We start from the raw sequence: 288358 nt of genomic DNA, 5'->3' as shown, positions 1-288358 counted from the left end.
TAAGGAGAGCCCAATAATGTGTATGTCACAAGTCCCACTTCCCCTCTGCCTGGGTACTCATGGGGCAAGTGGTCCTTGGTGAGGACTCACAGCTCTTGTCTTTGTGTGAATGTCCTTGGGCAAGGAAGATGCTTCCTCCCTCCTCACAGCACAGCCAGGCTAGAATTTAAAAGAAGTTTAAAGCATGATTCTCTTGTGCTCTTTGATCCTCTTCCATTTCCTGGAGTTCCTTGATGAGTTCACAGGCCCTTGACAGTGAACTCAGATCTTGGACAAAGAGCACACATGTCTTTTAGTGAAGCCTCTATCCTAGCAGGCTCAGGTCCCAAGAGAAGGGGATGAGCTCTCCTTCAACATGAGGCTCCTAAATTAGGGGTGACGGGGGCTCTGTTGCAGATCGAGTCACCCTGAACATCCTCAAGCAGAGAGCATCTGTTTGGCCTTGACTTGGGTTGTTTGCTCTGCACTCCTCCCTGCAGATCTCTCTGCACAAGTCCCAAGAGAGAGAAGCATACATTGGATCCTTGAGAACTGGCTGCTGTAAGGAGAGCGAAAGTCTTCCCAGCTGCTAGGAACCGGCCCTGCTGGCCTCTGGTAGGCGGGGTTTCTCTTCTCTGCCAGAAAGTTGTTCTTTTCTTGGCCTCAGTGAAATCACCTGCATTTGGATTTAATTCTGCTCTGGCCCTCCCTCAACACACTGTTCTCACCCTCAGCTCCCCAGAAAGGCAGCCCCCTCTCTTCCTCTCAGCTTGTCCTTGACCCCACTCCCCCAGGCCAAGTTTCTGGGGGCATGCTGTAAGATCCTTGGTGGCTGAGGGTTGAAGCATTTCATTAGAGAAATGGGATAACATCTATTATGCTTGAGTATGATAAGGATTATACCTTCAAAAACCTCAAGAGCAAAGCATCTGGCCCATAGAGGCTCACTAAGAGTAGCAACAATAAATAGCTAATACTTATTAAATATGCTTACATGCCAGGCACTCTTCCATTCACCAGATTTGGATAAATTCATTTATCCCTCTGACATAAGTACCTTTTACCCACTTTACCGATGAGGAAACAGGTTCAGAGGAGTGGAGCAAATTGCCCAAGGTCACAAAATTCGTGTGAATCACAGCTGGCAGCCAGACCCGACTGTGTGACTCCAAGGCTTTCTGCTGTTACTGTCATTGTCCTTGTTGTTTCCTAAGGAGCTGCTGTATGCAAGTCACGCAGACAGTTTTGAAGACCACAAAGAGTAAGTACACAGGGGGACTGTCCTCAATAAGTCTACAGTCTGAACCAGATATGGGGATGAGCCCTATGCATGAAAGAGAGCCTAATACAAGGTAGTTCTGCCAAGTGCCTACACGTGGTTCAGAAGAACAAGGAGGAAGAGGATGCTGGGAGACACTCCCCCATGGGTCTGTTGTGCTCCTATATTTCTCGCTGGCTATGCCCAAAGTGCAAGGCCCTGACCACTCTTTATCTGGATGTCTCTCAGGGTTATGGATTGCAGCCGGCAATCTTGTGGAAGGATTTAATGTCACCTGCTGGGACAAAGAGGGGGCAGACTTACTGCTTGCTATAAAATGCTGGGTTCCCTAAGCTCGGTGCCCTGCAGCTGTGATATAAACCGACAATGTGTAAAGCATGCATCTGGGGCCCTCTGTGTTTTCCCTGTAGGATTTCGGGACAAGGGGAACTGACACAAACAGGCCAACCCCCATGCCGCTTGCTATGCTATGAACAATACGGTCTGTTATCGGTGATCCAAGAGTCTTGGATTTTCTTCCAGCACCCAGGAAACAGCAACAGGTGAAATTATGAGTTTGTAAGTAGGGTAAAATCAAATCCCAGACCTGACAGAAGATACAACCTATCGAGAAGCTGTGATGTGCCACATACACTTTTAGGCACTGGACATAGAGCAGTGAACCAAAAACACAAAAGTCCTCCCTCCCAGCATATATGCTCTATAGGGGTGGACAGACAAGGGGACAAATAAACATGAGGACTCGAGATTGTGATCAGTGTCACGCAAAAAATAAGCAGGGGTAAATGAGCCTCGCCATCTTCATCCGTAAAATAGGGCCAGTATTAATGAGCCTATCAGGATCATTGTGAAGGCCTGGCTCACGGAGAGGTCAACAAATATGGATTTTCATTATCATTCTCCTTCCTTCTCCCATGAAAATGAGTAATGAAAGTGGCTTATTGGTGTACTGTCTTCCCCCAACTTCTGCCCAGGGTGGCCTTATCCAGGGCCTGTGGGGCACAGTTGAGCTGGTGAGCACTGTCAGTGCGGATACACAGAACACAGCAAACCTCTGATCCCTCTCCTCCCACCTCTGCCTCCCCAAAGCAGCCGCTTAACGCACCCCCCATCCCAGCCACTCCCCACCCTGGTGCTGCTCCTGACAGCAGCCTTTCCAGCCTATTTCCCCCCTCTCCAACCTCTCCTCAGCACCTATGTCAACACGAAGCTCACAGACAGACTCCACTCCAGACGAAATGCAGCAGACATTAGCAGATGGTGATTTGGCCACGTAAAGGGTGGGAGTCCTGGTTTTCTTTCTGAGCCATCATACAAGAAACTATTTTGAGGAGCCATTTTGTTCCATGAATGCATCCCTCCCTTTCAACAACTCACCCAGACATCGCTCTAATAGCTCTGTCTCCCTAGCGAACAAATAGCCGGCCTCCAATTACTCAGATCCATTTGCAGTATGCGTTGTGTTCGAGCGATGATGGTTGGTGATCAAGTGGCTAATTCACAATAATGATGGGGCAGGACACCTCATGTCTTTGTTGCAGGCTCTGCTTCCATGTATTATATTTTCAAGGCCTTTCTGAGAGCTTTGAAAGAGACTTTCATTATAAGGGCACATACCCCTTGTTCTGTGAGGTCTGGAACTGGCTTAGTCTGCCTTGGCAATGAGTTTTCCTCTGAACTGTATGTAACCTGAGTGTCCCCGGGCCTTGCCAGCCTGTGGGTGTATTAAAAAGTCACACTACCAGTCCTGTCCCCAATTTTACCAGCTCTTGCCTTTATCTCTCATACAGAACATAGCCTCTAACAAAAGACCCCTGGATGTTATTAGAGCATAAGGGATATCTGCTCCCTATCAGGGGCTGCTGCCACTGCTCTCCTTGGTACCTGTGCTGAGGCCCTCTGTGTCTGCTGGGCACCGAGATCTGCTACAGCTGAGGCCCTGGGACTCCTGAAATGCCAAAGCAGCCATGCCATGTGTTCTCACAGATGAAGGAGAATGCCTCTTCCCTTTGTGATATACCCTTTGTTGGAGAAAACCAAGCAGGCTTGCTTGCTTATGTGCCGAAGTCCTACTAAGGTTTTGTTGGTTTTTTCTTAGCAACTCCTCCCTTCTCTTCCATTTCCTTTTTCCTGAAAGATTCAAAAATGATTTAAAAGGCAGCTGGATTAGGAGACATACACATCCTCATGCAGAATTTCTCTTTCCCTCCCAAGACGAAGGATTTCTTATTAGGTCCAGTTCACTGTACCTGGTTTTTCATTTGGAGTGAAGCACATAAATCAAACTTCAATCCTGTGCACACTCTTCAACACACCAGTATCACCTATGCACGCCCTTCTCCTCCCTACAAGGGCTAAGTTAAAAGAGAAAGGAGAAAGAAGGAAGTACAAAGGTGGGGACAGCCATGCAGCCTTATGGCTAGTTTCCACTGGTACTAAGAGTTCTTCAAAGGCTATATACTTATGTCAACATCAAAGAGCACTGAAGAATGTGTGATGGCAGCTTCTGGTCAGAAGCAAAAGGTTTGGGGCACCTGGGTGGCTCAGTGGGTTAAGCCACTGCCTTCGGCTCAGGTCATGATCTCAGGGTCCTGGGATCGAGTCCCGCATTGGGCTCTCTGCTTGGCAGGGAGCCTGCTTCCCTCCCTCTCTCTGCCTGCCTCTCTGTCTACTTGTGATCTCTCTCTGTCAAATAAATAAATAAAATCTTTAAAAGAAAAAAAAAAAGAAGCAAAAGGTTTTCCATCTCATAAGAGAAGTTCAAGACAAGGCAGGAGAGTATCAATCGAAAGACTGTGTAGGCTATTGCAAGATTAGATCAGGGAGGGGGTTTCAGTAAATGGTTCTCAAGGAGTGTTATAATCCCGAGGATGGAGAAATTACTTAGAACAATGTACTGTTGCCCAAAGTATGTTAGGCAAATCACCAGTAAGATGCGTGACAATTGTCAGTCATACCCAGATTAACCTTTATAATTAATAGTTACAGGTCATTATCACAGTTTTATTTAGGGCACTTGATACTGGATTTCACTTTATGATAGTAACATTTCCTTTTAACAAAATTTTATTTATATATAAAAAAAGCAAGTTGAGGGCTGCCTGGCTGGAATTGGTAAAGCACATGACTCTTGATCTTGGGATTGCAAGTTCGAGCCCCATGTTGGCTGTACAGATTATCTTTTTAAAATATTTTCTTTATTTATTTGACACACACACACAGAGAGAGAACACAAGTAGGGGGACTGGCAGGCAGAAGGAGAGGAAGAAGAAGCAGGCTTCCTGCCGAGCAGGGAGCCTGAGGCAGGGCTTGATCCTAGCACCCTGGGATCATGACCTGAGCCGAAGGCAGACATTTAACCAACTGCGCCAGCCAGGTGCCCGCAGATTACCTTAAAAAAATAAAAAATAATAATAAAATATTGGAGCACCTGGTTGGCTCAAGTCAGTAGAGCGTGCAGCTCTTGATCTCGGTGCAGCTCTTGAGCCCCTTGCTGGGCGTACAGCCTACTTAAAAATAATAACATAGTTTTTTAAAAAGCAAGTTGACTCAGAACTATTGAGGAAATAATAGTATAGATAGTGCATGGTATGACAAAAATCATGAAGTTGGTATTTGAGAGACTGAAGGCTGAGGAATGATGAGGTCAGGGTTCCAAGCTTGATCTATGAAGTCAGACAGCCTGGGTTCCAGTGCTGGCTCTACTACTTACCAGATTGGTGATGTTGAACAGATACAGATGTGCTTAGCATAGTGCTGGGCACGTATTACTCATTTCTAACACTCTTTGAGTGCTTACCACCTGCAAGGCTCTGAGCTAAGGTTTTTATATCCAGTATCTCATCTAATCTTCCTAACACTTATGAGATAAGTACTATCATCATCTCTTTTTACAGATGACCTAGGACAAGTCAGGGGTCAGAGAGAGAGGAGCCAAACTCCTGGGGGAACCAGCCTTCTCCCCTAGCCTCCAAACTGCCCCAGGAAGGTAGCACTGCCATGAAACACAGGCCTGAGGGGCAGACTCATGGATCCTTCTGGGGGGATCAACACCTACCTTCCAGGTTCCATTCTTTTTTTTTTTTCCCCACACTCTTTCTTTTAACTTTCTATTTGGAAATAATTTCAAACTTACAGAAAAGTAGGAAGAATGAAAAAAGAACAAAGAATACTCACATATACTTTAGCCTTTACCAGATTCACCTAATATTAATGAGGCACTCATTCTCCATCTGTGTGCATCTGTGTGCGTGTGTGTGTGTATGCACATACACAAATCTTTTTTTGACCTATTTGAAAATAAGTTACATATACCATAGCCCTTTCCCTCTAAATACTCCAGTGTCTATTCCTAAAAATAAGGATAGCCTCTTATATAACTATAGTAATCAACTTCAGTAAGTTCAACATTGATAACAATATTTTATGTAATCCACCATCTGTATTCAAATTTGTTGGTTGATGCAGCCTTCCTTTGTCTTTTAGGACACTTGCATTTTTGAAAAATACAGTCCTTTCCCTTTTTTAAAAAATAGAACATTCCTCTCTGGGGATTCGCCTGATGTCCCCCTGATTAGATTCAGATTGTGCATTCCCAACTGGAAAACTGCAAAGGCGACGCTGTGTTCTTCTCACGGTCTCACATCTGGAGACACACGATGTGCATCTGTCCTTCACTGAGAATGTTCATTTTCATTCTCCAGCCAAGGTGTCGTCCAATTTCTCCACCGTGTGATTACTTAATTTTTCTCCTTTGTAAGTAATAAGCAATTCTGTGGGGAGGCACTTTAAGAACATGCAAATACCCTGCTCCTCATAAAATATTTCCCCTAGATTTAGCATCCATTGGTAATTGTTACCTGATCCAATATTTACTACGAAGGCTGCAAAATGATGATTTTCCTACTTCACGTGTCACTTGGCTTTGAGTGTTCTGCTTACTCTTATAACCAAGAGACCTCCCTTCCTCTTCATTTTTTCATCAATTCACTGTCAGACTGGACTCATGGATTCCAGTTCTTTCCAGTGGTTTATCATTCATTAGTGCACTTAATTATTTCAGTCCTCAAATTATCCCAGATTTGGCCAAGGCTTCCCTCTTGAAAGCCTAGGGGGACCCACCAGTGCAAAGTGCCCCGTGGGAGCTGATCCAGGGCTGGCTCCAGACACCAGGGCTGATTTGATAGCTACGCGTAGAAAATCACTTTATAAAGTGCTGCCCAAATGCAGTTAAGTGTCCTCCAGCCCTAAATGCAGGTTGTTAGCCACATGTCAGAGCATCCTGGTCCGACAGTGCTGATGAGTCTTTAACCCCCGTCTGGCTGAAGTCTGGCTCAGACCCCACCTGGCTTTTTTTTCTTAAGTCTTAGGTGTACCATTCTTTGTCAACCCAGCCCTCATCACCTGAAATGAGAAGAGACTGAGAAGAGACAACTTATTTCTACTTCAGGTAGCCTAACAGTGTCTCAGAATCAGTGAACCCCAGGCTTTGCTGAGAACTGAACAGAAGGGCAGAGATTATCCCACCCTTCCCCACCCCCACCTTTCCACCAGCCTATAAAGCCACCCAGGCGTCCGTGCCTCTCAAACAGCTCCCTGAGTTCAAGACTTTGGAACGAATACTTAAGAACCAAGGAGGGTCAGTTGAGTCTTCCCAGGGACCTCAGTCTTAAGGGGGCCAAACTGCCCCTTGGTGCTGGGAACAGGCTAGGATGGGTCACTTAGTTGTAAACCCTCCCGGTCCAGTTCCACAGGACACCCAGGGAAAGCTCTTTTCTTAAAGGAGCCTGCAAGACATCTGCAGGGAAACAAACAGCCGCTCCCTGCAGCTCCCTGGGCCCCAAACCACTGCTGCCAGTCCCTTTGTTTTTGACTTGAATCTGCATTATTTCTCTTATTTCAATGGCCAGGTGAGGCATGGGCGGTCCTCTCAGATTCCCACATTTGGATGGTTTCCATGTGAACAGGCCTGGGGACTCTCAGCAAAGGGCCTTTTTGTTCTTTTTCTTATTGACTATTACACATGCGGTAGCTTCCTTTCCAATCCTGTGGTTTCTGTTTATTAGGATAAGTTGACTTCAGCCTTCGAGAGCCCTGATTGATTTGGGTTGGCTGCTGGGAAAAGGGGTTTAGAGAAGAATGAAGTAGTAGGGTTTCGAGGCACACCCCAAGGAGAAAAGAGGAGAACTGGGGGACAGGGCTGTTGAAAGACCCGCTGTTCCAGCCAACCCCGTCTTTACATATGCCAGCAGCAGAGGCTTAATTTAAGACAACACACACACACACATACACACACACAGTTCAACCTGTTAGGGGCTCTGCTAGCCTCTCAGAGCCTCCAGCAGTGCTGGGGGGAGGTAAACTGAGTCTAGCTGCTGAGGGCACCCCACTAGCAGGAAGCTTCTCAGGCATCTTGCCTTATGAAGCAGACCGACAGCATGAAGTCCCAAGTAATAATGGCCCGAGAACAGTGTTGCCAGATAAATTGCAGGATGCAATATTTGGAATATATAAATATTTTTAAAGAATTTATTTATTTATTTGAGAGAGAGAGAGAGCACGAGCGGGAGGAAGGGAGAGAGGGAGAGGGACAAGTAGGCTCCCTGCTCAGCATGGAGCCCCATATGGGGCTCAATCTCACGACCCTGAGATCATGACCTGAGCCGAAATCAAGTCAGAAGTTTAACCGATTGAGCCACCCAGGTGCCCCAAATATATAAATATTTTTAAGTTACCTGTTATTTTTCTGAAATTCAAATTTAATTGGGCATCCCTTATTTTTATTTGCTAAATCAGGCAAATTTGGAAGATTTAGCAAATTCTACCCAGGGATCCTATAGCAGCAATGTTACTCTAGGCTGTCCTTTGAAAATGGGGTAAGAAATCAATCAGGGTCTCCAAAGTTTACGTGTGCTTTTTTCCCCAAATTATCTAATGAGGGCCTAACTCTCCAGACCTAAGCCCAGTGCCCTGAAACTGCAATAAATACACAGGCTAATCTTCTCATGTTCAGAGCAACTGGCTACTTCCCTGGCTCCAATTCTCACTCGCTCTTCCCTCCCACAAAATGAACTCTTCTCAGGTTCGCCTTACCACCTGCCAGTTTTAGAGAAATGTGTAGACGGTCTCCCCAAGTGACTAGACAGTGGGCGATGGTCAGTCATTAAAGGCCCTGAGAATGTTCTGTGATTGTTGCCTAGGAGGGGGAATCACACAGTTTAGAAGGAGGAAGAAGAGGCCTATTTTCCAGCCTTTGCCCTATGACTTCTAAGGCCACCTCTTCAGGCACGGGCAGCCTTCTAATAGTTCTGCTGATGGAGGCTATTGTTCTGCTCACAAAGACAGACTGACAGGTCTATTAAAATAGGCTTGAAGCAAGAGTTTATTATGAATTCTCAGAAAAGCAGCATCTCAGATGAAGTAAGACATATTCACGTGCCAGGAGCAAGAGCACATTTACTGTACTTCGCAGAATGCTTTGAATGGTACTGGACTATTCTCTGTTAGCTGGCCTTCAGGCGCCATTACACAAACGCGACTGGGAAAGATGGTGGCTGCCATTGCAGCTTGGAGGACGTGTAGGGCACTTTTGAATGGAAAGCTCTTCTGCCTGACATTACTGTGGCCCACACGGCACACAGGGGGCAGACAGGTAAGGCGGTAGTCAGGTGGGTTTCACTGCCACCTTCTCAAAGGGACTTTGTCTGAAAGGGACGTTAGGCCTTGGGGTTCCGGCTCTACAATCGTTAGCTGACCTGAGAGTAAGCTTTAACAGAGAAATCCTGCCTGGTTATGGCTCCCCAAAGGGTCTAAGCCTGGCATCTCTCCCCATTTTTTTTTCATTTAATCAACAAACATTTAATGAATCTCTACTGTGTGTCAGCACTGCTGATACAGCAATGGAAAAACTGATGTAATCCAAAAACTCATGGAGCTGAGGGTCTCCTGGGAGATGCAACAAGGAAATGAGCGCTTACAACACATGATGTTGGAGGGGCAACTGCTGTCCGAGAGTGAGGAGAGCACCTCACCCTTTCCAAGAGGGTCTGGGAAGAGACCCTCTGAGATAACAGAAAACCTATACATACTTGTCTCTGCTCGGGTTCCTGTCACAGAGGTCTTAAAACCCTTGTAATTTCCTAAGTGATAAGAGCACTAGGAACATCTTTTGTTCCAACATTGGCCTTTGACCCTGGTTCCTGACAGAGAACTCCTAAATCCCTTGGGGTTTCCTGGGTGCTAGGAGGATCTTTTGTTCTAATGAGGTTAGTCTTGGTGGACTCTGGATAGCTTCCAGATGGGGGCTGGTCATCAGAAAGACCAAGTCGGGCTTAGAAGTTCGGAACTTTCAGCCCACCCCGCCCCCATCCTCTAGAGAGGGGAGAGAGGGGATGGAGACTGAGGAATGATCAATCATGCCTACAGAGGGAAACCTCCATAGAATACCCGAAAGAATGTGGTTTGGGGGGCTTTTAGGTTGGTGAACACATCAGCATGCCAAGCAGGTGGCTTACCTCAGCTCCGCGGAGACAGAAACACCTGTGCTCAGGTCCCTCCCAGACCTCACCCTCTACGTGTCTTCATCTGACTATTCATCTGTATCATTTATCATATCCTCTATTATAATAATCAACAAGGAAAGCGTTGCCCTGAGTTCTGTGAGCTATTTCAGCAAATGACTGAACCCGAGGAGGGGGTCCTGGGAAACTCCTATTTACAGCTGGCTGGTGAGAAGCACAGATGATAAACTGTATTTTTGACAGGGGCCTGAGGTGGGTGGACGCGCTTGCCCTGTGGGGCAGAGCCCTTAACCTGTGGGGTCTGTGGTAACACTGGTTAGTGTTAGAATTGAACTGAATTGTAAGACACCCAGCGGACGTCGGAGAATTGCTTGGGGTAGAAACCCCACACATCTGATGTCTGAGGTACTGTATGTGCCAGAATAGAGGACAACAGTGCATTTTTCCTCCTGAGAGCCCCACAGAAAACTATGTCTGAACTGAGGTCTGAAGGATGAAAAGGAACTGATGGAAAAGGGCATCCAAGCAGATGGAACATGTTCCAGTGATCATAGGTGAGCCTGAGGGGCAGTGGGTGGCAGCATGAAGTTTGAGAGTTAATCGTAATAACGCACAGCATTTATCCCGGAGGTACTGTGGGCCAGCGCTGTGCTAAGGGTTTGCTATGATCCTCACAGAAGCCTTCAGAGGACGGCAACCAGAGCCCACCTTCTTAATCCCAGCTCCGTAATGCCCAGGTCCGTCACTCAAACAAATAAAGCTAATGGTGAGGCTTTGGCATAGGACTCAAGCCTTCACTCGTGGAGCCACCAACCCCATGTATAGGTCCAAATCCATCCCCATCCCTGGCTTGTCTGTGATCTCAGAACCTCTGTCCACTCCCTGGTTTCTTGCTAATCACTGGTCGCCCAGTCATGACTCTGTCTGGATCCCTAGTCAGTACATCAGGTTCCTTAATCCGAGGCCATCTTGAAATATGGAGCATTTCTTGCCTCTGAATCCCAATCCCTAGTTCCCTCTTATAAGACCCATGGGTACCACGCGATGCCTAATTCACTGCACTTCTTGCACCGAAACACTCTGGTTTCCTGGGCATCCCCAAGTTGCTTTAATGTCTCTGTGTCCCTGACTGGTCTCTAGGGCCTCACCATCCTCACTGTAGCCTCAAACACAGGACACCAAAGCCCAGACTGGGAGGGGACAGGAGGAGGGAGAGACTTGTGAAGGCAGGAGGGGCAACTGCGTGAGAGGCCAGTCAAGTGGAAAGATTCTGTAATATGGGCAGGGCTGGGGCTGAAAGCCTAGGAGAGATGTCCTTATTCTCAGGAGTGTATGACCCACCTCTCCCCAAATACCCTATTCCAATACTAGCTGAGGACTGAAATCCCTTTTAAAGGGGGTTTGCAAAGAAGAAGCCAACTGAGAATGTAATGAGCCCTGGGGAGGAGAAACATGTGCTTAATTTTACACCAGAGCATCCCCACCCCCGGTGATCACTTTGGTTGGGGAGGGCATAGAGCGGCTGAGAGGAAAAAGGAGAGGGACTTGTAGGTGACAAGATGGAGCCAAAAGGGGGAGCTCCAGAGTACCCACAGGCATAGACAGAGCAAGCTAGGCAGACTACGGCTTGAGCCAGGTCCAGCCCTGCCCAGACACCACACTCTCATCTCCCTGGGGATGTGGTTTCTGACTTCATTTTAAGCACGTGGCCCAAACAGAAACCTCAACATTACCTACTCTTTAGTAGGTACTGCCCTACAAAACCACTGAATTTGCCACAGCCTCTGTAATGCAGAGGCCAACTGAAGGGTTTGTATTTTAGGCAACCCTTCTCCCTTTTCCCCACTCCAGAGTTTGGGCACAGCCATTGAGCAGATGGTGGACGAGATTAGCAACTAGCCCAGGGCTCCCTGAGCTAAATGTAATGTAGGATTTATCTATCTCCCAGGGACCTTGTTAAAATGCAAGTCTCATTCTATAAGTTTAGGGTGGGGCCCAGAGTTGGCATTTCTAACAAGCTCCCAGGTAATCCTGAAGCTGCCGGTTGGAGGGACACACTTCAGATAGCAAGGCTATTCCTGCCTTAGCGCATTTTAGTCCGTTGTGCTGCCCTTCTGAACAAATATGAAAAAATCTTGTGGGGCACCTGGGTGGCTCAGTCGGTTAAGCATCTGCTTTCGGCTCAGGTCATGATCCCGGGGTCCTGGGATTGAGCCCCGCACTGGGCTCCTTGCTCAGCGCGAAGCCTGCTTCTCCCTCTCCCTCTGTGCTCTCTCTCTCACGTAAACAAATAAAATCTTTAAAACAAAGAAAAAAATAAAAAAGGGAAAGAATCTTGTACTTTTATTTGACCAATCTGTCAACCCTAAGTAGAATGGATGAAGGACCAAATCAATTTCCCACAGGAGAGAGAGGCAGTGGTGGTAACTCATTATAACAACAACAAGTAAAATTACACAGGCCGAGAGAGAGTTATATTTTCCCGACGTTTCCTACAGCTGTTTGTTCATCATCGGACATATAAAAATCTTGTGACCTTTTACCACCAAAGAAAAACTGCTTTAGGCTGAGCTAGAAGTTAGGTATTACCATAGATATTCATACGTCTTCACAGTTCAGCTCAGTTACCCCACTGTTTATTGTGTTGCTTTACAACATGGCAGACTATTAAAGCTATTTCTTCATTTTACAGGGTAGAGAACCAAGGCTGACCAGTGAGCTGATTTGACTTGTTCAAAGCCCCCTGGCTAGTTTATAGCAATACTGGCCTCAAACCAGGTGATGAGCCCAGAGCCCTTGCCCCTACAAGAATTTGGTAAAGTAGTGTCTGAACCGGGGAAAGATTTTAAGTTGACTGGTCATAAGTGGTCCCCATGCCTTGTGGTGGGGAGCTTGCTGGAGGTTCCCCAAGTAGAAATAAACATCGTTTGGGACCAAAGAAGAAATCTTCCAAACTCAGTCACTCAAATAAATAGACATCCTTTGGAGCACAGATTACCCATTTGTTGATTGAGCAAACATTTGTAGAGCCCTATGCTAGGTGGGGATAGAGATGATAAACTACAGTCTCTGTACTTAGAGAGCTTAGGATCCAGTAAGGAGAGATGGACATGCAAACAAATAGGTCTAGAGCTGAGCCTTGAAGCATGTGTAAGGCTTTCATAACCAGAGAGGATGTTTCAGATGGAAAACAGCATGAGCAAAGGTATCAATACAAGAAAATACTTTGGGTATTTGCAGACAGACCTTTGCAAAGCAGTTTAAAACTTTTAAAATCACCCTTTAAAGAAGTGAAACTCTCCCTCTTTGCAGATGATATGATACTTTATGTGGAAAACCCAAAAGACTCCACTCCAAAACTGCTAGAACTCATATAGAAATTCAGTAGAGTGAAAGGATATAAAATCAATGCACAGAAATCAGTTGCATTTTTATACACCAAAAGCAAGATGGAAGAAAGAGAAATTAAGGAGTCAATCCCATTTACAATTGCACCCAAAACCATAAGATACCTAGGAATAAACCTAACCAAAGAGGCAAAGAATCTGTACTCAGAAAACTATAAAGTACTCATGAAAGAAACTGAGGAAGACACAAAGAAATGGAAAAGCATTCCATGCTCATGGATTGGAAGAATAAATATTGTGAAAATGTCTATGCTACCTAAAGCAATGTACACATTTAATGCATTCCTTATCAAAATACCATCAATTTTTTTTCAAAGAAATGGAACAAATAATCCTTAAACTTACATGGAACCAGAAAAGACCCTGAATAGCCAGAGGAATGCTGAAAAAGAAAGCCAGAGTTGGTGGCATCACAATTCCGGACTTCAAGCTCTATTACAAAGCTGTCATCATCAAGACAGTATGGTACTGGCACAAAAACAGACACATAGATCAATGGAACAGAATAGAGAGCCCAGAAATAGACCCTCAACTCTATGGTCAACTAATCTTCGACAAAGCAGGAAAGAATGTCCAATGGAAAAAAGACAGTCTCATCTACAAATGGTGTTGGGAAAATTGGACAGCCACATGCAGAAAAATGAAATTGGACCATTTCCTTACACAACACACAAAAGTAGACTCAAAACGAACAAAAGACCTCAATGTGAGAAAGGAATCCATCAAAATCCTTGAGGAGAACACAGGCAGCAACCTCTTGACCTCAGCTGCAGCAACTTCTTCCTAGAAACATTGCCAAAGGCAAGGGAAGCAAGGGCAAAAATGAACTATTGGGACTTCATCGAGATCAAAAGCTTTTGCACAGCAAAGAAAACAGTCAAAAAAAACAAAAAACAACTAACAGAATGGGAGAAGATATTGGCAAATGACACATCAGATAAAGGGCTAGTATCCAAAATCTATAAAGAACTTGTCAAACTCAACACCCAAAGAGCAAATAATCCAATCAAGATATGGGCAGAGGACAGATATTTCTGCAAAGAAGACATCCAGATGGCCAACAGACACATGAAAAAGTGCTCCACATCACTCAGCATCAGGGAAATACCAATCAAAACCACAGTGAGATACCACCTCACGCTAGTCAGTCAGAATGGCTAAAATCAACAAGTCAGGAAACGACAGATGCTGGCGAGGATGCGGAGAAAGGGGAACCCTCCTACACTGTTGGTGGGAATGCAAGCTGCTGCAGCCACTCTGAAAAATAGCATGGAGGTTCCTCAAAAAGTTGAAAATAGACCTACACTATGACCCAGCAATTGCACTACTGGGTATTTACCCTAAAGATACAAATGTAGTGATCCGAAGGGGCACGTGCACCCAAATGTTTATAGCAACAATGTCCACAATAGCCAAACTATGGAAAGAACCTAGATGTCCATCAATAGATGAATGGATAAAGAAGATGTGGTATATATATACAATGGAATACTATGTAGCCATCAAAAGAAATGAAATCTTGCCATTTGCAATGAGGTAGATGGAACTAGAGGGTATTATGCTGAGCAAAGTAAGTCAATCAGAGAAAGACAAATATCATATGATCTCCCTGATATGAGGAATTTGAGAGACAGAGTGGGGGCTTGGGGGTAGGGAAGGAAAAAATGAAACAAGATGGGATCAGGAGGGAGACAAAACACGAGAGACTCTTAATCTCACAAAACAAACTCAGGGTTGCTGGGGTGGAGAGAGTGGTTGGGTTATGGACTTTGGGGAAGGTATGTGATATGGTGAGTACTGTGAAGTGTGTAAGCCTGACGATTCACAAACCTGTACCCCTGGGGCAAATAATACATTATATGTTAATTAAAATAATTAATTAAAAATAAATTAATTAATTTACAAAAAATAAAATCACCCTTCACCTTTTGTATCTCCAAAACATTTTCCTTTTACCTTTCCTGTTAAGGGAGTCACATTTGGATTCGTCCTTCACTCTCCAATTTCACTCTTCACTCTCACTGTACTTTTGGGTGCCTGCAAGGCCACCATGTACAGTTGTGCATGTCATTTACTGCACAAAGATGCTCAGTTATGGAGTCAGACGCAAAATTAAAATGTAAAATCCAAAATGCTTTGCACTCAGCAAGCCATGCTTTCTTTTCCTACTTTGATATATTGTGTGTTGCCTAGGCCATGTGCCCAGAAAAAAGGGGCACTATTTCCAGTTGACTTAAAGGTGTCTTCGTAGTGGCTGAGGCATTAGGTCAGCTGTTGATCAAATAGAAAGGTAGAAGAGATTTTTCTCTGGTTTCTCCTAGCCCCAAATCTTTATACCTGAAGCCACCCATGAAACCACAATCTGTAGACCAAGCTCCACAGCAGTTCTTAAACTAATCATGGCTGAAGTAAATCAAAATTCCCAGTCACACTTCAGGGATCTTAGAACTGTCAGTTTCCTGGATCTAGCAACAGATGGCCCAGAGAATGACCTGGCCTGATGTGCCTCCCTTGGTGTTATTTCCTTCTCAACCTAAACAGGGTGACTCTGAGTGTCACTAGTTCTGTAAGTCAGTGATTCTTTTCCACTACATTTCTGTATGACTCACAACCAAGCCTATCCCTTGTTTCTTGTCTCTCCCGCCTGGCAGTACTATCAGAATCAGCATTAGCAATCATGTGGGCACTCATCTGCCATACTCACCTACCACAGTGGGTAATCTTGTGCCAAGTCCTAATTCCCTTTTCCTTCCCACCTGCCTTGTACTACCAAGAGCCACTCTTCCAACAACCTACCAACCAGGGCTTTCAGACCTCCAGGATTTCCCCCCTTCTTTATCAGAATTAAAGGGTTAAGCTGCCATAATACAAAGGCCCAATACAGGGGGTCAAGAACAACAAAGTGTCTGTCCACCTAACAGCATTTTGTCTCCATTCAATCATTAGTGGGCTTGGGTTCATTCCATCCCATCACGTTTCTCCATGTTTCTCCAGTCTCATCTGCCCAACTAAAGCTGTGTTTCAGGACCATCAGTGTTTCTGCTCGCAGAAAGAGGAAGAAAACATAGAGGAACACACATGCAAAGTTTAAAGGGCCGGGCCTAGAATGAGCACACATCACTTCTACTCACATGCCGTTGCTCACAGAGCCACACCTGACCACAAAGGGGGCTGGGAAATGTAGTACCCAGGAGGACAGCCTTATCCCAGCTACAATTCTATTATTTTGAAAGATGCCATACCTCTTTCCTATCAGGAAAAAGTATTTGTTCTGTCCCAGTGTCCTACCCAGAGTGGAAACCTGACCATCAAATTCAATCAAGTTCAACAAACCTAAAGAGAATCAAAACTTAAGTATGAATGAATATGTTTAATGTGTAGCATAGACCTTTCCCATAGGCATTGTTTCTCAAAGTGTGATGCATGGACTCTGGGAGGTCCTAGGCCACCAACTGTCCCCTAGAAACCTAGCAAGAGGCAGAGGAAAAAGCAATGAGATTATTTCTTCATATGCTTTCCACCTATTTGAAATGGGCTAGTTACTGTTTTCCACAGCAATCACATTACCTTCTTTTTTTTAAGATTTTATTTATTTATTTGACAGACAGAGATCACAAGTAGGCAGAGAGGCAGGCAGAGAGAGAGGAGGAAGCAGGCTCCCCGCGGAGGAGAGAGCCCAATGTGGGACTCAATCCCAGGACCCTGGGATCATGACCTGAGCCAAAGGCAGAGGCTTTAACCCACTGAGCCACTAAGGAACCCCTCACATTATCTCCTTAACAATCCTTAGGTTCTTAAAGGTTGGGAATGAACAAGAACTGTATTTGTCTCTGTCAACACCCACATATCAGGGCACAATTCCTCTCAACATAAATTTGTGCCTTTCCATGTCATTCCTTATGCTTATTAAATTTGCAAAAAAAGTTAAAAATAAATTTGCATTTTGTGTTAAGACTGTTGTGTACCATTATATCCCCCAACCAAATCAACCACTCAACAATGGTTCACTGAATATTAAAATAGTAGTAAAAATAGTAAATTAAATGCTACAACTCAGTAAACATCATGAACATAAATAGTGAACAGGACTCTAATATTAATACAGAATGTGAACCTGTATGTGCTGGGATAAATAATTCTGTGCATGTGACAAATCACACAAGCAGCCAAAAATGCAAACATGAAGTAAGAAAATAAATATCTGAAAATCTGACTCTATTAGACCTGCCATTCATTTGCTACAAGTCTCCAGCATGCTATCTGTAATAAGACATATTGAAAATTGTAGCATGAAGTCATCAAAGCTTCAACATAATTATTAAACAAAGTACAGTGAACTCTGTGATAAACCAGCAGAATTTTTCAAGAACAAGAATGAAGTAATTCTTTGCTGCATGAAATTGATGAATATTCTGAGAAAAGATACTAAAGCTATAGGGGTAAGCCTTCAAAGCTGTTAGACCTCTTGGCAAAACAGGTACACGCCATTTTATTGCCAGGAAGCTTGTAAAACCAAGCACAACACTAATGACAAATGACTCAGAAAAAGCAGAACAAGATATTGGCAGAATTCCTGTAACAAACAACATCATTGGTCATCCATAATATCTACAGCACACAGTGTAGAAGGACAATTACTAACATATGTGGACACTAGTGGATATTTTATTTTAGAGTCAGAAAGAACCATGGCTATGCAGAATCTTGGCATAAGAGTGTTATATACATAAGGGAGAAGTGCTTGACAGCTTTTTTGCATCTTTGACCCCGAAATCCCATTCCATAAGAGGAAAGGGGTGTTTGTTTAAGTAGGCTCCACACCCAGTGTGGAGCCCGATGAATGGATGGAACTCACAACCGTGAGATCGAGACCTGATCGAGAGTGGGACGCTTAACTGACTGAGCCACACAGGTGCCCCAAGGAAAGGGTTGTTTTTTTTTTTTTAATTAAACATGTAATTTTTGAGATAATTGTAGAATTAAATGCAGTTGTAAGAAATAAAACAAACAAAAATAAATAATTCAGACGGAAAAAAAAAAGAAATAATACAGACTGAAACCATGTGCCATTTGCCCAGTTTCCCCAATCATAGTGTCTTGTGAAAATATAGTACAATATCACAACCTGGATATTAACATTGATACAGTCAAGATGCAAAACATTTCCATCACCACAAGAATCCCTCATGTTGTCCTTGCACCCCAATGTTTATAGCAGCACTATCAGCAATAGCCAAATTATAGAAAGAGCCCATATGTCCATCGACTGATAATGGATAAAGAAGATGTGGGGGCGCCTGAGTGGCTCAGTGGGTTAAAGTCTCTGCCTTTGGCTCGGGTCATGATCTCAGGGTCCTGGGATCGAGCCCCGCATTGGGCTCTCTGCTCCGCGGGGATCCTGCTTCCCCTTCTCTCTCTGCCTGCCTCTCTGCCTACTTGTGATCTCTGTCTGTCAAATAAAAAAATAAATAAAATATTTTAAAAAAAAGATGTGGTATGCATATATGCAATGAAATATTACTCAGCCATCAAAAAGAATGAAATCCTGCCATCTGCAACAACATGGGTGGAACTAGAGTGTATTATGCTATGTGAAATAAGTCAGTCAGAGAAAAATAAATATCATACGGTTTCACTCATATGTGAAATTTAAGAAACAAAATAGATGAACATAGGGGAAGGGAAGGAAAAATAAAATAAGATAAAAACAGAGAGGGAGGCAAACCATAAGAGATTCTTAACTATAGAGAACAAACTGAGGGTTGCTGGAGGGGAGGTGGGGGGTATGGGCTAACTGGGTGATGGGCATAAGGACGGCACTTGATGTAATGAGCACTGGGTATTGTATACAACTGATGAATCACTGGATTCTGCTCTTGAAACCAGTGCTGCACTATATGCTAACTAACTTGAAACTGAATTTTAAAATAATCCCTCATGATGTCCTTCTATAGCCACCCCTACTACCCCTACTTCCATCCCCTCCTTATTCCTGACACTCACTAATCTGTTCTCCGTTTCCATAATTTTGTCATTTCAAGAATGTCATATTTTTGGAGTCATATAGTATGAAGCCTTCGGCATTATTTTTTTTTCACTTAGTATAATTCTTTATAGATTTACCTAAGATGTTCTGTGTATCAATAATTTGTTCCTTTATATTGCTGAGCAGCATTCCATGATATGTATGCACCACAATTTTTTGAACCATTCACCTGTTGAAGGACATCTGAATTGTTTCCAGTTTAAGGCTATCATGAATAAAGCAGCTGGGAACATTTGTGTAGAGGTTTTTGTGTAACTGTAAGTTTCCATTTCAATGGGATAAATGCCCATGACTGCATCTGATGGGCTGTATAGTAGTTGCATGTTTAGTTTTAGAAGAAACTCCCCAACTCTAAAGTCAATTATCATCTGGTTTCACTTACTTGCGGAGCATAAGGAATAACATGGAGAACATTAGGAGAAGGAAAGGAAGAGTGAATTGGGGGAAATTGGAGATGGAGATGAACCATGAGAGACTGTGGACTCTGAAACAAACTGAGGGTTTTGGAGGGGAGGGAGGTGGGGGGTTGGGTAAACCTGGTGGTGGGTATTAAGGAGGGCACATATTGCATGGAGCACTGGGTGTGGTGCATAAACAGTGAATCTTGGAACACTGAAAAAATAAAATAAAATTAAGATGTTAAAAAAAAAAGAAACTTCCCAACTCTATGGTGGTTCTTCAAAAAATTGAAAGTAGAACTACCATACAGTCCAGTAATTCCCTTCTGGGTACTTATCTGAAGAAAACAAAAACACTAATTCGAAGACTTATGCACCCTTATGTTTACCGCAGCATTATTTACAATAGCCAAGATATGGAAGCAACCTGAGCATTCATCAGTAGACAAATGGATAAGGAAAATGTGGTTCGTGTACACACACACACACACACACACACACACACACAGAGGAATATATACAGCCATAAAAAAGAATTAGATCTTGCCATTTTCAACATCATGGATGGACCTAGAGGATATTATACCAAGTAAATAAATTAGACAAAGACAAATAGTGTATGATTTCATTTATATGTGGAATCTAAAAAATAAAATAAATGTACAAGCAAAACAAAACAGAAACAGATACAGAGAAAAAAACTGTTGGTTGCCAGAGGGGAGTGGGTGGGGATGGGCAAAACAGGTGAAGGAGATCAGGAGGCACAAACTTCCAGTTATAAAATAAGTAAGTCACAAGGATATAGAGAACAGTACAGGGAATGTAGTCAATAATATAATAACTTCATATGGTGATAGAGATAACTATACTTATCGTGGTGAGCATTTCATAATGTACCTAAATGTCAAGTTACTATGTTGTATACCCAAAAGTAATATAATACGGTATGTCAACTGTACTTCAATTTTTAAAAAGTCCAACTATTGGGGTGCCTGGATGGCACAGTTGGTTGGCTTCCTGACTCTTGGTTTTGGCTCAGGTCCTGGCCTCTGGGTCATTGGATCAAACCCCACATCAGGCTCTGCACTCAGTGTGGAGTCTGCTTAAGACTGTCTCTCCCGGGGCACCTGGGTGGCTCAGTGGGTTAAAGCCTCTGCCTTCAGCTCAGGTCATGATCCCAGGGTCCTGGGATCCAACCCCGCATCGGGCTCTCTGCTCAGCAGGGAGCCTGCTTCCCCCTCTCTCTGCCTGCCTCTCTGCCTACTTGTGATCTCTGTCTATCAAATAAATAAATAAATAAATCTTTAAAAAAAAAAGACTATTTCTCCCTCTCCCTCTGCCCCTCTCCCTCTCAAATAAATAAATAAATCTGTTTTTTAAAAAGTCCAACTATTTTCCGGAATGGTTGTGCCATTCTACATATCCACCAGCAAGGTAAGAGTGATCCAGTTTCTCTCCATAAGAGGAAAGGTTTTTAATTTTTTTAACTTTTTTTTTTATTCTTTCCCAACATATGGAGATTTCTTCACTTCTCACAAAAAGAAATAGACTACATATTGTTGAATATGTTTAAACATCCCATCCAAGTCTTTCAGTAGAAGGTGCCACCATGCTTTCTAGAACTGAATGCAATCAAAGAGGCAATTAGGAATCCACATCCATCTACTTCCCAAGTTGAACTATTCAACCTTCCAGCCTTTGAGTGTGATTTGCTCAAGGACTTTAGCATCTGATAGAGTGCTTCGAAGTATTATCAGGGAACTGTCATTGGAATTTGCTCCAAACACCAAAAACTACATAATAAAGCCACTAAATACTTGAAAGAGTTCCCAGGGACTTATAATTCTGAGTTAGGAATTTTAGGTTTGTAAAAAAGATTATTTATTTATTTATTTATTTGACAGAGAGAAAGAGATCACAAGTAGGCAGAGAAGAAGGCAGAAAGAGGGGGAAGCAGGCTCCCGCTGAGCAGAGAGCCCGATGTGGGGCTCGATCCCAGGACCCTGAGATCATGACCTGAGCCGAAGGCAGAGGCTTAACCCACTGAGCCACCCAGGCGCCCCAGGAATTTTAACTTTGTGTTATGAAAATGTTTCAAACATACACGAAAGTAGAGTAGACACAATAATGAACCTCCATGTACCCACTACTCAGGTTCAGTAGTGTAGCAAATGCCTCTGGTGCCCTATATCACAGCCAACAGTCCACCTCGGATTTCAGCCATTGCTGTGATGGACAGTTCCACACAAGCTCAGACTCACACTGCATTGACAACATCCTACTTTGAGATCAAGCTGCTCTTTCTGCTTCTGCCCCAGGCCCTTCTGCCAAACCAGTCCACGTGAAAGCACAGCCTGGAAGTGTGGGAATGTTAATACCTTTGGGGATAGGCTTCAACCAGTGGGAGCCATGGACCAGTGGATGAGAACCTCTCATCCATCAGGGGGACAGTTCTGGGAGCTGTTCTGTATCCTTCTCAGGAAGTCTGACCAGAATCAAGCCTTTGATGCCCAATGCAGCAACCTCATGCTGTACCCTTGCATTGGCTTTTCCTCTTTTTCTACTTCTTTCTATTACCTCACTTCTGCTTCTTGGGGTATCACCCCAAATATATCTAGCTACACCCAAGTCCTTGCTTCAGATGTTGCTTGGGGGGGGAATATAAGACAAATAGTTATCAAGTTTTGTCGTTCTTATTTCATCTAGCCTGGAGTTAGTTAGTTAGTTAGTTAGTTAGTTAGTTACGTAAGCCCTATGCCCAATGTAGGGCTTGAACTCATGACCCCAAGATCAAGAGCCACATGCTCTACTGACTGAACCAGCCAGGCCCGCCTATCCCAGAGTATTTTAAAGTTTGGATATTTTTTTAAAGTTACTAGAAATAGGAAAGAAACCAGGTCAAAATGGAAGCTGATCTGTGATTAAGCTGTGCATCACCAAGGTAGACATATACCTTGGTGAACTACTGCTCCTAAACTCAATCCTTCTCCCTGATACGAAGTTATTATTAAATATATTATTTCAAAATATTTTAATGTAATGGTGATAAAAGTGTGGCGGAGCTTCTTTTCAGTCTACCTTGATGAGGGTCTCTGTGTGGGAAGGGTGCCTATTATATAGCTCTTAAAAATCAACTATGAAAAACAGTGGCCATCCAAAAACTCCCCAGGGCAGTTCACAGGAGTGTGCGAACCACATAAAAATGTATACTGGTGTGTGAATACACACGAGCATTTTTCTGGGGGAAAGGTCAGTAGCTTTCACCAGATTCTAAAGTAAGTCCCTGACCAAAAAAGGGTTAAGAACCACTGATGAAGAAATATCAGGCACTGTGAACCTGAGTATGGATGATTATATCGTGCAGAAGGAGCCCTTCTGGAACTCTTTAAATCATTCTACATGGCTGATCATCATCTTCACCAAATTGCACGGCTAACCTCATTATGTGAATCTAACTAGAATTGATATGATTATAATGAAAGGATTTTCCCTCCTCAAGGTCTAGTTTATAAAGAAGAGATTTTTTTTCCCTCAAGGCCTAGTTTATAATAAAAAGGTTTTTTCTTCCTCAAGGCCTGGTTTTTGACATCTGGATTAGATTATCTGGTCCCAATTTTCTCCTCAAAGCTATCTCTCCTAGCTTCAAAGAACTTTTGGGAATTTGCCAATCAACAGGAAAAGGATTTAGATTACAGTATGTGCTCTTTCCAGACTAGCCCTAGTTCTCCCAGATAGCTCTGTACCCCTGAACTGGTACACTTCCAGGAATTTGAAAGATTCAGGGCCAGCTGTCAAGGAAGCAATTCCTTCCACCTGCATCTTGTCCAGCCCCTAAATTACTAACTCAGAAAGGAAGTTGGAAAGTTAAAGAGGCACACTTTCTCTAAAGACCCTTAATTAGGTTTGACATTTGGATTTGGGTTTTTTTTTTCTTTTCCTATTAACAAAGAACTATTTATACATCATAAACACAAGTAGAGGAAGAAAATTACATCTTAAAATCATTTCCACTTTAAAAACCAAGACAAAAATGGTACAGGTGGCTTTTTAAAAGGAGGAGGGGGAAAAAACCCTCTACATACGCCCTTTTCTTGAATAGGCCTCTAACTAGCCATGGTGCAGCTGCAAGGATGCATTTAATGTTCCTGTGATTTATTACTCTAAAGAGGATATTCTCAGCCATCATCTGCAGAAGAGGGCCTAGCAGGATGTAGAATAGGGGACTAAGAACACATTGGAATGGCCTAACTTTTCCATGTGGTTTCCATTTTCTTTCTGCCTGTACATGGGTAGTCTTTTGTTTTGTTAAGATTTTGAGCCACCACAAATGTCACAAAAGCACGCTGCCCCCTAGGGCAGCTTGCAACAGGTCTGAGCAAGGGACTGAGACCATTAGAAAGGCGAGGAAAGCAAAATGTCCTCCATATTGAAAGGCGAAGCTTCCTAAAGCCACCTCTTGGCACAAAATGCCCTCTTTGACTTAAAGACTTATGACTAGTATGGTGTGTCTCCCGATCTGACCAAGTCACCATTGTTAGGTAGTAAAGACCAGCTAAGACTGAGCACGAACTACGTGACGGGGAATGTTCTTGGCCATTTACATAGGTTATTTCTTTTAATCCTCAACTTATCATCCCTATTTTACAGATGAGGAAACTTCAGCTGACAGAAATTAAGTCATTTTACCCAAGGTCACAGAGCCCGTGAAAGGAATGTCAGGATCTGATCCCTGGATTTTCTGATTCCAATAGAGGTGTTTTTAACTACTACATAGTGTTCACCCCTTCCTTTCTTTCTAGTGTCCCTCCCTGACCACAACTGCCAGGCTTTACAATAGCTTCTGGCTACTCAGGAGCTCCAGCCAAGGTAGCCACCTGGCCTGCCCTCAGGAATAATGCCCCACGTATGAAATTTTCTATTTTATCCAAACATACCTAATTCCACAGAACTCTGGGTTCCCCATCAAATCTTTCTGAGAAATCGTGGCACTATTTTATATCCTAAAAATCACTTTAGATTCTCTTGAAATTATCTTTAGTTTTTTTTCTTGTGTATACCCATACGTACACACATCTTCTTATCCCACTAGCTCACGTATATTGAGCACTTACTACGTGCCAGACATTGTGTTAATTACATTTGATTTTCCACAGCAACCTTATGCAGTAACTACTATTATTATTCATATTTCACATATGAGAAAACTGAGGCTTAGAAAAGTCCCATCACTTATTCAAAGCAACTGGAGGAGCCAGGATTTGAATTCTATTGTGTTTCACTTGAGAGCCCAAACCCCTAAACCACTCCACTTTAATTCTCTTCTTCTTAATGGTAAGAAGTCATGTTGAGAGTATATACCCGTGATATATCGTGGTGAGAATGGCACTTTACTCCTATGGAGTTCCTTCCAAATCTCATAGCCCCAGTATAATTATGAGAGAACAAGCATTCTAAAAAACACCTGACCAGTATTCCCCAAAACTGTCAAGGCCATCAAAGACAAGGAAATATTCCAGGTGACTTCTGTGCAAAGGGTAGAGTAGGAAACTGTAAAGGTCCCTCCCGGCCCCAAAAGGAACAAATAAACTGGCAAAAAAAAAAAAAATCAGAATTCACTTTTTCAGGGGCACCTGATTGACTCAGTCGGTAGGTTGTACAACTCTTGATTTTGGAGTTGTGGGTTTGAGCCGCATGTTGAATGTAGAGATTACTTAAAAATAAAATCTTTTTTAAAAAAAGAATTCATTTTTTTCTGAACTCAGGATACTAATCAAAAGCTTGCAGAAACGGGTATGCTCAATCAAGACAAAACCATTGGATCTTGGTAAGAGGGCTCTGTGGCATTTTAACCTACCCAGGACCCATTCCCTGCACCGCCCCCCCCACCCCCAGCTCAGCAGGGACCTTGAAGACAACAGCCCACATTCCTGGTATCAGTAGCCAATACCCAGTCCTGGAGGGAGCAGAACAGACCTATTCTCAAAGAATTGTGTCTGCTTGTAGGACTTGCCCGCTGACTCCCTGCCCTGGAAAGTTTGCTTTTATTTAGCCTAACTCAGAACTCTCCCGGGGCTGAGACTAAGACGACTCAGGGGGTGATTCTCAAAAACATCTGGACAAACAAATTATTTGCTACCACCTGGGTCAAGGGATAACAGTTGGGGCAAACAATAGACCAATCCAGGAAAGACTGGGCCATGAGACACTTTGGAGAATAAGGGCTTTGAAAACCTTCCACATACTCCTGGGAATCTAGGCCACACTCATGTTCAGAAAGACAGCTGAGAAGGCCCTAAACTCTATACTCTATACAATTTATACTCTTTCTTTGAAACAGCATGGATTGTTTGTAATGTGAGAAAATGTACGAATGTATTTTCATATAATATTCAGTCCACATTTTGGCCACTTACATCCCCCCTTTTTGGTATGGTACTCAGGTTCACAACTTTGCACTCTTACCTTCCACCACGGTGTGCATGACTAGAAGGCAAAAACCAAAATTGTGTTCTAGAATGAGTTCCAAAGTCACTTGTTCTCTGTTTCTTTTATACACCATCCTGTTCGAGTTTGGTGGATAGAATATCTTACCACTCTAAGAGTGTTAGATTCTCTTGGAAGCTTTCTGAAGTTTTTGAACTATCTCTTGTTCTTTTTATTTGCTTCTTGGTTGCTCATTTAATTTTTTTAAGGACTCTCTCTTTTTAAAAAAGATTTTATTTATTTATTTATTTGACAGAGAGAGATACAGCGAGAGAGGGAACACAAGCAGGGGGAGTGAGAGAAGGGAGCAGCAGACTTCCCGCCGAGCAGAGAGCCCGATGCGGGGCTGGATCCCAGGACCCTGGGATCATGACCTGAGCCGAAGGCAGATGCTTGACGACTGAGCCACCCCGGCGCCCCACTCATTTAATTTTAAATTGAAGTATTGAATCACCATATTTTATACCTGAAGCTAATATTACACTGTATGTTAACTAACTGCAATTTACATAAAAACTTTAAAAAAATAAATTGAACTTCTAAACACCGAATAGAATCTCTGTGTGTGGGCAGTTTGCCAAATGGTGGGCTGCATGTTAGAAGAGACATGTGGCCTTCTGGCATGTTTTGGTAAGTTCCTTTAAGTGTTAACATCACTGAGCTGGTCAGTTTCTCCAGAGAAAGTTTCCTTAATCACCTGCTTATGGGGGAACTGGGTAAACCTGATTGCTTGTACTCTGGTGATGGGAGGTGGTTTTAAAAAAACAGTTCTCTGCCACCAAGGGCTTGGCTTTGCTCTAGAACCAAATAGATTTACACTGTGACTTTTCTAGGGGTTGGCCAGAGACTTATTAATCTAGCACCGCTGGATCTGAGAAATCACATCACCCAGGAGGCAAACCAGTTTATAACGTGGGCTAGACCTGCTGAAGAGCCCTCTCTTGCCCTGGGCCTCACTTGAAACTGGCAGCCTTCTAGGTTATCCGATAAACACGTCACAGCAGTGTTCCCATGTGTTATATCCAAAATCCCCAAAGATCTAATAGTGCTGTGCCACTTTTTAGTGGTAAAGAGTGCAAAGTACGGTATTTTGTCTTTTACCTTAGAGAGGATAATCTGCCCCAGACCCCCAAATCTATAGAAATTCATGATGCAAATATATTCTTCAATGAAGTGGGTTAGTGCAATATTCTGCAGAATGTGAGGATGTTTAAGTTTCCTATATGCAATATTATTATAGAAAGCATGAGATTTGGGACGCCTGGGTGGCTGAGTCGGTTAAGCGTCTACTTCAGCTCAGGTCACGATCCCAGTGTCGTGAGCCCAAGCCCCACATCGGGCTCCTAGCTCATCAGGGAGCTTGCTTCTCTCTCTGCCTGCTGCTCCCCCTGCTTGTTCTTTCTCTCTCTCTCTCTGAAAAATAAATAAATAAGCCATTCATTAAAAAAAAAAAAGAAAGAAAGCATGAGAAAGTTAAAATAGCCCCAAGGTAAGACAGTGAGCATGTCCTTGCCGTATAAGGGTAAAGTGTTTAATTTTTTTATTGACATATAATTTACATACAAAAAATAGAGACCTTAGTTGTTGGGGTTTTTTTAGAGAGGGAGGGGGCAGGGACAGTAGGAGAGAGGGAGAATCTTAAGCAGGCTCCATGCTGAGCAGACGTCCAGAGCAAGACGTGTGCTTCTCTATCCAAGCTGTGCCGAGACATGATTCTGGTTAGTGACCTAGAGGTAAGGAGGATGGTGGGGCACATCTTGGAAAAAAATGTCATCTCACAAGGCAACTGCTTCAGGTGAAATCATGACATGATTTCCATGAAAAGGGAAGTTATTATCCTCTGGCAAAGGAAAAGGGGATGCTTCTGCCGCCAAGAGAAGTCCAGGGGGAGACGGAAGTGCTCATAATACTTGGATTCACCCACCCAAATAATCATCCCAGATCTCCATGTGATTTTGGAAAAACAGACCCAACAAGGTTGTCTGTTTCATCTCTTTTGCGTCTCTCCCACCCTTATTATCAGTTCCTGAGCCCAATTTTTAAGCCAGTCTGTTCTGCAGTTGCGGGACATAACGATCTCCATTAAATTTTCCATAGAGGCAGAGTTTCTACTGACGTCAAAAGCAGATCCTTATAAATAACATTGTTTGTATATCAATTAAGCGCCACAGCCACTTGACCTCCCATATTTTGCCCTGCACCTCCACATTATACCAATCAAATACCACATACCACAGGTGAAGGCTCAAGTAATTGCAATGGCACTTCGTGTCAGGGGTTATTTTCATACACTTATCACCACCCACAGGGTTCCTCTTGCTTTCAGACAGGCCAACAATCCAACTCCAAAGCCTCATCCTGATAGTCTGTTTTCTAGAACCACTTCTAACACCAAGTATCTCCGCCAGATTTCTAAAACAGAGCCTGAGCCAGGAATTCAAGTAGTACTTGGGAGTTGTGCAAGCCTAAAGCAACACGGATGAGGGCAAAGGGTAAGTAAGGCCAGGAAGGATGTACAACAATGTGAGGCAATGCACGCCTCCCTGGACATTGAAGCACAAACTGCCGGTCATTTGCCAGGTATGTTTGCTCCAAAAGGTTGAAAAGAAAATGCGCACACACGTTGGGACACAAAGGGAGAAAATCGAGGAACCCTCATGTGTCTTCATTTCCCCTAGTCAAGTTTTATACTGCAAAGTGCTGACTCCGCCTCCCAAGTTTCATCATCTGGTCCCTTGGTAGCTTCTCACGAAGCCTGACCCCATACCCATAGTATGGCATTTGACCCAAGTGTGGAAGTGGAGTGATACCTTGGCACTCATGGGCTCAGGATATAGGACATGAGAGTCAAGTAGGTGTAGGCTGCAATGCAGACTACCCTGTATCCCTGAAAGCTCAGGAGGGAGGCCAAAACATGCAACGTCAACAGCACGCTTTGGAAAGTGGCAGGACCTTGGAAAAGAATCTGAGAAGGTGCACCAGTTTGTGTCCTATACAGGTTAGTCCAAGTCAGACAAAGTGACACTTTGGCCTAGAGTATTGACAGTGGGGATGGAGAAAGGTGAACACATTTAGGATACGTTTTGAGAATAGAACCAACAGCACTCTCTAATGAACTGGTTTGAGGGGTCAGGGAAAGGGAGGATTCATGGATGACCCCTATGTGTTTTACTTGAGTAATTGGGTGGGACATGATATCATTTCTGAGATATGGGGTATGGAGGAGGAATAGATTTGGCAGGGAGAAGGTCAATATTTAGTGCAATTCTGTCCAACAATTTTGGTCAAAAACATTTTGTGTTTGTGGTTTATTTTTTAAGACTGAAGCATTAAACTTAATAACTACATCCCATGATAATTCCATTCCATAATTCAGCCAAAGGCTAGTCCTACACATAGATAAGACCAGTTACCTCTTGCAACATACAGCTCACAATACATGAAACAGCCTGCCCCAAAAGATCTCTCCCACCTATTGGCCAGCTGCCCATAATCTGTGTTCAGACGACTTTTGCTATGTAACAAACCAGCCCAATTTGGTGGCTTAATACAACATTCATTACTGGTCACAACAATGGACAAGGTTTGGCAAAGTGGGTTGATCTTTGCTTCATGTGGTATCACCTAGGGTAGCTCAACTGGGAGCTGGAGGATCTATGTCCAAGATGGTTCACTCACATTGACTGGCAAGTTGGTGCTGAGTCAACTGGCCAGAGCTGAGGGCCAGGAGACCCAGTTCCTCTCCACAGGAGCCTCTCCATGGACTGTCTGGCCTTCCTCACAGCATGTGACTAGATTCCAAGAATAAACACCTCTAGAGACAGGAAGACAAAGCTGCCAGTTTCTTAAGGCACAGGCCCAGAAACTGGCATAATGCCACTTCTGCCATATTCTATTAGCCAAGCATTCACAGAACCCAGATTCAAAGGGAGGGGACTAGACATCACCTCTCAATGGGAGAAGTGTCAAAAATGTGAGAGCCATGTGTTTTTTTTAAGATTTTATTTATTTATTCGACAGAGATCACAAGTAGGCAGAGAGGCAGGCAGAGAGAGAGAGAGAGGGAAGCAGGCCTCCTGCTGAGCAGAGAACCCGATGCAGGACTTGATCCCAGGACCCTGGGATCATGACCTGAGCCAAAGGCAGAGGCTTTAAACCACTGAGCCACCCAGGTGCCCGAGAGCCATGTTTTAAAATGGCACAGCTTAGGGGCACCTTGGTGGCTCAGTCAGTTAAGTGTCTGCCTTTGGCTCGGGTCAAGGGATCAAGCCCCATGCAGGGCTTGCCACTCAGCAGGGAGTCTGCTTGTCTCCCTTTCCCTCTGCTGCTCCCCCTGTTCCCACGCTCTCTATCTCATATCAATAAAATCTTTAAAAATAAATAAATAAATTGGGGCATGTGGGTGGCTTAGTTGTTTAAGTGACTGCCTTCAGCTCAGGTCATGATCCTGGAGTCCCAGGATCGAGTCCTGCATTGGGCTCTCTGCTCAGCGGGCAGTCTGCTTCTTCCTCTGACCCTTCCCCCTCTCATGCTCTCTCTCTCTCTCTCTCTCTTCCTCTCACTCTCAAATAAATCATAAAAATAAAATCTTTTTAAAAAAATAAAAATAAATAAAAATAAAATGGCATAGCTTAAAACTCATAACCTGTCACTAGTTAATGGTGCCTTCGGTTTCATGGTAGTGGAAGAGGGAGCACTTAAACCATTTAGTGTCTGCTTATATGATTTTGCCAGATGAACTCTTGACACCCCTCAGGTCACTGAGACAATGAGAGTGAGGATAAAAATAATATAGAGAACAATACAGCTACCAGTTTTTGAGCACTTACCATGTATCAGACCTTTTTTTAAAATATTTTGTTTACTTATTTGTCAGAGAGAGAGAACATAAGCAGGGGGAGTGGCAGGCAAAGGGAGAAGCAGGCTTCCCACTGAGCAGAGAGTCCGATGCGGGGCTTGATCCTAGGACCCTGGGTTCATGACCTGAGCCAAAGGCAAACACTTAATGGACTGAGCCACCCAGGCATCCAGTGCCAGACATTGTTCAGAGTGCTTTACATGCAACAGTCCATTGAGTCCTCCCAACGATCTCTATGAGGTAACTTAATATTATTACTATTTTATAGATGAGGAAATGGAGACATAGAAGGATTAAGTGATTTGCCCAAAGTTATACAGCCAGGAAATAGTTGAGCTGGGATTCTAGACCAGATCGAACTCCAGAGCCCACACTCAAAATTATTATACCATACTGGAAAAAGTAGAGATGGGCTTGTCAAAGACAGAGGGGCTGCCAGGCCATGGCCCTAAGTAGGGCCCAGGGCTTCATCAAGCCTCCACTGGTAGCAGCCTTATCAGAAGAAATATGTATTTTAAAGAATCAGAGCAACTGGGATTTTCCACCACAGTAGATTCCTGGTATGAGAAAGCATGAAAAGAAACAAATATTCATTGTTGAGTACCTTTTATTTGTTAGGCATTACACTAAGTACTTTATGTGCATTAAATTCAATAATTATCTGAATGATCAAGGGTTAAGTATTGTTATTACTACCATTTTGCAGCTGAGGAAGCACAGAAATTATGTAACTTATTCAAGTTCACACAGGTGGTAAATGACCATGCTGGGATTCTATCTCAGATCTGACACCAAACCCATACTCTTGATCATTATATTTGAAATCATGGGGTTCTGTCTATAGTGGAATAACCCCAGGGTTGGGACTCCTGTTGTAGCCCAGAGGAAAGGATTACTGAATAAGTTAGGAGAAGAGGCAAAATACTCTGAGTCCATCTAGCCCATTATCTTGCTCTTAGCCAGGCAATACCTCTACATGGTTGCCTCCCTTTGCACCTACTCCCTTTTACCCAAGATCTTATTAATAGCCAAGAATATTGACTCTACAAGGCACAAGATAGTCTGAGCAAATCCATCTCCAATTATTCTCCTCTTTATTTCCATTTAATTAATAGGTAACTACTGAAGAGAGATTAAAATAAGTGACTTCCTGAAGACACTGAACAATGATGTTCTTAGCCCTCCACAATTCTACCTAATTGGAGATTAATCAAGATGGATTCTGGGGCACCTGGCCGGCTCAGTTGGAGGAGCATGACACTCTTGATCTTGGGGTTGTGAGTTCAAGCCCTACACTGGGGGTAGAGATTACTAAAATCACCAACATCACAATCATCATCATCATCATCAAGATGGATCCCTTCTCCATCTAATTCCCATTTTGCAACCAACTATGCCTTGAAGGCTTCTGACCCTCCCAAGATACTTACCTGGAAGCAAGTTTAAAATCTTGGCTCAGTCAAGTAAACATTTCCAAGCAATTTACCCATTGTTAACTATTAAATAACTAGGGGTCTAGATTTCAGGATGCCACATGGGTCATTTAAATGCTTCTTGGAAGAAGGGCCTTTTAAATCCTTCTTGGAAGAGTGCCCAAAGAGATTAGGTTCAAGCCTATCTAGCCTCCTTCCCTAGATTTCTAAATCTTGGTAGCCTCATCCCTCAGCCTTTAGCTCTAACTCCTCTCTAGCTTGGAGCAATGCAAAGTCTATAATCTGGAGAGCTTACAGACCTAGAAGCTCATCACACTGAGGCCAATAATGGAGTCGTAACTTTGGATCTCTATCTCACTAACACTTTGGGCATCACCCATCCAGCTTGACCTGGAGTTCAATATGCTTTTACTCAGATGCTTCCCTCCAAAATGACCCTTCTACCCAGCTCACCCAAGCTTTTACTGGCCAGACCTAGACATCATTCCATGAGCTACTCGTGCTAGAGGCTCCTCCTGAAGGAGTTCGGAGCAACTCTGTCATTCCCAATCCTAGTTATCATAGGAGCTCAGGGAGAAAGCTACCACCTTCTGGCTGATGGCATCAGCCTATTAAGTGGTTAGCAAAGACTGGCCTTGTAGACACAAAACCCCACCCTTCCAGAAACAGCCCTAGAGGCATTGTCTGTACACAGTACTTCTATGGGAGCATCTCAGCACTGCCAACAGGGACTCAGATGACCTAGACCTTGCCTTTGAAAATCTAAAGCACCCAGGTAGGGAAACAGGCAGAACAGCTATTCTTTATTTCCTATGTTGGTACCTGCTGGCGGTCTGGTTCTAGGTACAGGCCTGGAGCTCTGAAGAGCAGTAGGTTTCATCCTGGCTGACTTCTGTCCACACAGTCTGTGGCCTGTGGCAATAGCAACAGCACAGCTCACCCTACCTGGACTCATGATGTCTGATATTTCCATGTCTTCTCTATTGGGTAAACTCTCAAGACTGCATGTTCAACCATTGTTTCCCAAGGGGCTAAAATTGTACCATTGGCCTAGATCTCCTCAAAGCAAGTTACTCTTTCTCAGAGACAAAAAAAAAACAACCCTGGAAAATTCCAGTTTTGCCCCAGTTTTACCCCACTGCTCAAGGCCTAAATAAGTGATGGTGAAGGGACAAATAACCATACTCCCTTGTTTTCAGCCTGCTGGATGATCTTGAGGGATGGAGTACATATTTAGACTGGAGACGTTCCAGTGGGTTCAAGAATACTCATAACTTTGTCCATACATACACGCAAAGGACAGCCTTTCAAATACAACTCAGCCAATTGTGAGGATGCCTTATAGCTAACATGGCCAGCCTGGCTGCCTCATCGATCTGCTTCCTGTATAAGAAAGTTTCACCTACACTCTCACCATGGACAAGGCATTCGGGACTCTGATGGTCCTTTGCAAAACCTGGAGGGTAGGAGGAAGGCGGTGGTCATTTGTCCTGAGCCCTAAGCAAAAGTGTCCTCAAATATGGGCTACTACACAGAGATAAATATAAGTAAGGGAATTGGGTGAGGCCTCATCACACAGATTGATGCTAATTAAAATCCTGCAAGCCCTGGTACTAAATAAACCCAAGAGCAGATGAAAGGGTGAAAGACCTCAAGATCTGAAGATTCTGGGCCTTAATTCAGTAACAACAACAACAACAAGGACACTTGATTATTACTGTTTGCTGTGTGTGAGGCCCATTATATGTATTATCTCACTTAGGCTTCACAGCTATCCAGAGATAAGTAGTAGAACTGGACTAAGAGTCGGTGACTCCAAGAGCGGAGGAAAGGAGAGGACTCTGAGGGAAAAAGAGAGAAGGTCCCCTGAGCCTAGGTATACAATGGTGCAAGAGGCAGGTTCTGAGAGGATCTGGGATCTATGCCCCATTCAACACCTGGAGGTGGTAGTAGAAATTCTGCTTGGGGTAGTATTTCCCCCCAGACTCTGTTGTCCTCTGATCTTTTTTTTTTTTTTTTTTTTTTAATTTTTACCTATTTATTTGAGAGAGAGAGAAAGCTTGAAAGGGACAAGGTCCGAGGGATAAGCAGACTCCCTGCTGAGCAGGGAGCCCAATGCAGGACTCAATCCCAGGACTCTGGGATCATGACCTGAACCGAAGGCAGTCGCTTCACCAACTGAGCCACCCAGGCACCCAGTTGTCCTCTGATCTTAACTCTCATCCACATTCTTCCTGACTGTAGCTGCTTCTATCAGAGCTAATCCCTTCTAGACTCCATCTGCTCTTGCCTTTGCAGGGACTTGGGTCTTTCAGTTGTCTCCTCTGGGTAACATTTCATCCTCACTTTTGGTCTTTTAGGAACTTCCTTCATCTGACAGAACTTTTTGAGAATATTTGTGGACAAAACTATGGCAGTAGTGAAAACAATAATGCTTACCAGGAGTTCAGGGAGGGGGGTAAGGGATGGATAGGTGGAGCACAGGGCATTTTTAGGGCAGTGAAAATATTCTGTAGATACTATACTGGTGTACACATGAAATATAAATTTTTTAAAATGCATAGAGCTATACAACACAGAGTAAGCCCTAATGTAAACTATGGACTTTAGTAATAATATGTATCAATATTGGTTTCTCAGTTGTAACAAATGTACCCAACTAATGCAAGATGTTAATAGGGGAAACTGTGGAAGAGGGGGGAAAAAGAGCTATATGGGAATTGCCTATACTTCTGACTCAATTTTTCTGGAAACCCCAAATTGCTCCAACAAATAAAGTCTATTTCAAAAACAAACAAAATGACTTATGCTCATTGCATTTCCCATTAAAAGGATCCATGGCTCCCTGGATAAATGGCTGATTCCAGGGTGCAGGGTAGGGAATGTTCAAGATGAGCCTTGGACATGTTGTCATACCAAAAAGCAAGGACACTATCAAAGACTACTGGCGCTACATCAAAAGACTCAGGAGCTGACTTAAAGGGGCTTCTCCTGGGGCACCTGGGTGGCTCAGTGGTTAAAGCCTCTGCCTTCGGCTCAGGTCATGATCTCAGGGTCCTGGGATCAAGTCCCGCATCGAGCTCTCTGCTCAGCAGGGAGCCTGCCTCCTCCTCCTGTCTCTCTCTGCCTGCCTCTCTGCCTACTTGTGATCTGTCTGTCAAATAAATTTTAAAAAAATCTTTAAAAAAAAGGGGGGGGGCTTCTTCTGCCCAAAGGTTATCAAATTGCGCATTTTAAAAAAAGACTGTGGTTGATTGAAACACATCAAATATATAAAATTCTATAAATTCATTAGGACACTCAAGAAAAAAAAACCTCATTGATCATCATTGGAAGTTTCTAGAGCAAAAACTCATTACATTAAAAATTAATAAAGGTAAAGAATTAAGCACCGATTCTTCATTTCCTGGTCAAACAGTACTTCAGGATCACTAAAAAGGTTGATAAGAAAAGTTCTTCATTATGGAGACTTCTACTAATCAATGCAAAAGGAACAAGGGGATTATAAAATCACCACTTTGCAACTCCTAATGAACTAATGGATCTAGGCAAAAATCATCCAAGAATGCTAAACCTATCAGCTAAATGTTTAACAAGGAACAGGCCAACCCCATCTCACAACAAAATAAATCTCATCACTAAAAGTGAAACAACCAGATATAATGTTGTCTCAGATATGATGCCTTCTGATTGATGCAATGGAATGCACACAGCACCACTTACAAAGCATTTTTGCCAAAAGCAGTAAATCTGAAACAAAGAAATCTTCTAGTCGAGATCTAAACACCAGTATAGGAAATAAAAGAGATAGAGGAACAAGTTAAATGGTACCAGAAGGAAGTAATCCGCCAATCGCAGAAAGTAAGGCACTTTGAGAAACAAATGGCCCAATTTCTCCAACACCATGGTGTCTTACTCAGTTCAGGCTGCTCTAACAGAATATAACAGAATGGGTGGCTTATAAACAACAGGAATATATTTCTCACAGCTCTAGTGGTTGGAAGCCCAAGATCAAGGTGTCAGCATGGTTGGGTTCCTGGTGAAGGCCTGCCCCCTGGTCGCAGACAGCCATCTTCTTGCAATGTCCTCACATAGTGGAAGGGGTGAGAGAGCTCTTTGAGGTCACTTTTATAAGGGCATTAATCCCATTAATGAGGGTTCCAACCTCATGACCTACTCATCTCCCAAAGGGCCCACCTCCTCATACCATCACATGGTGGGGGGCAAGGATTTCAACATATGAATTCTGTTGGGGGACACAAACATTCAGGCCATTGTATATGGGAAGAAAAGAAAGAGTGGAAATTGTTGTAGAATAAAAAAAGACTTAAGAAACATGGCCATGAAATTAGTTGTGTGGCTTTTGTTTGGAACTTGACTCAAAATAACCATTTTTTTTTGAGAAAACCAGGGAAATCTGAATATGGGCTGGGTATTAGCTCATATTAATGCATTATTGCTCATTTTGTTAGAAGTGATAATGTCATTGTACTTATATTTTAAAAGTCCTTATTTGTTTTTAAAGTTATTTAAATTACATATGTAACTGTGTGCATACATATACACATGCTTACACACACACTATTTGTGTGTGTACCCATATAAATACATACAAAACTTTTTAAAAAGACATTGATTCTGGGACGACTGTGTGGCTCAGTCAGTTAAGCTGCTGCCTTTGGCTCAGGTCATGATCCCAGGGTCCTGGGATCGAGTCCCGCATGGGGCTCCTTGCTCGGCGGGGAGCCTGCTTCTCTCTCTGCCTCTGCCTGCCACTCTGCCTGCTTCTGCTCTCTCTCTCAGCCTCTGACAAATAAATAAATAAATAAATAAATAAATAAATAAATAAAATTTTTAAAAAGACATTGATTCTAAGAGTGGAAATGTTTGGTATTGGTTGAAGAGCAACTTTTTTTTCTTTTTTTTTTTTTAATGTTATGTTACTCACCATACAGTGCCTCATTACTTCCTGCTTCTAAAACCCTCAGTTTGTTTCCTGGAGTCCACAGTTTCTCATGGTTTGTCTCCCACTCCAATTTCTCCCCCTTCAATTTTCCATTCCTTCTCCTAATGTCCTCCATGTTATTCCTTATATTCCACAAGTAAGTGAAACCATATGATAATTGACTTTCTCTGCTTGACTTATTTCACTCAGCATAATCTCCTCCAGTCTTGTCCATGTCGATGCAAAAGTTGGGTATTCATCCTTTCTGATGGCTGAGTAATATTCCATTGTGTATATGGACGACATCTTCTTTATCCATTCATCTGTTGAAGGGCATCTTGGATCTTTGAACAGTTTGGCTATTGTGTACATTGCTGCTATGAACATTGGGGTACATATGGCCCTTCTTTTCACTACATCTGTATCTTGGTGTAAATACCCAGTAGTACAATTGTGGGGTCATAGGGTAGTTCTATTTTTAATTTTTCGAGGAACCTCCACACTGTTTTCCAAAGTGGCTGCACCAACACAAAGATAAACTCAAAATGGATGAAAGACCTCAATGTGAAACAGGAATCTATCAAAATCCTAGAGGAGAACATAGGCAGTAACCTCTTCAACATAGGCCACAGCAATTTCTTTCAAGACATATCTTTAAAGGCAAGGAAAACAAAAGCAAAATGAACTTCTGGGACTTCACCAAGATAAAAAGCTTTTGCACAGCAAACAGTCAACAAAGCTAAGAGGCAACCCATGGAATGGGAGAAGATATTTGCAAATGACACTACAAAGGGCTGATATCCAAGATCTATAAAGAACTTCTCAAATTCAACACCCAAAAAACAGATAATCATGTCAAAAAATGGGCAGAAGACATGAACAGACACTTCCCCAAAGAAGACATACAAATGGCTAAAAGACACATGAAAAAGTGTTTGTCATCATTAGCCATCAGGAAAATTCAAATCAAAACCACACTGAGATACCACTTTACACCAGTTAAAATGGCAAAAATCGACAAGGCAAGAAACAACAAATGTTGGAGAAGTTATGGAGAAAGGGGAACCCTCTTACACTGTTGGTGGGAATGAAGAACACCTTTTTTTCTTCTTAGCTTGGTTACTAGAGCACATGAATGGTATAGTATCAGAGACAGACACAGAAGCAACCCAAGACTTTGGTATTAGGTTAAAGGAAATGGGTAACTCAAAGCATTGTGCTCACAAATCCACTGACTGGAAAACCCCCGTGAAAATAACTGGTCACTAAGGCAGACAGAGACTTAAAAAGTCTTGTCATAGGCTGGAAATCAATAGAGCTTCCAATCCAAAAGTTTTCTTTCCAGAAGCTGGTAAGGGAAATTATCCAGGATTTCAAAATAGATTTGAGCTTCCTGAGTGCAGCCACAGTCTACTTCAGAAAGCTGGTGAAGCATACATGGTGGTTTTATTTAAATATTTTAACCTGTGAGTCATCTGTGATAAGAGAGTCTACAATGCTCTAAGATGTCCTATTAGGCTGCTCATTATAGTGAGAAAGAGCTGTGTTAAGGCAAGTTTGGATGGTGTTAAATAGTAAATGATGCAAATATTTTGTTTTTAACTTGTGCTTTTGGGGCAAGAAAATGTTTACATTCTGCATCTGAGCTTAAGTCACCCCGTCATTCACTCAAAATGAGTGAAAAGTGTGCAGATGCAGCAAAGTGAGCACTGTCATTCAAGAGTTGCACATGGCTCACCTACAAAATCAATGAGTGATGGTTCTTGCTCCTTGTGATGCCTGTTTCCGTACATTCATGAGTTGTTGGGTTGTAATTACAATACTTGAACTGATGAAATGTATAGAGGGCCCTTTTGCAATCATATTGCTTATGGCTTGATGTGAGTATTTCATAATTGAGGTTGCTTTAAAAAAAATGAACCTGCACCTGAGTAAGCATCTAGATCCAACTGTGAATTTCAGGAAATACAGAAGACCAAGGAGCATGTTAAACAATACCATGGGAAAACTTTCAGCAGAATCTGGCTGTGGAAAACGCTACTAGACAAAGAACCCCATTTCTCCAACAGATAAACTGCAAGGAATAATCTTTCTCTCTCTCCTGACAAATAAATAAAATCTTTAGAAAAAAAGATATGAGAGGAACCTATAAATTAAAAAGAATACAAGAGACCTATCAACAAATAATCACATATGAACCTTATTTGCATTCAAACAAGCAAACAGAAAAAAATATGACATTTATGAGACAACTGGAAATTTATACATGAATGAATATTTGATTATATTAAAGACTAATTTAGATGTACAGGTTTCCCTCCACCCAAAAGTAGAGTGTTGAACAAAACTATGACCAATAAGAAAACCAACAATCCAAGTTTTAAATGGCCAAACGACATGAACAGACATTTCACCAGAGAATATACAGATGGTTTATGACTTTTTCAGAGCCACCATAACAAAGCAACACAAACTTGGTGGCTCAAATGACAGAAATTTATTCTCTCATAATTTTTGAGGATAGGAGTCCAAAATTCAAGATGTCTGCCAGTCCCTGCTCTCTCAGAAGGCTCTAGGGAAGGATTCTTCCTTGTCTCTTCCCAGCTTCTGGTGGTTGCCAGCAATCCTTGGCTCACCTTGGCTTGTGGCAGTGTAACTCCAATCTCTGCCTCCATCTTTACATGACTGTCTTACTTCTGTGTATGTACAAGTAGTCTCCCCTCATCCATGGTTTTGCTTTCCACGGCTTTAGTTACCCCTGGTCAACCACAATCCAGAAGCAGATGGTCCTCCTTCTGACACTGTCAAAAAGTCAGTAGTGGCCTAACACTACGTCACAAGCCTACATCATTCCCCTCACTTCATGTCATCACATAGACATTTTATCATCTCACATCATCCCAAGAAGAAGGGGGATTACAGGACAGTAGGATATTTTGAGAGAGAAAGAGAATATATTCACATAACTTTTTTTACAGTATACTGTTATAATTGCTCTATTTTATTACTATTGTTGTTAACCCCTTACTGTGCCTAATTTATAAATTAAACTTTATCATAGGTATGTATGTATAGGAAAAAATATAGCATATATGAGGATTTTTTACTATCCATGGTTTCAGGCATCCCTGGGGCTCTTGGAACATATCCTGCACAGATAAGGGCAGACTACTGTATGTGCCCAAATTTTTCCCTTCTTATAAAGATATCGATCATTAGATAAGGGCCCACCCTAATCCAGTATGAGCTTATCCTAACTTGATTACATCTGCAAAGACCCTATTTCCAAGTAAGGTCACATTCACAGGTTCCCGGTGAACAGGAATTCAGAGGAGACACTATTCAACCCAGTACAGATGGCAAATAAGCACATCAAAGATGTTCAGCAGAAATGCCTGTGTGGCTCAGCTGGTTAAGTGTCTACCCTCAGCTCAGGTCCTGGGATCGAGTCCATATCAGACTCTGCTCAGCGGGGAGCCTGCTTCTCCCCCTGCCTACCACTCCTCCTGCTTCTGCTCTCTCTCTCTCTGACAAGTAAATAAATAAATCTTTTTTAAAAAGATACTCAACATAATTAGTTATTAAAGAAATGCAAATTAAAAGCACATGCCTATTAGAATGACTATAATAAAGATAATAATAAACACAATATCAAGTTTATCAATACTTGACAACATCAAGTACTTGTAAGGACAACAATTTCTTATAAAGTTAAGTGCCCTCCATGTGACCCAGAAATTCCACTTTTAGACACTTTTTTTAAGTAACCTCTATGCCCAATGTGGGGCATGAACTCACAACCCCGAAGTCAAGAGTCACATGCTCTACCAACTGAACCAGCCAGGGGTCACTTCTAGATATTTACCCAAAATAAATTAAAATTTATGTTCCCACAAAAACCTATACACAAATGTTCATATAAGCTTTATTCATAATAGTCAAATTTGGTAATAACCCTGAAGTCCTTCAATGGATGAATGGGCAAACTGTGGTACATCCATTCCATGTGACTGCTTACTAAAAAGGGGCACAAGGGAACATTTTGGGGTGATGCAAATGTTCTATATCTTGATCATAGTGATGGTTATACAACTGTACTAGCTTTTCAAAACTTAATAGATGCTTAGAGTAAAAGAAGGTAAATTATACCTCAATAAACCTATTTTAAAAAGAATAGAACTGAGGGGTACCTGGGTGGCTCAGTAAGTTAAGCGTTCAACTCATGATTTCAGCTCAGGTCATGATCTCAGGGTCCTGGGATCAAGTTCCATGTCAGGCTCCACGCTCAGTGGGGAGTCTGCTTGAGGATTCTTTCCCTCTCCCTTTGTGCCTCCTGTCTCTCTTCCTCTCTCTCTTCCTCTCTCTCTCCCTTTCTCTCTAAGATGAAAATAAATAAATCTTTTTTAAAAAGAATAGAACTGAAGGAATATGTATACACACATACACACACATACACACACATATATATGTTGCTATCGATTGAATGTGTACCCCCCAAAATTCATAATTCATATCTTGAAATCTCCAGCATGATGGTACGTGGAGGTAGGGCCTCTGCGGGTAATGAGGTCATGAAGGTGGAGCCCTCTCTTATAAGAGAGACCACAGAGAGTTCCCTTGCCCCTTCTGTCACATGAGGCCACAGTAAGAAGACAGCCACCTATAAACCAGGAGGTGGCTCTCACCAGACACAGAACCTACCAGCACCCTGATCTCAGACTTCCCCAGCCTCCAGAATTGTAAAGAACCAATGTTTGTTGTTTAAGGCCCACACTCTATGGTATTTTTTTTATAGCAGCCCAAACAGACTAAGACACAAGTACATAGGGAGTAGTGAGGATACAGATATAACAAGATTGGCCAGGGGTTCATAACTATTTAAGTTGAGTGATGGGAACATAAGGGTTCTTTATACTGTTCTGTTTACTTTTATACATAATGCAAAATCTAAAATATATCTACCAAAAAGGGGGTGGGGGGAAGTCTGAGGAATCCAGCCGTACACGTTTGTGATAGAATACAGGCTTTTCGGGGCGCCTGGGTGGCTCAGTGGGTTAAGCCGCTGCCTTTGGCTCAGGTCATGATCTCAGGGTCCTGGGATCGAGTCCCGCATCGGGCTCTCTGCTCAGCAGGGAGCCTGCTTCCCTTCCTCTCTCTCTGCCTGCTTCTCTGCCTACTTGTGATCTCTCTCTGTCAAATAAATAAAAAAAAAATACAGGCTTTTCCACAGGTGAGACTTACAGTTTCCTTGGATGATTAGATAGATAGATGATAGATAGATAGATAGATAGATAAAATATTTTCAAGCAAAGGAAACCTGTAGCTAAGGAATACATCATATGTGTTTATAAGATCTAGTTTTAATATATGTAGAGTAGCATTTTTAAGTTAAATGTTTCACAGCTTATAAAATATAATTATACTCAGACTACACCTCAGACCAATTATATTAGAATCCGTGGAATTTGGGCCTGGACATGGGCATATTTTTAAAGCTTTTCAATGATTTTAATACATACCCAGGGTTGACAACCATTGCTTCTGGAGAATAGTGATAAGAAATTCAAGGCTCGCACGTTAATGGGAGTCCCACTTAAGTCCACTCGTTCCTTGAAGCCCATTTCACCACCTTAATCACTCACCCAGCACAGCAACCTCGTTCACACCCTGATTTCTTGTTCTCTTTCATGTGCTTCCTTCTCTCCAGGATGCTAAGTGGACATGGAGGTATCTAAGCAACTCTGTGCAACTGTGAAAGTGTATGTGAGTGTGTACGTGCGTGTTTCACAGATCGAAAGGTTACAGAGTATGGATTTCCCTGGGACATGGAAAAGCATAAAGAGAACAGGTCACGGAATCAATTCTAGAAGGGGTAGCAGAGTAAATCAATAAGCAGAAATGAAGTACAATTCAGCTAATGTCATGCTGCTAGCTTTTATAATTGGGGCTGCTTTGGAGACAGAATGTAGAAAAATATACCTAAGAGACTGGCCTAGTAGCATCTCTATTTAGGAAGTTTCCTCTCCCTTTCTTGCTTTCTCTCTCTCTCACCCTCTCACTCTCTCACCTTCTCTCTCCCTTAGACATTAAATAAAAAGGTTTTCTTAAACTTAGGCCCATGGATTTCAGAGTCCATCCCTAAAATTTTATGCAAAATTCTGTGCATATGTGCACACTCAGGCGCCCGGGAAGCTTTCATTTTTGATCCCAGCCTGGCAGGCACTGTAGCTGTTTCAACACATGAAAAAGAGTTGACTTGATCCTACAACTGCTTCTTTTCATTTTTTTGGCACTTCCTTTTGAAATCTGCCCTGTCCTGATGTCTGTGGCTCCGGCTATCCGCCCTTACACTGCATGCTCTTGATTGTATCTTAAGTTACAAGCCATTTTCGGCTACGGGGATTCCCACACCTACTCATCCTGGACTCTACCTCCCCTTTGTCTTACTTAGGTTGCCCCATTCCCAGCTTCCTGTTGCCGGGCCTTCCAAGTATAACCTACTCACAAATGACTGTGGTTGAAAGCCTCAGATCTCTGTCCCCAATCATTCTTGGTTATGTCTTCATCTGGACCTTAACAGTTTGACCAGCGCAGGATGATGAGCAGAGAGGTCTACTTGGGGGAAAAAATGGTTCAAGTAGGAAAGCAGCAGGAGATAAAACTGAGCTGGATTAAACTAAGATCAGGTGGCCAAGGTCCTTGACATAAGACTGACAAGGTGGATAGCCCTCTCCCATGGGAAAGTGGGGAAGCACTGGAGATTTTAAAACTGGGAAAGTGACATGATTGAAATGATGCTTTAGGCAGCGTTTTTGACAAAAGTGTTGTTGTATGTAATATTAATTGATGTTACATGACAAAGAAGTCCTGTGATCAATTAAGTTGACTTAAAGAAATTTAAAAAGATGTTTCTTTACTGCAGGACTTCTCAGATCCTTTAACATGCTAACCAGGTACCCTGTGAATCTTTAGGAGGGATCTGAATGTTCCCTGGTTCCTCAACTTGCATTGGCACAAAATCCTCTCTTTAAAAGGGAACATGTATCAGGGCTAACGTTCCCCAAAGCACAATCTGGGAAACATGACTTTAGGAAGATGAATCTGGCAATGGTGTACAAGAGAGGCTGAAACGAGATGGAAGTGGGCTGGGAGACTGTTGGCGGCAAAGCAGCTCTGGTGGCACAGCAGCCCACACTACCACCTTGGCAATGAGAATGAAGCAGAACAGGCAATTCAAGAGTTTTTTGTGATGAACAGGGGAGACTGAGGTTAAGCCTCTGGTGGGAGGCAGAAACTCTGTCTTACTCTTCTTTTATCGCCTACAAGATAGCATTTCACTGACAGCTCTGCCTATGAGAGAACTATATATACTTGCCGACCATTACTATATTTCTAGCACCAGGGATTTGATAAAATTATGTTTTCTGTTCTGCTTTAAAAGTAGTTTACCTGATTTTTTTAATATATAATTAGCACAATTTGCAAAACTAGATCACCATTCATCTCACTGTTCATCGCAACTGAAGAGGGGACTGGGGGCTACCTAAACAGTTTCTTTCTATCCACTTAAAAGGCGGATTGTGTGTTTTGGTGACAGCATGGAACTGAGGGCTTTTGTATGAAAGAAAAGAGGAGAGAGAGAATAGAAAGGAGGAAAATAGAGAGGGAATGGTCTATTTCAGGAATGTTTTGATTTGTTACTCAGCCCCCTCCAACCAAAAAAAAAAAAAAAAAAAGCTTTCAAAGATATCCTTTGGTCAATGCTTGCATAAAAAACAACTCACCATCAACAGTTAACAGATTCACTAGCCAGAGAAATCTGACAGGTAAAAAGTTCCCAAGCATAATTAGGGGGAAATTTGCTTGGTTAATCAGGGTTTACAGAGTTAGTACCCATAACTTTAAAATCGTAATGTCATAGATCTCTCAAATGAAGTTAAGTCAGTTATAACAAGTGGTTCTCCCAAGACTTGACATTAGCCTCACCAGTCCGGTCACATTGCCCCTGAAGCAGAGCTGTTCCCGGTAAAGGCCGAAGAAGCACGGTTTCCTAAGAGGATTCAGGCAGCCCTGAAGGCTATCCTGAAGACACCATCCATCTTAGGCAATAAGGGTAACCTCAGTTCAGACAGAGCTTGACTACACTGGCACTGCCCAAAAGGGAAAGAAACATCTCTTTCCAAGGCTGCTGCTTTATTTACATAAACCTACAGACAGCAAAACCAGCATATCACTCTGTGCCTCTGTTTCCTCATCTGTAAAATGGGGATGATAAAAGCACGCACTTCATATGACTGAGGCAAAGATTTAATGAATTCATACATGTAAAATGCTAAGTACAGTGCCTGCCAAAAGCAAATGCCCACTGTTAACTGTTTTTATCATTATCATTACTATTTTTATTATTTATTAATACATTATCAAGGCCCATCAATCTAAGAAGGTACAACTATATAGTGGTTGGCAGAGGGAAGATATTCTTATGGGAGCACGTGGAGGGAATATATTCTTATGGGAGCATGCCGTATTTGCCTCAGTCAAATCTATGTCTTTCTTACATACACCCTCAAAGCTCATTTCCCCTATGGAAACCTGAGCATAAAATCCGGAGTAGGGTCCTTCAAATACCCCCCCAGTAAAAGGGCAAGGCGGCAAGGAGAAAAGACTATGGGGGAAAATCCTCCCAAGAATAAGAACCAAGTCTTTTCCACCTTTCAATCAATTCCCAGTCTAGTGCGGGGCCTGGCCCAGAGGAGACTGCTCTGTGAAATTTCACTGAATTGCACAAGAAGAGAAGGAAGAAGAGATTCCCAGCCTTCCTTGGCAGATGCCACAACCCTAGGCAATGGAGGAACTGAGAGAGATGCTGTCATCTACAGCACAAGTGGGGACACAGCAACGTTTTCATTCCAGGGTCACCTTCTCTCACATCAGATGCAAATTCTTTACTCCCTCCGGACAGCCTTGGCCTTCCGTGTTGTCACAGTCAAGAGCCAGCCACGTGCTGTGGCCAACGCATAATAGCACAAAGAAGTGCTTCCCTCCTGTCCAAGGTGACTCCCCAAAACGGTCTGGCACATTTGCCTTATCTTCTGGGCAGCACCTTCACCCTTTAAAGAGCCCGGATAGCCTTCTACCTTCGAGGATTAACGTGCAGCAGAGCTTGGGTCATATGACTAACGTGGAGAGAGGTCTCAGCTCTCCCAGCTCTCTCATGCATCGCCGATGGGGATGTTGCTGTGAAAAACAGCCTGGCAGTCCCCCCAAAAGGTTAAAAATAGGGTTAGTATGTGATCCAGCAATTCTACTTCTGGGTCTATATGCAAAAGAACTGAAAGGAAGGGTTCCAACCGGTATTTGCACACTGATGTGCACAGCAGCAGTATTCACAACAGCCAAAAGGTAGAAACAACTCAAGTGTCCAGCAACAGATGAACGGATCAAAAAATGTGGTACATCCGCACAAGAGAATATTATTCTGACTCAAAAAGGAATTAAATACTGACAGATGCTACAGCAGCACGGCCTGGAGAATACGGTGCTGAGTGAAATTAAGCTGGCCACGAAGAACAAACGTTATAGGATTCCGCTTACACAAATCAGCCTGAATAGGCAAATTCATAGAGACAGAAAGGACACTCGAGGTTACCAGGGAACTGGGGACGGGAAGGAGGGAAGAATGGAGAGCTATTGCTTCATGGGTACAGAATTTCGGTTTGGGGTGCCGTAAATTCCAGAAATGGAGGGCGGTGGTGGTTGCAGCACACAGTGAGTATGACTGATGCCAGTGACTTGTACGCTTAACGTAGTCAAAAGGGCAACGCTTGCACCACATATATTTTAGCACAATAGAAAAAAGCAATGGCTTTATTTGTGTTAATGCTCATATTCCAAGTGAGAAGCCATGCCAGAAGCAGAAGCAGCTCAAGTGCATCTTAACAGGAGGCCCGAGAGAACGGTACCAGCAACACCTTTCTTGTTTCTGCACAAGGATGGTGGTAGGTCCACGTGCTGGTCCAACTTTTGCCTCATTCTCATCAGATGCCGTTTTGCTGAGCTGCAAGGTGGGATGCGCGATCGATGACTCTATACAAGAGATCTCTGGGGGCCCTGGAAAGTGAATGAGCTCAGCATTTGTGTTAGGCAGGAGAAGATGTTCCAAGGACCGTGGGTGGAGCCAATGTGTCTGTTGCCCAGGGTTACGATGGATGGAGCCAAGGAGCGCATTCCAAATGCAGAGTCCTGAGGACGCAAGTTGGTATAGAGCCCAAAATATAGATTCCCCAAGTCTGAGGGGTTAGCAGAAATGTAAAACCAATGTATGAAAGTAAAAAGTGGAGAGATGCAGGGAAGCTAACACAGGAAGGGAATTCGGATGGACCTGAATTAATACGGAGCTGCCTGCCTCCAATTTTTATAAGATTCTCATGCCTGATCTTGCACTTAAAGGTCTGAAAAGAACACTAAGTTTAAGGTGTTTTGACATTATAAACCACAGTTATTAGGTTCTTTTAAGAACATTCCCTTTTAAAGAGAAAAGTTACCTGGGAAACTGACAGGAGCTGTTAGCAGAAGAAGGGAAGAATCAGGGCATGTCAATCTTTTCTCCTCTGCAAATGATCTATAGAAATAGCAGCATCCCTCAGACATAATAAAAAGAACTTAGAGGACACTTTCTTGTAGGCACAGGGACTTCAGAAGTGGAAGAGACGGCAATTATCTATTACCTGACAACTGGAGAGTGGATACTGGAAATTGAACATTACAGGAAATAGACGTTAGTATCTGCTCTGGAAGCCCCGCCTCCAGAGTGACCAAGCCCATGTGGCAGCTGTCCAGGTCTGGTCACTGTCCTAAAGGCTAAGAGTGTTAGCAGGCAGAGAAAATGGGGACAGCTGGGTGGAGCAGAGGCAAAGAATGAGACAAAGCTTCCACGCAGAGAGGCTGGGCAGCCACCCTTTTCAACCTGAGCCTATAAATTCAGTGCAGAGGCCATCAGACTGTGAGGCCCCCTAGATTTGACTGTGGCCCACCTAGTAGAGATCTGGGTCCAGAAGAAATGAAACTGTCTTGGAGTGCGAAGAGGAAGGAGGCCAAGAAGGAACAGAAAAGGTGGGGGAAGTGTTGATAAAAGGAAGTGTAGAGGGGCATACAACCCAACCTATTTCTTCTTTTACAATCCTAAGGCCTGGGGACCTTGCCAAAACCATGGAAGAGTCAGAAATTAAATATTTACCCAACAGTCAGGGTCTAAAATAGATTATAATGTGAAACCGGCTGAATTATGAGAATTACTTGAGCAGTAGAAAACTAAAATATATTAAAGTCATCCATCAGACCCCCCTATTGCTGGTAAATGATAATTGGCTGAATCCATTTTCTGGGGTTGCCAGCCAAGGTTGCTCGGGCTTTTCTTTTGGCAGAAAGTAAAAGGAGTAGGCCCTGGGCAATCAGCCCTGCAGGCAGGATTTAAAAGAGAGGTGCTTCCTTCCTGTGTATCAGGCAGAAAATAAACAATAAACAGTGCGGTGGAGGGTTGGGGGGAAAGGTAGTGGGGAGGAAGAGAGCTAATCAAAGTTAGAACAGGGAGTTCAAATACGTTATCAATCAAAGTGTCTAGACCCAGGGTCCCTGATCATTTTTGAGCCACAGACCCCTCTAATAGTTCAGTGAATCCTATGGATTTCTTTTGAGAGTAATATTTTCACATGCACAAAATAAAACACAATGAATTAAAAAGGAAGCCAAATATAATGCTATATAATTATATAATATTTTATAGGATATAGTCATATACATGTTTTTTATTTACACACTAAATAATAAGACCTAGGAGTGGGTATAATAGGTACCATAATTTCAAAGCAGTGTTGAGCATACAAGGTATTCTGAAATTGCTACAACTTCTGTCATTTGATTAAAAAAAATCCTTCTAGCTTCAAAGTTGAGGTCACTGTGAATACTACTGTGGTTCAGTTGCTTAGACTCATGATAGAAGAAAATGTTAAATTTCAGTTAGAGGCTAGTGAAAACAAAGCTGTGTTTTTTCCCAAATTTACTGACCCCTTGAATTTTTTTTAAGCTTTATTAATTCATTTTATATACAGAGAGAGTGCACGTGCACAATGTGGTGTGGGGGGAGAGGGACAGAGGGAGAGAGAAGCAGTGAAGCAAACTCCCTGCTGAATGGAGGGCCCAATGCACAGCTTGACCCCAGGACCCCAGATTATGACCTGAGCCTAAATCAAGAGTTGGACACTCAACTGACTGAGCCACCCAGGTGCCCTGACCACTTGATATATCATTGATGGTTTTATCCATGGATCTTTGGGAATCTGTGTGCCTGAATTAAGAACCACTGGTAGAAGTGCAAAGCAGAAGCCAAAATAAGAATCCAGGAACGTTCCAAACAAAGAGTAACAGAGGGCCAAGCAGGAGATCTAAATGAATTCGGATGATTAAGGACAGATACTATAGTGGCCTTTTCAGTGTTCCCATCATGCACTTGCTCGCCAGAACTCGGGCACTCAGTTAAAGGGCCTGACAGAAGGAAGATGGGGTGAAAATGAAAACAGAGTGGCTACATGTTGATAACTTAGAGAAGTCGGGTGTTCTTTACACTGCTCCTTTACTTTTCTGTATATTTGAAATTGTTCATACTAAAGCGATTTAGAAATAATGAATAAAGGATCTGACATGCTGTTTCATTATCAGAATTACTGGGGAGTCTGGGTGGCTCAGTCGGTTAAGCGTCTGCCTTCGGCTCAGGTCATAATCTCAGGGTCCTGGGATGGAGCCCTGTGTCAGGATCCCCACTCAGCAGGGAGCCTGCTTCTCCCTCTGCCCCTCCACCTGTTCATGCTCTCTCTCTCTCAAATAAATAAAATCTTTAAAAAATGATCAGAGGGACGCCTGGGTGGCTCAGTGGGTTAAGCCGCTGCCTTCAGCTCAGGTCATGATCCCAGTGTCCTGGGATCGAGTCCCGCATCGGGCTCCTTGCTCAGCAGGGAACCTGCTTCTCTCGCTGCCTCTGCCTGCCTCTCTGCCTGCCTCTCTGCCTGCTTGTGTGTACTCGCTTGCTCTCTCTCTCTCTGGCAAATGAATAAAATCTTTAAAAAAAAACAAAAAATAGGGGCGCCTAGGTGGCTCAATGGGTTAAAAGCCTCTGCCTTCGGCTCAGGTCATGATCTCAGGGTCCTGGGATCGAGCCCCACATCGGGCTCTGCTCAGCAGAGAGCCTGCTTCCCTCTCTCTCTCTCTCTCTCTGCCTACTTGTGATCTCTGTCTGTCAAATAAATAAATAAAATCTTTTAAAAAAAATAAAAATAAAAATAAATAAAAAATGATCAGAATTACTTAAATTCATTCTACCTACTCATTCATTCAACAAATACCTATTGTTGCCTCTGGCACAGTGTAGGGTATACCAAGGCCGAAAACAGAGTCCTGTAGGGGTCAGATTAGGAGAGATTAGGAGAGAGGTCAGATTAGGGAACAGTCAGTTCCCAGTCTCAGATGGAAGAAAAGAGAATGGATTGTAAGACAAAGCCCGGGGCAGAGTACAGGTCCTGGGGGAGGACATTTTGATGGGAGTGAAGTTCCTGAAACAGAGAGAGAGAAGGGGGGGCGCACACTACAATGGGTGGGAGGGCACAGTGAGCAGTGTCTGGTGCAAGTCTGCTGGAGGCAGACAAGGATGGTGGAGAAAGATGGCCAAGGCAGTGGGGAGCCCCCTATGGAAGCTTCTATATCTTCCTTCATGCTATGCCTAGCTCTGAGTGGAGGGAGCTCCTTGGTGGCTATTTTCTGCCCAAAGAGACATATTCAAGAATACACCAGTTGGATAAACCAAAGAAAGGCAGGTCACATCAAAGCTCCTTTTTTTTTTTTTTAAAGAAACATGAGTTTTAAAGTCCATTGTCAATCTCAAAAGAAAAAACTACATACATTAAATCTGTAGAACAGAGTTATTTTTTTTAAGATTATTTATTTATTTATTTAACACAGAGAGACAGAGAGACAGAGAGAGAGAGAGATCACAAGTAGGCAGAGAGGCAGGCAGAGAAAGAGGGGGAAGCAGGCTCCCCACTGAGCAGAGAGCCCGATTCGGGGTTTGATCCCAGGACCCTGGATCATGACCTGAGTGGAAGACAGAGGCTTAACCCACTGAGCCACCCAGGTGCCCTAGAACAGAGCTTTTAAAACTTGGAACTAATGCAAATCAAACGTCAGAGGGAAGAAATTCATCTCTGTATTTCATTTCCTCTAACATTTGCCTAACCGAGAAAACAGCAACTGGGTTTTAATAACATTGGAGGAGTAAAAATTCCCAGGATATAAAACCGTTAAACAAGTTTTCTTCCAAAGCCCATTTCATTAATGGCTCAGTAATTACTGCCCTCACAGGAGCACTCTAGCTGGCACCTTCCAATAGGGGCTGCAGCGTCCTGCTGGCAGCTGGATGCCCGCATTCTAACCACTTGACTCACTCAAGAAAAGACGCAAAGTCCAAATGAGTTTCATCGGGATACCCTTTGGTAAGAAACCTGGCAAGTGAGGAGAATTCTACTTCAAGGTGTATTTCTCTTCCATGAGCACAACTAATCGTTGTGTCTCCTTTAGCACTTCCCATGGCTCCAGTGACCAAGACATAGTGACTTGAACTTGATCATCTCATTGATAACTACTCCAGTTCCCTTCAAAGGTCCTAGTCACATCTGCCGAACATCTGAACGGTAGGTGGGCCAGTCTCTGTCCACAAAGGCACACACAGCTCAGAGGGAATGAGAACACATCTTAACACCCACAGTCAACAGCAAGAAAAGTCATACTTGTCAGTACCAGCACTCACATAGTTTCTTGATTTGCCATCAAACTAGCCTAACCTATCCTAGTTAAGAACACAGGCTCTAGAAACACACATGGGTTTTATTTTTTATATATATATTTTTTCTATTTGCTCCTGATAATTTTTTCCAATTATATGGAAATACAAATGAAATACATTTATACAAATATATACAAATTATATGGAAATACAAATATTACATTGTGTAACTTCAAGGAGTACAATGTGTTGATACATTTACATGTTGACAGGTAAATACTACCATGTTGTACAAAAAAAAAAAAGGTACAACTTCCAGTTATAAAATAAATAAGTTTGGGGGATCTAATGTGCAATATGGTGATTATAGTTAATAATACTCTATTATACATGTCAAAGTTGCTAAGAGATTCGATATTAAATATTCTCACCACAAAAAAAAAATGGTAATTATGTGATGTGATAGAGGTGTTAGCTAACACACACAGGTTTTAATTTAAGTCACTTACTAGCTGTGTGACCTTGGACAAGTTACTAAACTCTTCTGAGACTTGGGGATAACAATAGCTATCTATCTCATAGCGTTGTCGTAAGAATTAAATAAGAAATTCTGGAACAGCTCCTCCCCTGACACTCTACTCCTTCAGTAATCTACTCTGCTAGCACCAGACTCCCTCCAGGGGTGTGGGTCTGGGGAGACCCTACGTATCCTCTAACAAACCCTCAGTGTGAGGATCCAGAGCTCTTGGGCACCCTAGGGCAAGGGCAAGGTAAACACTTCCTCCACCCCACCACCAAAGACAAAGGACAGGAGAACGGCCACTTGAAAAGCTGTAAAGATTTAACATCCATAGGCAAAGGGGGGGTGGGTCTCCTCATCCTGAATAGCACAGATGAGACAGCTCAGGCCACCAGGGGTGCCATTGAGCCAGAATCTTTCATTCTTGAGTCCAAGAAAGAGTCCCTAAGCGGCTTAGAAGAAGAAAGGAGAAGAAAGAGGAGAAGGAGGGGAAGGAGAAGGAAAGAGAGGTGGGAAAAGAGGAGGAGAAGAAATAAGAGAAATAATTCCCTTATTGGAGCCCTTTAAATAGAGGCTTCTCCTTCAAGAAAAACCAGAAAGAGGTTGAAGATGTTGTCTCTAGCCTCACTCACCAAAGGGAGTAGGAGAATGAGGTCAGGCTGGCAGTACTGAGCAGCCTACCAGGAAGAAAAGGTCCCCCACCCACTCCCAAGAGCCAGGAGTCCTAGGCCAAGGCTACCTCTGCCAGCCATGCCAGAGGCACAAAAGAATGGCCAGGGCTCCAGGCCATAGCCCTGTCTATCTTCTCCAGCCAGGGATTGGCACCCACACCAAGAGTCAAGGAGCAGAAGGAGGAAGGGTTGGGGGCACGCAGGTGATTTCTGAGCTGTAGAAAGTCATACTGTCGCTGTAGGGTCACTGGCAAAACCTGGTGTTCTGTCTTTCTCCCTCTACTAAAAAAGGAACTGGCTGTTCTTCCCTCCTAGCCAGGTTCACCTCTTCTTCTTCCTGAAGAATTTCCCATTAGCCGTCTGGCCTTCCTTCCTCAAAGGCAGTTGAAAATGGTCTCTTGCAGTTTCCCAAGTGAGTTTAGTGATGTAAAATGCTCCTGCCCATGTCCTCACCTCCTTCCCTGGCTCTCCACTGGCACAGGTCAATTTCTGATTCCCTTTCTTACTTCCTTTCCCCATAAGTTTCGGTTACCCTACCCACTAAACCCCTGAGCCAGAAGTGGAGTATCTGTTTGCACTCTTGGACTCTGAGCATTTGCCCCTGTATGCAACTTGTGTTGACCCTTGAAGGATGACCAAGATTTGTGGTGGCAAGGGACACTGCAGGCAGTGGCAACAGCATGAGCATGAACTTCCAATTCCAAATGAGTACAACATAGTCGAAAGTCAGTGAGGAAACCAGCCTGTAGAGAGACCACGGCAGAGTGCAGTGGAGAGTACGGCTAGAGTAAGATTTAAGCCTCATAGGAATTGGGACATAGCTCAGCGTCTGACATGCTGGAGCCAGGAAGAAAATGGCATCTATGGGGAAGAGGCACAGATGGTGAGGAAGAACAGCAGAGGGTAAAAAGCAACTATCTGGGGCGCCTGGGTGGGTTAAGCCTCTGCCTTCGGCTCAGGTCATGATCTCAGGGTCCTGGAATCGAGCCCCGCATCAGGCTCTCTGCTCGGCAGGGAGCCTGCTTCTCTCTCTCTCTCTCTCTCTCTCTCTCTGCCTGCCTCTCTGCCTACTTGTGATCTCTCCCTGTCAAAAAAATAAATAAAATATTTTTTTAAAAAAGAAGCAACTATCTGTAGATATGATAAACTAGGTATAAATACTAAGTACAGGAAAAACCCATACTACCTGGAAAGTTTGGAGCAATTCTTACAGGCAATAGAAAGTTCTAGCAAGTTAAGTGTTAAGCAGAAACCCCTTTGGATTACTCCCCACAACCACACACTGCCCTTGGAAAGTGATTTTATAAAATTTGAGTTCATCCTTTCTTAGTGAGCAGACTCTAAGTGAGACAGTATTTTTCTACTGGTTAAGAGTCTAAGGGTCATTATTAACCATTATGAAAAGTTAGACATCGAGGGCATACAGTTGTCAGATTGGCAGAGTGTGGATTGAGCCTGGGACATGCTCTACAAATTGATTTTTAAAAATAAATTCCTGATACAGCCTTGGTTTTGTTTTGTTTGCCTCCTTCTACCAAAAGCTAGGCATAGAAAGATAAGAAAAACAAAGCTAAAATTTATATGTTAAAATTCTTTTAACTGAACTTCTGCTTCCAGCCAGGATGGAAGAACAGGGACTGAATTTATCTTTCTACCTTAAAAAACTATAGAACTGTACAAAACTTATGAAGGAATATTTTTCACACATTGGGCAGGGAAGGTCTGTAACTTCAAATGTATGTAAATAGGGGCGCCTGGGTGGCTCAGTGGGTTGAGCCGCTGCCTTCGGCTCAGGTCATGATCCCAGGTCCTGGGTTCGAGCCCCGCATCGGGCTTTCTGCTCGGCGGGGAGCCTGCTTCCTCCTCTCTCTCTGCCTGCCTCTCTGCTTACTTGTGATTTCTCTCTGTCAAATAAATAAAAAAATAAAATCTTAAAAAAAAAAAAAAAAGTATGTAAATAAAGCGAGCCCTAAAATTGCACCAGGTTACTGCCTTGAGGCAGTTTCCATGATGCAGCTCAAGGAAAAGGAACCCAAAAAGAGCACTCATTGAGTCGAGGGGACAGAGACTGGTGTTCAGGGAGGTCAAGGCAGTTATGATTTGTGGGCCAGACAATCAGAGAGGAGGGAGTTACACAGAGAAAGAGTGCCAGAGGTATGCAGAAGTGTCCTCTTAAGTCTTTGGCTAAGCACTGATATGCACAGATGTGAGAGGAAAACACCCAGAGCCAGGAGAAAAAAAAAACTCAAAAAAAAAAGAAGGAAAGAAAAGGAAAAGAAACTAGAATAATACTTGGAGTTCACATAAGGCTGGTAATACATCATGTCCTCACCAGCCACAGTAGAAAAATATCCTAACACATAGACCATCCAGTGGAATCCTCAGAAGATATAGGGGAGCAAAATTAACCCTAGAATAAAGGCTGCTCTGAACTAGTCCTGACAAAGTTTAAAAGCCTTGAAAGGGTCAAACTAAGTCTAAGTAACTTAACTGCCTATCTGAAAAATAAATCCAAGGGAGAACTTAAGATGGCGGAGTAGGAGGGAGACCCTGAGCTTGCCTCATCCCCCAAACACAGCTAGATCAACATCAAATCATTTCAAACAACTAGGAAATCGATCTGAGGATTAAGAAACAATCTGCACACCTGGAGGGAGAGAACATGACAGATGCAAGATTTGGAGGTGTGAACTGGGGGAGAGAAAAGCCACAGTGCTGCAAATGGGAGTGAGGCCTTTTCGTGGAAGTCAGGGAGAGTGGGTAGGGTTCGCACAGGACGCAGTAGGGTGGGGATCCCCTAGGTCACACTGGAAAGAATGTTCCCCTTCCTGGATTACATTTGGAAGAGGGTATTTAGCTTCCCCAAGGACAAAAGGCCTGCCAGGAGCCAAACAGCCATTCAACAACACGGGACAGAGCCTTCCATAGAGGACAGATAACCTGGTCAGTGCTTCACCATTGACTCCAGCCACTGTGTACACGTTGTGTGACTGAATTTCTGGGACAGAAATAGTGCCAGGTGCACTGCAAGGCTCTCCCTCTGAGGGGAGAGAAACAAGTCCATGCTTGATGGGTCCTTTAAGATTTGGAGTTTTGAATCCCAGCCATGAAGCACGAGAGAGTTGGGGCACCAGGTGTGCCAACAGCCCAGGTACAGACAGGTTGAGGGCAAGGATCTGCCAAAAGCCTGGGACACAGGAGGGAGATTGTTCACTTTACTGGGAGGGCCTCTGGGCAGTGGGTGCCATGCGATCTCCCCCCCTCCCCGCCCCCGGGAATGAGAGGGCAGTGTGATGCCATCTTCCACACCTGCCCAACAGCACTTGTCAGACTGCAGAGAGAAACAGTCTCCAGTGGAGGCTGGAGTTGCTTATATCAAATCCCACCCCTCCCCCCACCCAGCAGGGGCATTTTTGCAAAGGTGGGTCAGACTGTGAGCCAGCAAAACAGACCTCTCAGAAGATGAACACAAGCTCCCCGCAGAGACCAGACCATAGCTACTGATTATAGAGTGCTCCAAAGCGTCACTTCCAGTTCTGGTGTAAATAGCAGGCTTTCTTTTTATCTAATTTTTTAAAAAGATTTATTTATTCATTTTAGAGAGACAGAGTTGGGGGCGGGGAGAGGTTAGAGGGAGGGGAAGAAAGAGAATTGCAAGCAGACTCCCCACTGAGCCCAGACCTGCAACATGTGGCTCAATCCCACAACCCTGAGACCATGACCCAAGCCAAAATCAAGAGGCAGATGCCCAACCAACTGAGCCACCCATGTGCCCCAATTATTTATTTATCTTTAAATTTTTTTTTAATTTTTAATTTTTAAAATGTTCTTTCTTTTTCCTTTTTCTTTGTCATCAGGCTTATAGTTTTTTGTTCATTTGTTGGCTTGTCTGTTTCTTTTTCTTGTTTTTTGGATCAGGCTTCCTTTTTTTTCTTTTTCTTTTCTTTTTTCTTCTTTCTTCCCTTTTCTTTGGAATCAGGCTTATTGGTTTTTTGTTTGTTTGTTTTGTTTGCTTTTTTATTCCTTTTCTTTTTCTCTTTTCTTGGATCACACTTTTTTTTTCAAAAGAAGGCTTATCTTAACAAACAAATCAAAGCACATCTAGCTGAGGGTCTAAACGCTCCCCACAGCAAGCAAAGAGGAACTTTGTAAAGGACTGACCTGTGAGAAAGAGCAGCCAAAACACAATAGCAGAGTGCACACAGTATACACCAGAAACACTTCCTGAAGCACCAGGTCATGCACAGTGTAAGACCCCTTCTTAATACAGTATTACTCTCAGGAGTAGAAAACATAACAACCTTTCATAATATACAAAAGACAGAAGCTTAGACATAATGACAAGATGGAGGAATTCTCCCCAAAAGAAGATCAAGAAAAAAAAATCACAGTCAGGGATTTGCTCAAAACAGATATAAGCAATATATCTGAACAAGAATTTAGAACAGTCATGAGAATACTCAATGGGCTTGAAAGAAGCATAGAAGACATCAGAGAAACCCTGGCTGCAGAGATAAAAGACCTAAAAATTAGTCAGGGGGCGCCTGGGTGGCTCAGTGGTTGAAGCCTCTGCCTTCGGCTCAGGTCATGATCCCAGTGTCCTGGGATCGAGCCCCACATTGGGCTCTCTGCTCAGCAGGGAGCCTGCTTCCCTTCCTCTCTCTCTGCCTACTTGTGATCTCTGTCTGTCAAATAAATAAATAAATAATCTTTAAAAAATTAGTCAGGCTGAAATAAAAAATGTGATAACTGAGATGCAAAACTGACTGGATGTAATCACAAGGATGGAAGAAACAGAGGATTGAATAGGTGATATAAAAGATACAATTATGGAAAATAATGAAGCTAAAGAGGGAAAGAAAACTACTAGATGGACAAATATAGACTTAGAGAACGCAGCGATTCCACAAAGCACAATAATATTTGTATCATAGGAGTCCCAGAAGAAGAATAGTGGGGAAAGGGGGGGGCAGAAGCTTTATTTAAACAAATTAAAGCTGGGAACTTCCCTAATTGGGGAAGGAAACAGGCATTCAAGTCCAAGAGGCACATAGAACTCCTCTCAAAATCAACAAAAACAGGTCAACACCAAGATATATCATAGTGAAACCTGCAAAATACAAAGATAAAGAGAAAATTCTGAAAGGAGCTAGGGAAAAAAGTCCTAACCTCCTAACTGCAAGGGTAGACACTTAAGGTTAGCAGCAGACCTCTCCACAGAACTTGGCAGGCGAGAAAGTAGTGGCATGATATATTCAACATGCTAAATGGGTAAAATATGCAGCCAAGAATACTTTATTCAGCAAGGCTGTAATTCAGAATAGAAGGAGAGATAGAGTTTCCAAGACAAGCAAAAACTAAAGGAGTTTGTGAACACTAAACCAGCTCTGCAAGAAACATTAGGGTCCTCTGAGGGGAAAAAGAGAGCAAAAGCAACAAAGACTGGAAAGGAACAGAGACAATCTGCAAAGAACAACAACTTTTCAGGTAACAGAATTGCACTAAATTCATATCTATCAATAATTACTCTGAATGTAAATGGACTCAATGCTCCAATCAAAAGACACGGGGTATTAGAATGGATTAAAAAAAAAACCCAAGACCCATCTATATGCTGCTTAGAAGAGACTCATTTCAAGATTTATTTATTTATTTTAGAAAGAGAGAGAGAGCATGGGGAGGGGCAGAGGGAGAGAATCTCAAACAAACTCCCCACTGACACGGAGCCTAACATGGGGCTTGATCTCACAACCCTGAGATCATGACCTGAACCAAAATCAGGAGTTGGACGCTTAACCAACTGAGCCACCCACATACCCCAAGAGGCTCTTTTTAGACCCAAAGTCACCTTCAGATTGAAAGTGAGGGGGTAGAAAACCATCTATCATGCTAATGGACATCAAAAGAAAGCTGGAGTAACCATACTTATATCAGACAAACTAGATTTTAATCCAAAGAATGTAATAAGAGATGAAGGAGGGCACTGTATCGTAATAAAAGTGTCTGTCCAACAAGAGGATCTAACAATTGTAACTATTTATGCCTCCAAGTTGGAAGCACCCAAATATAGAAATTAATTAATATCAAACTTAAACTCATTGATAACAATACAAATATAGCAGGGACCTTAACACCCCACTCACAGCAATGGACAGATCATCTAAGCAGAAGATCAACAAGGAAACAATGGTTTTGAATGATACACTGGACCAGATGGACTTAACAGATATATTCAGAGCATTCCATCCTAAAGCAGAAGAATACATATTCTTCTCTAGTGCACATGGAACATTCTCCAGAATAGATCACATACTGGGTCACAAATCTGGCCTCAAGCAGTACAAAAAGACTGAGATCATACCATGCATATTTTCAGACCACAATGCTGTGAAACTTGAAGTCAACCACAAGACAAAATTTGGAAAGACCACAAATACATGGTGGTTAAAGAACAGCCTACTAAAGAATGAATGGGTTAACCAGGAAATTAAAGAAAAAATTTTTTAAAATACAAGGAAGGAAATGAAAATGAAAACACAATAGTCCAAAACTTTTGAGACACAGCAAAGGTGGTCCTAAGAGGACCAGAGCAATACAGGCCTTTCTCAAGAAGCAAGAAAATTCTCAAATATACAACCTAGCCTTAGGCCTAAAGGAGATGGAAAAAGAACAGCAAATAAAGCTTAAAACCAGCAGAAGGGAAATAATTAGGATTAGAGCAGAAATAAGTGATATAGAAATTTTTTTTAAAAAACAGAACAGGTAAATTAAACTAGGAGCTGGCTCTTTGAAATTAACAAAATTGATAAACCTCTAGCCAGACTTATCAAAAAGAAAAGAGAAAGGGCCCAAATAAATAAAATTATGAATGAAAGAGGAGAGATCACAACCAACACCACAGAAATACAAACAATTATAAGAACATATTATGAGCAATTATATGCCAACAAATTGGGCAATCTGGAAGAAATGGATAAATTCCAAGAAACATATGAACTACCAAAACTGAAACAGGAAAAAACAGAGAATTTGAACAGACCTACAACCAGCAAAGAAATTGAAGCAGTCATCAAAAATCTCCCAACAAACAAGAGTCCAGGGCCAGATGGCTTTCCAGGGGAATTCTACCAAACATTTAAAGAATTAATTCCTATTCATCTGAAGCTGTTCTGAAAAATGGGGGCTCCTGGGTGGCTCAGTAGGTTAAAGCCTCTGCCTTCGGCTCGGGTCATGATCCCAGGGTCCTGGGATTGAGCCCCACATCAGGCTCTCTGCTGAGCAGGGAGCCTGCTTCCTCCTCTCTCTCTCTCTCTGCCTGCCTCTCTGCCTACTTGTGATCTCTATCTGCCAAATAAATAAATAAAATCTTTTTAAAATTTTATTTAAAAATAAATAAATAAATAATAGAAATGGAAGGGAAACCTCCAAACTCATTCTAGGGGGCCAGCATTACCTTGATGCCAAAACCAAAGACCCCACTAAAAAGAAGAATTACAGACCAATATCCCTGATGAACCTGGATGCAAAAATTCTCAACAAGATACTAGCTAATTGAATACAACAATACATTGAAAGGATTATTCACCATGACCAGGTGGGATTTATTCCTGAGGCACTTAGGCAGTTTCAGCATCCACACATCAATCAGTGTGATATACCACATTAATAAAGGAAAGGATAAGAACCATATGATCTTCTCAGTAGACACACAAAAAAGCATTTGACAAAAGGTAACATCCTTTCTTGATAAAAACCCTCAAGAAAGTAGGGACAGAAGGAACATACCTCAACATCATAAAGGCCATATGAAAGACCCACAGCTAATATCCTCAATGGTGAAAAACTGAGAGCTTTTGCCCTAACATCAGGAACATGACAGGGATGTCCACTCTCACCACTGCTGTTCAACATAATACTGGAAGTCCTAACGTCAGCAATCAGACAACAAAAAGAAATAAAAGTTATCCAAATCAGCAAGGAAGAAGTCAAACTTTCACTCTTTGCAGACAACATGATACTCTATGTAGAAAACCCTAAAGACTCCACCAAAAAATTGCTAGAACTGACACAGGAATTCAGCAAAGTCAAAGGATATAAAATCAATATACAAAAATCTTCTGCATTTCTATATACCAATAATAAAGCAGTAGAAAGAGAAATCAAGGAACTGATCCCATCTACAATTGCACCAAAATCATAAGATACCTAGGAATAAACCTAACCAAAGAGGTAAAAGAGCTATATGTTGAAAACTATAGAACACTTATGAAAGAAACTGAAGAAGATACAAAGAAACAGAAAAACATTCCATACTCATGGATTGGAAGAAAACATATTGTTAAAATGTCTATACTAACCAAAGCAACCAATGCAATCCTGGTCAAAATAACACCAGCATTTTTCACAGAACTAGAACAAACAATTCTAAAATTTGTATGGAAGCAGAAAATACCCTGAATAGCCAAAGTAATGTTGAAAAAGAAAGGCAAAGTGAGAGGCATCATGAACCCAGACTTCAAGCTGTATGACAAAGCTGTAATCATCAAGACGGTATAGTACTGGCACAGAAATAGACATAGATCAATGGGAAAGAACCCAGAAATGGACCCACAACTCTATGGTCAACTAATCTTTGACAAAGCAGGAAAGATTATCCAATGGGAAAAAGACAGTCTCTTCAACAAATGGTATTGGGAAAACTGGACAGCCACATGTAAAAGAATGAAGCTAGACCACTTTCTTACACCATACACAAAAGTAAATTCAAAATGGATGGAAGACCTAAATATGAGACAGGAAATCATCAAAATCCTAGAAGAGAACACAGGCAGCAACCTCTTTGACCTTGGCCCCAGCAACTTCCTACTAGATACATCTCCAGAGGCAACTGGGACTTCAGCAAGATAAAAAGATTCTGCACAGCAAAGGAAAAGGAATCAACAAAACTAAAAGGCAAACATTGGAATGGGAGAAGATATTTGCAAATGACATATTGGATAAAGGGCTAGTATCCAGAATCTATAAAGAACTCATCAAAATCAATATGCCAAAAATAAATGATCCATTTAAGAAATGGGCAGAAGACATGAACAGACATTTCTCCAAAGAATATATACAAATGGGTAATAGACACATGAAAAAATATTCAACATCACTCATCATTCCAAATTAAAGGAAATACAAATTAAATACAATGAGATACCACCTCACACTTCTAAGGATGGCTAAAATTAACAACACAAGAAACAACAGGTATTGGTGAGGATGTAGAGAAAGGGGAACCCTCTTGCACTGTTGGCGGGATGCAAACTGGTCAGCCACTCTGGAAAACAGTATGATGGTTCCTCAGATATTAAAAATAAAACTACCCTACAACCCAGCAATTGCACTACTAGGTATTTATCTAAAGGATATAAAAGTGATGATTCAAAGGGACACATACACTCCAATGTTTATAGCAGCACTATCAACAATACCCAAATTATAGAAAGCACAAATGTCCATCGACTGAGAATGGATAAAGAAATTATGGTATAGATATACGACAGAATATTCCTTGGCCATCAAAAATAATGAAATCTTGCCATTTGCAACAACATGGATGGAGTTAGAGTGTATTATGCTGAGCAAAATAAGTCAATCAGAGAAAGACAAATATCATACGATTACACTCATACATGGAATTTAAGAAACAAAACAGAGGAACATAGAGGGAAAGAAAGGAAAATAAAATAAAAACAGAGAGGGAGGCAAACCATAAGACACTCTTAACTATAGAGAATAAACTGAGGGTTGCTGGAGGGGAGGGGTGGGGGGATGTGCTAAATGGGTGATGGGGCATTAAGGAGGACACTTGTTGGGATGAGCATTGGGTGTTGTATGTAAGCAATGAATCACTAAATTCTACCCCCGAAACCAAAACTATACTATATGTTAACTAACTTGAATTTAAATTTAAAATAAGTAAATAAAAAGAAAAAATAAATCCAACATTATTTAAAGGAATAAAATAAAATCCAGGAACCAACAACAAAAACCTCACAATGTTTGACATTCCATATAAAGTTAGTAGGCACACAAAGAAGCAGAAAAATATGACTCCTAATAAGGAAAAAAGTCAATAAGAAGAGCATAAGATATGACCAAAATGATGGAAATAGCGGAAAGGAACATTAAAAAAAAGTTATTGTAAATATGCTATATATATTCAAAAAGGCAGAGAAAAACATGAGCATGATGAGATGAAGAAATGGAAGATATAAAAAAGACTCAAATGGAGCTTCTAGAGGTGAAAAATTACATTTGAAAAGTACACTTGATGGATTAGAGGCAAATAATCACAGAAGAAAAATTAGTATATTTGAAGAAATAGCAATAGATTTTATTCAAAATTATATACAGAGAGAAAAAAGATGGAGAAATTAATAAGGGTTATTAGATCCTAAAACTGGATGAAAATGAAAGTAAAACATCAAAATTGTGGGAAGCAGCGAAAACAATCCTTAGAGGGAATTTTATAGCATTAAATGTTTATATTAGAAAAGTGGGAAATTCTCAAGTCAATAATCTAGCTCCCACCTCAAGAAACTAGTAAAGAATGAAATAAACCCAAAACAAGCAGTAGAAAGGAAATCATAAAGAGGAAGAACTTATAAAATTGAAAACAGAAAACAATAGAGAAGATAAATGAAAACAAAAACTAATGATTTGAAAAAATCAATCAAATTAATAAACCTGACAAAGACTGATAAAAGAAGGAAGATAATACAAATTGCCAATACCAGAAATGAAAGAGAGACTATCAGCAGAAATGCCTCGGACATTGAAAGGCAAATAAGGGAAGACTACAAACAACTCTATTCGAAATTTGAAAACTTAACATGTAAAGGACAAATCCCTTGAAAACCACAAACTATGAAAACTCATCCAAGATGAAATAGAGAACCTAAATATTCCTGTAACTATTAAAGACACTGAAGCCATATTTTACAAACCTTCCAAAAAAGAAATATCTAGGCCCAGACTGTTTCACCACTAGAACATCTAAAGAAGAAATAACATCAATTCTACACAATCTCTATCAGAAAACAGTAGAGGAGCAAACTTTGTTTCGTGAGGCCAGCATTAAAATAATTAATGAAAAGAAAATTACAGACAAGCATTTCTCATGAACCTAGGGGCAAGATGTTCATCACGGTGGAAAAACATGTACTAGGTTACAGACCTAGTAACCTAGTATATCTATACAGACCTAGGTTAGAGACCAGAGTCTGCCATCTATTAGCTGTGCCACTTTCATTAAGTAACAACCTCTCTGATCCTGCTTCTCTTCTGTAAAATGTAAATGACTATAACTCTATAGCTTTGTTGTAAAGATTAAATGAGATAATTTAAAATGTTTATTTAATGTAATTCCTGAAACATAGTATCATCCAGTATATGTTGGACAAATTTCTATTACCATTACTATTATTATTGACATTCCTACATATGTAAAAAGGTCTATTTAAAGCAACTGAAACAGAACAGATAGTAATACGTCTTCTGATCTTGCAGAAGTTGGGCAGGGGTTTCTGTCCAGGGTTACAAGGCAGAGGTAATATCCCAGGGCCTATGCCAAGAGGTTAAGAGGAGCACAACAAAGGAGTATAGTTCTTCCCTCCTAGAAGTGATAGGAACAAAGGCGGACACATGATTTCCCCTCAGACGTAGGTACTTCTGGTGAGGAGGAGAGTGTGAAGTCCTGCCAATTCGAGGACTTCTGGAGTTGAACAACCCATAGGTCTTCAGACTCATGACAGCTGGATCCGGAATCAGTGGATCTGGGATGAAGCACAAGATTCTTAACATTTTTTTTCTTTTTAAAAAGATTTTATTTATTTATTTGACACAGAGAGAGAGAGATCGTAAGTAGGCAGAGAGGCAGGTAGAGAGAGAGAGTGAACCAGGCTCCACGTTGAGCAGAGAGCCTGATGTGGGGCTTGACCCTGGGACCCTGGGATCATGACCTGAGCTGAAGGCAGAGGCCCTAACCCACTGAGCCACCCAGGTGCCCCAAGATTTTTAACATTCTTTACAGACCAGAGATGCATCTAATGCACGCGGTTCATTGTTATGGGCTGAATTATGCCCCCGTTCATATATTGAAGCCCAAACTCCCGATACCTGAGAATCGTGACTGTATTTAGAGATAGGGCCTTTAAAGGAGTAACAAAGTCCCTCTCCCATCCATTAACTACTGAGTAGCAAAGTGAGAATTAAAATTCTCATCATGGTGCATTTTGCTCAAAACCTGTTGGTCACTCTTGCCACTCGGAAGAGAAGAGCCAGCCTCATTCGCAGCCACCCTCCCATCTAACTGCAGTCACCTGACCTTCTGTCTGGTCTTCAGGGGTGCCAGACCCCTGCCTGTCTTGTGGTATTTGCGCATGCTCCGCCCTCAGTCCCTAAAGCTCTAGCCCCGCCTCTTTGCCTGACAAACTCCCATTTACTTGTCAGGCTCCAGTTTAGGTGTCACTTCCCCAGGGAAGCCTGCCCTGACCCCCTACATTAGAAAAGCATTTCCCCAGTGTTTGTTGCCCTCGTGTCCTCTCATCTTCCCTCATAGTATTTATTAGTGTCTGTCTGGCTGCCCTGCTCCACTGTGAGCTCTGTGGGAGCAAGGGCTACGTCTCCCATGCTCACCTTCGTATCCCCAGCGCCTGACAAAGTGTACACAATGAAAATTGCGGTGGAAGGCAGAGAAACAGTATAATATGTCCCAGGTGCGGTTTCCCTCATGGAAAGCCTGGTAAGAGAAGTGCCTGAGCCAGCTCCTCTACCTTCTCCCTCTGCCATCTCAGCGGTTTTGTCCAAGCCAGCCCAACAGTCTTCACCCCACCTCCATCCTTTAATTCTTTTTTTTTAAGATTTTATTTATTTATTTGACAGAGAGAGATCACAAGTAGGCAGAGAGGCAGGCAGAGAGAGAGGGGGAAGCAGGCTCCCTGCTGAGCAGAGAGCCCGATGCGGGACCCTGAGATCACGACCCGAGCCGAAGGCAGCAGCTCAACCCACTGAGCCACCCAGGCGCCCCATAATAAAAAAATTTTAAAGCAGGATGCCATTGGAACACATGGAATGGAACAATCACAAAACACACACTGTCATATTAATGAATACATTTAACAAAAAAATAGGCCAGTTGCCCCAGTTTGTATAGGAGCAAAGCCAAAGCAGGATTGCCACGCCCCAACCTTCGTTTGGCCTCTGGAGACACACAGCTTGTCCAGTTATAGTCCATGACTTGCTCTCTTACTTATCTTTGCCTCCTGGATCTTGGCAACAAAGACAGAAAATGAGGGAGGAATGATGATCAAAACAAATAAAATAAGCTTGGAAAAGAGCAAGGTGTTCTTTCAGAAAAGCACTACAGGAAATGAGTTCCAGAAAAATGATTCTTAAGCACTGATTCACTCTGAGTTCATTCCTAGGTGCGCCTGTTGACTTTAGCCATTTTGACTGTAATTTCCAGTACCGTACTTTCAGATCCCCACTTTAGTCCCTTGCCTTATCTCGTCTGTCTCTTAATGAACCAGGACATTCTAACCTGTGTTTGCCACTTAATCCTACCTCACCTCAAATTCGAATTTCCCTCTAATGAAAAGACTCCTAAATGCTACTTTAAAGCTTATCTGGACTATTCTATCTCAACTTATTTCTACAACCATTCTTCATCCTTTCCATTTTCCTAATTTGTGACCCTTTCACAAATACCTCTGTGTAGCCCCGGAAGTCATGGACTCTTTTATGATTTACCTCAGGCAATTGGTTTCCTTGGATATAGCCACAGCCCACAAAACTAATATTCATAGTCCTCTTGGGACTACCTGGAATCCCAGGTGAATTTTTCTGATGGCAAGTTATATAAAGAGGTTCCAGGACATATGGGACATAAAGAGTCAGATGCAAGGACAGTCACTGAGGCATTGTTTGTAACAGAAAAAGACTAGATAAATCCCAAATGTCCATCACTTGGAGAATGGTTAAATGTACCAGGACACAACCATACTGTGCATGGTTATGAATGTTTCGTGTACGAACGGAAACAGCTTGTCTCAGGTTGGGTTTGCCCGGAATGGAGCCTGAGACAAGGATTCTTGTGCACAGGATTTACTGGGGAGGTGCTCTCAGGAAAAGGCAGTAAGTCAAGCAGGATAGCGCCAGGGGGAAAAGGTAGGCAAGAATTTGGTCTTAGCTGGAGACTAGCCTCAGTCTGATCCCATTAAGACCATCTGGAGTATAAACTGTGCTACAGAGTATTCCTTCCCCTCCACAACCAACTTGAGAAAATAACCTTTGTACCCCCATGTCCATCAGTCAAATGGTTCTCCAAATGTTGGAGTTCCTTTCTTCAGAGCACAGTCACCCAAGTAAATGGCCATGAGTCCTTCTGAGAAAGGACCAATGAACTCATGACGTGCAGTGCTACTGCAGGGTCCCCCCTCCCAGGAGGGACTTGAACCCGTTTAGTCCATGGGTTCTGGGTCTGAAAACTGGCTTATGTCAGGCAACTCTGCAAGAGGTCATGACTTGGTACTGGAGCAACTACCTTCAGCCTCCTGTTCACACCTGGCTTTTTATTTTGCAGACTGAGCAGGGTCCCCGTCATCTGTCCATCTGTTTCGCCCCTAGGGATGCTATAGTCTCTTAACCTCCATAACTCCCTCTAGGTCAGGGCCCCTTGGCTGCGCTCTGATTCCTGATGATGAATTCTCACTCCCCCTCACGTCCGCAGTTGACCATCACCTCCTGGCCCCTGTTCCTTCGGTTTCCCTGTCATCCCCTTTGCTAGTGATGAGCTCACCTCTGTGATTGTTGCTTCACCTACCGTCCATTCTGGCCTGCATGTGGCCTGCACATGAACTTCTTAGTCATGCTGGTGCCTCTCCGACCAGCACACACCTCATGGCCTTGGTGAACGATGTGTTCCCTGAGCGCCTCTCTACAACACGGTCCCCCAGGACATCTTCTGGCCTCACATACCAGATCCACTCAGCAGGCTCCAACCTGAGCCTTCTAATCCACTGCCTGTCATGACGATTTAGGCGATTTCCACCCAACTTAGCCAACCTATTTTCTGTGCTTCTAGGATCCATCCTAGCACTGTGTCTATACCGTCTTTCAGGGTCTCTGCCCAGCTGTTACATCCTGTATCCTGGGAGACTACTCCTATATTTACAAACGACCTTGTATCCAAATTTGTGTTCCACTTCCCTTGATTCAGCAAAACTCTTGCCCATACCTACTGTCTCAGTTCCTACTGCAACATTTTGACTAGATGCTACGGGTTTATCAGGGTATTGTCCTTTTCCTCTCTTAGCAGGCTGAGCACATCCCTCATCAGAGGACACTGTGATTTAACCCTAGTTATTGGCCTAGGGTCTGGGAGGAGTAGGACAAGGGAAAGGCCCTCTGTACTGTGTTCAAACAAACAGCGTGTGCTAGCTCTTAATAGGAAGGAGTAGGCCACTTCCCACAGGGGAAGTCAAGGTTTTCAAGGCCTAGAAGTCCCTCTCTCATATGTCAGAGTCCCATTCTTTCCCTGCCAGAGTCCTGACCTTGGCATAGCAGACCTGCCTTAGTTGGGATTTTAACCATCCTTAGAGACTGACTACTTTTATGGTTCACATCTTGGGTCCAGTCATCCACTTTCTTTATCATCCTGCTGCAGGAGGTGTGCCTCTGTATATGCTATCAAGGAGGTTGTGAGGGGCACCTGAGTGGCTCAGTGGGTTAAGCCGCTGCCTTCGGCTCAGGTCATGATCTCAGGGTCCTGGGATCGAGTCCCGCATCGGGCTCTCTGCTCAGCAGGGAGCCTGCTTCCCTCTCTCTCTCTCTGCCTGCCTCTCTGCCTGCTTGTGATCTGTCTCTGTCAAATAAATAAATAAAATCTTTAAAAAAAAAAAAGGAGGTTGTGACTTTCCCACTGAACTTTAAATTGCCAACTAATCACTTTGATTTTTTGTGATCTTTTTCCAGAGTGCCCATCAAACTTAGGAATAGCCACCAAATCCCATTCTCTTCAAGATTGCTACTCTCCCCATATTTGTCAAATGTCTGATATATCCCAATAGCTGATTTATTCCCTCCGACCAAAGGAAGTTTAACTGCACTTCTGCCTTGTGTCAGGGACTATCCATGCTCCACCTACCACCAGTGTGGGGTCCCCAGTGCCAGCCAGGCAATGAGTGGCCCCGATCGAAAATCCCATCATCACACCTGCTCCTGGCACTGATTGTCATAGGGTCTGGCTTCCCCAGGAAACAGACCTCAAGAAGGAGACTGGTGCACAGGATGTTTGTTAGGGAATGTCTTTGGGATCAACACTTGTGGAAAAGAGGTGGAGGGAAAGCACTGGACAGAGGAAGGAGTGAAGCTATGATACAGTTCCAACGAAGGCCTCAGCCAGCCCCACGGTAGGCTGTAGAACTAGAATATCTGGTTAACCCAAACTGGGTTAAAAGGGCTGGGCCTTTAGACCCGTGAACTTATTAGTCATTGGATGTGGGTTTCCCTTGGAAGGAGGCATGATCTTAGGTGGAGCAGTTTTCTTTAGCTGAGGCATCCCATAAAGAGGGCTGATACCTGAAGGCCATCTAGATGTGCTCCCAGCAGCTGGAGGAATCATGTCCACACTGCTGAAAGGCGACCTAGGTGGCACATTACAGCATTCACCACGTGCACTGATGGCCATACTCTGTGAACATAAACTTTCTGATCTGCCTTCTGATGGGTACGGAAAATAACACATTCAGCAGATCGACAGCCACATACAAACGGCTGTGTTGATCTGCTCTAGCAAAGATACCACATCCGACAGAGCAGTTGGCACTGCTCAGTAAAATTTGTGGTACCTCCTATTGTCACCTGCCATGACACATCTGTTTGTCTTTTGGGGGGGCCACACTAGTGAATTTAATAGGTATCTGATGGGGGAATGCATTGTACAAGTCTCTGAGAGCACTAAATTCTGCAATTCTCCCTGGGATGCAATACGGTTTTTAACTTTTATTTACTTATTATGGTGGTAGGTGGTGGTGAGGAGTTTCTGAGGCTTCTAGTTGGCCTTTCCTATTACAACAGCTCTTACTCTACTAGCCAAACAACCAACACGAAGGTTCTGCCAATTGCTAAGCTTTTCCAATCCAGTTATACAGTCTGGAAGTACTCTCAAGCCGTCAGGCAGTCCTGAAACAGCAGCGTGTGGGCAGCTGCTCGGCTGGCTCACTACACCGGCACAGATTCGGCCAACAAGAAGACCATGAGTCCAAATGACTACAGACAGCTTATTACTTCCATAGGCAGCAAAGCAAGATCATCATGGTGTCAGCTCTCCATGTCCGTAGTCCCGCAGGATAACACTGACTTGGAGGGGCTGGATGACAGACATGAACAGTGGGACTAGAGCAGTGTGGTTCTCAACTCCGGCTACACCTTGGAATTAGCTTTAAAAAGAAAAAAAAAAACCTTTTTTCCTGGGCTCCACCCCCAGAGACTGATTTAATTACTCTGTTTTGGAGCCAGGACATGGGTAGTTTTTTTTTTTTTTTAACTCCCCAAGTGATGTTAATGTACAACCAGGGCTAAGAACCATCACCTTAAGCAGAGTACAGGCTTGTAACCTACACCCAGGTCTGCTTTTCAGACCTTAAGTATTTCTAACAGGTAACAAAATATTTCATTCTACGAAAGAGAGAGAAATGCAATGGCCCCAGAAGAGGAATTCGACTGACCTAAAGAGAGTGGCCTTTGAGCACTGGCTTCCAAAGTCAAATGACCTGGGTCAGATTACAGACGCTACCACTCAGCAGCCAGGTGATCTTGGGCAACTAACTTAACTTCCCTAACGTGAACATAACTATCAGTCGGCCTGACACGTAACAGGTCCTCAGTGTAGGTTCATTAACTCTGAATATGAATCTCCAAGCTTCATCTGTAAATTGAGGCTAATAATACCTGCCTGCCTGCCTATCTCCTAGAGCTGCCGTGAGACTAAAAATGGGTAATGGCCTTACAGGCCCTTTATAAACATTTAGGTGCTGTACAAATGGAAAGTGGAAACATTCCTTTTCTTTTATGAAAATGTTAAACATGCATGTCCCTTTTTAAAAAATGTTTCTAAGAATCTTCGTGCCTGTGGTTTCATAGAGTCTTACAACAGCTCTAGAAGTAAACTGGGCAGTAAATTTACTGGTAAGAAAACTGAGACAAGAGACATTGTTTGATCGCACAAGGTTGCGATCTTAGGACCAATAATTCAAAGGCAGAGATTCTCTTCACCAGATAATACTCACAAAAGATCTAGTAATAGATCCCCCTCGGGGCACCTGGGTGGCTCAGTGGGTTAAAGCCTCTGCCTTCTGCTCAGGTCATGATCTCAGGGTCCTGCGATCAAGCCCCGCATCGAGCTCTCTGCTCAGCAGAGAGCCTGTTTCCTCCTCTCTCTCTCTCTCTCTCTGCCTGCCTCTCTGCCTACTTGTGATCTCTGTGTCAAATAAATAAATAAAATCTTTTAAAAAAATAGATCCCCTTCAATGAGTAGGTTAGTCATCTGATCAGAGGTCTGTTGGACATGTTGGAACAATTTCTTTTACTTGTCCCCTTCAAAGTAGGATTTGTACCTGAGGAAATCCAATCAATACTCCTCAGTCCTTACTTACATGGTTAGTTTGGTTTTTAGTTTTCCTCCATTTTCTGTTATATTTCAGTAACCATGCTGGTGGCACACTGAGCAAAAGGAAAAGAAACCTTTCCCACCTCGCCACCATCACCCTTGTTTATTACCATGTACTGTTCTTCTAATTTCAACACGAAAACCACAGTGGAAATGGCAACACTAAAGACTGATAGCCACAAGATGGCAGAGTTTACCATTTCATTTTTTCTTGCTTACATCATTTATTCACTCATTCATTCAAGAATTATTCTTTGAGCGTCTAAAATGTGCAGAGTGCTTTCTAGGGATCAAAAGGATTATAAAAGAGGTGAACGATGTGATATGGTTTCTGCCCTTCAGAAGCTTGGGGTAAGGGCGGTCTGCAAAGAAGAAAAACCACCTAAGAACATTTAAAAGAAAATACACATTACTGTGTGATTAGAGGCCAAGTAAGTGACACACACTGCCGTATGACTACAGTGAGCCGGAAAGTCTGCCTTGAGGGGAGAAGAACAGAGCTGGGGCTTGAAGGATCAATAGGTAGGGTAGAAAGAAAAACTTAATCCCAAGCAAAAGGACCAGTGTGGATCATGTGACTTGAAGTAAAAATGAGCAAAACAAGTGCCCAGGTCAGTGATGAGACTAACCTGGTTATAACAAACGGATATTGGGTAAACAAGATTGAAATAAATGAGATAAATTAGATCTCCACTGATTTTGCTAGAATGATGCCCACCATAAAAGATAAAGGTATCTATTGAGCCTGCCAATAACTATGGCCTTCAGGCGGGCAATTTGGTCTAGCTTTTTCATTGTAAAATGCACAGGTTGGACAGGATGACTTCTTACAGTCTTTCCAAATCTTATAAAAGAAAAACACTGGGAGGCAAGCAGGCAGGCAGACAGGGAGGGAGGGAGGTGGGGAGGAAGAAGAAGGGAGGGCAGGAGAGGAAAAAGAAAATGGATTATAAGTTCTTTAGCAATTGCTGTATGGCTTTGACATTTCAGTTGCAAACATGAACAGGGACAGTCTTACATAGTGGTTGGGGCTTGGGCTCTCCTGTTGGGTAGACTTAAGTCTAAATCTTGAACCAGTCACTTACTGTTTACCAGTAGGCAAGTTAGCTTAGACTCTATAAGCTTCAGTCATTCACTCAACAAACATATATGTAAGACCTTCCTCCACGTTAAGCCCTATGCTAGTCATTGGCAATAGGGAGATAAACAAGACAGGCAAGATCTCTTCTCTGGAGCTTATAGTTTTGTAGGAAGGACCGTCCAAAAATAATCACACAAAAAACTAATGCAAGTGTAATCAGTGCCAAAGTACAGAGTGTTAGGAGAGTAGATAACCTAAAGGCCTAATCCAGTCTGACAGATCAGAGGTTTCCCTAAGGAAAGATGAGCCAGGCAAAGAAAAGGAAAAAAGCATTTCAGGTCAAGTGAACAGTATATGAAAAGGCTTTAAAACTAGGAGGAGCAGGGTGCCTGGGTGGCTCAGTGGGTTAAGCGTCTGCCTTTGGCTCAGGTCACGATCTCAGGGTCCTGGGATGGAGCCCTGCATCGGGCTCTCTGCTCAGTGGGGAGCCTGCTCCTCCCGCCCCAACTCCGCTTGCCTCTCTGCCTACTTGTGATCTGTTAAATAAATAAATAAGGCTTTAAAAAAAAACTAGGAGGAGCTTGGCAGAGCAAATAACTAAACGGCAACGGTAGCTAGAGCACAGAGAACTAGGAGGATAATGGCAAAGACCAGGATATGTAAGTCAATAGAGCCTGATGAAGAGAATGTCCCGTCGGGCCTAGGAAGCCTGTGGTCTTTACACTAAAGAAGGGATAGCAACACCTCACTCACAGGGTAGCTGTTTAGATGAAAGCGCATCACTGCCCTCCCTCATCCCACACTTCCTTATTGAATCTATCACCAAGTCCTATCAGCACCACCTCCAAGAAATCCGTCACCTCCCAAATACGTTTCCATCTCCACAACCATGACCCTCGTCTAAGTCGTCATCTCTAGCCTGGACAATTGCGAACTAGTCCTGACCTCCACCTTTGCTCCCCTCCCATGCATTATTCCTGCAGCAACTCCAGTGATCTTACTAAAATTTAAATTGGCTCGCAGTAGGCCTTCGCTTAAAACCTTCCAGGGAGGAGTGCCTGGGTGGCTCAGTGGGTTAAAGCCTCTGTCTTCTGCTCAGGTCATGATCCCAGGATCTTGGGATCGAGCCTCGAATCTCTGCTCAGCAAGGAGCCTGCTTCCTCCTCTCTCTCTGCCTGCCTCTCTGCCTACTTGTGATCTCTGTCTGTCAAATAAATAAATAAAATCTTAAAAAAAAAACCTTCCAGGGACTTCTCAGTGCTCTTAGCATAGAGACCAAATCCTTAAGACATATGCTAATGCAGTTCCCCTCCCTGAGATGCGCATTTTAGCTCAACTCCCACCTCACTCCTCACCTACTTCTTTCCAACTCACCCTTACATCTTTACTTCTCTTCTTCAGGGAAGCCTTTCCTGATCCCAAACCACCACCTATTTCACATTCTTTTCTTATTTGCCCACTGGGAACCATGTTATTTCTCTTCTGATCTCTTATCTCTGTAATTACACACTCATCAGAGCGATTGTTTAATGTCTGTTTCTGCCACTAAACTATAAGCATGAGAATGTAAGAAACATATTTTTTGCTTACTTTTGGATCTCCAGAACCTTGCCCAATCTTTGACATATAGGAAGCACTCAATGAATACTTGTTCATTGAATGAGGGAGGTGTTAGCTACTGCTATAAATAATAAAATACTAACAATAATTGTTATTTAGGGGCACCTGGGTGGCTCAGTGGTTAGGCGTCTGCCTTTGGCTCAGGTCCTGATCACAGGGTCCTGGGATTGAGCCCCACATCAGGCTCTCCACTCGGTGGGAAACCTGCTTCTCCCTCTCCCACTCCCCCTTGCTTGTGTTCCCTCTCTCGCTCTCTGTCAAATAAATAAATGAAAATCTTTAAAAACAAAACAGATTGTTATTTATTATTATTTTATTGTTATAAATGTGCCATTTCATTGTTATCCACAGGAACCAGCAAAATATTAGCACAGACCATGTTGCTGGTCAGTAAATACCCTACCACCTTTTACCAGAGCCCCTATTTCTATATTTAGCTCAATTATTATGTTCTAACTATAGCTACAACCCAGCATGGTTATGAGACTCTGAAGTCAGACTTGGCCTAAACCCTCATTCTGCTACTATCTTTGTGACTTAGAACAAGTTGGCCTTTCTGGGATGAGTTTTCAGACTCATGAGGCTTTCATGAGATCATGCATGGAAAGTGCTTAGTACAGAGTCTGGAATATAACATGCCCCAATAACATACTGTTACCTCATACAGATTGTTGATTAATCTGAACAAGTACCTATTAAAATGTACAGCAAGGGGCACCTGGGTGGCTCAGTGGGTTAAGCTTCCGGCTTCAGCTCAGGTCATGATCTCAGGGTCCTGGGATCGAGTCCTGCATCGGGCTCTCTGCTCAGCAGGGAGCCTGCTTCCCCCTCTCCCTCTGCTGCCTCTCTGCCTACTTGTGATCTCTCTGTGTCAAATAAATAAAATCTTAAAAAATAAATAAAAAATAAAATGTACAGCAGAAACAGAATACCAAAGGATCTGTGACAGCATGCTATCTCCGCCTGCTGGGGGAAAATCTCCCTTAGGATATATGAACTTGATGGAATCTTCCTGTAATCTTGAGAAATAAAGGGAACTTTGAAAGAGGCAAGGAAGGCTACAGAAGGTAAAGTTGGGGGCCTCTGAGAATTCAAATGTACTATTTACCTTATGTGCTGGTAAGTCATCTGGAATGCAAAAAACAATGGGTTAGGCCCCAAAGGGTTGGCTTCCTAAGTAGTAGCAAAAGTCTGAGGATACTCATCTAACATTCATATTTGACCTTATCTGTTCTTTGTACCATCATGTCCCTGATTTGCCAAAACTGATTACCTCAAGGAAACAACTGTCCATATCCTTCGTTTGGGGAACTTAGCTAATAACCAATTTTCCTCCACTCAAATGTTATCTAATAGGCTTATTAAGCCATTGCTGCTCCTTTGGATAGATACCTTGAAAAAAGGGATCTTGGGGTAGGAAAAGTCTTCATGGTCAAAGGACTGAATCTCAAATGGTAGAATCTAAGAAAATAAGACGTGCGATGCAGGAAATGGACTCAGGAGGAGCACATGGCCCTGTGTGCTTCCTATCAGGCAATGGTTAGGAGCAGCTGTCTGGAATTAGATGGATGAGATTTCAAATCCAATTTCAAATCCTAGATCTGCAACATACAAGCCTGGTGATCCAGGTAAGTTAATTAAGTCTATGTCCCCAACTGTAAAATGGGGATAATAAGGATCTATCTTAGGAGGTTGTTAGAAAGATTAAATGAGATGACACAAAGTCATCCAAAAAGAGTCTGGTAGAATTTGAGTGCTCACATATTTTTATTATTTAATCATATCTGGTAATTAAATCGAAGCAGCCATGGCCTGTTCTTTTCTAAAACCATAATGGGCTCCTCCTAGAGAGCACTGGGGCCCATGTGGTTACCCACCCTACTTGTATTTCAGGCACGGGATGGATGGAGCAGCAATGAGGGGAAGCGGAAACGCAGACCTCTGGCCACTGGTCCCACTTGATGAGTAATATTGCATGGAGGACAGAAAAGGGGAAACTTAGATGAAACTCGTACCCCCACCCCACAATAAAAAATAAAAGGACAACTCAGTATAATTATGCCCAGATTTCTGTTGGGAGAAGTTTGCAAACTAATTTTTACATAAAGGCCACCAGGCCAATTAACATCCTGAGTGCTTAAAGGAGTGGGGTAGTGGGAAGAGGGTAACTGGCGAGAGTTTTGCTCTCTCCCAACCCCCACAATAACTACACTTAAAGCTCCAGACACCACCTCCCTTCCCAGCAAACCTCAGTTTTTCAGACCCCGTCAGTCTGTTCCCAGAAACCTCAGGTGGTTTCAGCTTCCGTTGACCTTAAAAAACAAAAGAGCCGTTATTTTACCAGCAAAATGAGTTTATTGAGGAAGAGCAGAGGAACTGTAATTCAGAACAAGCAAACTGTGGCAACCCAGAAAACAGAGGAGAGGGGCTTGCTTTCCCAGGGGAAAAGAGGAAGCTTGGAGGGACTGTTTCATTGAGCTCTCACTGACTGGGCTGTTGCTGGGCAAGGAGAAATTCATCCTTCCTCAGGCTGGGATACCAAAAGCAAGCTGCTTCCTGCTGGGAATTGTGGGATAATGCTTCTTCCAGCAAGAGGTAATGCATGAGAGCTCCCCCTTCAGGGCTTCCTGACTCCATTTTAAATAAAGTTTCCTTTATTTTCACATCTCCCCCTTTTGATCAAGGTCTTTCTCAAAAGCACCGCTAATCAAAAGTCAGGGTTGTGTTGTGGTGGGTTTTTTTTCATATTTAGTGTTTTCATCCCCTCGGTGTCAGAAAAGATCTTTCCTGGTGGTCATGTCCCACATGAGAGGGGAAAGTGCATAGAATGGAAACGGGTGAAGTCACATTTGAGTAACAGGGAAGAGTAGGAGGGAGAACTGTCAGGCATTTCCCGTCTGAGATAAATGTTGAAGATCATCTCAAAGTGCTGAGCTAGCATCACCCTACTGGGCACGTTATTTCTACAAAGGTTTGAGAGGCAATAAGTATAAGGCTTAAAACTGATTATAAAGGTGTGCCTGGGTGCCTTCGTCAGTTGAGAGTCTGACTCTTGATCTCAGGGTTGTAAGTTTGAACCCCACACTGGGTGTAGAGATTATTTAAAAATAAAATCTTTTAAAAAACGATTATACAGGGGCGCCTGGGTGGCTCAGTGGGTTAAAGCCTCTGCCTTCGGCTCAGGTCATGATCCCAGGGTCCTGGGATCGAGCCTCACATCGGGCTCTCTGCTCAGCAGGGAGCCTGCTTCCTCCTCTCTCTCTGCCTGCCTCTCTGCCTACTTATGATCGCTGTCAAATAAATAAATAAAATCTTATTTTAAAAAAGATTATACAGAATAAGATGAGCAGAACTTCTGCAAGGCTAAGGGGTCTTTTCCAAAAGCCTTGCAGGGGCACCTACATGGCTCCGTTGGTTGAGCAACAGACTCTTGGTTTTGGCTCAGGTCATGATCTTGCTGTTATGGGATCCAGCCCCGAGTAGCGCTCCATATTCAGTGCGGAATCTGCTTCAGATTCTTTTTCCTTTCCCCTTTGCTCCTCCCTGCTCACTCACTTTTGCGCTCTCTCACTCAAATAAATAAACAAAAATCTTTTTTTAAAAAGCCTTGCAAAGAGGAGTTAGCTCATTTGTATTTCCCTTGGATGCAGGGAAACAAATAATAAATAGGGAAGAACAAATCGAAGTTTCTGGTGTCAGATCCAACAGCCAGAAAGGCTCCCTTTTTGCAATAGATTAGAAAGAAAGGGAGGAAATAAGGTAAGAAGCAACAGCGAGAAAAAGGTATACAGGTCTGGTCCAGTCATCTTGGGAAAGCTGTCTCCTTCAGCTGTCGTCTGCTTCAATTCCTGGAAATCTTTATTTCCAGATACTCAGGGGATGTGCAGATCTAGTCAGGGTTTGGCACTTTCATTAGATGTGACACACGGGAGGCTGCTTGGCTGGCTCAGTCAGAGGAGTGTGCAACTCTTGATCTCCGGGTTGTGAGTTCGAGCTCCACGTTGGATGGAGAGATTAGTTTAAAAATTAAATCTTAAAAAAAAAAAAAAGGATGTCACACATGGATCCAAGAGTCATTCCTTGGAGTTTCGCAGTACAAGGGTTGGTTAACAGTACCTGAAAGGGGCCTTTCCAACAGGGTTGAAGAGAGTCTTCCTGTAGCTGTCTTTTCCAATAGATGAAATCTCTGGACTGCAAGGTATGACGCTTTAGATCTTTGTCTCCCAGGAACGCACTGTGGAAAGATTGTTCTACTAAAGCGTGGTTATTCTCAACAGAAGCAATTTGGCCTGTGCAATATTTAAGTATATCTCCTTTTACCATTTGTGGATCGAAAGAAGCAGGAGCCAAGTACATGGGCCATCCTGTGATTATCTCAAAAGGTAACAGTTTATAGGTTCCAAAGAGGTAGATCTAAAATGTAGGAAAACTAATGGCAGTGCTTTTGGCCGGATTATTTGAAGAGCCTCTACAAATTTTGCTTAACAATACCATTAGTGTGTTTGACTTGCCCTGAGGATTAAGGGTAGCAAGCACAGGAGAAATGTTGTAACAATACCCAAACAACACAAACCTGTCGAAGCAAGTTCTCTGGTCACTATGAAGTTTGAGGGGAATTCCCCAGGTACGGATGATTTTTTCTAGCAGGATTTTAGCCACAAAAAAATAGCAGTCCAGTGAGAAAACATACAAACCATTATCAAGACAAATTTATATGCCTGAGACGGAGGAAGCTGAATAAAATCCATCTGCCAAACTTTGATCCATTGGGCAATTTACAGTGTCCAGAAGCAGTGCACACAGGTTTTTCCAAATTATATTTAAAGGCAGGTAGGGCAAGCAGAGTAGGCACTGTGTGGTCTTGTTAACATTTACCCACCAGTATTGGCTCAAAGGTTTTCATTTTATCAGCAGACCAATGATTGGATACGTATACAGTAGTCAGTACTAGGAATTTTAGAGTCTGTGGCAGCACTGGATTATTATTTGGCCCAACCCAGATTTTTTTTTTTTTTTTTTTTTAATGAAACCAGCAGTCATTAGGTTTTCAATATTGTTTTTTCCTTTTCTGGGGCTGATGGTTGGGCATCTCTAGTCAATTTTTCTAGATTATCATTTGGGGAGGGGAACATCCCTTCGACCATGACAGAGGTTTGGCTGTTGGTTCCTTCAAGAGCAGCATTCTTTGCGGAAATATCAACTAGGTAGTTTCCTCTGGCCTCCAAGGAATCCAGCTTAGAATGTGCAGGGACCTTAACACCAGCCAAAGCACCTGCCAAGTGTATGGCATCTAGTCATTTCTGAACATAAAGGACTTTTTTAATTTTGTCCCCACTAGAAGTGAGGAAGTCTCACTGTTTCCTTAGCATTCCAAAGTCATGAGCTACTTCAAAGGCCTACCTACCGTCAGTATAGATATTTGCAGTTTTGCCCTTGGCTAAAATGCAGTCCGAGCATGAATAGCCTGTTGGGCCAGGATAGCTGAGGGCAAAAGTGCGTCTTAATGGCTTAAAAAAAAAACCTGTATAGCATACCCAACATAATATTTACCATTTCCACCTTTTAAATAAGAACTATTGGTAAACCACCAAAAGTCTGCTTTATGCAAAGAAGCTTTCTGTAAGCCATCAAAGGGAGTCTGACAGTCATGAAGAGGACCCTCCACAGAGAAGGAAGAATGGTGGCAAGGTTAAGGTTAGTACAGCAAGAGAGTCTGGAATCCAATTTTTCACAGCAGCCAGCTAGCCTAAGAAAACCTTACAACTGGCTTCGTTTTGGGAAGTTCAGGATGCCATGAAGCCTATTTGGATCTATGTGTAGCTTTTGTTCTGAGCTCAGGTGCTGCAAATATCAAACCAGAGTCTGAGAAAACTGCAGTTTCTCCATGGAAACCTTGCGTTCCTTTAAGGCTAACAGCCTAAACAGGTGGATGCTGTCCGTGCAACGCCTGAGAAGGGGATCAGAGAAGCAAGTGCCTGAGTATTGTAATAAGGCAGAACTTCTAGTTAACTTTGTATCTTCTAAATCCACTTTTAAGGTTTGGGAGAAGTAGGAAGGACTTTCAGCAAAACTCTGGGGCATTACTGCCCAGGTACACTGCTCTTCTTCCCCAAAAGGCAAAAAGATAATTGACGACCTTATCCACAGAGAAATCAATCACAGTGAAAAATCTGACGGAACAAATACAAGATGTTGAAGGGTCATCTGATTCACCGAGCTGGCAATTTTGGTTGTTGCTATCAAATTCTAGAATTATCTCCCCCTTTCAGGAGAAAAAAATTCCAATGTTATTTTTCTAAGAAATCTCAGCCCAAAAATTGAATAGGGGCAGAGGAACTAAGAAGAAAAGAATGAGTATCTCTTAAAGGAAACAAGAAGGAATTGGTTTAAAGATAGGAACGGGCTGAGGTTTATTAGCGACCCCCACTACTTGAACCATTTCAGTATTTCGAGCAGGGGCTGTTTAATAACAGTAGGACTGCGCACTGAGAGCGTAGGTCTGATGTCGACAAGGACACAAAGAGATTCATCCCCAGTCTGGAGAGTTTCTTCTCCAAGCTGGTAAAGAGGAAGAATTGGGAAAAGCCCCTGTAATTCTTCGGAGTCGTGTAGTTGGGAGTTCGGAGGGCACTGGAAAGGCTGGTTGGAGGGCTGAAGGCACTTAGAACACTTACCTTTGGAACAATCTTTCTTCCAATGTCCAATAATGGCAGAGACCAGGAGGGAGTTGCTTTTGCTTAAGGCGCTTCCATTTGTTAGAGTTGAAAATTAAAGATTTTAGTGGTCTTCCTTGTAGCTGAATTCTCTGGGGTGTGGGTGGGCCACTTTGCTAAAATAACTGAATCTGAAGCAGACAGTTTCCCAGTCCATCCTAGTCCTTTTAACTACAAGGGAAAAATCCAGATTCAGCCCTTTAATGAACACAGAATTGAAGGGTACCTGAGTGGACTTAACATCCATAGGGAGGCCACAATTTTCCTGAAAAACAGTTTGGAGGTGACTGTAATAGTCCTGCAAAGGTTCATGGGGTTTCTGAGTGCAAGCTTCAATCTTATTCCAATCAACAGGTTTTGGGAAAGCCCTAGGGACTGCCCAGTGAAGCTGTTTAGCAATTGCCCAGCCTGACCATATAAAAAGGCATGGGGTTGGTCTCTCATTTAAAGTTCTAAAGAGGGGCGCCTGGTTGGCTCAGTGGGTTAAAGCCTCTGCCTTTGGCTCGGGTCATGGTCCCGGGGTCCTGGGATCGAGTCCCGCGTCAGTCTCTCTGCTCCGCAGGGAGCCTGCTTTCTCCTCTCTCTCTGTCTGCCTGCCTCTCTGCCTACCTGTGATCTCTGTGTCAAATAGATAAATAAAATTAAAAAAAAAAAAGTTCTAAAGATGGGACGCCTGGGTGGCTCAGTCACCTTTGGCTTAAGTGTCTTAAGCACCTGCCTTCAGCTCAGCTCATGATCCCAGGGTCCTGGGATCTAGTCCCACATGGAGCTCCTTGCTCACCTGGGAGCCTGCTTCTTCTTCTGCCTGCCACCCTCTCCCGTGCACCTCCCCCCACCCCGCTTGTGTGCCTGGGGCTCTCTCTCTCTCTCTCTGACAAATAAATGAAGTCTTTGAAAAATAAAGTTTTAAAGATTTTTCAGGATCATCCCAATTAGCTGTTTTCATCCAGTGCTGGGCCTGGCCTTCAACAAGCATGTGAAGTAGCCGATACAAATCTGAGGAAGCTGGTTGGTAGGTCTGAATGACTACATTAAATTCTTTGGCAAATCTATGAGGATCTTCAATAACTCCGGGAAAATCTTTCACCATGGCTCATAGTTCAGCCTTAGTCCAGGGGACATGGGAAATTAGGAGCTTAGCATCAGGATCCTCTTAAGAGTGTAATTAAAGGGGCCGGTTTTAATGGGTTCAGAGAAGGGAGAGGGGAGAGGTTCAGAGAAAAAGGGAAGTTCACTGAGAGAACAAGAATGAGGAAGCAGAGGGTATAAAGGACGTAGAGACGGAGACAAAGAGGACTGGGGAGGAAGAAAGAGGCCTGAAAAGGTTTTTTTGTCTTCTTCCAATTGTTTGTTCACCTTGGTTAATTAAAATGGTATTTTTTTTAAAGAGATGATTTTAGAGTCTTGGATACTCTTGAAAGCTTCAAGATATTAATTGAAATAGGTATCCCATTTAGTTCATTTTATTTTAGAGCTTCTAATTTGGTTCTAAGAAAATCAAGTTTGGGAAGATCCAACGTTCCCCATAACAGCCACTGGAGTCCTGAGTAATTTTTTGTTAAGTTGGTCCAATTAGTTAAAAATGCACATGAGGAGGGACCATAGTTTTAAACATAAAACTGGCTGGGGTCCCAGAAGGACGACCCTCCTGAGAGAATTGAGCAGATTGAGAACTCATTATGGAGAGAACTTAGCAGATTGAGAACCCATTACTCAAAACCAGAGGTTCAGGAAACAGAAGAGTACTCACGAGGAAGGACAACAGTTTCATTAAAAAAATTTTTTTTAAACAGATCCAAATAAAGTCGGAGAGCTCAACCAGAAGGAGGGAGCTCAGATCCGAGAGTGGACTTACCGAACTAAAGGCAAGATGACTCACAGAAGCAGAAAGCACAAGGCACTAACGTAGGTACTTTACATGGTTCTGGGGGTCGTGACTTCCTCAGGGGTTCCTCTCCTTTGGGTCCCATCTGGGTCACCATGTAATGCTGACCTTAAAAAGCAAAAGAGCCAGTTATTCTACCAGCAAAATGACTTCATAAGGGAATAGAGAGGAACTGAAACTCAAGACAGGAAAACTACGGTGAACCACGGGGCAAATCCAGAAAACAGAGGAGAGGGGCTTGCTTTTAGGAGGGGAAAGGAAGAAGCTAGGAGGAGCTGTTTTGCTGAGTTCTCACTGGCTGGATTGTTACTGGGCCATGAGAAATTCTTCCTCCTGCTGGGGCGTTATAAGGTAAGCAGCTTCCTCTTGGGGAATGCGAAAACACTTCTTACAAGCAAGCAGTAATTCATGAGAGCTCCCCCTCCAGGGCTTCCCAACTCAATTTTTAAATTGTTTTTGAAGATTTACTCTTTATTTATTTGAGAGCGAGCGAGAGAGATCAAGCACAGATGGCTCGTAGGGGCCTGTAGGGGCAGAGGGGGAGGGAGAGAATCTCAAGGAGACTCCCCACTGAGCATGGAGCCCAGTGCAGGGCTCAATCTCACAACCCTGAGATCAGGACCTGAGCCGAAATCACGAGTGGGATGCTTTACTGACTGAGCCACCCAGGCACCTCCTGACTCCATTTTAAATGAGGTTTCCTTTATTTTCACACTTCCCACTTTACAGCCTCTGGACTTTTCCCAAGTCCTTCCTCCCAATCAAAATGTACCTGTTTATTCCCTCAAGGCCATACTCTTTACTAGATGTCAGTGATATAATTCAGGGTTAAGGCATACTAATATTTTGATGATTTTGTTTCCCATGTGCCCCACATAAGAGGTTCAAGGGATGTATTATGAAGAATATTAAATCAGCAAAATGTTTAGGGACCTAGTATGAACCTGGCATTGGCCTAGATCCTATAGCACTGTATCAAAGAACAGAAAAATTGCCACTGGGGCGCCTGGGTGGCTCAGTCGGTTAAATATCTGACTCTTGATTTTGGTCAGGTGGTGATCTCAGGGTCGTGAGATTGAGCCCCACATGAGACTCCGTGCTCCATGCTGTCTACTTCTCTCCCTCTCTCTCTCCCTCTGCCCCACCCCCACTCACACACTTGCACACTCACCCTAATAAATAAAATCTTCTAAAAATACTTTATAAAAAAAGAAAAATTGGGGGTGCCTGGGTGGCTCAGTGGGTTGGGGCCCCTGCCTTCGGCTCGGGTCATGATACCGGGGTCCTGGGATCGAACCCTGCATGGGCTCTCTGCTCAGCAGGGAGCCTGCTTCCTCCTGCCTCTCTGCCACTTGTGATCTCTATCAAATAAATAAATAAATCTAAAAAAAAATAAAAAAATAAAAATTGCCACACTGGATCTATCCAGCCTACTACCCAGTAGCTAACATTATCAACAAAGGACATGCTCTGGAAAAAACAGAGATGGGGCGCCCAGGTGGCTCAGTCGGTTAAGTGTCTGTCTGCCTTTGGCTCAGGTCATGATCCCAAGGTCCTAGGTTTGAGACCCATGTCAGGCTCCATGTTCAGTGGGAGCGTCTGTTCTCCCTCCACCCTCTCCCTGCTTATGTGTGCACTCATGCGCGCGCTCTCTCTCTCTCTGAAATAAATAAATAAATAAATAAATAAATAAATAAATAAAATCTTTTTTTTTTTTAAAGAAAGAAAAAACAGAGATGGAACATTCAAACAACCTTTCTGGAAGGCTTTTTAGACAAACATAGAAAAAACTTTAAAAATTTACACACTCTTTGACCTATGATTTTACTCCTAAGAATTTATGCTAAGGAAGTAATAAGAGATACTTACAAAGATCCAAGTGCAATGATGTGTATTACAACATTATTTATAATACTGAAACAATCTAAATATCCAAAATAGAGGGCAAGGTAAATAATTTATTCTGTATTCGTATGATAGAATGTTGTGTACATTAAATTCCTATTAACACAAGATTTTTTGACAACAAAAAAAATCTATTGTTGATTGTGAAAATTTTTTTCAAGATTTTATTTATTTATTTAACAGACAGAGATCACAAGTAGGCAGAGAGGCAGGCAGAGGGCGGGGGGAAGCAGGCTCCCCACCGAGCAGAGAACCTGATGCAGGGCTCGATCCCAGGACCCTGGGACCATGACCCGAGCTGAAGGCAGAGGCTCAACCCACTGAGCCACCCAGGCACCCCTGATTGTGAAAATTTTTGTTTTAATTTTATGCATAGAAAAAGACTGAAAAGATTTACCTTAAATGTTGAAAATGTTTGTATCAAAATGATAGGAATATGAATGACCTTTTTTAAGCTAAATGTTCTAAATTTCCACAAGAAACATTCTTTTTTAATTGGGAAAAAACAATGCAATTGTCTATTTTTTAAATGGAATATTCCCTGAGAAAGACTATTTGTCTTCCTTAAAACATCAAAGAGTAACAATATTCCCAGCTTCTCCTAATGTAGCCATTTATAGTTTTTCATTTGTAAATGTGTTTAACAGTTTTAATCCTTTTCACTTCTGGTAACTTGTGCTATTATTTTTTTGACATAATTACACATTCAACAAAGGTTACAAGGAATGTAGAGAGAAGTCCCATGCACTGTTTCCTCAGTAGCCCCAATGTTAGCATCTTATACAACTATAGCGCAGTATCAAAACCAAGAAATTGACACTGGTACAATCCTCAGTGCTTATTCAGATTTCACCCATTATACATGTACTCATTTGTGTCTGGGTGTTGTGTGTGGGTGAGTGTTTAGCTCTATATAATTCTATCAGATGTATAGCCTTGCATAACAACCACCACAATCAAGATCTAGAACATTTTCATCACAAGGATCCCTCATGTTGTACTTTTTTAAAGATTTTATTTATTTGAGAGGGAGAGAGAGAGAGCGGGCATGAGTGGAGGAGGAACAGATGGAGAGGGACAAGCAAACTCGGCGCTGAGCATGGGGTCCAAGGTAGGGCTCGATCCCATGACCCCGAGATCATGACCTAAGCCAAAATCAAGAGTCAAATGCAAAATTTTTAAAAACCAGTATTTTTCCTTATATTAACTGGTACAACTCCTTGCTACCCTTTCTATATTTTTTGCCTGCATCTTTTGATCACCTCTTCATCTGATATCACTTTTGTACTATAATGTCTATAGAGAGAACAGGGAAATAATTTAGTATTTCCCAAGAGTACAGAAAAGTTTTTTTTTTTTTTTTTTGGTTTCCCAGCCCATCACTGATTAATGTCACATATATATTCTGGGTTGTCAATTTTGGGAAAACCTCTATCAAATCTGGGAAAACCTCTCTATCATTTCTTGTCTATATAAGCTGTAAGATTTTAGGCTATGTCAAGTTTTTTATGTAATGACTAATCTTAGATAAGCTTTAGACTTACTGGTTTAAAAGTGTTCCCTCAAGGGACGCCTGGGTGGCTCAGTTGGTTGGACGACTGCCTTCGGCTCAGGTCATGATCCTGGAGTCCCGGGATCGAGTCCCGCATCGGGCTCCCGGCTACGCGGGGAGTCTGCTTCTCTCTCTGACCTTCTCCTCGCTCATGCTCTTTCTCACTGTCTCTCTCTCAAATAAATAAGTAAAATCTTAAAAAAAAAAAGTGTTCCCTCAAGTCATTTCTACACTGGTACAGCCACCCATAACTTAACTATATGCAGAAGTGATAGGAAACCACATAAATATATCCTGCTAACCCCAAATAAATGTATCTGAAACACAATTTCTCTTTGGTTGGATCCCCAAAAGAATAGTTCCAGTAAAGGGGCACCTGGGTGGCTCAGTTAAGCGCCTGCCTTTGGCTCAGGTCATGTTCTCCACATCCTGGGATCCAGTCCTACATTGGGCTCCCTGCTCGGCAGGGAGTCTGCTTCTCTCTCTCTCTCTCTCTCTCTCCCCCTCTGCCCCTCCTCCCTGTTCATTATCTTTCTCATAAATAAATAAATAAATAAAAATCTTTAAAAAAAAATAGCTCCAGTAAAAACAGAACTCTCCACAGAAAGCAAACAAAGGCAGAAAATATAAAAGGAGCAAAAGTGTTTTCTGGGTTGGATGAAGATAGCCAACACTTATTTTTAATACATCTTGTGTCTTCACAAGTAGATTTAAAGTTAATAAAAAAGTGTTCCCCTCTCATATACATTTAAAGTAGTCTAATGTTGTGAATTCCCTTGACAGAATTGGGGAAACCATGTCCCAGAAGAATAAAGCCTCAGAGGAAACCTGCTGGAGCTAATCTGTGGCAGGAAAGCCTTCCCCACCACTGAATTCTAAACCTGTTCTGTGGCAAAGACTTCTGAAAGGAGGACAGCAAAGACAGAAATCCTAAGGAAAAGATGGGATGGATTTAGCCATACTAAACTTAAAAACATCCATGAGGTTAAAACAAAACCAAACACAAAAAAAAACCCTTGGGGAAGAAAGTACTTGTTATTCATATTACAAAGGAGAGCACCACTACAGAAATCAATTAAAAATTTTAAAGCATGAGGAATCCAACAGAAAAACTGGCAAAGACCATGAACAGGCCATTCACAAAGAAAGAAATATGGAAAGGCAAAAATTGAAACAACTGCCAAAGAGTTAGGGAAACCAATCCCTCTCACCCTGCTGTTGGGAATAGAAATTAGTTCACCTTTATACAAGGCTACTTGACAATATAAAAATGACACTAACACTTATAAGAAGCTTGCTCTTTGCTAAGTACTCTGTGAAGTGCTTTGCACTGATTAAGTTATTCAATTCTCACTCAGCTTTATTGATATTCAATGTGCATCATTTGTAATAATGAAAACTCAAGACTCCTCAGACCCCCAACAATAGGGTTTGGTTAAATGGATCATGGAACCTCTCTCTAGACAACAGGACTGAAATGATCTGTATTTACCAAATGAAAAGCTCTCAAAATATAGTTTGTTTTTTTTCAAAGATTTTATTTATTTATTTGAGAGACAGAGATCACAAGTAGGCAGAGAGGCAGGCAGAGAAAGAGAGAGGAAGGGAAGGAGGCTCCCGCCGAGCAGAGCGCCTGATGCGGGGCTCAATCCCAGGACCCTGGGATCATGACCCAAGCCAAAGGCAGAGGCTCTAACCCACTGAGCCACCCACACGCCCTAGTTTTTTTTTTTTTAAGACTACAGAAGAGAATATATGATGTACCATTTCTATTGTATAAAAACTGCATGAATAAATACCTATCTACATATGGATATGTATGTAGAAAAATCTTGGGGAGGAGCACCTGGGTGGCTCAGACAGTTAAGCATCTACCTTTGGCTCAGGTCATGATCCCAGTGTCCTGGAATTGAGACCCACAGTGGGCTCCCTGCTCAGCAGGGAGCCTGCTTCTCCCTCTCCCTCTGCTGCTCCCCTTGCCTGTGTTCTCTCTCTCAAATAAATAAAATCTTTAAAAAAAAATCTTGAGGATATAGAGCAAAATGATGACAACGGTTATTTCCAGGTGGTGGGATTTTAGATGATCTTGATTTTCTGCCTTACACTTTTCCATGAATGCCTTCTGAAGTTTTGCTATCACTATTCCTGGGAAGCAGGAGTAAGGTGGGCTTGAGGGGCACACGACCTGTGGTGTCATACACAGCTCCATCCTTACAGAAGCCCATGTTTTGTTTAATATTCTACTGTCATGATTTTGAAATTCTGAATAATTCATGAATAAGGGGCCCCACACTTTCAGTTTGCACTGGCTCCTGCAGATTCTGTAGTGGGTCCTGTCAGGAGTACACCTTGCCTCTTCAGCTGTCGTCCTGAAGTGTGGGATCCTGCCACTGTCACTACTCTGAGAACTTGCTGTTTTCATTTTCCTTCCCTCACGCAGAAAGGAAAACCTCTCAACAAGGAGGCTTTGGACTCATTTTTTCCACCGTCAGCTGACTGATCAACCCTCTCCCTGGACAAGGAAAGCCTCTGAGAACAGACTATTTTTCTTCCCTATTAGATTTTAGCTTTACACTCTCTCCCAGCCCCCAACAGGATGGATCATGGGTGCCCCTTACAATATCTGCCTATACCTTCCAAAACACCAATCCTGGCAGGGGAAAAACCTGTTCTTCGGAGTAACACACTCGATCACAGCAACTACTCTAGCGTCAAACACATATGCGTACATTACCTATGTATATTGTCTTTAGGTCATTCAGTAATAAGCCCGTGACTGTGGCCATGAGATTTCCTTACAGTTTATTCCCATCAACTAAGCTTTTCATTGTCACAGATGGTTTCATCTCCACTTGGAGATATCACTGTGCATGCCTCCCTTTAGATCTTTTGTAAAGATTTATCTTTTGAAAAACTAGCTACCCCCCCATCCCTAAGAAATCATGCTTTTGAAATGTCAAAATAATATCCTTAACCTCCTTTATCTTTACCTTTGTTTCCTATTTCTAAGGCAGCATCTACTCAGAAGAGGGCCACAGCCCACTAGTGACTCAATTCCCTTTAAAACAGTGGTTGTGACATCTCATCAAAAGTTTCATGAGGTCAACTTATATTACATCCACCAAACATTTTATCTGCATGCTACTTAATCCTTCAAATAAATCCAGTTAACTAGATAAGCATTATAGAAATCACATCTCCTCTAAGAAATTCTTTTGGTCCAAATATCTTCTACTAGCTTTTCTGACAGGAAAGTCAAAATTCCCAGTTCTTGAGTCACTCTGTTGTGCCACACGTACCACATAAACAAAAAAAAAAAAAATCCAATTTTGGATATTTCCAAATACACATAAAAGTATAGGGAATGATGCAATTAAGTTCCAGGTATCCATTACTCACCTTCAGCAATTACATTCGGCCAATCTCAATCATCACTTTTTAATTTTGTTTCTTGATTTAGAGGAAATTTTGAGCATTGGGTTCTCACTAGGAATACAGCCAAATTCATAGTCTCACTTGAAATAAAGCTGTCACCTCAGTAGCAGTTATCTAGTTAGAATCTAAACGCATTCCCCCTTCCCAGATTCCCCATCTCTAACCAACCTGCTCCACAACTCCCCCTCTTCTCACCCCTAAGCTGCAACTGGCATTTGTCCCAGCTAACTGATCTAATGATCTAATCCTTTCTCCTTTCAACTATGGGAACACGGGACAGGGAGACTTAAAGAACACATTTGTTCAGCATTCTGCAGAAGAGGCAAAATTGCCTTCTGACCATGCACCCCAGGGCAATTCCGTTTCACTTCTTCACCTTCTGGAGAGGTGAACAAATAACAGCATTAGAACAAAAAAAAATTTTTTTAGAGCTTTTGTTCAGAGACCTGTTTAGGGGCGCCTGGGTGGCTCAGTTGGTTGAGCTTTCCACTCTTGGTTTCGGATCAGGGCATGATGTCATGGGTCCTGAGAAGGACCCCCACTGGGCTCTGTGCTCAGCGGGGAGTCTGCTTGAGGAGTCTCTCCCTCTGCCCCTCCCCCAACTTGTGCACACAGGGATGCGGGTGCTCTCTAATAAATACATTTTTTTAAAAGATCTGTTTAAAATTATGCTATGTCTATGCATGAGAAAGTAGGTATTAAACAAAGAAGGCAAGAAGAGCAAGGTTCAGAGGGAATAAGATGGAGAATTAAGGGTCTCGCAAAAGGAAGCAAGACTTCTGGGCAGCCTCTGACACTTGATCTCCTTTAATCTTCCCAACAATTTCAGGTACAACTGAATTCCCATTTTACATATGAGGAAACTGAGGAAACTCAAACCTCAGAAATCCTGTGGCTCCAGGCACCCAGTCTGTGAATGCTGGAGGAGGAATTCAATCGTATGTGACTCCGAAGTCGTGCTCTTTCTACCTAAGCAGTGGGCTTGGGAGCACTGGGCAGTGGCACAGGACATTTGTCAGGGTCCCCAGGACAATCTCTTTTGAGGGCTCAGCCTGCAAACAAATGCCACTTTGTAATGAGACTTTCTCTCTTTCTCACCAGATGGTCCCCTAAATTAGTTGAAGCCTGTGGGCCTTAAATATAAAATAGGCGGATGCATGTTGATTATAATACTGCAGCTTGGTTTTCATCGCAAGTGTTAGGCTTAAAATGTAAGAATGTGATTGACTTATAGCATTTTCTTTTTAAAGGATGAAAGTTCCTTGTGCTTGATCAGCCCAGCCCCTGGAAGCCTGGCTGCTGCTCTCCATAACAGAGAGAATGACACCCAGGCGGGCGCCCGAAAGCAAGGGTTCCATAGCCATCTGCCTAGGACAGGCCTGAGCCACACGACTTTGACCCAATCCACACTGCTGATGTTGCCCCTCTGAGGCCCACGGGAGGCAGTTCATGCTCTTCCTCCCTTGGCCAGACTAGGCAAGTTGTGTTTCCTCAAGAGGCCCCCGGCTTGCTGCCATATTATCCACCCAGCTCCTTCTTTGCCATCAGCATTTACCTGACCCTGCCGGGATATAGAAGCTGGTCCATCTGGACTGGACATCCGCCCTTTTATTCCCCACTGAGCTGGAGGGAAAAGAGGCAGCTGTAAAACCTGCTTCTCTTTTACTCACACTTAGTATGCCTGTTTTGTCTGGATGTAAAGGCCCACTCACCTACAGCTAGGAAAAATTCTGCTCTCCTATCTAACTTTGGAACTGAGAAATCAGTCTTTGTTTAGACACGCTTCTCTACAAAGCACGGCAGCTGGGGTGGAGTGGTGGCAGCAGAGAGGCTGCGGGAGCCACCAAGGGTGAGGGGGAAGCCAATGCCGAGCCGGGAGGAGCAGTCGCCTCAGGGAAGGGAGACGTTATCACAGGGTTCAGCAGGGAGCAGTAAGGGAGATGGTTCACGATTCAGGAAGAAGGGAGAAGGGGCTAAGAACCAAGCACTATGCTAGATGCTTTACATATACCAAGGAAGGTGGGACTGGAAATGAGGAGAAATTTTTGAATGCAGGACACGGATTCAGGCAAGAAGTAATGAAGGACTTAGTAGGATGATAGCAGTTTGAATGGAAAAGAAAGAAGAAATAGGATTCACTGTGAGAGGAGTTTCAGCCTAACTTACCAATGGACTGGGTGCAGAGGTCAGGGAAGAGGAAACCAAGAGAGCTTTGGGTTTTCATAATAAGTGACTGGGAAGATAGGGGACATTAATGGGAAAATGACTGTCAGGAGATGGACATAGGCGAGGTTGATCAATTTGGTTTCGGACCTATCTAATCTTTAAAAAAAATGTTTAAGGTTTTATTTGAGAGAGAGAGAGAATGAGAGAGAGTGGGAGGAGGAGCAAAGGGGAAGGGAGACAGAGAGGGAAAGAATCTCAAACAGACTCTGAGATAAGTGTGGCTCCCGATAGGGGGCTCTATCCCACAATCCTCAGATCATGAGATGAGCTGAAACCAAGAGTCTGACGCTAAACCGACTAAGCCACCCAGGTGCCCCCTTGAAATTTTTTTAAAAAGATTTTATTTATTCATTTGACAGACAGAGATCACAAGCAGGCAGAGAGGCAGGCAGAGAGAGGGGGCGGGGAAGCAGGCTCCCCGCTGAGCAGAGAGCCTGATCCCCTGATCCTGAGATCATGACCTGAGCTAAAGGCAGAAGCTTTAACCCACTGAGCCACCCAGGTGCCCCTGAAATTTTTTATAATACAAATTTTCAAACATAGAGAAAAACTAAGGAAATAGGATATTGAAGTCCCACGTACCCATTAGCTAGCTCGACAATTATCAACTTATGGCCAATCTTGTTTCATCCTTTCTTCCTTTCTTCCTTTCCCCAACTAGATTATTTTGAAATAAATCTCAGATACATGATACCGTCCATAAACACTTCAGTATGTATTTCTAAAAGATATTCTTAACATAGCCACATAGAATTATCTTACCTAAAAGAAATTAATCATCACATACTTAATGTCATCGATAAGTATCCAAATTTCCTCAATGGTCTCCTTGTTTATTTATAATTGATTGGCTAAAATCAGAATCCAGATAAACAAGACCCACTGAATGTAAGAGTCTGTCTAAAACTGCCATGTAGACATATCAAGCATTTCAGGTCCAAAACTCAATGAAGAGGTAGAGGCCAGGAATACAGATTTAGAAATCATCTTCCCAGAGGGATGATGAAGCTATTTGAATAAATGAAGCTGAGTAGATACCATAGAAGGAGAATATAGCAATAAGAATGGCTCAAGGATAAAACCTTGGGGAACAACTACATTCAGGAAGAAAAGAGCCCCCTGGGATGGGGATGGGAGTAGTTTGAGAAAGAAGTGAAAAGCTGAAAAAGAAAACAAGATAGTGATGTCACCGCAGCCAAGAAATGAAAGCATTACACAGAGGGAGAACCACATAATTGTGCTTGCTTCATGTTTTCCATCAAAAGAGTCTTGGGCTGGGGCACCTGGGTGGCTCAGATGGTTAAGCACCTGCCTTCAGCTCAGAGTCCTGGGATCCGTCCCCATATAGGGCTCCCTGCTCAGTGCAGAGCCTGCTTCTCGCCCTCCCTCCACCATTCCCTCCACTTATCCTCTCTGGCTCTCTCTCTGTCAAATAAATAAATAAAATATTTTTTTTTTAAAAAGAGTCTTGGGCTAAATCTCAGTCCCTGCTCTACTGTGTGGCTTTCTAGCTGTGCTATACATTAAGCAAATCATATCTGTAAACCTAACATTCTTCAAATGTAAAAAACAGGTAAGACCAGTCCTTCCCATTAAAAGGCTGTGTAAGGATCAAATGAGAAAGGGATCCATGTGAAGAAGGCCTTTTTTACTGCGAAGTATTGGATAAATATGAGAGGCTATTCACTCAATACATCTTTACTGTTTTTATTAATGTGAAAATATACCTTAACTGTTGAAGGAAAGGTTAAGTTTCTAATATTAAAACATGCTGAATTTCAAAGGCCATAATTCTTCTAGAGTCTCATACGAGCTAGCTCTTATGAGCAGCTACTGTCTACTGGGCACTGTTCTAAATCCTCCAAATAGGGCCAGGGGCACCTGGGTGCCTCTGTCAGTTAAGAGTCTGCCTTCAGCTAGGGTCATGATCTCAGGTCCTGGGATCGAGCCCCACATCTGGCTCTCTACCCAGCAGGGAGTCTGCTTCTCCCTCTCCCTCTGCCCCCTCCCCCCGCCCCTGCTCATGTTCACTCTCTTTCTCAAATAAATAAATAAAATATTTTAAAAAATAAAATATATCCTCCACATACCCCCTCAAAATCGTATAAGATAGGTACTGTTATGAGTCTTGTTTTACAGATGAGGAAGCTGAAGCTGAGAGGAGTGAACTAACTTGCCCCAGATCACACAGCTCAGACACCGGTGAGCCAAAGCTCAAGCCAAGTCTTTCCTATGCCCGAAACTGATCTCTTAGTCACTACACCAAAGTTTCTCTTAAAAATATGTCTTGAAAGGGGTGCCTGGGTGGCTCAGTAAGTTAAGCATTTGCCCTTGGCTCAGGTCATGATCCCAAGGTCCTAGGATCAAGTCCCGCATCAGGCTCCTTGCTCAACAGAGTCTGCTTCTCCCTCTGCCTGTTGCTCCCCCTGCTTGTGAGCTCTCTCTGACAAATAAATAAATTTTTTTTAAAAGAAATTAGTCCTTTAAAAAATAGGTATGCATTGAGAGGCACCTGGAAGGCTCAGTCCTTAGAACATGCAACTCTTGATCTCAGGGTCCTGAGTTCAAGCCCCACAATGGACTTAGAGTTTAAAAAATTTAAAATTAAAAAACAGTGGAAAAATATGCTTTGGAAAATTAGAAGATCACCATATTATAACCCTACTGAATTACAGATCTAGGCATCGAGCATCAATGCAGCTATTATTACAGAAACAACCAGACATTATATGGCTCCTGAAGTAAGCACACATTCACCATCTATGAAGTTAATTTTTCCCCCTATCACACCCCAAATGGAACTTGAATCAAACAAAGCTTTTATTTTTTAAATTTTTTTAAAAGATTTTATTCATTTATTTGACACAGAGAGAGAGATCACAAGTAGGTAGAGAGGCAGGCAGAGGGAGAGGGAGAAGCAGGCTCTCCGCTGAGAAGGGACCCAGATGCGTGGCTCGATCCCAGGACCCTGAGATCATGACGTGAGCCGAAGGCAGAGGCTTTAACCCACTGAGCCAGCCAGGCACCCCCAAACAAAGCTTTTAGATTAGGGTTACAGTTGCCAGATAAAATTTAGGACACCAAATTAAGGTTGCATTTCAGATAAACAACAAATAATTTTCTTAGTATAAGCATGTTCTGTGCAATATTTAATATGTCCCATGCATTATACTTGGGGCATACTTTTACTAAAAAGTATTCATTGTTCATCTGAAATTCAATTTTAACTGAGTACTCTGTGTTTCTATTTGCTAAATATGGCAATCCTACTTTATTGTTTTTTGAAGATTTTATTCACAGATTTGAGAGAGAGAGAGAGAGAGAGAGGGCGCATGAGCAGGGGGGAGAGGCAGAGGAAGAGGGAGAAGCAGACTCCCCGCTGAGCAAGGAGCCTGATTCAGGGCTTGATCCCAGGACCCTGGGATCATGACCCCAGCCAAAGGCAGATGCTCAACCGACTGAGCCACCCAAGTGCCCTGGCAATCCTACCCATTTATAAGAAACGCAAAGGACTGAGAAACATACTAATTTGAATACTCACTAGATGTTTGATTATATTAAGAAATCATTAATTTTTCAGTTGTCTAGTTATATTGTGAGTTTTTTTAAAAGCGGTTATCTTTTACAGATACACATTGAAATGTCTGTGGATGAAATCATATGATGTCCTGAAGGTCCTTCACAGTAATTTGGAAGGGAGGGAAGGGGATGAGATCTAGATATAAGAAGACTGGCTGTGAACTCATGATGTTGAAGCTTCCTCAAAAGTACGTGTGATTTCACTACACTCTTCTATTTCTGTGTGTGTTTAAAATTTCCCATAATAAAAAAGTATTTAAATGAAGCAATACCTAGCACAGTGACTGACATACTGTAAATACTTAATATGTATCTGTTGGCAGGCAAATGGTTTTTTTTTTTTTTTAAGAAAGCTCTCAGATGGCCATCAAATGGAAAAACATTCTGGAAATGAGATTACAAGCATGAATATGCCTGAAAACACAAATGAGATTCATTTAGGGACCAAACTATACTCAAATGGAAACAATAATGAATTTGCCCAGACAAGGGAATTTGTTTATTGAAGATGAACAGTTGTGAAAGTCTGGGAAGAAGAGGTATGTATTACAGGAACTTAATTTGGGTAAACACACAAGACATTTTTAACCCTCCAAAAAGACGTTATGTGGAAAACAATCCACCTTAGGTTTTCTTCAATATGACATATTCCAGTGAACTGTGTAGAAAGTCATATTAATTTCCCAAAGGCCTTTGGACAGATTTTGAAAATTTGAGTGCTCACATGCAAATAAATTGCCAGTTACTAGAAATTAATGACTTCTCATGCTAAATAATGCATGCGCTTGACAGGATGTCTTTATCAAAAATGCAGTATTGTCAGTTTTAAATGCAGTCTTGCTTTAAGTGCTGGATACATGAGGACAACCATATTCGAAAGCAATCTCCTGCCCAAGGTGTAGGCTAATGTGTTTAGTGAAGTGTTTAGTGTAGGTACGTGAAATAAGCTGTTTGTCTTATGCTTAATATCCCTCTATATGGATACATTATTATTAATTCAACCATTTCTCTTATTGATGGATGTTTCCCACCTCTGCTACTATAGACAACAATGCATTTACCCTTCTACATTTAGCCTTACATTCTGGTGCTTTAATTTCTGGGAGAGAGATTATAAGAAGTAGGTTGGCTGGGCCAAGAGTATAAATATTCTTCATTTTAATAGATACTAATTGCATGTATTTCTAAATTAGGGCTACAAATGTGCAATGGTGTTCTAAAAATGCAATCACCGAGGGCACCTGGATGGCACGGTTGGTTAAGCGTCTGATTCTTGGTTTCTGCTCAGGTCATGATCTCAGGGTCCTGAGATCAAGCCGTGTGTTGTGCTTCATACTCAGTGTCTGCTTGAAATTCTCTTCTCCCTCTGCCCCTCCCTGCCACAAGCTGGCTCGTGTTCTCAATTTCTTTCTCAAATAAATAAATCTTTATTTAAAATAATCAGTAATTGCATTTTAAATTATTTAACTACAAGCCAATCATCTTAACTAACTTCACTACAAATGCTAAGTAAATTGCAGCTCTGCTTTAAGTAAAGAACTGGGTTCTCTGACAAATTCCCATTAACAGTGCCTTTGGTGTTAGAAATTCCATGGTTTATTCTATTTCAGAGCATACTGTATCAGTACTTCCAGTCTGGTATATCTTCCTGCATCAGGAAGTGGCATTTTATTTTATTTTTAAGATTTTATCTATTTTTTTGACAGAGAGAGACACAGCAAGAGAGGTAACACAAGCAGGAGTGGGAGAAGGAGAACAGGCTTCCCACTGAGCAGGGAGCCTGATGTGGGGCTCAGTGTGGGGCTCAATCCCAGGACCCTAAGATCATGACCTGAGCCAAAGGCAGACGCTTAAGGACTGAGCTACCCAGGCACCCCAGGAAGTGGCATTTTAAATTGTAACCTTGTCAGTCGTAATTCTGTGTGCCATTTCAATCTGTCCCTTCTTGGTCCTTTTTTTGCAAGGAGAGACTGGTTCTCTGCACTCTTTAAAAAGGTACTTTTTTAGGGACACCTGGATGGCTCAGTGGTTAAGCATTTGCCTTCAGCTCGGTTCATGATCCCAGGGTCCTGGGATCGAGTTCCCCCGCCCCTGCAGTCGAGCCCCACGTCGGGCTCCCTGCTCAAGGGAGAGCCTGCTTCTCCCTCTCCCTCTGCTCCTCCCCCTGCTTGTGTTCTGTTTCTCTGTCAAATAAATAAAATATTTTTTAAAAAATAAAATAAAAAGGTATTTTTTAAAGATTAATTTATTTTAGACAGAGTGCAGTGAGGAGGGGCAAAAGGAGAAAACCTCCAGCAGACTCCCCACTGAGCACAGAGCCCAAGGAGAAACTCAATCTCACCAACCCTGAAATCATGCCCTGAGAGGAAACCAAGAGTCTGATGCTCAACCGACTGAGCCACCCAGGCACCCCACAAAAGGTATTTTCATTAGTAACTTCCCCTCTTCTATTTTTTGTCCCTCTAATCTTGAAGATCCCTTTAATGGCTCTTCTTCCAATTCAAAAGTAACAACTGCTTGTTAGAACCAGTCAAACAATTCAATATGAGGATGTATAAAGACAAAGCTCATCACCTCCACCTCCTAATATAATCAATATTAACAGCCTGCTGAGTCTTCCACATCTTTCCCTGCTCATACAAACAGATCACATATACAAAATCTTGTTTACACCGAAGTATAATCATACTATACACATTGTTCTGCAACTTGTTTCACTCAACTATGTATGTACATATACACACACACATATATATTTATATACGTGACAATATCTAGTACTTAACAAAAAATAGTGGAGATACTCCAGTCTTAGATTCCTTTCCAGTTCTAAAATTTGCTTTTGTGTTCCTTCAGAGAGCATACTACCACTATAATTATTTGTAATGAATTTCTCAATGTCTTTCTTCCCTGCTAGACTGAGAACTCTATGAAGGCAGGGGGCCAATTTTGTTCGCCCCTCTATCTCCAGAATTTAGGATAGTGCTGCCAGTAGAGTAATTGCCTAAAATCTATTTGTTCATTGTTTCAGTGCTTCCTGAAACCTCAGTCTACTTAAACTGGGTCATTGTCAATACTCAAACATTTATCTTTAAGAACTCAGGCCCAAGGAAAGCCACCACTCGGTGTTATTTGGATGGAACCTAGTGACAGTACATTTTAAATATTTGGGGAAATTTGTGTTTTTTAGCAAAAAAAAAGCGAATTTTAAAAGATCACGTGTTTAACAGAGAGTTCTGCACTTATAATTAGGAAACCTGGATTCTAGTCCCACTTCCAACATAAATTACCATGTGGCCTTTAAGAAGTTCCTTTCCTTTCTGGTCCTGGGGTCCTCATCTGTAGCTCTAACATTCATTAATTCCACAAATATGTACTGTCTACTGCGCGCTGGCACTAGGCTAGGTGCTAGTGATACAGGGATGAATACTAATAACAGCCAACATTTAATGAATGCTTACTCTGTGCTTGGTCTTTTACTAATGGGAGTCCTATGCACTCTCATTTATCTCCTACGAACACTACCGTGATCGTTTCTGTACTTTACAAAGGAGGGAAGTGAGGCATAGCGAGGTAAAGTAACTTTCCCAGCATACCAAAGGACGCGGTGAAGACAAGATTGGATTCCAGTCAGTGGGGCTTCAGATGCCATTCCAATAACCACAGAAAATCCTTGCCCTCGTAATTCGAGGAATATTTCAGTGGCCTGCATTTTGGTTCCAGCCCAGAAATACTGGGTGGTGCACCCTTCTCATCGATTTGACGGTGCAACGATGCAGTAGCACATTACAGAAACCACTGAGAAACCTTAAACAAGCGCTGCAAGCATCAACGCTCTACCTCGCTTTCGCGGTTTCACTCCGAGAAGGTCAAGAGGTGGGCGGTGTCAGCGGGTCGTACGCACGCACGCCTCTGCGGCGTCCCATTGGGTACAGGCAAGCGTACGGGTCACGCCGGCAAGACGCGCTGCTCTGAACTCAGCAGGAGGCGGGGAATAAGGGAGCGCGGCGTGCGTACGGGCCCTTCCGACGTCGGCACCGGCAGGCGGCTTCGCCAGGCGGCGGGTTCGTTTGCCCCGCCTCGCTCCCGTGCGGTCGCGGCGTTCACTTCCGGGCCCTCCCCGCCTTTAGTGAAACCATCGAGAGGACACCCCCTGCATCTAGAGCAGCCCGACCGGCAGCGTAACCGGGTGGCGCGCGAACGTGAGAGGAAAGCCGTGCGCAGCTGCGCTTTCCCGCCCCTGAGCCGTTCTAGACGCCGGTGAGTGCTGGGGCATCCGCCAGCATCCTGTGCGGACCCGGGAGCAGCCCGACCCCGCCCCTCTCCTGGGGGAAGGCCTGGGCTCTGGCCGGGTCCCATCATGCACCACGCGGGGTACCCGGGCAGGTGCAGTGGGTGCGGTAGTTAATGGAGGAGAGTGAGTCGCTTGCGTGGGGGTGCTGCCTTGGCCCCTCGGTGGGTTTTGAGGTGACCACGTCCTCCCTCTCATTTTTGTTCTCCATTTCGTCCTCCCTTTTCCATACTCCACCCAACTATCTTCATCTTCTGAAAAGTTGCCATCGCAGAAACCACTCTGGTAGTTTTTGCCTCATTGGTGCCCTTGTGCAATTTTAAGTTTCCCTCTCCTCCGCACCAAGTATCCTATCACGTACATCTCCAGTGTTACATTTTTTTGCCCCCCCGCGATGGAAAAAAAATCTACTCCGAGTAATTTGTGCATGTGATCCATGAGTACTATTCCCCGCCAGGAAGAATTCTGAATGCTATTCTCAAGCTAAGAGACACGTGTGAGTTATCGTATATGGGCCAGAAATAATCAAAGTCCTATATAAATTACTTTTAGAGTTCATCTTATAGTTCTGATATTAAGCAGAGCCTGTTTTCTATCAGTTCTCTTTTCCTTCGTTAGAGCTGTTTCTTGACCAAGTTCTGAGTGACACAGGAAAACCATCCTACCTCTTTGCCCACCCCCACCCTCATTCAGGAATTATTCTGCCAAGCCATTCCCCACCTTGACCTTCTAATAGAAGTCAAAGTCCATTTCCTCTAGAAGAAAACCAAGGGGTGGTTTCCTTATAGCATGATGATAAGACGGGTGTGAAATGTCAATTATGGTTACTAATCCCACACTTTTTTCATTCATAAGAAAACAAGGTTATTCCGTAACTCATCTACTAAATTTCCAACAATATGAGTGGAAGCACTCTTTAGATCATTATTCTGTAATAGGAAAAGCATTACACTGATGTGAGGAGATCTGATTTCTGGTTCAGTTCTACCACTGACTGTGTGACTTTGGGTCACTTACTTAACCTCTGTGGACCCTCTCTTTGCCTGTCCCGTAAAATGGGAGAAGTGATATTAGGTAACTTCTAAGGCTTCTTTCAACTTTAAGAGGCAAAGGGGAAAATCTAAGGAGCTCAGTAGACCATTCCTTGTGGAGATAGGAGATTGGGAAATCTCAACAGTTGTATTTAAGGTTGGCTTTTCTTTTAATTTCTAATTGAAATAAAAGTGTAGACCTTTCCCTTTTTACTTCCCCAAAGAATAAGAAAATGCCTTTGGAGGAAATAAAAATGTTCATTAGTGGTTCCCCAGATATGCCTATATTGAGTCAGTTCTCATCCAAATAATTTAACTATTTTCATTATGGGCTTTTATTACATAAGTTGGCTGGGATACTGTATTGGAAGCCCTTTAGTCTTAGGAACGAAAAGAGTAATATGAACATGTATCAGTCTCAAGAAATTTGCTGTAGATGTGCTCAAACACCTAAGGACAGCAGCCATCAGCTAAATAAAGCACTATGTTAAGAACAGAAATGCCAGCACAGATACCATTGGTGATTTGCTAATTGTAGGTGGTTTTAGCTGTTCAATTTAAGGTTTTCATGTAAAGTCCATTTACATCTACAGAAGTATTTAAATAGTGCAAGCTTGTGAAATGAAATTCCTTCAAAGAGAATGATGGACTGACAACCTCTTTAACATTGATTTCTAGGGTTAATGTTTTGATTTAGTACTCAGTTAATCCCCATAGAATAAGTGCAAAAATGGCCTCACAGAAAATTCTAGTGCACAGAGGTGTTGTTGTAAAGTTCCAGTTTATACAGAACAGTGGTCAGATACCATTGGAAGCTAAAGATTCTTAGACCTCTTAGTATTGGCACTCTGTGCAACTAACTTGATTTCAAACTTAGGAACTTTTTTTATGTTAAGAGCAAAATGTAAGTGTATAAGGTATACCAATCAAATTGCTAGACTAATCCTTTTCTATTAAGTATCCTAAGGATCTTTTTCTTTTTTTATAGGAAAAATGCTTTCTGAAAGCAGTTCATTTTTGAAGGGTGTGATGCTTGGAAGCATTTTCTGTGCCTTGATCACTATGCTAGGACACATTAGGATTGGTCATGGAGATAGAATGCACCAGCATAAGCATCATCACCTACAAGCGCCTAATAAAGAAGATATCTTGAAAATTTCAGAGGATGAACGCATGGAGCTCAGTAAGAGCTTTCGGGTATACTGTATCATCCTTGTAAAACCCAAAGATGTGAGTCTTTGGGCTGCAGTGAGAGAGACTTGGACCAAACACTGTGACAAAGCAGAGTTCTTCAGTTCTGAAAATGTTAAAGTGTTTGAGTCAATTAACATGGAAACAGATGACATGTGGCTAATGATGAGAAAAGCTTACAAATATGCCTTTGATAAATACAGAGACCAATACAACTGGTTCTTTCTTGCACGCCCCACTATGTTTGCTATTATTGAAAACTTAAAATATTTTTTGTTAAAAAAGGATCCATTACAACCTTTCTATCTAGGTCACACTATAAAATCTGGAGACCTTGAATATGTGAGTGTTGAAGGAGGCATCGTCTTAAGTATAGAATCAATAAAAAGGCTTAACAGCCTCCTCAGTATCCCTGAAAAGTGTCCTGAACAGGGAGGGATGATTTGGAAGATATCTGAAGATAAGCAGCTAGCAGTCTGCCTGAAATACGCTGGAGTGTTTGCAGAAAATGCAGAAGATTCGGAAGGAAAGGATGTATTTAATACGAAATCCGTTGGGCTTTTTATTAAAGAGGCAATGACTAATCACCCCAACCTTGTTGTAGAAGGATGCTGTTCAGATATGGCTGTTACTTTTAATGGACTGACCCCTAATCAGATGCATGTGATGATGTATGGGGTATACCGTCTTAGGGCATTTGGGCATATTTTCCACGATGCGTTGGTTTTCTTACCTCCAAATGGTTCTGACAATGACTGAGAAGGGAAAAAAGAGCATGTATATGATCACCGTATAGGACAGGTATTGTCACTGTTTGTAGTTACAACTACATATCCAACATAACAGCATGTTTCTTTTTTTTAGTTTGGTGATACTGGTTTAATTGAACATTGAAGTTTAGTGGTGCATTTTGAAAGAGGGTGGGGTTTTTTTTTCCTTAAAACACATGAAAATTTCAAACATATTGGAAAGAAATGTTTTAAGGCTAATTTTGCAAATAAAAGGTATATTTATAAATATTATATTTATGTGATAAATCCTAAATTATGAATCTGTGGCACATATTTTTGCTGATCGGTTAAAAAATTTAACATGTCTTTTTAGCTTTCTAAGATATGCAAGTACAGTCTCTAGTTGTGAATTTGTGATTAAAGTAAAACTTGGAGCTATGTGTTTCCATTACTTGTAATGCTGTTACATGTTCTAAGCCTCTGCAAGTGCTCATGGATTTGCTTTCTCGAAATACACAACCAAGCAACAAAGGAAATTCGTTCCCAAAACTAATGTTGACATGAAAGTTGAATTCTGTCCCTGAGAGAAAAAGTGAAAATTACCTATAAAGGTTAATCATTTTCCCAGGAGCTAATTTTAGTGGCATTCCTCAGCATACACAAGTTGTCTGACACTCTACTTCTTTGTGCAGACACTGAAATTGAAGTGGTCACTATGAAGAATCTATATCCGTTGAAATTTCTTTACTTTGCTGGGCAAATGAGTTCTGTGGAACTTGTTTTAAAACTTGTTTTAATGGTCTGGCAGTTTGACTTACCTGAGTGGCATCTGGTCTTTGTTTACCTGTTCAAAATCTGAGATTTTCCCCGTATTCATAGTTGCATCATATCCAGTGGTTTCAGGTGCGGAGGCCCCAACCTCACCATTCATCTTGGACCATACCCTTTGCCTAATTTCAGTGGCTACCCAGAAAGCTTTATCTAGGGATGAATACAATAGCTCTTGGGCGTATAAATGTACGAAATATCCACTGCTCAATTGTCCTAGAATTGGGACTGTACATGCTATATTAAGTAAAATCCATAAGCCCCCCCACAGGGTGTGAGACCATGACATATTAGAGATCAATGCTTCCTGAAACTGGCCTCATGATGTTAATGGTCTCCCACAGCTTTTACAAACCAGGAAGAGAATTTCCTCAAGAGGGCCTCAGGCTTCAAATTATCGATCATCAGTGCATGAAGTGCTTTTTAAAAATTGTCTCTGATTTTCCTTATTGGGGCTTTTGGTTAAAATGAAGTGTTATTAATTTTAAAAAATAATAAAACTTTTTATCAAGCACTCTATTATATGGTCTCAGATGCAACTAATAAAGATCAAGTCATGTTCAGTGTAAGTAAAATGATAAACAGCATCTCCCTGAATGTGACACCCAACTTATAAGTGTCACCTTGCCCCAACAACAATATATTTTAAAGAATTATGCATTTATCACTTTCAATTGCATTAGTGTATCGAGATATAATTGTAATAAATATATCAGAATACATTCCATTGTTTGAGTTCCTGGTGGGTGGTAAGGTAACAATTGCTTTTTAAACCAAATTGGTGCTCCTCAGGGGTGCCTGGCTGGCTCAGTTGGTAGAACATGTAACTCTTGATCTTGGACTTGTGAGTTTGAGCCTATATTGGGTGTAGAGATTACTTAAGGTTTTTTTTGGGGGGGGTTTTGTTTTTTTAAGGGGCATCTCTGTGGCTAAGTTGGTTAAGCACCTGCTTCAGCTCACGTCATGATCTCAGGGTCCTGGGATCTAGCCCTCTGTCAGGGTCCCCGCTGAGCCCGGAGTCTGCTTTGTTCCTCTCCCACTGCTTTCCCCCACTCATGCTCTCTCTCAAATAAAATCTTTTTAAACAATTATATTAAACCAAATTGATGTTCTTGGTTGTATTTTTTTTTAAGATTTTATTTATTTGACAGAGATCACAAGTAGGCAGAGAGGCAGGCAGAGAGAGAGGAGGAAGCAGGCTCCCCACTGAGCAGAGAGCCCGACGCGAGGCTCCATCCCAGGACCCTGGGATCATGACCTGAGCCGAAGGCAGAGGCTTTAACCCACTGAGCCACCCAGGCGCCCCTCTTGGTTGTATTTTTATACACAAGTATTCCTTTATGAAATGTTACTTGTCTTAACATGCTCTCTCTTTAAATTTATTTGTACCCAGTCTTGTAGATAAAATCTGATTCAGTAATACAGAAAACAGTACTACTGGGGTCATGGTTATAGATTTGATCATTGTGCATTCAGTAGCCAAAAACTGTAACCCTAACGTTACCTGTTACTGGGGAAAGAATTGCAAAGAGTGGAGGTTAATGGAAATTAATCATGGTTGTGAATGTATTTTACAAATGGCTAGTGACTACCACATTGGACAGCACAGGCCTAACCAGTTCCAGAAGTGTGAGATCCACTGGATGAGATGTGAAAGAGAAAGTTTAGGGGTGCCTAGGTCGCTCAGTTAAGCGGCTGCCTTTGGCTCACATCATGATCTCAGGGTCCTGGAATTGAGCTCCAGGCCAGGCTCCGTGCTCAGGGGGAGTCTGCTTCTCCTCCTGCCTCCCTCCCACCACAGCTTGTACTCTATCTTTCTCTCAAATAAATAAAATCGGGTTTTTTTTTAAGGTTTCTTTTAAAAGTTATTTTCCGGGGTATCTTGAATGCAGTGGAAACTACAACCTGCCTTTTTCACAGGCCTAGGCCATCTCCTTGTGTGAATTTAATCACTAGATCTCCTTTCTCCAAATTAAAACATTGGGTTTGGGGGAAAATATAGATTAGACCCCTTGGCTTTTTGGGTTTTATGTAGCTAAAAGGTTGCTTATGTATCCAATCTGAATTATAATGCCCAGGTTTTTCTGTAATGCATTTAAACCCATCTACTGAGCTTTCTTAAAGCAGGCCACACCAGATTAGGAAAGTTACTGAAAGCACAGAGTCTAGTGATGATGTACCACTAATTTCCCCTCATTTGTTAAGAATATTGTGTTCCTTTTACTGCCAGCTGACTTGGAATGATGAAGGTCTGAGTGGTTATGTGAAGAGCATTGTGTTTGTAGAAGTTCAGTGCTTTTTTGGCATACAAAGAAATTCAGAAATGTTTGCCAACCTCCCCACAAAGGAGTCCTTTGAAGTTTCATTAAAAAATAATCAGTTGGGGCGCCTGGGTGGCTCAGTGGGTTAAGCCGCTGCCTTCGGCTCAGGTCATGATCTCAGGGTCCTGGGATCGAGTCCCGCATCGGGCTCTCTGCTCAGCGGGAAGCCTGCTTCCTCCTCTCTCTCTCTCTCTGCCTGCCTCTCCGTCTACTTGTGATCTCTCTCTGTCAAATAAATAAATAAAATCTTTAAAAAATAATAATAATCAGTCAATAATTCTAGTATCAGAGAAAAAATATTTAAAAGACAATGGGGGAAATTACTTGTTTGGAAGGTATGAAATGATGGTATGTATCTGGGGTCTCTACCATAATTTTTTTTTTAAAAGATGAATCTACTAGGGCTCCTGGCTGGCTCAGTGGGAGGAGCATGAGACTTGATCTTGGGGTCGTTGTGTTTGAGCCCCATGTTGGGTGTGGAGATTACTTAAATTTTTTTAAAAAGACAAATCCAACTTTATTCGTATGGCACCTGTATACTGTAAATATTCCTTGAGTAAATTAATTATCTGTGAGCTCAACACTAGGCCTGGTATTTTGTGGGAAGCAAACTCCTAGAATTCACACAGGGAGTCAAACAATCACTTCATGTAAGCTCTGCATGAGCAATGAAACAAGCTATCGTTTATTATTGGAATATGTTGGTCCTTTTGCCTTAAAAGTCCTCAATTTGATAAATGCTACATATTTTAATCCACATAATTCTCATTTCCTTTGTTGTTTTCACTGATTCCATGCAAGAACGGCCACATTTGATGAAGCTATTGCTTTGGCAATTCGGCCAAAGCCTTAACAGGAAGAGCAAGACCTAAAAATAAGACTCAGATTTTCACTGGATGCATGGATGGATGGGAGTGATGGAATAAGAAAGTCCTTAATGGGATGGGCTTGCATTTTTTAAGAAATGGAATGCTTTGATCTAGTGAGTGATTAAGAGACACTCACATAGGTACTTGGGAGTGTTGAATAAATGGGGATGTTCTAATAGTCAAAACACCAGCCCCATGTGATCTGAAAGGAAAAGGGAAAGGCTGGTCCTAGCTTGATCGAAGAGGGAATGCTGGCACTGGGAATCTTATCCATGTTTACCACTCTAAGGCACTCGCCACTAGAGGGAAGCTTCAGGGACTACTGCCCATTCTCCACTCCAGTGCCGTCCAACAGAAACAGGTGAGCCGCATGTGTTGTTTTAAATGTTCTAGCCACATTAAAAAAGTAAAGGCATAGGTGTAATTACTTTTAGTATTTTATTTTACCCAGTATATCCAAAGTATTGTCACTTCAACATGTAATCAGCAGAAAAAAATTAGTGATAGCTCACATTACTTTTTTATTTAAGTCTTTGAAAACCAGTATGTATTTTAGAGTTATAGCACAGGTCTAGCCAGTTGCAGAAGTGTAAGACCCCACCCCACCCGACTCCCACCCCCAAGGCTCATACGGGAAATGGCAGAAAACTTGAATTTCCTCCTAAAAGTCCTGTTTATTATTCTCGTTGTCTTGAATGCTATGTAAATTACAACCTGACTTTTAGTAGGCCCCAGGCCATCTCCTCACATGAGTTTAATCACTAGACTTTCCTTCTGAAAATTCAATGACTGGATCTGGAGCAATAGAGAGATTAGACCCCTCAGCTTTTCTCCTTAGATTAAAACTGAACCAAACTGCTCCTGTCATTAATTTTAATATTTTAATACTCCTTTCCCCCATTTATCTTTTGGATATATCAATAGTCACAAAGCAGCTGCTAGCCCTGCCCTTGCACATTATACCCCATAATCTCCGCACTTAACTAACCCCTCCCCCTCGTATCCTTTTCTAAATGGCATAAACTTTAAATGGTCACAAGTCATCTGGCTTGTAGATGACTAATAGAAAAAGTTCAGGCCTCAGGACTGGGTCCAATTTCAAAAGATTCTCTCCATATACCCCACTGATGAAGAGGGAAACAGGAAAACATTCCCTCAGAAGCACAAAGAAGACCCCGTGCAAGCAGCCCATTCTCACCACATTCAAATCCTACTCCTATTTCCCATTGTGGAACAGAGGCTTGGCCAACTCAGACTCCCCTCCAATAACCCATAAATAAAGACGGCGAAACGACTGTGGGATGAGGTAATTTTTTGAAATGTGAGGGGAGAGTTTCTGCAAAACAGGGCTTGCAGTCAGGAAGAGCTAGGTCCAAATCTACCATTTATTAGTCATGTACCTTCAGGAAAGTTATATAACCCTTCAGGTGCCTTAGTTTCCTCATTTATAAAATGAGAATTAAAGTGTACCTCATGGAATCATACTAAAGATGAAGCAAGATACTGGACGTAGAGCTTGTGCATACAGTAGGTGCTCAGGGAATGTTATTTCCCTTTCCTTAGCCCCATGAACAAGTTCAACTAACACTTTACACAGCTAAATATGTATCAATCCCTTTTATTAAATACCTAGATGGTAAAATAGTAAAATGTTGATGAGAATAACAGCTGGCATTGAATATTCAAGTTCATAAGGGAACTCCCTTAAGTTTTAAGATAACATCTGTACATTTAATCTGTGCCATGCAATAAAACAGCTCTTCCTCAAACAGCTTTTTTATAAAGTAAATATTTCTTTAGGAGAAGTTCAGAGGTTGCTTTTAAGAACATTAATCTAGAGCAAGTTCCCCTTTCACAGCAAATTAGACATTATTGAGCCCAAACTGCCCAAATCGGTATGGTTTCTATCTGCTCACACTTTAATCAAGATGTTTCTCTTTATACAGGCAAAAACCACAGCTTAAGTGAGACTTCTGCATCCCCAGTAAATGTATCTGGGCATTTGGTAGTTCAGAGAGAATTGGGTTTGACGACACCCAAAAACTCATGAGGCCATGTGCCTTCTCTTAGGTTTCCACATTTGGGAGCAAGAAAGGGGAATTTCTTCATAGACTTTTTGGAAGTATTTTACAAAATATAAAATTTGTACCTTATAAATCACAATATAAAATAAGTACAGTAAAAAAATAAATAAGTACCGTATAAGTGTCCAAGTTTTTACTAGACTTTAGCCCCTACTCTTTTTAAAACAGAATAAAGCATTGCCAGTGAAAAATATTTTCTAGTCCTGTACTTTTTGAAAGCAATTAGGAGACATACTAACTTGATGGACTAGAGACACGGGTTATCCCACTAAATGAAACTGTTTCTACTCTATATTCACATTTCAGGTTGAACTTTCTGAAATCTAAAATGCTTACACAAGCAACTTTTAGAAATATCTTAGTCAGGCAAAAGCCTAATTTTTCCTAATCCTGGATAAGACAACTCTCCAAGAAACCTTCCAGAGCCTACAGGGCAAAAAGGACTCTCCTCCCATCCTCCTCATCCTGCCCAATCTAGTCCAGATGTTTAAGTGAACAGTGAATTTTGACTTTACAAAATGAGTTAATCAGGATTATACCTGATAAAAACAGAATTTAGACCAAGAAGTGCACACAAAATCTTTCAGATCATGAGAAACTAAAAATTTTTGTTAAGACATCTGTATGCAGAAACACATTTCAAGCCCCGCAGATAGGGTAGCAAAACTAGAAGACAGTGCACAGCTCCTTTTAAAAGTTGTCTCAGATTTAAGCAGTATCAATCCAACATGCACTTTCATCACAAACCATCTCATTAGTTTGCAAATTTCTAAGCCTCAGGGTTTCATCATGCATCAGCATAGAAGGACAACCCCAGCATTTGGTGACAAAGACCGAGAGTGTCCCCTTTTGAAATAGAGTGGGGAGAATAAAAAGATTGCCTGACCTCAAAAGTCTCTCCAATATGGCTTTCCCGGAGGCAAAAAGGGAACTGAATTTGATTTGTTTCCAAGGCATATGTTTGGAGAAATGGCACTTCCTCCAAGCAAGTGCTTACATGATTTATTGCTTATTAGAAGTCTTTTGCTCATACACCTGTGAAAATCAAAAGAATTTACTTATTTCACCAAAGATTAAATGGAAGTTCATAGTTATCATTCACAATCATGTCCTGTGATAAAAAAAAATAAAATTAGAAGGAAAGAAAACTAACCTTTGCATCTTTTAAATTTAGAGAGTTATTTCCCCCTATGGTAGAGTTCTGGGAAAACTTACAATGAACCTGAAGAGAGTGAATAATTATGCCCCAAAAGTCCCCTCTATTCACATACTGGCTGAAATTAAAGTACTTTAAAATTGAGGAATGGAACAAGAGCAATAAAAAATAGGATATGGAAATCATAATTTGTTTTACTTTTAAAATGAGATTTTAAAATGTGTAAGAAAACCTGTTTAATTAGAACTGAACAATAGTGAAGGATGTCATTCTCTGTAACAATAAGGGTATTATTTAGAAATTATTTCACTAATGGATCTTTTACTGTCAAAGTGTTCAAGGATAAGATTGAGTGTCCTTTCATTTTTTTTACTCCAAGAGGCAAATATTAATAGTACTAAGTACTTTGGATGAACGGGATATTACTAGGAGAATTCCAGTGAATCATTTCCTGTATGTTTTCCCATACATAAATTATATTCTCCAAGAGGCCCGCCTCTTAAGCAAACCAACCAACCAACCAACCTGCCTGCCTAATAGTCTTCCAGATTAAAAACTGGTTCTCAATCACATTCATTCACTCCTGTTCTGATGGAGTTGTAGTCCTTTACAAGTACTTAATTAATTTTAATATAATATTAAACAAATTAGTGTTATAGTTCATTATATATAATCATTCTTTTACCTGTTACAAAGAGGGTAACAAAGTATACATACAAAATATAAAAACATACAATACAGAGTATACATTTACATGTATTAGTCTCCATGCTGACAGGCATGATTTCTTTAGGAACTATTGCTGAGAGACTGGGATATTAAGAACAATTATATTTAATCTAATTTTTATTGCCTTAATACAACCAATAACATTCTAAACATAAGTGTTCTGAAGGGCTTTCCAAATATATTTTAATGGCCTAATTCTTACAGGTTATAACTTGAGTAAGTTTCCGATTGCTTGAGACCTCAGAAGTGATGGTTACATTGACACAGGATGCATACATTTTCATTTTTTTCCTTTCATTATAAATCAGTTCTAGTGGCTACTCCTTTAGAAATTGGAACATTTTGAGTTTCATGAAGAGCCTTGAGAAATATAGTCTCAAAATTAAGGAACCTAGATAAACAAAGTTAAAATATTTACCACATTTTGTTTGGACACACATTCATTTCATATTCCCATTAATAGATGATTGCTACATTATTAATATTCTCATGAATAAAAAGTAAAATATTTATTGTAATGAAATACCTGTGCAAATTGAGTCATTTGCCATTCTTATATTTTTTGAACTACTATGCTTAGAAATACTGTATCCTCAGTAGCTGATTTGTATCCAGAGGAGGAACTTGGCTGGATATAATCATTATTTGACAAATGCCATATGACCTTCTGTTTGGGCACTATCAAATCCCTCGAATTGGAAATGTTCAAGACTACCCCTGGGATGAATCCAGCCGTCTGTTTTGGGTCCAGAACATTAAAAAAAAAAAGGGGAAAAGGAAAAATGCAGCTGCTAACAGAACACCACCAAACCACTGTAATAGTCTCCTAGAAGAGGGCTGATCAGGCCTTTCTATTACTGCACAATGGGACGACCATCTGAGTTGGAATGCTGAATCCTTGCAACTCCAAGACATCTGGATGTTCTTAACCTTCTCACACTGGATATAATCTAAGGAATATTTTTATATTTAGCTCATGTGTAATTCTGAAATTTTGGTGACCGAAATTGGAAAAGTATTAATAACTGCCCAGTGGCTTTATCAATCGGTATTGGGCTATCACCATTACCCAGATTTTTTTTTAATGTAAATTTACTCACTAGCCTGAAGCTCCTTAAGGGCAAAGACCATTGTGTATTATTCATCTTTGTCCCATATCACCTAGAACCTGGCGGGTATTTAATAAATATTCGTTGGGGGCGCCAGGGTGGCTCAGTCAGTTAAACGTCTGCCTTTGGCTCCGGTCATGATCCCAGGGTCCTGGGATGGAGTCCCGCATGGAGTCCCACATCGGGCTCCCTGCTCAGCGGGGAGCCTGCTTCTCCCTCTCCCTCTCCCTCTCCCTCTCCCTCTGCCTCTCCCTCTCCCCCTGCTTGTGTTCTCTCTGTCAACTAAACAAATAAAATCTTTAAAAAATATATAAATATTCATTGAGCTGAACTGACCTTGGCTGAGTATGTCAGATACACAGAAATGGCTAGATTGTAGGCTGGCTTGACACAAAGTTAATTTTGAAACTAAAAATGAACTGAAGACACATTGCCTGAGAGAAAACAGGCTCTCCCTGTATTCCTACTCTCAGGAATGTGGGTAGACTAGGTTCCCTTTAAGAGTAAGACCTCAAGAGGCTGAGACGCTAGTTTAACCTCTTTGAATTGGCTTTTCTGCATGACCTCATGTTGAGAAACTGACCAGGCTCCCCATGTAGAGTGACACCCCTGACTAACACCATGACCTGAGGCCTCAGACCCAGGGGGAAGAAGAAAACATATATATTTAGTCCACATCACCAAGGCAACAGAGTCACTGTACCTCAGCATAGTAGGAAAAACAAGCACAGATGATGATGTTAAATATTTTTAAAGTGTTCCCTACACCCACTGTTAACAGTGGTGAGAAATAAGGATAAATTATTTCAGAAACCAGGCAATTAAAGGTTTTCATTTCTCTAATATGTGTGTGCTTTGTTTTTTTATTGCTAACACTCTAGAGGCAATCTTGGTCAATTAACATTAACTTAGCACCAAAAATAGAAGTTCAATGTTTGATTTTGACATCAATGACTCAGATATTCTCTTTTTAAGAATGTAAGGTGCTACAGGCCTCAAATAGGGTGCCTCATCCCTCAAGTGGAGAGACATCAGAATTTGAAACCAGTAAGTCAGCATAAAATGAGACTTTTGAAGAAACCCACACTTAAAGATGATTTATACACTATTTACACTTTTTTCCATCAGGAATAAATAGTAAAATATAAAAATATACTCAGTTGTAGAATATTACTGTCATGACGAAGAAAAATATTCTACATAGAACTTAAAAAGGATATAGGAAGTAAAATATCAGGATTCCTCCACAGGCTAGGAAAGAAAGATTGTGGCAGACATAAGCATTCTAATTAATGATGAAGTAGGAAAAATTCTCTAAGCCTTATGCCAGCCCAGATGAAATATTCCTCCAAATTTCAACCTTCCTTTACTCTTATCCATGTACATCAGGAAACTTCTTGGTAAAAAAAAAAAAAGAAAAGAAAACTTCTTGTTTAAAATTGTGTACCCTAAGCAGACATACCGCTATAAACTAACACATTTACATTTTAATGTGGGAGTCCTCAAGTCCTACAAGTGTCATTAGTGGGAAACAGTTTCTCAGTCTGAGGGTCAGAGCCCGGATCAATAACCTTCACCTATGTTGTATCTTGGGGGCCAAGCTGCAAAAGCCAAACGGCCTCTTTTTACTAACTACCCTCACCTTTCTCACCAACTTCTAACTGTAACACGGGTCACCACAGTCTTGTAAATGTCTGTATCCATCTGAAAAATAAAATCACATGTCATATATTGGTAAACAACCAAATGAAAATGACTGAGACACTAGAACAGCAGGGTTATTGAGAAATACCCACTGTCATTACGTACATTCCCACTTAATTCTCATTTAATTCCCAAAACAGTTTACTGTTCTTATTGAAATAGGTCCATGGCCTTCATAGAACACTTATGATAGGAGATACATGTTCTCTGGGGCATACAGTGGGGATGCAAATCTGAAAGTTCCGAGCATCTGTGTAGTACGAGTTTCCCCAGCTTTGGGACAGGGCACTAAATAAATTCAACCTGAATCTCATCAAGCCTATCTGTTTATGGGTTACACAGGGGGGCATAAAAAACAAATTAAACGACTTCACAGTGATACAACTGACAAAATCCAGAATGCAGGAGAAAACTCTGTAAGACAAAACAACCAGATTTCTTCAATCATTAATTTAAAGGGGAAAAGACAAAGGGAGAATTTCTAACGTAAGAGACTTAAATAACCACCAAATGCAATATATGGACCTTGTCCAGGACCAATTTCAAGCAAACAAATGGTTAAAAAAATAAAGAGGCAATCAAGTTCACTTGTCACATATTTGAACCAGATATTTGATCATATTAAGAAACAGTTAAATTTTTGAGGTGTGATAACGATAGTTTAGGTGTGATGATAGTTTTTTTTAAACCACTTATCTTGTAAAGATACACATTAAAGTTTAGATAAAATGATATATCTGGGATTTGCTTCAAAATAATTGGGGAGTGGAGTGGGAAAGAGTAATGAGATACAGATGAAGTAAGATTTGCCATGAATTGAAGCTGGGTGATGGATACAGAAAAGGTTCATTATACTATTCCCCACATACTTTCATATATGTCTGGAATTTTCCATAATGAAAAGTTGAAAAACAACAAGCAAACAAACAAAAAACACACAAAAGAGAAAGGGCATTTTCAGGGAGTAATGGGAGAAAATTTCCAGTCTATCTTCCAGCCCCATTAAGTAGGCAGAGTCTCTGGGGGTCAGCCATATACTATCAAGTTCATTTACCAAGTCCTGCCCTTCATTTTACATCATTAGCCTAAGAAAGGACATCAAGTTGTCTGAGTTTGATTACTTACCAGATACCTCGTAATGTCCAAGTTTGCCACCCAATTTTAAGTTGACTTTAAGAAAAATTAAAATAATTTTTGAAGCTAACAGAACTTTAGCATCTGTTGAATTTATTCAGCATAACCACAGAGGTATTGTCTTCATGCTGTCACACACAGACACAAACACAGATACAGCACAATAACCGTATTTAGCCAAGTGCATTCCTTCCAAGGCTCATTTATAGGTCTTCATATGCCACAGCCCATCATTCAAATAATGGATATTTTCAATGCCAATTCCTTTGTTGACTTTCTCACTGTAGAAGGAAAAAAGCATATAAACATATTGTTATGAATTTTTATAGGCTTACTTATGGTAAATATAATTCAAAATGAATTGCTATTTTGCAATTATTGAGCTACATATAGGGAATTTACTTACATTAACATTATTGACTACATTAAACTACATTACTCTGATGCAGTTCCTGTCTTAAAGTGATTCCAGTGATCTAACTAGTTGGTCTATAGAAACAAAGTAATGATGTCACCATACCAGGAGAACATCAAAGTGTTATACTTAACCGTGAAACAAAATTAATAGGAATAATTTGGTCATCAAATGAGTTCCAAAGTTTTTCAGTATATTGACTATATTTTGGTAATATATCTTTAATATTTCCTTAATATTCTATACCACCAGATCAAAAGAGAAGATAAACACTTGTAGTACTGAACTATGTCGCTGGTTTAAAAATTAACAGTGGGGCGACTGGATGGCTCAGTCAGTTAAGTGGCAGACTCTTGATTTTGGCTCAGGTAATGATCTCAGGGTCCTGGGACTGAGCCCCATGTCGGGCTTGGTGCTCAGTGGGAAGTCTGCTCAAGGATTCTCTCTCTCCCTCTCTCTGTCCCTCCCCTTGCTCCTTTTCTTTTTCTCTCTCTCTCAAAATAAATAAATAAATAAATAAATAAATATTTTTAAATTAAAAAATAAAAGAAACTAATAGCAAAACATCTTTCCTCCCACCCAATTTAAACCATACTAAATAAGATGTTCCTAAAATACCACATACATACATACATATAGAACAGCTGTGTTGGCACACAGTTCTTGTCTGAGTGCTTAAGAAAGAATGCAATCTGGGAGAGAAAATAGGTTTCAGGGGAGCCTGGGTGGCTCAGTGGGTTAAAGCCTCTGCCTTCGGCTCGGATCATGATCTCAGGGTCCTGGGATCAAGCCCCGCATTGGGCTCTCTGCTCAGCAGGGAACCTGCCTCCCCCCGCCCTCTCTGCCTGCCTCTCTGCTTACTTGTGCTCTCTGTCTGTTAAATGAATGAATAAAATCTTAAAAAAAAAAAATAGGTTTCAATGGCTTCTTAAGTGTAAGGAAAAATCAGAAATGAGGCTTCTGTGCTTAAATATTTGTAAGATGTGGGTATGAATGAGAGCAAATTTCACCTGTAATTCTGATGCTTCCTGAGTAGGCTACCCATATCTCAAAAGCTTAGGGGAGACTACCATGAGACTTACATATCTTCTGCAGACATCTTCATGACTCCAACACACAGAGCATGCTGTTTTCCTTCTGCCATGATTGCCTGAAAACACACAGCTAAGAAAACTATTTATCATCAAAATGCCTTAGAGAGGGGGTGTCAAACAATGATCACATTACTAGTAAAAGTCACTTTGAACCCATCTTGTATCCTCACCCGGACCATCAACACTCCTTGAGGACAGGGACCTAATAGAGTCTGTAGGCTCATGGTAAATATTCAATAAACGATAAATGAATGAATCTAATTATCATTCTTGGTTGTTAAGTTAAATGCTAACACTATAACTCAATGCCAACAAAGCCAAAATTAAGTCATGCAAAAAAGGAGATAAAATTTCTTGCATGTAAGTATTAAAAACTGTGAAATAAATATGAATTTTTCTAATGTTTTAATCACTGAATGATGGTTTTATGTAATAGACACATTAAAATAATAATTATGTCTCCAATCTATCTTTAAGAACTCAGTGTTTCAACCTTTCTAGAACAACCAAAATGTTCTTGGTTATCATTTGAAGCGTTTAGAATGTTAAACATGGTGGGGTGCATGGGTGGCTCGATCAGTTAAGTGTCTGCCTTCAGCTCAGGTCATGATCCTGGTTGTCCTGAGATCAAGCCCCACAGGGGGCTCTCTGCTCAGTGCAGAATCTGCTTCTCCCTCTCCCTCTGCCTCTACCCCCGCCTGTGCCCTCTCACGCACGCTCTCTCTCTCTCTCTCAAATAAAATCTTTAAAAAAACATAAAATGTTAAACACTGCAGTACATATTCTACAAGGTAAATGTTCAAGGGTACACAGTATCTTTCTGCACTAGTTTTGTAACTAAAAGTCTAAAATTATTTCAAAATAAAAATTGTTAAGAAAGCAAAGGCTTTTTAAATTTTCCATTTAAGGGAAACTCCAGAACTACTAATCTACAACACTTACAAAAATCATAAACATAAAAAAAAAACCCTGTCCTCACAGAATACTATTCTCCATTTTCTCCACATCACTTTCAGTTCATACATTCATTGGACGTTCCAAAAATATTTGAGCACCTATTATGTGACCAGTATCTATGTGAATATAAGCTGTTCCTAAGATATAAACATACACTTTATATTACCCCTTAAATATAACTGCCACAACAGAGGATACTGTCCTTTCGAGTACAGGACACACTCTTAAACCCACTCCAACAGCCTTCCCACTCCACAGTGATTTCCCTATTCCTACCAAGTATTTTCTCAACCTGAAACAAATGGCCACTTTATCTATGACAAGACATCCTCCTGTCCAGATAGTTGACAAAAACCTAGTTAATCTAGAATATAGCTAACCACCGCTGTAGAAATGAAAAGAATGTACAATTATTCAGCCATATCATTGAGTTTTAAGGACTACCTGAAACTTAAACATTTCTTTTTGAGGAAATATGTTCTGAGGCCCAGCCAACTTAAAAATGAACTTTAAAATGAAAGTTGGGAATTGTCCATATTTCCCACTACCCACTTCTAACACCCTACCTGATATTTAAGCTCTTTTCCCTTTTGAGTGCTTTTACTGCAGTGTACATGGATAAGCCAACAGTAAAAGTAGGAAGCCGATGTCCGAAGAAGTGATCTAGTCATATCATACATATCCTCTCCATTAATAATCAAGTTTTACTATCATTTTCTTTAAAGATTTTATTTATTTGGAGAGAAAGAGAGCAAGCAAGAGAGAAAGCACAAGCCAGGTTGCGGGGGTCAGGGCGGGGGAGGGGGAAGCAGAGAGAGAAGCAGACTCCCCGCCGAGCAGGGGGCCCCATGCGGGGCTTGATCCTGGGATCGTGACCTGAGCCGAAGGCAGATGCTTAACCAACCAAGCCACCCAGGTGCCCCCATAATCAAATTTTATACTGTGTCCTGAGCCTGATAACACTGGGCCATAACTGGGCTGCAATGCAGCTGGGACTCTTTTATTACTTGTTTCCATTTAACTTCTAAGATGGGACATAATTTAGTCTCAAGAAAAGATATTATTTTCCACATCTTGAAATGTAACCAGAAAGGGATGAGATAACAGTAACAGTAACCTCCAAAAAGTACATCTAATCTTCTCTGGAACAAAAGATCTTTCAGTAATGACAAAAATACTGTGAATACATTTTTTCAGCAGTTACAGTCTGGGAAGGATACAACAATTGTATCTACTACAGCAGGGTAAAGTTTAGCTCCAGGAGAAGTTAAGCCTGGACACATGATATTTGCTCCACTGAGTACAAATTTGATGGCTCCTTTATCAACTTGCTGGTGTGGCAGGATAAAAGGATCTGGAAGAAAAGAAATACATTACATAAATTAATGACGCTAATGATTGAATAGAAAAAGGCAAAGGACATAAACAAATATTTCCCCAAATTACAGTATTCTGACAGATGCAAAATAAAACTAAAGCGCCATCCTTCACTTATCAAGTTGGTAAATATTTTTTTAAAGATTTAATTTCTTTCTCAGAGAGAGAGAGGCTGAGCACAAGCAGGGGGAGCAGCAGGCAGAGGGAGAAGCAGGCTCCCTGCTGAGCAAGGAGCCCTATGTGTAACTCGAATGTAGGACCCTGGGATCATGACCTGAGCCAAAGGCAGCCACTTAACCGACTGAGCCACCCAGGTGTCCCCACATTGGTAAATATTTTTAACAAAAGTAATCCCCAGTGCTAGCAAGAGTGTAGGAAAACTAGCATTCTTATATATTGCTAGAAGGCTTATAATTGGGTACAATCTTTCTTTAGGACTACTTGGCAACATGTATCAACAGCCTTGAAAAGGTTCAAACTCTTTGACTCAGTAATTCTATTTCTAAGACTTTATCCTAAGAAAAAATTAGAGAGGGCCACCTGGGTGGCTCAGGTGTTAAGCATCTGCCTTCGCCTCAGGTCATGATCGCAGGGTCCTGGGATCAAGGTCCATGTTGGGCTCCCTGCTTAGTGGGAAGCCCGCTTCTCCCTCTTCCACTCCCCCTGCTTGTGTTCCCTGTCTTGTCTCTCTCTGTCAAATAAATAAATAAAATCTTTTTTAAAAATTAGAGATACATAATATACTTAGGTAGAAATATATTCATTGCAGTACTACTCTTTATAATAGAAATAAATTGGAATCAACCTAAATGTCCAACAATAAAGAAATAAATGACTTAAGTATAACATACATAAAACAGAACCATATTTTTAGGGACTATGTAATACTCAGGTAAATGTTCATACTAATGTTAAAAAAAAAAAACCAATAAAAAAAAAAACCCACCAGGGACGCCTGGGTGGCTCAGGTGTTAAGCATCTGCCTTTGGCTCAGGTCATGATCCCAGGGTGCTGGGATCGAGCCCCGCATCGGGTCCCTGCTCAGCAGAAAGCCTGCTTCTCCCTCTCCCTCTGCCTGCTGCTCTGCCTACTTGTGCTCTCTCTGTGTCAAATAAATAAATAAAATCTTTAAAAAAAAAAAACACCAAAGAGATCAGTGGGTGGTAGGGGTTGAGGGGAAGGAGCAAGGGACAAAGAGGTGGAGCAGAGGATTTTTAGGGCAGTGAAACTATATTATGATACTATGATTGTACATAGTGATACTGTAACAGTGGATACATAACATTATGCATTTGGCAAAACCATAGAATGTACAATGCAAAGAATGAACCCTAATATAAACTATGGCCTTTGGTTAATAATAATGTAAGAACATTGGTTCATCAATAGTAACAAATGCAGTATATCAATATAAGATGTTAATAAAAAGGGAAGGAGGGTAGGAAGTATATGGGAACTCTGTACTTTCTGCTCTATTTTTCTATAAACCTGCAACTGTCCTAAAAAAAAGAAACTCTATTAATTAAAAACTATTTAACAGAGTGCACAACTTCAAAAGGAAAAAATATATATGTTTATACATACACCCAACATAGCAAATAGAGGTACCTGGGTGGCTCAATCAGTTAACCTTCTGCCTTCAACTCAGGTCATGATCCCAGGGTCCTGGGATCAAGTCCTGCACTGGGCTCTCTGCTCAGTGGGGAGTCTGCTTCTCCCTCTACCCCTCCCCCTGCTTGTTTTCCCTCTCTCAAATAAATTAAAAAAAAAAAAAGAAATACACTGATATACTAGCTATGGTTATCTCTAGGTAATGGAAATACAGGTGATTTCATTTCTCTATTTTCCAACTCTCTATGAACATGAATTCCTTTTGTAATCTCAAAAAATTTATTTTTGTGTGTGTATGTGTGTCTACTAATAGTTCATAATCTAAGAAGTAAAGGCTTCCTGAAGGATTCACAACTTTTTAGACCTCTCGGGGTTTTCTAGAAATAGTAATAACTGGTAAAATTTATTCACTTTTTAAAAAATACTTTATTCATTCATTTAACAGAGAGAGAGAGAGATCACAAGTAGGCAGAGAGAAAGGTGGGGGGTGGGGGGAAGCAGAGCCCGATGCAGGGCTCCATCCCAGGACCCTGGGATCATGACCTGAGCTGAAGGCAGAGGCTTAACCCACTGAACCACCCAGGTGCCCCTAAAATGTATTCACTTTAATGCCCTACCACTAGCCCTCCTACTAGTTAGAGAACAAGTAAGTCTTCTTCCTACCGAGACCATATATTAAACATGGATTCAAATTTAAACATCTTATTTTTAAAAAGGAACCTGAATGAATACATTTATACATAATTTGCTTTCCAGTTCTCCATCCTCATTAATACCTGCCCTTCAATAATATGATGATGATGATCCTGATCATGACAAGGACAATAATACACAGTAGTAGTGGACATTTTTTGCACAATTACTGTATCACTACAGTGGCTATCTTATGTTGAGCCATTACTGTGTTCCAAGCATTGTGTTAGATGAATTATATGCACAGTCTCATTTAATTCTCACAACCCTGGGAGATAATACAATATATCCTTTTTCTTGAAGATTTTATTTATTTATTTGAGAGAGAGAGAGAAAGAGAATGCAAGTGCACACAGGGGAGGAGGAGGAGAAGGAGAAGGAGAAGGAAAGGGAGAGGATTCCAAGGAGACTCAGCGCTGAACATGGAGACTGATGCAGAGACAATATATACATTTTAAAGATAAGGCAATAGGGATGCCTGGGTGGCTCAGTGGGTTAAGTGTCTGCCGTCGGCTCAGGTTGTGATCTCAGGGTCCTGGGATCTAGTCCCAGGCTCCTTGCTCCTCCGGGAATCTGCTTCTCCCTCTGCCTGCTGCTACCCCCTGCTTGTGCACTCTCTCTCTCTATCTCTCTCTCTCTCTCTCTCATCTTCTGACAAATAAAATATTTTTTAAAAAGTAAGGATAAGGCAATAAAGCTTAAGCAAGTTAAGTGACTTGACCTGTTTAAGTGGCTTGGCAAAAATGACATGCGCTGGGAATTGAACCCGGTGTTCCTAACTCCAAGTATGCTTTTAACCACCGTATTACTGTGCTTCTTGCAAATCAATAACTTTAGGATGTCCTAAAAGGTTGGTTCCTAGCAAAATATCATTAAATAGGGACATTTCTCTCTTCCAACTTATTATGCAAAGTCTTAGCATAGAGGAAAACCATAAGAATAGTTCAATGAACATTTGGACACCATCCACATAGATTGAAAAACTGTTCATTAACCCTTTGCTCTACTTGCTATATCTCTTTCTATTTCTACACACATATTTTGTCCTCCACCATTTGAAATTTCAGACATAATGCTTCACCATAAGTACATATCACCTAAAAATAAAGTCATTCTCCTAAATAACCACAATATTATCATACCTAAAAATTTAACACTAGTTGTACAATATCATCTTTAGCCAAACCATGTTCAAATTTTGCCCCAAGAGTCTAAGAAAGTGTTTTATATCTTTTGAAGCAGGGGAGGAGGGCTTGAATTTTGTTTTTCAAACCAGGATCCAATCTAGATTCATGCAAGACATTTGAGCATTTTGTCTTTGTCCTCTTTTAGTTAAAAAGGAATTAATGTCATCAAAATGTCCTAATGTCACCAACATATTTTCATTTTAAACTTTTCCCATTGCATCAGGACTCAGTTTCTCTCCATTGTACTTTTTTAACCTGAGGAAATCAATACTTAATCAAATAACTGTAAATAATCCTTCCTAAATGATAAAACGCTTCACCTCTTTTAAGACTCGCCTTACTGCTCCAGACCTCCGTTCTACCAGGTAACTCAAAATTGATCTTGTCTTACCAAAACCCATCTACGTGGTTTAGTTACTACTACCATCAACAGAGCCCTCCAGTTGCTCCCTTCCTTTCTGCCTCTTGGCTGGAATGCCAGAAATATACTGGTTTAAAAAGCAGAAATTTTGACTTCACAGTTGAAAACCTCTTGTGCATGAGGATTGTATCTCCTTTGGATTTTCTTTTGTAATGTACTCAATCTAATAATAATGTAGGTATGTAAGAAACATTATTTCATAACACCTGAGCTTGGCACTCAACTAACAGTAACTGGGACTCCCACAGTTAGTCAATCCCTTCCTTTATACAGAGTTATCTCTACAAGGCAAATCCAGATACAAATTTAAAAGAAGGAAGTGCTCATAGCACTTATCACCATTTGTGAATATATATGTATTTATCGAATGTATACATGTATACATGTGTACATGTATATATATGTAATTATCTAATTGTTATCTATTCTTCCAACTAGACTGTTAGCTTCATAGGGACAAGAACAATGTCTGCCTTTGCTTCCCGTCATATTCTCAAGTAGCTAGTTCAGAGCCTGACACATGGTAGTAAGTTCAATAAATATTTGTTCAATGAATGAATGTTCTTTCTTGGCCTTTCTGGAATGCCTAATGAGAAAATTTGCATTTTTTAAGATTTACCACAAGATGGGGATTCATATTAGTTTTATATCCCCTATCACCTAGTATTAATAAATAAGTTAACTTCCAGAAATCACTTTCAACTCCTTTTATATCTTTCCATGTCCCCAAATACATATTTTCTTTTTTTTTTTTTTTAAGATTTTATTTATTTATTTGACCAACAGAGATCACAAGTAGGCAGAGAGGCAGGCAGAGAGAGAGAGAGATGGGGAAGCAGGCTCCCTGCTGAGCAGACAGCCCAATGTGGGGCTGGATCCCAGGACACTGGGACCATGACCTGAGCCAAAGGCAGAGGCTTTAACCCACTGAGCCACCCAGGTGCCCGCAAATACATATTTTCTAACAAGACTTACATTTGTGAAGTAACCTTAGGGTTGGATAAAAAGGCCCTTCTCTTTGTCTAAAAAATAGTAATTCTCCATTTACTGTAAGGATTTCTATATGTTCATGACTGTAAGACAAATGTCACAAAGTACCAGTTAGATCTTTTCTTTCTAAAATGAATATGCCAAACATCCTTTAGATAACAAAAAAATATGAAACATGCATCTACAAAGATACAGTAACCTCTTTTATATTTCATTAAATATCCAGGCAAAAAAACCCCACCATTTAAATTGTTTCACCTACCATCACAGTCCAGTAGAGGAATAAAAAGAAAAATATGACCTACTACAATTTCATTTCACATCTTATTATCTTAATTTCATCATTAGGTAATTCAATAAAACAAATACCTACAGTACAAACTGAAATAAATTCAAGTCTGAATAAAAACACTTAACTCTAATAAAACAATCAGTACACAAAGCTACATTTTTCAGGAACATAGAGAAACACTTGAAAATACAAATACTGATGTTTTAGTTATTCTATTTATCTACCTCTATAATTAATCTACCAATGGTTAATGTGAAAATAATTCCATTTATTATGAATGCAATCTAATCATACAATATTCAGCTACTCTGAGCTTTATATAGAGAAAAATGAAGACTTACCATCGCACTATTTTGACAGGATCTTTCTTAGGCATGATTTGATTAAGCCATGGTTCAATACCTGGAAATTGTTCTATCAACTGGTTCTTAATACCCTTTATAACTGAGGTTTTCAACTGGATGCAGTTGGACACATTTTCTTTTTCATCAAATGTGTCAAATGATTTTTGCAAGAAAAAGGCATTTTCAAGCAGACATATCAAAATAGCTAAAGATATTATTTTAATTAGTCATCTATTCCCAAGCAAGTATTTAGATGTCTAAAATAACTACGAAATAAATTGTTTTTTAAAATATCATTTCCCTTTAATTCTGTCCAGCGCAAAACCAGTGTCTTAATACAATATTAAACTGTCATGTATACACAATGGAGGGTGGTGGTGGGGGTGAGGGGGACAGGAGGCATATTTCACATCCTAATCTGTAATCAGCTACACAAATGCCTTTCCTGGAAAACCCTTCTCAATTCTACCCAGGAAGAAACAGATCCCCACCTATAACAAAACCTGTGTGCAAAAACAAAAGTGAAACAAAACAAAACAAAAAACCCTCAGGCGCTGAAACACAAAAGACCAACCCAAATATAACACAGAAAACTGGCCCCTGCTAGGCTATGCAATCTGCTGAGGTTTTTTGTCTTTTTTTTTTTAAGTGATGATGAGGATGATTTCTAAGATCCCTGTTTATTTTTGTTCAAAATGTCATGCACAAAACCCACCTTCCTTTGCCCATGTTCCCCCTTTGCTTTTTGTGCCTACCAAGTCTGGAAGAAAAACCCACTAGGTAGGTTCCCAAAGAATTTTTGTCTTCCTTACACTGAATTGCCTATGGGGCAATCACGCTATTTTCAAGACAAGGTTAATCTGGCAGCTAAGCAATAGACATGACAGGCCGCTTGCTTCCTGTCACCCAGACTCCTTCACTCCCATGACCCAGGAAGTCAAGCCTTCCCTTATTCAGTTCATAACTAATAAACAAATGGCAGTGAGTGCAGGGCTCTCCTCTGAGCTAAAGAGGATATACCCTTAAATCACAGTGCAAGGATGTGATTGGTAGAACCTAGGAACAGGGACAGGATTGGGAGAGGGGGCAAAAGAGAAAAAGGGCTAAGGAAAAAGAAAATGAGGGTGGGAGGATCAAAACTCGATTAAAGATTAGGGATGGAAAGGTTACAGTGTTGCAAGTTGCGAGTGAGAGCCTAGTACTACAGAAGACCTTAGGGAATAAGGATGGCAGGGGTGGGGGGAGAGAGAAAGAGGTTCTTTGCTCTCGCCCTCTTCCCCACCCCCACCCCCACCCCCTTTGTGAGCAGCCGATGGAGTCCACAGCATGTCCTTACTTCTTGAACATGATCCAAGGTGAAGGGGGCGACGATAAGGAAGGGCCGGAATGGGAAAAGAGAATTGAATTAGTAAGGGTCCGGCGGATCCTCGTTACACGAGGAAGGCCGGCACTGACAGTCGGAGCTGTTGTCGTTATCCGGAAAGGGAGACAGCCAGCCGCACTTTACGGTTCTCAATGAAATTTGACAGCTTCCGCTCCTCTGAACACGTCGGCGCTTTTGCCGGCCCTTTTTGGGCTACAGATTACCCTCCAGAGAGGAGAGCTGGAAGGGCGGGACTACAGAAGGAAGAAGAGATAGAGCAATCACTCTAGCTGCAGGAAGAGGAGAATGAAGGGGGTGGGGTAATCAATCAAGGCAGCATTTATGGCAGTGGCGTCAGTTACGGGCTCCTCAAAGGGCCAAGATTATTCCGTGTTTGGTTGCTACCTGCTTATCCACCTAAGCAATTTTTCAGTGGGAACGGTTTTGTTCCCCGAGACACTCGAATGGATCGGTGCTTACCAAACACCGTGAACCCAGGAAAACCTCACGGCATCTTGTTAATGTATTCGTGGGCTTGACCACGTTTAGCAAGCAATAATACAGGATATCCAGTTAACTTTGAATTACAGATAAACAATGAATATATATTTTTTAGTATGTCTACACCTCATGCAATATTTGGGACATACTTAAATTTTTAAAATTTCCTTGTTATCTGAATGTAATTAGGCGTCTGGTATTTTAATCTGACAATCACATTCACCAGCCATAGTGAGGTGCCCCCATAGAATTGTTCACTAGGTTGCTGTCCCCTAACTCAACATACCTACAAGTTGGGCTATAACTCAAGGGAGCTAATTTCCCTGACGATAGAATGGCCTCTAGGCAAGCTATACAAGACTTACCTGACTGAAGAGGTAACAGTCAAAGAAACACGTTTTATTAGTTAATTTTAAAAAGAGCGAATCCAAAGTTTTGATCAGCAAAGAAACCATAGAAAAATACAAAACCTAACTAAACAGGCACCATCCAGACAGTTGAGTGGATGAGCACTCATCTATAAAACAAATACGCCAGTCTCTCTGGAGAGCAAATACTCTACGTTGGGGAGATGGGTGTTTGGAGCAATCATAATAAACGCTATTATGTATTTGAATTGTACAACAAACTCACCTTGCCTTGATTCTATGGTAGGGACACTCTTCTGATTATAATTTGGTTTCCCATAAAGATCTCCCCGACAAGAATTTGCCATTTTTAAAAATTCTATTTATGTATCTGAGAGAGAGAGAAAATGAGCAGGGGAGGCGCAGAGGGAGAAGTAGACTCCCATCTGAGCAGGAAGCCTGAGGAAAGGCTCCATCCCAGGACCCTGAGATCATGACCTGAGCCAAAGGCAGGTGCTTAACTGCTGAGCCACCCAAGTGCCCCGAATTTGCCATTTTTAATTCAAATCCTCATGAACAATTGTCTTTGTAAATTAATAAATTGTCATTCTGGTTTATACCTGTCTCTTGTGAATGTCCTTAGCGTGAGTCTACATCAGCTCTGTAACATTTAGAATATTGAATTTATGAGCATACAAAACTGAAGCCCAGACCCCAAGCTGTGGTTGGTGGTGCTACACTGTCAGGCTTCTTGCCAAACAGCTTTCCTCTCCTGGCACATCACCCTGGGAGCCTGCCATGTAACAATAAATACATTATAACAACAATAAACAGTTATTAAGTAGCTTGAGATGAATGGAAAAAAGAACCCATTGAATCTATACATGTTAATAGCATAGTAGTAACTATATATTCCACTAGCAAATAAAATTTAACTTGATAGACCCCAAAATTAAGAATACCTAGATGGACTTTCTACTTTCTTGAAACTGTTTAAGAAAAGTAATAATTCAAAAGTCGAATATTTGCAGCGCTAGAAATAATAACTGACTTTTAATTCTACAAAATCATGCATACTCTATCCAAATTATGACAAGTCTCATATGCATGGGACTAGATATATAGCAACATGTACATACATGTTTTAATCTACTTTCATACACTCTGATGATCATAGAAACTGAATCTGAATGATGACAAATGCCAAGTTAGGTCATCAGTATTAATGAGGTATTTAGTTTTGTACATGTGCGTGAATACCTTCATTCATAACCCACCTACACAAATACATAAGCAGGGCCCGATTTTCACTGCAATGTGTTTCTGGTTTTATGTTGCAAATGGTATCAACATAAAGTGGATTTTTCCCCCAAGGTTAATTGGGGCTTTGCTTCTGACAAAGGACTCATCTTCAAGTAAATCATTGCTATAACAAACTATATATCACAAAAGAAGAAATACCCCAAACTAAACCTCTTCAAAACTTAAAATAATGAAAAAAAATTAAAATAGTGGTGGCACCTGGATGGTACAGTTGGTTGAGCAACTGACTCTTGGTTTGCACCCAGGTCCTGATCTCCGGGTCATGGGATTAAGCCCCACGTTGGGCATGGAGTCTTTTTTTTTTATTTAATTTTATTTTTTCAGTGTTCCAAGATTCATTGTTTATGCACCACACCCAGTGCTTCATGCAATACATGCCCTTTTTAAATTTTTTTTAATTTTTATTTATTTTTTAAATTTCTTTTCAGTGTTCCAGAATTCATTGTTTATGCGCCACACCCAGCGCTGGGCATGGAGTCTTCTTAAGGATTCTCTCTCCCTCTGCCCCTCCCACTCATGCACTCCCTCTCTCAATCTCTCTCTCTCAAATAAATAAACAAATCTTTTTAAAAATTAAAATAATGGAGTGCCTGAGTGGCTCAGTTGGTTGAGCATCTGCCTTCGGCTTAGGTCGTGATCCCAGGGTCCTGGGATCCAGCCCAGTGTGGGGCTCCCTGCTCAGCAGGAAGCATGCTTCCCCCTCTACTTCCCCTCCCCCCGACTTGTGCTCTCTCTATCTCTCTCTCTCAAATAGATAAATGAAATCTTTAAAAAAAAATTAAAATAATGAACTTCATTTATTCATGCAATAAGTAATTATGAAGGACCTTTCTGTTTTAAACATACATGCTCTCTGTACTGTAATTTGTGCATAAATGTTCTGTGCAACCTAAAAGGTTCTTCAGTGCACATGCAGCGTGGAACACAGAAAACCCAAACCTAAACCCAAACCAAAAACCTATCATATATTTCACTAAAATAAATAACCTAGCTATAATAAACATTAAATGTTCAACAATGGTATTTGCTTCCTTAAACTTTTGAAAGGATTCTTTAGGGTCATCTTGACACAAGGCTCTAATATACTGCCCAGGGAAATTTGCAGAAAGACTGCCTTTTCTTCTCCATAAGCTTCCTTGAGCAGTAAGTGTGGCACCAAAACCCTTGAGCACCCAGTAAAGAGAGGTTTCTTTAGGAGCTAGGCCACAGCTCTGAACACTGGAGGAACTGCTTTCACTGCAAGAAAGAATTGGGCCACTGCCAGACCCCTGCTGGGCCTCACATCTCTCAGAATCTACAGCCTGTGATGTCTTACATTAAGGTCAATTCTCCCACAAATTGCCTCTCAGCCTTACACCTTAAAGCCCTCTGCAGCCCGGCTTTCTATCCCCACAAGGGCAAGGCATGCCTAAGAATCACACCACTACCCCCACCACCAATCCCTCTGCAGAGCATAGGTGAGAAAATGCGCTGGGCCCGGCCATTGCCTGAATCCTTCCATACGGAGCAATATAAAGAACACCAACAAAACAGCAGCTCCTGCCTCCAGTGCCAAATACAGCTAAATTTGGGGAGAGCTCAAAGCTCCCCATGTATCTGAGGACTGTAAGGACTGACCACCCTGCCAAACTTGGGACAAGTTGAACTCACTCACCATGCTCTTTCACATCCTTGTTTCTCTCTTTCACAGCCCGGTATGTAAGCGCCCAGTTCAACTTATTTGCTATGTGACCTTGGGCAAGTTACTTGAATTCTGTGCCTGTCTTCTCATCTATACAATAAAGGCTCTACTTTATGAGGGTGCTACAAGGATTAAATGAGTTAATGCATGCAAAGCATTGTTACTTTTTTTTTTTAAGTAAGCTCTACCGCCAGTGTGTTTCTTGAACTCATGACCCTGAGATCAAGAGTCCCATGTTCTACCAACTAAGCCAGCCAGGTGTCCCTATTATTGTCACTACTAAATTACCGTATTGTTACTGTTTTCCCAATATCTCTCTGGGCTTCTTCTTCCCCCCTGCCTGACCTGTCATTTCTACCTTAACTTCCAAGTGCTTCTGCTGTGGCTTCTAGAACACCACTCTATGATTAACAAACTCTCCTACCATCCTCCAACTCATCCCTGAATATTCATGGCTTTCCTGTGAGAATGGAGCTTCCCTTGCAGATCTTTCAAGTGAAAGTAATTTATACCAATACATGCATATACTACCCAGTCAGGAGGTGAGGTGGGCATCCTCTTCCAGCCCCATCACAACTTCCAGATAATTCTTCCTTCACCCTCAGGTGAAAAACCCCAATTCTTCCTTTAAGTTTCATACCATTTGGTTACACCTCAACACCTTTACTCATTCACTGAAGATCCTGGCATCTGGTTCACAGCCTGTCCAGTCCCCACTCCACCCCCATAAAGCATTGTTTACAAAAAGAAAAAAAAACCCTCCAAGATATATTTCACCCATAAAGTGAAAAAAAGCAAAAGTAAAACTGCATGCATTGTATGGTCCTACCTATGTTCTTTAAAAGCACATCTGTACAATGTATATGTAAATAAACCAAAAAATTCTGGAAGAATACACATAAAACTATCACTAGTTATTAAAGTACTGGCAATGGCAGGGAGCTGGGGCCAAATGCCCTGGTCTCAGGCTTTGGGAACTCTTTGAGTTCCCCAAAGTTAGGGGTTCAGAGGGAACAGGGGTTAACCAAGACAGAGGAAGCAGCACCAGGTTATGATTTCCCCTTCCCTGGGGATGGGGTGGGTTCATTCTCAGCCCACCTGGCCCCTCAGCCAGGCCCTGGGAAGGGGGACAGGCGGTAGCCCGGCTTCTCTGGGGCCAGGACACGGGAGAGACTCGCCCTCCCAGCGCCTGGGTCTGGGGCCCAGCCAGAAGGGCCGGGCTGGTCCTGGAGAACGGGTGAGCTGCCTCCCTCCGTCTTGGCAGCTCCAGGGCTGCGGGGGGCCAGGGCCTGGGAGCTCGGAGGCTGTGACAGCTAGGCAGGGCAGCGTCTCGGTACTGAATGTCTGAGCCCATCCCCCCGGTGTCCGGCGGGCCTGAATGCATCTCGTTCCGGACGGTGTGGGCACACTTCAGGAAAGCCTCTTCCCCGTGAGGACGCTAATGGCCAGGAACATAAGCTCATTCTCCTGGGCAAAGCGGGAGGCCTCCAGGAAAGTAAGCTCCCTCAGGGTCCAGGTCTTTTTTGAAGCCACAGAGACGGGCCACGATGCGGGGACTAGCCAACGTGCGGGCGTCCGCTGGCCAGGGGGCCAGCGAGCTGTACCAGGCACCCATGCAGGGCTCAGCTGCCCATTGGCAGCAACTCCGTGTCACTGACCCAGACGGCCCCCGGCCGGCTGTGACCCAAACCCGGAGCGTCACTGTCTCCCCACCCACGTTGACCACCCGGGGTCCAAACTCCTGGCCGGCTGTGTGCTCGGAGCCCTGTTCGAACTTATTCTCAATGAACTGATGAAGCAGACATGATTTGCCAGTTCCCGCACTGCCAATCACCAGGCATTTGAAGGGGAGGTCCTAGGTCGCGCAATAGGGCACCGTGGCCCAGCCTGCTCCCCGCGGGCATCCGCTCCACTTCAGCTGCCGTCCCGGCCCCTTCCTACTGCCAGGCCAGCGCCGCCACTTCATCTAGGGGATTTTTCTATGTCGGATCATAGATGAGAGACAGATAGATATGCTTCGATGCCTTTGATGGCTATAGAGCATTCCATTGTATGTGCGTACCATAATTTAACTAGTCTCCTCTGATTGTCACCTACAAGAGGACTGAAGGGTAGGATGGAGCCATAGAACTCCAAGTCTCCTCCACCTTTCACTGGCTTCCCATCATCAGCGGTCAGGGCCCTATGCTCTAACACTTGTCTTAATCTCAAAAGTCCTCAACTCAACTATATGAACAGGAGGTCACTGAGAACCCCATACACAGCCCTGCCCCTGGCAGAAATTAAGAAAAAACTCATACATTGGGACTAACCCCTCCTAGAGGTTTTCATTCACTGTCAATAGCAGTCAAGAGAGGGCCTAGAGTGGGGCAAATTTCAAGCCTCCCCAAACTTCCTCGCCTCTATCTACAAAAGTCCAGACATGCAGTGCTCCCTATAACCTCATCATTCCTACCTACCTTGAGTCCACCAGGGACTGCTTTGATTAGAACATCCATCTCCAGGGCACCTGGGTGGCTCAGTGGGTTAAAGCCTCTGCCTTCCGCTCGGGTCATGATCTCAGGGTCCTGAGATCGAGCCCCAGGTCGGGCTCTCTGTTCGGTGGGGAGCCTGCTTCCTCCTCTCTCTCTGCCTGCCTCTCTGCCTACTTGTGAGCTGTCTCTCTGTCAAATTAACTAATTAATTAATTAAATAAATAAAATTTTAAAAAAACATCCATTTCCAGTTATATTAGTCCCATAAGAAGCCCCAGACTCTCTTGTTAGCACCCCTCATCTCACCCAGTCTCATCTCTATGGCTCTGTACATCCCCCATTCTGTCTCCATCTTCCAACCTGCTATCTTCCCATCTTAGTAAATGGCAATGCCGTCCACTTATTTTCTTGAGTCAAAAATCATCTGTGTCGTCACTCTCACACCCTACATCTAGTCCATCAGCAAATACTTTCACCTTTACTTTCAAAATATATCCAAACTCTGGGGAGCCTGGCTGGTTCCAGTCAGTAGAGTATGCAACTCTTGATCTTGGGGTCATGAGTTCAAGCCCCATGTTGCACCTAGAGCATACTTTCATATACATATATATATATGAAATATATATATTTTTTGGATAAATTATTAATACAATTTATATCTCAGCACTTTATATATATATTTAGATATAAGTATATTTATTTATATATTATGTATATAATATACATATTATATATTATAAATATAAATAAATATACAAATATAAATAATATTTATATAAAATATATATTTATATTTTATATAAAATTTATATTTATATAAAAATATAAATAAATATATAAATAAAATCTTTTTGAAATAAATAAATAAATAAATGATAAATCAGATCATGTAACTCTCCTGCTCAAACCCCCCAGTGGCTTCCCATCTGGGTTATAATAAAATCCAAGGTTATCACCATGACCTAAAGACCCAACACAATCTGACCCTCATCCATCCCTCTACTTCATCTTGCTGTTCCACAAGAATGTCAAGCATGGTTCCTGGCTTCTCAGAGCCTTTTTTCATTGGTCCTCAGATGAACAGAATTAAATTAATCATAGTCCTTGATTAATGAGGCTTCCTCATTATTAATCCAAGCATAGCTCATTTTTAGTGAGTAAGTATCCATGAACCCAATAACCAAATCTAACTACATGGTCCGCAATCTCATTCCCCTGCCTGTCCCCCACCCCCCAACCCTGGCAAAGAACCATCATCCTGGATCTGGTGTTCATCATTCTGTGGCACTCTGTTTAATACAAGTCTATTACACGTATATATGTGTTTGTGTGTGTTTATACATACATATATAGATATATTTTTCTTTTTTTCTAAAGATTTTACTTATTTATTTGACAGACAGAGATCACAAAGCAGGCAGAGAGGCAGGCAGAGACAGAGATAGGGGGAAGCAGGCTCCCTGCTGAGCAGAGAGTCCGATGCGGGGCTCGATCCCAGGACCCTGAGATCATGACCCGAGCAGAAGGCAGAGGCTTTAACCCACTGAGCCACCCAGGTGCCCCTAGATATATTTTTCTTAAAAGTATATACTTTTATAATAATTTGCTTTAACTTTATAAAAAGGTTATTCAGCTACATGTACTCTTTCAGAACATAATTTTTCTCCTCAATATTTAATTTTCTAAGATTCGTCCAGGTATATTTGCATGTTGCTGCAGTTCATTCATTTTGATTGTTGTATAATATTTCACTGTGTATAAGAACAACACTTTAGGGCCCTTGTACTTTGTTCCCTCTAGAGTGTGCTTCTCTCAGATATTCACATGACTCCCTCCGTCACTTTATCCACGCCATTACTCAGATATCACTTCATCCTTGTACTATCCAAAATAGCGCTCCATTTTACTCTTTCTCTTTTACCTTTCTTTTGCCCATAGCACTTATCACCACTATGTTGAATATTATCACTTGGTCTGTCCAGACCCACTCTATCCCTTCCCACCTTGCTCTGAGCCCTGCAACAGTAGGCTTCCTTGCCTTCTGGCTTCCCCTTTGGGTTTTGCCTAGGAGAGATACCCTCAGGAGATAGGAGGGTGGGAGAGACTGATGTTGTGGTATTTATGTCCCAGCTCCGTCCTTACCATGATTTTTTTCAGGACCTGCCACATTTCTATCTAGTGAGTCTCTGCTATTGCTATATTTCTCTTCAGGTCTCAGTTAACTTCTCCCTCCCCTTGCGTCTTATCGCCAAGCTACGGTAATGTCTCCCGATCCCTCTCCTATCCTGGGTGCTTAATTATTGCTTGTCATCTCCCTTAACATTGTTCATAATTTTGTAAATACTCTTTCATTAAACTCATCAATTCTTTTTTTGTGGAGCCCAACATGAGACCCGAACTCACAACCCTGAGGATCGAGACCTGAGTGGAGATCAGAGTCAGATACTTGTTAACAGACTGAGCCACCCAGGGACCCCTAAACTTATCAATTCCTCTTTTGCCTGACCGACAGGACTGCCTTACAGTAACATTACTTATACATATTTGTTTTGTTGATTGTTTCTCCCACTAAGTTGTAAGCTCCAAGAGGGTAGGGACTTTGTCTAATTCCCTGCTGTATTCCCAAGGTCTAGAATAGTGCTGAACTCATGATAAGCATGCAAGAAGTATTTGTTAAATGAATTAACACATACAATAATACATTTAAAATGCTTACACACAAAAAATTGCTGGCGCATACCTCTTTCAAAACATTGCTATTATTTCTTTAAGCTATATACCTAATAGAATTACAAGGTTGAAGTTTAAATGGATTTTTAATTTAATAGCTATTACCAAATTTCCTCCATTCTCCGAGGAGAAATGTTTGCCTCTAGGACTGGAGCAAGAAAATATAAGATTAGTCTGGGGTGTCAGAAATTTTTCAAATTTTCAAAAACTGAACAAACATACAGACAAAAAAACCCACAACAACCCTGCCATGACAGGTATGTCAAAGGGATACAGGAGTTAACTCAAAGATCCCAATAGCCAAATTGGATCAACATGAGCAACAAGAAGATGGGGCTGCCCTCATCTTCCTGTTTCCGAACAGAACTTACAACCATCTACCCCATCCCATTCCATTTAACTTTTCTCATTCTTATAGCAATGCAAGAGCTATTCCTCCTTCTGAGAGGGATCTCTCCACATATCTAATGAGTTACGTACCTTTCTGCTTTCTCAGAAATCTTACCCTATCAATTATCCCTTTTCTCTCTTGATTTTTCAGCCTCCCTCCCTCCCATGCTCTCCTCCATTGCTCCCTCCCTTTCTTGTCTAATTCCCCTCTTCCTGAATCTGGACTGGTCTTAGTGACTTGCTCAACAAAAAGAATGCAGCAGAAGTGATGTTCTGAGAGTTATAAGGCTAGGTCGTAAGAAGCTTTGCAGCTTCTACCTGGGCTTCTTGGAACACTCACCCTTGGACTCTTGAGGTACCGCATAACAAGTCTGCCTACTCGGAGTCTGCCATTCTGTGAGAAAACTCAAGCTAACTGTGTGGAGGCTGTCTAGAGAGAAAGATGCCGACCTGCCCCCAAATATCCTAGTTCCTAACTATTCAAGTCACTGCAGCTGCGGCCCCAGACATCAGTAAGCAGAAATGAACTGTCCCAGATGTCCCTTGTCTGAATTCTTGATGCAAATAATCATGAGATATAATAATGACAACTAAATTTTTGTTTTAAGCCACTAAATTTTGGGATTGTGTGTTATGCAGAAATGAATGACCAGAGCAGTCAAAAATGACCTTCGTGTCGCTAAATGTAAGAGACATGTTTTCATCCTCATTTATTTGTCCTGAGGGCAGCTCTTGTCACAGGTAACCATTCTCTCTCGCTTTTTACTTTTTTTTTTTTTTAAGATTTTATTTATTTATTTGACAGAGGGAGAGAGAGAGATCACAAGTAGGCAGAGAGGCAAACAGAGAGAGAGAGGGGGAGAAGCAGGCTCTCTGCTGAACAGAGAGCCCAATGCGGGGCCCGATCCCAGGGCCCCGAGATCATGACCCGAGCCGAAGGCAGAGGCTTAACCCACTGAGCCACCCACGCGCCCCTCTCTCTCTTTTTAAATTGAAGTCTAGTTGACATACCAAAGCCTATTGGTTTCAGGTGTCCATCATTGTGAGTCTATATTTTTATACATCATGAAACAATCCCCACATTAAGTCTAGTTACTGTCACCACACAAAGTTATTTTAATATTATTGACTATATTCTCTATCCTTTAATTTACATCCCTATGAATTATTTATTTTATAACTGGAAGTTTATACCTCTTAATCCCCTTCCCCTATTTTGCCCATCATCCAACCCTGCCCCTCTCTGGTAACCAACAGTTTCCTGTATCCATGAGTCTGCTTCTGTCTTGTTTTGTGTTTTAGGACCCACAAAGAAGTGAAATCATATGGTGTTCGCCATTCTCTGTCTGACTTATTTCATTCACCTTAATACCCTCTAGGTCCCTCCATGCTGTCCCAAATGGCAAGATCTCATTCTTTTTTATGGCTGAGTATTATCCGTGTGTGTGTGTGTGTGTGTGTGTGTGTGTGTGTGTGTGTGTGTATCACGTTTTCCTTATCCTTTCATCTATCAATGGACACCACTTAGGTCATTCCCATATCTTGGCTGCTGTAAATAATGCCTCAGTGGGGGCGCCTGGCTGGCTCAGTCAGTGGAGCATGCAGCTCTTGATCTCTATGTTGTGGATTTGAGCACCATGTTAGATGTAGAGATTAATAAAATCTTTTAAAAAATAATGCTTCGGGACGCCTGGGTGGCTCAGTTGGTTAAGCAGCTGCCTTCAGCTCAGGTCATGATCCCAGCATCCTGGGATCGAGTCCCACATCGGGCTCCTTGCTTGGCGGGGAGCCTGCTTCTCTCTCTGCCTCTGCCTGCCACTCTGTCTGCCTGTGCTTGCTCTAGCTCCTCTCTCTCTCTGACAAATAAATAAAAAATAAATAAATAAAAAATAATGCTTCAATGAACATTGAGTGCATATATTTCTTCAAATTGGTGTGTTTGTTTTTTCTTTGGGTAAATACCCAGAAATGGAATTGACTGGATCATACAGTAGTTCTATTTTTAATTTTTTGAGGCGTCTCCACACGGCCATTCCCTTTTTTTGAAATATTCCCTTTCCTTGGTTTATCTGACACATCACTCTCCCTGCTTTTCTACCTCTTTGGTTCCTCCTTATCCTCCTTTTTTCAATCACTAAATGCTAACATTCAACTTAGTTTAGCCCCTTTTCTCACTTTAAAATCTCATCCAGGGTGAGATTAAAAATCTTTAAATTTAAAATCATTAAAGTTTAGGGGCACTTGAGTGGCTCAGTGGGTTAAAGCCTCTGCCTTCAGCTCAGGTCATGATCCCAGGGTCCTGGGCTCGAGCCCCGCATGGGGCTCTCTGCTCAGCGGGGAGCCTGCTTCCCCCTCTCTCTCTGCCTGCTTCTCTGCCTACTTGTGATCTGTCAAATAAATAAATAAAATCTTTTAAAAAAATAAAAATAAAAACATTAAAGTTTAGAAACTTTAAAACCTTACCTGGGTGGCTCAGACGGTTGGGCATCCGACTCTTGGTTTTGGATCAGGTCGTGATCTCAAGGGTTGTGGGATCAAGCCCTGAGTCCAGCTTCTTTCCTTCTCCCTCTGCACCCACATCAGGAATAATTAAGGGGCACCTGGCTGGTTCAGTTGGTTAAAGAGCTGCCTTGGGCTCAGTTCATAATCTTGGGGTCCTGGGATTGAGCCTCCTTGATCCTTTCTGTCTACCACTCCCTTTGCTTATACTCTCTCTGTGTGTTAAATAAATAAATAAATAAATAAATAAATAAAATAATTTTAAAAATAAAAATAAATTCTCATCCAAATCTGGGACTTCAATTACCAGCTGTTCATATATCTCATAAATTCGTATCTCCAGCTTTTCTCTGTGCTCCAAACATTTTTATCCAAGTGCTTACTATACATCTCCTCTTGGATGTCTCAAAAGCACCTCAAATTCAATATATTCAAAACCAAACTCTTCTCTTCCTCTTCCCCTTAAAAGCCAAAACCAATATTCTGGTCCTCTTGCAGTGTTCCCTATCTCAGTGAATGGCACCATCATCCATCCCTTTGCAAAATCCAGACACCAGGGAGTCATCTTTGCCATGTTCTCCCTCTCTCTTATTTTCATGCACAACCCATCCTGAAGCCCTATCAATTTTGCCCACTAAGCATCTTTTTTTTTTTTTTAAAGATTTTATTTATTTATTTGACAGACAGAGATCACAAGTAGGTAGAGAGGCAGGCAGGCAGAGAGAGGAAGAAGCAGGCTACCCGCTGAGCAGAGAGCCTGATGTGGGGCTCGATCCCAGGACCCTGAGATCATGACCTGAGCCGAAGGCAGAGGCTTTAACCCACTGAGCCACCCAGGTGCCCCTAAGCATCTTTTTAAAAAATGTATTTAGACCATAGAGTGCTACCAATGCTACCAATTATGGATTTTTCTTTTCTTTCTTTTTTAAAAATATTTTATTCATTTATTTGTCAGAGAGAGAAAGAGAAAGCATGAGCAGGGGGAGCAGCAGGCTCCCCACTGAACAAGGAGCCCCATGTGGGACTCGATCCCTCCTGGGATCATGACCTGAGCCAAAGGCAGACGATTAACCAACTGAGCCATCCAGACATCCCATCTGTTAAGCGTCCCTTAAAGCTCTCTTCTCTCTCAATGTCTACCGCTCTCCTCACCACTAAAGTATCTTCTTTTCTCACCAGAAATGTAGTTGTAGCTTTCTAATTGAGCTCCCTGCTTTGATGTTTGCCCCTCATCTAATGCCTTTTACAGACAGAATAGTCTTTTTCACTTTTAATCTTTTCAATAATCCCTACTGTGCTTAGGATAAAGACACAAATCATTAGCATAGCCTCTGAGGCCCTGCACAGCCTGCCAATATCTATCTCATCAGTGTCATTTTTTTTAAAGATTTTATTTATTTATTTATTTGACCCAGAGAGAGAGAGAGAGAGAGAGCACACAAGCAGGGGGAGTGGCAGAAGCAGGCTCTCTGCCCAGGCAGGGAGCCCAATGTGGGGCCCAATGTGGGGCTCAATGTGGGGCTCAATGTGGGGCTCGATCCCAGGACCCTGGGATCATGACCTGAGCCAGAGGCAGACGCTTAACGGACTGAGCCACCCAGGCGCCCCCGGAGGCTTCACCTTAAAGTGGGTGGGTATTGAGGTGATAGAAAGTCTGTCTGTTCCCCTGAATCCCCGCAGGACTTGAGGGTATTTCTCTCCTGGCCAGAAGAGCTTCTCTCTTTCTCTCTCTTTGTATATTTTGTGAAAGTCTAGATTATACACACCAAGGTCTGCTCTGTTTTTTTTTTCTAGAATCCTATACTCACAGAAGCCAAGTTTGGGAAGCACATAGATCCCATCAGCGTGAAAATTTAGGCTTTTGCTTCGGAATGAGTGGAGGGATGCAGGGGCAGGGCTGGTCACAGAGGGGCCGAGCTGATCCTTCTTTTCTGAATGCAAGTCCTTAGTTGACTGGAGGGACCACCCCCCTCCCACCGCTTTTTCTATTCATTCTGAGATTTGATTTTCTCTGCATCTGCTCCAGCAGCTTTTTCTTGCATGTTTTAGACAGGGCTCCTCCTCCTCTCATCAATATGACTACATCTGATTTCTATCCTCAAGGGATTCTTCACAATTTCTGAACTGTTGATGGTACACTTTCCTTTAATTACACCACTCTCGGTCCTTTTAAAAGATTTGGGGCAGAGAAGATAGGGATGAAGTTACCAGGGCCCATGGCTGCCCTCTTAGTCTAATCTGACCAAAGTAATTTTCTTACGTCAATTTGCCTGAGGCAAGGATAGTGGCTAGGACTTGCTCTGGGAGACAAAGGGAAACGGCCTCTTGAAGCTACTCAGGACTACTAATTAAGGCCCATTAGGATTTAGAAACCTAGTATCTGCATATCAGTGCTTCTGAGAGCCAAGCTGGCCGCTAGCAGTCAGAACCCTCAGAGTAGAAAAATTGCGCGCGCGCGCGCACACACACACACACAAGTACCCCCTCAGGATAAATTAATTAGAAAATGGCACCCCTTTGGATAGGCCAATTGTAAAAAAGCTTGCCTTTCTCTGCTGATGGGGCATTCCTGCATGAGGGCACAAGGCTGGCAGACTACAGGCTCCTCTCACCCTCCTCCCACATACACCTTCAAATATGCACCCTGTGCAGGACATATCCTGCAGAACCGCGTACAGCAAATGGTAGCCTCGGCTAATGTCAATTACATCGCCTAGAGACAATGCCTCCACCCTCTGGGGCTTCTCCCAATTCCACCCACCCCCACAGGGCTGAGAGGTCAAGTTCAAGCTCAAGTAGGCCTCCTGAGCCAGCAGCCTCTGCTCCCCACCACCCTCTGCTCCAAGAGACGGGTTTTTGACTTCCCTAAGCCCTTGCAAATCCTACATTGCGGAGTAGCCAGAGATCATGCCTCCAGCAGTTGAGGGAACTCTGGTTTTAAAGACTAGGCCCTCTTTCTGGAGACAGATCCACCCTCAGCATCAGGAGGAGAGGTCTTTAACGCAAATGCCACTAACAGCCCTCAGAGACCATCAGCCACCACTAGGCCTCTCCAGGAGTCATCCCCAGGAACTAGGGACAAGGCTTCCACTGACCATGCTAGAGGGCCACCTCCCTCGCCTGCCCCCACAACCTACCCACTTATCCAACCTGGGTAACTTTCACAAGCAGAACCAGCTCTATCATGAGCATCCAGATCTCTCTCTGGTTCAGTTTCTACAAATAATAAACCTCTTTGCTGGAGTAACATATGTGCAGCACTTAGAACAGTCCATACTACACTGCGAGTGCTTTCTGCTAGTGCTAGCTAGCATCATTCAGTTAACCTGTCAACCTACTTCCCATTTTCACAAGTCATGCTTTTATGTAATACTTATCTCTTAGTTTCATGGAAGGTGGAGTCTACATTCCAGTTTTTTCCCCCTTACTGTTTACAGGTGATTTCTGTATTTTGCTTTTTACAAAAAAAAAATTATTTTATGTAGTCTTGTCTGTCAATGGATGGCCAGAAGGTATTAGATAAAAATCAGCAGCTATTCTTTATAAAAATTCTAAATACAGGGGGTGCCTGGGTGGCTCAGTCAGTTAAGCATCTGCCTTTGGCTCAGGTCATGATTCTGGGGTCCCGGGATTGAACCCCATGTCAGCAGAGAGTCTGCTTCTCCCTCTCCTTCTGCCCCTCCTCCCTTCTCATGATCTCTCTGTCAAATACAGAAATAAAATCTTGTTAAAAATTCTAAATACAATAGAATAGAAGAGAACTTTCTAAACATAGGAAAGAGTATCAAGTAGCCATGTGTAAGCATCATGACCAAGTTATCTCCCATCAGATTCAGGAATAAGGTACAGACGTCCTGTATGGTGTTTTGAAGGTTCTAAAATGTAATAAACCAAGAAAATGAAACAAGTTGTATAAATCTAAAAGGAATAAAGAGAAAAAGAATAATTATTTACAGATGATAAGGTTACATACATTGAGAATCCAAGAAATGCAATTTAAAAACTATTAAAACTAAGAAGTCTGTAGAGTGGACATCTGCTGTTTTGGTTTGCCCAGCATTCTTTCTTCCCTGATTCTAGTAATAGCACTCCTCTTCCTTTAGAGAGCTCTTCCTCCTTCACTGTCCTTTCAGTATAGTCCTGGTGGGACAGGTAATGATAGTACCTTGCCCCATTCACCCTCCACACACTTGGCTGTGTACCTAACCCAGGATGGGTTAATCATAATATCAAAGTGTGCTAGACACAGTGGCAGCTCCAATGGGGTAGGCATGTGTCCTGGGCCAGAGATATAACACCTTCCTTGTCATAATCCAAATCAGAGGTAAAGAACTAGTTTTCTCTTTTCTTTGGATATTAAATTGTAAGGATGTGACCCCAAAGCAGTTGGTTTCCATGTCTCTACAACATGAAAGAGTCTTAGAGAATGAGGCAATACACAGAAGAGAGAGGCAGAGAAGAGAGATGGAGAGATGACTGAGAATCTGGCCATTTGAGTCTCTGGATCCTGGTGTGACTGAGATCTGTCCTGTCCTTCCCAGTTACAGAAGCCAATAAACTCCATTTTCCTCAAGCTTATTCAACTTGGGTTTCTGTCACTTGCAAACAAGAATCCTAACTAATATAAGTGGTATGTAAGGTAAATATACCGAATCCCATAGCTTTTGTTTTTTTCTTTTTTTTTTTGAAGTATTATAAAACAACTCCCTCTTGTTTTATTTTCCATCATTTATTATAAAAATTTTCAAATGTACAGAAAAGTTTAAAGAATTTGAATACCAATATACTCACCACCTAGATTTTATAATTAGCATTCTATTATTATATTCTAATAGCTTTATTTTAACAATAACAGAAATAGAGATAGGAAAAAAACCTATTCCATTCACAAGAGTAGAAAAAGATATATGTGAAACAACAACCAGCAGAGACAAATAAAGCCCCCACAAAATTCTGTTTTTTTTCTTTTCTTCTTTTTTAAACTTCATTTTTTTAAAGATTTTTTAAAAAGATTTATTTATTTATTTATTGGACAGACAGAGATCGCAAGTAGGCAGAGAGGCAGGCAGAGAGAGAGGAAGGGAAGCAGGCTCCCCGCAGAGGAGAGAGCCCGACGCGGGGCTCGATCCCAGGACTCTGGGATCATGACCGGAGCCGAAGGCAGAGGCCCTAACCCACCGAGCCACCCAGACGCCCCTAAACTTCGTTTTTTTGTTTTGTTTTGTTTTGTTTTTTTTAATTTTATTTATTTATTTGACAGAGAGAAATCACAAGTAAGCAGAGATGCAGGCAGAGAGAGAGGAGGAAGCAGGCTCCCTGCCGAGCAGAAAGCCCAACGTGGGGCTCAAACCCAGGACCTGGGATCATGACCTGAGCCGAAGGCAGCGGCCTAACCCACTGAGCCACTCAGGCGCCCCCTAAACTTCGTTTTTAAGTAATCTCCACACCCAATCTGGGGCTCCAACCCACAACCCCAAAATCAAGAGCCCGAGGCTGGCTGAGGCTGGCTGGCCTTGGTTTTTCTAGACAAAGGACCAGGAAAGGTGTGACCCGGCAAGACAGAAAATTTTAGATAGATCTCCTTTAGCTAAATGCCACGGAAAAAAACCTATGGCTTCACCCTCACCCACGTCAGCAATGAGCAGAGTGGGGAGTCTAGGCGTCCACCCTTGCAGGTTTGTAATGAGGCTCCCATCCTTACCCACTTGCCCCACCCCTCGCGCCTCAGGGGAGACCACCTGAGGAGCTTGACGCCCCCTCCCCCCACCTCTGCCCCCCACCCCCCACGTGGTGACAGAGACGACACAGCGGAGAGTCAGGATTTCAGTCACTGTAGGTTTTGCACAGAACAACCTACTGATGTTCCCTGAGTGGTATTTTTAAAGACAGAGAAACTCGGGACTTTAAGAAACGTATCAATATCAGCGGGCAGCCTGGGTGGCTCAATCCGTTGACAAACGCATCAGTTACCAGACACATAGAGAGTTTTCTGGTTTCGCTTTTGGCGCCAACTAGGCCCCTGTTACGTGAGTGGGGTTTTCCCTGAAGGGATTGGTCAGATCCGCTGTCAATCAAGGATGAGCCTCCTTGAAAACCGTTAAACACACCGGAACTCCAGGTTGGGTGGGCAGAACGTAGCCAGAAAGCCCACCAGTTGCTAGCTTGACTAACGGCTGCTGGTGGCCAATTGTCCTACATATTCCAAGCTGGCGGGTTCCAATCATAATAGATGGAACGGCGGTAACCACAGCAAATCCTCTTGGTCCTGGGACGGTGAGTTAAACAGCCCCTCAGAGATGGTGGAAAGCAGAGAGGGTATCCTTTAGGAGTTTACTGGCTTGAGATCCTGTCTTCGAGCCAAGAGACCCGAAGCCAAGGCTCGCCTTTGGCAATTTTAAGTTATTATGCTGTACTTCTTTTCGTTATTCCCCAACATTTAAAGGAGGTATGTTGCCACAGAAGTTACAGCCTTTACTCACTAGCGATATGGAGAAGTTAAGGAAAAGTATGTTAGAGCCATGGTTACCCGCTGAGAGAAAATTCTCACCCAGGTGGTGACCATGATGGGGCGGGGACCCCAACAACCGTGGCTCTGTAGCCCGATGAAGAGGCCAATATAGAAGATAGAGACCTGGTTCGGATTGCAGTGAGATTAATGAGACTCTCCGAAATAGCAGGAGGACACCCTGATGGGAGTCCGTTGGCCTTGAAGCCGCTCGTGGGTGGGACGGGGGTGGGCAGTGAATGGGGGGGGCACCAGCCATAGTAATTTAAGAGGGCATGGCGGATTTCCAATTTAAGATGTTAGCCTGAATAATTGTGCTTTTTTTCCCCTAAGTTAGCACTAAATGAAATTAGAAAACTAGGGGCGCCTGGGTAGCTCAGTGGTTAAAGCCTTTGCCTTCGGCTCAGGTCATGATCTCAGGGTCCTAGGATCAAGTCCCGCATCGGGCTCTCTGCTCAGCAGGGAGCCTGCTTCCTCCTGTCTTTCTCTGCCTGCCTCTCTGCCTACTTGTGATCTGTCAAATAAATAAAAAAATCTTTTAAAAAAAGAAAACTAAATATTAGAGCTGTAACCATAAGGGATAATAGGTAAGGGTGTGATTAGCTGGCCAAAATTGTAGGATTTTCTTGAAGTTATGAAACAAATAGGATGCAATTGATTGAGAAGCCAGAGTCAATGAATCCAGAAAACTGATCAGATATGGGAGTGGACTGCTGTAAACATGAATTCTGTTTTTTAATGTAGCCTTTCACAGACAGACTATGTCACAGTCCTCAGAATCGGGGAATGCGAATGAAGATGCAGCCATCTCAGAAGATAATGGTGAGTAAATGAACTAGTAAAAGTGAAATACAGAGTTAAATACAAATAATTGTTAAGAATACATCTAAGAAGGAGTGCCTGGCTAGTTCAGTCTGTAGAGCACTAAGCTCTTGATCTCAGGTAGTGAGTTCCAGTCCCACTTTGGGCATAGAGCTTACTTAATAAAAAAAAAAAAAAAGAATTGGGACACCTGGGTGGCTCAGTCAGTTAAGCCTCTGACTTGATCTCAGCTCAAGTCTTGATCTCAAGCTCCTGAGTTACTGCCCTGCCTTGTGCTCCACGTGGAGCCCAACTTAAAAAAAAAAAAAAAAGAAAATCAAGCACAATGAAACCATTCATATGAAAAATTAATAGCAAGGTGGAAATAAATTTCTGGAGAGAGGATGGTGGTAAAGAGAGCATTTCTGCTTTGTCATGGTTGTTTTACAGTGAGAATGAATTCATGTTTATTTTGGCAAAAAACCTGGAAGTTTGATAATGTTTAGTGTTGCTGATGGTGTGGGCAATCAGCAGTCATTCTGAAGGTGAGAGTGTATGTACTACATTTCTGAAAAGTAAGATGGCAATCTATCAAAATTTCCCTTGGTTCTACTTCAAATATATCCTCAGAAATACTTTTCCACGTGCATAAAGATTTATATTACAGGATGTTCATTGCTGTGTATTTGTAGTGGAAAAAAACTGGAAATAACCAAATATCCAAAAATAAGAGAGTGGTTAAATAAGAATGGTATGTCTTTACTATGAAATAGTTTGCAGCCCTTAAAGAGAGTGAGATTTCTATGTACTGTCATGGAAAGATCTCCAAAGTATATTAAGTTTAAAAAGCAAATTGTAGAGCCAAATGTATAGTAATGATACCATTAAAAAATACCAAAGCTCCCTATTTGTATATATACAAATATATGTACACAAATGCTGAGGAATGCTATGCACCAAATCTAACAATGAAGGGAATTTTTATTGTATATTCTTCTATATATCTTTTTTAAAAATTATTTATTTATTTGACAGAGAGAGATCACAAATAGGCAGAGAGGCAGGCAGAGTGAGAGGGGGGAAGCAGGTTCACCGCTGAGCAGAGAGCCCAATGCGGGGCTCGATCCCAGGACCCCGGGATCACAACCTGAGCTGAAGGCAGAGGCTTTAATCCACTCAGCCACCCAGGTGCCCCTTCTATATATCTTTTTTACAGGAACGTGTTTGTAAGTGAATTGTATAAGTTAACAAAACTGAAAGATAACCAATAATAGAATTTAGTGTGTAGAAGTTTGCAACTACTAATAGTTGAAAAAAAGGTAAAAAGGAAATTAAGTCAATCCAGTAAGGGAGAAAAGAAACAATAAAGCGATAGCTAGATTTTTGTAAGTGATAGGAGTATGTGTATTCATATATAGTATACTATGCTGCCCTTAAGAGTGGTAAGGCAGATTTATGTATACTGACAAGGAAAGATGTCCTTGATATAATAGTAAACAAAATAAAGTCACAGAACAATTCATATAAGTATGATCTATTTTTTTAAAGCAGTATGTTGCTAAATGTATCAAAAAAGACTTTAGGGGCACCTAGGTGGCTCAGTTAAATGTCTGCCTTCAACTCAGGTCATGATCCCAGGGTCCTGGGATTGAGCCCCACGTTGGGCTCCCTGCTCAGCAGAGTCTGTTTCTTCCTCTCCCTTTGCCCCTACACCTGCTTGGGCTCTCTCTCTCTTAAATAGATAAATAAAATATTTTTTAAAAGAAAAAGATTTTATTTTAAAAAGATTTTTATTTACTTATTTGACAGAGAGAGAGAACACAAACAGGGCAAATGGTAGAGGGAGAAGCAGGCTTCCCGATGAGCGGGGAGCATGACTTGGTGCTTGACTCGGCGGGGCTCGACGCCGGGCTCGACACCCAGCTCAATACAGGGCTTGATCCCAGGACGCTGGGATCATGACCTGAGCCAAAGGCAGACCCTTAACGACCGAGCCACCCAGGCACCCTAAGATAAAGACTTTAATTAGCAAACTATTAACTGAAGTTAGCTTTAGGGAATGGGTTTAGTTAGGGAACAGAAAGGGGAGGTATCACCTTATTTTGTGGTTAAAGGTTCTTGAGACCTGGACATCTCACAAAGAGGGAAAGAGGCAGAGGGAGAGGGAGAAGCAGACTCACCACTGAGCTGGCAGCCCAGGGTGGGGCTTGATCCCAGGACCTGGGGATCATGACCTGAGCCAAAGGCAGATGCTTAACCATCTGAGCTACCCAGGCACCCTGAGACCTGGACATCTCTAAATGTACAGCTGATCATATTATTTCCTTCCCTGCTTGAAGCCCTTCAGTGGTTACCCATGACATACTGGATCAAATCCAAACTCTGGAGCATGGCATGTAATGTATATCTGAACTCTGCCTGCCTCTTTGTCTTCATCTCTCACCATCCCTCCATCAAAGCCTACTGCACATCAGTGTCACAGTGTGGTAATACCTGCATTTGCTTAAATGGGCCATGATTTTTCTCATAGATCCATACGTTTGTACACACTGTTCCCTTTTCCAAGTAACCCATAGGTTTCCAGATCTTGCCATCCCGATACTACAAACTAAGTTCAGATCCGTATAATTAATAAACAATTACAATAACTCTTTAAGTCCCCATCTTGCGGACCATGGAAAGTCTGTTCTTTCACCAGGTTGCATGGGGATTCCACCAGGTTCCCAATGGAATCCATGAGAAATGCCTAAATATTCCAAAAATCAATCCCAGTTGTCATGTGCCATCTCTGCAAGCTATTCTTTCTCCAAACTGCTATGCTCTAGCGTTCAACAAGTCACCACTTGGTCTTTATACTTTATTATTATTATTATTTTTAAACTGCCTTTTTGGGACACCTGGGTTGCTCAGTGGATCTCTATGCCCAACATGAGGCTTGAACTCACAGAGTCGCATTCTCTACGGATTACGCCAGACAGGCATTCTGGTGCCTACACTTTAAACAAACTTATTATGGGGCACCTGGGTCTCAGTCGGTTAGATGTCTGACTCTTGATCTCAGCCCAGATCTCGATCTCACAGTCATGAGTTCAAGCCCCATGTGGAGCCTACTTAAAAAAAAATAATAAAAATAAAAAATGTTATTATATAATTTTAATACATACAGAAGAACATATGTAACATGTAATTTATGGAGCATAATAAGAAAACAAACACCCATGAACCCACCGTCAACCTAAGAACTAGAAATATTACCAATGCTTTTGAATCTACCTAAATTCTCCCCCTTGCTTACCCCAGAGCAATCCCCTATCCTGGATTTTGTGTTTATTTTTTCCCTTCTATATTTTAAGGTTTTACCATATTTTTATATGGTAAAATATAATTTTACCACATTTTACCAAATATGGTACCAAATTACCAAATATGGTAAAACTTACAGTTTTACCATATTTTCTACCCCTTATTTTGGAGCTTTACAAGAAGTTATCAACTGCATATATTCTGTAATTATTGCTTTTTTCTTGTAATTATTTTTGTGATTTATGCACATAGCTGTAATTAATTTTTTTAAAGATTTTATTTATTTGACAGAGAGATCACAAGTAGGCAGAGAGAGAGGCAGAGAGAGAGGAAGGGAAGCAGGCTCCCCGCCTAGCAGAGAGCCCGATGCGGGGCTCAATCCCAGTTCCCTGGGATCATGACCCTAGCTGAAGGCAGAGGCTTCAACCCACTGAGCCACCCAGGTGCCCCTGTAATTAATTTTTCAATGTTGTGTAGTATTTCATTGTGTGACTATACCCCAATTTATTTAGTCATTCTATCAAAGAATACTCTCTTGCTGTTTTCTGAGGTCTGTATCAAAGGTGATACAGGCTAGGAACAGAAAATCCTTAGTGTGTTGTGCCACCACTATACAGTCTCCATATATCTATTATTAGCACTTAGTATATTCGAGGGCAAAGGTCAGCATTTCTTTTTTCTGTAAAGGACTGGACAGGAAATATTTTAGGCTCTTGCTGGCCCTATGGTCTGTCCCAACTACCGAACTCTGTTGTTTTAGCACAAAAGCAGCCACAAAAAATATGTAGATGAATGAGTATGTCAGTATTCCAATAAAACTTAATTTAAAAAAAAAGATTTCATTATTTCAGTGAGTGAGAGAGAGAAAGGGTGAAGTGGTGAAGGGCAGAGGGAGAGGGAGAGAAACTTAAGCAGACTCCATACTGAGCATAGAGCCCGATGCGGGGATCAGTCTCTCGACCCTGAGATCAGATCTGAGCTGAAACCAAGAGTCAGATGCCAAACAGACTATGCCACCCAGAAGCCCCTCCAATAAAACTTTCTTTATCAAATAGGCAGCTGACTGGGTTCATTCCACTGACTGTCCTTTCTCAAATTCTGCTCTAGTTCATCTGAATTCTGGTAGCATTGTCCAGTATTGTGGTCACATGTGCATCTCATTTCTTTCTCATTACCCTATTTCCCATGCTTATCTGTCCCCATGCACACTCTCCCCCCAACCTCCAACTCCTGAACCAGTGTGGCTCAAAGCAAGAATTATCATCAGTAGCCACAGCTCCAACGGCAAGTATGGGATAGGAGGAAGGCCTGGTACTAAGAGGCCTAAGCATTATTATACCAGTTTGAGACTGGGATGCTGCCTTGATTTCCCTCCTTAACACTCCATGGGTTTCAGTTAAGACAAACTATTCCCTGAGAACTAGTTTCCTTGCAGATCCTGCATATGTCTTGGTCTTTCTCACCTTCAGGATTTATTTATTTTTTTTAACTTTTTTTTTAAGATTTTGTTTATTTATTTGACAGAGATCTCAAGTAGGCAGAGAGGCAGGCAGAGAGAGAGGAGGAAGCAGGCTCCCTGCTGAGCAGAGAGCCCGATGTGGGGCTCGATCCCAGGACCCAGAAATCATGGCCTGAGCCGAAGGCAGAGGCTTTAACCCACTGACCCACCGAGGCGCCCCTCACCTTCAGGATTTAAACCCGCACCCTGTTTTCCTTCTTTGTGCCCCCTGCCCCCTCCCACTCTTCTTGCCTGGTTAATTCCCACTTACCCTCACAGATTTAAATTGAATTACTTTCTCTGGAAGCTATTATTTTCTCTGGAAGCAATTTTATAACTCCCCACCCCCACTTTTTCTCTACCCTACCCCACCCCACCTTCCTAGGCTGTGCAGGTGTTCCTGTGTTCCTGTAGCAGCTTTTATCAGTCTGTCCTCTAATTTTCTGCCTCACCCACTAGGCCAATTGAGAACTGTTTGAGGGCAAGGGTTGTCTGTGTATACTCAATGAGTGGGTCAAAACGGGTCCTCAGGCAAGGCTTGTTCAGTGTTTGTCGGGATTTGGCTAATAGAGGGAGCTGGTTTCTACCTCTGGTGAAGATCAGCCATTGGCTGAGCGTCCAGCCAAAGAATGGACTGATTCTGATTCTCTAGAGCAAATTGCTACTGTCTCCTTGAATGTTCATTGCTTGATGCTGGGTCCTGCCTGAACTGAATCCAATCTTGGTCTCCTATTGGGCATTATGATTTGGGTCATCTCAGTAAAGGAGTAATTTTTTATTCCTCCTTTTTTTTTTCTCTCCTGGTGAGTGGGGCTCTGAATGTCTTTTCCTAACTTGACTATTACTTGAGACAATTTTATGGCATGTCTTGTTACTAAACTGGAAATTATGGGGAGTGCCATATTTGGATTTAGAGAAGAAGTGAGTTTGGTTTAAGTCTGCGTGCTTTTTGTTTTTGGCAAGTCATTTGAACCTCCTTCCCTGAGCCTGTTTCTCATCTGTAAAATGGGGATGGCACCTGACCTATCTCACTGTGGTTATGAGGATAAAATAAGATTGTGTGTGAAAGTGCTTTGAAAAACTGTAAAATCAACCACAAATGGAATTTTGTATTAGTTCTGTATTCCCTTATGACATCTAGCACCATGCCTTGCCCAGAGTAGTTGCTCAATACATTTTTGTTGAATGACCAAATGAATTGGCAAGAAAAATAATGCTATTGGTGGGAATAAAGGACATTTAATGGAATCAGGAAAAACAGAGCACTTGGCAATAGAAACATCCATATGGTGAATAAATAAGAGTTGGGCATTTATAGATAGCATCAAATCTACATCCCCAATGTCTGGTAATTGTTTTGCTTATAAAAAATATTTAAATTTCTTTGAATAAGCTTTTGGCAGCTGAGATAAACTTGACTAGATCTTAAATATGCAGTCATCACAAAGCAGGATTGGCCCCAGGCAATACTGTGAGGTCAGCAAAATGTACTCTCAGAAATCTTACCTCCCTTGATGGTAACTTTACCCCTCACAACCCCCATCGTAAGGCCTAGTCCAAGTTCTGTTTACCTCCGGGCACTTAGGACTTTTGTATTATCCTTTGTTCAAGGAGCATTCACCTTAAAGGGTCAGGAACTGAGCCTCCCTGACTCATTTGTATTTCAAAAAAAAGGAGTCTGGGAGGAGGAGACTATTTTTATCAAAAGGAATGAATAAATAATTGTGAAATTTCTGGCATTAAAGGGTACGTGGGCTTATCAGCCTCATTCAAATCATGACGGATCTTAGTTCACCTACGGCTAGGGTCTCAGTCTTGGAGGTATGTAGTTCACCCTGGGAACTTCTTAGAAATAATGATAATCGAGGGGCACCTGGGTGGCTCAGCTGTTAAGTGTCTGCCTTCAGTCCCATCGTGATCCCAGGGTCCTGGGATGGAGCCCCACATCGGGCTCCCTGCTTGGCGGGAAGCCTGCTTCTTCCTCTCACACTCCCCTTACTTGTGTTCCCTCTCTCACTGTATCTCTGTCTAATAAATAAATAAAATCTTTTTAAAAAAAGAAAGTGATAGTTGAGGCCCTTACTCAGAGGAGCTGGGAACCACTGATTTAAGCCTAAAATGGCCTTGCTCTTGCGAAAAAGAAAAGCAAAATGCCATTGGAAGATCAAATCTTAAAGCACGGTGGGAGGGACTGTGAGAGTCATTGATAAAGTGAAGGGAAGGTTAAAAATAGGCCCAACTACTCCACAATAAGCAAGTGCTAGGCAGCACCAAAGGAAGTAATCTGTGGCTGATCTAGTCTTCCACCCCAAACCTCCAAGGAAAACTGCCTGGCCCTAACTGTTAGTCCTTAAATCTGCTTTCCAGATGGTTCCCAGTTATGACTATAGGTAAAGTCTCTGAACTAAGGGGCTAAGTCTTCAAATGTTTGATGTACCCAAGTCAGTAAGTTGTCAGTTGATATTTTATGTAGAAGATAAATGATTTTGTTAAAAATATGACATCTGTGTTATTTATTTACATTGTACTGCGCACCATGGGTTTAGCATTTGTTATCAAGTTCCTTGCTTTAAATTCTACGATGGGCAAAAGGTGAATTCACCTTGTGTAGCTGGATCATCTTTGCTTAAGCTCTGACCTCAGTCATCCCCTAACCACCCCTAGCCACCCCTGCTGTTGATAGCATCACAAAGCCCTCATTATGACGTCACACTGGCTCCCTCACCGCAGCTTGCTTTGCCTTTTCTGTCTTTCCCTGCTTCAGAGATGGTCCTTCAGAAAGACAGATAGGGAGCATGGACTACCTTTCACCCACCAGCTGTGTTTTCTAGACACATCCCTAAACAATGCTTGCTGGAGAAACATTTTTAGTATTCTAAGCAAGCAGTGTCTCCTATTTCTAAGGAAAATCCCATCTGTGGATAGCAAGGCTTCTGTGTCCATTGACAAGCCCCTGCTCCGAGATGTCTGAAGACTCAGAATCAAGCACCTCGGGGAATCCCCGTGATCAAAAGAAGGAAACAGGTCAAATTCTTTTTTAGAGACATGACTGCTGAAATAGGGGAATGGACATAAGAAAAATTAGTCCTGTCTTTGTATTTCTTCCTGTATGTGTATATTTACCTTTATAAATAGCTACATATTTTATTTGCTTGATTAAAAGAATACCAATAATAACTATACTTCATCTGGCAGCACTGTAAAGTTTAATTAATGTTTCTAAGGTATGAGTTGAACTCACAAGATGAAAGTTTCTATATATGGAATATGTGTTAAGTGCCCAATCTGGTTTAGTCTGATAATGGCCATAATTGTATGGTGTCCTACATAGCATGTCTTGATTATTGTGGTTTCAGTGAGTTCAACCTTGAGAAATGTATTTTAATGTTGAGAATTTGTTTGACGTTGGTTGACAAATGTTTAGGTGTATAGAATATATATGCTTCTGTTTTAATTAGCCCAATTATTTTATTCTTGATTTACAAGATGTTTTACAAAGAAACATGGAAGGTTTTACTTCTTTTTAAATTGGTCCAAGGGTCCAAGAAGGCACAAAGGTCTGGCCCTCACACATCATATAGTCATATCTAAGTTGGTTTGTGCCACAAAATCTAAATGTTAAATTTAAAAAATCATTATGAAAATTACATATCCATATTAAGATGTGCTAAATATGTGAGACATGCTAAATATTTTGTGACCTGGCACAAAATAAAATAAGGTTGTTAGGATATCAAAAGAAGATTACTATTAGTCGCCAAGATAAAAAAGAAAAATATTTTTTCCACAAAACTCATTTAAGGATATTTCATGGAAAACTTAAATAATAAGTTAGACTACCAGGTTATTCAAAGTGAGCTAGCACTTAAGAGCCAAGGATCTGTGCTTTTAGAGACAACATATAACTTGGAAGACTGAAGGCCTTAGATAATCATGTTGGATTGGGAGATATTATTATTATTAGAATGTAGTTGAATATTAACTCTCAACTATACTTTATGTTAGTATGAAAGTTTATCTTTGAATGGCAAAAGCAGTTTTCTGTCCATTCCCTTTCAGCTATAGTAATATTTGTAATTTTAAAAATATCTAGTACTTTTATATATCCTTTAAGAAATATCATTACATGAATTAGAACAGGCCTCATTTTTTTTAGTCTTGAGAAGTCTTTGGTTAAATTGCCAATCCTTCTAGAAAAAGTATCAATTTGAGCCATTATCAGCAGGCCCAGCCATACACTCTTCCAAGGAGTATAACTATACAAATTAGAACAACCCTGTTCATTAAATCTGGAAAATTAGCCAGTTAATCCTCCCCTGTAAAGACATGGCATTATTTTTAGTCTCGTTCAAAGAGATACTCAATTCGATAAGTATCTACTCTGCATTTACAGTTATTCAGCATTGTGTGAAATATGAGACACGACAAAGGAGGATTTAATGTTTTAGGATAAGAGTGACAGTCTCATTTTAGGCAGCAAGAACAAAATGGTATATTCAAAACACATAGTAGTCCATCTTCCCCCTTTTTCAGTGTCTAACACAGTTCTCTGTGGCCCTAGGGCTTAAGTCCATCAGAGCCTTGCTCTCAGCCAATTGTCACCAAACAGCACAAAGCTGGTAGTGGCTCAAGGTGGTACCTCTTTCTAGGAGAATTTGTATTTTTTTTAAAGATTTTATTTATTTATTTGACAGACAGAGATCACAAGCAGGCAGAAAGGGCAGACTGGGGAGGGGGAGCAGGCTCCCGGCTGAGCAGAGAGCCCCACTTGGGGCTCAATCCCAGGGTCCTGAGGTAATAATCCCAGAGTCCTGAGATCATAATACCAGGGCCCTGAGATCAGGACTTGAGCTGAAGGCAGAGGCTCAACCCACTGAGCCACCCAGGCGCCTCTAGGAGGATTTGCATTTTAACCAAGGACTTTTGAAGACCTAAAACTTTAAAAATAAATGAATAAAAAGTGGGCTTGTATAAACAGCTAGAAAATGGATTTATTCTTAGAGTTCTGATGTGTCTATCACAAACTATACAATAGAAACTGCTTTTACACCACCCACCATCCTGTTACTCCCCTGCTTTTACTAGCCCAGCCTGTTCCCTCCTTTCCTTGCTATCTACCCTAGGGTACAGGGTAGACCAGATTTTTGGCTTTGTGTGCCAGAGGAGGGAAGGAAACATTCTTCCTCTACCCTTCAAGGTCTTCCATCTGGATTAAGAATTAAATTTACATGAGATAGATTAATAGGAGGGAAAAACCAAAGTTTTATTACGTGGGCACAGAGGCCTAATAATAAAATTGAGACCTCAAGAAATGACTAACACAGGCAGTTTCTATACATTTTAGACAATGAGACAACAAATTTGTGAGGAATTGACAGGATAAAGAAAACAGGTGTTTGGGAGCTTTAATTAGTAGGGAATTCTAAGCAAAATTTAGACTGAGGTAAATTAGAAAAATATTTCTGCAGCTTTCTCAGCATTAAAGTCTCTGTCTCTGGTGATAAGAATTTTTTTTAATATCATAGTACAGGGAGGATATTTTTCTTATGGGGAATTTGTTTCTTTATTTCAGTGGGACAGCAGGGGGTCTTCCTGTCCTTGCACCAGTTGCTTCCTAAGTAGCTTCGATTCAAAATAACCAGTATGCTATTGTTACATTTTGGGCAACCTGCTCTGGCCCCTACCCAGGCACTCTTGAGCTTCATTTTCCTTACTTCCAACTAGACATCTTACTTTCTAGCTTCGCTACACTTTCAGTGTTTCCATGAACAGGCCAGACCATTACACAACTCCCTGCTTTGCCCATTTCCACTGCCCAGAATGCCTTTCACATTCTCCCCTCTTGTCTTTTTGGCAATTCCCACTTTGGGACCCAGCATAAACAATTCCTCTGTGAAACTGACTATTCCATAATTCCTCCAAATCTTTTGATTCATCTGTTTCCAGAGCACTTTGTACATCTGTTACAGAACTGTTACAGAAATTAGTTTTGAAACTGTCTTCCCTTACTGGCTTCTCAATGGCAGGGACCTGGGTATAGTGTGTGGCATAAACTCTTTCAGTATATGCCTGTTTAATGTTTCTGCAGTTAGAATGATCAACAGGTTGGCAGATCTAGTTTTATTTGACATTGTGCTGCCCCCCCATGCCCTCGGGTTAAATTTAGGCAGGAAATTTACAAGGTTTCTTGTTGCTAACTTAACCAAATTTAGAGGTTTGTTCTTATGAGTTATCCATTTTGAAATTTGAGCTTGTGTAATACATTGGTAGAAAACATTGATTTTTGCCAATGTCATTCTCCTAAAATGTGTTCTTCCAGGATGAACTGAGATTTGGTAAAAGTGGCTATGTTTACCCTGTAAATTGCTGGATTGATGACGGAGATCAGGGTTGGGCTTGGTACTGGGAAGTGTGTGTGTGTGTGTGTGTGTGTGTGTGTTGGGGGGAGGTGTTAGTTACCTTCCTGTTTCTTGGGCCTTAGAATGCACCCGTAACTCTGGCCAGCCATCTTAGAAAATGCTCCTGTTAGGAAGGTAAAAAGATTTGCAGCTACATTACTGAGAAAGGTATCAAAACTCAGGCCCTATTCATATTGGATCAGGGGTGTCTTTGACATAATTTATAGCTCAATCAAAGCAAAAACTCATTTTCTTTGTATCTTAAGATCTTTTTCTTTTTCTTTTCTATTTTAACATGACATTTCTGCTTAGCACCAGGCATAATGCCATGATTATGTTTTCCTCCATTTCGGGTTACTCCCCTTGCCTTACAACCCCTCCTTATTCCTTTATCTCTTTCAAAGTTTCCATTCTCGGTTCCCTAACTTTTTACTCCCTCCCTTCCTCTCTTCCTCCTCCTCTTTTTTCCCAGCTAGCTCACCCCGCCCCTCGCCGTCATCACCTTCCCTCCCCTTCAGGCTTCTTCCCGCTGCTTCTCCCGCCACCTTCCCCCGACCCGACCCGCCTCGCCTTCAGAAAGCCCCAATCAGGAGCTCGGGAGGTGTCTCGAAAGCCCGCCCCCTCCTCCCTTTCCACTTCTCCCCCCCCCCCTTTTCTCCCTCCCCAACCCCCCCCACTCAAGTCCTGCGGACCTGGGGGCTTCGGGATCTGGGCGCTATGAAAAGTGTCTGCCCAGTCACTTCCGGTAAGGGCGCTGCAGCGCGAAGCTCCCCGCGGGACCGTTAAGGAGGGGGTGGGAGTTACCGGCGGGCCAGGGAAGGACAGTGCTGCCCGGGAAGGGGAGCGGAAGAGGGAGGGGGAAGGACAGCGAGAGCGAGGAAGGAGCACGAGTGTCTTGGGCGCCTTAGTCGCCGCTTTCCCGCCGCCTTCCCAGGAGTCAGCTCCCCCGCCCCCCGGGCGCCCGCAGTGTTTCTCTCCACCCCCCACTTCGGAGGACCGACGCTGCCCCTCCTTCGCCGCCGCGTGACCGGAAGTGGCGCCATCTTTAGCCTCTTGTGCTATTGACAATAACAAGCCCTGGTTCTCTCCCCCTCTCCCTTCCCCCTCCCCCCAACCACGGCATCTCCCCTCCCAGAGAGAGGGAGAAAAGGAGGAGGAGCTGCAGCCTCACAGACTCTCTGAGTCGCTCCTGCAGAGAGGGGGGAGAGAGACCGAAAAGCAGGGGAGGGGGACGGCACAGCCGTTTACCTGTCTGCCTCCTCATTCGCTCTCCCCCCTCGTTCTGCTCACTCCTGGTGTCAGCCTATCCGCCTTCCCAAACCCTCCCATTCCCCCGGTGTAGCCCCCCCTTCACTTTCCTTCTCGTCCTCTGTGTTTCTCCTCTCTTTCTTCCCTTCCCCCTCTAGCATTGCCACCTTCTCTCCTACACGCACGCAGGCATATAAACGTAGGTTTTTGATGCTCCTCTGCCTGTTGACCCCGCTATTTTCATGTTTCCAACAGGTTTTTCTTCCCCCAATCCCTCAGCTGCTGCTGCTGCTCAGGAGGTCAGATCTGCCACTGATGGTAATACCAGCACCACTCCGCCCACCTCTGCCAAGAAGAGAAAGTTAAACAGCAGCAGCAGTAGCGGCAGTAACAGTAGTAACGAGAGAGAAGACTTTGATTCCGCCTCTTCCTCTTCCTCCACTCCTCCTTTACAACCCAGGGATTCGGCATCCCCTTCAACCTCGTCCTTCTGCCTGGGGGTTTCAGTGGCTGCTTCCAGCCACGTACCGATACAGAAGAAGCTGCGTTTTGAAGACACCCTGGAGTTTGTAGGGTTTGATGCGAAGATGGCTGAGGAATCCTCCTCTTCTTCCTCCTCATCTTCACCAACTGCTGCAACATCTCAGCAGCAGCAACTTAAAAATAAGAGTATATTAATCTCTTCTGTGGCTTCGGTGCATCACGCAAACGGCCTAGCCAAATCTTCTGCCACCACTTCTAGCTTTGCTAACAGCAAGCCTGGCTCTGCTAAGAAGTTAGTGATCAAGAACTTTAAAGGTAACCAAGGCCAAAATCCATAATCACCTACTAAGGATTTGACACTTGAGCGGTCACGTGCTCTATTTATGTTAATATATTAAACAGTATAGAGGTGGCCTAATGTTTTATGCATAATCAATGAGGTGGAGGGAGGTCCTTTTTTGGGTGGAGGGTTCATTTTCCGGGGGTGGTTAGTATTCTTGTGCTGAAGCATACACCGAATGTTTCTGTGCAATATTTTGATATCTGGCTCAGCTTATATCTGATCTGTTATTATAACATTGACAATCAATATGATTGATCTGGATTATACAGGTGAGAAGTTTGTATTCTAAAGAGGTTTATTTATTTCAGGTGCATAGTGAGCCCAGGCACTAATGGGATTTTTATTTTTATGCTTCGGTAGGCCACATTCTCTAGTCCCTAGAAATGCAGGTAGCAATGGTGATCTTTTCATGCTCAATGATGATTTATAGTTAGATTGATAATGTTGGGTACTATATTCTTGAAACTCATTGTATAAGCAGTATTTGGAGAAAAACATTTATGATCTCTGCATTTCTTTTCAAAGGTAAGGTTTGGAAGTGAAAAATACTGTGTACACAGAAGTAGTAACTCTGTGTACAGTAGTCTAAAGATAGGAACAATTACTACATCTATTTTTTTTTCACTAAAATGGGTTTCAAAGTACTGACCTGCAGTTTTTAGGAAAATTCGTTCATTTTATGTTTGAGGTACGTGATTTAGAGTATTATGAATGTATTGATGCATAGAAAATCAACAGTTTTTAAAATGTAAGTGAGCTGAATTACTTTTTTCTGTTGACTGTTTCTATTTTTCTGACTTAGTTTTTCAGCATCCTTAACTGGTAGGTAATAGATGATGTTTATTAAATGGAGAAGTAAATGAATGAACTGAAGTAATATTTACCAGATAAGTGCCTTGTGGCTAAATATTAGTTTTGAGAAAATTAGATTCTCAATGCTTGTGTTTTCAGCATTAGTGTGGAAATCAGGAACATGCTTTATTTTGTTTAAAGCAGAGGATTATAGTGTTTGTTTTTAACCTTCTCTTTTTTTCCTATCACTCTTCTCCCATCCCCAGGTTCTTAAGTGTTGTAATCTTTCTGATTTAATTAGACCTTTCTGAAGTAAATGTGTATTGTAATTGACTAGCGTGTTCACTATTCCACTCAAAGTGTATCGATTTAATAGCCAAGAATTTTTAAAGAGATGAGCTATGATCCTAATTTCATTTGCATACTGGTCTCTGAGATTTTGTTTGGGTTATTTCTTTCCCTCTTAAACTAAAAACATATCGTTAAGGTATTAGGATGTTCTAATTAAAAAAAAATACTCGTTGCTGGTCAATGAAGTTTAAAGCCTGGGTTAAGAGAGTCCTTTCCATTCTGAAAATGCTACATAGGTTCTGGAGTCATTTGGATGTTATAATTTTTTTAAATTTCACTCTCCTCGTAGATGTAGTTTAAATTAAAACCTGAGTGAAGATGTTTCTCTCCATTTGTGGATGGTGCATAAATGTGAGGATCAAGCAGACTTGGATTAGAATCCTAGTTTTGCCATTAGCTGTTGATGACCTTGGGCAAGCCTTACTAAATGAGTCTTCTTAGTTTTCTTGGTTGCAAGATAGGGATAAATAATACCTTCCTTAGAGCATTGTTAGGGAGATTAAGATGTTTGTAAAGTGCCTTGTGCATAGTAGACATTCAGTGTTTTAAATCTCAGGTGCACAATTCATGTTGACTGATTTAGGTTTTACATGTGATGGAATAAGATCAAGATTGTTATTTTTTATCTGCGATTCTTGAATTTTTATTTTTTGGAGCAATACAGTCAGTTGCAAAAAAAAAAAAAACCCTTGCCTTTCATTCTAATAGGTGAGTCAAAATGACATAAACAGTATTGTGGCATTTCAAATTTTATTCTTTATGCTAAGCCTAAATACAGTAGCTACTTTAATATTTAGATGTAATAATTACAAAAATCACAGTTTACCCTTAAAAAGCAGTAATACTATTATTTTACCTTAATGGATCCTTTCCTTACTGTATGCTACATATTCTGATATCAACCTTGTACATATTATCTAGATAAGCCCAAATTACCAGAGAACTACACGGATGAAACATGGCAGAAGCTGAAAGAAGCAGTGGAAGCTATCCAGAATAGTACTTCAATTAAGTACAATTTAGAAGAACTCTATCAGGTATGTATGAACGTGGATACCGGATTTGGCCAGCGTAAATTGAGGTGGTATGTATATGGATTTTACTTTGAAATGAGTCTTTATATAGACTTACAGTTTTCTTCTAATGAAAATTTCTTGATGAATTTATGCACTCTTTTATAATCAGACTACATATGCTGACATACTGACATTCTGACAAACTATGAGTACAGTCATATTGGTATATATTGGGTTTATCTTAGACCCTTATGAGGAGATTAGGATTTACAGTGAGGAGTACCTTGGTATAATCAAGGTTTTACCTATAATGGAGTCCTACAGCCCGGATCCCAAAGGTAATTTCTGGTGACATGTCATTCCGTTAGGTTACTTCTTGCTAAGTGGGGTTACTCGCCTATAGGAAAGACCTCAAGAAATGCAGATATTCTCTGTATACTTTATCCTCCCTCCTTCTTATTAGTAGCCCTTTGCCGTTTCTTTTTCTTGCTCTTTATGTTTGTTTTATTTTCTGGGCTACAAGACAGTCCTTAGCCAAAAACTGGCATCAGATTGTAATCCAGTGAGGTTCAGGTTTGTTTTTTTGCTTAACAAATGGGTCTATACTTGTACTGTTTAGTTTAAATGTACTATTAAGAACAATTACTGATTTAGACTGCTTACTACCATGATATTTTGCCTACTGTATTTTTTTAAAGATTTTATTAGCACATGAACAAGCAGGGGTGGGGGGAGAACCAGAGGGAGAGGGAGAAACAGATTCCCTGCTGAACAGGGAGTCCAGTGCAGGGCTTGATCCCAGGACCCTGAGATCTTCACCTGAGTCAAAGGCAGACGCTTAACTGAGGGCCCTGTCCTACTGTATTTTTGACACAACCACTTCAAGAAGTTACTTTCCATTGTAGCACAAGCAGTTTATATATATAAAAAAATTCAGAGTACCAATAGTTTGTGCTTTTTTTTTTAAAAAAAGATTGATTTATTTTAGAGAGCGAGGGTATATGCAATTGAACCGGGGGGAGGGCAGAGGGAGAATGAATCTCAAGCAGACTCTGTGCTGAGTGGGGTCGTGAGGACTCGGGGTTGTCCCCAAGATCATGACAGCCAAAACGAAGAGTCAGAAGCTTAACCGGCTGTGCCACCCAGGCACTATGTTTGTGTTTTTCTTATTGATAAGTACCTTCTAAGAAATTAAGTTGGTTTGATTGATCAGAATTTGTCGTTTTTATCTATTCATTTCAGTTGCAGAGGTGGTATGGTAATGGGCAAACCCAACCTGGATTAGGAGTCCGAAGACAGATTTGGGATCTTCTTTTGGTGGCTGTTACCCTTCTGATCTTGAGCAAGAAACTAGACCTCCCTCAGCTTCATTTTCCTCCTCTGTAAAACAGGGAAAAGAGTACTTGTCCTACCTACCTCACGGGGTTGCTTCTAAGAATCAAATTAAGATGTGAGAAACCCCTTGAGGCACCATGTTATAGAAATATAAGATGATGTTATCACTAGTGAAGCTCTTTCATAAGTCACAGTGTGGCTTTTGCACTTGTAATAAGTCAATTAAGATCACCAGTTTCTGTTGCTGTGAGAACTGAACGAGTCAGTGCATGTGAAACACTCAGAACGATGCCCAGCACGTAGTTAATAATGTCATACAATATTACCGCTGTAACACAATGTGTCAGGTATTAGCTGTACTGAGCTATTAAGGAGAAGCCCACCTTAGTTGGCTGTGTTGGTATATTGTATATGTGGCTCCTGGGCTGTGCAGTAATAAAAGTCGAATTACGGAATTAGAGTTGGAAAGGCCTTAAGAGATCATGTAGTCCCGTGGCGTTTCTTCGTATAGTGCAGGTGGTCCTCTACAAATCAGGTTTATCTTTTATTATCTTTTAAGCATTATAGGAACTGTTTGTGAATTAGACACGGTAGCAGTTATTATTCCTCTATTGATCAGGAAACTCAGTGTCAGGGAAGTTAAATAATGTGGCCAGACTCCCGTTGAGATGCCCAGGTTTCAAGCCAGTGCACTTCCCCTCCTGTGCTGCTTCAGTGATACACTGTAGCACTTTGAGTACCTCTGTAGAGCAGTGTTAGAGGCAGACCCTTTCACTTTAGGGAAAAAACTGTCCTCAAAGAAGGTAATTTTTTCCTTCACGTGTGTGTATATACAGTGTTTATTTGTATATACGGTGTTTATTTGGGTATGGTGGTATATAGCAACTTTAGTTTCAATAATGTTATTTTATGTTTTATGTTTATAGCATATTGTTTTAAAGTATCACTTCTTTAGGAAGCAGGAAGAGCTTAGGAAAGCTCTCTGCTGAGCAGAGAGCCCAATGCGGGGCTCGATCCCAGAATCGTGGGATCATGACCTGAGCTGAAGGTAGAGGCTTTAACCCACTGAGCCACCCAGGCGCCCCCTGTTTATAGCATATTGATTGTGATTGTTATTGAACCCTATTTACTTTACCTTGAATATTTTCCTAGAGCTTTTGGGTTCAAAAATATTTTTCTGCTAAATTGATTCTCTTCAATTCTTTTATGTTTCAAGAGTTCATAGCTTACATTTTTTTGTTTTTCATTTTCTTCTACTTCAGAATTATTACCTGCTATTGTTCAGTTGCGTTTCTTTAGCCTAAAATCAGCGTTCTAACTTTCTGCTCTCTGCACTTTTCACAGTACTTTACTGTTTCTGCTGTAATAAATTCAAAAGCATTTGTTTCTAGCTCTTTTGTTGTTTTTGACCTTAATCTTTATAAATGCTCCTTTGGATTATTCTCAGAAAGTTTATTTTGGAAGTTCAGGTTCAAAAAAGGATAAAAAGATAAGGGAGTAAAATTTTTTCATACCATCTGGGTTTCAGGTGCTTGTTTAATTTTGACTGGTTGAGATGTAAATGAAAAGTACTCTCCTAAAGAGGGGGTAGGTGAGGGAGGGAAATGGCCAAAAAAAAAAAAAAGTATTCTCCTAAGTCTCCTAAAATTGAAACTATAGAAGTATGTAGTATACCAACGAAAAGTTCACCAAACCCCTCATTCCCCCATCCTCCCTTGTCTCTGAAGTAAATGCTTATTTGGCATATGTCTATGAAGAACTTTTTTCTGTGCATGCAAAACTGTTATGTTTTAAATCCTAAGCATAGAAGTCCCTAGTGCAGTTTGCTTGTACTGCCTCCCTAAGTTTTTAATTTATAGAAAAGAACATGTTCTGAGTGCATTTGCAAGAAAAGTGAAAGACATTTTTTCAGTGATTTTTATTTTTAAAAATGGTCTTTTTTGAAGATTTTATTTATTTGACACAGAGAGAGACATCGAGAGAGGGAACGCAAGCGGGGGGACTAGGAGAGGGAGAAGCAGATTCCCTGCAGAGCAGGGAGCCCAGCACAGGGTTCCATCCAGGACCCTGGGATCAGGACCTGAGCTGATGGCAGACGCTTAATGATTGAGCCACCCAGGTGCCCCGTTAAAAGTGATTTTAAATGAGAATTGTACTTGAGTTTAAAAAATTACCTTTCCTAGACAACCTTGAAATCCTAAAATATGAGGCAGTGATTAATGTTTTGATTTGCAGGCTTTTTTTTTTGGTTTGTTTGCTTGTTTTTGATTGACTACAGGTAGTATAGTTAACTGCACTGACTTTTGAGTTGACCTGCCTTAGTTTAGAGATCTGCCACTCACGATAACTTCTCTAAGCCTTGTTTTCCTCATTTGTAAAATGGGAAGACCAACATTACCTATGTAGCGGGATTGTTGAGTTGTAAACAAAATGCTGCAAAAACTACTTATTACAGTGTCTGCTACTTATTATCATCATCAGTGATGATGATACTTATTATCATCATCAGTGATGATGATAATAATAAATGAGCCTTTTTAAAAGATGCCTTTAAGATTGTACTTTATTATACAGCTCTAAAGCCACACATGTTTTAAAATTCTAAATCCACACTGGGCCAGAACAGCTGGCCGATAAATAGATTACATTCCAAATATGTGTCAGTAGACACCATTAGCCAAATTGAAAAAAATAATAGAAAAAGAGAGGAACTCTCTAGGAACAATATCCTTTACTTCTTAAGAATATGTCTTGTTTTTTACATGTGGTATCTTATAATAGTTGGAATTTTGGCTATTGGATTATTTTCCTCTTGTTCTCAGCCTTTATATAAGTAGCTGTGTAGTGTTTTTAAATCGGCTACCTTTTTTTGGAGCTGGCTGGTTGTTTATATATGAAAGTTTAACATTTATTCTTAGTATAAATGTCTAGCTGTTTTCTTTGAAGGCAAGCCTAGTCCGTATTTCAATTCTAATGGAAATAATTTTATTTATTATAAATGGGAACTCTTGTTTGGTTAGCTTTTTGTGAAATAAATCTTAAATAATGAACTTTTCTACTAATACCTCATTTATCAAGTAGATGACCGTAAGACTGGAAGCAAGGAGTGTGTCCATCTCAGTGTAGGTTATTACCCATTGTAAAATCTGGTAGTTTATTTTTTATTTTTTTTTTAAATCTGGTGGTTTAAACAGAGGTTACAGAAGACCAGTTAGATTCTTAGAACCGATGAGTAGCTTTTGTATTCTATATACTTTTTAAAGGTTTTTTGTTTACTTGAGAGAAAGAGTGAGTGATAACACAAGCCAGTGGGGAGAGGCAGAGGGAGAAGTGGACTCCCCGCTGAGCAGAGAGCCCAATGCTGGGCTCCACGTGGGGATGGATCCCAGGACCCCAGGACCACGACCAGAGCCAAAGGCAGACGCTCAACCAACTGAGCCGCCTAGGCGCCTCTTTTGTATTCTGTATTGATGAGTAGCTAATTGTGTTCTATGTAAGGTTGCTTAATTGTTGTCAATCTTGATTTTTTTTTAAGATTAGTCTATCACATTTTGTAGTGCTTCTCTCTGTTGAGTTAGTACTTAATATTATTCCTGCAATTTAAAGCGTGCAACTACAAATTCTTAGTCCTTGGTAATTTTCAGCTAACTTAAACCCTGTTACTAGATGTAAAAAGAAAAATTAGAGGGGCGCCTGGGGTGGCTCAGTCGTTAAGCATCTAACTTCGGTTCCAGTCCATGATCCCAGGGTCCTGTGATCCCAGGGTCCTGGTATTGAGCCCCCCATCGGCCTCCCTGCTCAGCAGGAGGCCTGCTTCTCCCTCTCCCACTCTTCCTGCTTGTGTTCCCTCTCACTGAGTCTTCTATCAAATAAACAAAATCTTCAAAAAAAAAAAAGAAAAGAAAAGAAAAATTAGATTTCTTGTCTAGCTTCCCTGCTGCAAGTTCTTAGTTTCTGATATATTTCAAGTATCTTATTTCAGCCATTTTTACTACATGTAAAAAGATAATTTAGAGTTTATTGCTATATCATTTCTTGAAACTTTATGGTATGCTTTCCTTTCTTTAAACATATAATTTGAAAAATAAGACCCAACCCATTAGGCCAGTGACCAGAGTTCAGGACCCTGATGAGAATTTAATATCTTTCTGGGTGTCTATTATTGTTAAGTCAGAAAAGTTTCTAGATTTCCTGCCTTACCATGTTTAATTATGTTTGTAGTCTTTGTGTTTTTTAATTCTTATTTTAATCCTCTTCATTTTTTTATTCTAGCCATACTGCTCACCCTCATTTCCGTTCCCTTGTCCCAGATGCAATCTTTTGTGCCTTTGCTGTTTCTTAAATCCTGTATTCCCCAAAGCATCAAATTTCAGGAACTATAGTTTTACATTTCATTTGCTACATGTTTACATTTCTTTGGAGTGTATGGTTTTGTTTGTATCAAACATGTTTTTCTTTTTTCAGACATGTTTTTTGATGTGACATTTATGGATTTTGGCAGATAGGGGCTGGGATTTAGAGGAATAAAGGTTAGAAACTTGCTAGAATGTTTCTATTGTATATCTGATTACCTTTAAGAGGGGTTCAAGGCAACGTATTTTACCAGTAATGATTGGAAGTTTGAGTTAAAAGAAAGTTTTATTTAAGAGACTTATGAAACTATGTAGAGTCTGTTTGATACAAATAGTTGCATGTGAAGTGAGATACAAAATAATTGATACTAATAGTGCATTTTAAAGATCTGGAATAAAATATAGCTTATCCCAAACTTTAAGTAGTGATTTAACACCTTCCTATTCTTGTTTCTGTCCTAGCATCTAACAGGATACAGAGTACTTACTTAGTAAACAGTCCTTGTTGAGTCAGTTACTGCTTCCTGTGTGCAAAGCTGGGTAGATGCCATGGGAATATAGAGATCACTTAGGCCTGACCCTGAGGTTCTTATTATATTCTAGTAGGTTCATGAAATTAGTAGTTTTTGACCAGCATTTTTTTGTTATTTTTAAAGAGATTTTATTTATTTGACAGAGCACACAAGCAGGGGGAGCTACAGAGAGGGAGGGAGAATTAGGCTCCCCAATGAGCAGATTGCGGGATGTGGGGCTCTATCTCAGGACCCTGGAATCATGACCCAAGCCAAAGGCAAACGCTAAACCAACTGAGCCATCAGGCACCCTAATGACTAACATTTTTTTAAAAGGCAAAATAGAAAATAATCAGAGAACTTCGCACATAATAATGATAAGTGTAGTCTCATGAAGATTTTGTTTCAGTTACATAAATTTTTTTTTTTACGTACAATAGATTGTGACATAAAATGTACTTCTTGCTGTGGCTTGTCAAAAATTTTTGGAAGCCCCTATTTTAGGCACACATGACTGCTTCAAATAAATCTTGCTTTAAAAAGTAAGGAAAGCAGAGTGTTTAGATCATGGTGTGTATGGAAGATTATAAACAGACATGAGACTACTAAAATGGTAAGATTGAGCCTTGAATGCCATGCTGAAAACTGTGGTGGTGGGGAAGATAGAAAAGGTTTATTGGGTGAGGTGAATATTTAAGTTTTTTGAGTATTTAATGTATTCATCTGGTTCGAAACCCAAAAAGTATTACAGAGCATGTAGTGAAAAGTTTCACTTCCACCCTGTTTTCTACCCACCTCCCCCCAGCTAGTTCCTCTATCCACAAACATTAGTTTGGGGAGTATCTTTTTCAGTGGTGTAAATAACTATGTGTTTTTATTATTTTGTCTTTTTTACATAAATGATATTAGACCATGCAGCACATGGTTCAGTCCTTTATACTTTTTAAAAGATTTTTTTTTTTAAGAATTCATTTTTGAGTAATCGCAATACCCAGCACATGGCTTGAACCACATCCCCAGGATCAAGATCGCATGCTCCACTGACTGAGTCAGTCAGGTGCCCCAGTCCTTTGTATTTTTTAATACCTATTACGGAATTTCTCCATAATAGTACTTGAGGAGCTTAATGAAGGGTTGTTAAGGAAGGGAAATTACTAGATCTGGTCTATATATGTTAAGAAGCAGTCAATGCTAACTAGAGAAGCAGAATGTTCAGTTCCAATTTGACCTTCAAGACTCACCTTAGATGCTCCCATTCCTGCTTTTCTTGCCTCTAACATCTTAAGTAACTCTCTTAACTAAACATGGAGGAGATTGTATGCATATAAAGCCCAGCTTAATTCTCTGTCATTATTCCCATTAGCTCTTCATTTTCCTCTGGTCTTTGGGATTCCACCTTTTTACTTCTGCTCAGGAAACCTTTCCTGACTTGCTCCAGTCCTAAAGAGACTGGGTTAGGGCCTTTGCCTCGATGCTTACCCTCATCATAGCACCTAACACAATGTTTTGTAATTCTGTGTTTTCTGATCAGTTTTCTCCTTACACTGTAAGCCTCTTCTATGTGTAGGACACATTGCTGGTTGTAAGTACATTAGTTTTTCGGATATTTAACCCTATTGCCTGGTTTAAGCCTCCAAAAGCATTAAAAGAATATGTGGGTACATGAACAAGCACATAGGGTCTTTTTCTCGTTAAGGGGAATTGGGGGATGAGATATACACAAATAGATATAGAATTTAAAATAAGATACAGTATTGGAACGCCTGGGTGGCTGAGTTGGTTAAGCCACTGCCTTCAGCTCAGGTCTTGATCCCAGGGTCCTGGGAGTCCTGCATCAGGCTTCTTGCTCAGCAGGGAGCCTGCTTCTCCGCCTCTGCCTGCCATTCTGCCTGTTTGTGCACTCCCTCTTTCTCTCTCTCTCTCTGACAAATAAATAAGTAAAATCTTTAAAAAAAAGACACGGTATTGACTCGGTGACAAGTCACTGTGTTACGATTGGTGATAGTGCCAGGTGAGGCAGTTAAACAGCTTATTGGAAGAGGTGGAACCTAGCTGAGTAGTAAAGGAATATGGTATCTTGTGTAAGAAGATAGAAACACAGCAGAAGGAAATGGGAGAAGAGGGAGTTGGAGAAGTACTGAAGTGGGAAATGTGGATGAGATAAGTACAAAGACAGAATCTAAGCAGGGAAATGAGAAATGCTGAGAAAATGAGTCCTTCAAAAGGAACATTGGATACAATGAGAAGAATACTAAAGAAGGCGGGGGAAGAGTCCATAGAGAACCAGTGTGAACAGAAAGGCTCAGAAATAAGCATAAATACACCCTTTAGGTATTTGTGGCCTAACTTAACCCCATGGAAAGTGGCCAGAGGAGAATCAGTGGTCTTATTCCTCCTTAGCTACTGGATCTAATTGGCCTGCTGTTCCTGGTGAGGTGTAGTGACTTTCCTGCAATGATATAAGTGGTTTTCTTTAAGCTTTCTTTTCATTTGCTAATTTGTTTACTGGCCCTGCATGCTGGGAATGTGACTTCCACATAGGTAAGTATTTATAAAATTCCCACTAACCTACGGAACTTGGATCTTCCCTTAGAGTCAGTTTTTTTTTTTAAAGATTTTATTCATCCACTTGACAGACAGAGATCACAAGCAGGCAGAGAGGCAGAGAGAGAGGAGGAAGCAGGCTCCCCGCTGAGCAGAGAGCCCGATGCGGGGCTCAATCCCAGGACCCTGGGATCATGACCTGAGCCGAAGGCAGAGGCTTTAACCCACTGAGCCACCCAGGTGCCCCCTTAGAGTCAATTTTAATCACTTTTCTGCCTTTTGTGGTGAGGAAGGAATCCTGGTGTTAAGTCATTACTAGTTGGAATTATAGATTGTATCAGAGTTCATCCAAAGAGTTTTACCATGCGTGTTGTCTTAAAATTGAAAGTCTTTGATACACATAACAAGAAACTAAAAGAAATCTGAAGTTTGCCCTTTTGGGATCTGGGTATAAAGGAAGACAAGTTAAACTATTAGAATGAAGTAAAAATAGTCATTTCTGGTGTAATTAATGTTTATTTAATTGTACAAATTCTCAAACCTTTATATTTAAACATTCATAACCTGAAATATTAGAGAAAAATACTTGGTGTTTACATCATACTCCTAATACTGCTAGCAAGAATCCATTGTTCCAAGAAAACCAAAGAAAGTGTAAGTTTTAACTCAGTGGCAGTCAGACCGCCCAATCCATCTGATAAACATTGGTGAAACTGTTTTTTAAACTCAGAATGGAATTCTGCTTATGAAAACAATTAACATTTTTAAGAACAAGACAGCATTGATGTGTAGTCATGTTATAAATTGGATGTCTCCACAGGGTAGGACTTGGCTTGATTCTGTCCATCCTTAACCTGAACAGCCATAATAAATGTATTAGTTGGTTTTTTTGTACATCGGTTATGAAAAAGTTCACTCACATTCATATTTTGTTACTTTACTGTGTTTTAAATGGTTAAATACCCTTTTTAATAAAACAATGTAAAATATTAAAATAATAAGAATTTGATGTAAATTATCAGTAACCCCATTTTCTCCTTAAACATGTATGTGTTTAATCTTGCAGGCTGTAGAAAATCTCTGTTCCTACAAGATTTCTGCAAACTTGTACAAACAGCTGAGACAGATTTGTGAAGATCACATCAAAGCACAAATTCATCAGTTCAGAGAATATCCTTTTAAAAACCAAAAATACTATATTTTTATCTGTTTCCTCCTTCCTTGTCCCTCACTATTTAACCCAACTTGAAATGCAATTGCCTGTGTTTTGTAGATTTGTTACTCTTCCTTACCGTTCTGGAGAAATAAGATAAGAGTTGTTGACTTTTCAACTTTAAGTTCCAAGTCTGCATTGTGATGTTAGTGCAAACAAGATGTCCTTATGTCTTTACCCTTTTTGTCCTGACAAATTTCCATTTAAGGAAAAATAATATTCTAAGGGAAATCGTAAGGAACATAATGCTCTCTTTTGTGTAAGACTTACTCTAAAAGGTATTTAGTGGAACCTGAAACTTTTTTACAGTTTAAGGAATAGTATTTTGTTCTATAAGTGCTATTTAGATTTTTTTTTTAAGATTTTACCTGTTTGCAAGAGGGAGAGAGTGAGCACAAGCAGGGGGAGCAGCAGGTGGAGGGAGAAGCAGGCTCCCCGCTGAGCAAGAGTGACTTGATCCTAGAACCCTGGGATCATGATCTGGGCTGAAGGCAGGCACCTAACTGACTGAGCCACCCAGGCGTGCCTGTTTTTATTTAGTGTGTGATGCACCCTATTTAAGACAAATACACTCTTACATTTCTTTTTCTTTTTTTTTTAAGATTTTATTTGTTTATTTGACAGAGAGAGATCACAAGTAGACAGCGAGGCAGGCGGGGGTGGGGGGGAGCAGGCTCCCTGCTGAGCAGAGAGCCCGATGCGGGGCTCAATCCCAGGATGCTGGGATCATGACCTGATCCGAAAGCAGAGGCTTTAACCCACTAAGCCACCCAGGCGCCCCTGCTTTTACATTTCTTATATTATTTGTACTAAGCACTTAAAAATATCCTTGACGTGTCTCATGGATTCATTGGATAGTGTTCTTTTTCTAAAGAAAATAGATAGATGCTGGCAAAATCATTGCAGACAAATGGTAAGCTGGAAAAAGTATTATGTTTCAGCTAAATATTGTAGTTAAATAAATTTTTTCAAATACGTGGATGTTAGTTTTAAAAGCTTTGCAGTGTGGTGGGCGGGGAGTGCCTCAATATCCGCTCTTTTTCTGAATTGAACACTAATTTGGTTTAAGTTTTCTAGTTTAAAACTGTAGGTTATAGGGAAACCACCATTTTAAAATGAGTTGCACCTTAGGATCATTTTTGTCACACTTAACCAAAAAGTATCTCATTTTTTAAAAAGTTATATATTTGTCTGTTAGTCGTGATGGATGTCCCACCCACCTACTCCATTGCCTGTGAAGGTACCTGGTGGGTCCTGCCTAGTTCCTTCACATCACCACCTTTTCCTTTCTCCCTAATCTGGTATTTATTTTATACCTTATATTCTGCAAACTAAAAAAAGAATCTTAAAATCCCCCTACCCAAAACCACATATGTACAATTTAGGGCAGCTTCACCCTGAATGAGCTCTGTTACTGAGGAAGAATTATATGTGTGTCCCCTTAATTCCCTGTTTTTATTTTCAGTTACATCTCAAGTTGCAGAGAAGTCTTAGGACCATTTTAAGTGTCCCTCTTCTAGAAACTACAGCAAGAATTAAGACAATAGAATAGTTTAATAAAAATGATTTGGGCATATTCTCAGGTAGATTTCTTTATCTGTATGTAGTAGTCTAGTATATGTAAAAGTAAACCCTGTAATTTTATTATTTAATCAAGAGCAAATGTTTCAGCTTAACAAAATATAAAAATCGATTTCTTTTTTGTTGACAGATCATGATCAGGAGCATTTTTCTGTTTCTGGATAGAACTTATGTTCTGCAGAATTCAATGCTACCCTCCATTTGGTAAGGATGCCAGAAAAAAATGCAAAAAAATTTGTTACAAATCATAGTCAAATCTTAATTACACTAATGGAAAGAGAGTAAGTGGTACTATGAATATTCTCCCAAAAACTCAAATTTGGCTTCTAGACTTGTATTTATAGCACTTTTACCTTCTCAGTTATGTTTGCCTAGTCCAATACTGGTGATAGCTAACATTCCCTGAGCATATAACAACTTAATGAAGAAGTTTTTTTGTTAGCTAAGGAGATTAAAGTTTGCTCTGGACTGTCTAGGAGTGTGCATTATTTTGTTGCTTATCAAGAGTTTGCTCATTATCTGTTAAGATTGCTATGGATTTTGTTGCTTACCAGGAATTTGCTCATTATCTGTTAACATTACCATGGAAAATTCCATGTAAACACAAAAATAGAATAGTATAATGAGCTCTTTCCCCCACCTTGTGCCTAGCATCTACCTACAGCAATTATCGGAGAGTTTACTGATTTTTGAGTACTGAAGCCAGATGACAAATGACCAATTAAGCCTTCATTACCAGTACAGTGAAAGCCATTTTGTCTTTGAACTAATTTTGTCTCATGATTTGACCAAGGAAGAAATCCACCAAAGGAAGTAATACAAAACTTAGTTATGGAGAAAGACAGGAATTTAGCTTCAGTTCTCATTAAAGACTAAATGAGTTTCCTGTATGCTTTAACTCTAATAATGTGTAAAATTTAATGTGTGGATTTTATCTTTTTACAATTGCTGCTTCAGATCTCGAGCCCTAATTAACATGCAGTGAGAAGTTAAGCAGACCTCTCTAGAAGTGGTATTGTTGTCAATTAATTTTGATCCTATATATTTTTTATTTTAGGGACATGGGACTGGAGTTATTTAGGGCTCATATTATAAGTGATCAGAAAGTCCAGAATAAGACAATTGATGGCATTCTTCTCTTGATTGAGAGGGAAAGGAATGGTGAAGCAATTGATAGAAGTTTACTCCGAAGTCTTTTAAGCATGCTCTCTGATTTGCAAGTAAGTTAACTTTAATTACAGAGCTGATTGCTATTCCTAGTTTGGTGTTTAAAAAACAGATTCATAGTGCTGTTCATATAAAGGCAATTTAATAAATATTTATTGAATAAATGAACTCCTTTATTTTGATCCCTCCTCCCAGATTTATCAGGATTCTTTTGAACAACGATTTTTGGAAGAAACTAACCGGCTCTATGCAGCTGAAGGCCAAAAATTAATGCAGGAAAGAGAGGTATTTAAAAATCATGATTAATAAATCCACTGTGTCTCACGATAGACCTTATATTTTAGGACATAAGCTGCCCTTGGCATTTATCTTCACAACATTGTGATGCTTTTTTCTCACTTAGGTGCTCCTTTCTTTTCTCTCTTCTTAAAGGCTATAATTCTGGATCATAAACTATATATAATTTTATATATGATTCAACCCTGTCACATTGGACAGGGCTACTCCCGGGATCTTTTGGACTTGACATTTTCTGAATGATTTATGGGGAGGAAAACAATAATATAAAAAAACTGTCTTTGTAGGTTCCTGAATATCTTCATCATGTTAACAAACGTCTAGAAGAAGAAGCAGACAGACTTATTACTTACTTAGATCAGACCACCCAGTAAGTATTATATGCTTAGCCTAATAGACTTTAACCAGTGTCATTGAATCACTTAAGGTACTTCAATTTTTAACAATTATTTTCTCTATGCAAATCTTATTTGCCCCAAAAATTTTATTTGCCCCAGTTAATTAGATTTAATCAAGTAAATCTAATGTGTGTATGTGTATATGTTTAAAAATTTAAATATAAAATATTTAAATTTAAAAATAGTATTATTAGAGGAGCACCTGGCTGGTTCAGTTGGTAGAGCATATGACTCTTGATCTCAGAGTCATGAGTTCAAGCTCCATGCTGGGGATAGAGCTTACTTCTGTAAAAAATGAAAAAAAAATTGTATTAGAACCTGATGTGATCTTTGAAATCTTAAGGCTGTTTAAAATTCAGTAGATGTTTGGAGGAGAAACTGTTTCTTTGCTTTCCTAAATATTACCAAGGAGTAAGTAGCATAGATAACTACTTTCCTAATAAAAGCAGAGAAACTTGGAAAAAGCCAGCCACAGCAAGACCATGGAAATACTTATTTTTTTAAAAGATTTTATTTATTTATTTGACAGAGAGAAAGAGATCACAAGTAAGGAGAGAGGCAGGCAGAGAGAGGGGGAAGCAGCTCTCTGCTGAGCAGAGATCCCAATGCAGGGCTCAATCCCAGGACCCTGAGAGACCATGACCTGAGCCAAAGGCAGAGGCTTAACCCACTGAGCCACCCAGCCGCCCCCCCTTCTTATGGTATAAGTAAAGTAACTCTGAGCACCAGTACATTTAAACATAGGATAGGGATATTGAAATTGACATAACACAAGCTATTTGAGAGGTGCTTGGGTGCCTCAGTTGGTTAAGCATTCCAGCTCTTGCTTTTGGCTCAGGTCATGCATGATGTCAGAGTTATGAGATGGAACCCTGAGTCAGGCTCAGGCGCTGAGCGTGGAGCCTGCTTGGGATTCTTTCTTTCCCTCTCCTCCCCCCATCTCTCTATTTTATTTTTTTTAAGGATTTGCTTATCCATTTTAGAGAGAGAACTGGGGGAGAGGGAGGGAGCAGATCCCAAGCATACTCCCCTCTGAGTGTGGAGCGCCATGTGGGAGCTCGATTCCACAAGCCCGAGATAAATGACCTGAGCCCAAATCGAGAGTCAGGCACCTAACTGTCTGAGCCAGCCAGGCATCCCGTTGTGCTCTCTCCTTAAAAAAAGGTGCAGCAGCAGCAAGCTGTTTGTTCCCCCCCACCCCCGGAAAGACTTTAAGTTTTCAGCAAAGTCAAATGTCAGTAATTCTAAACTTTTTTTCCTTGTAGGAAGTCATTAATTGCTACTGTAGAAAAACAACTTCTAGGTGAACACTTAACCGCAATTCTTCAGAAAGGTAATTGACCAATTGGTTAAGAGATCACTTTTAAAATGGTAGCAGCAAATAAGTAAAAAAAAAAAAAAAGTATTTAAGGATTACCCTTTTAAGAAGTTTGATACTTGTGGCTGCTTTTCTGAGAATGGACATAACCCTTTCTCCCCATGTATCAATGGTAAACTTTGAGGAGATGGTTCTTGGCTTAACTTAAAGATACAGGAACTGAAAATGAGAGGGGTCCACTAACACCAATAAAAAAACCCAAAAGTGGGAATGTGAGAATTCTTGACTTAATTTGTAAGACCACGGTAGAGAAAAGAATTTCTTCTTACACTAAAGTGTACTTGTATAAAACCAAGGACTTCTTTTTTTTTTCTTTGCTATATTTTTTTTAATTTTTTAATTTTTAATTTTTGATTAACATATATTATTAGCCCCAGGGGTACAGGTCTGTGAATCGCCAGGTTTAAACACTTCACAGCACTCACCATAGCACATACCCTCCCCAATGTCCATAACCCAACCACCCTCTCCTTACAAAACCAAGCACTTCTAATTCCGAGTGATCATAAGGGTAAACCCTGAATTTTACTTTGACAATGCCAGAGATAGGTAGAAACCTTACTTTCTGTCCAGCCATCTTTTCTTTTATATAAAATGGTATATTTTAGAACCTTAATGCAGAATACTACTAGTTCATTCTGAAAATCAGATACATTGAATCTTGTTCAAACTTGGCTTATTAATGCATGGTTTTTTAAATACTACAGACCATATCCAGTACTCTGAAATACAGTGATGTATATACTAATCAGTGCCAGATGTAGTATGGCCACTGCACATATGAGTGAGTTATTTATAATGTGTATTTGAGTAAATCAGTTTTTACAAATTGGTTTATACATTTGAGCTACCATGCTCAGTGGCACAAATAATTATAGAATTGTTTTTGTATTTATATAAACTAAGGCTGCCTATATTTAGTTTTCATTTGGAAAGGTGATTTATCTGTTTGGATTTAATAGAGAACAAATCTTTATATTAAAATTCATACATAGACTAGTAATAGTTTAACCAGTATCACAATAATAATTTAACTTAATTTTCATTAAAATGCCTGGCATTTTTGTTCACTATTTTTAATGGCAAATTGTTTGAAAATTCAGGTTTAAATAACCTCCTTGATGAAAACCGAATTCAAGACTTATCTCTTCTGTATCAACTCTTCAGTAGAGTTCGAGGTGGGGTTCAGGTTCTCCTGCAGCAGTGGATTGAATACATTAAGGTAATAACAACCTGTCGTTTTTTTTCTCTTATGTCTTATAATCTATACACTCAGTACATATCAGCAAACATTTCTTACTTGTTAGACCCAGTTGTTTTTTTTTTTAAGTAATGGGAGTTTTGAGGACAGTCAATGTGAGAATGATAGCTGTGTAACAGATCCGCAAGAAAAGTTATCTTATTGATGTCTGATGGGATTTCTAGCTCTAATATTTAGAACAGTGAATGTGGGGGGGGGACAAAAGAGGACTTTTTTGGGGTCCAAAATTTCTTTCCCTTCTACAGTCTTACACTGAAGCCAGATTGCCATTTAAAAAAAAATTAAAACCTGACTTCTTTAAAAGTAGGGACAAAAGCCTGGAGGCTCATAATAATGCCCCATTGTGATGCTGTACACCCAGTAGGGGTCATTCCTTCCTTTGTGATTATAGACAGATGGTTATCAGTCTGGATGTTTAATGACTTTAATTTTCTTTTCCAGACTTCCAGAACAGTTTTATTCTAACATTCTGAATTTTAAAAATATGTATACCTACTTAAAATATGATTTGGGAATTGTTTTCGTCAGAGATAATCCCAATTTTAAAAAGTGGTCATTTTTGTTTTTTAGGCATTTGGCAGCACTATTGTAATTAATCCTGAAAAAGATAAAACCATGGTTCAAGAATTGCTGGATTTTAAAGATAAGGTCGACCATATAATTGATATTTGCTTTCTGAAAAATGAAAAATTTATCAATGCCATGAAGGAAGCATTTGAGACATTCATTAACAAAAGACCGAACAAGCCTGCTGAACTTATAGGTATTTTTCCAGTCTTTTTTTCCCCAGCTATCTAATGTTCTTTTACTCATAAAATTTTAGTCAGTTTGAAATTTTGACTAGTATGTGTAGTTTATTAACACATTTATTTGGGGTTGCTTAAGAGCTAGTTTCTAAGAACCTAGATATAAGAAATAAGTCCTTCAACGTAAAGAACATCTCAAGTTCACGTGTCAAACATAGTGTTATAATACATTGAACCCTATTTGCTCTTATTTATACTAAGCTGGATACCTGTTTTCTAAGCCTTTAGCAATTTAGAGGTGGGGCAGGGTGCTACTTCTAGAACCCCACACTTCGTGCTACAAGAGAGGGTAGCAAGAAATTACAGGTGCTAGCCTGCAAGGACAAACGTCCAGGACAAAAAATAAGCTTAATAATCTGGGCCCATGTAGTATAAGGCTATGGTATACAGCAGTGTTTCTCAGATTTCCCTACCAAACTACTCTTTAATTTCAGAAAGAGAGGTACCCTGTGATGAAGGTCTAGTGTCTTCTGCCAGAAGGATGAAATTTCATTGGTTTACTACTTACCCTTTAATTTTTTAGCAAATTTTGCCTTTTACCCCGTGATGCATCTGGTTTGTTTTAATAAGTAGTGTTTAAGATTGCTTAACATTAGTGTGAAGTGGACATCCTAGAGGATGGGCGAGGTCTTTCAGTGGCTTTTTTTTTTTTTTTTGAGATGTAATTGACATACAATATTATGTGAGTTTCTAGATGTACAGCATAGTGATTCAGTGTTTGAATGCATTGTGAAATGGTCACTACAATAAGCTTAGTTACCATCTGTCCCCTTACAGAGTTAATACAATGTTTGTGGGCTATATTCCCTATGCTGTACATTACATCCTCATGACTGACTTATTTTATAGCTGAATTTGTACTTTATCACCTTCATCCATTTTGGCACCCCAACCCCCCTTCGCTCTGGCAACCACCAATCTGTTGTCTGTATTTGGGTCTGAATTTTGTTTTTGTTCTGTTTTTTAGATTCCACATGTAAGTGAAATCACGTGGTATTTGTCTTATTTCTCTTTCTTCATTTCACTTAGCATAAAACCCTTAAGATCCATGTTATTGCAGAAGGCAAGATTTCATTCTTTTTATGGCCGAGTAGTATTCTGTTACATACACACCCACACACACCCTTCTTTATCCATTCATCCACTGATGAACACTTAGGTTGTTTCCCTACCTTGGATATTGTAGGTAATGCTGTAGTGAACATAGAGGTGTGCATGTTTTTGAATTAGTGTTCGCATTATCTTTGTAGTGGAATTGCTCGGTCATATGGTGGCTCTATTAATTTTCTGAGGAACCTGCATAATGTTTTCCACGGTGGCTACACCAGTTTGCATTCCCACCAACAGTGCACGAAGATTCCCTTTTCTCCACATCTTCACCAGCACCATTTTTTGTCTTTTCAATACCAGCTATTCTGACAGATGTGAGTTGATATCCCAGTATGATTTTGATTTGCATTTCCTTGTTGATTAGTGATATTGAGCATCTTTTCATGTGCTTGTTGGCCATCTGTATGTCTTTGGAAAAGGACATTCAGATCCTCTGCCAATTTTTTAATGGATTTTTTGGTTAAGTGAGTTGTATGGGTTCTTTATTTTGGGTTCTTTATACCCTATTGGATATATGATTTGCAGATATCTTCATTCCATCTTTTCCCAAAAAGGTTTCCTTTTCATTTTGTTGATGGTTTCCTTCTCTGTGCGGAAGCTTTTTAGTTTGAAGTCCTCTGTTGTTTATTTTTGCATTTGGAGTCAGATTCAGAAAAAAAAAAAAACACCGCTTAGACGTATATCCAGGAGTCTACAGCCTGTTTTCTCTTCTAGGAGTTTTATGGTTTCAGGTCTTCATCCATCCATTAAAAAGACATTCAAGTCTCTAATCCATTTTGAGTTAAATTTTTTTGTATGGTGTAAGATCATGATCCAGTTTAATTCTTTTGTGTGTGGCTGTCCAGGTTTCCCAATACCATTTATTGAAGAGACTTGACTTTTTTCCCATCGTATATTCTTGCCTCCTTTGGTATAAATTAATTGACCATATAAGCATGGGTCTATATCTGGGTTCTCTATTCTATTCATTGATATGTATGTCTCTTTATGTGTTAATACCATACTGTTTTGATTAGTACTATAGGGTTTTTAAAAATTTGTTTGTTTTTTTAAAATATGGAACGTGGGGCACCTGGGTGGCTCAGTCGTTAAGCATCTGTCTTTGGCTCAGGTCATGATTCCAGAGCCCTGGGATTGAGCCTGACATCGGGTTCCCTGCTCGGCGGGAAGCCTGCTTCTCCCTCTCCCACTCCCTCTGCTTGTGTTCCCTCTCTCGCTGTGTCTCTCTCTGTCAAATAAATAAACTCTTTTTAAAAATAAAAAATTTAAAAAATAACTATAAAACGCTTCATGAATTTGCATGTCATCCTTGCAAGGGGCCACTCTAATCTCTGTATCTTTCCAGTTTTTGTTATATATGCTGCCAAAGTGAGCACTGATTACTACAGGTTTGTAGTATAGTTTGAAATCGGAGCATGATACCTCTGGCTTTATTCTTTCTCGAGATTAGTTATTTGGGATCTTTTGTGGTTCCATACCAACTTTTAAATTACTTGTTATAGTTTTGTGGAAAATACCATTGGAATTTTAATAGGGATTGCATTGAATCTGTAGATTACTTCAGGTGGTATGGACATACTAACAATAGTAAGTCCTCTGATCCATGAGAATGATATATTTTTCCATTTCTTTTTCTATCTTCAGTTTCTTTCATCAGTATCTTGTAGTTTTCCATGTACAGGTCTTTCACCTCCTTGGTTAAATTTATTTTTAGGGTGGGCACCTGGGTGGCTCAGTCAGTTAAGTGGCTGCCTTTGGCTCAGGTCACGATCTCATGGGTCCTAGGATCAAGCCCTGTGTTAGGCTCCCTGCTCAGCAAGGAGTCTGCTTCTCTCTCTCTCTCCCTCTACCCCTCCCCAGCTTGTGCTCTGTCTCTCTCAAATACAGATGAAATCTTTTCAAAAAAATTTACTTTTAGGTATTTTATTATTTATTTTTTTAAGATTTATTTATTTGAGAGAGAGAGCAGTGGGAAGGGGCAGAGTGAAAAGGAGAGAGAGTCTTAATGCAGACTCCACGCCGAGCACAGAGCCTGACATGGGATTCCTTTTTCCGACCCTGAGATCCCGAGCTAAGCTGAAACCAAGAGTCAGATGCTTAATCCACTGCTCTGGTATTTTATTCTTTTTGATGCAGTTGTAAATGGGATTGTTTTCTTAAGTTCTCTTTCTGATAGTTCATTATTAGTGTATGGAAACACAACAGACTTTTGTGTATTTTTTTTTTTTTTTGCAACTTTACTGAATTCATTTATTCTAATAGCTCCTCGGTCTTTAGGGTTTTCTTTTAGTGTCATGTCATGTGCAAATAGTGACAGTTTTACTTCTTCCTTTCCACTTTGTATGCCTTTTATTTCTTTTCCTTTCCTAATTGCTGTGATGAGACTTCAATATGATGTTGAATAAGAGTGGAGATAGTGGGTATCCTTGTCTCGTTCCTGATCTTAGAGGAAAAGCTTTCAGCTTTTCTGTTGAGTATGATATTAGCTGTGGGTATGTCATATATGGCCTTTATTTTGTTGAAGTATGTTCGTGCTATACCCACTTTGTTGAGATTTTTTATCCTAAATGAATGTTGAATTTTATCAGATGCTTTTTCTATATCTGTTGATGATCATATCTTTATCTTTAATTTGGTTAATGTGGTGTATCATGTTGACTTATCTGTGGATATTGAACCATCCTTTCATCCCCTAAATAAATCCCACTTGATCATGGTGTATGATCCTTTCAGTGTATTGTTGAATTCAGCTAGCAGGCTATGTGGAAAGTGCAGTGGTGGTGTCTGCCAGCACCTTGATCTCTAGGGAGCATATTAGCTATATCCTGCCCCTCCAGCTGATACACCCTCAGGTCAGCAAATGTATCTTTCACACATAGTGTAGGTCCTTTTCAAACTGCTGTTTTTTCACTGGGTCTTGGGGTGAGCCAGACAATAAGAGGGTCCCCTAAGAGTGGACTCTCCATTTCCTTTAGCACTTTGAGATCCCCAGAAATCAGTTCTGTTTTTTAAGTCAGATGTTTCAGGGGCTCCTCTCTGTGGTGCAGATCACTGGGGCCAGGGTGCCTGAAGTAAGGCACCAACCCCTTATTCCTCCAAGAGAAGCACCTGTCTGGTGAAATCTTTCCCTGTTGTGTGTTGCTGTACCTGATTGGTCTCTGCCTCTCCTACCTGTCTTGACGTGATCCTCTTATCCTTTGTTGTGGAGAACAGTTCATCTAGTTTTCAGATGTTTTTCAAAAGGAAATGTCCCATGTAGCTGTAGCTGGGAGTGTGTTCATGGGAGGAGGTGAGTTCAGGCTCTTCCTGTGCTGCCATCTTGGACCTCCTGACCATCTTCAGTGGCTTTGATGACCCCAGCATGGTTCTGTATACACTATCCCCCCTCCCAAGATACCGCTACCCCATTTTAATATGCATCAGGATAGTAGAAGTGGAAAGTACATTATGGGAGCCAGGAGACTTGGGTTTGAGTTCAGGCTCTGGTATTTCTTAGCTCTGTGGCAGTGAATAAGTCACTTGCTATCCTTGACTTTAGAGACTTTAAAAAATGCATGTATACCCCTGGAACATTGAAAACTCAGTGTATCACACTCCTATTCAGGTATATATAGTGTCTGGTACCTTATGGATACTCATGATCCCTAAATATGATCACTAAACAATGAACTTTCCCCCCATTTTAGCTAAGTATGTAGATTCAAAGCTTCGTGCAGGCAACAAAGAAGCTACAGATGAAGAACTTGAAAAAATGTTGGATAAAATTATGATCATATTTAGATTTATCTATGGTAAGTGTTTTTAAAAATTTTTCTTTTGAAACAGAACACTCAGCAGAGAAACTATCAAGTATAGTCAATCAGGAGGGACAATTTATTTGGGAGTTAGATATTGAAAATTGTATTATTTTTGTTGCATTTAATTCATTAGGGTACTTGAGGAATATTACTTAATTGCCTTGTGCTTTGACTTATTCCATTTATTAAGAGCGTTGATTTTTGCTACTTGTTTTAATTTCTATTGATGCTAAAGCCACCATCTGACTAAAGTTTTTTTTTTTTTAAGAAAAGTTAATGCAGTTTTAATTCTTTACAGCAAAGAACTTTTGAAATAACCAGTATAGTATCTACCTCTAATGTCTGTTGCATAATGAACTTGGGCCAAATGTATAAATTTAAATAACTTGGAGTAATGGTGTGATTTATTAAGCACTTTGGAGCAATTTTTGTCAGAACTTTTTATTGGACTCTTATAGAGTTGTATTTTATTATATAACATAGGTAAGGATGTTTTCGAGGCCTTCTATAAGAAAGATTTAGCCAAGCGCCTGCTAGTTGGGAAGAGTGCATCTGTAGATGCTGAAAAATCGATGCTGTCCAAACTTAAACATGGTATGATTGTCATTCTTTCTGTTCCTTTTCTTCTTTGATTTCTGAGGGAAAATGTTGGCTTAATTTTTGCTCTTTAATTGCCTCTTTGATTAATCATTGTTCATATGATGAAAATGTAAATTGAGTAAAAGCTCATGAGGTTTCCAACCTATTGTATATATCCAGAGCTGTTGCAGTTTTTTTTTAAAAATAAAGCATTGTTCTTGTTTTTATTATTTGTATAAATATTTCCATTTATCTTAAGCCTAAATAGTAGAGAAGGTTACTGCAGGATTAAAGAGTTTGACTCTGAATTAGTGGGGCATACAGTTTAGGGTAAGGATTTTTTCATTTTTGTGATAATATTTCATGCTGAAGTAAGTTTTATATTTCTCATTTTCAATATTCAATTCTGTTTTCACCACTTTAAAATATTATAAATGTATAAATATTTTTAATAGAATGTGGAGCTGCTTTCACCAGCAAACTTGAAGGAATGTTTAAAGACATGGAACTTTCTAAAGACATCATGATTCAGTTCAAACAGGTAAAAGTGAGTTAAACTCTTAATTTCTCAAACTTAACTATATTTAGTTATCTTCTTGTTGTGATTTGCACTGAAGAGGATAAATAGAAACCTGTATTTGTAAATACGTTATAGCAGCTTAGATGATACATTAGAGTGAAAAAAATCAACAAAATGATTTGACCTACTTCAGAACTTATTCCCAGTATGTCTACCCAGAGTAACAAAAAACAAATAAAATGTGTTGACTGAAGTCAGGACAAGAAAAACTATAGCTAGATCATGAGAACAGGGCTTTTGCTAGCATCTAGTTGCTTTAGGTGATTGGTATGTTTAAAGCTGTCAATAGGGAAGGAGGAGAGGTGATAGAATGGTTGTATAAGGCCTTTGGGGACATTGAGAATGAAAAGCTAGATCTGTAGTATTTCAGATGTTGGTAGAAGGTGGTTTTGAAATACTTAAGAGCATAGGTAATAGTGATCGCAAATTAGATTTTCCTCTCAGGGTTTTAGTAATGACTTCTTTACCACCATATTGCTATGGTGGGAGCTGAGAGTGGACCACACAAGAGCAAGATCATGGTGCTATAGTAGTGATAGAGTAGGGTTTATCTGCTTTGCCCTTTCCCCTTCTTCTTCCTTCCCCACTTCAGGTCACCCCCTGCAAACATGCAGTGGAGCAAGTAAAAAACCGGAGACTTGGGTTGGCTGGTGGGGTGAGGAATGGGGGTTTGCTACAAGGTGTTCCAAGTCACATAGCAGTCTCCAAGGGTGGGGACTACAGGTGGTGGGGGGGAAAAGAATGGAGAATGAGGGGTGCCAGGTGGCTCAGTTGGTTAAGCAACTGCCTTGGGCTCAGGTCATGGTACCGGAGTTCCAGGATTGAGTCCCGCTTCAGGCTCCCTGCTTAGCGGGGAGCCTCCTTCTCCCTCTGACCCTCCTTTCTCTTCTGCTCTCTCTCTCCCACTTTCTCTCAAATAAATAAAATCTTAAAAAAAAAAAGAATGAGATTCTACCTATAACAGCCCAGCCATAAAGTGAGAAATTAAGTCAATAATGCCTCTAACAAGGTCATGTGATCCTTGTGTGCCACTGTAATAAAATATTAGCTAGTATATTTGATAAAGGTTTCATTTATAGTCCTTTTATGACAGTTGCCTTTTATTTATTTTTTTAAAGATTTTATTTATTTATTTGACAGAGATCATAAGTAGGCAGAGAGGCAGGCAAAGAGAGAGGGGGAAGCAGGCTCCCTGCTGAGCAGAGAGCCCAATGCGGGGCTCGATCCCAGGACCCTGAGATCACAACTTGAGCCGAAGGCAGAGGCTTAACCCACTGAGCCACCCAGGCGCACCAGTTGCATTTTATTTTAAAGATGCTCAGTGCTTGGATGTAATTTTATAATGGGAAACTTCTTGAATGGGTCATTAATATGACATGAAATGTACGCACTTTTATTTTTAAGATCTCAATGTATGTGTTGATCTTATTGTAGTATATGCAGAACCAGAATGTACCTGGGAATATTGAATTAACTGTGAATATCCTGACAATGGGTTATTGGCCAACATATGTGCCTATGGAAGTCCATTTACCACCAGAGGTAAGAGTTGCCGTTCAGGACTTGAGTTATAAGCATAGAAATACATAAAGCTTCCGTCTTGCTTGTCTTTGAAAAATAAATACTTTCTAAAAGTCCGTGTCAGTAAGCACACCAGTACCAAATGCCAACTGTTTTAATATTTTGCTTTTCTTTTCGTATGACTCTCGTACTTATATCATTAGAGCATAGTTAATGATGTTAAGTTTCTGGGTTCAGGGCCAATTTCTCTGACTCTTCTTTTAGTTTCCCAGGTTGTAATCATCATTCTGCCTAGCTCTCAGAAATTTTGCTCGTTTGTCACCTGGGGGTTGGATTGCTGAGTGAGTGGGTAAATCCGTCCTTTTAGGGAACTATCTTAAACTCGGGACTGAAGCTTAGAAAGGGGGTTAAGGCTAGAGATAGGTATTGAGACTCTTTCATGGAGATGATCGTGGAAGCCAGGGGGGTAGAGATCTCCCTCATTAAGAGGAAGAATATAGAAATAGGAAGAAAAGGGCTGAGACAGAACTTTGGAAAAGGTTCACATTTTGCATATGGTAGGAAGAGGAACCTTTGAAGGAAACCAATGAAGAAGCAATAGTGAGATAAAGAAACCAGTATGGTTTGGAGGCACAAAAGCCATTGGAGGTGAATGTTTCAAAAGTCGGATGTTTAAATGTTGCAGAGATCAAAGAGTATAAAAACTGGTTAATGCCATTAGATTTGGTAGTTGGGAGACCATTACCTTACATCAGAGTGATCAGTGGAGCTACTGGGTATAAAACCCGATACTAAAAACTTGCAGAAACTATTACACATGAGGTAAATATAAAGAATGGCGAAAAGTGATACTGGATACAGAGCTTAAATGAAGCTGTATTTTATTTATTGCAGATGGTGAAACTTCAGGAGATTTTCAAGACATTTTACCTAGGCAAACATAGTGGCAGGAAACTTCAATGGCAGTCAACCCTAGGGCACTGTGTACTAAAGGCAGAATTTAAAGAGGTAAGTAGATGTTCCCCAAGGCTAGTTTTCATCTTCGTCTTTGATGTTGAGGTCATCCTTGTTTTTCCTTGAAAAATTTTTTTATTAGAGTAAAGTTGACATACAATGTTATATTAGTTTCACATGTACAACATAGTGATTCAACTTCTGTGTACGTTGTGCTGTGCTCACCAAGAGGTCATTCCTCTTCACTTGAAGGTTTAAGCTGTTTTAAAGTTTATCCTAAATACCTGATAGAGTTACTGCTTTTCACAGCTCTGTGTGTATCATAAGCATGTGATCTTTTTCATGGTTGAATTGGCCCTCCTGCTACAAAACCTAAAACCAGTCACCCTTTTCCTACCATCCTTTCCCTACCTGTGGATGCAGAATTCTCATTGCTGCTTCTTGACAAGAAACTTCTTGTTGCTGGGAGCTAGAGAATAGAGTGGGTGTAAAGGAGAACAGTTCCCATATCTAATTTCAAAAAAATCCCTACAGCTTTTCATGACTAATTTGAATCCAACAAGTTGAAAATGCATTTGAAATAGTGATTTCTTGCTCCTTGTGAAAAATAATCTGTAATGACACGTAAGGCTGAGTTATTAATTTTCATTACTTTGTTGTTCTGTTTTAATTATAAGGCTTAAAAAAAGACCTGTAGAAAGGTCACCCAATCCTCCTCCCTGTTTAAGGTAGGATCACACCTAAACCCTACACTGAACATACTGGCTTTTCTGGATAATGTTAATCCATGTTTCTGAGTCCACTAATTGAAAAATGATTTTCCTCTTAAAGATTAGATATTTGATTAATTTTCATGTATGTTAAAAAAATGATGGCTAAATACTGCTGTTTCTCCAACAGGGTAAAAAAGAACTCCAGGTCTCTCTTTTCCAAACCCTGGTGCTGCTAATGTTTAACGAGGGAGAGGAGTTCAGTTTAGAAGAGATCAAGCAGGCTACTGGAATAGGTTTGTGTTGAATCAGTCAATTAGCAAGCATTATTCAGTGTCTACTGTGTGCATTCCACTAGGTTAAGGGCTTTGGGGGATACAGAGGAATAAGCCCTCTCCTCAGCACTCATGGGGAATGGGGGAAATGACATTTGTAATAATTTCACAACCAGTAAGTTACCAATCTGTGGTGCTGACTAGGAATGTGTTAGGATTTCAGTGAAGCAGGAGATGTCTGTGGGCTGGTATAATTGGGAAATCCTTCATGAAGGAGGTGATATTTGAGGTGGGCTTTCAAGTTTTAGTTAGGGAGATGGCATAAGCTGCCAGGGGAGGTAGTGGGAGAAAAGGCTTAGCGCTAGGAATGAGCACCGTGTGGGCAGGAGTCACGAAGTATTTAACTACAGCCTCAAATAGTGAGCTACAAAGCTAGATAGATAGGTAAGATGAATAGAACCTAATCGTGGAAAGCCTTGCAAATCTAGCAGATGAAACCTGCTCTATAGGGTCTCAAGTATGAGACATAGTAGAAGTGGCTTGTTTGGACAATTTACCTGGAATCAATAGATAATAGGGCAGCTTGTGGGTGGAAGAGATGCCAGTCCAGAAACTCATGGGGGTAGTTCAGACATAAAGTGATAAGGGGCTTAGTTTAGAATGAGGCCAGTGAGGGGCGCCTGGGTGGCTCAGTGGGTTAAGCCATTGCCTTCGGCTCAGGTCATGGTCCCAGGGTCCTGGGATCGAGCCCCGCATCGGGTTCTCTGCTCAGCAGGGAGCCCGCTTCCTCCTCTCTCTCTGCCTGCCTCTCTGCCTACTTGTGATCTCTGTCTGTCAGATAAATAAATAAAATCTTAAAAAAAAAAAAAGAATGAGGCCAGTGAGAATGGAGAGGAGACATCTGTCTCTAAGGAAGTAACTACCAGGTCCGTGAAGGATGAAGGGGAAGGAATAGTTAAAGATGACTCCAGGGTTGCACACCAGAGTAGATTGGTAGTTTCAGGCTAACAAGTGGAAAGAGGACACAGTTTCATGGGGAAGATTATAAATTAAACTTTGGACATATTGGAGTTGATAGTAAAATAGCACGTAGAGGTATCTTTTGTAAGATTTTTTTAAAAGATTTTGTTTGTCAGAGCACAAGCAGGAGGAGTGGCAGGTAGAAGTCAAAGCAGGCTCCCCACTGAGCAAGGAGCCCAATGCAGGACTCAGTGCCAGGACCCTGGGATCATGACCTGAGCCAAAGGCAGACGCTTAACGGACTGAGCCACCCAGGCGTGCTTGGAGGTGTCTTTTGAATGTGCGATTAGAAAGAAGTGAGATATTATTTCTGAAGATTTGATAGTTATCCACACGGAATCATTTAAAGCCTTTAGAGGACCACAGGGAAAAAGGCATTGGTTAGGACAAAGAGGAAGTCACTGATGACCTTGGGGAGGAAAAGGAAACCATTTTAATAGAGGGATGGGGGTAGTAGATTTGAGTGAATGTAGTGGTTTGTGTTGATGAACTAGTAACAAATAACAAATCCACTGTTTTCTTCTTCAGAGGATGGAGAATTAAGGAGAACACTGCAGTCATTGGCCTGTGGCAAAGCTAGAGTTCTGGCAAAAAATCCAAAGGGCAAAGATATTGAAGATGGTGACAAGTTCATTTGTAATGATGATTTCAAACACAAACTTTTCAGGATAAAGATCAATCAAATCCAGATGAAAGAAACGGTATCTCTTTTGCATTCTCCTTGTTCTGATGCCCTGGAATTAGACGTGTTCATAATAAATATATAGAAGATTTTATGCCTGTACTACAGCCACCAACTAACATTTTCGGTGCCTGTATCTAGCTCAATATATTTCAATACCTGATCTTGAGGTTTTTTGGGGGGGAAGTTCACTCAAGATTTATATTCTGCTTTTTTTGCTTAACATTAAATCTTCAGAGTTTTCCTTGCCATTAAATATCTTCATAAAATGGCAGATGGCCACACAGTGTTCTTCTACATGGCCATTATAATTCATTCAACCAATGCCTGTTGAGCAATTAAATTAATAATTTCTTAGTCTTGTCAATAAAACTGCAAGAAACATCTTTGTACCTAAATCTTAATCTCTCTGAGACTTTATGATGAATTCATGGAAGTACTTCTTTGGGGTTAAAGAGTATGAGCATTGTAAGAGTCTTAAACATGATGTCGTATTGTGTTCCAGAAATTCTGGACCAATTTATACTCCATCTAGCAGTGAGAATGCCGGTCTTAATGGTGCCCTCACCAGAAGTAAAGATGACATTTTCTTCTTTAAATCTTTGCCAACTTGCTGAGTAAAATCCCTGAATGATTTAGTTAGTATTTCTTTGATTAACAGTGAAGATTTTGGGTTTTTTTGCCATTTGAATTTATAAGAGACTTTTATTAGAAACAAACATCTGCAGTGTTTCCTGAAACCATTTGGTTTCAATTCCAAGGTTTAATGTAGTACATGAGGAAAAGTCTTAATGTGGGATAGAAGTCAGTATCTCAGACAAGTTTTCCTGTCTTATTCACATGCACATCAAAGGTGTGATACTCCCTTAGAAGAGTACTGTATTCTTTTAAAATATTTTTGCCGTACCAGAAAGAAATTGGCTATAAAAAGCCCAAACTATTCTTTTAACTTAGGTGCTAAAGATGGACATTTTTGTTTTAGCATTAAAATTGATAAACTATCTCATAAACACCTAAACTTCTGTTAGTATTGAACAAATGTAATCACTAACACCACGTTTCTGGTTTATGTATTATAAAATAAAAATTAATTTTTAAAAAGTTTGACTCTAGTTCGCTTAGCTCGTATCATACTTTAAGTCAGAGATTGGAGTCAGTCTCTTTTGCAGATAAGCTAATGTCCTACAGAAATCTGGTCAGTAACCCCTTGTGACACATTTAGAAGATTTTGAGGACAAAGTAAAAGAAAATGGTAAATGCTCCATCAGCTGGCTCTACTTCTAAAAAGGCAACTTTAAGTGGTATTTTTCTGTTAACTAATATTGGCATTATTTCATTGGTACAGGACAATATAATTAGGACAGAAAGGAGTTGTTGTAGGTTTTTTTCTGTCATCATCTGTATTTATAAGGTTTTTAAAAATAAATGAGTATATTTAAATCATTAATAGGGTGTCATGTCCCTAAAATGTACAGTTTTGTGTAAGCAGGTTTCACTTTAGGTACACTTGCTAAGTTTAAAAACTTTTTTGTTAGGTTGAGGAACAAGCAAGCACTACAGAAAGAGTATTTCAAGACAGACAGTATCAAATTGATGCTGCAATTGTTCGAATTATGAAGATGAGAAAGACACTTAGCCACAATCTTCTTGTTTCGGAAGTGTACAACCAGCTGAAATTTCCAGTAAAGGTAGGTACTTCTTTGTTTTTGAATTGAGCTTGTAATATATGAAAGAGAACACATTACATTTTCAGACACAAATCTTTTTAAAAACATAGATTAAAGCCTCAAGACCATTTGGAGGGACAAAACTCATTTCTCATGCTCATATATGTGACACCCCCTTCCCAAAAAGACCCCTTTGTTAGCATATGTGGGTAACTGTGACAAAGGGGAACACTGTAAGGGCTCTTATATCTGAAAGTTTAGCTGCTAAATGAGTGTGAAATTTTCAGGTTCATTCACAGTATTTCCTTTGAGCTTTGTGATTTTTGTTACTTTTTTTCTTTTTGAAATACCTTGAAATTTTGACGGGTTTGGTTACTTTAATCTTCTGTCTAGTTAGCTTATGTAAGTGTTCATTAAAAACTCTCTACAGATAATTAGCCATCAGGCATCTTTTTGAAAAGTTTAGCAGTTGTTCTGGCAACCTGAAATTGGTCATTTCAATATAAATGTCCAATAATAAAGAGGTTTAGACAGTGTGGTGTTTTATTGGTCCGTTTTCCAAGTGTTTCTTAAGAAGGTTCCCAAACTTTTGTGATGATAAGTACTTTGTAGAGTTTGGATAGACTCTTGGCTCTTTAGGTTCTCAGGAGCTTTGGGCTTAGGTAAATCACTTCACCATGTTTTGTGAAATGGGGATGATAATAGTACTTACCTCATAGGTTCATTGTGAGGCTTAAATGAGATACGATCTATGTACAAAACTTAGCACTGGGCCTGGCATAGTAAGAGCTTGTTAATGCTAATAAGGCAGGCTTTCTGTCTTCTCCAAACCTAGTACTGCCTTCTCATTACCACACTCTTAGCATTATGTTCTGCCTTAAACCCTTTCACTTTCAGCCAAAGAGGTCACTGAGGCAGTTAAAGGATCAGTATAATAAATACTGGTTTTTAGGGGCACCTGGGTGGCTCAGTGGGTTAAGGCCTCTGCCTTCAGCTCAGGTCATGATCCCAGGGTCCTGGGATCGAGCCTCGCATTAGGCTCTCTGCTCAGCAGGGGAGCCTGCTTCCTCCCCTCTCTCTCTCTGCCTGCTTCTCTGCCTACTTGAGATCTCTGTCAAATAAATAAAATCTTTTTAAAAATTTAATAAATAAATAAATAAATAAATAAATAAATTTTGGTTTTTGACCGCCCCATCAAACTACTTTTGCTCTTTACTCTTCTCGAATCAAGTGGCATTTTACACTATGAAAAACTCTATCAGCAAGATTATATTCTTTTTATAGGCTACATGTAAAAGACGGTGAAATTTTGTCTTCTAAGAGCTATGAATGCAATCATGAGAACAAGTTAGAAGTTTTCAACCACAAGTAGGATTCAGAAATCCACACTTATAGTAGGTAACAGGTAAAACTTAAATACAATTAAACCTGAAATACCAAGACCTAAACTATGAGGTAATTCACCTATCAGACCGTTTGTTGTAGCATTCTTGTAAATAGTGTTTTCTATAGTACAGTTTTTATCTTAATTTATAAAAATGCAACCTGACTTTGCGAACTAGCTTTTGCCCAAATTTAGGGCCTACTTATCTTCTCAAACTCTCTCGGTAAAACTAAATAGCAATTCTGTTTTTCCGAATTATGATGTATTTATTCCTTGTGCGAAGTTATGATTAAGTTAGTCTTTTGTATTTGTGCAGAGAAGAGCTGGTTCTCAAAAGACCTCTTTTTTTTTAAGATTTTTTTTTTTAGATTTTGTTTATTTACTTGACAGAGATCACAAGTAGGCAGAGAGGCAGGCAGAGAGAGAAGGGGAAGCAGGCTCCCCACTGAGCAGAGAGCCCGATGCGGGGCTCGATCCCAGAACCCTGGTCATGACCTGAGCCGAAGGCAGAGGCTTTAACCCACTGAGCCACCCAGGCGCCCCTCAAAAGACCTCTTTAAGATAGAAAGTAACAAAGTATTGTGTAATGATATGACAAGATGTGACAGTATATGTATAGTATAAAAACATTTCTTAATCTGGTTTTATTTTCATTATACTTTCTCTTTAAAAAAATAGGGAGATTAAATACATTCAGTCAGTGAGCCCAAACTTCTTTTTTTTTTAATGGGGTATTGGTACATGGCTTGAGCCTATGTATAAGGTTTACACTGAAAATTTGCCTTCTCTTACAGCCTGCTGATCTTAAGAAGAGAATAGAATCCTTAATTGACCGGGATTACATGGAAAGAGATAAAGAAAATCCAAACCAGTACAATTATATCGCATAAAACCTTGGCCTCCAAATATTTGGTATCATACACAGTAGCCAGTGGATAAACTAACCTGTTGATCCTATATTGTTTGACTTCTTTTATACTACCAATGACCAAATGAAGCAGTGTAATGGGAATAGTTGAGTCGACTTTTTCAGTGGTTAACATGCCCATTTAAAGAGTTAATACTTAACCTTTAAGAAGAATGTTGTTGAACTCTTTGCATGTTATTTAGTATGATGTGCAGAAAATTCTTAAGAAAGTACCTGGTCTTCATGATTCCTCTTTGGAACTGGGGAAGAGGTCCAATGGCTATTAAAAAAGGAGGGGGGGTTCTTATACACCATTAATTATGAAGCAAAGGGTTTATTTGCTTAAAATGTCATTTAAAGATACTTAAACTGCATGCAAACTTTATTTACTGTACAGAGTTCTGGATGTATTTATCAAATAGAAAAACCACCCTGGACTTGGTTGTTCACCTGTTTTGTGATTTCCCTTGAAAAGAAAAATAAGTTGTCATAGCTATTGATATTTTACTAAGTAATGTTCTGTTACACTGAAAGGGTTGTTTTAAAAAAAAAACTTATTTGGAAACAAGTTTTCAAGTAGAGGGACAGTTGCTTACATAATCTCTTGTATATGCACATCCTAAGATGTTCTGTTTGTGACCATGGGATGTGTGTATATGGCTTAGCCCTGTTTACTGTTCTGATTAACAGGTACTTATAAAAATAGCTGAAATAGAAAATTGCTGATCAGCTGTACTAGAAGAACATGGTAGGAGAGAAAAACCCAACTCTTGATACTAAAAATGAAAACAATATGAATATTGCAAAAGAGACCAAAACCCATGTGTTTTGTAAATTTTAATAAGAGCAAAAATTCATCAACTAGTTTTCAATTTCCTTTAGACTTTAATGTTGTTTGGACAGTTTTATCTTCAACTTGGACCAATTATTAGATTGTTACAGGCTTCCTAGGATTTAGCATTCCTGTTTTCTTTACCAAAGTTTTTTTGGGAAGCACCCCAACTCTCCGTTTTGCTAAATAAACCTTTCATCCTTCTAACTTCCTAAAGACATAGATGTAAAGGTCTTCCTTTATTTTCACCATACACCCCCTAGTTGGGAATTTCAAAATCTGTATTATGCTGACCTTACTCCTTTCAAAATTTCTTGAAGAGTTCTCATAGCCACTGGACATCTGCTTTTCAGGGGAATGTCCTAGGATTGTTCATACATAGAAAAGAGCAAAAGTATTGTTACTCAAATTTGTAATGTGAGTAAAAAGGCTTCTCTTTAGCATCCGTGGGGTGTTGGTTGGTTGGTTGGTTTTTGTGGGTTTGGTGGTTGGGTTGCTTTGTTTTGGTTTTTTGCTTCCTTGTTTTTCCTTGAAGGGAACTGATCTTGGAGGAGAAGCAGAAAATTTTGTTTGGATTTTTTAAAAATCAGAATTGCTTTGATGCTTTTGGCAGCAGTATGTTCTTGACTGTTTGGAAGCGTCTGGAAGAATATCTAGGTCCTCACCGTCGACTGAGGAGACTTGGCTCTTGTGTTTACTGTTGATTGTTTTCTTGAATTCTCAAGATCTGTGACCAGCTGTTATAAAAAAAAGTTGCCCGTTTCTCTCATTGCATCAACTTGCACACTGTTAACAATATGTGGTATTTAGAATGCCTTCCTAATTCTTTCTTAGCAGTCATTGCCTCTATTTTCTCAGCTTCTCCCTGGTTTCCTTGCATGAACTCATCGGACAAGGAAATGCAGCTATTCTGTTTGTCCTCTCTCTACACCGGACCATTTATGTCCATGTCCTAACTCATCCCTGATGGTCTCTGAGATATATAGACTATTCCACAAGACTCAATAGTTACTCTTAAGGCATTTTTAGGTAGAATTGGTCCCTATTAGGAGGAGACTCTTGGTGTCACTTTTGTTATCTTGAAAGCTGGTCCCTTCCCTGAGGCTCTTAATTTTTTGAAAACTTGATGCTGTTTCAACTGAAAAATTGGCAAGAATTTTAAAAACAAGTTGAGGGGAGCTGTTTAAGACATTGAAAAGTAATTGCAAACAACATTGGGTAATTGTGACTTTCAGTTGTTCTGTATCAGTTAAATTTTTGTGCTCTTTTCCCTGTGTACGTGGTGGTTCTATTTTTCTCCAATAAAACTTTTATTTAAAAAAAGTTTCTAGAGAAGATCTTTAAAATTCAAGCATTTTAAGAAAGTTGTGAAACCATAGAACTTTAAATCTTCCTAATGATTTTAGTGAATTCACATCTGTCAGTTTTGTTATTTTAAAAATTTCTCTTTTTTATTTTTGTGGTGGTTTGGTGATAATGCTATAGGAGTATGGAGGAGGGTATTGGTAAAGGGTGAGTAAAATTCCCAGGAGTTCTCAAGGTGAGTATCCATTCTTAAATGTCATATTTTAGAAAAATCAAGTGCAAGTATAAACACTGTTTCATTCGAATTTTATTCATTCGAATATTCAAAAGTCAAATAGTTTCTATAAAGTTAATGTGAAACTAGATGTACATTGAGGGAAGAATAAAAGGTTAAGTACTTTTATTTCAGTAATGGCACTTGATCTTCCTTTTCTATTAATATGACTTCTGAGCGATAGACTCTCATTGTAAGAGGCACATCAAGGACCTTACCAAGCCAGGAATCAAGAAGCTTTTTTAACCCAGTTCCTGAGTCTTTTGAAGTCTTACCATGATGTCTAGCCATACTCTGGAAAATTCTTAACCTTGTACATGTGTGTACAGTTCTCAGGAAATCAGTTTATTCTACTTAGACATCTGGGTCTCAAGATTTTCAGAAGCTTCTTTTTTAATCTTTGTATCCATAATGTTTTTTTACATTAGCTGTTTTTTTGTTTGTTTTAATGACCATTCTGTTTAATGCTGTGAACGGCAGGAAGTGTTATAAACATGTTCTGTCATCTACATAAATTTGCCAAAACCTACTGTTCATTAAAAAGAAAAGAACAGTACTAATGGCACGCATAATTATGCTTTATATGGTATCCTTGCTAATGCTTCATTAATCAGTACAAGTTTCCTACAAAAATTTGCTTTATATTTGAATAATGAAAAAATTTGTTCACCTGGAAACACTTGATTCAAATATAACATTTTGTTCAATTATTTTCCTAGCTATTATAAATAGGTATTTCTTTTTTTGAACAGACATGTAGTATACTTTTATATTTAACAATCCCTAGGGGCCCCTGCCTGGCTCAGTCAGTAAAGCATGCAGCTCTTGATTTCTGGGTCGTGAGTTCAAGCCCTATACTGGGTGTGGAGCCTACTTTAAAAAAAGTTCTTTTTAAATATACTACAGAAAAAACCCCAATCCCTAGAATTTACATCTAGCATAGTAAAAAAAACAAAACAAAACTAACCTTTCTTTTGTAGAACCTTTTTTTTTTTTTTTGAGATTTTATTTGAGAGAGGATGAGCAGGGGGAGGGGCAGAGGGAGAGGGCGAAGCAGGCTCCCCACTGCATGGGAAGCCCCACACAGGGCTCCATCCCAGGACCCTGGATCATGACCTAAGCTGAAGGCAGACATTTAACTGACTGAGCCACCCAGATGTCCCGTGTAGAAATTTTTTATTTGATACAGAATATAATATGCTGTGGAGACACATTAGAATGTAATAGTTCTATAGCTATAAAAACATCTCCCTCATAACTTCTAATTCTTTCTTTTTTGGGGGGGGTGGGAGATGCGGAGGGAGGAGTGAGACAATCTTAGGCAGGCTTCACACCCAGCATGGAAACAACATGGGGCTCAATCTCACAAACCTGAGATCATGATCTGAGCCAAAAGCAAAAGTCAAATGCTTAACTGACTGAACCACTCATGTGCCCCATAACCTCTAATTGTAATAAAAATTTTTAAAACCTTTTCTTTAATTAAAAAAGTTTATAAATTACACAATAAAATTTTCCATTTTAACCATTTTAAAAATTTTTATTTGTCAGAGAGGGAGAACACGAGCTGGAGGAGGGGCAGAGGGAAAAGCAGGAACCTGATGGGGGACTCCATCCCAGAACCCTGGGATCATGACCTGAGCCGAAGGCAGACGCTTAACTAACTGAGCCACCCAGGCGCCCCAGGGAGAGAGAATCTTAAGCAGGCTCCACACGAAGCACAGAGTACAACACGGGACTAGATCTCAATCCTGAGATCATGATCTAAGGCGAAATCAAGTCAGATGTTTACGTGACTGAGCCACCCAGGAGCCCCAGTGTCTTTACATTTTTAAACCACTTATTTTAGGTCTTTAAGAAATTTCTTTCAATAGGGGCTCCTGGGTGGCTCAGTTGGTAGGGCGTCCAACTCTTGGTTTCAGCTCAGGTCCTGATCTCATGGGATCGGGCCCTGGGTGGGGTTCTGTGCACAGCAGGCAATGTGCTTGAAGTCCCTTTGCCCCTCCCCTGGTTCATGTGCGCCCCCGTGCTTTCTCTCTACAGTGAATGAATCTTTTTAAAAAAAATTTTTTTCAGTGATATTTTGTACTTTTCACCATATAAGTCTTTTAAATCATCCTGGCTAAATGTATTCTATGAATTTTGTTCTTTTCGGCTCTGTTATAAATGGAATTGTTTTCTTAATTTACTTTTCAGATTGTTCATTGCTAGCATATGCAGTTTTTGGAAGATTTTATTTGAGAGAGCGAGCGAGAGAGGAGGAGCGGGGTGGGGGGGCAAAGGAAGGAGGAGAAGCAGACTCCCTACTAAGCACCAGACGCAGGGCTCGGCATGGGCTTGATCCCGGGACTCTGGAATCATGACCTGAGCCGAAGGGAGAGGCTTTAACCCACTGAGCCACCCAGGCTCCCTGGTGTATAATTCTTTTAATACGTTACTTAATTTGGTTTGCCTAGTAATTTTGATGATTTTCTTAAAAGATTTTATTCATTTGGGGGTCACCTGTGTGGCTCAGTGGGTTGAGCCTCTGCTTTCAGCTCGGGTTATGATCTCTCAGGGTCCTGGAATCGAGTCCCACATTGGGCTCTCTGCTGAGCAGGGAACCTACTCCCCCCGCCCCACCTGCCTCTCTCTGCCTACTTGTGATCTCTGTCAAGTAAATAAACAAAATCTTTTTTTAAAATAAAGATTTTATTTATTTGACAGAGAGCAAGAGCATAAGCAGGGGGAGTGGCAAAGGGAGAGGGAGAAGCAGGTTCTGCGCTGAGCAGGGAGCCTGATGTGGGAGTCAATCCCAGAACCCCTTGATTATGACCTGAGCCGCAGGCAGATGCTTAACCGACTAAACCACCCAGGAGCCCATTGATAAGGATTTTTGCATTATATATTCATAAGGGATATTGACTGGTCTGTAGTAGTCTTGTGTCTTTGGCTTTTCTCTCAATAGAAGGAGTTACAAAGTGTTATTTCCTCTTCTATTTTTGGAAGACTTTGAGAAGGATTGGTGTTAATTCAATGCTTAATAGAATTCACCAGTGGAGCCGTCTGGTCCTGAGCTTTTCTCTAAGGGGAAATTTTTAATTATTCAGTCTCTTTGCTTATAGATCTTTCAGGTTTTCTATTTCTTCTTGAGTCATTTTTAGTATTTTGTTTCTAGGAATTTGTTGATTTTATCTTGGTTATCCAATGCATTGGTGTACAGTTGTTCATAGCATTTTTTTCATCCTTTTCGTTTCTGTAAGGTTGGTAGTAATGTCCTACCTTCATTTCTGATTTTTAGCAATTGGAGCTTACTCTCTTTTTCTTAGTTTAGCTAAAGGCTTATCTGTTTTGTTGATCTTTTCAAAGAGCCAACTTTTGACTTTGTTGCTTTTCTCCTTTGTTTTTCTGTTCTTTGGTTATTTCCACTCTAATCTCTATTATTTACTTCCCTCTGCTAGCTCTGAGTTTAGTTTGCTCCTCTTTTTCTAGTTTTTTAAGGTATAAAAGTTAGCTTATTGATTTGAAATTTTTTTTTTAGATTTTATTTATTTCACATACAGAGATCACAAGTAGGCAGAGAAGTAGGCAGAGAGAGAGAGGAAGAAGCAAGCTTCTTGCAGAGCAGGGAGCCTGATGTGGGGCTTGATCCCAGGACTCTGGGATCATGACCTGAGCTGAAGGCAGAGGCTTTAACCCACTGAGCCACCCAGGTGCCCCTGATTTGAAATTTTTTAGTGTAGGCATTTACAGTTATGCATTCTCCTGTTGGCACTATTTTTGCTGTATCTCGTTAAGTTTTAATACAGTATTTTCATTTATCTCAGCACTTTCTAATTTCCATTGTGGTTTCTTTTTTGATATATTTGTAATTTAAGAGCGTGTTATGTAATTTTTACATATTGTGAACTATTCACTTCTGTTACTGATTTCTAGGTTTTTCATTGTGGTCAGAGAAGATCCTGTGTATGATTGAGTCTTTTTTTTTTATTTATTGAGACTTGTTTTGTGGCCTAACATAGATTTTTCCAGGAGAATGAATACTGCATGTGGACTTAAGAATGTACATAGTGTTTAAGTCCTGTTCTACTATTGACCTTCTTCTTGTATTCATATTGAAAGTGGGGTATTGAAGTCTTCAGCTGTTATCATAGAACTGTCTGTTTCTTCCTTCTATTCTTTAAATTTCTGCTTCATGTACGTTGGGACTCTGTTAGGTGTTTATATATATAGATTGTTCTGTCTTTTTGATGGATTGACCTTTAATATATATTATTGCTCTTTGTCTCTTGTACACTTTTTTACTTAAAAGTTTATTTTGTCTGATAGTAATAGAGCCACTCTAGCTCTCTTTTGGTTACTATTTGCATGCAATATCTTTATCCCTTTTTTCTCTTTCAACCTATTTATGTTTTGGGATCTAAAGCAAGTATCTTATAGACAGCCTATAGTTAATGTTTTTTTTAATCCATTTTTTCAATCTGCCTTTTTTGATTGGAGAGTTTAAGCCATTTGCATTTGAAGTAATGACTAATAAAACTGCCATTTTGCTATTTGTTTGCTATACATCTTACATCTTTTGTTTCTCAACACCTTTATTACTATCTTTTGTGTTTGAATGTTTTTTTGTAATGCATTTTTTTGGTTTTTTTTGTAATACATGTTTTTTTATTTAATACATCAATAAGTATTGATTTCCTTCTCATTCCTTTTTTCCCTGTCATTTTACTTATTTTCTTGGTGGTTAGGAGATTGCAGTTGACATCTTAAATTTACAACAAACTAATATGAATTGGTAACCGGCTTAGCTACAATGGGATACAGAAACTGTTCTATACAACTCTGCCCTCCTCCTTTGTGTGGTTATTTTCACAAATTCTATCTTTATACATTGTATGCCCGTTGACATAGAGGTAATATCTTTTATGTTTCCTAAATCAGTCTTAAGTAGCCAGTAAGGCATTAAGTTGAAAATAATTATCAAAGAGTGAGTTGTTTTCAGGTATTTAACTGTTTTGTGTTGATTAAAAGTCCCTGCTATACATAAAGGTATTTTCTTCTTCTATGTCAGAGTTATTTTTTCAAAGATTTTATTTAATTATTAGCACTTGCACGGGGGGCATGTGGGGAGAGGCAGAGGGAGAGAATCCAAAGCAGACTCCCTGTTGAACACAGAGCCCAATGTAGGGCTCGATCTCACAACCCCAAGATTATGACCTATGTGGAAACCAAGAGTAGGAAACCCAAATGACTGTGCCACCCAGGCACCCCAAAAGTTATTTTTTAAAACATTTTCCAGGGGCACCAGGTTGGCTCAGTTGGTTAAATGTCTGAATCTTGATCTCAGGTAAAGTATTGATATTGGGGTCGTGAGTTCAGACCCCACATTGGGCTCCACGCTGGGTGTAGAGCCTACTAAATAAATAAGTAGATAAATAGATAACTATAAATACATACATACACACACCCACACACACGCATAAATACCAAAACAAAACATTTGCCAGTTTTTATTAAGCACATCTATTTCACTGTTGATTTATTTAAATCATTGGTATGTTAATATCTTATGAAAACATTTTTAAAAGATAATTGTCTGAAAAAAATAATGGGAACTTCTTCACAGCGGTTAACATATTTAAAAGGGCAGTATGGAATTTGCTAGATTTTAAAAAAGATAACACCCCAAAAAAGCAAAGGCAAATTTCCCCAGAATCAGACCTACATGTCTGTCCTAAAACACTAGTTGCAATATGAGCTGTGGAGTTGGCATTTTTCAAAGATTTGTTTCTAATTACTCTTTGAGTTAAGGAGCTTTGATGATAGAGAAAGGTACCACAGACATTTCCCCCTTTTTGTCTGACTTTCATAAATATTCTTAAAATAGTTGATAACTCATAAAGTGTTTAGGAATATTAAGTATTCTGCTTAATATAATTTTTCATTTGATTATGTTAAGAGGAAATTAGATATACACGGGTCAAATGTTTATAGAGAAGAGTAGCATGAAAACCTCGAGGATCCTGAAGTGAGGTCCAGGGGGGCATCTGTTAGCCTTCTCCCTCGTCTCTTATGTAGGCAATAATAAACAGAGGGTCATCTCCTTCACAGCTGAAGTGGACTAGAAAAGTCAATTGTTCTGGACCAGTGTGTAGCATCCTACATGAAATAGATGATTAGGTTCTATCATCCAAGAATATGTATTTTGGAGATACCAGGTTCTGTCATAATACTAGAACATTCTGTTCACTTAATCCAATTTATCATTCCAAAGCAGATCATTAAAATGTGCTTTTTAGAAGTGAGTGGGATGCAAGAAGAAATGGTGATCACATTAATTGTTGAAATGTTCATGCATTCAAATAAACATGGACTAAAAGTAAAATGACTATTTTTGTTGGGGAAGGTAAAAATAAGATTGGCACTAAGCCACTAAACAAGCTAACAGAAGAGGGAAAGAGTTCGGGATATAAATGTAGTAAGGCCTCTGTTCAGAAGGAGGGACTCTCTTAAGTATGCATATTAAAATTAAAATTAAAGAACTCCTACTCCTAATTTACCAAAGAGGAATGAAAACTTATGTTTACACAAAAGCCTGTATGTAAATGCAGTAATTTTATTTATAATTACCAAAAACTTAAAGCAATCAAGCTGTCCCGCTGGTGAATAAAACAAGTGGTTGGTACCTACATGAATGGAATACTAATACTGCTTGGCAATTTAAAGGAACAAATTACTGGGGGACCTGGCTGGCTCAGGATGTTGATAGAGCGTATGATTCTTGATCTCAGGGTTGAGAGTTCAATTTGGCTGTAGAGCTTACTTAAATAAAAGGAACACACTATTAATACATTCAGTAATGTGGCTCTCCTATGCATTATGTTAAATGTAAAAAGCTAGAATCAAAAGGCTGCATATGGTATAATTCCTTCTACATTACATCGTGTAATACGCAAAACGAGGAGTAGAAAACAGAGTAATGATTAGCATGGGTTGGTGTGGGGAGAGGCACTTGACCACAAAGGGGACAGTAAGAGGGAATCTCAGGAGTCAACGGAACCATTTTGTATCTTAATTGTGGAGTTACATATTGTATTTGTTACAATGTGGAAGTATACACCAAAATGAACCTTACTGTGCATACATTACAAACTTTATAAGTAAAAACAGGAGACTCAAAAGTGAGCAAAGAGTATGAATAGGCTTTTCATAGAAGAGGAAGCCCCAGCAGCCAATGAATTTGAGATCAATCTAATCACAGGGACGCAAAATAAAACAGGTCCAATTTCACATGCATCAGATTGGCAAACATGGAGAAGTCTTGATACTAGATGACAGTTATCAGCAATGTAAACTTGATGGTGTTGATATAAATTGGCACAAACTACTTGGAAAAGTAACATGGTAGTGTTTTGTAAAGTCAAAGGTGCCCACATCTTAAAACTAAGCAATTCTTTTTTTTCCTTTAAGATTATTTATTTATTTGATAGAGAAACACAGGGAGAGAGGGAACACAAGCAGGGAGAGTGGGAGAAGCAGGCTCCCCACTGAGCAGGGAGCCTGATGTGGGGCTCGATCCCAGGACCCTGGGATCATGACCTGAGCTGAAGGCAAATGCTTAACTACTGAGCCACCCAGGCACCCCCATAAGTTTTATTTTTTTAAGTTTATTTTCTTTTAGTAATCTCTGTACCCAGTGTGGGGCTTGAACTCACAACCCTGAGATCAAGAGTCACATGCTCTTCTGACAGCTTGGTGCCCCCCCCATTTATATAAATTTTAAATAACTTATAAAAAGTAAATAATTAAAATTCCTTTTTTAAAAGTATAAATAATACTTTATAATGTTTAAGGGCTACACATAAACATGTGAACTAGTACATTTTGAAATTGCTTTAGAATGATAAACAGCACGTCCAGGACCGTGGTGATCTCCTGGGGAAGGGTGAAGGAGAATAAGGTAGAGGGGTACACAGAACTTGAATTCTATCTGTAGTCTTCTCTGAAAATATACAAACCCTATGATCAAGCATTCCACCTTCACATTGGAGAAACCTCCCAGTGAACGAGAAGACTGGTACGTGAATATTCTTAGCCGTTTCCAGCCAAGTTTGTTAACTAGGTTCTTCGAACATTCTGTATTGTTATTAATTTTTTGTCTTTAGTTTTAACCTATCAAAAATTGAGGAAGGAACGTTACAGTGCCCCACCTTTTATCTTGCTGTAGTGACCTTCTCAGTCCCAAACAATGCATTTTAAATTCTGTTTTGACTTACATTAGTAGAACTACTCAGGCTTTTGGCTAGTATTTGCTTGGTATATTTCTTCATTGCTTAACTGTCAGCCTTTCTGTGTTCTCATATTTTAGGAGTGTCTTTCCATTTTAGGGGGATTTTCCCTTTCTGCCCCTTATTTGACAACCTCCTTTAACTGGAATATTATATCCGTTTGCATCTCTGAGGTCACATTTTTTTGTATTTGTTTCTAACATCTTACTGGTTGCTGTCTATCTGTTCTAATTTCCTTTGCTTTTTCTCCTTTATCAGCTTAAAAAAAATTGAATTTTATTTTCTTATTCCATTTTCCCCCACTATTAATTTGGAGATTATACATTCTATCTCTGTTCTTTCATTGATGACCCTTGATATGTTAGCATGTATGTTTAACAAGTCTCAAGTTAATACCAGTTCTTCCAAATCATATGTGGATGTTAGAACACTTGAGATAATAATCATCTCTTTCCTAACTTACAAGGTAGTATCCAGTATTTTAGTTTTGTCCTCGTTTTTTAAATAAACACCAAATTAAAAGTCTGCTCAGACACCTCTTCCTCAATGAGGCCTACCATAGCCACTGTATTTAAAATATCAATTTACTTGTTTAATATGCATATGATATATTGTCTGTTTACTCCACTAGAGTAGAGTTTAAGCTCCATTAAGGCAGAGGCCTTTGTTTTGTTCCTTGATCATCTCAAACACTTAGAGCAGTGTCTAGCCATAATAGTGCATTTGTTGCCTGTGGCTGCTGTAAAAAAAATTACCACAAATTTGGTGACTTAAACTCACAGAAATTAATTCTCTCACAGTTAAATAGAGGCCAGAAGCTGGAAATCAGATTCACCGGGCTGAAACCAAAGTGTTGGCAAGCCACACACCCTGCAGAGGCTCTAAGGGAAAATCGGTTTCCTTGGCATTTCCAGTATTAGATACTTAAGTCGCATTCCTTGCAGTCCTTGGCTCTTGTCCCCTTCCTTCCATCTTCAAAGCTAGCAGCATAGCACCTTCTCTGACTCTGCTATCATACGGCTTTCTTCTCAGTAATCTCCCTCTGCCTCTCTCCCATAGGGACACTTGTGATGGCATTTTGGAACCACTCAGATAATTCAAAATAATCTCATCTCAAACTCCTTAATCTGACATGCAAAAACTCTTTTTACACATAAGGCGACATACATTTTAGGGATTTGGATGTTATGTTGGATAGACATTCAGTCTACCACAGTAGGTGATAAATACTTGCTGAATAACTGAACAAATTATTTTATATAATGTATAAAATATTTTATATTTATTGTATATATATCATATATATATATATACATTTGTATGTATATTTTAATATTTTTTTCTGACTTCATCTCAGGGGGAACTACTGTAGTTCTGTTTTTAAATTTTTGAGGAACCTCCATACTGTTTTCTGTATTGGCTGCACAAATTTACATTCCCACCAACAATGCAGGCTGGTTCCCTGTTCGCCACATCCTCCCCAACACTTGTTATCCCTTGTCTTTCTGATGATAGTCCTATTAGATATTAGATAACTCCTTGTGGTTTGGATTTGCATTTCCCTGATCACTGGTGATGTTGAGCGCCTTTTTGTGTACCTGTTGGCCACTCGTATGTCTTTGGAAAAATGTCTGTTCAGTTCTTCCGCCCATTTTTTTAATTACATTGTTTGGTTTTGGTGTTTGCTTACTGAGTTGTATGAGTTTTTATATATTTTGGATATATTAACCCCTTCTTAGATGTGTGATTTGCAAATATCTTCTCCCACTCAGTAGGTCACCTTTTCATTTTGTTGCTGGTTTCCTTTGCTGTGCAGAAGCTTTTTAGTTTGATGTGGTCCCATTTGTTTACTTTTATTTTCTTGCTTTTGCCTATCTTCCAAGTCTCTACTTCATTTTTTAAACATGTGGAATACAGTTATAACTGTTTTAATATTCTTCTCTGCTAATTCTAACATTTCTGCTTTGTTTTTGATAAATTGATTATTCTCATTATGGCTTGTATTTACTTGACTCATTTATGATTTCGATTGGATACCAGGCACTGTCATTTTCATTATGTTGGGTCTTGAATCTTTTTGTATTCCTATAAATCTTCTTGAGCTTCTTGGTAGTATTCTGCACTACTCAGGCAAGACCTAGCTGTACTCTACGTGATGCCCTATAAATCATGAGCTTGTTCCATTCCGGCTGGTGGGATCAGGCACCGTTTCTGGCCTTATGTGTGCACCAGGCACTGTGTCCTCTAATTCTTTCAGATGGTTCTTCCCCTGTCCCTGGTAGTTTTCTCACGTGAATGCACTGCTTAGTATTCCTCTTTAAAATTTTATTTATTTATTAGAATGAGAGAGAGAGCACAAGAGGGGGTAAGGTCAGAGGGAGAAGCAACTCTCCAGTGAGCGGGGAGCCCGATGCGGGACTCGATCCTGAGACTCCAAGATCATGACTTGAGCTGAAGGCAGTCGCTTAATCAACTGAGCCCCCCGGGCGCCCGCTGCTTAGTACTCTGCTGAATATTTGAGGGACACCATCTGCAGATCTTTGGAGTTCTCCCTCTGTGCAGTTCTCTCCTCTCTGCTCTTCTTTCTTACGTGCTCTAGCTGCCTTGGTGTCTCCAGACGCTCAGCCATGTCTCCCTAATTCAGGAAGTCTGCCAGGCTGTCTCGGTGCCCCCTCCCTGGTAAATAGGAACAGCTTCACAAACTGGTAGCCCAAGCAAGTGGCACAGGGCCGCAAACCCCAAAGGGCCTGTGTTTGGATTTAATGCTCTGTCTACGGCCATACCACCCTGAACGCGCCCGATCTCCTCTGGATTTAGTGCTCTGTGGTCACCATCTTGAAATTCCTTATAATTTTATCTTTGAATGTGTGTTTTGTAAGTGAAGGCCCATGGGACTGCAGCGCGTGCACTAGAGGCTTGGGACCGGGGTTCACACATGGCCCTCTTCCCCTCTGTCTCATTGCTTCTCTGGGACAGGTGCCCTCACCCTCTGGCACCTCAGCCTCCCCCTCTCTTCCCTTGCCCAGCAACTAATGCCACCCTCTTGTCTCCAGTGGGGACGGGCCTGGGCACAGAGAGAGTCAGAATTAGGTGTCTGTCTCTGTGGTGTATCAGGGCAGGGCATGGTGGTGACCATTGTGTCGCAGGTCGGCAGCCCGCAGTACATTCAGCAGAAGATTCCGCAGGGATAAACCTCTTGCCTCCTTTTATCCAGGTTCCAAATCATCCTGGCCCAGAGTTTTCAGTACCCCTGGGGGCTACTCATCCACAGTCGTTGGGGGTGTCAGATTTATGGGAAGTGCAAATTCCTTGCTCATCTTCCCTGGGGCAGCGATACGGCAGCTGGCGTGAGGGAGTAGCCAGCAGCGGGTGTGCACTAAGCACGTGTGTCATGCCTTGTCAGAGGGCATGGCTTCTGGGCACCTCTGAGGGTCTGCATTTGCCCTCAAAGGGTCTCGTGCCTGAGGAATGCAACAATAAATAGCACTTAAAAAAAATCACCATGACAGGGACGCCTGGGTGGCTCATTCGGTTAAGTGTCTACCTTCGGCTTCAGTCATGATCCTGGTGTCCCGGGATCCAGTCCCGCGTGGGGCTCCTTGCTCAGCCGGGAGCCTGCTTCTCCCTCTGCCTGCTGCTCCCTCTGCTTGTGTGCTCTCTCTCTCTGACAAATAAAGAAAATCTTTTTAGGGGCACCTGGGTGGCTCAGTAGATTAAGCCTCTGCCTTTGGCTCAGGTCATGATCTCAGGTCATGATCTCAGGGTCCTGGGATCGAGCCCTGTATCGGGCTCTCTGCTTGTCAGGGAGCCTGCTTCCCCCCTCTCCCCTCTCTGCCTGCCTCTCTGTCTACTTGTGATCTTTCTGTCAAATAAATAAATAAAAACAAAAAAAATCTTTTTAAAAAATCATGACAGCATGAGCGACTGGGAGAAAGGGAAACTTCTTCCCTGCCTTTTGAATAAGGACCCCCTACTTTTTTTCTTAAGATTTTATTAATTTATTTGTCAGAGAGAAGGCACAAGCAGGGGAGCAGCAAGCAGAGGGAGAAGCAGACTCCCCACTGAGTAGAGAGGCAGCGCTCCATCACAGGACCCCGGGATCATGACCTGAGCCGAAGGCAGACGCTTAACGACTGAGCCACCCAGGCGACCCAGGCCTCTATTTTTTTTGTTTGTACTGAACCCCCCAACTTTTGTATCCAGCCTGGGTTGGGGGGTACACCTTACTTTTTAACCATTTTTCAGGGATCACTTTTCCTACATTGCCTGATGGGTCCTAGAAAACTATTGTTTGATGCATTTTCTATATATTTTTTTTCTTGGTTGGTTCAGGCAAAGGGTAAATCCCAAGGGTTGTTACTCCCTCTCGGATGGAGGCAGAAGTCCTCTACATTTTCATACATTTATCTTTGTGTACTTGGCATCAGTGTTATGCAACTGCTTTAGAAAATGTTTAATATTAGATTAATGGCAAGCTAAAGTCAATAGTAATATTTGGAATCCACAGGGATAAACACACATATACATTAGAAAGGGAGAGGTCCAATCTTATTAAAATTCAAAACCTATAATTCCCAGGGAAATCATTTCAGGAAATTTGACCAGAATCTGTCCTCAGGTTTTAATATCTCCCCTAGCACCCTAGCCTGTCCCAGCCAGCCCTGGGTTCCAAGATAGCACGTGAAGAGTTAATCCTCAAATGGGTCATTCTGTTCAACTTCCCTAAAGATCCATGGGACAAGATGTAATTAGTCCTACAAGACCATTTGCCCAAACCAATTGTCCAAAGGCCTAATCCAGAACATAGTGTTTTGAAAGGACACGCATAACCTATCATGTCCCACACAGTCTGGCCAGGATTGCATTTGAAGAGTCAAAGTCAGCAATGGGCAATTTCCACTGAGCAGATTAGGAATGTTGCCAAAAAGCCAGGGAAGTACCTAGCAGCTCTGGAACAAAATCCAAGGGCTAGAGCCAGTGCTGCTGGTTCCCTCCCTCATCCCACCAAGAGAGCAGGCCCACCCCGTTCCCACCTCTCCCCAGGTGTTTACTCTCTGGTCACTAAGAAAGTCCAACCCATGTAAAGGTTTTTTTGTTTGTTTGTTTTTTAAAGATTTTATTTATTTGTCAGAGAGAGAGCGCACACAAGCAGGCTAGGACCCCGGGATCCTGACCCAAGCCAAAGACAGAGCTTAACTGACTAAGCCCCCCAGGGGTCCCCCTTGTAAAAGTTCTGACCATTAACCTTTAACCAGCGAAGTAAAAGTACAGTGATTTGAGACAGAAGATCTGAGTTCTGGGCTTTACTGTTTTCATTCAAGTAGGGGGGGGGGATAATTTTCTTACTTTCCTTTACATGCTTGTTGTAAGGATGAACTTAAGGGGGGCAGGTTGATATAGTGTAAGGAGCATGTTGGAATCCAACAAAATGATGCTTCCAATTCCAGGATAAACACTTCATAGTTGTGTGACTTTGGGGAAGTTACTTAACCTTTAAGCATCCTAGTTTCCTAATCTAGGAGATAATAATATCAGTCTCACAGAGACATTGTGAGGATTAAATAAGATAATGTTAAGAAGTGCCTGACCTCTAATGGGCACTCAAAAAATGGTAATATATTCCAAAATCTAGATGATAATATTTTGTAAAATCCTATACAGATGGAGCAAGGGGATACACAATGGGAGGGATTCACTGACTTTTTTCTTTTTAAGAGAATGCGACCCTTCTTTATATAGATCGATTATCCTGGCTTTTTGCTATAACATCTTTAAATACAAGATTTCACAATAATCATTTTCAGAGAAGCTTGGGATGGTAACGTTTCATAAAAGGATTGAAAAAAGACTTGGAAGGCGGGCAAAGACCTTTAGCTCTACCCACATCCCAAAATAAGGTGCTCTGGGAATGAGCCTAGGACATTTATTTCCTCAGTTGAGATAGATGGTTCTTCTTGATTTTTTTTTTTTGGAGGCGGGGGAGTCCTTCATAAGCAAAGCATACTTCACATGTTGTATGATCTTGTATTTACCCAACAGAATGTTCACTAGTCAGGGCGCCTGGGTGGCTCAGTTGGTTGAATGTTCAACTAGATCTTGGCTCCGGTCTTAATCTCAGGGTCATTGGTTCAAACCTCATGTTGAACTCCATGCTGGGTGTGGAGCCTATTTAAAAAAAAAAAAAAAGAATGTTCACTACTCTTTATGTAGATTTTTGTGCAACCCTGGTAACTTTCACATTCTAGTTTCATTTCATTCTAGTTTCATTTCATTTCATTTTATAACCCTACATCGCTTCTTACTGGAACTTTCAACACTCCCACTGCTTTTGTATGTATCAGATATATACATTAATAATGTTCATTAAGGGGCGCCTGGGTGGCTCAGTAGGTTAAAGCCTCTGCCTTCGGCTCGGGTCATGATCCCAAGTCTTGGGATGGAGCCCTGCATGGGGCTCTCTACTCAGCAGGGAGCCTGCTTCCTCCCCTCCTCTCTCTCTGCCTGCCTCTCTGCCTACTTGTGATCTCTGTCTGTCAAATAAATAAATAAAATCTTTAAAAAAATGTTCATTAAACTGCTCAAACCAAAGCAAAACCACAGCAAACATGCCTGATGAACACCAGTACCAGAGACTGAAATGATGGTCAATAACCATCTGTGAGTGGCAGAAAGAGTTGGCCATGTTTGCTCTCCATACAGCTTTGTGAGTCTGAGAAATGTCTCAGGTAGAGAAGTTTCTGTGGATAGGGAACTTACTGTATGCCAGGCATTGCCTCAGGGGCTAGGAATGCAGTGGGGAGCAAGACACACCTCGTCTCTGCTCTTCCCAAATTCTTTTTTTTTTTTTTTTAAGATTTTATTTATTTGACAGAGAGAGGGAACACAGGCAGGGGGAGTGGGAGAGGGAGAAGCAGGCTTCCCGCTGAGCAGAGAACCCGATGCGGGGCTCGATCCCAGGACCTTGAGACCATGACCTGAGCTGAAGGCAGAGGCTTAACCCACTGAGCCACCAGGCACACCCACATTACATTTTTTTACCTTACTTTTGTTGATTATGAAACAGAAGTTTTATACATTGATACAGTGCTATTTGGATTCCTTTTCTTTTCTAATTTGTCTTCCATGGCTTTAATATCTTAAACATCATTATGACCCCACAGTGATAGTGTCTTCTGTCTTCCTCCGCGTTCTCCCTGCGTCTATGCCTTGTGGCTCTGTAAATCTTAGTTGATAGCCTTAGGAAAGTGCGCCCCCTGGCGTTCATCTTGTGTCAGTTCAAGAGACAATGTCCCATTAACTGTGGTCTAAGGTCCCTGCCTACTGCCTGTGAGTGGAGACCTTTAGTCCCAGAGAGTATGGAGGCTGTTGAAGCCGTAGATTTTACAATAGAAAACCTCTGGCTATTATAAAATAGTCTTGTCCTTTCAAAGGTATCATACATTTCCTAATTAATATATAGCCCACATCAGTTGATCCATGGCCCAAAGATTATAACATACAAAACGACTTTCCTAGAAAAAAAAAGTCATACGGATTTGGAGACCTCAGATCAAGGCCTTAGAATCCACTATTACTGTGTGGCCTTGGGAAAGTCCCCCCAATTGGGCCTTCCATTTCTGAAATGAAAAAGACTGGATCCGTGTTTCATGAAATATATTTTTTAGAATACTCTGTTTATTTTGAGGGATTACATACAAAGAAGAGAGGAGAGGCTACAAATAAACTGGGAAAATGAGGGTTAAACAAAATTAAAGTGTTTCTTTACTGCAAGGCTTCTCAGATTTTTACAGTGCTAACACAGTATTACAAATTTGCAAGAACATGGCTAGAGCTTCCCAATGGCAGTCGACTGCAGAACATTTTGCTGACAGAGCATCTTACAGGGCCAACATATTTTTTTTTAAAGATTTATTTATTTGACAGACAGAGATCACAAGTAGGCAGAGAGGCAGGCAGAGAGAGAGGGAAGCAGGCTCCCCTCTAAGCAGAGAGCCCAATGCGGAACTCAATCCCAGGACCCCGGGATCATGACCTGAGCCGAAGGCAGAGGCTTTAACCCACTGAGCCACTCAGGCGCCCCCAGGGCCAACATTCTAAAGAAAACATTCTTGAAAATGCTGGTCAATGCTATGATTTAATATGGTGAATCTTCCTGATCACTGGATTCCTTTGCTAGGTAAAGACAAGGTCAAGCCACCAATCTGCTAATGTTAGGACACCAAGTCAGTGATAAAGATAATTTAACAGCAATCAAGAACATAGCCTCTTAATAATAGTAACAAAAACAATAATAATAGTTCATGTTTATCGAGTGCTCTATCTGCCAAGCACTGTGCTAAGTGTGTTATGCATGTTACCTCATTTCATCCTTACAATAACCCAATGAGTCTATTACTATTATCCCCATTAAAAAAATTTTTTTAAAGATTTTATTTATTTATTTGACAGACAGAAATCACAAGTAGGCAGAGAGGCAGGCAGAGAGAGAAGAGGAAGCAGGCTCCCTGCTGAGCAGAGAGTCCGATGCGGGGCTCGATCCCAAGACCCTGAGACCATGACCTGAGCCGAAGGCAGAGGTTTAACCCACTGAGCCACCCAGGCGCCCCCCCCATTAAAAATTTTTTAAAGTGGGTGCCTGGGTGGCTTAGTTGGTTAAGCGACTGCCATCGGCTCAGGTTGTGATCCTGGAGTCCTGGGATCAAGTTCCGAATCAGGCTCTCTACTCAGCAGGGAATCTGCTTCTCCCTCGGACCCTCTCCCCTCTCATGCTTTCTCTCTTACTCTCTCTCAAGTAAATAAATAAAATATTTTTCAAAAAATTTTTAAGTGAATTTATTATTATTATTATTTTGAGAGACAGAGAGAGCAGGGAGGTCAGAGCCAGAAGGAGAGTAAGAATCTTATGCAGGCTCCACGCCTGACTTGGAGCTCCATCTCACATGCTTCAGATTATGACTTGAGCCAAAATCGTGTCAGATACTCAACTGACTGAGCCACCCAGGCACCCCTAAAAATTATTTTTTAAGATTTTATTTTTAGGGGCACCTGGGTGGCTCAATTGGTTAAGTGTCTGCCTTCGGCTCAGGTCATGATCCCAGGGTCCTGAGATCGAGTCCCCCATAGGGCTTCCTGTTCTGCGGAGAACCTGCTTCTCCCTCTGTCTGCTGCTCCCCCCTCTTGTGCTCTCTCTCTCTCTGACAAAAATGATACTTTTAAAAATGATACTTTTTTAAAAAGGATTTTATTTATTTATTTATTTGACAGAGATAGAGTGAGACAAAGCACAAGCAGGAGGAGCAGCAGACAGAGGGAGAAGCAGGCTCCCCGCCGAGCAGGGAGCCCTATGGGGAAGTCCATCCTAGGATCCTGGGATCATGACCCGAGCTGAAGGCAGATGCTTAACCGACTGAGCCACCAGGCGCCCCAAAATGTCATTCTTCAACAAATGTTTTCACAAGACAAAACTCATTTAAAAAGTTGTCTCTCTGTTTCTTTTGGAAATTTCACATTTGGATGCTGAAAATCATAGGCCTTCTCAAATTTTGTTTTGTTCAGGTACAGAATATAAACGTACCCAATTAAAATTTTATCCAATTAAGAAATAAGAACTCTATCAAAAAGTCAAGTGTTGGGGCGCCTGGGTGGCTCAGTGGGTTAAAGCCTCTGCCTTTGGCTCAGGTCATGATCTCAGGGTCCTGGGATCAAGCCCTGCATCGGGCTCTCTGCTCAGCGGGGGGCCTGCTCCCCACCTCACCCCACCCCCCGCTCTCTCTGCCTGCCTCTCTGCCTCTCTGTGATCTCTGTCTGTCAAACAAACAAATAAAATCTTAAAAAAAAAAAGTCAAGTGTCTTTTCACAAGGCAAGATATCCCAAAGCACAATTACAGAATTTCATGATTCAGTCCTATTTGTTTCTCACTGTAATCTGTTCCAATCCTTTTTTAGGGAAACATTTTAATGCCTTCCTGTTTTCATTAACCGCAACTCACTAAAAGCTTCAAAAGCCAAAGGGATTTCTTTTAGCCTTCTATTTGTTGAATATTTTGATTAAATATTTTCACGTGATATTGAACAAAAGACCCTGAAATTGAGAGAACTCTCTTTTTAAAAAATCCAGTGCCATTGTAGGACACTTAGGTGGAGTAACAAAGTAGTTCTTCAGAAGATCAAATGTTTCTAAAATCTGATGCTGCCATGCTAAGTTTTTCTTATTTTGGGGGGTAGTCAACGTGAACTTTGTCACATACAAAAAATGTTCAGACACTAATTGTGTCTATAGAGAAAATACATACTATTGCAGTTTGTTTGGGGAGCCTGGGTGGCTCAGTCGGTTAAGCCTCCAACTCTTTGATTTGGACTCTACGTTTTGGCTCAGGTCATGATTAGGGGGAAGACTGAAGATTCTCTTCCTCTGCCCCCCTGCTTGCTCTCTTGCGTGGATTCTCTCTCAAATAAATAATCTTTGAAAAAATATTACAGTTTGTTTGGATGCAGTTATCAGTTATATGTGTACTATGACCAATCTCAATATTCCTGTGATACAGACTTCTTAATTGAGTAAAACATTTTTACCACATTTTCCTCCGCTAGAATTTATGTTCACATTATCACTGAAAAAAAAAACAAATAAATGTATTAACTTCCAAAATTGTTATTTGATCCGATACGTTGGATGGAATCATTGCACTATTATTAATTTAACTTGTATTTGAAGCACCTAGAGACCCTGATGTAAAGTTGGTATCATGAGAACATTTGTTTGCTAAATTCAGCCAACACTTCAATAGCTGCCACTTCATTTTTCATACATACACAAGGAAATTAAGGATAAAAAATAAGCAAATGAGTTTCGAACAACCATTTGATCTTGAAAAGTTATGCTTTACAGAGTTATATGTAAATCTTCTATACCTGTATGTGATCCTTGAGCACATTATTAAGGTAACCACCAACTTTTTTTAATTTTAATTCCAGTACAGTTAACATGCAGTGTTATGTTAATTTTAGGTGTAGAGTTTAGTGATTTAACAGTCCCCCCTCCCTTGCTCATCAGGACAAGCGCCCTCCTTCATCCCTGTCACCTATTTCCCCCACCCCCTGACCCTCCTCCCTTCTGGTAACCATCCATGTGTTCTCTGGAGTTAAGAGTCTGTTTGTCTCTCTCTCTCTCTCTCTTTCTCTCTCTCTATTTTTTCCTTTTTGTTTCTTAAATTCCACAATGAGCGAAATGATATGGTATTTGTCTTCCTCTAACTTGCTTTTCTAACCATTGTATTCTCTAGCTCCATCTGTATCATTGCAAATGGCAAGATTTCGTTCTTTTTAATGGCTGAGTAATATTCCATTGTGAAATAACTACTGAATTCCGAGGTAGATGCTGATGTTTTGTCAGTGGACAGGTATCTTCTGGTTTTTGTGTGATCAGTTCTATCTCTGTGGCCCGCATGGGTGTCAGATGTCAACAGACATCTTGGGTGAGTTACATGTAAATCATTAAATTCAGTACCTACATTTTCATAAATACGTATGTTCATTTATTTGTGCTCAGTACTGTCAAGAGGATTTACTACAAAACAGGAAAGCACTATCAGTCAGTAAAATAAATAGCTGTAGATTCATACCATGCATAAATTGCATAACCATTGTTGCTAGAATGTTCAGACTACCCTCTCTATGTGCTATATGCAGGGCTGCTTAGTCTCTATTCCCTACACATACTCCAGGTACACCTAACCCTGTGATTTCCCACACTTCCCATTGACCCCGCCACCTGGTGAGCCAAGAGCTTGTGCGACTGCCTATAGAAACTGGAAGTTCAAAGTGGAAATCTATTAAGCCCAAATCAAATTGTTTTGGCACAGCTATTAATGATAATACCTGGTTCAAAGCTGAAAAGCGTGAGACAAACTTCACACCCGTCAGAATGGCTAGGCTAAAAAAGACAAGAAACAACAAGTGTCGGTGAGGATGTGGAGAAAAGGGATGCCTCGTGTGTGGTTGGTGGGAACACAGTATGGCGGCTCCTCAAAAGCTTAAAAATAGAAATACCATGGGATCCAGTAATTGTACTTCTGGGTATTTACCCAAAGAAAATGAAAACACTAATTTGAAAAGATATATATGCCCCTATGGTTTTGTTTTTGTTTTTTTAAGATTTTATTGTTAAGTAATCTCTATACCCAACATGGGGCTTGAACCTACAACCCCGAGTGAATGAAATAACTGCATGACAAGACTTAAAGGTCCTGAAGCAGAATTTTCTCTCTTTCTTTCTAATGTGTTTTATTTGGGAAATAATGGGGAGCAATGTTGGGAGTCATTGTGTTGTATGGGGTTGGGGGATGGTTTGTGTATAAATTACCTAATGTAAGTCACCTCTAGCAGCATAGACTTCTACTACAGGACTTCCTAATGTGTTTTGTGCCATGCACCTCTTTAAGAATTTGATGAAGCTTATGAACCCTGACATAGAATAATGTTTTAAATACACACACATATATAATATATATAAGATTACAAAAGAACCTAATTATATCAAAATATAATTATTAGAATATTCAATAATATGTGATATAATATGGGCTTCTTCTTATATAAAATAGAAAGACCTAGGGGCGCTTGGGTGGCTCAGTCGGTTAAGTGTCTCCCTTTGGCTCAGGGCATGGTCCCAGGGTCCTGGGATTGAGCCCCAATTCGGGCTCCCTGCCCAGCGGGAAGCCTGCTTCTCCCTCTCCCACTACCCATGCTTGGGTTCCCTGTCTCACTGTGTCTCTCTCTGTCAAATAAATAAATAAAATCTTTAAAAAAATAAATAGCAAGATCTAGAGATGTAAAAAGTAACAACGTGGGACGCCTGGGTGGCTCAGTTGGTTAAGCAGCTGCCTTCGGCTCAGGTCATGATCCCAGCGTTCTGGGATCGAGTCCCACATCGGGCTCCTTGCTCGGCGGGGAGCCTGCTTCTCCCTCTGCCTCTGCCTGCCACTCTGTCTGCCTGTGCTGGCTCTTGCTCCTCTCTCTCTGACAAATTAAATAAAATCTTTACAAAGTAACAACGTTGAAGTGCTGTTGCACATAAAGCACGTGCGCAGATACTGACAGTAACAGTCATGTGATATCAAACACAGCCACAGTTTCTACTGGTGACTAAGTCATAGGTTTTGCTAAATCTACTGTGGGTTGTTGCCTATACCCATGATTTAAGGAAATCCTCAATTTCAGTAAAACACTGGTTCGGATAAAGATGCTGTTTTTTCCCCATCCCAGGTCACGAGCCCCTCTGAACTCCATCTACGGACCCTCGGTTAAGGACTCCTGGCGTGGAGTCAGGGAGTTCAGGACATTAACTAGAAGAAAACCTATTATACCTATATTTATTTCTGTAACTTAGGATCCCATTCAGATTGTCCTTCCCTTACCACAGCTCCTGGATATGTGTTACTATGTCGCTGGTTCACCCCCCAGTGTGGTGGACACAGAATGTACCCTCCAGATCACCATTTGAGGAAGGACCTGGCGCCCAGGTGTGGGATGCGTGCTCAGACACCAACTGGCACCCACTTAGGGTCTGCCTCCACTCCAGGTTGTGGGGTCATGCTCCTCCTGGGACAGTCCATATCCCGTGATTGAAAGAGAGGAAGGTATAAAGACCCAGCCTTGTCAGCCTGCTGTGGGATACTCTGATGGGTATGTTCCAGACCTCCCTGTGAAGTCGGCCGTGGCTTTGTTCGGCTGACATCTCTGTTCAACTTCCCCCGCCCCATCCGATCCCACCTCCCACTCATTTCTGTCATAGATACTGACCTCTAAACATCGTGTACCCAAATTCCACCTCAGCATCTGCTTCTGGAAACTCCAATCTGTCACACCCCGCTTCCTGCCCTTATAGCAACCACAACTAAAGTCCACAAAGTCCGGGGTAACACGTCAGTGCAAACAGAGACGCTCGCACTGACCTCCATGACGGGTGACACAACCTAGATTTCCCACCCTGTGCTTCCCCAAGATGTGCACCTTTGGCATGCAGATTATTCCGAGCTGAAAACAAGGCCCAAAATACTCGAGAAGAAACGTTGACCTCCCTGCCTAACTGCCTAAAGGACTTGGGATAGGGGACCTGCTCCAGAAGAGAGCGGCCACCATAAATAACCACAGTATATTACGAATTAGGGGCCCAGACAGAGAAGAATTTAGAAAAGTCACTTTGTTAAGATTCCTCTCTGTGTCCTATTGTTTCTAGATGGCCCAGCTAACATATGTTTACCAAATGTTTACTTTTTCATCTTCCTGTGAGTTGCTTTCCTTCCCTTTGTAGTCCCAGACCCCTACCCCCTTCTCCTTAGTTCAGGATGACATATATACCTCTATTTTGCCTGCCTCTGGAATCTCATGTGTATGTGGGTTCCCCGTACTTACTTAATCAAATTTTATTTTCTCCTATTAATCTGTCTCATGTCAACTTAATTCTTGTATCAGCCAAAACTCTGAAGGGTAGAGGAAAATCCACCCCCATAACACCTATATCCTATCCCAGAGCCACAGGAAAGGCCCTGTTGTTGGCCTGGGGGACACAAAGCAGGGAGAGCTTCATGGAGTGGCCTGAATTTGGGGTGAACAATTCAAAGTAAGGAGAGAGAATGGGGAAGAGAACTAAGACCCACTTAGTTTACCTCCTATGTGTCAGGCTAGCTGCTGGGAATGTTGTCTGTTTCATCAGTGTTCTGCTCACAGTGACACTGTGGGCTACATGGTTCCACCACCACCAATAACAAAATAAAAATAAGTCCACTGATTGAATGCAGTACTTACTATCTGTAGGGTACTGTTCTGAGCCTTCCCACTCATGACTGTTGGCGTCCATTATCAAAGGAACGAGACTGAGACAAAGTGAAAGTTATGTAGAATTTTATTCTATGCCAAGCATTAGAAGTCAGACTGACCGGCCAGGGCTGCCTCCGAAGAGAGTGACGGCGCCTCGATCTCAGGCTGGTTTTATAGGGCATAACCGCAGACGCAAGGTATGTGGCTTCTATTGTTAAGGCGTTTACTCCTGGAATGGATACCCAGAACCATACCAGGAACTACTGGGGCATTTATTCCCGGAATGAAGTCTGTGGATGTAAACAACAATATGGCTACCTAGGCAATATGGAGTTGCTCTGGCTAAGCAGGCCCTAATAGTTAAACAGGTTTTAACATTAAATCAGCCCTAACATTCCCCCCTTTTCTTTGGAGATTAGTCAATTTCTTGACTTTTCAGCCAGTTTTATGTCTTTCTGTTGTAAGGGGTTATATTGAGTTTGTAGGACTGACATTTTTATCGCCCCAATTCCTCTTTTTTTGTACAAGTGACATTAGGGCGTTAATACCCAGAAGCAGCATTCCTCTCCCAGGGCTACACAGAGCCCCTTCTTTTTTAGGAATAGTATGTTAAGTCCTTCTTTATTAAAGCTGCAGTTCCTATTGCTGTGGACCCTGCTATTCCTGCCACAAGTAGTGCTGGAATTAGGATGGGAACCGCACGCTTTGTCCGTTTAATTCCTGCAGTAAGATGTTGGAATCCTTCGGGTCCTCCATAGGATGATAGTAAATGGTCCCTTCCAACTAGGCTTCAAGTTTCCCACTTGGTGGCGGCATATCCAAACCAAGTCTCCGGGTTGGTAAGGATGTGGTTCCACCTCCGTCTCCATCTCAGGGTAGGGAGTTCAGATCCCTGCGTGGGCTCTTTTTAAGACAGACTGTAGCGCCTACAGTGACTGGAGTACAGACTGATTGGTCATTTCTGCTAGGGCAACCTCTTGTAGCCATGGGCAGAGTGGAGGAGGTCTCCCAAACATTACTTTAAATGGGGTAACCTTGTTTAAGTAGGGTGTACATCACGCCCTAAGGAGGGCGAAGGGAAGGAGATCCATCCATCCACTGCCAGTTTCCAGAATTAACTTTGTCAAGGTCTCTTTAAGAGTCCGTTTTATTCTCTCTACTTGTCCAGAGTTCTGGGGCCGGCAGGCACAGTGTAGTTTTCAATTAGTGTCCATGGCCTTGGCCAATGCCTGTGAGACTGAACTCACAAATGCAGGGCCATTGTTTGACCTGATCTCGAGAGGTAACCCAAACTTAGGAATTATTTTTTTTAGTAGCTTTTTGGCTACTATTCTTGCCATCTCATGTTTGGCGGAAAAAGCCTCTACCAGTCTGAAAAGGTATCCATAAAACTAACATATATTTGTGTCCAAAGGGTTCTGTTATTATCCCTACAGAATATTAGGCAAGATCATCTAAACAAGCTATTGTGCAACTTTTCTGAAGTTTATCTCAAGTTGTCTAGCTTAGGTAAATAAACATTTAAAGACAACAAAATCTAGAACTTAATATCCATAAAGGTGTGTTACTGAAACATAATTTTTCTCTCTAAAATAACCCTCATTTCCAGAGATAGCTAAATCAGGACTAATTTATTTGAAAAACAAGTCCAGTTTTAACAAACTTGGCCTAATTATTTACATAAGTTCAGCAAGAATAGTGAGTGATCATATAGATCTTTTAGAATCTGCTTTGCTAGAACTTCTTTTTATTTATTTATTTATTTGACAGACAGAGATCACAAGCAGGCAGAGAGGCAGGCAGAGAGAGAGGAGGAAGCAGGCTCCCCGCTGAGCAGAGAGCCCGATGTGGGGCTCGATCCCAGGACCCTGGGATCATGACCTGAGCCGAAGGCAGAGGCTTTAACCTAATGAGCCACCCAGGTGCCTCTTTGCTGGAACTTCTTATAAGGAATCTCTAGGTTGAACTTGTAATAGCCTCTCCAGGCCAGAAGCCAAGCCAAGTACTTGCCATCAGACATGCCTGCAATACCTGTCGATTTTGGTGAATTCCTCTTTCTGGGGTCCCCAATGTATCCTGAGGTTCCTGCACCTGCCAGGAAGTGACATTCTTTACTGACCTGGTGAGGCTGCTGGGAACTCTGTAAGCAAGGTGTCAGGCCAACAGTTTCATGGGGCTTTATTGCTCCAGGTTTTATAAAGTCAACCTTAGTTCCTTTAAGCTGTCTAGTCATATCTGAGTCTTTTTCAAATTTGACATTCCAGTCTAAGCCTTGGTAAAATAACCAGTGTTTCCAATGGTGTCCTGTTACAAGGAGAACAGATTTTTATTGAACTTATGCAAATGACTGATTGTTGTGGAAGAAAGAATACTTGCTGAGACCTTTTGGTTTCAGAGGGTTCAGATAGAAAAGTTGAATGTCTTGATTTGTTTACAAATGAATATTTTTACATTTCTGTAAGTCACAGACATTTTAAGAAAAAAAGTTTTTTCAGTCTGGAAGAGCAAACATTAGAGAACCAGCAATGTTTAAAATAACAGATACAACATTAAGAGACATAACATTACAATCTTTTAGTTCATCTTGTCCCATGTTACTAATTCTGGTTTAGTTCGAATGCAGCTCTTATTTCTGGAAATTTTTACCCATTTCAGTTCCAGGATTTCAACATATCAAAGACCTGTATTTGTCCTGAAAGTCTCCCATATGAATTTCCTTTAGGGCAGAATTCATTTTACAAGAGAATTAAAACAATTACAAATGAAAAAAACTCAGAATAGATATGGTTAAATATCAAGTAATGACCCTTATCAAAACATTAAAACTTTAGGAAATGCATAGAATCTCTATAATAGTTATAACATTTACCCAAATGGAACCCAAGGTTTATCATTGGTTTAGCAGTACTTCCTGGGTAACTTAGTGTACCAAGGAAAAGCCTTATGGGTCAAAGAGATCTCATTTATAATTTAAATCTTGTTGACAGTTGTTAAAATCTAAGTTTTAAAGCACATGCTTAAATAGGATTATGGATGTTTAAGATCTGATAAAACAAAACATAGAAACTGGTTTCTCTGGGCAGGCAAAGAGAAAACCATTTACATTCTCTTTTTAACAGCAGATCAATTAATACATAATAGTTAACATTTACTTGAGTAGATCATCAGTATAGATTTGTCATGACATGTCTTTCTTCCTTAAAAACTATGCCTCATTTGAACAGAAACATTTTACAGGAAAAGATTTATTCGTCTTTTTTTTCTTCTTGTGAATAAATCCATCAAAACTGATCTAATATGTTCAAATTTTCAACATATTTCATTGTTTCCTTTTAAACCTATAAAACAAGGCAAGTAAAAGTCATTTTCCCCAAGCCTCCTATGACTTATTATATACCCTCAAGTTTAGTTTTTATTATCTCCTTTCACGTTCTTGTGCAACCAGACATTTTTACTTTAAGACAAAACTACTTACTCTCTTAGGCCCTCTTTTTGTGCGTGTACAGTTTTTTCTAAACTTACTATCAGTCAACTGTCTTTCTTCTGGTTTTTCAGACAACATTAAAACTTTTAATAAAAACCTTATGGCATTTTTGTTTTTTTTTGTGGGGGGGTAGTCCATCCTGACCATACCTAAATTTTTTTTTTTCTGAAGATTTCCCTTCATAAACCTTTTACAACTTTCTTTTGCATCCAGGTTTTGTCCCAAGCCATTTCCTTTCAAACAACCATCTCATTTAGGACAAAATTACCTTTTATCTTTAACAAAATGTATTCCCATTCCTTATCTTTCTTATGTATCTCCTATTTTTTTTTTTACATATAGGGTTATTTCCCTTACTTCCATCAGTCTTAGTTACAGTTAGCAGAATTTTCTATTCTTAGAAACACTTCAGTCTCTAGTGATGGTTAAGTACTAACCAATTGTGAATAGTTACAACAGAATTCTGTAGATGGCAAATTTATGAATCAGTTAAGCACAAAACATATTTACCAACAGATTTAAATATTCTTAGTTTCTTTTCAGTAAGAAGTCAAAAGCACAAACCTACATCAAGTACTCAATGCTTTAGCATTTTATCCCATTTGGTTAAGACCTAGATGTCCAACAAATTTAATTTCATTTGTCATCCAACCAAAACTTTAAAGTTTCAGGTTACCAAAGACTTTGAAAGTTACTTTAACAATTACCCATTAAAACTTTGAGACAGACAATTAACCACCAGTTTAGTTATTTCTTTGATAACAGGTTTTAACAAATAGCATGAGCTTATTTGACCTTCAGTAAATTTTGATTGAAGTTTCACATTTACTGCTGTAACTTTAAAGACATGTCTATCTTAATTAAACCAACAAACTTAACTTAGTTCAAATAGTGGTTTACATTTCACCTAGACCCACTCCTCTTTTAATGTTTACCTGAGACACGGGTGGGAAGATCTGGAGTGCGGGGTGTTAGGTCCAGGGGCTGTTCTTTTGCTCCTTGACAGTGAAGAGAAAAGGAGCCGTGGTGCAGGAAGCACTGAGGACGGTCTAGAGGCCAGTTATGCAGGCCGCATCCAAGCTGGTGCAGAAACAGAAGGGGGAGTGCTGCCAGAAGGCAGAGAAAGGATTCCCAGTTTTAGAGAGTTTTCCTGGGTAAGCCTTGTCATTCAACTGGGTGGTTTTACCTTGAAAATCCTTGAAATGCTGGAGAATAAGACTTAGGGGTGTCATAGGTCCCTTACTCTCCACTTGCCCCATTTCTTCAAACACAACAACACAACAGACAACAAAAAGACAAGACAAAGACAACCGCAGACCAGACCCAGCAGCCCTTCCTCGACCAGATATCAAGTCTAAGGGTGTGCAAGATATAATCCCAACTCAAAAATACAACCTGCTGCTGGTGGGGATTTTCTCAGTCCCCTGACCGCCTAGGGGGACTTGAACCCCCGGTGACCACCTAGGGGGACTAGAACCCCCTGACCGCCTAGGGGGACTCGAACCCCCTGGCAATCTCCCAGTGGAGGGATGGGGCGTCCCTGCATCCACTCCAGCCCTGGGGAGCAATGCTGCATCCAGGTTCTTCCCAGGCTATACCCTGGAGCTCCGCAACCAGACAGACAGACCAGATCCTGCAGAATGAAATCTCAAGATCTCACCTCTGGAGGCTTTTCCCAGAAATTCTGATGCTGACTCAGTTCTCGTCATTTGATCGCGGACGAGCCCCCAGAACGTTGGGTCCGTTATCAAAGGAAGGAGACTGAGACAAAGTGAAAGTTATGCAGTCTTATTCTATACCAAGCATTAGAAGTCAGACTGACCACGAGACTGAGACAAAGTGAAAGTTATGTAGAGTTTTATTCTATGCTAAGTGTTAGAAGTCAGACTGACTGGCCAGGGCCGCCTCTGAAGAGTGACGACGCCTCAATCTCACAGGCTGGTTTTATAGGGCATAACCACAGACCCAAGGTATGTGGCTTCTATTGTTAAGGCGTTTACTCCCAGAATCGATACCCGGAACCATACCAGGAACTACTGGGGCGTTTATTCCCAGAATGAAGTCTGTGGGTGTAAACAACAATATAGCTACCTAGGCAATATGGAGTTGCTCTGGCTAAGCAGGCCCTAATAGTTAAACAGGTTTTAACATTAAATCGGCCCTAACAATTACTATCTCATTTATTCCTTAAGGGTCCTCAAGGCCTGGGGAGTTTTCAGATTTTGGAGACATTCACCAGCTCCCACCCTCTAGCACTGGGGTTCCATGGACTTCACTTAGGATTAACTTCTGTGATAACCATTCTACCAGCAATTTCACAAGACTTTACTACCATGCAGCAGCCCATATTCGAGCCAACCCCCCCACACCAACTCCAGAATAGAGGCCAAATGATCCCTTTTTCTGTTCCTCTTCTGCTGACCCTGATTCACTTAGGACCCTGTGAGAAGCTGAGGCCCCGGGAAAATTAGCTGCTCCTACAGCTCAGTGGCAAGATTTTGAGTTCAGACCTAGGCCAGCCTGACTCTTATTAGCCTGTTTCTTGACACTGGTCATGTGTTACCTCTACTGGGCAGTGATGTTCCTTTCTTTCTTTTTTTAAGATTTTATTTATTCATTTTAGAGAGAGAGAGAGAGAGGGAGAGAACACAAGCAGAGGGAGCAGCAGGCAGCGGGAGAGGGAGAAGTAGACACTCTGATGAGCAGGGAGCCTGACGTGGGGCTCGATCCCAGGACCCCGGGATCATGACCTGAGCCAAAGGCAGTTGCTTAATGACTGAGCCACCCAGGTGCCCCCGGGGCAGTGATGTTTCTTTTCTGGGTTGTTTTTTTTTAAAAAAAAAAAAGATTTTATTTGTTTTATTGAGAGAGAGAAAAAGCACCAATGGTGGGATTGGAGGGGCAGAGGGAGAAGGAGAAGAGCAGACTCCCCACTGAGCAAGACCTGAGCTAAAGGCTCACTGACTGAGCCACCCAGACACGCCTCTTCTCTGTTTCTGATGCCCGATGGCATTGTGCTTTCGTAGGTGTCACAACCATAGTAAATAAAGTACTAATGAAATGTCCTCATTTAGGAAAAACTTCACAGGTAAAACCATGTGCCTATATTTACAGAAATTTAAGGCTTTAAAATAAGTAACAACTCACCAAGAAAAGGCAAGAGATAATGGTTTTTTTCACTACTCAGTGACATTGATAAAAGAAATAAATTTTTGCATTTTATCAGTTCTTAATTTTGATTACCATTTATTACTTCTCTGAATGTGTTCCTTTTTAAAAGCTTTGTTGAGGTATTACTAACATTCAATACACTACACATATTTTAAGTGTACAATTTGATGAGGTTTGACATATGTACATACGCGACACAGTGGGGTGTCTCTTTATGTCGAAATTGACTAAAGCCAACCCAAGAGAGGCCCACACTTTGGTGCAGGCTCTTGCGCTCATAAAGGGTACCAGGTGAGTAATTACGCCAGGTAAAGACTTCAAAGCAACTACTGCGATTGAACTCAGAAGTACAGACTTAAGACATAAAGGACAACACTTTATTGTTCTTTCCTCCAAGAAGCCATAATTAACTGGTAAGGATTGCATTCCACTCTTGGCGCCAAAGCCGAGAATAAAACAGCGTCACAAGGCAAAAACATGCTGCATTTAGAAGCTAGGCCTCCAGGGGGAGAAAGCTCCTGGAGAAATGCCTAGAAAGCGGCAAAGCCTCCGGGAGTCACTCGCTCAAAGTACAATAGTCGCTTTGCCGAGCAAGGTCTCCTTGACCGCTGGCACCAAGCGCAGCCTCCCACAGCGGCAGCCGGCCCGCCAAAGGTACCAGACGCAAGAGACACAAAAGGCCAATGTCTCGTCCGGATCGATGCGCCGCTGTTCCCAAAACGCCGACCCACAAGTGCAAAGGCGCACCCGCCGGCCCAGATCCCCCTCCTTCCACCGCCCCTTCCGCTCCCGCCCGCCCGGTCCACCCCGCAGAAAAGCCAAAGGAGATATGCCAACGACGCTCCCCGCGCCTGTAACAATACCAAGAAGGGGTGGGGAAGGGAGGCAAAGCTCACCACTTCTGGTTTAGTTTCGTTTTTATTAAAAACTTCACGTGATTGCCCGACTCTTGACTCAGCGATTTCGCCAAACAGCCTCCTTTAATTTATTGGTTTGTCATCACCGCCTTCACCTTTTCTTGTACAGTGCTACCTACCAATTCCGAACATTTAAGCGGAATTCTCCCATTCGATACAATGAACAAATAAATTAGCTGTTCGATTCATTTAGCCAATTCGTTTCAAGCTCCCAAAATGAGAAGCTAGGGGTTTTAAATAATCGCAACACGTTTTCTTCAAAGGATCATCGGGCTTTTTTTTTTTCTTTCACTCTTCTACCTTAGTTCTGGATTATTATAGATCCATTCTTAAGTAAATGAAAGAATTAGATAAAGACTTCATAAACAGTTGTCCCGGAACTTTTTCTCCCTCCCCCCGAGATGCATCCCAATAACGACAATGCAGATAAGTTTTGGGTAAATTCAATTTTTAGACTACAAAGCTTGGTTTTTGTTTTTAAATGTTTATTTTAATCTTTACTGTTTTATTTTGTTTCAAGTTTTTTTTATTTGCTTTAGTCACCTCTACACCTAGTGTGGGGCTTGAAAATCAAGAGTTGCATGCTTCTCCGACTGAACCAGCCAGGTGCCCCTCATTTTAATCTTTATAATGAAAATAATACTCATTATAGAAAATGTGGACAGTCAGACAATTCAAAAGACAAAAAGGCTATTATTTACAATCTCAACGCTCGGGAACAATTCTGGTTAATGATTTGGTGTCTTTCCAGTCTCTTTATTATGGAATTAAAAAAAAATTTCAATCGTTGGAAAGGAAAATTGTTTACCACTCAAGGATCTTTTGGCTGGTCTAAGAATTAAACTGGCAAGAGACAGATTGAACAGGTTAACAGGAGGGGGCACTTTTCCATCTCCAAGAATATGAGACCCCAGGCAGTTACGCAATTGAGGTTTACATACCATCTAGCATTAAGGAGAAGGATTAAGTTTCTGGATCTTTAAAGAGAAGACAATTCCTAGGAAGACGAAAAAAGAATAAATGTTTGGTGAACAATGTTTCCTGGGTCATACAGAAACAATGGGACATAGAGAGAAATTTTAACAGATTTTGCTAACTTCCTCTGTGTCCACCACCCCAAGTTCATAGTATAATGTAGGTATCTAAGGGGACTCTTCCCTTCCTGGAGTGGATCTTCTATTTCAATTCTTTTAGGCAGTTAGAGGGGAGGGAGAGAAGAAAAACTTCTTGAGTCTTCCATTTCTTCAATATAATCAGCTTAAAATTATCCACATGCTAAAGAGACGTTTTGGGGTGGCGAATATTCCTCCCCTCCATAATTATACAGTTTCCTTTCCAACTTTGCCCCCCTCATTACAACAATGGCATCTTCCCATTATATTAAGAACACAACTTCTAAAGATTTTATTTATTTATTTGATAGAGATCACAAGTAGGCAGAGAAGCAGGCAAAGAGAGAGGGAGAGAGAGAAAGAGGAGGAAACAGCCTCTCTGCTGAGCAGAGAGCCCAATGCGATGCAGGGCTCGATCCCAGGACCCTGGGACCATGACCTGAGCCTAAGGCAGAGACTTTAACCCACTAAGCCACCCAGGCGCCCAAAGAACACAACTTTTAATAACCGTTTAATAGTCCACTGTATTCATGTAACAGGCATCATCTAATCCTCCATTTGGTGACGTTCTGGCTCAAAATTTTCAATTGAGCAAACTCTTTAAAATAACCCAGAGGTAAATTCTTTCCACTCTCAGATCCGATCTATTCTTACAGGCGTAGGGGTGAAGAACTTTTCCCTTTTTCCCTTCTGTGATTCTTGGCCTGGCCTAATAATCAAATTGACATAAGACAGATTAACAGGAGGAAAATGAACAAATAAAAATATGAGACCCCCAGGCGCAGGCAGGTCCTAGAGGCTGGCGTTGTCATCCTTGGCTGAGGAGAAAGGGGGTAGCAGCCTCCGGCTTCAAGGGGGAGGAGGACAATTCACCGGAAGAAGAGAAGAGCTAATGTTGGGTAAACAAATATTTGCCATGCCATACATCTCTCTGATAGAAAAAGTTAACCCTGGGGGTGCCTGGGCGGCTGTCAGTTAAGCATCCAACTCTTGATTTCAGCTCAGGTCGTGATCTCAAGGTTGTGCTGCATTCGGGCTTAAGATTTTTTTCTCTCCCCCTCCCTCAGCCTCTCCCTACCTCTCTCTCCCTCTCAAAAAGAAGAACAAAAAAGTTATCTCAGGTTAACAGCGCTCTTCCAGGTACAGGCATCCTATCTAAATTCATTTAAGTGGTGAAGGCGAGAGGTAAAAAACTTTTCCTGAGTTTGCTGGGTTTTAATCGCCTTCAGCTCAAACCGTTCCACATCCCCAAGTGACACACTTTGGGGTACTGTGTTCTGCTCCCCTTCCTCCATTTTTGAGTTCTCCTTTATTGGGTTTATGTAAGGCAAACCACGCCGGAACTTTTGCTTAAGTTTGGCAGTTGCTGGAGGTTTTCCTGCAAATGTATGTTGGACCAGCCCCAACCCTGTTGTTCTAATCATCTGTGTTTTCCCCCAAAGCGCTTCATAATTTTTTTTATAATTTTATTTGACAGAGATCAAAAGTAGGCAGAGAGGCAGGCAGAGAGAGAGAGAGAGAGAGAGAGAGGAGGAAGCAGGCTCCCTGCCAAGCAGAAAGCCCGATGTGGGACTCGATCCCAGGACCCTGAGATCATGACCTGAGCCAAAGGCAGAGGCTTAACCCACTGAGCCATCCAGGCACCCTTCCAAAGCGCTTCAATACATCCATAAGCGCCTAGATCAGTGGAATAGTGGTTTAACTGCCTTCCCACTCACTTCCTGCCCACTGAGGCGAGGAGAGAAGTGTGGGGAGAATGGGCAACCGCTGGAACAGCAGTCAGTGCTGAGGAGGGGAGAAGCGGGCTGAGCGCCAGGGGACGCACCCCCAGGTGTCAACAGCCCACCCAGTCCGAGTGAAATGCAGCCTGTGTGCCACCCTGGGCAGGCCGACCCTGAGCCACACAACGTCTTCCTCTTACAGTTCTAACCCAGGATCCGGCCGAGCATGAGCACAGAGAAGAGAATACACTCATGCATTCAACAGTACTTCCTGAGTATCAAGTATGTTCCATGAATTGTTCCTGGTGCCTAGGCCATCTCAGGGAACAGAAAAGACACAGATTCCTGCGCCTGGGTCCTTAGCATTTTAGTGGGGGAAGACGGACCCTAAACGATAAACATAATAATAAAGACATTCTATTTTATGTTAGGAGGAGACAAGTGCTGGGAAAAAACGGGCAAGAAAAGGGAGTTGAAAGTGTGTGTGGGGGGGAGAGAGAGAGAGAGAGAGAAAGAATGAGAGAGGCAGAGAGAGTATTAACTAGGGTAACCAGGGTGAGCTTCATGAAGAAAGTGGCAGGTAAGCAAAGACTTGGAAGAGAAACGAGAGAGTTGATCATCTGGATATCTAAGGAAAGAATGTTCTGGAGAAAACAGCCAGGATAAAGCTTGGAGTGGGATTGTACATGAACAGCAAAGTGGCTAACGCACAGGGAGAAAGGGCAAAGTTTATTGCTTCCTTGAGTAAATGGTTGGATATGGGATTACAAAGCAAGGTGTTAGCAAGGACGAAAACAACCCCACCTGCAGGGTAGATCGAAGGGATGAGGGCTTGAACAGGGGCTGAGCTGGGAAAGAAGTTACCAGACGGAGGTGCTGGGTGGGCTCCCTGAGACGTGATTGGTGGAAAGCGTGGGGCGGGCAGACAGGGCTCAGACAGCGGAGCTGTGCCCTCAAACTGGCCCATAGTTGTTACCAAGACTGGCAGGTTTCTAGAAGGCTACATGAGAAACCTGTCTGGAGACCATCGAAAACTGGCATTTGCTCTTATTCTGGGACTTTTTAAGTGGCAAAGGAAGCAAATAAACTGACCCAAACCCCACAAACAACAAACTACATTTTCCACCAAGATCTTATAAAGGCCAGCTTTAAGGGCAAAATACTCAGGGATCCACCTCTTCGTCCCTAAAATCTGCGAGTCTTTCCTACAGGTGTTGTGTTGTTAGTTTTCTACTGGCTACTTTGACAGATCACCACAAACTTGGCGGCTTAAAACCACACGTATTTATGATCTTACAGTTCTGGAGGCCAGAAGTCCTAAAATCAAAGTGTCAGCAGGATTGCATTTCCCCTGGAGGCTCAGGGGCGGATTCTGTTTCCCTGCCTTTTCTGCATTATATAGGCTGCCGGCATTCCTTATCTTGCGGTCCCTTTCTTTTCGTGATATCACTGTCCTTTGGATTTTCATTTATTGTAAATTCCCTCCTCTAAATTGTCTCCTTCTGAGGCACAAGGAATTTCAGAAAGCTGAGGGATCCAAGTTGATAGAGCGCTTACAGGTCATCTGATCGAACTTTTCTGCTGGTGCTGAAACTCATTCTACATTTTTCTGGACAAATGCTCCTTCGGCTTCTTTTAAACACTTGGGGCAACTCACAACAAGTCACTATGAGTTAGTACTTGTTAAGGTCTTCCTGGTCCACAGTCTTCCTACTGAACCGAATCCTGGCTCCTTGGAAGTCCGAACAAACCATCCCGTTTTCTCTCTGGATCTCCAGAGAACAGTCTTTCTCTTTCCCCGTGTTCGCCCTGTAGGTATTTGAAGACTGCTACCCCCGCTTAAACTTCTGTTGTCCAGCCTGAGCATGTGCCCATGGGGAGATTTTCCGGTTCCAACCACCCTGGTCTCCCTTTTCTGGAGGCTCTCTGGCTTAGTGCCCTGAAACTGCGGTACCCAGAACTGAATACATGACTCGGGGCAGAATCCTCTGGGAGATAGCACCTTCTTTGACTTGAACTTTCTTTCTTTTAAAGATTATTTTATTTATTTGAGAGAGAGCACTCTCACAAGCTAAAGGCAAAGCCCAACACAGGGCTCAATCCCAGGACCCTGAGATCACGACCTGAGCCGAAATCAAGGGTTGGATGCTCAACCGACTGAGCCACCCAGGCGCCCTTTCCCCTTAATGATCTGTAACGGCTACTTTTTTTTCTGTTAATTTTCCTCTAAAAGTGTGTGTGTGTGTGTGTGTGTGTGTGTGTGTGTATACATATACATAAACACACACACATATATATATTTTAAAGATTTTATTTATTTATTTGACATAGACACATAGATACAGCGAGAAAGGGAACACAAGCAGGTAGAGCAGGAGAGGGAGAAGCAGGCTCCCCGCTGAGCAGGGAGCCTGATGCGGGCGCTTGAACCCAGAACCCTGGGATCATGACCCAAGCTGAAGGCAGACGCTTAACGACTGAGCCACCCACCCAGGAGCCTCTAAAAGTATATTTTTAAGCAAGTAAAAAATGCACCACAGAATTTTCTGGATATAAAATGTAGCGCGTAGACCACATACAAACGACTCACCTGGCTATTCTCTAAAGATGCAGACCCTTGAGCCCAACTCAGACTCCCATTCTCCAGTAGTGAGGCTCAGGAATCATCATCTGACATTAAACCGCAGGTCATTCTTACGGATACTAGAGTCTGAGCCCCCTGCTTTAGGACTTCCACACAGCGATCTAGAGCAACGGGTCTCAACTCTTACCACCTCTCATGTCCAGATCATACCTCCTATTAAGTCAGATTCTCTGGGGCTAGAACCTTGGTATCTGCAGGTTTAAAAATGTTCCCCAGGTGATTCTAACGTGCAGTCGATACTGAGAACCACTGATTTCTATGTTCTTCAGTAGAGATTTGAGGGTCAAATAATCTTTAGCCGCCTGTCAAATCTCAAGAAAAACCCTTTGAGCTCATAAAATGTCACCTGTTTACTTTGGACCTCGAGTTACTTGTCCGAGAGTAAAAATAGACTTATTGTGAGGAGAGACGTGAGGTGCCTCTTAGCACTAAAAACGTCAGTAGTAATTGCCATCATTTTCATTCCTGCAAGGAAATTTGGTGACTGCCATGTGTGTGACACAGCGTTAAGTTTTGCTGGCCGTGCTGGGAGTAGATAAGCTACTAGAAGGCATGACCCTCAAGGAACTGTGTCTAGTTGGCGAGTCCAAACAAACCCGGGAGAACCTAGAGTGAAAAGTCATACAAAACCCCGTCATAATAAAATATCGAGCAATAGGACACATGGTAGGTAAATACCAGTCCAGAATCTTTTTTTTAAATTTTTTTTTAAAGATTTTATTTATTTATTTGAGAGAGAAACAGTGAGAGAGAGCATGAGCAAGGAGAAGGTCAGAGGGAGAAGCAGACTCCCCACGGAGCCGGGAGCCGGGAGCCCGATGCGGGACTCGATCCCGGGACTCCGGGATCATGACCTGAGCCAAAGGCAGTCGTCCAACCAACCGAGCCACCCAGGCGTCCCACCAGTCCAGAATCTTAACAGAGAAAGAGGTGGGTGGAGTCTGCAGGTAGGGTTTGAGGTGCATCTTGGAGACATTTCAATATCTGAATGATGGTGAAACAGATGGATAGCTTCCTGGCTGAAAGATACTACTTTCAGATGACTTCAGGTCAGGCAATTAAGTTCCCCAATGAAGAGTGACTTAAGTTTATACGGACATGTATTATCCCTCTTAACAAGAAGTTGGGAGGTGGGCAGTCCCAGTGGGAATTGTGCAGCAGCTCAGCAATATTAAAAATATTTTTGTCTTTTTTGCTCTGACATCCTCAGGGCGACAGTGATGCCTTCCCTCATGGTTCCAAGATGGCTGCCACAGCACCAAACATTGCATCCTGACTCTAGTATCCCAAGCAATAGATGGACACAGGCCTTTGTCACGTTGGTCTCTTTTTCAGAGAGGGAAAAATCTCTTTCAGAGCTCCCTCGGGGTCCTCCTCCTGTCTCAGTCAGAACTAGGTCACTTGGTCCCTTTTATAGCCACCACTAGCAAAGACTGGCATGGCTGGCTTAAAACAACTGTGATTCATCTCTTGGAGCTCACCATATTGTCACCTGTAACATAATCAAAGTTGTGTCACTAAAGAAGTAGGCGGAACGCCTCTTTAGTAGGAAACAAGCCATGTCTGCCACAGACACAATGAGCTTTGGCACTAAATGAATGAAAACTTATGATAAGTCATTATAGCAATTCAAACGGACAAAGATGTGCACGTTATTTAAACTTTCTGTGCTTCAGTTTCCTCGTCTGTAAAACAGAGATAACAGTGCCTGCTGTATAGAGCTGTCATGAGAATCCCGCGAGACAGTGCATGGAAAAGTCTTACAACAGTCCGAGGCATATAGCGCCTGCTAGCTGTTATTCCTTTTCAGGCGTCCCCGGCTTAGAGGTGATTCTAGAGGACTCATGGATGTGCTCTTTGAGTGTTCTCATTTGAGCTTCTATTTTTATTTTTATTTTATTTTTTAAAAGATTCTATTTATTTATTTGACAGAGGGAGGGACAGCGAGAGAGGGAACATAAGCAGGGGGAGCAGAAGAGGAAGAAGCAGGCTTCCCACCGAGCAGGGATCCCGATGCGGCTGGGTCCACGCCCTGAGCTGAATGCAGATGCTTAACCAGCTGAGCCACCCAGGCGCCCCCGAGCTTCTAGTTTTAGAACAAAATCCACCAGAGTCTTTCATCATAAGGCAGGCCTATCTTGGACACTGAGAAAGAACCTAGGATTTTAGACTAGTACCGCTGAAAGTGAACACGGTGATTTTCTTGCACAGTGTTTTTTTGTAATTTTCTAGCAACAGGGCCATGAAAACTTATGCTCTAAAACGAAGAAATCTGGAGCCATTGTCTTCCTTACACATGCCGAGATACCTCCCCTGAACCCAAGGGTGCCATGGAACACACTTCGAGAAATACTGACAGGAGTTCAAACACATAGTAAAGTGTGATTAAGCAGCCAAAGAGATGAAGTGGCCTAAAAAGGCCACTGGGATCAGAAACCAGCTTTCCTGGTTTGTAAGCTGAGGAGAGTGAGCGAATGTGCGGTGGGAGCAAGGGGCTAGATGGGGCATTACGGTCAAAGCTCTGTGGGGCCCTGCAAAGCCCATCATTTAGGTATTATCTGGAGGGCTGGTGACTTCATCCTGCTTTACAGGTCTTCAAGTAGACATGTCTACCGCTGGAAGCCACCCTGGCTCTCAGAAACCACTGTGTGTGGGGGACAGAGAGACGCCGATGGATAGGGATGGAATCAAAGGGGCATGGACTTGTTTTTCTGGACTTCTGTTAAATCCCTAGTGCGGGGGTAGGCCGAAGGGCTGTCCTTCCTTAAAGCCCATGGTAAAGCCGGCAAGTGCTTAGGGGAACAGTCAGCTGGAAAAAGGGAGTAAATAACATCTGGACGAGGGAAGTTGCTAGGAAACTCTCACAGTTCAGTTCCTAAGAGTGCTAAGGTCTCTGTTTGATCAATTCTGTATCAGCACTGAGCAGTGCCCTCTGAGTTTTCTGGGCCTCTCTCACTGACAGGAAACGTCGATGAGTGGGGACTTTTATTTATTTATTTTACTAATTAATTTTTTTTAAAGATTTTATATATTTGACAGACAGAGATCACAAGCAGGCAGAGAGGCAGGCAGAGAGAGAGGGAGGAGGAAGCAGGCTCCCTGCTGAACAGAGAGCCCGATGCGGGGCTCGATCCCAGGACCCCGGGATCATGACCCCAGCTGAAGGCAGAGGCTTTAACCCACTGAGCCACCCAGGTGCCCCTGAGTGGGGCCTTTTAGAGCCCAGGGTGAGCTAACCGAGAATAGAGCACTAGACAAGAAGTACAGAGGTGAGAGTTCTAGTCCCCGTTAGGCTGCACACCTGGGTAAGCAAGACGAGCTTCCTGGGCAAAATGAAGAGGTTGGCGCAGACAAGAGCCCTTCTGATTTGAACACGTCCATCGCTTCAAATCAAGGGTCTGCAACAAGGGGCCGCCATCTTGTGCCAAAGAGCCGGCTGCGGCCTTCTCAGTTACACCTGCAGAGTCAGCTTGTCGTCACCATGAATACTGTCACCAGGTGGGGTTAAGGATTTCTCCTCCAAACCCCTACTGAAAAGGAAGGGAAATGGGACATTATTTCCTAAGCAATACATCATTTCAGCTTGTGGGTCATACTGTTCTGGGGTCGCTCTCCTGCATAATCTGTTGTGTCGAGGGGTGCCTGGGTGGCTCAGTGGGTTAAAGCCTCTGTCTTTGGCTCAGGTCATGATCCCGGGGTCCTGGGATCGAGCCCCGCTTCGGGCTCTCTGCTCAGCTGGGAGCCTGCTTCCTCCTCTCTCTCTCTCTGCCTGCCTCTCTGCCTGCTTGTGATCTCTGTCTATCAAATAAATAAATAAATAAAAAATCTTTTAAAAAAGCAAATTTATAAATAACATATATTAAAAAAAGAGAATGTGAGGATCATGGGACATGTAAGGCGGCATGTAAGTGTGTGTGTGTGTGTGTGTGTGTGAGAGAGAGAGAGAGAGAGAGAGAGAGAGAATGAGACTCAGAAAGAGAGAGAGACCAAGAGATGAGGAGAAGGTGGTAAAGGTAGAAGGCAGACGTTTGTCGATTGTCAGCTGGCTGGTCTAACGGAAAGAAGACAGCCACTTTCCCTGATGTGACTCAGATGGAAAAAAAAACTGGGGAAGTATTCTGCTGGGGAGACCATTCCTCCAGCTCAGCACTTAGGTCATATAGTCTCCAAAAGCCAGAACCTATTATTAGATCTGCCTTTCATTCATTAATCCAATATACATTTACCGAGCACTTACTATGAGAAGAGATTGGTGAAAAAAATGGCCACGTCCTTTGCCCTGAGGAAACTCTCAGGCTCCTGTGGGGTCTGGGCCAATGAACAATTACAGTGTGATGGATGCCATGATGAGGGGAGTCCAGGATATTGGGGGGGGAGCACGTTGGTGAAACCCCCCTAATTCAGCCTGGGCTGGTTAAAGAAGGTTAAAGACTTTCTTTGGAGAAAGTCGTTTCACCTGGAGAAGCAGAAGGCAACCTGCTCTAGGAGGAGGTGGGAAGAGAAGGAATGTTCTAGGCAGGAGGATTACAGGCTTTTGATTTTTTTTTCTTTGTGCTTAGCGGTGTTTCACAAATATTCTTCACTGGAAATATGTCACATTTAGATAGAAGGAATTTTAGAATTTAAAGGATAGCAACGGCCCTCCCTTAATCAGTGAGCACCAAGGAGAACTTGCGTAGGTCTGTGACACGCTGACAGGGAGAGAAGGGAACACTATAATGAGTACCACTGATCACAGTATTGGAAATATTTGTTAATTCTTTTCTATATGTGAGCGTTTTCCACGTACCTCACTTAATCCTTATAATAATCCTATGTGATAGATAACACTGTTATCACTTCCATTTTACGGATAAGGAAACTGAGGTCCAGAAGTCACAAGGTTAGGAAGTGGAAGAAGCAAGAATCAGAGGCAGTCCAAGGCCAGAGCTCCCGCTCTTCCCTCCTAGGCTGAGCTATCCCCTCCCTAAAAGAGTAAAGCGATACACACAGGAGACCAGTGTTTTAACTGCGCCCTCTTCTAAGAAGCAACTTCTTGCCATCAGCTGACTATGTTCCTGTCTTCTCCAAGTCGGGCTGGGGGGGAACAGAGGAAAGTCTTCATTTGCGCGTGGAGAGGGATATCAGAGGAGCAAAACATGAAGGTTGCATAATCATCTGATGGCTGAATGGGTTCCCAAAACCCACTTCAGCATCACAACTGCTGGACCCCACTTTGCTCTGGCCACACCAGCAATGTTTATCTTGTGCTAAGTTTCCAGTTTTCCACACGAGCGACTTCAGTCTAGATGGTTTATTAAAATTCCCTTATATTGATGCTGTTCTGTGATGCAATTCCTATGTGCACCACAAGGTGGTGCTGCAGACAGATCTAGGGGTTTGTTTGAAGGGAGAGGTTTAAGCGTATTTGTGTTTTTACGAATTACGATATGGCTACGCAATTAAATATTAAGTAGCCATTTGAAAGGATCAGATAGAGCTATATGGCTTTTAAGAAATATCTTCAAGATATGCCATTAAGTGAGAAAAGCAAGTCAGTAAGCAATGTGTAGAGCATGCTATTTGTCTAATTAAAAAAAGAATATAAATACATATGCAGGTACATGAATAATTTTTTCCTGAGAGCATTAAAAAATAACGTTAACAGTTATTACTCTGAGGAGTATGACTGGGACTTAAGGAAGGGGAAAGAATGTTTTCTTTTGGTTTTATCCCTTTTTAAATTTTTGACGTTTTAAATAATTTGCATTTATTAATTTAAAATCATTATTAAACAATGAATCTTGGAACACTAACAAAATAAAATAAAATTTAAAAAAAATTTTAAAAATCATTATTGCAAAAACAATGCAATTGCTGTAAAAATGTAAATTAAATACTGCCGAAGTTAATCAAAGTCCCTTCTGCTCCCCCTCCCCCACCTCTCAATTCCACTCCCCGGAGGATAGGTAGCCACAGATGCGAGTTTGGGACCTCCCTATTCAGAGTGTGGTTTCCAAAACAGCAGCAGCAGGATCGTCTGGGAAGCTGCTAGAAAAGCAGACTCTTGTGCCTCACCCCAGACCTGCTCAAACTCCATAGTGGGGCTCAGTAAGCTGTGATTGATTGATTGATTGATTGATCAATTATTATTTTTTTTTTAGCAATCTGTGATTTAAAAGGTTCTTTTGGTTATTTTGATGCGTGCTCAAACCATTTCGTTTTAGCAGGCAAAACCATACCTTTAGGGGGTGGTCGAGAAGAATCCAGCTGGTGGAAACTAAGAACTCAAAAGAGCATGTCTCCATTCACCCAGAGAGCTCGGGCTCAAAGGTTGGCAGCCTCTTGAGTCCACGGTGACCTCTGTTGGCGCTGAGTGAGGACCGTATTATCACAGTTGGGAGGCATGATCCAGAAAAGAGGACATGCTATAGTGAAAATGGAAAACGGAGTGGAGGAGAAACTTAAGGGAGGAGGGCTAGGGAAAGGAAAGATGGCAGAGCGAGAAAGCAAAAAAAACAACCATAGGATGGCCGGGAGGTGACACTGATACCCCAGGGCCACTCATTCATTTATTTCATCAACCTTTTTTTTTCCGAGAAAACTTTTTATTTTTTGTAAATTTAAAAAGATTGCATTTATGTATTTGAGAGAGACAGACAGGGAGAGAGAGAGAGTGCAAGCGGGGAGGAGAGGGAGAAGCAGGCTCTCCGCTGAGCAGGGAGCCAGATGCGGGGCTCGATCCCAGGACTCTGGGATCTGACCTGAGCAGAAAACAGACACTCAACCGACTGAGCCACCCAGGTGTCCCAAAACTTTTCTTTTTAAGTTGAGGTATAGTTGACACACAATTTTCATTGGTTTCCTGTGTACAACATAGTGATCGAACAAATCTATGTTATGTTACACTCACCACGAGCGTAGCTACCATCTGACCCGGTACAACACTATCACAATACCATCGACTGTACCCCCTGTGTTTCATAAATATTTATCACTTTCCCGTTCTGAATCTCTGTATCTTTACATCTATTTCCTTCCTCTGAGCCACACATTTCATTGTCTATCATTTACCAAATCTGATGGGACCATTATTTCTCATGCCATTCAGAGTGTTCACACTTAGGGATGTGTTTGCCAGCAATGCCCTGCTCCCTGGCCAAAAAGTCATGAGCTCTCAAAGCTGCTCAAAAGAGTCATAGGGGCGCCTGACTGGCTCAGTGAGTGGAGCGTGCGACTCTTTTGATCTCGCAGTTGTGGGTTCAAACCCCACACTGGGTGTAGAGATTACTTAAAAATAAAATCTTCTTCCTGAAGAAGATTTTTTTTTAAAAAAGAGTCATAGGGGCACCTGGTGGCTCAGTTGTTAAGCGTCTGCCTTCAGCTCAGGTCATGATTCCCGGGGTCCTGGGATCGAGTCCTGCATGGGCTCCTGGGATCGAGTCCTGCATGGGCTCCCTGCTCATTGAAGAGCCTGCTTCTCGCTCTCCCACTCCCCCTGCTTGTGTTCCCTCTCTCACTGTGTCTCTCTGTCAAATGAATAAATAAAATCTTGAACAAAAAATTAAAAATAGTCATAAACAGGGGCACCTGGCTGGCTCAGTCAAGCATGCGGCCATTGATTTCAGGGTCGTGAGTTCGAGCCCCATGTTGGATGTAAAGCTTGCTTAAACGAATAAATAAATAAAAACTTTAAAAAAAGAGTCATGAACTACCTATGGGGGTAGAGGGTGGGGAGGGGTGTGCTGAGGATTTCTGCACACTGGGGAAGTAGGCGGTGTGGTAGGAGAGGAAGTGCACATAAAAGCGCTTGGGATTCAGCAGTATCAACAATCATGACACCAGATGTGAAGCTCAGAGGGGAAGGGATCTCACAGAGTTTCTCAAACACGGATGCTGGTCCCACTCACAAGCTAAACTCCTTCAGCTGGGCTGGGGTCATGGTTCCTGCCTATGAAAGGGAGTGGTTCTCAGTGTTTCATACAAAATGGTGGTAAGGAAGCTCAGATCAAATAAAGATTTGACAATGTTTAATTGATTCATTCTAACAACACACCCACCATTTACTTAGTTCCAAAAACATTTTTCTGTCCCGTGAGGTTCCCGTCCCAGTCAGGGAACTAATGTTTATTTTTGGTCAGGGGGAAAGGTTGTGACGGGGAGGTTTAGCTTACAAGGCTGTTTAGATCTCACTGTCTTCCATTTTTTTATTCGATGATACCTGCAGAAAGTTAAGGGCAATGATTTATTAAACTGGACATTGTACTAATTGCGACACTGTTTCCTTATATTTTCAATAAATGAACATTTATTCTTTTTCTAAAAAAGATTTTATTATTTATTTGAGTGAGTGAGAGACAGAGAGAGCATGAAAGGAGAGAGGTCCACGGGAGAAGCAGACTCCCTGTCCAGCAGGGAGCCCGATATGGGACTCCAACCTAGGACTCCAGGATCATGACCTGAGCCAAAGGCAGTTGCCACCAACTGAGCCACCCAGGAACCCAATGAACATTTATTCTTATACAATCTTAGCTGGGACCACCTTAGAGATCATCTCTGGCCCATTAACATTGACCTTGGGAGTTCTGAGAAAAAAAACAATGTCCAGGCCCCACTCCCTACCAACTGAATCCGAATAGAGTCAAGGGCTGAGACCAAGGGGCAACTTAAGGTTCCACCAGTTATTCCAATGCAGCCAAGATTGAGAAACTGCTCTGGTCTCACTTTTATTTTATGGGTAAAAATACAGAAGTTAAAGAGATGAAGTGACTTGCACTCACGTTGGCAGCACACACACTAAAAGAGATGAAGTGATTTGCCCAAGGTCACGCTGCCAGGAAATGGTATCTCACCCCTGACTCTTCTGATTGCCCATCCAATGTTCTTTCCACTATGCTTTTTCGTGTCTTCTTCTAGAACTTGGAGTTTTGCTGAACATTGTAGTTAGGTGATTTATAGTTGAGGGAGAAGGGACAGAGTCCATCAGTAAGAATGGGTGGGGAAACTTGTAAGGACTCCACTCAATCAAGGATTCTCCAGGACGTGGCTCCTTTCAAGTCTTACTGGTGGTAGACAGTCAAATGACCTTCCTTTGCTGAAAGCATAGCCTGATACTGTAGCCTACATTAGTTTCTCATAGAGCAAGTCTGCTGCTCATGACTCAGTTGCACCCATGAAGAAGACATTCGTGAATAAGTATTCGCACTTTCAGGAATTAACCATATTAAAGCAAGTGACAGGATATATCAATAACTCTTAATTTTTGAGCAGAAGTGGGTGTTAGGGTGAGGACTCACAGGTCCCACTTGAGACCGGGTAAAAGCTATAGCCCTTCTCCCCCTGAAATATACACATACATAAATGTTGCAAGTAATTTCTGGAGATTCACAGATGGTCCCCTCTACCCTCCCCCACTCTGGGCAAGTTCATCCATTGACACCAGATTAAGATCTCTTGGATCAGATGCTTTTGGGGCTCGATTTTTTAGTGTTTCTCAAAGTGTAGTCTAGGAACCATAGAAATCAGAATCACCTGGGGTGTTTGTTCAAAAAGCAGATTCCAAGGGCAGCCAGAGACCTACTGTTTCAGAATCTCCGTGAATGAGGTATAGGAGTCTGTATGATATTAAAACTCCCTAGATAGCTCTTTCGGACGCTCACATTTGAGAATTAGTGCTTTATCTCAACTTGAGATTTTTTAGTAGTTTTTGAACGCTTTCCTTTATTGACTATTTTAGTTTTCATCTGCTCACTTGTCAAGTGTACCAAATAGTAGGTTTAGTACAAACTCATTAAAGAATATATTCCCGTGTGGAAATGTGGAAAAACAACTGGAAGGATAGATAGATAACCATCTCTCTGGGTAGTGGGAATATGGATGATTTTTTTTCCCCTTTATCCTCCTATCTTACTTCTCTCTTTCCTATTTTCTTTCTTGTATTTCAAGAAGATTCTTCTTCTTTCTGAGTTCAATTCCTCCATCTGCAAAAACAGGGCATTGTAACTAGGCAATCTTCAAGGCCGCGTCTTTGGAGGTCCGCCACCACGCACTACCCCCAGCTCCCTTATCCATCTAATCACATGAACTGCAGGGATAACAACAGTGTTCTTGGAATAATTGTGTATTACTTTTATATATATTACGTTGTGATGCTTAGCAACCTTTTTAATTCAACAAAATTATTCTCTTCCTCCTCAAGGGGTTGGAACTGAAGTGAACTCGACTACCTACACCACGAAAAGTTAATCCTCTCTTAAGCCTTAGAAAAAGCCCGACCGCACATATCTCTCAGGAGCATAAGAATGGTTGTGAACCAAAAAGCCAGGGCGTGGTCGCCCCGCCCACCGGCCCCTACATCACCACCCCTCTTGCTGCTTTCAAGCGCGGAGATTGGCTAAAAGCAAGAAACAGCCCCGCCCCTAGTCTTATGACCCGCGCTGAAGCGCCGAGTCCTGGCGTTGGCAGTGCTGTGGTCGGTGGTCTGCGGTGCTCTCGGCTGGGTTCCGGCAAGCCTTTCCCCTGGTGTCGCTGCTGCTGTTGCCGTCGCCGCCGCCACCTCTACTCCGACCAGCCGCCGCCTGCTTTGCGGAATCATGGTGTGCTTCCGCCTCTCCCCGGTTCCGGGCTCTGGGCTCGTTCTGCTCTGCCTTGTCCTGGGTGAGTTGTCGGGCCCTCCTGCTGTGTCCCTCAGCCTGGGCCCGGGGAGCCCAGTTCAAAGGCCACAACCTGAAAGACTGGTCCGGGGCAGGGCGGGGGTGAGAGGCTGAGCAGCTGACACTGGGCGGCGGCGCTTGGCCGAGGAGGCGAGCTGTGACCTAGAGAAGGCCTGACCGAGGGATGGCGGGGAAGAAGGGCCCGGGAGAGAGAGAAAGGGCAAGTAAGGGGGGTGGGCGCTGAGGTTGTAGGTGGGGAAGAGCGAGGCGTGGAGGCGATCTGGGTAGGAAGAGTAACTTGGGGAAGATACTGAGGAGTGGAGAGCGGACGTATGTGCGATTGATTCTGGGGTGGCCGAGACCATTAGGAGAGTCCTGGTGTCTTAGGACCGGAGAAGAGTTTTGAAGATGGTGGGCAACTATGGGATGAGAGCGAAAATTGGGGAGGGACGAGACTGTCGCCTGCATGAAGAAGCTTGGGGGAAGGGGAGGGGTACGGGTAAATATGACAGTAGAGTCGGGGGGACAGCGAGAGGGATGGGGGGGCGGTTTGTGGGTGGGAATTTGAGGCCGTGGAGAAAGGGTGAATAAAGAGACGTGGAAGGAGATGCTGGATTTGAGTTTGTTAGTTGGGAGTTTTGAGGGGTAGGGACCTAAGGTGGCCCCGGGGCAATTTCCAGGGGGGAAAAACTCGGACTGAACCCCTGGAGACGAAAGGGATGAGGGGGAACTTCGATGGGGAGCGAAGATCTGACTTGGAGGTGTTGAGGATGTCGTTTTCATGTCAGTTTTGCTATTTCCTCCCAGCCAGATCCTGATTAAAAACAACAACTAAAAGCCTTAAAAAAAAAAAAAAAAGTCTGCAGGTATTTCAGTTGGGAGGACCTCCCAGATGTGAGGTTTTGCTGGTGGTGTATCTGAGTCGTGCCTTCTGCCTTCAGAAGCCCTTTTTCTTCTCAGTGGCACAACTGGCCTTTTACTTCATTTTTTGGAGGAGGAAGATAGGTAACTTGCCAAAGACTGGGTTGTTACCCAGTCATAAGAATGGCTGGATGAATGTTGGCTGATTTGTATTTTACCTGCCCTCGCCCAAAGATCACTGGGTCCCCAGGGCTGTAATGCCTGAAAGGTGAACTTTGACCAGAATATCTCTTCCTGACCTGGTTCATCCTGTGCTTGTTGCTCTCCACTGACATGCTGTTTGTGACCAAATAAACCCAAAGGACAGACCCAGGTGGGAGTGGCGAGGAAATAGAGCTATTTGGGGTCTGAGAAGGCAGTGAGAGGTGCGCATTCTGCAGTTCGTATTTTGGTAGAATAAAATCAGCGCCCTGAAATAGTGGATTCTCAAACAGGGGACATTTGGCAATATCTGGAGACATCTTTGGTTGTCCCATCAGGGGATTACATTTGGCATCTGGTGGGTAGAGGGTAGGGATGCTGTTTGGCATCTGGTGGGTAGAGGGTAGGGATGCTATTAAGCATCCTACAGTGCTCTGCATAGGGCTCCCCCACCCCAAAAAAGAATTACCCACTTCAGAATGTCAGTAGTGCTAAAGTTGAGCAGTCTCGCTCCAGAGTGACTGTGCCGGAAGGGTTCTTGGTGATCTCACCTAGTGACTCTTAGGGAGCTTTGGGAGGGGGTGCTTGTCAGATAAAAACTTATTTCTGAAAGAACACCAAGAAGTTATTTGTCGTTTTCACTCACACTCTCACCCGTGTACAGTGGAGTTTTCCAGAGGCTTCATGATGTGGAATGACATCAGCACTGATGGCTCTGATGTTGTGTTTCATTCACTTCTCATTTTTAATTTCAAACATTGTAAATACCAGTAGACAGAATGCACATGAACCAAAGCTCTTTGAAGTCCTCAGTGGGTAAGTGAGGAAGGGGTCTTGATACCACATGTCTCAGAGTCTCCGATCCAGGGCTGCTGTCCACATAGCACAGAAGACCACCTCCATAGCCCTTCTGACAGGGGGCCAGGGAGACTTTGCTCAAACACAACTCAAAGCTCTGACACTGCCATGAAGCACTTAGTGAGGGGCCAGTGACCCTAAGAGAGGATTGTTTACAACGAAAAGCACCTTATCAGTGGCTAGAACACATCTGACCCAGGTATCTGTTCATCAGTACTTCCCTGCCAGTTGAAATCTGCACAAACACAACATGGTTATTGTTTAGAGAAAGTGGAAAAAAAAATAGTTGTCCTACTTGTTGGCTTTCGTGTCATTAGGGTTTTTTGTGTGTGTCTTTCTTTTTTTTTTAATGAAAGCTTTTTTGTTTTGTTTTTACAAAAGCAATGCTTGCTCATTGCAGAAAATAAACAGGCAAAAAGAAACACATGAAAGAATCCGTCAGCTATCTGCTAGTTTGCCGTTTATTGATTGGGACTAACTAGATTCATCTTCTTGGAAGATTTCCAAAATCGATTTCCTCCACTTCCAGGTTTAGAACAGGGTTTGGTGGAGTAAAAAGTTCATAATGTACCTAGATTAGATTTTTCAGACGATAGCAGGATAAAATTGAAATGATCTCTTCCAGGGCACCTGGGTGGCTCAGTGGGTTAAGCCTCTACCTTCGGCTCAGGTCGTGATCTCAGGGTCCTGGGATCGAGTCCCACCCACATCGGCTCTCTGCTGGGCAGGGAGCCTGCTTCTCCCCGCCCCCCCACTCTCTGCCTGCCTCTCTGCCTGCCTCTCTGCCTACTTGTGATCTCTCTCTGTCAAATAAACAAATAAAATCTTAAAAAAAAAATAATCTCTTCCATACAGCTACTTTTTCTGGCATCTGCTGGTTCAGTGGAGCTCAGACTCCTTCCATGTGGCTCTCTCCCTTAAGACTTGAGCCCGTCTTGAGTTGCTTGGTGGGTTTTGCATCCATCACAGTGGATACCCAGAGTAGGTTTTTAAGAACTGTAAATATTTGTAAAGTACCTGTTGCGAATCTTCTGCTCTTCTGGGCTACCATTGAAGGGGGATCTGTCCTGAATTTGCTCAAGCTGTACCAGTTTCACTTTGTAACTATCCCAGCTCCACGGAAACTTTTTAAAAAAATAGCTGCTTTAGAGCTGGTACAGAAAAGAGTTCTTAGGGGTTATGTGTTATCGGTCCTTTCCACAGAGATTAAGTTATGCTCTTTATTTGAATAACTTACAACTGACGAGAGAACATTGTAAAATAGAAAAGCTCTATGAGTTTCCTGAAGAAAAGCTCTAGGATGCGTCATAAAGAGAGTAGTGGCTAAAAATCATTTCCTAGCATCGTTGTCTAAGTATTTTTTCTTTGTGGCATTAGAGATTTCAGAATTCTTCAGTAGTTACTGATTTTTTACAACTAGTTTGACTTCTTTTTATGGGGTTGGTGCTTTTCTGGGTGGGAGAAACCTCATATAAATATCCAGAGTGTGGACCTCACTGGTAGGAGGAGGCCCTCCCTCCCAGAAACGGTTATCTATCCAAGGCCCCGTGAGCAGAGACTAGAGTGTTGCAGGGAGGCTGGCCAGGTGACCATCTGGCCATTCCCAAGCTCTTAAGGTTCTTAGGCTGGCCTGTTTTCCACTCTTTTAAAAATCCCATTGCCAGTCAAGTCTCCCCTAAGGCATTGGTCTCTGAGAGCCAAGACTATCTTAGGCACGGTGATTTCCCATTGCCTACTTAGCACAGTGCCTGGTACATGGTTTTAACCCTCAGTAGATTTTTTAAAAAAAGATTTTATTTATTTATTTGAAAGAGAGGCAGTGAGAGCATGAGCGAGGAGAAGGTCAGAGGGAGAAGCAGACTCCCCGTGGAGCTGGGAGCCCCATGCAGGACTCGATCCCGGAACTCCCGGGATCATGACCTGAGCCGAAAGCAGTCGTCCAACCAACTGAGCCACCCAGGCATCCCAACCCTCAGTAGATTTTTATGGAGGCTGCTCAGTGGTGGGCACTGGGGATAGGACTGTCAGAGCAGCTTGTTTCTTCTGTGAACCTTATAATTATGTTTTGCAAGAAGTGTCTTTTATGTCTTTGGATTGAGAACTTCAAGATCAGTGCTGAGCAGTGCAGATGATTATAAACCGTTGTACTGATGTGTGATCCCATATGGAATGCTAGTATCTTACTCGTACCCCTTCAGCTGTACCTCCATAAGAGGCAAGGTTAAGAGGGAGAACTAAGAAGTCCTTGGTGGGAAGGAGAATAAGGTTTTCACAAAGAACCAATCTCTCCCGTTTTGGAGGTGATCTGAGAGAAGGTAAGCGGGCGATCACTCTCTAACCACGTTTTGTTAAGCTGGTAACTTTGATTTCAAGGTTCTGCTAAAATTGTTTTATTATTTGTCCATTAGTCATTGGTTATCACATCTGATAGGATTATATTCAAATATATTCACATGTTTCCCAGGAGTGAGGCTTTCTTCTCCTACATCCTTGAATGGAATTTGCGATTGACAATTATTTCATAGCACTGTGGCTGACTCAAGTGATCCTTGGTGCAGGAAGTCTGCTCTTCTCCTGCAGTGACAAAAGCATTCCGATTATAATTTCATATTAAAGTGATCAGAGATGGCCTGCGATCCAAAAGTGTGCTTTAGGAGTACTTGTTGGTGTCTTGCTGTGCATTGCAGAAGAATTCTGGAGGTCTGCCAAACACCACTCACTCAGCGATAAGCATTTTCCATTAGTTGAATAGTGTTGAATCTTACTTCCTTACCCACTGTCTGATCTTAAAAATAAATTATTTTGTAGCTTAAAATCATTTCATTACTTTTCTTTTTAAAAGAGATTTACCAGAAATTGGGAGTATCAGCAACGGAATGGGTAGTTGTACCTATATTAGGAAGCATCAATGAGGACTTGTAAATGAGGAACAGTTAATCAGATTTATTAAACCTGGGAACAGCAAAGGAGGAATAAATAAGTACTGTGTGCCTATGTCTTTTTTTTTTTTTTTTAAAGACCCTTTACCCAACCTCATTCTGAGCTGATGAGTTTGAGTTCAGGAGTTCATAAGTTAATATGATGAAAGTATGTTTAGAACTAAAATTTGGGAAGGATTCCTTTAGTTACTATATTTACTAGAAGGGAAGCTTGTAAGCGGGAGTATCCAACGTGCTTGGTGAAGTTCGCTTAGCTCTGAAGGGCTTCCATGCTTTCGAAGAACCTGTTCGAGAAATGCTCCGATTCTTAGCGAGGATAACTTGCCTAGAGTCTCACAGCTAGTAAATTGGACTGTGACTGGATTTGAATTCTAGCTTTTCAGTGCTCTTAGATCATTGTTTTTTATTGGTTTTGTTTTACCACTGCTATTATGTTCCCACCCCACCCCTCCCTTTGTTTGCAAATGTCTATTTTTCAACTACACTTCGGGTCAGATTTGTAAAAACCTAGCCACTTTTGCAGCATCTCATGCTTGGCGAGAAAAGTTAATGAGTTCTAAAAGGACCTATACATGAACTTTCTGGAAATAAGATTGAGAGGATATTTAAATTTGAAAAAGTTGAGTTTGAGGCATGCCTTTTTCTTTGTGGAGAATAAACTCCCAGCTCTATAATTACACACTCAAGGATATAGTCAGCGGTGTGGGGTTTCTTTAAAAAAACATTATTTAACTAAATTTAATTTTATTTTTTAAAAATTTGAGTATAGTTGACACAGCTGTGGGGTTTTTTTTTTTTAGTGTCATAAAGACTTAAACAAAAATGGTTTAGCTGTGCTAAAATCAAATACAGCAACAAGGATAGAAACGGTTTGCCCGGAGACATTTTTAGCAAAGTGTAAATGTTTCAACTATCAACTTGCCTTATAGGAAATAGATTATTCCAAGCTTGAAATACATGTCACAGTTTATTGAAGCAAAAACTTGACTTGGAGGTTGAGGGAGTATCTAGAAGCCACGTAGGTTAGGTTCATGATTTGGAAGAGCTGAAACACTGGCCTTTTTGTAATTAAACTATATTTCAGGTCCTTATTGCAGGGTATTTTTACCTTGATATGATCAACCAGGATTTACTGAGAAACTATTATGTATTCCATACTATTAGGAATGATAGAAGATGGAGGGAGAGTGATAGACACGGTCTCCCCAACCATGGCCTCCTTAATGGATGAACCTTCATCTAAGGGGCTCGCTCCAAGAGCAGCGGCATAGATTATATCTTCTGTTGGGAAGGGAGAATATTGGAATTCAAATGAGTGGTGGAGACATTACCAAAAGGGAATCTTAAATCCATATATATCATCCATTCACAGACTGAGGTCCTTTTTTTTTTTTTATTAGTTAACAAATTACCTGCTGTATACTATAATTTACCATAACACATCAGTTTGTTGTGAAGTTATAGTTGAAAACTGCTGTTTTAAGGCTTGTGACAATATAGGGGTCAGGATTTCCAGGCATAAAATAACTGAATAATTCAGGATAGTATAAAATATACAGAAAGGTGGGGGTATACACCATGTATGATTGCTCCTTGAGGCTTTTACAGTTAAGGAGATCTTGGTGGAGAAAAATGGCTGCTGAAAAATGGGTAGCTTAATCTGTCCAGGTTTCTTTTGTTGTTGTTGTTAGGATTTTATTTATTTGTTTGACAGACAGACAGAGGAAGAGCAGAAATAGGCAGAGCGGCAGGCAGAGGGAGAGGGAGAAGCCGGCTGAGCGGGGTGCCCGATTGCGGGGGCTCAATCCCAGGAACCTGATCATGACCTTAGCCCAAGGCAGACGCCCAGCCGACTGAGCCACCCAGGCGCCCCAGTCCAGGTTCTTCATTGTAAGCACCAGGAATAAAATCTGATCAATTCTAAGCAGAAAAGGAGTTTATTAAAAAGATACCAGGGCGGGTGCCTGGGTGGCTCAGTGGATTAAGCCGCTGCCTTCCGCTCGGGTCATGGTCTCAGGGTCCTGGGATCGAGTCCCACGTTGGGCTCTCTGCTCAGCGGGGAGCCTGTTTCCCTCTCTCTGCCTGCCTCTCTGCCTACTTGTGATCTCTCTCTCTGTCAAATAAATAAATAAAATCTTAAAAAAAAAAAAGATACCAGGGCATATGTATAGGCTTCGGTCCCACCATTTCATCCCTAGATACACACCCAGCAGGTACACGTGCATGTGTGTTTGCCAACATGTCCAGGTGTGGTAAGGCCAAACTGGAAACCATCCATGTGCCATCTGCGATCTACCATCCCTCAGCAGGGCAGTATTTGCCCAATAACAGAAAGCTACATACACAGTGAGCTGGGACAGACCGCAGTGACACACAGCAGCCTGGGTGAACGGCAAGGACATGAGGCGCGGTCGAAGAAGCCAGACACAGAAGGACACGGTGAATGATTCCACTGATCGCAAGTTGAAAAACAGGCAAAATGAATCTAATACAGTTAGAGAAGTCAGGATAGTGGATGCCCTTGGGAGGGGGAAAAAGGTACCTGGAAGGGAGAACAGCAGGGGCTTACGGGGCTCTTGGAATGTTCTGTTTCTTGACACAAGTGGATTCAGTTAGCGAAAATTCTTGGAGCTGTCCGCTTTGTTAGTGCGCTTTTTGCTTTCGTGTGTTGCAGTGTGCACGCTTCTGTGTGTATGTCGCACATTGGTACGGTTTCACTTGATGAAAAAACGTGTATCAGGTAAGTCAGAATTGTCAGAGCTCCTGCCTGTGTATCTTGAAGCCTGGTTGAGGTTCCAAATCACACCACCGAGCGGCGCCCAGGCCGCCAAGCCTGAACCGGCTGTCCCGCCTGGATCCTGCCTGTGGTGGCAGCTTCCGCCTGAGGGAGACCGTTCCATTCGTGGCTCTGATTCCACCGCTGTCCTATCTGAAATCTGGGGTGGATGCCTCTGTCAGGCAGAGCCGAGCCCAAGTGCCCATCCTTGCTGCCAGGGAGGTGAGGATGGGACGGCGAGTATCTGGCATTTTCAGCTCTTAGAGTGGGTGGTGATACTGACCAGAAATGATTAGGAAGAGGCGGGGTCGAGCGAGGGGGGGTGTTTCGTATTTGGGGGCAGCCAGATGGAGAGGGATATCCTTCCTGAAGTGAACACTGAGGTCAGTAGAAAAAGCCATAAATTTCAAATGGTAGGGACAGTCAAAGCCTAGGGGTAGAAATTGAGTAAAGCATGGTTGTTTGGGTCCAGCGGGACAAGTTTAACTGGATTCAAGGGTGTGTTCTGGGAAAATGGTTTGAGAGAAGTTGAAGGAATAGGGTGGGATGAGATTAAGGATTACTTTGAAAGTCAGGTGGAGGAATTTAAATTTAATATGGGAGTTTGGGAGCTTGTAAAAGTTTCTGAACAAGTGTCCAGAGAGGAAGAGGTATTTAAGGACCATTAATCAAGAAGCATTTCTAGGGACAGCTGGGAGGCATCTGTAGTAATGTAGGGGTGGGGCGGTGGATTGGGAGTAGAAATAAAAGACCAAGGTTGGATTTAAGAGAGGATTTGAAGGGGGAAAAAAACGCAGTAGGACTTCAGAAAGGGAATGAAGTAGAAGCTAATTCCCAAACCTCTGTGCCTGAATGACTCTACTGGGTCCCATCTCTCCTTGAGAGCTAGAGAGGCTGAGAAGGGGACCAGCTTAGAAGAAGCAGAAGAGTGACTTTCAGTTTTGGAATCGTTGAGTGTGAGGTGATAGATACTGAGTGAAAGTGGTTTCCAGTGCAGTTGGGAGAGGCAGAGGGAAGGGAGTGGGGAAGCTCTGTGAAAGGAGTAGCTCTCACTGGGAGAAAGGCAGCGAAGGCACCAGAACAGAAAGTGCTGGAGCCCTCAGGGCCTTTCTCAGTTCTCATTTTCAGGTCAGCAGCTAGACTATCTTGACTTTACTGTAGTGGTACATTGGAACCACAACTTACTTGTGCCTTCTGCTTCATGAGGTTTGAGGTCCACGTGGGCACGGCGGGGCTGTTAACCGTCTTCTGCCATTTTCTTTCCGTCACTTTAATATCTTTGGAAAGTAAATGATTAGTTTGGAATGTAAATGATTAGTTTGGAAAGTGAATGTGAGGCTTTTCTTGGTTATTTCCAGCTGATTTGAATCCTTTGACTACAAGGAGGTTATGTTAAAGCTGGGGCACTTAAAATGAGGTGCAGAGAGACAGCCTATAAAAAGCAGGCCTCCATTTGATAGCATTAGAAGTCAGAGTCCTCAGCCCCACTCCTGGGTAGCCTGGGGTCAGGGCTGACAGCTCCTCCATTCCATATCGTACTTAGAAAAGAATGGCGATGAAACCTACTTAGGCCTCTCGAGGTCTTTTCCAGCCTTAACCAATACATTTAGGCACTCAGTAACCACAAGATTTAGCATAATATTCGGGCTGGCAAGGCAGCCTGGTCTCGGTTGCATCCCCATGGTTGGCCTTTGTGTACAACTTGAAAGGTGTTGCTGAGGCGCGCCCTCTTGGTATTCCTCTTAGGACTTTCTGCTCTGTAGTCCGTAGCATGTCCCTGCTTGTGGATGACGCCGCATTGCTCAGGTATCATTAAAGGATACGCAAGTGTCTTAACAGGAAACAGCTCACCCCTTGGGTAATGTGGGAGACAGTGCAGAAAACCCTTACATGGTTGCCAGTCACTTAGGCTGCCGGCGTGTTTGCTGGCACATAGCATTTTGAGTCCTTGGGCGCTTCAGGTTAACAGGTTATGTCCCTGCGTGTATCCTGGTGTAGATCAGAGCCACGTGAGCTCAAAAGTCCCGAGGCTTTTGACCCTGTAGGGTTTCTCTGCCAAAAGAAGTAGCAGGCTCCAAACATGGGAAATGTCTCTGAGTCCATATCAAAAGTTTCGTCAGCCTTCCTAACCGACTGGGTTTTAAAATAAAACAAAGTGATGAATGTTACATTTATAAAAAATGAACCTTTTGCGTTTAGACCTAACAACCTTTGAAACTCCGTTCTTTTGGTCACATGGTACACCTGCTTACAAAGCTCTCCCACACCTTCCTATCGGAGTAAAATAGTTTGCCAAGACATCTGTGTGTCATATAGGTCACATAGCTTTCAGCAGGATTGAAAGCAACAAGACCATAGAACATCCGATCTATCATTATTTTGACAGAGAAAGTTCCACTGGCTGGTTTGAGGGAGACAGGGTTGTTTTGTTTTTGTTTGTTTTTTAATTTTTTTTTCAAAGATTTTATTTATTTATTTGTCAGAGAGAGAGGGAGAGAGAGCGAGCACAGGCAGACAGAATGGCAGGCAGAGGCAGAGGGAGAAGCAGGCTCCCCGCCGAGCAAGGAGCCCACCGGGGGACTCGATCCCAGAACCCTGGGATCACGACCTGAGCTGAAGGCAGCAGCTTAACCAACTGAGCCACCCAGGCATCCTTGTTTGTTTGTTTTTATTTAAAATCAGTCAGTTAACATAGTGTATTACTAGTTTTAGGGGTAGAGTTTAGGGGGTCATCAGTTGCATGTCACACCCCGTGCTCATTCCATCAGGGGCCCCCTTTCATGCCCGTCACCCCGTTACCCCATCCCTCCACCCACCTCCCCTCCAGCAACCCTGTTTGTTTGCTACAGTTAAGAGTCTCTTACGGTTTGTCTCCCTCTCTGATTTCGTCTTATTTTATTTTTCCCTTCCTTCCCCTATGTTTATCTGTTTTGGTTTTTATATTCTACATCTGAGCAGATCATATGGTCTGACTTTCATATGGTCTTGACTTTCTCTGACTTACATCACTTAGCATAATACCCTCTAGTTCTATCCTTGTTGTAAAGGAGAGGGACAGTTTAACACCCCTCCCGAGCCTTCCCCTTTAAGTACATTTGCCTTAAAAACAAAAGTCCTGACAGGCAAAACTAGCAAGGCATAGATGAATGTGTATATATGACCGTTAGGAGGCAAAAGGCAAATGTCACCAGTCTGTGCCATTACCTAAGCATCCTAGGTCAAGTAGCCATTCCTTCTGGAACGGGTGATGCTGACTTTATCAATAGGATTCCGCTAAAAATACAAAGAAAAACCATTACCAAGATGCCATATATGTTCAGAGCCTTTTGTTTCATTTTAGAGCTGGTTGAACTTGAGTGGTGGGTAGAGCTTTTTCTTTTAGATATGTTGTTGTGGTACAGTTTTACAGTCTGATTCTTTCTAATCTAGGAGCGGTCTCATCTTATGCATTGGAACTTAATGTGACAGACTCAGAAAAAGCCGTTTGCCTTTATGCAAAATGGCAGATGAATTTCACAATACACTATGAGACTACAAACAAAACTTATGTAAGTGCTTTTCTTTTTCTTTGAGTTTTACAGTAGGAACTCAGTTCTACCCTTTATCCTTTGTATATCTTCACGTAAATAAGATTGCATATGTTAACTGACTTAACATTTAAATTCTGTCGGTTTCTTAAAAAAAAAAAAAGTAGATACTTGACGGTGTTCTGTTTAGTGTTGAAAGGAATATTTTATTTCCCGGGTTCTTTGGAGTTCTTCTTGCAGCTGATTAAGGGCAAATGATCCAAAGACTGTGGCGTTGAGGTCTGACTACATCTGTAACACTTAATATGTACACATCAAAGCTTTCCCAGTTTTAATAGTTTGCTATTAAAATCTCCTTTGAGGGGTAGCCTCTCAATCCTTTTGCCTTCCTATTTTCTTTTAGTTAAGGTCCTGCCTGCTTATAACCTAATTTTTTTTTTTTAATCAAGAGCAGACATTCAGGCCAATTTTCCTTTTTCCTTTCTGACATACATGAATTTGTCCAGAGGACTGGGATGTAGGTGAAGAATCTGAGACTGGTTTACGCAATGGGGCAGGTCAAGGGCAGCCTGGCTGTGGGGGGCGGGGGCCGGGGGCGGGTGACAGAGACCCAACTGGTGCGTCCTCTACAGATGCTTGGTGCTCGGTACTGCCTGTTTCCTCCTTACCCCCGCACTCCTTTTTCTTGTAGAAAACTGTAACCATTTCCGACTTCAGCACTGCATCATATAATGGAAGCGTTTGTGGGGATGATCAGAACAATCCCAAAATAGTGGTGCAGTTTGGATCTGGTTTTTCCTGGACTGTGAATTTTACCAAGGAGGAGTCTACTTACTCAATTGACGGCATCTCGTTTTCCTACAACACTAGTGATAAGGTGACGTTTCCCGATGCTAAAGATAAAGGTAAGCTTATGAATTAGATTTGTGTTATGCTTTCTTGCTCTTTTTTTTTTTAATCTTTGAGAGAGAGAATGTGCGGGGTTGGGGAGAGGCAGAGGGAGAGAGAGAAACACCCAGTTAGACTCCCGGCTCCGATATGGGGCTTGATCTCATGACCCTGAAATCACGATGTGAGCTGAAACCAAGAGTCAGACAGTTAACCCACTGCACCACCCAGCGCCCCTCTCTTGCTTATATTAATACAAATTTAGGGCACTTGGGTGGCTCAGTGGGTTGAGCAGCCTGCCTTTGGCTCAGATCATGGTCCCAAAGTCCTGGGATCAAGCCCCGCATCAGGCTCCTTGTTCAACGGGGAGTCTGCTTCTCCCTTTGCCCCTCACCCTGCTCATGCTCGCTTGCTCGCTTTCAAATAAATAAATAAATCTTTTTAAAAGTGTGTGTATGTATCTATATACACATTTAGAAAATACAAATGTAAGTAATTTTAAAAAATTATCTGCACACACGTGTGTCTTCCTAACTAGAACAGAAAGTTCATGTCTTTGTGTCCCCACCACCCCATGTATGGTAGTGTTCGACATGGTAATGGTAATTTGCTGTCCCTCTTTGAGTGATTTACTTTGTACCACGGAGTACCCTAAGTGTGTGACTAGCTGCGTCTCAGTCCGTAACAGCAAGCCTGGGAAGTAGAAATTATCTCAGCTTTATAGGTAAAGGGAGTGAGTCTTGATGAGATTGACTTTCCCCAAGGTCACACAGCTTTTAAGTGGTAAGCTGGTGTTCGAACCAAAGTCTGTTAAGCTGCAGCGTTTGTGGGCTTTACTCTTTTTACTTATTTCATTCAGTAGTGGGTCATCAACAAATGCTGAATGAGTGAGAAAAACCCTTTAGGGATAGATATTTTTTATTTTTTATTTAAAGATTTTATTTATTTGAGAGAGGCAGTGAGAGAGGGAACACAAGCAGGGGGAGTGGGAGAGGGAGAAGCAGACTTCCCGCTGAGCAGAGAGCCTGATGCGGGGCTCGATCCCAGGACCCTGGGATAAGGACCTAAGCCCAAGGCAGACGCTTAATGACTGAGCCACCCAGGCGCCCCCCCCCCAATCGAGATTTTAAATCTGTACAAGTTCAGTAACCTGAGATCAGCAGAAATGCTTCATCTTCAGATCTTTTTTTTTTTTTTTTTTTACCATTTAGATAGGATTTGGACTGAAAAGTAAATGATTAATTAAAGGCAAAATGAAAGGCAAAATGTTGCTATTTCGAGACAATTTCAGGTCCAGACCAACTCGGAAAAGCATTGGCAATAAGGCGTTCTTGTCGGTCTTAGAACTGAAATGCGCGCTGGATTTTTTATTTTGTACTGAGTATTTTGAGGGCACGGATAGAGGAGATTCCAGTTTAGTCGGGGTTGTAATTCTCCTTTCTTTCCCTTCTGTTGAGATTTGGGTCAACAGGGTGTCTGTAAGTAGCCTTCACAGATAGTATTTCCTTTCAACCCCAGAAACACACGCAGATGGTCTTTAGTTGCAAGCCCTGGGGATGAATGACTCACTGGAGGTATGGATAGCAAAAGATCCTATTTTCAGGACCCAGAGGTGAATGAGCTCATACAAAACTTGGGAGGCAACAGGGACAGAGACTTGGAAATCAGTCCTAGTTTTCTCTTTCCTAATCTTGTGCAAAAGGATAACTAGAGCAAGTCTGTTACCGGTTTACTTGTGTATTTAGCTTTGCGCCCTGCATTGTCCTTTCCAACTAGTCTGCGATTTGCCCCTCACCTTCAAGGAGTTGTAAAACAAGTTGGGAAGAAAATGGTTTTTCCAAGTTCGATGGCAAAAGTAGAAAGCGGTGGATCAGTGTGATTATTTGTTGTTGTTCTGGGGTTTTGGTTGGGGGGGGTGGACATGAGCGAAGCCTGCTGGCCCTCTCGCTCAGGGTAGAGTAAACTTGCAGATGCCACATGCTTCCGGAGCCCATCTGTGAGGGCCTGTGGTTCAAGAGTGCGTGGTCTGAATGTGTCCTCACCAGTCGCCAGTCGGCGAGCAGAGGAGAGGTCAGAGGAGAGGTCGGCGGGTGTTGGAGGAGTGAGGAGGACGAGCTGAGTCAGGCAGGGAGTTTGAGCGGAGGCTTTCCAGCAGGGGGAAGCATAGTATGAGCAGCAGTCGCTGGAAAGCTTCCTGATGAAAATAGAGGCTGTGTGTGTAGCAGGAGAATCAAGTTGGCTGGGCGCAGCGGGTCTAAATTATAGGGGGCCTTGGAAGCCAGGGAAAGGCATTTAGCTTGATGGCGTAGGCACTGGGGAACCATTTTAGGTTTTTAGGCAGGAGAATGACATAACAAAAGCAGAGACAGTAGTTTATAAAGAAGGTTCTATAGGATTCATTGGGAAGTGAGGAAACCGCAGGCGGGGACACCCACGTTAATTTAAGGGGCTGCTACAGTAACCAAGTGCCGAGATCAAGGGGGTGGCGATAAAAGGACAGATGTGACAGATTGGAATGGAAAAACGGTGGACTCTAAAATTAACATCTTACTCTCCTTGTTTTTATTTTAAACGAGGAATGCAGTTTTTTTTAATGACCAACGTCTGTGAAATAACATATTTGAAACTATTTGGAATTTAAAATGGTTTCCTTAAATGGACTGTTGTTTTTGAAATGATTTAGTGTTTTATTTTTAGGCATCTGATAATCGGAGTAATTTTGAAAGCTGCTGTTGTCTTTTATTTTTATTTTTTTATTTTATTTTTTTTAAAGATTTTATTTATTTATTTGACAGACAGAGATCACAAGTAGACAGAGAGGCAGGCAGAGAGAGAGAGAGGGAAGCAGGCTCCCTGCTGAGCAGAGAGCCCGATGCGGGACTCGATCCCAGGACCCTGAGATCATGACCCGAGCCGAAGGCAGCGGCTTAACCCACTGAGCCACCCAGGCGCCCCTGCTGTTGTCTTTTAAATGTTTTTTCGTGATTAAAGTACAGAAAAGTCCAGAGAGTCGTGTAATAGACCGACATGTGTCTGTTACCCAGAATTTGTAAATGCCATTTCTTTCATATTTTGCCTCATCTTTTTATTTATTTAAAGAAATAAAGCCTAACAGATACATTTGAGGTTTCCTTTGTACTCACTCCCCGGAGCCATTTTTCTCTTTGCCTCCCAAATGGCAGCCACTCTTAGGAACTTGGGGTGGAGCCTTCCTATTGGTCTGTTCATATTGGACTAACCGGTACATGTTCATAAATAACACATAGTTTATTTTTTATTTTTTTTTTATTTATTTGACAGAGATCACAAGTAGACAGAGAGGCAGGCAGAGAGAGAGAGAGAGAGAGAGAGGGAAGCAGGCTCCCCGCTGAGCAGAGAGCCCGATGCGGGACTCGATCCCAGGACCCTGAGATCATGACCTGAGCCGAAGGCAGCGGCTTAACCCACTGAGCCACCCAGGCGCCCAATAATACATAGTTTAAAAAATTATCGTTTCATAGTAGATCTCCAGTATGTCTATAGATGGTTTCTGAGACCTGTTTAATAAGACAGTTCAAATACCTACTTACTTACATTAACAGTGAGAGAAACCAGTGTTGGGGGAAAATGTTCTAGTTCTTTGGCTTAAATTTTTCCCTGCTTTGGCCATTAGGGGGTGCCATGACAGCATGGAGAGGCCCTGAAGGCAGCCCCTGTTAAGGACCGCGTATCCCTCCCTCCCTCGATGCTTCTCCGGAAGAAACTGAGCCATTTGGGTGTGGATAGTGTGGTCATCGTCTTTTCACCATGGGCCTTACAATAAAAACTCCATACAGACTGACTGTAACTTACTCCTTGCACATTCTGAAGATATCCTGAAATGGAGTAGTCTTGAAATGCTAGCCAGGAAGAGGTTCCAGAAGCTCATTTTAGTAACTGTAACTTACTTCAGGGGTAGTAGCACAAAAGTAAGGACTTCCTCCGAAGTCCTTGCCGAATCCGTCTTCCTTCCTTCCTTCCTTTGGTCGCAAGGCCCTGTTGATCGTACGTTAGCTGTGTGTTCCGTTTGGCCTTTTTGCTGTCTGTCTTCTGCCTCTCACCATCTTAACTTAGGCAGCCCCTCACCTTTTACCTCAGCCAGAGCAGCAGCCTTCTAACTACTTTCCTTCTTTAATGACTTCCCTCAGAAGTTATTCCCCCTGCCTAGCCCCTGCAATTTTGTCATCTCCCTTAGAATAAATTATATGTGTGTTATTTATTTCCAGCTTTAAAAACTCAAGCTCACCCTCCACTGCTGACAGAATAAAGCCTAACCTGTGCTCAACTCCTCAGGTTTCCTTCAACGCATGGCCACCTGTGACTCATCTTTCCCTCTTAACCCCCATCACGGCTTTCCTCCTTACTCGCTGTTTCAGCCCCAGTGAATTCGTCATTTCTTGAACATGCCATGTCCTCTGTCCCATGTGGATGCGGTGAGGCAGGCCGGCAGAAGGAGGAGAGAGTCTGCAGATAAATTTACGTGATCGCTTTTCTCCTGCCTTCTTGGAAACCGATAGTGTTAATCTTGTTTTATAGGAATTTTGACCGTCCGTGACGCTGTGGGATTCAGAATTCCTTTGAACGACATGTTCAGATGCAATAGTTTATCAACTCTAGAGGACAGTGGTGTCGTCCAGTACTATTGGGATGTTCACGTACAGGCTTTTGTCCAGAATGGCACAGTGAGCACAAAAGGTGGGTTCTTTAAACAGATACACTTGGATCCTGATTTAAGCTTCGAGTATAGTATACCAGCCGGCTTTCCTTGAAGTCTTGTTATCTGGAAGCATTTCTACACTAAGACTTGTTCGTAGCTTACACCGGACCGTAAGGTTTTTGCAAATAACCATAATTTTTGTTCCTGTGGGACTTGGCAATTTCAAGTTGATGATGCACACATTGTGGGGATGGTTTTTTACAGATGCTTGACCTGTAGTGTTTTCAGCGGATCAAACCCAGTCTTTGAACAAATCCTCAGATAGCTTGATCATCAGCTTTTTAGCTTTTGATGATCCAAGACCACAGCTTAGGAATGAGATTTTTGTGTTTGAATCTTGAGTTTACTTATAAACTGCTTTTATAACTTATGTATAGCTTAATGGAAATGTCATAATTTCTCATTCACCAGCTCTGAAAATCAACCAGCCCTTCCTAAGAAGTGGTTGAAATGCCTCTGGTTTGCTGAAAGGGTGATACAAATAGAAGGTTCATTTGTATTTGAACCCTGTAGTGATTTCTAAACGTTCCTCTGCTCTCCTTCCTTCTAGTGGTTGTGTGTGGGAAAGAAGAGGGTAGGAGGGAGATGTTTTCAGATTTAAATCTCTCATTTTCACATCAGAGGCAGGTGACACTCTTTGGGAATAAAGGGACATCAGGGCCCAAAAAGATGAGTGTGTGGTAGTTGAAGTATGAAGTAGAGAAAGCATTTTTTTTTAATTAGACAGAGATTGCAAGTAGGCAGAGAGGCAGAGAGAGAGAGAGGGGGACGCAGGCTCCCCGCTGAACAGAGTCCAGTGCGGGGCTCGATCCCAGGACCCTGAGATCATGATCTCAGCCGGGAGGCTTAACCCACCCAGCACCCCCAGGCACCCCTAGAGAAAGCATTTGTATGTGTCTGGTGTGTCCTAATCCTGAGAGACCCGTCAGTATCTGAAGCAGCAGTTTGGGAACCTCTGCCTGAGTCCCCTAATATAACCCTTCGAACTTGTATTGTGAGAAATATTTTGCTCTTTCCTGGCCTTAAGAATTAAGAAGAAGGCCACTTCAGCTTATTTTGTCCTGTTTGTTTTCTTTAGAGTTTCTTTGTGAAAAAGATAAAACTTCCACCACTGTGGTGCCCATCACCCCCACCACTACACCATCCCCCACCACAGCACCTACTCCAAAGGAGAAACCAGAGGTGGGATCCTACTCGGTTAATAACAGCAATGGTACTTGTCTTCTGGCTACCATGGGGCTGCAGCTGAACGTCACTCACAATAAGGTATAGTTCTCTGCGTTTATTGATACGTTCTTCTCATATCTCCTTTCAGATGCGGTGTATCTTACCTCCAGCCCAAGAGTAGTGTTGCTAGACTGGTTCTGTTTTAAAGATTTTTAAAAATTTTATTTATTTGAGAAGGGGGAGAGAGAGACCATGAGCAGGGAGTGGGGCAGAGGGAGAAACAGACTCCCTGCTGAGCAGAGAGTCTGATGTGGTACTCGACCCCAGGACCCCAGGACCATGACCTGAGCCGAAGGCAGCTGCCTAGGAGCCCCCAATTCTGTTTTAAATGGAGATTTGATGTTGACTTGTTGAGGGCTGATAAATTTGGAGTTACTGTAACCATGAAGAGTTAAGGTCCCAGGCAAGGGGTTTTCTTGGCCCGCGGGAAACCTAGCCGTTTCAGGGACTCTTCGGGGTTTAGATTCTGTTTACCATCAGTAGATCGGAGTACAGACAGTTGATTTTTATTTCAGTCCGTTTAAAATATAACTCCTTCACATTTGTATCTGGAACGCAGTGTAGGTTGACTTAGGGGAAAGTGCAGCTGTTTCTGCATGACTCAGGCGGTGGCGGCGCACCCCAGGCTTGCGTCCGCCGCGGCGCTTGTGGCTGCAGTGTTCCCCTGCGCCTCCAGGGGGCGTGCCGACGGACGCATCCCATTTCCAGAGTCTTGCCCTTCCATAAGCGGCACAGATGGCTCTTGTGCTCCATAAAAATGTGTCTTTTCATTTGGCTCACTACTGAGGAAGCTTCCTTCTTGTATTTCTTTTCTTTCCTTTTTTTTTTTAAGTTGTCTGAGTCATAGCTTGAGGGCCTGGGCCAACTTCGTTTACGTAAGACACCATAGGGGGCACCTGGGTGGCTCAGTGGGTTAAGCCGCTGCCTTCGGCTCAGGTCATGATCTCAGGGTCCTGGGATCGAGTCCCGAATCGGGCTCTCTGCTCCGCAGGGAACCTGCTTCTTCCTCTCTCTCTGCCTGCCTCTCTGCCTACTTGTGATCTCTGTCTGTCAAATAAATAAATAAAATCTTTCAAAAAAAAAAAAAGTAAGACACCATAAACTTAAGTATCCAGACCAAAAGCATTTTTTGTCGTCCCCCCCCCCCCCGCCTGAAGTTGTTTATTAGAGCATAAAGTTTGGCTGTGGACTCGCCTGGGTAAGCTGTACTTTCTCTCTCTTCTTCCCCTCCAGGTGGTTTCAATTATTAACATCAACCCCAACACCACGGACTTCACTGGGAGCTGCCAGCCTCGGAGTGCCCTGCTCAGCCTGAACAGCAGCAACATCAAGTATCTTGACTTCGTCTTCGCTGTGGTGAGTAACAGATTTCCCTGAGATCTGGGCCGTTTTCTTAGAAACACATCTGAAAGTCTAAATAGCTGTGTGTGTGTAGCAGGGGATTTAGCCCTGTTTTCCATTTCAGCACTGCTTCATGATAAAGTCCCTCTTAATCCCTCAGTCACCTTGGGGGTCTGTGGGCCGGATTCTTAGCTTCATGTTCACCAGAAGCGACTCTTCTGCCCTTATGTAGACTTGAGGGTAGGAGCAAGAATTAACCCACATAAAAAAAAATCATCTCTAATCTATCCGCTATAGAAATACTTAATAATAAAGTGTATATATTTATATATTACATGTTATAAAAGATAAAAAGTAATTTCCCTCACACATTTCTCTGTTATTGGTTAGAAAACTCATGTTTGTTTACTCGAATATTTTAGGCTTTTTGGAAGCTATACTGTGTGTCATAGTATCAGGAATAATAATAGTTAACGTTCATTGGGTACTTGCCACCCACAAGGCTCTGTGTAAGTACTTACCATGCATAAATTCATTAAATCAACGTAGTGTATAATGGTAGCATTCGGGTTTTTGTAGTTCATGCTTGCATGAAGGGCTGAACCCTAAAGAGAAGGTTCCAGGTTAAGCCTATGTGCTCTACTTTTTGCTAGCATAAATTCATCGAGGACTTCTATTTCTCCCTTCTCAGAAGCAGCTATTACCCTCATAATTTTTGAGGGTGTGTGTGTGTGTGTGTGTGTGTGTGTGTGTATACACATGTTTTAGCAAATGGGAATGGGAAAGGAGACAGCCATCAGGGAAAACGTTAAGCTGTCAGCAATTCTCAAACTGAGAGTTATTGTATAGGTAGATTAAAAAACAGTTCTGCTTTTAAATCAGGTTATATTCTCTAGGATGGAGAAACACTCTCAACATCTGATACATAAAAAATTAGGTGTGTGGAGTTTGTTTCAAGTCCGAACTTAGTATCTTTAGTCTGAAGCCCCTTTCTCTCTAGAATATATGTGGAGTGATTGAGGACTCTATCAGGCAATTACAGTTTAGAAAGGTTTATGAGGATCTTCCCTTTACCAGCATTGAAAGCTTGCCTCTGTCACAGTACACATATGACCAGAGGATTAGTATTAAAAATGTCCGGTCAGGCTCGTCCTTTTCGATGAGGTAAGAGCAGGCCTCCCTGGACATGTTCTCTTTTAAAGTTACCTCATAGAGATTATGCTATAAGAATGAAGAAAGTAGTAGTAGTGTTTTAGGTTCCTTCCCTTTGGAGTGATTGAGTGATTTTTCTAGCTGTGGTCGGGTCCTAAAAGGAACATGGTTTCTTCTGACTGTTGTGGGGAAATATTTAATAATTACAATATTTAATTTTCCCAACAGACTATTTTATTTTATTTTTTTTTAAAGTTTGTTTTTTTAAAAAATTTGACGAGAGAGCACAAGCAGGGGGAGTGGCAGAGAGAGAGAGAGAAGTAGGTTCCCCACTGAACAGGGAGCCTGATGTGATGTGGGGCTTGATCCCAGAACCCTGGGATCATGACCTGAGCCAAAGACAGAGGCTTAACCCACTGAGCCACCCAGGTGCCCCCAACAGATTATTTTGATTGCAGTTCAAAACAGTGACATTTTGGGGCACCTGGGAGGCTCAGTGGGTTAAGCGTCTGCCTTTTCTGCCTTTGGCTCAGGCCATGATCCCAGGGTCCTGGGCTCGAGCCCTACATCAGGCTCCCCGCTCCTGCTCTCTCTTGCTGTCTCTGTTTATATCTCTCAAATAAATCTTTTTAAAAAATGAAATAAACCAAAATGGTGGCATTTTAACCATGCCATAGGCACTTCAAAAAATGAAGAAACACCTGTAATGTCACCAGACCTCACTGGGGCCCATCTTCAACCCTGTTATGATAGGCGCTTCTAAGGAAAATTTCTTGAGTTTGAGTGTGTTGAGTGCTGGATGCCATGGTGGGATTCAAAGAAGAAGCCCTGTATTAATAAAGATCTCACAGTTCAGTGGTAAAGATAGGAATGTACAAATAATGACCATTTTTGTGGAAGATCTGGAATGCTATGCTGAGACTTCAGAACTGGATTCTGTGGGCAATTAGAGATCCGTGGAAGGTGCATTCCAGTTGGATGAATGATAGACCAGAAGAAAAGATAAAGTCTGTGGGAGCCTAGAGGAGGCAGTGGTTAATTCTGGGTGGAGGAGAGTTAGGAAGGTTTAATGGAAGAGATGACATTTGAGCTGGACCTTCAAGGATAGGTTTGTATACGTGGAGATAAGGGGAGGAAGCAGAAAAATACAGATTATTTCTGGAAAAAGGAATGCAATCAAGACCACCTTGGTGAATGAGGCACGTGACATAATCAGGGAAAGACAGGTATGGGAAAGTAGTTGGGACAAATTGCAAGGAGCCTTGAATGCCAAGCCGAGACATAGCGTCAGGCGAGGAGAGGTGTAATGAGATGGTCAAGTCCTCCTTTGTGCCTCCTCCTGACATTTCTCTGCATCTGTCCCTTCCGTTTTTGTTCCCCACTGCCTCTGCTCTGAGTCCAGCCTGTGTGACCTCTTACCTCCCAGCCTCCCAACTAGTCTGTCCTCTTCCTCTCCTCCCTCAGTGTTCTTCTGCATTCGTTTAATCTTCCCTCATCCTCGGAAAGCTTCAGCGGTTCTGTTTTACCGACAAGATAACCTCTAAACTCCACGGCAGGTTATTTCAAATCTCTCTCCCCAAGCTGCCCCCCCGCCCCCGCCACACGGTGGATCTTGCATGTCTGACTTTATGTCTCCTCCTTTCCCTTCACTTAGGAAGCCCATGCTTCCCTTGCCGTGTTCTGTGAGGTAGGAGAGCACAGTAGCAACCAGTGCTTCAGCTCTGCAGCCAGGCTTCCGGGGTTCAAATCCCACCTCGCTGACCACTGACCATATAGTCTTAGGGAAAATCACTTAACATGTTACAATTATTCAGTGATACCTTGCATGTAAAATTTTTAAAAAGATTTTATTTATTTATGGGGCGCCTGGATGGCTCAGTGGGTTAAGCCTCTGCCTTTGGCTCAGGCCATGGTCTCAGGGTCCTGGGATCGAGCCCCACATCGTCCTGGGATCGAGCCCCACATCGGGCTCTGTGCTCAGTGGGGAGCCTGCTTCCCCCTCTCTCTCTGCCTGCCTGCCTGCCTACTTGTGATCTGTCTCTCTCTCTGTCAAATAAATAAAATCTTCAAAAAATGTTTTGAATGTTTTGAAGATTTTATTTATTTATTTGACAGAGAGGCAGGCAGAGGGAGAGGGAGAAGCAGGCTCCCCAGTGAGTGGAGAGCCTGATGCAGGGCTCAGTTCCAGGACCCTGGGATCATGACCCGAGCTGAAGACAAAGGCTTAACTGACTGAGCTGCCCAGGCACCTTATATGTAAAGTTTTAGGAACATCGCTTGGCACTAAATTTTCAAATGCTGGTGTACTTGTGATAGTGCTTATTTTCTGGATACCTTTTACTCATGCTCTTGCCTTCCAGAATACCCTTTCATGCTCATTCCCTGACTCGGCAGAGTTCAAGTGACGCAGCCCTAAGCTCGCATCGCTTTGCTTCTCCCCTACATGGAAGTCATCTATCTCCTTTTAATTTTTATAATTGATTGCTGTCTTTTTTGCAATATGGTTATTTCTTTATGTATTTATCTTATCTTCCCTGGCAGATTGCAAACACGGTGGGGGCAGGATCCAAGCCTGGATCATTTGGCTAGCTCCCTGGAGCACTTAGATATGTTGCCTTGTACTTGCTAAGCACTGACATAATTAGATGCGTGCTTCACCGAGATAATAGTGGCAAGGAAAGCTCCCAGCTGGAGAGGCTGTAAGGCAGGGAGGGAGCCCAGTTAAGAGACTGTCAGGATCCAGGCTAGAGGGGGTGGGGGCTTAGCAAGTGACAGGAGGAATAAAATGAGGGAACGAATTTTTGAGTATCGAAGAACCACATGACTACATCCTTGGTCCGAAAATTGGAGACAGAACACGGAGGAGAAAGGGATTCTGTTAATTTTGCTTAGCTGCAGTTCGTTCTTTTGGTCCGGGGTCTAATCCTTGGTTTTATCTTCTGGGTAATAGTATTAGGTTGCTTTTCATCTGTAGATATTAACTGTACCTGTAGACGGTTGTGATGTGTTGATTAACTGGACGCTCTTTTTCCAACAGAAAAATGAAAACCGATTCTATCTGAAGGAAGTGAATGTCAGTGTGTACTTGCTTAATGGCTCTGGTAAGCAAAGCATTGGCCTTGGGGAAGAGTGAATTACACTGAAGACATAGAAACCATAGTTGTTTTGTTACCAAATAGTGCCTTTTATTTCATGGAACAGAAGAATTTGTGTGAAAATGGTCCCTTGACCACAACTGAAAATCAGTAACTGAGAACTACAGTGTTTTATCTTTTCAGTACCCCTTGTTTTCAAATAGGGTGGATAATAGTTAAGGATGACTGATTTTTAGACCACAGGAACAGCTATAGAAAGATAGGAAAGCTAGTGATCCTAAGAATCGCCTTTTTTTTTTTTTTTGGTAGACCCTGTACCCCAGGGTCACTTCACTGAAAAATTCCCATATTCACTGAAAAATTCTGAGGACTGTCCCATTTCTTCTGTTGGTAGAATAAGAAGTTAGAAACGGGCGCCTGGCTGGCTCAGTGGGTAGAATGTGCGACTCTTGATCTTGGACGAGAGTTCAAGCCCCATGTTAGGTGTAGAACCTACTTTAAAAAAAAAAAAACTCCTAACATGTTTGTTTTCTTTCAAGTTTTCAGCATTGCAAATAACAATCTGAGCTACTGGGATGCCCCCCTGGGAAGTTCTTATATGTGCAACAAAGAGCAGACCGTTTCAGTGTCTGGAGCATTTCAGATAAATACCTTTGATCTAAGGGTTCAGCCTTTCAATGTGATGGAAGGAAAATACTCTACAGGTAAGAGCTGAGCAAGTTTTATCAATAATTTATGTTCTTATGTTGACTAATAGGTGGCTTTTCCTTTGACTTATGGAAATTTAAGCACTGAAATAGAGAAATACGAATTCATCTCTTGTGACTCTGTTGGAGCGTTCACGTGGCTCTGAGCGAGTTCTGTGAACTCCGTATATGGCCCATCATTTTGCTCAAAGTGGACTTTTTGTGTGTGGGGATCGGAAACCCATTTGCAACCAAGTTCTTAAAACCAATGGAAGCTTTCAGTGAGCGTCACTTCATAGACCCTCCCTTCTGGGTTTTAGTTTGTAGGAAGGATGGCAACTTTGAGCATCTGGGATCTGTTTTCTGGGGGCCCTCTTCTCATTGGAAATATTCTCATACACAAATAAAAGCAGTCTGGTCTTACTTTGTTAAGACAGAAGGTGACGGTTAGGCAAAGCCTCAAATATCATGGACAGTGTTTTGGCCATCCCACGTGACTTGGAGCATTTTAAAAGCATAACACCAGTGTGCATGAGGCGTTTTGGAAGATCTGCTCAGGGCTCATGGTGGTATCTATTAGATTTTTAATGAAACCTTCTGTGGAGGGCTCATGGTAGTGTGTTTATATGAATATGAAAGATGCATTTGCCGTTACCAGATTAAAATTTGCACGTAGGCAAAAAAAAAAAGTCGTAAAATTCCTTAATTGACTTGTCCTTTTAAACTGCTTACTTAAAATTGGGGCTTTGTGGATCACAGCTCTGCTGAGCAGAGCTTTTCAAACCATCCACCTCCTTTTTAATAATTAATTCTATGGTTTAGAAGGCAGTGTGGCAGTTGTGTGCTGCCGTGAGCCACGTGGCCGCCTTTGCAGTGGCTCTGGGTCCCCAGCCTGACCTGGTTAGGCCCGGGTAAGTTGGGATCTTCATCCTACCATTCTCGTGACGAGAGAGGTTAATCACACTTAGAAATTTTTCTCAAGAATTCATTTTCCCTCGTGTTGGTTTTGCTTATGTACTACAATTATTTTAATCCTTTTCATAGTTTTATTTTTGAGTCTTTATCTAGCTCCCCTCCGTTATTACCCTAATTTTAGGTCCAGATTGGTGTTTAGAATTGAAAATCATTTGCAGCGTGATACCAGCTCGAGTCTGTTTATCTAGTCAGCCGTAATAGCGATGAGCTGTGTTCTTTTCTCGAATTTGAAACCTTGGTTTTTATGTATGTCATATTAAAAATGGTACCCAAAGGAATACTCAACATTCGATAGCGGTAATGAACGTGTAATGTGTTCGCAGGGCTAGGTTCCCGACCCTGGGTACCTGTAGATAAGACACACCGCTGACGCTTGCCTGTGCAGGAGGAGGAAGTAGACTTGTAATCAGGTCAAAGAGCGTTGAATGGATTTTACTGGATCAGATGACTCTCTGGAAATAGAAAAGCTAGCCCCCGTGGGTTGCCAGCTCTGGCCAGGTTAATAAATGTAGTAAACACAACGCAGATCAGTAAGAGGTCCCCGTTTCTTGACTTCTGTAGCCACTAAGATCATACACTCTAGGTCGGGGGTGCGCAGAGTTCATTTGTAAGTCATGGACAGGAAGCATTTCAGGTTTGCAGACCATAAGAGCTCTGTCACCACTATTCATTCAGCTCTCCTGTTGTAGCACGAAAACAGCCATAAACAGGCAATAAATAAATGAGTGTGGCTGGGTTCCAATAGAACTTTATTTATGGCTGCTGAGATTTGAATTTCATATAATACTCATGTATCACAGAATTTCTTCTTTTGTTTTTTTGGGGGTTTTTTTGGCCATTTAAATAAAAATGGAGAAAAGCCATTTTTAGCTCTTGGGCCAGATACGGCCTCCAGTCTATAGTTTGCTCTCTGCTCTGAAAGATTCCAGAGTCAGCGTGGTTCTAATCCCCTGATGAAACCTTTCTGATCTGTTCTCAGTTTCCCAAAAGACGTTCACTCTAGCACTAAGAGGCTAATCTGACTATATAGAGATGGGTTAGAATTAGCTCTCCTCATTTCTTTTCTTTTTTTAAAAAAAGTTTTTATTTATTTATTGGGGTGGCTGGGTGGCTCAGTCGGTTAAATGTCTGCTTTGAGCTCAGGTTATGATCTCGGGATAGAGCCCCAGACTGGGTTCCCTGTGCAGCTGGGAGCCTGCTTCTCCCTCTCATCTGCAACTTGTCCTCTCTGTTGCTATCTTGGTCTCTCTTAAATAAATAAATACAATCTTTTCTTTAAAAAAGATTAAAAAAATTTAAAAAATTATATGTATCTATTTGAGAGAGAGAGCATGCACGTAAGCTGGGCGAGGGGTGGAGGGAGAGGGAGAGAATCTCAAGCAGACTCTGCTGAGCTCAAAGCCTGATGCAGGGCTGGATCTCAGGACCCTGAGATCATGACCTGAGCCAAAACCAAGAGTCAGATGCTTTAATGGACTAAGCCACCCTGATGCCCCTCTTCACTCCTTTATTCTGGAAGGGACTTAGAATATGAAATACATACACATACATGTGTATTTACTCCTGGATATAAATGAGTATGTGTGTATTCATATATATGAATGTACATACACAAAAGAAAAGACAAATAAGTTGAGGATTTTAATTCTAGAGCAATCCATACTTTTTCGTAGCTTTATCATTGAAATATACCGGTCTTAGTTCCTTAAAGTTGATTTTGTAAGAGCATTTCTGACTTTTGAATCAACATCTTTTACTTTTGGACATTCATTTTTTTATTATACTCATTATTTGTTACACACTTTTTCTCACCTACAGCCCAGGAGTGTTCGCTGGACGATGACACCATTCTAATACCAATTATAGTTGGTGCTGGTCTTTCAGGCTTGATTATCGTTATAGTGATTGCTTACCTAATTGGCAGAAGAAAAAGCTATGCCGGATATCAGACTCTGTAATACTAATCCATGTGATCTCTGTTACAAAATAATAAAGCAAGTACAAGTTCCAACGTGCAGTACTGTTCAATTTCAGGTATATTTAGCTGCAGTTCTCATTTTAGAATGGGTGGTGTGGGGGATTTCAGACTTTTAATAAATAAAAACACCATGAAAATATCAACTACAAATTAGTCCCCTGATTTTGGTTTCCTCAACCACGGAGTTTAAAACCGTTAATTTCTATGGGAAAACGCATGTGTAAAGTCACCTAGATGATTGACTCCATTCTGTTATCTTGAGTTAGGATTTCAGTGTTTTCACTTTATGTATTCTGACTAGAAGCAAACAGTTGAGGAAAAACAGTTTTCAAAAAGAGATTCTTTTTTCCCCTGCATGTAGTCCAAATTGAGACTGTGCACCCTACAGTGGATTTGTACTTGCTCCTTTTGTATTTTTTTGTGATTCTGTTTGCAGGTGAACTTAGCGACTTTGGCATTGCTGCATAATTGACCTATGAGAGTTATGCCAGTAGATTCGCATAGAGTCTGGTATTATGTTCTTAGCAACGAATGCTTTTCTAATGCCTTTGGAATATACTTGTATTTAATGTGGCTGTAATGACAAAAGGTACAAAAGCTGTATACATTTTGGAATAGGTGTTAATCTTGTTTAATCCTTTAAAAAAAAACCTGGAATTTTCCTTCTTTTAAATGGCAAGACACAAGACTCGAACTGGGCATTTCAGTCTGTTTTCTAGGTGCTTTAGAGATAATTGCTAGGCCGTGCCAATTTGGGGCATTAGTCCTTCGTACCTGTAAATTGGCCTTAAGGTACCCTGCTAAAATGAATGTAGTTTCTCTTCAGCTTTGCAGTATCTTTGCTAGTGGTAGGATGTTGTATTCTTTTTTTCTTTTTCTTTCCTTTCCTTTCTTTTCCTTTTCTCTCCTTTCCTTTTCTCTTTCTTAAAGAAGAAATGCCAGGATGTCCTAGAACTCTGCTAAAGAAGCGCACTTCTACTTAGCAAGTAACTTGCACCTAACCCAAAAGTCTTGGTCTTCTCTTACCCCATTAAAAAGTTGTTCCTTGTTTCCAGCTTGCATGGACACTCACAGCATTTACTAAATTGGCTTTCACCGTTAAATGGTTCTGTGCTAATCAAAACTTAGCATTATTATTGTTCATTATGGTAGAATCATTATTCATTCATGTACTTTGTGATCGGTTTTGTGCCCTGGGAGATGCACCAGTTGTCCATTTACTGTGCACTACCTAATGTTTGTATGAGAAAGCAAAACATTTCAGCTTGATAGTTAACACATAAAGGATTTCACGCTGCTTCCAGGAGATCTTTTTTTTTTTTTTTTGGTGTTGGAATGGCTGAGTAAATATTAAAGAGTTGTTAATATGCACCCCTATGTGGAAGGTGCTTGTGTTTTAGGGGTGGGAGATGATGTGCCCCCATATTCACTAGAAAATGGGACATTTGGGTTTCAAACAATTACTGATGTTGAATTAATTTGGTAGTTTAGCTCTACACACCACAATTGCATGCTAGCATGTGTATGTCCGTAAGTATCTTTCAAGTTACATTGGAGCGGTAAAAATTTTCTTCCACTTAAATTTGCTCTCAGCTTAGAGTAGCCTGAAACTCTTACTGGCTCGGAATCTGATTCCTGACCAGCCCCTCCCCTACAGCTACATTGAGCTGCATTGCCAGCTTAAGGCACCTTTTGAGGACTAAATATAAATCTGATTTTTAAAACTTATTTTTTACTTAAATAATGCTCTAGTGTAGGATTGTTAACCTTATATGAATGGGTAATGCTTAGAAGAATATAGACGTTAGATACTTCTCATGAGTCGAAACAGAGCAGCCTTTTTTTTTTTTTTTTTTTTTTGGAAAATAAAAATTGGAAGCACAAGCAGGTGGGACTAGCTTAATGCTGTTCATGTTTCTAAAAGGTTTTACATTTAGATTATATACTTAATTCATATTAAAATACCTCTAATTAGCACTGTTTATAGAAACTCTGACTTCATTGAGTATTTTTGTATTTTACATGGGCCAGTTTATATACTCTTATTCACACTATTATTTCCTGTAGCCACATGTTCTTTGTACCTTTTGTAGTTTTATTCATTTTACTGGGTTTATACCTTGATGGTCTAACATTGCTATCTGGTTCTGGGTGTTTTTCATGTTTTAGCATTTGTATAAAGAAACTGGTCCATGTAAATACTTTCCATGTTTTTTTTTTTCTTCAAATGTTTAAACCACTAGTCGATGTATGGTGTTTCTCTTTAGATATTTGCCTGTCCATTTGCTTAACATATTGCTTCTAAAACAAACAATAAAGATTCTTTTATTTCTTAAGGATATTTGCTCACATTTTTTCCTGTTGGTTAAAGTAAAAATTTTGTATGCTACATAATGACAATTTCTTCCAAAAGGGAGAATTTTAGAAAAGCTTAGAAGTGGAACTAAATGATTTCCAGAATATTCTGTGTGTTACCATCTAGAAAAATGGTCCTATGCATAGATAGGTCTATACTGATGCTGGGCTGGCTAGAATAAGAATCACCTGGGAAGCTTGCTAGAAAAAGGCACATGCCGGGCTCCATTCCTAGAGAATTTCACTTAGCAGGTCTGGGCTTGTGTGTGTGTACAAGCATGTACCTGCGTGTGTGAGCACGGATGTGCACGTGTTTGGGGGGGGTTGCATAAGTTCCCTGGTGGGATCTGGTATGTAGATCAGAAAACCAGTGATCTAGAATATGTATTTCATAGGAAAGCTTGAGAGTATCTCTTCGTTCACTTTTCCTCAGCCCCTCTCAGTTGAGGCTGATCCCCAGTAGGTGCGCGTTGCTGCCATACCGACTTGGCTGTTGATCTAAACCAAAATAGGATTGTGTGCAGTCACTGTCAGATCACCCTAAAACAACTTGAACCTTCCAAGTTTCCCATAGCTTCCCACACACAAAAACTTGGCAGCCTGGCTAGTAACTTTCCTTTGGCCTCCCCACTTAAGCTCCCTGACTGCCAGTTAATCCTCACAACTCCCAGCTCTACGACTGGCCAAGCAGCTTAACTTCTGGGGTCTCAGTTTCTTCATCTGGGGGCCCACTGAGGTCTTTATAATCCTGTTCCTCTTAATTTCTGTGAGTGATAGTTTCCATTACAATGAAAATTTGAGGATTTTCAGAAGGAATCTGATAAGCTACTAGTTAAAATCAAGAACATACTTTATGTACAGTGTACATGTGCCATCTGAAGTTTCTTGCATGTTTCAGGAAGAATTCTTGTAAGACTCAAAATATTTTTAAGATGATAGCATTTCATCCCCATTTCTTTAAGTAGATAAGGTTACACTGTCTTGGGCTCATCTCTCTCCCACCCATCTCCTTTACTCTGGTAATTAACTTTCTGCATCAATAATTACCATATCTTGTTTTTAAAACTAGTAAAAGACATGTTTGGGTCATACTGAGTAGCTTCAAGTATCTTCAGATTCATGTCCTATACTTCAGTTTGACTGTAGATCTAAAAGGTATATAATAAGATGTCACATAAGAATATGACTCATTTTTTTTAAGATTTTATTTATTTATTTGATAGAGCTGAAGGCAGAGGCTTAACCCACTGAGCCACCCAGGCACCCCAAGAATATGATTCTTAATGCTGATTCTTCCAAATAGAAATTTTGATACAGTTGGCAAAAAGATGAATTTGTTTTATATTTTATTACAAATGTGTATCTCAGCTTTCCAACTCACACTGAAAATTGTATCTGAAAAATTTCTGAGCTAACAGAAAAATGAGGATTAACAGTATTTTTAATCTTCATGAAACTTTACATTGACATTTCAATGGCCACGAAACTTTTATCCTTAAAAATCTTCACTGCTTCTGTAATTAATCATTAAGTTCTTCCACAAATACACTGTCCCCCCCCCACCAATACTTTCAGTTTGGTTTCCAGTGTACATTATGCAAATCAGGTGGAAATGACTTAAAGAATGAGATTTTCTTTTCCTCAGGATGTGATCCTATTAAAATTACTGTTTTCCAAAGTGTCTTTCCATTACCTAAAGAATTTATAATTCATAAAATTATATTTGAAAATTATATATTGAATTCATAAAATCAATAGTTATTATAAATTAATACTTCACATACTAATTGAGAGCATTTTAAGTAAGTGACAGCATCTAGAAAGATCTTTGTATTAGTGGAATTGCCTTTTTGATCTACTCTGGGAATATTTGTCTTACATGAAAGCCTTATTGGCAGTATTTATGAAAGTTGTTTCAGTACTAGGTCAAAAACCCAATTTGGGAAAAGGAGGACTGTGAATCTGTTGCCAGAATAAGAAATTAATCTACTAATGAATTTTTTAAAAACCAAGTTACATTAAATCCAAGGCATAATACTTTATGGTTCGTGTCACCTAACGGTTTATGTGGTGGGTAGTAATTTGGGAAATTGAAGGGGAGGAGTCCGCTAACTGGGTGCTCTTAATACCAAGTCACATCCAGCAGTCTCCGCTATCTGGATTTCTAACAGAACAAGAAGCAAGTAAAAAAGCTCACCGAGCTGGCAGCCAAAGCTGATATCATAAAGTCCATAAACTCCAGGATTGCGTCTTGTTCCCAGTTATTACGCAGAGGCTAGCAAAAGCCTGGCACATTTCTTAAATGCGGGCACAATCAGAATTGCCTGGCAGTCTATTCATTCTTTCTTTGACACAGTTCTAATAAGCGTGATTATCTGATTTATCCACCCCTGGTAGATTGTGAGCTCGGAGGAGAACTAGGGCAATAAGAGGCAAGGATGTGGGAATCAGAAGTGGGGGTTCAACATCCCAGCTGCCTTCCGTCTACAGGTGCCACCCCTTCCTCCTCTCCACTCTCCCTGCCTTTGCTTCTGGGATCCCATTTCACCTACCTCCCGGGAGACCTCGTACTGTTGGCTTCGGTCAGTTGTTTGTGGCTCTTGCCCTCATTCTACAAGCGCATCTGAGTCTTCCACCCTGAAGATACACTTTCTAGACCCTGTGGTTCACCTTCTGACTCCCTCCCTCGTGCCCTCTCTTCTAAACTTCTCGGGATGACCACTGGATGTTCCCCAACCCAAGTTCTTGGTCTCCTAAATGATCGCTTCCCATTTGCTCCTAAACCAGCAGCGATCTGCCTCACAGCCAGTACCCTCCATGTCGCCAGACCCCGTGGCCTCTCTAATAGCTCTCGCTCTTCCCCCGTACTAATCGAAACTCCCTTCCTTGGCTTCTGTGGCACCATTGTCTACTTGCCTTTTTCTTTTTCTTGCCCCTTTATTCCTCAAATAGGAGTGTCCCCGAGGCTTGTGTCTCTGAGCCTTTTTAGATTCTGTTTGCCCTTGCTGAGAAACAAACGTGTCCCTGGTTTTTACGACCACTCAGTTTCATCATTCTTTCACTGCCACCCGGTTGGGACACAGGCATCTGAGGCCCAGAAGGTCCAAAACTGAACGTCTCCCTCTTGCACTTATCCCTCCTGACCCTTCCCCCACACAAATAACTACCGACAAAACTGAACACATACATTCTCCCTTCCGTACTCCCTATTGGGATGAACGGCACCAGTATCTACGCAGTCACTCAAGTGGGGAATTGGAAGCCATCGTATCACCTCGCACCACTCCTCCAACACCCACCTGGTCCGTTCTGCCTTCTTATTGCATCTAGGCTGTCCCTTTCTGCATCTGCGCTTGGTTCACCCAGGTCACTCAGGTCAGGACAGAATTCTTGGTCTTCTGGCCTCTAGCAGTAGAGGCGCCGCCTCCTTTCCAGTCTCCTGTTGGAATGACTTCCGCCCTGCCTGAAATCCCACTGTACTCTTTACTCCTCCCATCAGTGTAAGGCGGACATACGTAGAGCCTACAGTGCCTTTGTGAGCTGGTCCTAGTACCCTCTTCCTGGCTCTTCCAGCCACGAGTACCCCTCGGTCCGTCCCAGCTCTGCCAGCTCTGCCTGCATTTCCTCTCCAGCTAGTTTTGTCTGTGCTGTTTCCTGTCCCTGGAACACGCTTCCCCCATTACCTGGGTGGTGAATTCCTACTCATCCTCAACAGCTCAGCTCCAGTGTCCCCTCCCAAAGTATGTCTTGTGTAAGAAGGCTGAGTCGAGTGTCTCTCCGAAATGCTTCCGTGACACTTTGCGCCTTGCCTGACCCTGTGACAGCACCTTTCCAAGACTATAACCACTGCTTCTCTTGTCTGACTCATGCTGGACGCAAGCGGTCATGCCAGCCGCGCCGGCTTAGCCCTTTCTCCCACTGAAGGACCCTCGAGTGCGGGGCGTGGAGTTCGCATGTCCGCTTGGTGTTGTTCCGTTTCGTTCGGTTCATTTCATGAATACCTCACAATCAGCGGTGTTCTGGGCGCTGTGCTGCTGCTACGTGATCAGCGGTTTGCCCCCTGAGAGCCCACAGGCGATCATCAAGGAAAGATTTCATTATATTTACCCATTATCTTTTGTTTAAGGAATCTGGGAAGTCGGTGATCAATTGAAAATCTGTCTTTCATCCCAAATGACTGTGTTTTGCGGGGGGTGGGGAGCGGGGTACCTAAAAATGTATAATTTGGTTCCTTGGAGGATCACTTTCGTGGAACCTTTCGTTCGCTGGTAAGGAAGGCCAAAGCCTGATGACCGCGATGTCAAAGGCAAGGCTGTGTGTTAACGTAACATTTGTGGCTTTGAAATTGTGTCATTGTTCCTGTTCTCAATTGTCCTTTCTCCACGTCTAGCTCAAGACTGCAGTGCAGATGACGACAGCTTCCTTGTGCCCATTGCGGTGGGAGCAGCGTTGGCAGGAGTACTTATTCTAGTGTTGCTGGCTTACTTTATTGGTCTGAAGCGCCATCACGCTGGATATGAGCAATTTTAGAACCTGCAGTCTGATCGATGACATAAAAATACACGCGCATGAGATTTTCTTGCCTCTCCATCTTGAAACACGTTGCTCTTTAAGATTGATAATGTTGAAATGGTAATTCTGAAATCAGTCCCAGCATTTTGAGAGACGTCTCTATGAATAGACTGTTCTCTTTTCTCAGCTGAAAATTAAATGCTATATTTACTGGTCCTGAAGACGAACTGGTTAGAAACACATCGGTGTGCATGTGTTAAGGTCTGTCCTAAGAGGCCTCAGCCAGATTTTGATCCTAAGACGCCTTAAGTTTATAAACGTGGCCGTTATAAGAATAAAATATGCAGTTGTCTCTCAGCGGAACTAATAAATACTGTTTCACCACCGGTGTTCTGTTTTAATGTATGAGAACTATCCTGATTCAAGCTCACCACAGTACTTTTGTGTACAGTCCATTAAATAAATGTCGATGTGACATAAGTGCCCATCAGATACGCTCAAACTCGGTGTTCAGTTGAACGTCCTCAGGACCATCAACATTTTTTAGGTTATATGACTTCTGCTGTTTTCTTTGAGTTCAATTTAAGGATGGAGTCCGTATCTCGGGCTTGTGATTTTTTTCCCCCTAGGTAAAAAACAGCCCCAAGGGGCCACAGCAGAACTTGAGCTGGCTTCAGAACTAGAGTTTTAGGAAAATTGTTTCTTTTTCAGCAGTAGAGACTGAGAAGATGCAAGCACATGTAACCACTGGCCTTTTTTCCCCCTTGTGTTTTTCTCTTCTTTGGATGCCTGATTAGCATTGAAAGATAGAAATATTCTATGAACTAATTAGGACAGATTGTGTTGTGTTTCTCTACCTCATCTTGTTGATCTCTAGAGCATTAAAATCTATTTAGTGTTGCCATCAGACTGCTACTTATGAAATGTAAGCTAACAGCAATCTCAGAAGGGAGGCAGTGAAGCATAGCAACTAGGCTCTTGCTTCTTTATGAAGGCCCCCGTGGGGCAGAGCATAGATGGGGGGTGGAGAAAAGCTGTTGGCATGAAAATGAGCTAGATAATCAGCCTCTATGGAAGCGCCCTCCTTGCCATGAGGACTGCTCAGATACTGAATGTATAGACAAATAAGAAGGAAGCTTAATCAGTGGATTGGAGCAGACATTCACATTGAAGTGATTATTTTATTAATTCCTTCTGTGTATATATTGGCTCGTTCAGAATTTCTGTAACCCACTGATTACAGTATCTTGGTACCCAGCTAGCTGTCTTTCTCTGAAGGCTTTCCGTGAAATACGGTGAATCCTTCCAATAAAGGCTACGGTTTTTCCTGAAATTCATGTACTTGGAACCTTAGCAACTCTTTCTTGTTTTGTGTTGTGTTTTTAATGAATGACAAACGTGCAAGAGGAACAAAAGATAAAATTAGAGGAAAAAGCGCAAGTTATCACTCAGTCATAAATCACACCAAATACCACATCTTGTGCATCGCATTAGGCTTATACTGGAAAGGGCGTTAAAGATGATTGACTCTAACCCTGTAATTTCACAGGAAAGGGAGTGACTTCATGGAGGTTACATATCTGGTGGGCAGCAACACCACATTAGCATTTTGATAGCAATTATCCCAAGGAAATCTAGTCACTCACTAGTAAAACCAGTTTAAACGTGAAATTAGCTCTGCCTGCTTGTGATCTCTCTGTCAAATAAATAAATAAAATCTTTTAAAAAAAACCAAAAACGTGAAATTAGGAGATCAGAACGGGGCTTTGAGCTTCTATACTAACTAGTATAGTACAGTAACTAACACGATGTCAATTAAGTAATTTTTGAAAGTACTGAATATTGGCTTTTGATCTCTGTTTGCTACTTCAAAACCTAACCCTTGGATGGCATCACAGACATGGCAGGAAAGGAAAAGGGAAAGATCACCTGTTGACCACCTGATGTGTGATAGATGCTTTAGAAATAGAATTGTCTTTAGTCCTCAAATACCTTAAGTACAGGCATGATTATCCCCCTTTTACAGACGAGGAACACGAGCCCGGTTTCAGTAACTTGACCAAAGTCCTTTAGCTAGTTATGGAAGTAGTCGAGATGCAAAGTCGGTTCTGTCTGAGTCCAGAGCTCAAAATCGACATACACACTGCCTTCCTGGCAGTCCCGGAATGGACTACGATGTGTTGGATTCTATTACTCTTCTAGGTCCCTGCTCAGCTACAAATAATCACATATAAGCTGGCAACCTAATGCCCATGTGGGGGAAAAAACTATACTGCATTTTCTTGATCCTAAGTCCATTTTAACTTAAATTTTATTACTCCTGCAGAATTCTTGTTTATATGTTGATGATAATTGTGGCAGGGGAGAATGGGAGTGGGAAAACATGCAGGCGGGGTGCTAAGTGTAGATGATGGTTCTTTTCCACAGTGTCATTAGACAACAAAACATAAAATCTTCCCATGTTAGGCGAGCACAGATCTTGTTCTTCCTTTCTGCTTTTTGTACTGAGGAAATTAGGTATCTGAGATGAAGTAATAATAATGGGAGATATTGGAGGATTGGTTCCTTAGAAATATTTGGGTGGATATCAAGAAAATAGGGACATAGAGGTAATGCTGTTAAAGACTTATCTGTGTTCACTTTTGAAATGCTTCTTTACTTGTTGCTGCTTAATTGCCTGCCTTACTAATTTCCTTGCTCTCTGTCTGTTCTTTTCTAACAGCTGAAGAATGTTCTGCTGACTCTGACCTCAACTTTCTTATTCCTGTTGCAGTGGGTGTGGCCTTGGGCTTCCTTATAATTGTTGTCTTTATCTCCTATATGATTGGAAGAAGGAAAAGTCGTACTGGTTATCAGTCTGTGTAATCAATTAAATCTAGTGCTGTTTTTTTGCTCTCAGAAGTTACATTTCCATTGGCCAGATGCCAGGAAATTCTGTGCAGCCAATTGTTTAAGATCTGCTGACTAACCTCAGTGAATTGCTAGCTAACCTGGGCATGAGTAGCACTTACGTAAGAAAAAAAAAGTATTAGGACCAATTTCTTCTTCCTTTTTTTTTTCTATTTTTTCTTCCTTTGCTAAAGTGTTATCAGAAGAAAAATTGTGGCTTAGAATTTGTTTTTTAGTAAATAATGATTTTAAGCCTCTGGATTCAATTACGAAAGCATTTTTACTGAAGAATAATTTTATATGTTGTAGCTACTTGTGTTTGCTACTTTGGTTGACAGTGTTTACAAAATCAAAGCTGTTAGAGAATTTAACTTGCTTGGGGAAATAAATTCAAGAACATCATGAATTCCTTTTCATTGGTGGCAAGCATAAAATTTGATTCATAATAAGACTTCCTTTCCTCACCTCCTGATCAGGATTATTTAAATCTGCTTAGTATTTTTCTGTTCAAAAAAAGTGAGAAAGAAATGACTTCACAGTATGTGCTTAATAGCAACAGTCCGCCTGTTTTCTTCATTACCGTTAGCGGCAGCTCTATTTCAATAAGGATGTCTTTTTTTTTTCTGTTTGCCTTCTGGAGTTTGGAATATATTGATTATCTCAGACTTGATATTTATGCTGCAGGATGAAGTAAGATCTTCAGCTTTTTTTTTTTTTAAAGTATTGCTATAGGATGGGTTATGGTTTTTTAGGGTTATAATTTAGATTTTTTTTTCCCTTAGAGCCTTAACTTACTCAGAAAGTGAATTCATCCTCCACCAACCCCCCCCAAAACACTTCTATACTTTGTGGGTCTCCTGCACTCTCCCATTCCCTATATGAATAAGTTCTAATTGACATTTTTTAATGTATTGATCTCTTTTTTTCTTGCAGCAGCAAGTGCTAACTCTAGAGGCTAGTGGGCCCTGAAGTGTTATCAGTCAGGTGGCTGCCTAGCCAAAGCTAGACTGCGAATACACTGTACATTTGTTGATCTTGATAGAGACTTTTATCCCGTTAGGGACCTCTCATGGCCTGGCTTCCGGAGTAAGGTACTGGAGACCGTTCATCCCAGGGCCACTTGGTTGGCTAGGCTGTTGAATTGCCCTTCGATTTGGAAGCGCAGGGCTGTATTTCTCTAGGGCCCAAATGGCTACTTTGCACCTATTATTAGTACAAGGCAGATGCTGATTTTACTGAGCTGTTTTTTCTCTCACTAAAAACAGAAGTCTCCAAAGATCTGCCTTCGCTTCGGAAGTGTTCCATGGATTACAAAATGAAGCCTAAACCTTAAATAAAGTTAGTTTGCTATTAAATCCAAGGATTAAGTCCCAGTCTACCTCTCAGCCCAGTGCAGTTGTTGCCGTTAACTGATGCCAGAACTCTTTGCCAATAACTAGAATTAGAAAATTGGGTTAAAAAGGAAGAGATTTCATCAAGATCTTTCTCTTCCAACATGGCATAGGGTTAGACTGCTCAGTTACATCCCCTTAGAACTCTCCAGCTCTGACTTGCAGATTCAAGCTCTCCTCTATTTGCAAAGTATAGAAAGTTTTCTTTTAAAATGTTCTCCTGTGAAAACAGTTGCTTCTTTGTTATTTGGTCAAAATGATGGCACCATAAAGAACAGTGGCTTAATTTCAATAAATATTTTTGAGATGATTGGGAAGCCAGATTATGTAAATCAGCTTGTGACCTTGCTAAGTATATGAACTGGAAATTCAGATACATAGAAAATGAAGGCTTCACTTAAAAGTTTCCTACCTTCTGGGTAGGAGGCTAAGAGCACTAATTTTTCATTAGGTATCATGGCTTTATCTTAGGTAATTAGCAGATGTGTTTAATTCTTGCTTGAGAATGAAGATTAAAATGCAAAATATTTGTGGAGGGTTAAAACAAAAGCTGCTTTAATTACAATAAAATATGGGAAGGCCCCAGATTTGTGAACTTGAGGATTCAATTAGTTTTGCTCACTGAGTTCATTTTTCCGTCAGTATGACAGTGGATCACACAGTAGGACTTGGAACTCACGGACAAAAGGATTGTTTTTCACCTAAGTTTCTTTGGAAGAACTGATGTTTGCTGCGACCTAAAGTTTTGGCTATATCAATTTGATGAACTAATGGATACTGGCAAAATAAAGCATACTGTGGTATTCCTGTTTAATCTGATTTGTGTGATTTTTAGACCAGTGGATTCAGAGATAATAAAGGTTACACAATCCATATCACTATGGATAACTTCATTTTTACTCCGTGTGCTCAGCCTTAAGAGCTTGGATTGATTTGCATGATCTAAGTTCCTCAAATTCAGATTGGATTGTCAGTAGGAATCCTATGATTTCATAGGTCTGCAAATTAACCCAGTGCCACCAGGAAGAAGGCATTAGGGACCTTTAGTATAGACACTTCAAATATGGGGGCCTATGTGGTCATGAAAATTCCAAGAAAACACTGAAAAGAAAATGTGGAAATCAAACAAATGTAAGAGCTTCTGAATAAATGGACTTACAGCATGTGTCTGTTTTTCCTTAAACGAACAGCACTCATTGTGAAGTTCATTCCATTCGGAGCAAGATGTACCTCGGGGATATGGCAGGGGCAGCAGAGGAGAAGCTACCCGTTTTCCACAGGTTCCTTTAAATTCCTTGTGACCCAGTCTGATGCCCACATGTTCTATCATTGGGTTAAATGACAACACATTCCTTTTTACATTGGGCGCGTTGCGGGTGGCAGATGGAATTGAACACTGGTTCTCACTGTAGCTCCTGAGTAATAGGGCTTCGCTTTCTGTTAGACGTTTAATGGCTGTTAATTAAGTTAAAAAAAGAAAAAGGCCTTACCTGCATTTGAGGGACTGGCAAGGGTGTTCTTGGTAGAAGCTGTCTTCACTGACTGCTTCACAGTTCCGCACCTCGTGGGACCTCGGAAAAAAACAAGCACTTGGATGTGGCTGACAGAAGAGTGGTTCTCTCTACGTGGCGGGGAGGGTTACTGTGTATCTCCAAAGCCCACTTGGAGGAAGAAAAGTCAACATGGGGGGTTCATCTTTTTAAGCCCAGTGTGTGTCCTCTGTCTAGAAGTGTCTTTCGGACTCTGAGGAAATGCTTTCTTTTCTCTTTGCTTTTACTCTCTGTGTGTATTTTGATGGCGGCGTAAACTTGAGTCCCTTTGTTTCAAGAGATCTGCCTAAGATACAGGAGGCCTCTTGGAACACGATGCATTTTTAGTAGGAAAAAGCTGTAGTGGCTGTTAGCCGTTACAGAGCTGTGCACTTGACACACGTTATTGCATTTAATTCTCGCAGCCACTCTCTGAGGTGGTGCAGTGTGGTTCCCAGTTCACAGATGACATGACAAGCTTGGCTACTTAACCAAAGTCGCACAGGAAGTCAGTGACGAACCTGACGTTTGAGCTCAGCTCTGTCTGCCTTCAAAGACCATGCTCTTAACCACTGTGCATTCTGGTTTCTAAAGAACAATAGATTTAAAAAAACAACAACAACCATATGCCTTATATTAAATGGTTAGAGAAATCTGGCTCCTGTACTCTTCTATCCTGTGTGTGGTCATCCTAGAAATGTTCTTTAGAACGAGTTTTGTCCAGCCCACTCACGGGGCGGACGGATGCTGTGGCCACAGGGCTTTTGAAAGATCAAGCCAAGGCCCGTTTGTGCTATGCCTCCTTAGTAATGGGAAGTTCTGAATGTCACTTTCTTCCAGAGGAGCCTCGTCTAGTTTATTCCGATCACGTATCATCATTCTGCTCTCAAACTGTTCTGCACCGTGAATCATTTTGACTGTGCATTAGTGTGTTTAAGAGACTAAATGGAACTGTCTCTCTCCTCACTTTGCCTAAATTAATGCCATCCCTCCCCCAAGCCATCCCCCAGCTTCAAGTGCCCTGTAGCCATGATACCCAGCAGTCCTTTCTAGGTGGTTCTGAGCTCCCATATGCGGTTCCTGCTCTCAGATGTAGAGCCTTTTCGAGAGGATTTCAGGAAATCTGTACCCACATACTTCAAGTTTCCAGCCCCCTCTGCAGTGCCCCCCTTTCTCAGCTCATCCACTGCTCTTCTGTACTCACGCCGCTCCAGCCAGACCGGCCCTCGGGCTTTTCCTCTAAGTCCCTAAGGGTGCTCGAGGCCCCCCACACCTGCTCTGCCTTAACCTGGAAAGGTCTTCTCCTAGCTCCCCTCAAGGCTCACCCTGTCATCCCACTCAGTTCTCTTTTCAAATGTCCCCCAGTCAGTGCAGCATTCCCTGACCACTGTAAAAATAGCACCCCCCTCCCGCCTCCGCTTTTCGCTCCCCTTCCTCTGCTTCATTTACCGCTCATCTCCTATCACCATCTGCAAACCACACATTTTGCTTGTGAATCTATGTTTCATGGATGGCTGCTACCCCTACAAGGGAAACTTCCGAGAGCTGGAATTTTTGCCATGTTTACTACTCTGTCCCAGTCCCGAGAATGGAGCCTGGCACATAGTTCACACGGAATAAATAGTGCTTGAGTGTATGAGTGGACATCTTGTGTCCTAGCTACACATTTATTATGCACTTAATATTTTATTTCATCAATTCTAAGATGCAATCTGTTGTAAGATAAATATGACAATTAAACTGGTTGTGAGGGGCACCTGGGTGGCTCAGCCTGTTAAGCATCTGTCTTTGGCTCAGGTCATGATCCCAGAGTCCTGGGATGGAGCCCTGCATCGGGCTCCCTGCTCAGCGGGGAGTCTGCTGCTCCCTCTCTCTCTGCCCCTCCCCCTGTTTGTGCTCTCTCTCTCTTTCATGCTCTCTCTCTCAAATAAATAAATGAAAATCTCAAAAAAATAAAAAAATAAACTGGTTGCGAGGACCCCATTGGTGCCAAAGGTATAAAAGGTATAAAGGTATAAAAGGTATAAAAATGAACAGATGAAGATGAAGAGGAGACTTGATACGTGTCAGGGAAAGAGTGCTGGACATGGTTTCTACCCTCTACCTTTCATCCATTGAACGCATCTGGGATTCAGACCCAAGTAGTCGAAGCCCATCAGTCCTCTGCCATAGCAGCCTCCCTTTGGCATGACCTGCTGGTTCTTGTGTCATTTTCAGTTCCAAAACCAGAAGTCCGTCTCCGGTTGCTATAATTTTCACTTTCTTTTTTTAAGATTTTATTTATTTACTTGACAGGGGGAGAGAGAGAGAGCAAGCAAGAGAGGGAACACAAGCAGGGGGAATGGGAGAGGAAGAAGCAGAAGCAGGCTCCATGCTGAGCCAGGGAGCCTGATGGGGGACTCGATCCCACAATCCCGGGATCATGACCTGAGCCGAAGGCAGACGCCCAACGACTGAGTCACCTAGGCGCCCCTTTAATTTTCACTTTTAAAGGAAACAATATTTAGCCTTCACTTTCTTTTAAATGCTATATGGTAGAGCATTGTAGGTGTGCGAGAACAGAATTTGAATCCTGGCTCTTAACACAGAGTGGCGGTATGACCTTGGACTTAACCTCTATGCCAAGGTTTTTCCATCTGTAAAATGGAGATGATATTGTTACCCATCTTTTAGGGTTTTTTTTTTAAGATTTTATTTATTGAATTGACAGAGAGAGAGAGCACAAGCAGGTAGAGCAACAGCCAGAGGGAGAGGGAGAAGCAGGCTCCCTGCTGAGGAGAGAGCTCGACATGGGGCTCCATCCCCTCCATCCCAGGACCGCGGGTCACTTAACTGGCCACCCAGGTGCCCCAATCTTGTCGGGCTTTAAAGAGAGCTAAATAGCACAGTGCCCCCAAATACATAGTAAGGCAATAAACATGGGCTTTTTTTAATGATGCAGAGCAAGGTCTTTCTAAAGATGATAGATGTTGAAGGTTTAGACAAGATCACAGACACAGGAAGTAAAGATTAGGGCTGAGAGAAAACCTTCGGAATGGAAATTCACTCAAACTAGGTTTTTAAAAAGAGGAGTGAATTACGAAGTTACAGGGTAAGTCTCTCAGAATCCAAATGAGGGGAGTACATCCGGGACTCAAAGGAGCAGAGAGTTAAATTACGACGTTTCAACTGAGAAAATACACAGGTGATGACTCCCTGGAAAGTTTAGAAAAAGATGAGTGATAACTTGCACTGCATTTATTAATGTGTTATAAAGCCAGAATCAAATGTTAGATGGGAATAAGAATAGACCAGCAGTTTTATTTATTTTATTTTTTCAAAAGATTTTATTTATTTATTTGACGGACAGAGATCACAAGTAGGCAGAGAGGCAGGCAGAGAGAGAGGAGGAAGCAGGCTCCCTGCCCAGCAGAGAGCCTGATTCGGGGCTCAGTCCCAGGACCCTGAGATCATGGCCTGAGCTGAAGGCAGAGGCTTTAACCCACTGAGCCACACGGTGCCCCAAGACCAGCAGTTTTAACAGGCAACATACAAACTCTGTGTGTGTGTATTTGATAAAGGTATTCTTTTCAGATCAGTGGGGAAGGAGTATACATTGAAGCTGAGACACAAGACTAATTACACTTAAACACCTACCTCACAATACGTACCAAAATAAACTCAAGGTTGATTAAAGACTTAAATTTTTGAAAACTATAAAAGATATAGAATCAAATATAGATGGCTGTAGATCTTACCTCAAAATAAAGAAGACCTTCTTGAGAATAAAGGAAAAAGAAGACATGCCAGTGGAAAAGATCTCAATATATAAAAACGTAATATTTCTGATCATTGAAATACCACCTGGCACAAATTTAAAGAGAAACTACAAACAAGAGAAAATACTCTCGATCATAAGTATGACAAAGGATTGGGTTACTATCCTTACTATCAAACACAAAACAAGATAAGAGGAATATTCCACAAGTGAACTTGAATAAGAATGTGAATAGCTAAATCATGATAGAAGAAACAAAAACTGAATAAGTAACTTGAAAAAAAGGTTCCATTGTCCAGGTAGGTAAAGAAATAGAAATCAAAACAAGAGATCTTTCACACCAGTTAGGATATTTTTTTTTATATAAAGATTTTATTTATTTATTTGTCAGGGACAGAGGGAGAGAGAGCGAGCGAGCACAGGCAGACAGAGAGGCAGGCAGAGGCAGAGGGAGAAGCAGGTTCCCTGCCGAGCAAGGAGCCCGATGCGGGACTCGATCCCAGGACACCGGGACCATGACCTGAGCGGAAGGCAGCCGCCTAACCAACTGAGCCACCCAGGCGTCCCCCAGTTAGGATATTTTTAACGGTGACATTCACTCTTGGCCGTGGTTCAGAAGACTGTGCATACTGATACGATGTTGAATGTGAAAATAAAAATTTGAAAATAATCTAAATGCCCAGTCAGATAGAAGAACTAGTTAAGTCAATTGAAACGTTGACGTGACAGAATGTTACACGGTCATTTGAAATCAAATTCTCAACATGAATATGAGACAGCTCAGGTCTTAACCGTTAAGTGAAAAACAAATGTTGGAAAGAAAGATGTGCCACGATTCTGATTTGGTAAATAAATCTCTATCTATCTGTATCTATCACTACTCCCCCTGCCCCCCAAGACGTGCTTCTCCCTTTTCTTTCACCTTCCCCCGCGCTGGGTGCAGAGTCCCCTACAAGAGGGGTCTGGATTGGAACCACTACTTCTGCAGCTAAGGAGGCTCCAGAAAAAAGCATGTACTCTATCCTGTTCAGTAGATCTGTATGTGCAGACGTATATATGCCTGTGTGGCTATAAAACAAAGACATCGAAGTATAACCAGCAGTCACCTCCAGGTTTGGGGATTGTGGGCAGTTTTAACAGCTTTTCATGCTTCTTTTTGGGTCAGCCGAGTTTGCTTTGATAATCAGAAAAGGGCCTCAGGAAGATAATTCCCCGAGAGGGTGGTGGGTCTGGGATCTCCATGGTGCTCTCTGGCATTCTGCTCTGAGCCGAGGGCCAGCTCATGTGAGAGAGATGAAAGTTAGATGAGAGGACAAAGCCTCCACTCCTACCAGGACTTTCCCCTCATTTGTAGCACGTTTATTATTTTTTTTTTAAATTTTATTTGTTTGAGAGAGCAAGAGTGCACAAGCAGGGGGAGAGGGAGATGGAGAGAGAGAAGCCGACTCCCCGCTAAGCAGGGAGCCCGATGTGGGGCTCGATCCCAGGACCTCAGGATGACGTGAGCTGAGCTGAAGGCAGACGCTTAGGGACTTAAGCTTCACCGACTGAGCCACCAAGGTGCCCCTTAAAGCATATTTAATTCAAAGAAAAATGCATTTATTTTATCCTGTTCCTGAGTCCGGGCACCTGGCCTTTAACTGCGCTCCGTGCACAGCTCTGTCACCCTCCAGGGCAATGCAGAGGCATGTTTCTCATGAGGCTGTCGTTGCCTTCTGTGGTATCCGAGAGCTGCTTCTCCCCATCTCTACACTTTTCTACATGCTGCCTGCAGACGCCCCCACCAGAAAGGGTGGGATTGGAGCCATTCCTTCGGCAGCGGAGGTGAATGGGGGTAGAAGTGTAGCTGGCCAGGGGCTCTGTGCAGGTGGCGCTGGGGACAAGTCCCCACTGCATGCTGCTCCATCTTCCGGACTTCTGTCTCTGCAGGTTCCACCAGGCTGACGCCTCTAGGAAGTATGTCCACACTCCTTTTCTTCCAGTACCTTCTTTTCTTTCACCAACACTCCTGGCCACCAAAGCTGGACTCTTGCCGTCTCCGCCCACTTCCTTCCCCACCAGACTACCTTTGTGACTTCGAGTCCTTTCATTGTAGTTAATTCTGTCAGTCCAAGCATTGACAGACCCTGTTAACTGCTGTTGACTGGAAAGGGTAGAATTTTGAGGCACTGAAGTATTACAGTAGAAAGAACATGGAATTTGGTGCCAGGCAGATTGGAGTGAGAACTGAGGCTTCACCAACTCCCAGCTGAATTATTTAGGGTAAGTTACTGAGTTGCCATATCTGTAAAATGGGAATACAATATGCTCCTTGAAGAACTATTAGTAGAGGGATCTATTATATGTCACAGAGCTGTGACAGTCACAGTGGGATAATGGCCATGAAGTGTCACATGGTAGGCACTCAGTGGTACGAGGAGGTACTTGGTGGGTATCTGTTATACCCGTTACCCCATCATCAGAGAGCAGAACGATAAGGGTAGGAGAAGGGAGACAACACTTTTGGGGGATCCGAGAAATTCAGTAGTTTGTTCAAGGTCACACAGCTAGAGAATGGCAGAACGGGTATACATGAACCAAGGTGTCTCTGGTCCCAAAGCCCAGGCTCTTTCCTTAAACCAAACTTAATGGTTTTACACACATGTGCCAAGACCAGAATACAGGGATCATTGAGAGCCAGCCTCAGTAATTCTGGCCAAAGATTTATGAAGGTTTTTATGAAAAAAGTCAGCCTTGCAATATTGGGTAATCACACTGGGCTGTGGAAAAGCTATGCCCAAGGATGATTCTGCCTTCAGGC

General features: G+C 41.7%; 4 protein-coding genes, 1 long non-coding RNA gene and 1 pseudogene across 7 annotated transcripts; 3 read left to right on the top strand and 3 right to left on the bottom strand.

Moving 5' to 3' along the window:
- Positions 1-78783: 78783 nt before the first annotated feature.
- On the bottom strand, positions 78784-99754 carry LOC111157255. 2 transcript variants are annotated; one of them, XR_002641286.1, is made up of 5 exons: positions 99673-99754; positions 83350-83487; positions 81456-81665; positions 78898-79015; positions 78784-78813 (listed from the first exon to the last, which is right to left on the bottom strand). It is a non-coding gene; the product is annotated as an uncharacterized LOC111157255 (long non-coding RNA). The 2 variants fall into 2 exon arrangements; XR_002641285.1 differs by lacking the exon at positions 99673-99754 and having other exon boundaries at positions 83350-83608.
- Positions 99755-100116: 362 nt separating this feature from the next.
- LOC111157265 (C1GALT1 specific chaperone 1) lies at positions 100117-104955 on the top strand. Its single transcript, XM_022518545.1, has 2 exons — positions 100117-100336; positions 102387-104955. Exon 2 carries the CDS (start codon positions 102392-102394, stop codon positions 103346-103348), a length of 957 nt encoding a protein of 318 aa, XP_022374253.1. The 5' UTR covers positions 100117-100336; positions 102387-102391; the 3' UTR covers positions 103349-104955.
- Positions 104956-112710: 7755 nt separating this feature from the next.
- Positions 112711-223399, bottom strand: LOC111157223 (MCTS1, re-initiation and release factor). The gene is made up of 7 exons (XM_022518514.1): positions 223351-223399; positions 158225-158329; positions 157141-157275; positions 156510-156572; positions 118941-119074; positions 116752-116819; positions 112711-115535 (listed from the first exon to the last, which is right to left on the bottom strand). The coding sequence occupies exons 1-7, from the start codon at positions 223397-223399 to the stop codon at positions 115454-115456; spliced, it is 636 nt and encodes a 211-aa protein (XP_022374222.1). The 3' UTR covers positions 112711-115453.
- LOC111157202 lies at positions 130957-132348 on the bottom strand (annotated as a pseudogene).
- LOC111157314 (cullin 4B) lies at positions 157124-194866 on the top strand. The gene is made up of 21 exons (XM_022518619.1): positions 157124-157193; positions 157952-158494; positions 160587-160702; positions 170491-170594; positions 171481-171550; positions 172349-172422; positions 173276-173438; positions 173581-173670; positions 173970-174052; positions 175346-175413; positions 176562-176680; positions 177290-177482; positions 182322-182426; positions 182916-183026; positions 183467-183552; positions 185026-185133; positions 186007-186120; positions 186967-187072; positions 188600-188772; positions 190289-190441; positions 192599-194866. The coding sequence occupies exons 1-21, from the start codon at positions 157166-157168 to the stop codon at positions 192692-192694; spliced, it is 2703 nt and encodes a 900-aa protein (XP_022374327.1). The 5' UTR covers positions 157124-157165; the 3' UTR covers positions 192695-194866.
- An 18269-nt stretch (positions 223400-241668) lies between the features above and the next one.
- LOC111157273 (lysosomal associated membrane protein 2) lies at positions 241669-276447 on the top strand. 2 transcript variants are annotated; one of them, XM_022518563.1, is made up of 9 exons: positions 241669-241890; positions 252951-253069; positions 253740-253953; positions 258491-258649; positions 259750-259937; positions 261132-261254; positions 265429-265492; positions 266026-266190; positions 275871-276447. In XM_022518563.1, exons 1-9 carry the CDS (start codon positions 241827-241829, stop codon positions 276008-276010), a joined length of 1236 nt encoding a protein of 411 aa, XP_022374271.1. In that variant the 5' UTR covers positions 241669-241826; the 3' UTR covers positions 276011-276447. The 2 variants fall into 2 exon arrangements, with proteins under 2 accessions (XP_022374271.1, XP_022374273.1); XM_022518565.1 differs by lacking the exon at positions 275871-276447 and adding an exon at positions 268966-271453.
- Positions 276448-288358: the final 11911 nt, after the last annotated feature.

This window comes from Enhydra lutris, unplaced genomic scaffold (genome assembly GCF_002288905.1).
Source record: "Enhydra lutris kenyoni isolate GAN:26980312 unplaced genomic scaffold, ASM228890v2 scaffoldscaffold53, whole genome shotgun sequence".
In the NCBI taxonomy this organism is placed as follows: Eukaryota; Metazoa; Chordata; class Mammalia; order Carnivora; family Mustelidae; genus Enhydra; species Enhydra lutris.
This window is presented reverse-complemented; position numbering and strand designations above follow the sequence as displayed.

Coding starts and splice junctions, on each gene's coding strand:
- LOC111157223 (XM_022518514.1), bottom strand. CDS start 223,399: ATGACGAGAACTGAGTCAGCATCAGAATTTCTGGGAAAAGCCTCCAGA. Junction 158,330..223,350: donor TCTGGGAAAAGCCTCCAGAG/GTGAGATCTTGA, acceptor GAGATGTTGCAG/CAGTTGGTGAAGATGAGGAG. Junction 156,573..157,140: donor CCAGATCCCGAAGCCCCCAG/GTCCGCAGGACT, acceptor CCTTCCTAACAG/GAGCATTTTCTAAGATGGCT.
- LOC111157273 (XM_022518563.1), top strand. CDS start 241,827: ATGGTGTGCTTCCGCCTCTCCCCGGTTCCGGGCTCTGGGCTCGTTCTG. Junction 259,938..261,131: donor TGAACGTCACTCACAATAAG/GTATAGTTCTCT, acceptor CTTCCCCTCCAG/GTGGTTTCAATTATTAACAT. Junction 265,493..266,025: donor GTACTTGCTTAATGGCTCTG/GTAAGCAAAGCA, acceptor TTTTCTTTCAAG/TTTTCAGCATTGCAAATAAC.
- LOC111157314 (XM_022518619.1), top strand. CDS start 157,166: ATGAAAAGTGTCTGCCCAGTCACTTCCG. Junction 173,671..173,969: donor AATTAATGCAGGAAAGAGAG/GTATTTAAAAAT, acceptor CTGTCTTTGTAG/GTTCCTGAATATCTTCATCA. Junction 188,773..190,288: donor AAATCCAGATGAAAGAAACG/GTATCTCTTTTG, acceptor CTTTTTTGTTAG/GTTGAGGAACAAGCAAGCAC.
- LOC111157265 (XM_022518545.1), top strand. CDS start 102,392: ATGCTTTCTGAAAGCAGTTCATTTTTGAAGGGTGTGATGCTTGGAAGC.